The sequence below is a fragment of the Argopecten irradians genome, chromosome 9 (genome assembly GCF_041381155.1).
Source record: "Argopecten irradians isolate NY chromosome 9, Ai_NY, whole genome shotgun sequence".
Taxonomy (NCBI): domain Eukaryota; kingdom Metazoa; phylum Mollusca; class Bivalvia; order Pectinida; family Pectinidae; genus Argopecten; species Argopecten irradians.
This window is the reverse complement of record NC_091142.1, coordinates 3,317,323-3,588,528: the sequence shown is the minus strand read 5'-3', so window position 1 is coordinate 3,588,528 and position 271,206 is coordinate 3,317,323. Positions and strand designations below refer to the sequence as shown.

Here is a 271,206-nt window from a genome sequence, read left to right as displayed (position 1 = left end):
ACCCAATTTCATAGAGGGTTCATGGCGCGATACCACAACCATATACTGTATACTGTAAAGTTAATAATATTTGCGGGCTTTCTAATTTCGATAAACTCGCGAATCCATCAAAATTCGCGAACTTTAATACCTCACGAAATTTATCAAAATCGTGGTTAAACATATTCAAACCTTTCATGTAAATAATGCTTTCAAATGTTTCATAGGTAATTCGAGAAAACAAACCCACTCGAATAAGTTTCAAAAAGTTTATTGCGAAATGTATACCCGCAAGAAGTTATACTTCCAATCGTAGTGTTAATGTTTTGCGGTGTCCTGTATGGAGTATGTTTGTGGAGGTTAATTTTGCGGTTGGCTTATTTCTATTTTTCTAACTATGAACTCTCGTTCGGTGTTTAGGTAGGTCAATATATTTCCTAAGATTTCACACTACCTTTCCGAAACGGCTTTTAAATTTTAAAATAGGATTGTAAAACGAGATCGATAATTTTGTAGAGTCACAAAAGTTATTAACTTACTGTTAATTCTACACGAATTGTCACTTTCTGAACAATGTGATTGAAATAAATAAAAATAAGCAAAATGAATCTCCACTTTTATCATAGATAACGAAAGAAATATGTTACATATGGTTGGTGTTGTAAGCTCATCCTAAGTCATATATATATCTTCTGATATTTTTAATGTTGTTAGAATCCTTTATGTTTTACTCCGGAAAGGTAGTGAGCCTTTAACAGTACAATAATATTGTACTACAACATCCATTATCATCAATAAAGCCTAGTTCTTATATATACGTAGGTTACATTTTATATTCTCAAAAATATAATTCTGCGATTGATAATTGTAAGCATTATACTTTATGGTGTACAACGTTCAATGTATATTCAAGGTTAATAAAAGAAGAGGGCTGAGGAAATGTGAAATTTATATGTGTGTCACTTTCTAGCAGTACAATTATGTCGTCGTAACAATGGTAAGAGCAGAATTCGTTCACCAGGTACAAAGAAGAACTTTCGTTTTAATGTCACTATGTAAGCTGCACCGTCTACTCAAGACCTTCACAAGTAAAGAAAGCCAACTTTCACCCCGAACCGAAGCAACAAATCAATCTCATTTTATAAGATTATATGGCCATTGTATTATCATTATTTGCTAAATATAGATATACTTTATGGTAATATGAAAGTATATGAATGTAAATACATTTGAAACAGGGTTAAAGGTAACGCAAAATATAATTATACGTGCATTGCATGTTCGATATACAAAAATGGTTCTGAATCAATATTAAATCTCTGATTTGGTCTTGTTTATTATAATTATACAAAATAACTGAGAATATCACAAAAAAATGCTAATCAAGAACTTTTGTATATTTTTATTTTTATAAAAATTTTAACGATGATTTATTAATTTCTCAAGTATTAAAATACAGACAAAAAGGTTAATAAATCAATCGCACTGGACTTAACCATTTTTTCATAACCAGGTTTTTTTCATCTTGAAGAACAAAATGCTGACTGTACAATATATATGAACATATTAAATTGATATACTATAGGATACTATATATGATCTGTGGCGACATGCTGTCTTTTTCGATGGTTTTTTCCTTTATCGTCATACATAATACATTGATTCATACAACTATTCTAACGATTAGCAGAAATACATTAGATTCTATAAAGCCCTGCGTACTATTTCTGTGTCTGTCAGCTTTAAAAATTCATGAATTCTGGCAAGTTAGGTTTGTTAGCTGAAAAGCGTCACAGATGATAAAGTGAATCGAACAGTGACACCAGATTTTACGGACGAGCGCACTTAACATAGAGCATTATCAAATATATAGCCGCAAATTACATTGTAATGTATGTAGCTATATATTCATAGTAACAATCTTGGCACTTTATTTGGCTAAATCTTTAACTTAATGGTTAAATTACCGAAATAATGATCTTGCCATGAAATGAAGGAACTCTGGAAAGATTTTTATCGGGTATAGGAAAAAGTATGATTGTGGTAGAATTTATAGTAAATATTAAATTATGGAATTGATAATTATTCGCGTGACTAAATATCAAATGATATCTAATGATTCTCATATAAATAACAGACATTGGTTATTACTTTTTAAATAAAGTTATCATTAAAGATTATTCGTCTGCGACCTGCACGTGATTACTACATAGTATTATCTGAAAAATACACAAGGTAAATGGCAAGTCATGTATAAGCAGTGACATTGTTTATGGACATCATTTAGAGAAGGTAAATAAAATTTAATCTTGTTAAGGGATATTTCAAATCCCAAAGTTATTCATTGTTACAAAACAGGACCGTATAGGTATAAACAAAAATACAAATGTTGATTATTATCAGTACTCCTGTAATTGATATGGTTCAGATATTGATTTAAGTGGGTTGTTATTATTTCAATTATCATTTTTGGCCGTTTATACATATTTTCACAATCCCTTATTTTTGTTAAAAATATGAGAGGAGACGACATGATAAAAATAGCAACGACTAAATATGTAACGACCGCATTTTGGTATCATTCAGAATTACATTTTATTATAAAGTCAAATACAATGTTCCTATTACTCCTTTACTAGGTCTACTCCCTTTTCATATGCAGGTGTACAAGATATATATTCTCTGTCTATAACCATACCATACATATGACAAAGTGTATACCATTGCTGCACACAATTGTAAATATTTATAGAAAATTGGATCAGCACCTGGATAGTACCACTGTTGTCCAACTATAGCCTCCTCTCCTTTATATGATATACATCTACCACTAATAAGGAGATGGTTTTATATAAGGCCAAAAATTATGTCTGTTTAGGGTTACATTGGCCAAAAAATGGGGTCGGTAGGTCTGGAGCTTTTTTTTTTTTTTTAGTGTCTTTCACTCTAAAATAATGGCCGGAACCGAAGTCTGAGATCGAAATCCCGACTTTTATTTTGTTTTCGTAGAAAATTGGAGAAAAAACATTAGGGTCGGGGGTAAAAAAAATTAGGGTCGGTCGGGTAATCCTAAACAGACATATCAATTTTTTGTTTTGGCCTAAGCTTAAAGCTTGTTACCAAATCCTAATGTTCATTATTGAATTATATTCTATATATATTGTCTTACATGTATCACTGAATAAATATTGTTTAAACTGAATTACATTTCATCGTTGTAATATATTTTTCTCTGTTCTTATTATTAATCAATTTCTTTTTTCCATTGGAGTATTTAATTTTTCACTTGACTTTTGTTTGGTTTAATCACGAATCAAAATGATTTAACCAACCTAAGTTTGAAATGTGTCAACAGATAGTAAAGTTTTGTCTAATTTGATCACTTTCCTTTTGTTTTGGATTTGTCCGTTAGTTTACATTTAAATCTAGTTGTTTTATCTCAAGGGATATAGAGAAAATAAAAAGGTATTATGCATGAAAGATTAATGAATTAGAATATTATTATTCATATTTATTCTAAAGTTCACTTATTACAAAGAAATAAATGTTCCGTAATGTTTTGAAAACTGCAATGAAGTGTTTCTGCATTATTTTTTATATATTTTCCATATAGGAAAATGTGAATACAACTACAGAAGAATATATGGATATATGTAATGTGAATGACATTGAAGCTAGAAATAAATAGGAACTTTGTTACTTATAGAAATAACATTGTGCAAAAGTTAATATAATAGTTGACGAACCACTAGAAAATGCAATTATGTATAAAGAAAACGTACCAGGCATTTTTAGTCAATTCAAATGCAATTATTTGTGAAATTAAATTCTAAAATTTTAACTACAGATAAGAAATAAAACAGACCTTCAATAGATTTCTTCGCAATAAACGTATAATTTGAAAATAATAGATATATTTTGAACATGGATTGTTTGAATAAACTAACCAACTCCAAGATCTTGCAATATATATCGTACGATTGATGAGGTTTTAACAGGGGTTTTAATATCAGATACAAACTTCTAACCAAACAACCGGAGGCTGTACTCGTCCCTGACCTCTCTGCTCCGTTGCCCTTTACGACGGAATTGTTGAGTGACGTAGTTTTATGATAAAAGATAAGTTAGTATAATATATTTGTTTAATTGTTAATGCAAAAGTTTGTAAATATTGTATTTAAGTTTTGATAAGTATGTTGAAAAGCGTATTTATGTTTTAAAATATGTTCAGAAACAATAACTAAAAGTTTACATAAATTTTAACGCCAAATTTGTATGTAACATATATAACATTATCAAAGAAACACAACGAATGTTCGATGTAAATGTATGTTAACGATAATACTTCATATGACTGTTTTGTCATCTGGCATAGCGACTGTCGACTACTGTTCGGTAATGAGGACGAGGCCGCCGGCTACATAAGGCGACCCGCGTTATAGAAATTAGTATTTAATAGATATATATTCATCATTCCTTAGGATGTGATTATACGGTTAAAAACGAAGTATTAAAGTTAAGTTAGTAACTTCTTGTATACTATAAGATTGTCAATGTAACACTTGTCAATATGTTACAGTTAAATTTAATTAAGATATAGACCGTTTCGATAATGTTATATACATTTTAGAGATAAACACAAAGTTTATCCAGTGGAGGCTTTTTCGCATGAATATAAATTTGTTTTATAGGTAAAATCCATAGTTACTTAACTTGATTTATGATTTTTAAATTTGTCACAATTTATAAATTAAAAGGTAACTGTCCTTTTCACAAAAAAATATTTCCATTTAGAGACTGTCACTCTCGATGAAATCACATTAATTGTTCATCATTAATTAGGTGATCTCATTTGTGAAATTAGAACTTAACATGGTCCCTAACATGACTTAATCACTAGCGGTCTTTAACATAGAGATTCCCGTTACATGTAACACAATAGACATCATCGTCAATGACGGGGTCATCACCCGTCCTAGGGTTACATCAAAGCCGATATGAATCGGCTGATTCTCCATCAGAGAGCACCGTACTCACCCGGGGTGTTAAATAGCATTTAATGGGCGGAAAGATGTCAAATCCGTCACTCCCTTAGTCGGCTTAGCGTGTTACTACCGGTAGTAGAAATGTTAATGTCGTAATATATAGAGCAGTATTAGCTATTCCTGCTGTCGTTTGTGAGTGAGGTTTCTGTACCCGATGTCCCGGTCCGTTATCTTGTTAACAGTAAAAGTACAACATTATTCGGCAATATCAAATGGTGCTGGAACCGCGTAATATCCGTCTGAATTGATGGTCATGAATGATTGATTTTAATGTATGCATGATTTGTTCCCGTTTGATTTACCGATTTCGGTAGTACTAAGTGACTGTATGATATAAATGGTATACAAATGCTATTTAATTACTTGCTAAACATGTACTAACTCATATAATGGTTATTCATTTATGTAGATTTCAAGTAGTCATCCTTAGTAAGCATCATATATGGTTGATGAGGCAACTGCGTTCAAGAAATGTATCGTCATTCCTTGCATTTATGGATGTTGTGAAATAGTCTACTCTAATGGCCACTTATCTTAATATAAGAGTAAATGATAATTCAAATATATTTAATGCCTGAATGTCTGACAATGCTAGGGATCGATCATTGGCTTATTGTCAAATGACAACAAAGAGATATGTGTCGCAATTTTCACAATGACAAACTAAATTTAAATCAAAAGCTGTCACCAAAGAATTTTACATTATGTGAAGACTGTAATATTACTAATGTTTAGGATCTATTTCTCGTATTATCATTGGTTTTGAATAATTTCTACATCTGATTTCATCACAAATTTGTGGTATTTAATATTCATTAGATATCCAAATAGAAAACAATAGATAAACATTTCCGACCAGTTTTGTGACATATTTAAACAAAGATATCCATGTCGCTTAGGAACTTTTCAACCTCTGACGGACGCATCATATACTTCAGCTTTCCTTATTGAGTCTCGATTGCCATGCATGCATGACACGTCAAAGCAATGCCGTAATAAGCGGGTTTTGATTGTAAGGAAGATCTGTACGTTTGTGTAGTTCCAAAACTTCCAGGTGTGTAATAATAAATGATGTGTAAGTCATAAGATATTTAACCAATCTCTTTTAGCCTGATGAGAAATGTTGATTCGTTTCAATTTAAGTTTCTTTTTTGAGGTCAAAGTTGCATATTTCCCGCGGAAAAACAGCTATAATGTATCATTCTTCCTAATTAAAATGGGTAGAAAATTAGAGATAATATCAAATGTCTCAGATCAGAAAATTATTTCTTTCCCGAACCAAGTCAATATATTTTCATAGATTATATGGCAAAAGAAAGCTAGTTAAATTAGTTTCCTGGTCGTGGTCAGTGGACTAAAACTGACCGCTGGTCAAGGTGACAGCTTAGATCGTATCGGACAATAACTGCCGCTTTATACGCTTTTACAACCACTCAGCGTTCAGGCCACATCTGGACTGACACACGGAAGGCGGCATCCAGGAAGCATAAAAGAGAGATTTAAAATGTAGTTATCACTGCTTTGTACACAGTATCGGAGTGAAGTGTGAAAAGGAAGCAGTCGTTTTGAAGGGATTCGTAACGCGATTGAAATGATAACCGTTTACCCGTAGATAAATTTAGTGTGTTGTACAAACGATTGTGTATGATTATCAGAAAACCTTTATTTAATATCAAATGCTATATGATCACATTTCGCCTTTCACTCCCCCAAGTCGCGCACAGCTCTTGTCTGAGCTAATAATACGCTACAGGTAAAATGTTATAAGATAGATACTTGGCAATCAATATATATTTAAACTGATACGATAGTTTAATGACGAATAAGTAGTACCGATATCATTTCATACAGTTAGGACACAAGAAATTATGAATACAATTTTGTCTCTGCGACCTGTCGGATGTAACATTTTAGCCTTTCATGCCGCCTTTGTATCTAAGTTAGTGAACTAGTATAGTGTTTTCACTTCCTAAAAGTGTTTTCTCTCCTTTTATCATTTTTTTGGAGAGGGTCGTGCTAGTGCTAATCCCATGTGGACCAGGTGTCAGGTACCGTAGGGCGATGGATTTTTATCCAGTACTCCGGCTCCATCGCCTAAGCCTTGCACGTCCTTAAATGACCCTGGTTGTTAAAGCGAATAGTCAGACAAACAAAGGCTAAAGTCGGTAAAAATGGTGTAAATATATCCAGTGTAATTTCTTATGAAATAGAAAAATAAAATCACCCATCAAAATCGCTCTGTATGCGAAGAATTTAATATATATTATAGGAATCCCAATACGTCTTCCCAACGGACTATCAGTGCAGTTCAATATTAACATATCGTGTTGACATATCCACGCAGCCTCGTTTTTAAAGAGTTAGTCGAATTTATATTTAGAACTGTGCTAAATTTACACGGGGCTTCCCCATAATTTCAATGGTCAAAACTGGACACCGTAAGCAGAACTTGGCCATCATTATGGTATACAAGGACTTTTGGAAGGCCAAAGAACGCATTAAGACTGGTTTCCTTTGCCCGGCTATTCGCTTTAATAAAACGTAAAAACTATAAAACCAAATAAAACAAACTGTTTACCCACTAATTTTTCTATGTGTTACCTGCATTTCACAGAAAAAGATTTACCTTAAATATAATGTAAGTTTTAGTGATGTACCGTATAGCCTGTTATTAACTCGGACCGAAATTATTTTAATTTAAAGTGAAAAAAAATCAATTTAACTGGTTTTAATTTTTGACTAGCTGACTTTAACGATATACGTATATAATTAATTCTCAGCAATTATCGTATCTATTTTTCATACCATCAAATCATACCAATGCCCAACAAAATCTCGAAAGTATAACCCACTATACGGTTACGTACATCAGAAATTCAGAATCCATGATTGCCTCATCTCCCTTCCCCAACCCAAAATTGTCTGTATTGACTATTTTTTGATTTGTGGGAACAGAAAGAACAGCATTACAAGAACATTAATAATGTGTGCGGAATACTTATAAAGTTTAACTGGGAAAATTGTGGACAACTTTCAAAACAAATATAAAAGATATCTGCGTTATTTATTACTGCATATCGTAATAATTAAATTTTAGCTCAGTGGGGCTCTAGTCTATATCCGTCACCTGTCTTTACTAATTTCAGCTTAACATCATATTAACGAGCACTTGTCCATACAAATGTTAAAATTACACAAAAATGTTATTGATCAAACTTGGTCAAAGTGTGTTAAGAAATTCTGTATCTAATACTGATATAATAATAAAATGACAAGATTCACAATACGACATTATAAGGGTACATAATTGAGGATCGCAACAAGGAGGGTTCAATTTTAATTACAATTGGTGTGGAAAAAATAATTCTGGGATGCATGCATAAGGGCTAACGATTCTGAAGACGGCTTAAACCGGTGTCAACCATATTTTTAAGAAACGTATTGGTGAATGTAATGACAACAGATAAACAAATGATAAAGCATTAAGCAAGAAAGGGAGAAGCCTCGTAATGTTGTTGATCATAGGAGTGTCTTGTTCAGGGAGCTGCTTTCCAAGAAATCATGATGTACGTATTCCCTGCGCCACCGCCATCGGTGCTAACCCATGCTGTTTTCAATTGCAGATGAGCTTCCTGCTTCGCAATTCCCTCTGTATGAAAATGTCGTTTTTATTTGCATACATGTACAAACCAATAACCATTTGAAATGCATTATTCTCCTTGCCAGCAAATGATATAGAATACACGTTAGCTATTGTTTTAGTTGACGACGCCTTGAATCGATAAAGGAATATTAAAAATTGTTATCCTTTAACGCGATGCTTCAAAACACCCTTGAGATTAAGTAAAGCGATAAAATGCTCCAAAAGCCTTTATAATAATTAAACGCCTAGCTACCTGCAGTAATGCACAACACTTCCTTTCTCGTCAAACGCTGATCAGAATGTGCTTCTCGTTAGGTGCGTATTGGAGTTTCAACAGATAAAATCTTATTTCATCTCGCTAATTAACTGATGAGCATTTTACAGCCCAATCCGATGACGGGAATCGTTACACATGACCAGTACACGCTTCTAAAAGAAATGTCACGTCTTTGATTCAGGAATCACAAAATGATAGCATCATCTTCATCACTAATCAACGCTAATCACAATATATTACAAAGCATGCAGGGGGTTCGAAATCTTGCGAAACGCCGATAGAAATATCACAAGTCATGATACATGCTCATTGGAATTAAAATTCATTGCAGTAAAGTAAAAAACTGAAGAAAAAAAGAAAGTATAAACCCGATAGATTAAGCGATGAGAATGAAAACGTCCTTAGATTGGATTGATTTAAAAGCTGTTGCCTGATTTTGAGTTTCGCCTGTGGTGTTCTGAAGTAAAATTACATACCGGACCTGCGATACCGACTTTTCATTAGTAAAGAGGGTAACATTGTGACGCACCGGTTCAATCATAAAAGTCGGTGTGATCTGAGCTTTATATTGTGTATTAATGGAGCTTGGGGCGGACCACATTCGTTTCCTGATCGAAACTTCATTAATGTAAAACATCTTTAAAGGTTGAGATACTTTAATCCAATTTCATTTGTTGCTACCCTCCTTTTAAAGAAAAGAAAAAAAAATATTGATGTTGTTTGCGTCTTTCCTTGACTATCGTTGACAATGAATTTGATTTTATTGTTGCAAATAATGTATCATTCATTCATAATTTTACCGTATAGGGATATTTTAAATGCATCTTATGCTTTGGAAAAAAACACATCTCAATTAGATCAATCTTGAGGGATGTTCGATGTTAAACGGATCGACATTTATTCTGATTTCGACAGTTCCATCACATCCCTTTCGGGTTTTATAGAACCTATGAGTTGAAAGCAAAAAACAAAAGCAAAAAAATCGTAAATACTTTTTAACTTCGTCGACTATGTCCGCACAGATTTGTCCATCCATCAAAGGTTATTCTAAATTATTCATCGATACCGTTTTGTCTGAATTGTATAGCAAACGTGACTATTTATATTACGAATGCGCTAATTCAGTATTGAATTAACCTGTTTAAAATCAATTTTAGTTCTACAGCGTAAATTCGCCAAAACAAATACGTTTATATTCAATATAGATAATTATATTGGTGAAGTTTAAAACGGATATAGACAGAATTGTGGGCAAGTCGATTACTTGGGTTAACTTGATTCAACTTACGATTAATCAAATATAGCATGAAATCATATGATGATGAATATTTGGAAGGCATTCCTTTAGGACATAGTATGTAGATATAGCAAACGTATACTCCTTATTCGTATGTCGCATAATGTAATTAGAAAAAAACTAATATCCTGCAAATTCACACCGAAACTTCTTTACACGAAATGTTTCGCCAAGGGTTCATAACCACAGTCAGGATAACTGTCGCTGAGAGTTGCGTGTCAGTCCTCCATAACGACAACCGGGAAGCCGAATCTCACTGCCGTCTGTGATTCTAACATTCGTATTCTGATTTCGCAGACAGCCATTGAGAGAATTATTATTCAAATATGTAGTTGTCACTCCCTAACGTTCTGCTCCGGTCCGTTATCCAGCCAAGACGTCTAGGGTACGACCGGAAATGACCAAACATCTAGCGGACGTGATCCAAATGGAAATATTCTCCCTTGTGAGATTTCGTCTGATTTTTCGGCGAATCAGAAACAAATTTATGCAAATTGTTTTTATTTTGTATTCTTATCAATACCGCGATGGTTTAACAGTATTCTCAGTGTAGCTTAATAGCAAGTAGCGTCTCCTTAACATTTTTATTCGTAATTATGTGAAAACCTCTATTTAAAGAAAATATTAACAAAAAGGACGAAATTTATGTTGGCCATTTGGCAATGATAATGAATGAATATATATTACCTAATGTTCTCATGTAGTGGTTAAATACTTAGATAAGTACACCATTCCCGTCTTACTAAAAGAAGAATTTCATTTTCTTTCTTATATAAGAGATTTGCTGATATATGCGTTGTACAAACTTTTAGATTTTTTTCTTTTACAAGACAATTTGCTCAATACGGAAGTAATATTCATTTTCTTTTTTTATAAAAGATTTGTATAGATGTATATGTTTTAAAAACTTTTAGAAAATTAGCTTTTAGAAGCTTAGTAAGTGAAACACTTGCTCGATGCTAAAGTAGCGTTTCATTCTCTTTCTTATACGAGATTTGCATTAGCATGTTTTGAAAAAAACTTACAGAAAAACCTACCACGCAAATTACTTTTATTCGTTTATTTTGTGTGCTACAAGAGTTCAACTTAAGACAAGAAAGTTCTCTTTCCCATGTTTTAAAATATGTTGCTATAACATACGCGACTTTCTACATTTTAGAATAAATTCATTTATTGTCGAGATAGGATCAGCTATCTCGTTGTTTATCACAGCCCGTGAACTGTAGGGGCCTGAGGGAAAGGCAAATCACTCTCCTTACCTTCACAACTGGAAAGGTGCACCGGTAAAACACCCATATTAGCATATTTAAATGACATTAACATTCATACAAACATTTCCCTAGTAGAAACCTTTTTATTTTAATACTAAATTGAAATGTCACGCTCACAATATCCATGCTATCATCGGCATGAATAATATCATTTGCATAAACAGGGTCATAGCTTTAAGTAGTGTTTGTTAGACAAAGAGGAGATGATGATTTGCATATGTATGACCTTTATTCTCATTTATGTTTGTCGACTTTTAAACTTTAGATGTTAGTTTTAATGACGGATAATATATTACCATTGTTATCGATTCTGTATCTTCATTTTGCTCACATTAAGGGCTAAATATATCAATTCAAAAGAGATTGTTTAGTAAAAATTAAGTGTAAATTGTTCTTCAAATAGATAAGCCATGTAACATGTATTCAATGAATTGTTTAAATCCCACACATAAAGACGAATATCCACTCAAGGTACAGAATGGTCAAAGAAGTTAGCCGTGAGAATCACAAATATATTTAAGAAGATACAGACAGGCCAAACAAGTCACTCCTGATATCCTGAAAATGTAAAGAACAGAGCTCCATCTGTTCCAGAAGATATAGCGTCCCAGTGCAAATGTATGCTATAATATTAACGTAAATTCACCTGAAAAATATCAGGTCGGTTATTACATTTACAATTTTCATAAATTTAGGTGATTTTCATGTGAGCATCAGGTCAATTTCTGGTTATTTGCAGGGCAAAATATTCACTTTTAAACATGTGCACTTTAGTATGTTGTCTGTAAAACATTCTTCCGACATTAATTAAATTTTCATTCATGCAGTTTAATAGATTAATGTGCATCAATGGATATGCTTCAAAAAGCATTATCTGTTCTATAAATTCACATTCGCCTATTACATAAGGAAAAATAACTGTTGATTTTGCAATCGTTTTATTTTTAAGGGTAAAAAACTTTATTCCAAATGAAGACCTATTGCATACGTAAGTATAAAAACTGTTGATGATAAAAGGTAAAATAAAGCATCGTGTACTACATGTATCAATACCTGATACGATTTGTTTTATTTAACACATATCTTAAATATGAGAACAATAAGGTATTGTACAGTTGTGTAATTTCTCAAGAGAAAATAGTTCCTCTTTGAAGCAGGGTTATAGGTGTAATTGTGTGCGCAGTTTTAATCACCATCAGTTCATGTCAATCATTTTATTTGGTTTGTGGTAATTAATGTAACTTTTCCATAAAATATCAAAACATAAAATGAGTTGTAAGTTTCCCAAATAACTGCACCAATACAGTATACTTTCTGCTCGGGATCAGAGACACTTTCCTGAGATTGATAATCAAACAATATATACCACTGAAAGCAAACCTTGCCAAACCGACAAAAAAACCAGTATGCTCTATTCCAATAATACATTTACTTTGGTCAAAGACGTGTACGGTATTACGCTTGGCAGCAGGCCCGGACCTGAAACAGTCTCTTTGAAATCCCTCATTCTCCTTGATTACATTAGAAGATTGGCACGCGCACGAATTAGCCACGGATTGGTCTCAAGGCTTATTAGTTAAAAGAGCCCGATAGTGTTACCATATCCGTCTTGTAATAGCATGCATGTAGGTCAACTATACTTTCTTATTTATCCAAGGAAAAAACGTAGGCACAAATAAAGTAAATTAATAGAATGGTGTAATTTAATGGATTCGCCGGACTTACATTTAATTTGGTTTTACCAGACTTTTTAGTTTTCTAGCTAATTATACATAAAAGCTAAATTGAATATGTATTATTTATTGTGCATATAATCTTCATAGGTTTCTAGTTTTAAACACTGATGTTTTTATCGAATTTAGATATTTAAGCTTAAAAATGCATATTTTCCTTGGTATAATATTTGCCTAGATTCCTAATCTCAAACATAAATGATATGTCATCGAAATTAACTATTTTAAGTTTTTTGTATGATTTTTGGCACATTTATTGCCTTCCTGATTTGTTCAGGTTCAAATACTTAAAAACTTTTGAATACAAAAACTCTATTTATATGGTTAGAAAAAAAAACACTATTATGTATTATTAATTTTTCCTATAATCAATATTTTGGTTTTCATTAAAGCCCAGCTATGACCATAAACACAATTATGACAAGGTTATTAATTGTATCTTTTAAACACCACCCGGTAAATCCTAGAAATTCTTGACCTGAACATCTTTCCATAAAGAAGATAAAAAAAGCCTTGAGCACGAACTGTGTGACTTGACAAACTGATGTTGTTTAGCGAATTTAGCGACTGCCTAGTTATTCCACATTTAGTAGCATCCCGGTCCATTCAAAAGTACATCTTAATTTAGGATGACTAGACTTTTTGGTTGAAGCTACAAAGTGTGCATTATCTGTTTGTACTTAACCAAACAAATGGATTAAAGTTTTCAGTGTGTAATGCTTCATCAACTAACTGTAAAACGACTGGAAATCCAACTAATGAACAGCCGCTCGAGTTAAACTATAGTTGAATGTATTTAATACCAAACAAAGTACACTTTTAATGTAGCTTTGCGGGGCAAAAGTGCACTAAATACCATTAAATGTATCTATAATATCCTGAACTTTGTATGAATTGCTGTTATATTTATAATGAAGTGTATTAATGAGAACGAACACGCACAAGTTACTTTAAACGTGTGACTGACATTTTCATCAATTCCTGATCTTATGGGAAAATGAGCGATGTAAGCCAGCGTAAAGTACTGTAGCATATCAATTATGTCCGGATAGGAAATTTAATTGTAATAAAATGGACTTGCATTAAATCACGGATCGGTCCTGTAATCTCTAGATCATCAATTGCACGAAATATTATTTTTCGCATTGATGTTACTTTTTTAAACTTTATAGGAGTATGAAAGAAATGTTGTTTGCAAACTGTGTGTATCCGCGGATTCTCACAAAAGTTTGCAAGCAACATTTATTTCATAAACCTATAAAGTTAAAAAAAAATGGTACATAAATGCATATAATAAATTTTTCATACTACTTGATATAAAATACGTTTAAGCGTACAATTCTATTGATTTTTCAATGGATTATTTTTTCTTAATCAATTTGAAAAATCGACGTCTTTATTGTGACGTCATGATTACGTCGGATTTTCGCGCCATTCTCGGATTTTTTCTTCATAGTATATGAAGTTTTCTTCATAGTATATGAAGAAAAAGAATCTGCCAATCAGAGAGTTGGCTAAAAATGAATTATATAATGATAACGTCTTAGTTTATTAGAGTGCAGAAACATCATAGAGAATTATATTCTTTTTTAAAGGAAAAAGAGAGAGAGAGAAACAGGTATGTGTTTGGAGTAGAGGGAGGAGAGGACGGATAAATTGAATCAATGGAAAATTAGGGTATTTTTTGCTTTATCATTATGAATATATTGTAAAACTACAATACGATTAACAAACACTGAAATGTATTAGTTTAATGATTATTTAAACTTCAATATCATCCTCATCAAGGTGATAACTGATTTCATTTCGGCGATTCTTCGGCCTCCATGACTTCTGAAAGTGAGAGCATAGAACTTGGTGTTCTGCTTTATCGACGGAACTTATCATACAGATTTAGGTTAATTTTTTGTAAGTAGATAACTAATTACCCTATTTAAAGTTTTTGATGTTGAAGATAAAACAAAAACCCTCAAATGCATAAAATACAATAATTTATTAACAATGTATAGTGATAATTTGTTGGTTTAGAATGCTTTAATTTAATGATGAGGAATGCTGCTATATTTACAATAAATCGGTCAAGGTAGATATTTGTAACCTATTTAATTAAATCCAAAGCAACATTAAAGGTGAATAAATCACAGAGGAGGGGAATATAAATAAAGGAATAAAAACAAAGAATTTTGGAAAAAGATATTGGAAAACGAAGGAAAATAGATATATCAAAAGAAATAATGATTAGATTTGTACTTTATGAAAACAATCTTTTTACAATTTCATTTCCAACATGATAGAAACTTCCTCGTGATTAAGACACGGATAAAAACAATCAATGTAAAACATATATGGAACCCAGATGATTGCCAGCGCGTGTAATGAGCGTTCAGATCGCGTGCGTAACGCCATTTCGCCATGCTTGTCTCACATAAGTTGGTGTTATGAATGTACCTATGGACAACTGGACAGTATCACAGATACTTGTAGTCCATAATGAAATGAAGTGAACTCTAAGTAGAGTATGCTTTAATTACTAGATAATACATATTTAGCTTATATCATTTGAATTCATTGATATAGAAAAGAATAAAAGAAAAAACACCAAATTTAATATTCTCGACTTTGATTGAAAAAAAATCATTGGCATAATTGCTAGAAAATACCAAAATACAAAAACATCACAATAAAAATAAGGCTGTTATAAGTTAAAGATTTCCTCTAAAAGAGTGGACATGCAGTCTTTTGTTCATCAGCAATACTCATCATGAAGTAAGCAACTACAAAAGGCTATTGAATCGTTAAAATATCGAAAGTCCATAACGTTTATGAAAATTAACATTTAATTTGCTTATCAAAGTTTAGAAATTCTTATTAGTGATTAAGTGTCTATAAAGTTATAGAATTTGATTTAAATTTAGATTTTGAAAATGAAAAGGCATTTCGGTTTTGGTTTTGATGCGACTTACCCCCATTATTCAGCACTCTAATCTATAGATAAGTAAAGTAGACCACGGCGGCCAATGGCCTCATTGTACTTTGATGCTTGCTGATGTTGCGGGTCATGACAAACCCTTCGGTGTTACGGTTTTTTTCTGAATTATGTAATTACGTAATGGAAAGAAAATTAGAAAGGCTTACGGGCCTACTGTATTACCGGTTATTGCACAAAGTTGTTTTCTTTTCCAATAGAACCCTCTGGCACAGACAAGATTACTAGATTGGCAGAAGTCTAGGAAATGTAAAAAGCTAAGAGTTGCCAGAAATTATATAACCTCGCAATACGGCTTCTTTCTTCAGAAATCTAGAAAACTTTCTTATTCAAGCCGGTGAAAATATTTTTCAAATCATTGGAAACATGAGATTCTTTTAAAAAAAACTGTACACCAGCTAAGTTTTGCGCGCAAGGAAACTATGCGTATTTTTTATAGGCGATCAGAAATCGCTAAAATATATAATCGCTCAAAATGTTTCAAATAAGATAAATTAGAACCATAATAGTCTAGATTGGGAATAAGATAACCGCGAGATAAAGGATTTATACGTGGAAACGAAAAATTAAGCCGCAGTATTTAATTTCTGTTGGAATAAGCCATTTTTTAGAATCATTGAGAATCAACATGACAAAATCATTCTTTACTCCATATTTTGTCTACACCGATGCTTCAAAGCTTATATTAGAAATCGTTCATTGGTTTCAGATCATTGCCAGCACATTCTATTATGTGATCATTTCTTTTTCGTTTAAGATGTTAGTGTGAACAGGAAAAAGAAATATTCTTTCTTTTGAAACGACTTCAGGCTGAACGGTCAACCGTATAAAGTTCTAAAATCCAGCAAACCGAGCACAATGTCATTATTTACCACAAAAAGAATCGAATATAGTTATATTAAAGATGCAGCTGATTTTTAGGGTTTATTTTCTGATTTTCTGGTAAGAATTTTAATATGTTTTTTTTTTTTTTTTAATTTCCAAAGGAGGTTATCATTCATCTATTTTAATCTTACCTAGTACATTAGATATCGATATCAGTGATTCCATTGTGAAGCAAAGTTTTCATGATGGACAATAGTCAATAGTACCAACTAATGAAATAGAAATGTTCATACACGAACATCAACAAAGGAACACAATCTGTATCACCACGTGCCTTAATTATCAAAGTGTAAGGGTTGGCGTGCCTGTAAGGACAAGAATAGAATGACAAACACAAGACTAATATAGATGTGTTTGGTGGAGCCATGTGGTCTTAGAACCGTTACTTCTGCCGATTTTTTTCATTCAGAAAAATATGTAGTGACTTTTATTTAGACTACAGAGCTCTTTAATGCAACGACACAAAAGTGTTGAAGTGTACATCTTATTTGTACTTTAGAAAAACAATATCGCCGTGTAAAGGTCCTTCACGGAGAACTGTTAAGGCAATAAATCACTACTAGTTTGCTGTTATAAAAATATAAGATTTATAAAAAAAATTAATATTCTTATCCATTCCAAGGACATGTTACATTTATATATTACATTTTGTATATGTAGGGCAAAGAAATAATTCTAGCAGTGTGGACAACATTTTGTACAAACTGTTAGAATTACTTCTTTACCCTATATATACTACTTAAATTAATTCGTGTCATAAAGACATATATCTATAAGGATCTAATGTTATGTGGAGAACAACCCTTGATATTACTTCTTTTACATTTTGTATATGTTATATAGTTTTAAGTTTTCGTGTGCTACTAGCTTTTTTCGTATGAAATTTCATTTTCTAAGCAAAATTATATTCCCTTGAAAATAATCTATTACAAAGTATCCCGAGGGATAATAAGTATTGATAAACTCCAAACTTTAAAAGTATAATATCAAACTTACTTTGACTTTTAGTGGTTATTTTTTTACCGGTAAGCATTTTTGGCGCCGGAAAATCAGCGCTAAGATGATTAGTATATTACTATAAGACTCTTTCATATGTGGATATGAAGGATAGGGATATTCTACCCGAGGGTCACAACATTTTGTGATCCCGAGGGCTGAATATCCCTATCCTTGATATCCACACATGAAAGAGTATTTTTCTCTCATACCTCGACATTTTATTGCAATTTTACTACTATTTTTCTCCGCCATTTTGAAATAAATTTGAAAAAAACGCAACTGCAAGTCAATTCTCCGTACATGAAAATTGCATAATATTTTCAACGCAAATTCCGTTGTTTTTATCTTCTAAAGTTAATCCACCCTAGTTTATGGAAAAAAAAGTTAAAATTGTACCTAGAAAATAGTAATTTTGTTGACGCTGTGACGTCACGAAGCTTTACTGCATGGGTAGCCATGCAATACAGCCTCAGGCGAGATTAGTTTATTGCCCTGGACCAGCCAGTATTACATGTGTAGGTATGAGAGAATATAGTTTATATATCCTTAGTGGTGATTGCATCACCAGCATGTTTAAAATCGTCTTTATGTCATTTATATACAGTCCAGTCTACATAAAAATATCTTTGTAACTAGGTGGTCTTTATATACAGGGCAAAAACATATGTGCGTTTAAATTGATAATTTGGAACCCTTAGCAAGTGGTTCAGCAGCAAAACTAAAAGGCAGGTTTAGCTGTATTAATTTATACATACTTCTGACAAAATGAGAATGTTTATAGTATAACGCATTTCTACTTTCACTTACGCGAAAATAAAATCAACTGACTTGTTCGATGAGGAACACTTCCTGTCTCAGTACAGCTAGGAAGTGAGAGAGATCGTTATACGGTGCCAATAAATGATAAAATCATTGGCAGTCATGTCTATTGTAGCATCAAATTGAAAAGGAATACTGTTATTGTTGATTTTTTCGAGAGTGCTTATTTTAACGTTAAATGTGTAGATATTTATTTTTGTTCACCTGTTCACATTTTTTGCAGCATGTTTCCATATATAAATTAATTGCAGTAGAAATTTTGCGCTAAAACGTTCTTCTAGGGATTAGCGTGGATTCCCCCTCCCGTAAATGAGCATGTTAACATTTATCGTCCCATAATTCGGAAAAGGTATGACTAATTTAATTTGCTCACCTGACAAAATATGGACTAGTAATATTATTCGTAAATGATAAATCATCAGAAACGCCAATAAATACGTCACCGAAATCTAAATAACATCATAATAATATAGTTGTTATGGAGAACTGATTAGGCAGGAGTTATATTAGATAGAACATCTCCCAGATTATTAAATGATTAATTGAAACACTAGTTTGGTCAACAGTAATTAATTCTAGTGTTGTCAGTTATCCCATCTGCCATGGTTAAGTTGACGAGTCATGCTTCTTTTGTGATTTATGACATAGATCTCCAAATATTTCCAAATTTGTTAGATTTTTTTGCAAACAAGGCTTAATGCATGTTAGATTTTTTTTTTTTGGAAATAAGGCTTAATGCATGCATGGTTAGCTAAATGTCCCTGTGAAATAATTAATTTTTGTCGTACAAGATCAGAGTTAACAGTGATTGTGGCCTGAAAAGGAGCTGAATGCATGGTTAGCTTAATTTACCCTTTTCTCGTTTTTTTAGGAAATAAACAATTTTGTAGTACAAGATTACAATAGTTTCTGGAATATGTGGTCAGAAACATTTTTGTAAATAATTAATTTTGTAGTAGATAATTATAAATTCGGATAAGTATTATAAATGTTGCATTTGAACTATTCTATAAATGGTGTTTTATTGTGATATTCCGGTAACCTTTGTCAATATTATTACTGCTAATGTTAAAGTGCCTCCGCCATGTTGTAATTGAGAGTGAAAGCTAATGAAATGGCTCTCGTACAATCCGGTAATATAACGAGAAGAGATGTTGCCACTCCGAACCAATTACCATAATAGGCTTTTACTCATCCCGACAAAGGTCATCACTTCCTCCTACTCCATCTGACTATAATTGTCCATGGATATTTATTATAGTAACCTGACTATAGAGCTCTGCGTATTGTCACTATTGATAGCCTTGTTATATTGTCTGTAGAGATTTTCTTATTACTGATGGTATAATGGACGTAACTTTATTATGTGGTGTAAGATTGTCCGATCAGGCCTCGATCATCGATACTGTCCTTGTATCAGAACTTATAATATCGCTGTAATGTCCGTTTAACCAGCCTGTTTATTAATGCTAACAGAGAGATTTAACGTTGTGGAAAGGTCGTCCATATGTTAAAGAGCATTTGTCGTACGCATAAGAGAATAATGTCATAATATGTACTCGTTTTTTGTCTTTCATATCGATAATGGGACATTTCGGTAGGCCTGTTTTTAACTTACTTTCGGGACGCAGCTCTTTGTGTGAACAAAAATGGAAAATGTCGAGGTCAATTTAATAATTCAACTTTTTTTTGGGGGGGAGGGGGTGGTTGTTAGGATGGGGGAGGGGTGGGCGTTGGTGATTGTTCTTTTGTGGTTTTTTCTTATTTTCTTATTTCATCTTTACTGGAGGGGTTCGCATAAATACTGACGTACGTATGTTGTATTCATGTAAATTAAAAATATCAGAAATCAGGAAGACGTAGTAGTAATTATCCGCCGGCGATTATTATTATGATAATTTCGGGATTAATATATCATTATTTTTGATATTTTTTTTACTATATCAACTACTATATCAATACAAGCTGCACTCAGCTCCAAAAACGAATTTTAAGTAATTTTGCGAGAGACCTTGAACACGAATTTAAATCTTTCGCAAATATTGTATAAAACGTATAGAGAATCGAACTCCCGTAGTCCAAATTATTCTGCAATTCTATCGTGTTTTATATCAATCCTTGTGCTGTTATTGGCTCGACGCCTACCCTGTATCGGTAAAAGATGATAGACCTGCAGCATGACTTGTATTATACTTCCAGGTCAATGCCCTTTATACAGTTTACAAGAAAACGATTGATGTTCTTCTTTGTAGTTAATATTACAAAACTGTCCACGTGTCATTTTGGTTTTAATTATTATATCATAGTAGTGATGCTCAAGAAGCAATCCCTGTCGGACGACAAGACATCTAATAGATGTTTATCTCCTTTTGTCGCTTATCTCCCTTTGCTGCCTCTGATGTGTGCACAGATATTCCGCACCCGGATTACTAGCTTTGATCGTAATAACAACGTCATTTTAAGGTTAATAATAATAGATATTGATTTGTTAGTTACAAGTATTAATACCTTATCGGTAACAAAAATATTACCATTACTATCGGTGGTACTGCTTAGTATGACAATTACCAGTGCATAATCATCCATGCATGAAATTAGTTTTGTCCCTGAACCAAATCTACAACATTTATTTTCAATGAAATTTTACATCGCTATTATTGCTCAGGAAAATTTACAAACATAAGCCCAAATCATGCGTAAAGAAAGGATAATAATCAAATTAAATATTTGATTTGCAAACAGGTGTATTGACTATTTGTGTATCCTTTCCTATTTGAATAAATACAATTTGTCTATTGTAAATTGTTGCTCTATGGTCACGTCTAACTGCAATTGTAAATGACGTCAAAAAACCTAAATTTCATTAATATTTTTGTCTTTACATATTTGAAATATTATTTACAACATCATATTTATATATTGAATACTATCATTGTCAAGCGATAACTGATATTTTATATTAAAGTGAACAGTCGGGCAAGGATGGCTAAAGTCGGTAAAAAATGGTGTGAATGTATCCTGTATAATTTCTTATGAAATGGAAAAATAAAATCTCTCGTCAAAATCTGTCTGCGTACGAAGAAATTAATTTCAAGTATGGAAATTCTAAAACGTCCTCCCGGCTCACTATGTCCGTGGTTACATTTCCACGCAGCCTCGCTTTCAATGCTTTCAACTTTTCTTTATTTCAATGGTCAGAACTGGGAAACTAAGCAGAACTTGGCCGTATTAATATGTGAGAACTTTTGGAAGGCCAATGAACGCATTTAGACTGGTTTTCTTTGCCCGACTATTCACTTTAAGATATTATATATTAAGATATTGCATGGTAAGATATTGTATATTAAGATATTGTATATTAAGATATTGTATATTAAGATATAAAATATTAATATATTGTATATTAAGCTATTATATATTAAGAATGAAATCCAGAAGAAAAAACGCCAAGCTAGTTATCATAATTCATAACGCGGTTGTTTATTTCGTGTATCTAGTTATTAAGTACAGGTGAATAATTATTGTTGTGGTTTAAAAAGGATGAAATAAGCTTCTTAAATATTACATTAAAGCAATCAAAATACATCCCTTAAAAGTATCGCATTTCCACTCATAAATCGTTATGTTTATTTTAATTCTTGATAATGTTGATTTTATGTTTATTTTATGTTTATTTCATGTTTTTGATCTAGATTTACTTGTATTAAGAGCTATTTAGATAATGATCTATTGAATTGTCGTCACCTTTTGCACTGTTGTCAGCAGTTGTTGTTCATAAAAAGGTCAATTACTACATCTAAAAATGCGTCCTACAAACGTGACAAATTAACATATTAAGATACAATTGTAATATGCAAATGAACAAGATTTTGACACCTTAACAAGGTGTGATGTATGGTAGCATAAATGATAAATAAATCTCAATAAAATACAAAAAAATACTGGACTTCTATCAAATATTGGCTTTCAATATATACCGACAGCTGCATTTAATGGATTGGATAGGAGGGGATCAAAGAATCATTTTGCTAGTCATTCAGAAATATTTCTGTCTTGTTTCGGATGAACATTTTCATTTGATAAATATATGTAATCATCTCATTAAATAAAAAAACGTCGCAGTTTGTATCATCGCTTTTGATTGGCTAATGCAACGATGTAATGATTATTTAGAAAACAAATCCTTAGAAAATCTTATTAGAGGTTAGATTAAATTATAATGTTGGACTTAAGTTTTAGTTTTTTTATGTTATGGAACTATAACACAAAAAGTCAGAGTGTCAGTGTACGAAACTGTTCATTATTTCATGGTCCAAACATCTATATCGTGATCATAATATTTCACCATCTCGATTATGTTTTAACAGGGTTATACTAGCCTGATTTTAAGCAACCAATATACTGAAGAAGACAAGACAACATGCACGCATGAAACAATAATTGTCATGGGCTCTATTTCACGCTCATAAACAATTACGCACTTTCATTTCCATGTGACTTCATTTGCACAGAAAGAATTGACGTCAATAACCAGACTAATTTTTATTTTTGGAGTGGCTGTTTATCCTTCTCATTAACAACGTTATTGGTCAGTATTTAGTGCGCAAATACAGTGTTTGTATTTAAAAAAGTTTTTATAATATTTCTATGGTGGCATGGCTTTTAGTCACCTGCAACTTTATAACTGAAAAAAGCCATCGTCAGGAAGGATTTGGGATTATTACGATATTTATAGAAATTTCAAAGTACTGTAGCTCTTATTTGTAATAGATTAATTTATTTAATTTTATTTTGTTGTTATTTATACAGTATACACTTCATTAAAATAAATCAAAATTTAAATTTCTCTCTGCCTTTTGAGAGTGAGACAAGATATATCTCAAACTTATGGTTGAGATTCAGATTCTAAAGCAGTCAAACACTCAACAACCTTGTGTTCGCCAACGTATTGTTCACCTCTCCAATTGTAATTCACATGTGTCAGTCTCAAGGGGGTGAACGATTCTATTGGTATAATGATAATAACATATAAATAGAAAATGGAAAATGGCCACACACATTACTACCTGATCAGCTTCAGTGGGTCATTTACCATTCTTTTCATTTACTATTCTTTTCCTTAACAGCATAAGATTACAGGTTGGTTAGGCCATTCAGTGCAGTAAAGACACAGAGACACACAGTGCCGATCCACCTATCACTCCGATCGTTTGTGCAGATTTTCTTTCATCTCCTACAAGCTACAACATCAGTGTCCTGCCAGGCACCAGGGCCATGAAACAAACTTAAGTCCAAAACTGTCTGAAGTTTAGACTTGACCAATCAACGACGACGTAACAAAAAGTTACATCATTAATGATTGACTAAGTATAAACTTAAATCTAAGACTGGTTGACCCTTTAGCTAGTTCTTCAAGTTTCCCATTACTTATTTGGTGGTGTTTGAAGAGACACAACAGGGCCCGGCACCATACAATTATTCTCAGACATTTTTTACTATGTTACATAGACCTGAGTAAAACTTCTGTCTGAGAATTTTTATGGTGTCGAGCCCAGGTAGCACTGGTTGACCTCAGACCGTCCAAAGTGGTTTCAAGTGTGAGTGACAACAACCCAGAATCTTTTTTTCCTTTATATTTTCTGACCCCGTAGGGTAAATTATATATGATATAATTTTCCACAATAGACAATTTTCCCTTATGGTGATATCATTGAAGTTGATATTGCGTCTTTATCTTTTTTCTCTTACGAACCTTATAGAACTTAATTTAACTTTAACTGAAAAAGTACCTCGTCATTTTCAATTTTAAATATGCAGATAAGATCGTTTTAAAAAGCCAGTAGGATAAAAAAAGGTTTGGGTTTGACACACGTTTGACAGGTGGAAAATACTCACGTACAATAGATGATTAATGTCGGTAACGTACATGTTATATGACACTTAATTAGTTTTAATCTGCATTACCAGGAGAGTAATTATTATCTTGGGAGGGACAGGTATGACGACATTGATTACAATCAACAACAGAATGATCTGTCAGTGATGTCTACTTAGTGAATCGGTGAAGTGCCAGCATGAACAACATCAGCAACAGCTTGTGTTGTTTGTCGCTGCGTCACGTTATCAGTTACATCAACAACACTTAACATTCCATTTATCGGTCTCTTCAATGATGACCGTATGTTATAAACCCAATTACACGTGCGAGCACGTGCAGACACGTTTTCGTAGCGTCATTTGTTCACGATATGGTAATGTATAAAAACAATTATCTTATATAACGGTAAAATGATTTGCTCATTGAAATTCATAGTTTTATCATCACCTGTGTTTTTAGTTGCTTATGAATATTAGCTTTAATTGATATATTAATATTGAAGCTTCATGACGGATCATTTTCTATTATATTAACAGCGTAAATGGAAATTAAAATAATCTAGTCCAATAATGATTGAAGAAAAACAATGGCATTTTGTAAATTTTCCTCTCTGATGTTAATGGTTTCGTTCATAATTTTAGCATAATAAATAATATTATTTTTTTATACTTGTTTCATTGTTATTATTTCATTATTTTTTTCATTGTAGTATTTTTATTCGTTATTATCAGTAATGGTATATTATAACTGGATAGTTGGTGATTTAGAGTCTTCGAATGTTTCGGGATGGAATTCCGATCTGCTTGTAATATTTTCCCTCAACATTTACTTTTTAAATGTTTATCTTTCATAAGGCATACAATAATTCTACTTCATTAAGATGAATGTGTTTTAACAATATTCAGAATAACAAGAATATGTTGAAAGTGTAACTGTGACGTATCAATAACGCAGGCATTTATGTGTGTATATATAGGGAACAACCAAATGAAAAAAAAACCACTTCGAAATGGCCCCTGTGTAGATTAAGCCAAGGATAGAATTTTGACCCGGCCACTGATTGGCTACTTATTTATGAATTACATAAGTAAAATGTTTTCTGACTGATAATTATTCCTAGATAACAATTATATGCATTTGGAAATTCAGATTGAAATTTAGGTTCAAAATATCAATTTTGATAATGAAAAGGTAAAAACATTAGAATTTCAGGATTTTTAGTGCAAAATGCGCCTGATTTCAATATAGCTACCCTGGTTGGAGTTAGAGCTGAAGGACCCAAACTTTTTTTTCTATCTAGTGTTACGTGAGAACCTAGACTTTAATTATAGAACACAATAGCTAACTAATATTCCTTTGTTTTAATAATACATCATAAACCTTCAAAAAACTTTAACACTGTGGTCTCTGTAAAATTATTTAGTCGGTTGGTCCCTATAAGTTTCTGATTTTCTACTTTTCTCATCGTCTAATAATGGTCACGTCAGGTTCGATATATAGCGTATCTTCTCGGTCTTTCCATTTTGTGAAACAGCGAGTCAATTATTTCTTGACGATACTGCTGAAACAAAATTACTATTTCCTCGGTCAATTTTAATGATAAAGCAAACAATGGAATTTAAATAAATAAATATGTTAGTATCAAGCAGTTTCCTTGTATGGAGACTTGGTTTACAGTTACATTTTTGACCGTCGGGTAGAATAACCCTATCGTTCATTTTCACATATCAAAGAGACTTATACTATTTCCGTCTTGGTCGATATTGCGATTGTGAGCGATGAGTTCTTCAGGGTGACGTCCTATGGTCATTATTCTTCTTTGTAATTAACATTCATATTAGATGATACTTTTGACACTTGTCAAAGAAACTACATACATGTTTCTAATATAGAAATGAAGGACCTTTGATTCGGTCCATATGGTGTTATACAATATATTTTTCTCATTTTTAACGATTCTGCCTTGATATCAGTTTTTACTGGGATATACAATGTACATATGAACAACACGTCTTTGAAAAAAAAATTAACATAAGATTTTAACATCCAGAATAAAAGAAAATTTAGTCTTGTCATTGATTTTTTTCTGCTTGGTTTTACGACATATTTATAAACTACTCATCTGCGGAAATTTAATTATTTTTAAAATAAGATTTTACCATTAAAACACGAGAAATTGCAGACTCATTTTTTTTTTGCTTGGTGTTACGATATTTTTATGAACTACCCGTCTGCGGAAATTTAATAATTTTAGAAAATAAGATTTTACAATCAAAACACCAGAATTGCAGACCCATTTTTTTCTGCTTGGTGTTACGATATATTTATGAACTATTCGTCTGCGGAAATTTAATTATTTTAAAATAAGATTTTACCATTAAACAAAAGAAATTGCAGACCCATTTTACATCCGAAACAATAGTTTTGTGATGTTAGACATAAACACGAACATCTTAACAGAAAAAGGAATAATACTAAAGAATCACCAGTCACATTTGTAGCTTTATGAGTTTGCGGATGGGATTTGGGTTTTAAGGCGTTACGGCTTGGGCCTAAAGGGAAACGTTTTAGCTGCTCTTTAAAGCAATATGACAGAATATGACATAATCGTATCTAATCGTTGATATTTTACAGGAAGGATTAGAAGAACACCAGTCAGGATTTATTTCTAGTGCCACAATCTTATCTCGATTAACAATTCGATGGTATGACATTAACGTTTTGATCAGGAGATAGGAATATTACTCCGACAGTCAAATCTCGTCGTTACTGTTTATGAGGTAAATGACTGTCGCCTTAGCTGTCTGGTCTTTCCTTGCCTTAGCGTTAACTGGCTCCTTCATGTCACTGCCGTCCTATCCCCACCGCCGCCATGTCTAGAGAAGAAGCATAGATCGGCCGAAGGGAACGCACCCATTTCGTTTTACTTCACGGGTGCATTCGAATTAACCTTTTTCGTATATTGCTTTACTTTTGTCGTCATCACTCTTTTTCATTCTGTTGATTTTTTGTTATCTTTTGATCCAAATAACCTTAAGGACTCATTCTCTCTCTCTTCATCATGATGGTTCTAATATGAATCAGAGCAGTGTAAATTGAACATAACTTGCATGATCCCTATATCTTGTCAAAATTCATAAAAAACATCATCGATTTTATTTCTCAGAATAATGTATACTAAACTTTATTTATAAGTCCTATTTTGAATCTGGTAATTTAATGACGTAACGATGCCCAAAATGGTGACCTTATATTAAGACTTATTATCCATGTGTGATAAATATGTACTCTACACAGTCTAATTACCATGAACATGTTTATCTGTCACAAGAAGATATGAGAGAAAGATATTTGTTTGTCATCTAACGCCAAATAATTTAGTCGGTTTGCTTATATCGTCTTTGCATATTGCAGAGTTAGCTCACATGCGGATTGTTATCGATTGTGATGTCATTAATTTGTGTGCAAATTACGTCGTCAGCTCTGAAACATATGACATTGCACTCATATACAGATGACGTAATAGTCACTAAATACCCACAAATGCAAATAATTCTTGGATGTACAAATGCAATATTTCTGCGAATTTTGTTTCAATTTAAACAATAGATGTATTTAGAAGACCAGTTATATTCAGCAGGTGTCATGGGATCTATGTAGACAAGGCTTACTTCTTGTGATGATTCCCACTTCAAGGTAGTCAAAAAGTGTGCTTATATGCAACTCAACGCTTCTTCCGAAAAGAACAGTAAAATCTATACCATTTGACACTTTATTTTTTATTGGAAGGGAACGCAAGCGGCAAAAGATAAAATTGATAATTGTAATTTATGGTTTCTTGAAATATCACGCGGGTACGTAACACAAAATAAGATGTCATCTTTGTGGATATACCAAGCGAAATAAGAACCTTTCCCTATATTGTTTTAAGTAGCACCAAAGGATGACTGGGAAATGCTGAAGGAAAAATCGATAGATAGTACTATACTAGAAATGTTTCTTCTGAGACTACTCTGTAAAGACTTACTCAAAGATGTAGTCAAGAGTACGCTAATCTGGTTTGAATCCTATACACAGGTATGTATTCTATGATTCAATATTTCATGAGGTTCTTGATATTGAACGATAAAACGGCTTCTTAGGCATTTGCTGACAGAAATATATTCGTTTGTTGTGGTGTTGCATTCCCAGTATAATCCTAAATTCGCTAGATAGTTTATGTTTATTTTGTTTGTTGTCGTATTAAGAACCAGTGTCATTAAAGGACTTGACAAGCTAAGGAGTGAGGAAGCGGCCTAGTTCCGCGAACATTCCTTTACATAAAGATTTTCATTAATTTCAATGTCGACATAGGAAAACAGAAGTTTAGATAAAAATGTTTACTTAGAAACTCCGTTTTGCTTCTCTGTAAAAAAGTCAATCCATTCCTTCTAAAAGTGACATTTTGAAGTGAAGGAATGTTTGTGAAACTGAGCCCCGGAGAAAAAACATCAACCTGCAATCAGTTACCTGGCAACTGGCCCATTTAGGTATCAAAATTGAAGCCCAAAGGTGCAGTGCTAATAGCATTGTATTAACACACCTCTTCAATAATATTTATGTAAAATTTACATTAGTGCCTTGCTAAAGTAAAAAGAATCTTAATTTGCTATGTTTTTTTTTTTCATTTTATACCAGAATTAGTGTCAGCAAAGGTAGTACATGTATATAAGGTGCAGTAGTGTACGACATCTTGGTAACAAACTATACCACGCATAGAGTATATATTATTCTTTAACGAATGTGTGTGTGTGTGATTGTTATGATTTCTTTGTTTGTTTGTTGGTTGTGTGTTTTTTTGTTTTTGTTTTTTTTTTTTTTTTTTTGGGGTTTTTTTTTTTTTTTTTTTTTTTTTTTTAGGGGGGCGAGTGTTTGTTTTTCGTTTGTTTGTTTGTTTGGTTGGTTTTTTATGGTTTTTGGCGGGTTTTTGTTGGTTTTTTGTTGTTTGTTTGTTGTTATCAAGTGCATTGATTAATGACTAGCGAAGTCTAAAAATCTCATCTTCGCGAATGTAACCGACTACTATACATGTTTTTTACACTTACACAATAGTTCACGTCTTGTTTTCAGCAAATCAGCTAATATATAATCATTATTTACGTACATTCTTGACTAAAAGCTCTTACTGATTGTACATTCATATACTTATATACGTCGTTTACATTTATTTGGGGAAAGATTGAAATTGCGTGCGTGGTACGATTGTTTTATTTCGCGAAAATGAAGGCTGTACAGTATAGGGTATGAACTAATGAAACTAGCATTAAAATCACATAATGAGTAACGAATAATGTACCCTTAGATTACTTTTGTATCAATTAAAATCATCTGACTTTAAGAAGTAAAAGGAACACATATTTTTGAAATCAATAATTATGGTCAATATCATGTAGACTGCATCTTATAATACAAGAGATAGTCTTAGTTTTTAGTTAGAAATATTTAAAACTGTTATTTCGTCAAAAGCGTTTCTGTTGATCGTTTATAAACCTATCATGATTACAGCGCGAATTTATCTCTTGTCAGTAAAATACAGTTAGACAATTATTTATTATTCGAATAAACGAATAGTTAGAGAGTTATTCGTAATAACGAATAATTGTCTAACTTTACCTTGCTTCTCTATACTAACCTGTACAATATTTTACTCTATGATTTGATTGAGTCATAACATATGCGTTTAGAGCAGTTGAACAGATATAGAATATTTCAAACAAAATACAAACAATAACAATAATTATGCTGTGTTAAAATATTTTTTATCTTTTTTTTCCTTTTTACATTTCTATGAATTTTACATGTTGCATTGCTGATAGGTTTATTAAACGTAGCAATGTCTTGGTAAATGTATAACTAATATGGCTGCTGACAAGTGCAATTGCTTGCTAATGTCCGTCAGACACAAATCGTCTGGACATATATATGTGATCATCCCGTCTTTAATGATGGGTTATTTAACGTTTGGAATCTTCTTCCTGACAGATTGAACCACGTATTTTGTATAAGAGGTCGGCCTGTGTGATAATAATAGTGGAATCGGATAACGTTTCTCGATATCCGGAGCCCTTGCCACCATCTCATAAACAGGGATTAGTATTCATTGCCTGGCATATAACAATGCAATGTCGGAGGTTATGATGATACAATATTTAAGTAACACTAAGCCCCCGACCCTTAATCGAATCGTTTGCGACAATAGGTGACAACGGGAGCAGCTCTCTCGCTTCATTAGATTATCCTTGCGCAATAATCACACCCGATGGGAATTCACTCCGCTGTGAAAATTAGTTCCTTCGTTAGGAGGTGACAAATCGAGGTGCTAATGTCGAGTTTAAAGTCACAAAGAGTGCGAAGGTGATTTTCAGATATGTTAACGTCTAATGTGCTATTTTGTGATAGCTTGTTTGTCATTTTGAACCGGAGATTTTGTCCAGTTGGATTTTAAGGAATATATTTCATCCTTAACATGCGATTGTTGTAAGACATGCAATCTTTCTCTAAGAGATAGCTCTCCGCGATAGTTTTAATCACGACATCGCAGCCAAACGTTATTGAAAATTTTACGAGAGGATAAACAAAAAATGCAAATTTTAAATCATTATATATTTCCCTATTAAATACTATATTAGATTTAAGATTCATAAATGTATAATGTCTTTGTCCTTTAAATCTTATGATATTACCCACAGGCGCACTTGGCATATTCTGTAATTTAAGGAAAGCTCACTGCGATACTAAACATTCAATGCATTGTCATACTTCTGTCTCCATTTAAACTTCACAAATCAGTAAAGATTCATTGAGTGAGAAACTCGCAATAAATCTCGATTTAATTTTAGAATCAGAAAAGAGTTCACACTGTGGTGCTACACAAACTTCTCGCTAGATCTGTTTAATGGAGGAAATACCAAATACGTCATTACTTACATTCTGATTGTTCATCTTTTTATGTTCTCCTTGATTTGATAAGCGTATTGTTCCCATCCAGAGCATACATTACCATTATATCTACCTAGCTCGGTTGTAATTAAACCGTACACAATAAAACATTACCGACGCTGGGTTTTGACACTCGTTTTGTTTCGTAAGATGGTTGATTTAATTTCTAAGTATAATTCGCAGATATTGCCTGACCTGTTTGCATTTCTCTACAATTTACAGTTCCCTTGCGAATTTGTCGTCTTGACATTTGCGTCGAACATTATAGTTAGTTTGATTTTCGCTTGGAAACAATAGACTATTATTAAAGATAAAACAAGCAATTGTTTATTGAGGTAGTAATTAAACGTTATCTTTTTAATTTCTATTTTTACATCCCACTACACTGTATATTGCAATGTCAAAAGTGTTTTAAATCATTATCAGATCCACAAATTTACTTGCAAACTTTTTTCAAATTTTAGTTGTTTGCTTGCTTTGTAGCATTGAACAATTTATGTTCTTGTTGTTCCAATTTGATTTGTCTGTCGTAATCATAATTCTACATTGGTAAAATGCGACGTTGAATATATATATTCTTGTTTTTTTCAACTACATTTTCTTATACGGTGGAACCTGGATAGTCCGGAAGCCTACAGTCCTAGATGGTATAATGCATGAAATATCAATATAAAAAATTATAGGGTTTGCCTCTTCCCCGTACTCCACATTCAATTTTCAATTATACCGATCTTCCCATCGCCATTTCAAATTTAAGAATGATTCATAGCATCTCTTTTCTATATCGTACTCGGAATATAGTTCTCTGAGAAAACAATATCCATCTGTTGACCAGACAATGTTCCATTCTCTCCACATGGATGCCTTTTCCCCTCATTAATAGGGTTCAATTCATGCTTTATTTGAGTCCTCTTCCTTATGGCACCCGTCCTCCGAATATTCTGTCGAATCATTAGTTTCCCATCCGAGTCTGCTCATCATCAGAGGACATCTTATTTATGCAATGTAGTATTACTGGGATACGCATTCCGTCTTTAATTATACCCGGATTCTCCACTATGTGATAGAGCGCTAGCTTAGTTCCTCTTCGTTATTTCCGATTTGGGGAATTAGCTCAAACATGAAAACAGTCGTTCATGTCCGACATTTTTATTTTTAAGACGTGTATAACAAACAAAGCATACTAAATTCCGGAATTCCGGGCATACTAACATAAAAGACGGAATGCGTATCCCAGTCTAGCGTTCTATCACAGCAAAACTGCTTCGCCGGTAAGTGTTTATGAGGCTGCACGACTTGTTAATGTCCATATCGTGAGAAGAAGAATATAACTTTTATATTAGCAGTGTCATGGTCTACTTTCTTACTTTAAAGAGTTTTAAATTTTGCTATTGAACTCAGATAATTGCTGATAATGATAAGTTTATAATGTAAATAATATTTAAATCTTACCATACTTTATAATGTGTCGTATTATCTATTATTATTTTCATTTTGATCAAATCATCTACATGTACCGTGTTAGAGTTTAAGATCTCACGTGTTCATGCTCAACTCATTGTTTAAAACATGTGACTAACCTACAATACACAAAATAGTTTAAACTATGTATCGTTCTTTAATTAAAACTAATAAAATATGCCGCATTCACTTAATTAGCCCTTAATTATACTTGTGAATTGGCTATATACCTTGTTCCATTTTTGGTAACAAACTAATTTATTTTTTCTGTCCTTCTGTTTATTCAAGGTTCCAGTAGGGTTACACAAGCTGCAACTTACATCCGTCCACATCGTCATATTGGGATTTCATTACAAGCAGTTGAAGGCGATTAATACCCAAGCTACGGGAGGGATCATGTTTGTTCACTCTCACAAGAGAGACAAGAGTTTGGTGACTGGTAGATCTAGACAGTACGATGTCCGATAGTGGTCTGTCATTGTTCATAATAGAAATTCCATGTCACTTTTTTATTTTTAAAAAATGTCAACCAAATATAAAAATAATCTGTCATAACACACTTTTTTAGTCGAAAATTGATATGACATTTTTTTCATGTGGGGTAGAGGATATTTAGTTTTGTTTCTATTTGCACTTACAGTTGTGGTATTCCTTATTTTTATTTGAACATAATTTGTTGTAAGCTACGATCGACAGAGTATGAATTATTTATCCGGCTTATATTATTGTAGACTTTTACATTATTTATTAAAGGTGAACACATTAAGTACTTGTCACATGGGTACAAACCTATAAATTCGTTTTGATCTTTTCCTGTTTTCGTAACGTCTCTCTCACTTTTGGTCTGAAATTGAGCGCTTGCCTCTGTGAAAAGGTTCTGGATTATATCCCCTACCCGAGACATATCATAAGCTTTACAAGTAGTAGTTACCGTTCCTGCTTAGCGATAGACGTGTGATTTGCCCGTTGCCAGTGTATGTGACTTGGTGGGGTGTGTTGTTCGGTGTCTTCAGCGGAATGCTTCCAGTGGGTAGCACTATACAAACGGCACGAGTTCCACTATTACAAGAAGGGACGACACGAACATACCGCAGCCTCCCAACTCGTACCCAAAACATACAGACATTCACACATGATGAGACACCTGGGAGGCCGTCGGTAAATAACCCCACCTAGACGTTAAAAGCCCTAAATCATTTGAAAATTCTTTGTTTTCATATTTTCTTGGATCGATTCTGTTTTAGTTGCCTATAGTTATTGTTTTGGTCCTCATCCCGAAGAGAACAAAACAAATATGTGGTGCAGATAAGTTCTGTAAATTTTTCTAATAAAAGGACCTAAATTCGAGTCACAAATACACTCAGTAATTTTACTTTGACAGGATATTTACTTTGAAAAAATAATATGTTAAATGCACAAACATATATAGCTATAATGCTATAACACGCTTGGTTAGCGAAGTTGGAGTGCTTTTGGCAATTCCATTTCCACTGAAATATTGGGATCGAAAATACAAAAACTTTATTGGAAATCTACAACAGTACAAAGTGCTCCTCTGTAACAAACCCCTATACGCGAGGTATAACCATTTATTTTCTCAACAAAAACACGACCACTGTCTAAATTCAGAACTATCCCAGACGCTTTATATCTATTATAAAATCTGCTTCACGAAACCACTCTAAGACCATAACTCACATCGTAGGAAAGTCTTTATTATTTAAATACGTAGACGCGACCGATTGCCTCACACTTAGGTATGAGGTTCCAATATATCGTCCGGTAATGTTTTTATAATTATATAACTAAAATGTCATAAGTCTACGAGAAATCGTCTGCTTAGCACGATACCAATATTCTTCTGAAGGGATAATTGATAATCTAGGCCCGCTCGGGTCCCCAGCACGCCATCTTGGTGAGAAAAATCTATCGCCAGCCACTGTAAGGCTCAATTTTTACCTATAAATCCGGGGAGGTTAGCGATGACGAACGATGGGCCTTATTTGCGTTTGTTTCCCGAGAGGCCAAAATCTTTTTCTTGTGATCTATTTTCCTGAGCACGTTATGAGGCAGACTCGACGTAGTAGGTTCGTTTGAAGACCATTATAAAGAGTTTGCGTATAAGAGGTGTCGTTTTCACAACTCGAGTAAATTAACATCTCTCCCAGGGGGCGCCCTAGTAACACATAATCTCAATCACTAGCGTGTCTTATTGGATTCCGCGGTGTCAGCAGGGATTCTTCCCCTCCCATCTAACGTTGTCACATTACCTAAAGTGACTGCGAGTCAGAACTCGGGCTTTATACAGCTAGAATTCACGACACACGAGATACAGTCGTCTCGGTGTTTCCTTTTTAGATTTCAATGGTTCGTGTTATGGCGCCTGGAGCCAGCTTCAATGGCGCCCGTACCGTGATGAACAACCATACAAATATCCTTGCGCCTCGCTCCTAAAACTTTAAATAAATTTCACTACACTAGGTATTGCATGGTATATTTCTGTTATAGAGACATATGAATTGTTTAGTCTTGAAACATATCAACTTTTTAAAGAAAACACATCCCTTCTAGTAGCTGGCTGTGCTTTAGACTTCGCATTGTAATGAAATTGCATAAGCTTAATCTTGAACAAAATAAGCCTTTCTAAGAAAACTCTTCATCCCTTGTTATTGGAGCATTTGGCTGTATTTAAGACCTCGTCCTTTTACAAACAAACAAAAAAAATATTATATAAATTGTGTAAGCTTAGTCTTAACTAAATAAGCCTTTCTAAGGAAACTCTTCATCCCTTGTACTTTTTCTGGCTATATTAAATACTTCGACCTTTTATGATTAGTTCAAATTGTCATCTATGCGTTATTTGAATTATCATATCATACTATATATATATAATAATCTTAATATTAAATTAATATATTAGCATTATTAATACACAAGTGTCAAATGCTTTGTTGGTATATCTATTATTTACATAACCTTTAATTATGAATGTTCCAAATGCCAATGGTCAAAATTGTAGCTGCCTTACAGTACTGTAAACCACATACATGTATGGTCGGGTATACACTACAATATCTCGCGTTCCTGTTATTTTAAATATATTCGCGATAAAAAAATCAAAAAATCAGTACTTACTGTGCTGAATCAATTTATACTTTTAAATGCAGTAGTAGATATTTTACAATGATATATCTCTGTAAGAATTTAATAAAATCAACTTGTTTACTGTTAAGCAAATTCTTTCCGCGGTGACCTAATTTCGCGATTTAATTACATACTAATTTTCCTGGCAATTTAACGATATATGCTGCTATGCTTCTACTTTACCTGTATCTGAAACATTTTGGCGGTGTTTTATCTTCAAGATTTCTTGAAATACGCGAAATTTGATAATACGCGAACAAAATTTGGTTTACTGGATTTCATCCGCATGGGCGTTCTTTAGAGTTGATCAAATATTGTTATTATATCCTATTACTTATAATAATTTGATTTGATTTTACGATTTTATAATAGGCCTATGTAACAACATCCTCGATACTCAGGGGGTTCAGTGGATATGATAATAGTTACGGGGTTTGCGTTTAAGCCGTCCACATGTTCTTTCAAGCATAGAAAATGAAGGGTCGCTCCTTTTTTTCTGAAAACCCATTCTAATTAAATAAGAGAATCCAATTTATCTGCAAAGATCCTTTAATATCGAAGATGATATAAAATCAAGGTAACAGCATATTTTGCTGATTTTCAAATATTTTTTTTTTATAATTCAATAATTCAATAAAAAAAATCAAATATAAAATTTCATTTTATTATAAACTCAGATATTGATACATTGTATTTCGATCCGTTTTTACTATTCATTTGATTTTCGTCAAGAACACGATCTTAGTCACTTTATCCAACAGAGATGATCGATGCTATATACTCAATGCTTTTAATCAATTTGCATTGCTAACTAATTAATATCTTGTAGACTATGCTTTGAGTGGAATTATTTTACAATAATAATATTTATTATACATTAACATTTGAAATCAAGTATAATTAAAACTCCAGCATTATCAAAAAATGTACACATACATATTTCAGTCACATGTCAAACCTTTCAAGACTTACGCTGAAATTTGGTTGCACCAAAATACTTTTGCATTTTTTTTTGTGTTCAGCAACCATGTCACGTCAGCCTAGAGAACTATATGGCATTTTTATTGCTGAATAAAGCAATAAGAAACATTATTAAACTAAAAGTAATTACTGCTTTATATTTCTTTACCTGAAATCGAAGCTCCATTTTACCGTCAGGTCAATAGGTTTATGTGATATTCTAATAGTTATTGGGGATGTTTTTCAATGATAAGATAGGACACTATGTGGCATGACCTAGGGTTCAAAGTAGTTAAATACCAATGACATATGATACCCATATAGCTATTACAGACAAACTAAATAGAACACATTATTTGATTTTTAGAAAGCTTGTTCTAACGCCAATGCATTGTACAATGTATTAATTTTTTGGAAGTTCCTAAATAAAAATTATCTCTTGAAATAATATATCACTATATAATTCGTAATATTTCAGTGAACAGTAAAATTATTTTGATTAAACTATTTGAAAAAAGATTAACATAAATTATTTTATTGTAAAATTTGACAAATCAATACTGAAGGTCATTTTTGATTTTGTATATTAGGTTTGTTTAATTAGATTTTACATTAACAAGTTACTATGATCAGAAATATTCATCATATCAATACATGTACAATTATCGAGTTAATGGATAAAACAAAATCTAAGACGAAATAAAAACTGCTTCTTGCAGGATCAAGTGATGAGTCATAGGAAATGCTACGTTTTGGTAAATCCACAAATTTAGCAAAATCAAAACTCCTGCATACAAAAAAATATTCTTCTGTATTTATTCTGTTTAGATAAGAGCATATCTATTAAAATAAAACAAATATATTTATGATAAAAAAGCTTAAAGATGTGACAGAGCATAAATTATACTTATCATTTGAACAATAATTGGTATTTAATCGTGTGTTGATATATATATATGTCTAATTAAATCAAAAATAAATGAAATAATTTATTTTATACTTCATATCATATAGTACACGGTGCCTTGATTTTCTTCTGGATACAATTAATTATTTATAATAATTGTATCTTGCAGTAAAATTAGAAGCTCAAAGTTTCCAATGGTGGTAATAATGAAAAGTAAGTAACTTTTGTATCTGAAGAAAAATAAGTATTTGTCTGCTTCTGTTTTTGATAGAGAATAAAAACCATTTGTCAGCAGTGTAGCATCTTTAAAACTACGTACTAGATATTAAGAATGTTACGTCCCAGTGAGTTTCTCCTGGTGGTCCTTGCTGCATCTCGTGGTAATAGACCATGGCGCTGTTATCGGGTCACAGTAAAGAGGTCCCCCGGAGGGCATGTCGTCATGGTTCAATGAACATGATGTCTTTCTCACTTTGATAGAGTAATTATCCGATAATTAATTGATAAACCTGTGAAAATGAAATTTGTAGTTCTCTTCTAACAATACAACTAATCGTAAAACATCTCTATAATTAATTGATTCGTCTGCGAAAAAAACTATATAACGTTACTTAATTACAAAAATGAGTACAAATCGTGCCCGTAATTAATTAATGAGAAATCTCCTTGGTACGGATATATACATAAATGTCTCTGTTTAGTTTGAGTAATATTTTATCTTTTTGATAAATAGTCGACCATATGGGCATTACGAACATGTTACATTATATCTGTATGTAATACTGTAAACAAACCTTTTTTCGCTGTTAATAAATTTCGCGATTTTCATTTCAAAACAAGCTCACAAAGATTACCTTTCGCGGATTCAAAGATGCGCTACCGCAGACGGAGCATAAACGATACTCATCATTTGAACAATTAGTGTTTACCCGTGTAAATATGTATGATTAATTAACACAAAATGTAACATGAAATAACTTTTGTTTTTAGTGGATGCCAAGTCAGTACTTCATTCCACATAGGGCATAGTGCAATGGACTGTTATTGAACGCAATTAACTATTTCGAAAATAATATATATTTTTATCTTTAAGTGAAAGAAGACGATCAAATTTTTCAATGCTGGTAATAGTGTAAAGAATACTAATGCGGCTGCCACTGTTTGGGAAATAATGCCATTCATCAGCGGTATAGCATCTTCAAACATTAATAAATATGATATAAATACGTGGAGAAACACTTTGCGATTTATTGGATCGCGAAACTCGTGAAAGTAAATCGCACGCGAACGAAAGTTGTTTTACAGTACAGTTTTTAATTTATTTATATTTTATATAATTATAGCACTGTATAAAGACATTAGAATATACCTTACTAATTTGAATAAAACATAAAATACTGACATCACCTATAACTATTCTCTTTTTTTTTATATGATAAATCTGACTTGGAAAAAAAAACCTTTAAAACGTACTCCATTTTAAAGTACACTTGTAGTCTGAAAAACTAATTAAAAGCATTGGTGCCCTATTTTTCTTTTTTAATTTCATCAGGTTATTAAAAGCAACAAAGCAACATTTGTGCAATTTAATTGCAAAAAAAATATTTATGAAAACTAAATACACGATATGTGTGCAAGCATTATCTAAGAGGTCGAGACCAGAAGATTCCAAAGAAGAAGCATATTTTGCGTCATCTACGATGTTCACAAAAAATAAACTAAATACCATAGCGAACATTATCGAAATAGCTACATTTATTTCTATCATTTTTCCTATACATCATTTATGGTTTTGATTAATAGAGTGAGTGAATGAGGGAAATATTTATTGATTAATTGATTTCTGCCTTAGAATAACTAACAGAATTGTGGTGATTGAGTAAATCGGAGTCATCTGAGAAAGCAAAGGCCAACCGAATACTTAGGAGACATAGAGCCAATGACCTGAATCGCAAGTTGTATAACAACATCGAGCTTTTTACCCACTTGGAAACCATAGATGAGAGCGTTTGATTGGACCAAAAAACTGTTTATAAATCAAAACACTTTGACTTATTTATTATTTATCATTTATTAGACACTGAACAACAGCAGATTACCGGAAACAGAAACAGGAACCGGAAACACATTTTGCGTCGTCAGGTGGGCAACCCACACCACTTCCGGAAGGACAATCTGAATTGTTCGAACAGGATCCTAAAATATAATATAAGCAAAAAATGTAAATTAATCCCCTGTCAAGACATATGAATGCGACATCGATATCGTGATACCTTCCAGCGAAGTTCTGTTTCATAATTGACGGAAATATGAAAAAAGAATAAGAATAACCGACAATATGTAGTAATGCAGATTGTGACAGGCACGACACACCTATTTTTATCTAGGTTGGCATACTCCATATTCCTTTAGCATCTTCTTTCATCTTCGCTAGCTGTTGTCTTCATTATTTTGAATACAACGTAAACAGGTATTTTTCATTAAAATATAATTATTTTCTTAGATATGTTAAGGCGAAGACACAAATTTACAAGAGGTGACTTTTGAACTCTGCCCTCTCTGTACTTACGTGTCGGAGCGCAGGCGCAGGAGGACGTTTTAGTGTCGCATTGCTCGTGGTAGTTATCTGAACAATTAGCAGTACATTCTTTGTTATCGGTACAGGCCCAGGCTACTGACACTGTAAAGGAAAATCACTGGTACTAATATCGACAATAACGACAACAGACAACAGACAACAACAATAACATCATCAACTACAACTACAACAATAACAGTACACACTTAAGTAACAGCTGTATACTACAGGTATGAGCTACCTCTACACCAAAATCAGACATGTTTATCATAAGAGACGTCCTTACCAAGCCAAAAAAGGTATCTTAATAAGCATGTACATCACCCGGTCATACCATAACGACAATGGACAAATGACTGTCCCCACTCCTAAAGTGCAAAATATTAAGCATTCGTAGAATTTGTGGAATTGCAACAAAATAAATATCCAATATTTGGAAAACAAACGCAATGCTTGACTATCAAAAATATAATTTTGTTTTGGCTATCATTAGAGAATTTGTACCTACCTTGTTTTTTGCCTTGTAATACACAAATAACCACAAAAGCAAAAAAAAAAAAACTTTATGTACTGAAAAATAACACATTAATTATCACAAAGTTTCATTACTTACCAAAAGCAACCAATAAGATGGCAACTACTACAGTTCTGCTCATTCTGACGAATGGTAACGATTTCCTTGGCGTCTATATTATGAGCGATATAACCGTCCTTATCAGTTAACTATACATAAAGCCCTTTCCCCTAGCAAATATAGTGTTGGCATCGACGTTTCTACCAGTGTTCGAGTCGACTGTCTTTAGTCGGTCACTGATAAGAACAATGGTCGTTATTTTGATAAATCGGTTTCAAATCGGGAACCTTCGGCACTTTCCGTAAAGAAGAAAATGTTTTCTACAACCGGACAGTTAAGTCAGGTACATGGAGCGTTCGCTCTTTTGGATCCTGAGAAATATTTCCTGCAAAAGACATACTAGAGTTGTTCTGCTCCTGTTCGCCTGTTTTTTGGTTTAATGCAAGCGAGTATAGTATGTTGCTCGATGTCTTTATCATCCGTTTATTACGGGCACGCACTCGCTACATCGCATACAGAGATCAACTCATATTAATATTAGGTTTTCATTGAGACAACTAATAATGTTACTTATATTCTTGTTTTGCTTATGGCATAAATGTACTTACAATGATAAGGTATGTGTTTTACTGTTCATTGATTCAACTCTATATAAAGCACAATTCATTGAGAGTTTTCATCATCTAAAAGATAAACATCGAAGAAATCATCTAAGTTAGCAAATCCTCAATTTACCGAATGCTAACATCGTGTAGATTTACTAGTTTTCTTTGCACGACAAGAACAATAGTGGATGGGGGCATTTTTGGGGAAGTTTGGTTACGACGGTACAATTGAGGTCGTGAAAAGGTGAAATAATCAATGAAATATACTATGACGAGCTGTTCATTATGTGTACACCAAGCTTACTGGACAACACACCTTACTTCCAGACGTTCAGTTAAGTTTAAATGTATTTTTTGGGAGACTAGCAATACACGTACAGCCAACTTATAATAAATGCTGTCTAAGCTTATCTATTGTTTTCTTTTTCATTTTTGTTAAATAGATTCGATTTTTAAAATGGATAGTGCAGAATTCGCGGATGCCCTGTCAAACCAGACATCCACATTTGATTTTGACATGCATTTATCTGGCGATAAAGATTCAAATTCAGGGTCGATTGAGAAAGCTGTGAATGGAAAAAGATGAAGGCCTTGACCTTCCGGGGCCTAGAGGCGATTAAAGAAGGATCGTATAAAATAGCATGCATTTCGTTGAAAATTCTGCACCACGTAGGACTAAAGGTGACTACAGACAAAAAAGTATATATATCGGAAAACGACAAAATTCACTTCAATTTTTATTGAATTGTACTATGTAATACTGGATTAGGTTGTGTATACATGTAAAATATATTTTGATTCGTGATTCGCTCGGCTGCGATATATTATCGCTCTTCGCAATAAAATTTAGTAAGATGTATTTATTTTACAATCATTTATAATCTGATGCACTAGAGCATTACGCACCACAAAGTCGTTTCATCCGCTCTTGTTTGAGATTTAAAGAAATTGATCCATTGAAACCGGAACTTGTACATTTATTATTTTGAAAATATTCGAAGAAATTCATATTCAGGAGCCAAAATATATGATGCCTAACTCTGTTTTGATATCAGCGAATCCTTGAATTATGTTTTTCGTCTTGATGTTATCTTCATCAGATATACTATAATAAACAGACAAGCTAATAATATAACGATTTGGTTACAGGTTCAGACGATAGAACAAACTCCGAAAGTAAGAGTTACCACTAATCACTATCAGTTGGTGATCGACAACTCCAAGGAAGAAATGGATCACAGGTAGAGGAAATAATGACAGAACATCATTCTTCAACAAGGGTAAGTTACAGCTTGATTGAAGAAAAAAAATCCATTCAAATATTTGCTGTTTCCATGGTGAGCAAAAAGTTTTTCTTTTCATATTTCACCCAATAACTCTTTATTTTTAACAAAGTGTTTTTATTTCATAAAATATTGGTGGCCTGAATCAAATACTTTGGGAAGACGTTCTTGAATACCCGATATCAATTAATTCTCTTACAATAAAGCAAGACGAAAAATATTATATTCTAGGTGTATTTCCATTAATGAAGAGTAATTGATTTCATCGTATCTACAATATAGCGGCCTCGATTGTCGAGTGATTGAGCTATCCCAACATATTACCACAAGGCCTTCATCTCTGGGTCGCGAATTCCAGTGTGGGGCAGTTACCAGGTACAGACCGCTGGTTGGTTATTTTTTACCGGGTATTTCATTTTCCCTCCATCCAACCTGGCATGTCCTTAAATGACTCTTGCTTTTAATAACGCTAAACTAATAAAACCGAACCGATTCACCATATTTTTGGACAGTGTACATGTACTGACCAAATCAAAATTTGAAACAAAGGAGAACAACAACACATTTAAACTGTTACACCAAATTTTATTGGCTATATGCTTACACAAAATATGGAGTTTTGTGACATAATTAACAAAATACATAGGCACTATCAGGTCTATTGAAACAGGAATGTGCTATAACATTGTAACTGAACGAGTGTGAGAACTCCAGCAAAGACATTCAGTCAGCAGTGGAATTTTGATTGCATAGCAAGAAGTATATCAAAAGTATATATACATTTGTTTGTCAATTAATTAACAAATAAAATCCACTACTTCAGTAAAACCAAAACATTAACAACAATTTTGAGACATTAAAAAGAAAGAATTTTGCAAAATTCAAATATGAATTATTCAACCTTCTACACCGCTAACAAATCAAAATCAATGTTTATTATTTGAACATTAATTAAAATTTACGCTGTCTGTCATATTACACCTACAAATAAAGAAGGATATTTTGTGATTTAAATATTAGCTAGAAATCAGTAATTCATTCAATATATGGAAGCTTAAGGGGCTGCTGTGGCCGAGTGTCTCAACATATTACCACAAGCCTTCCACTTTTTGGCAGTTGTCAGCTATATAGATACTGTCTGCAGGTTGATGATTTTTCAATGGGTACTCTGGCTCTACTCTACCTTCAAAACCTGGCACTTACTCAAATGATCCTGGCCGTTAATTATATAATAAGATGTTTACAAAACAAATGTGGAGATAGAGTACAAAGAATATCTTCTGTAAGCAGTTAAATCATTTTTATACATTTCATTAAAAAATAAATAAAACGCTCAAATTTCCGATGGTTGTTGCAAGTGTGTAACTTTTGTAATTATGACAAAATATTTCTGTATGCTTTAGTATTTAATAAACAAAAGTTAACTTAGTATTTGTCGGCGGTTTAGCATCTTTTAAATGCAAGATATCGACCATCAGAACTACAAATCAGAAATGGAAGTCTGATATTTCTATAGCGTTCTAAAAATGGAAGATGTTGGAAGTGGAAGATATTGAATAACTGACGCCCTTTGACACGAGGTGATTCGTGTTTATGGCGGTGAATGATCCTACAAGTTAATCACACAGGTGAGTCGGTCTTATCTTTACGGCTCAATGATAACATCTTTGGCAGTTCAGATTTTGTGTCGATTCAATAAGAAAATACTCCATAACAAAATCCAATACAAGCAACTTTTCACCACTGCTATTTCAAACCATATGTTTGATTTCCTTTTCCTTTACACTATCACTATGGATGGAAATCTTAATGTTTTCAATCCCTTTTAATGGCTTTACAAAGACCTGCATGTAAAAGGCATTGCCATGGGTGTAGTGATAAATGAAGGGCGAGCCCATCTGATAGACTTGTTTACTTCACTTTCATCTGTACTAGTCTCTAGATTTACACCTCTCATGTTCATATAATCTCATTTATTCACGACACACACTTGGATTTCTTCAATATCTAACTAAAAAGATTAGATATCAAGAATTCTCGACAGAGTTTCGACCTATCACAAACCAAGGGTTACGATATGCCTGCTCCTCTTTAAGAGTAGAAGTCTTGGATAGGAAACGGATCATAACCCTTAGCTTGCCTAGCAAGAAGATATTCTAGTTCATTTTTCACTCTCCTGAACACATTTAATGTTCATTACTGGTTTCACTGTTATTTGATAAATAGGAATTAACATGTTTAAGCTTTGATACTGATATTACTTATAATATTGTCTAGCTCAAATTATTTCATCGAATTTGGGTGAAATCTTTTCCATTTTCCTACCTCTTTTGTTTTACCTCTAATACTGTCGTATTTAATACAACCATTTGAAAAATGTTCTAAACAAAATTATTTCTGACAGTGCCTAATAACGTTCTATAAAGGTCGTTTTTGATGCATGAAATGTCGCTTATAACATTTCTGTTATTAGGCCTGAAGTACTATGCTGAACGTTTTTAATACCAAAAGTCACTAATCTTACGCTCCATTCTGTTAGTTCTAGTATAAATCTATATGTATATGTTTACCCTCCACTGATCTCACAAAGCGCCCTATACTTTTTATATTGCTGTAGAATATATAAAATTATCAGTATATTTCACACACTTACAGACAATACATTACTCTCTCACTCAGAACTCTTCTAAAATCTTCAAGAACAAAAACTTACTTGTTAATATTCTATTTTTGCTTTTTTTTTATCTAGAAAAACATAACATTTTGATAATAATAATATTTGAAACAAATCTTAAGATTCTGATTTTTTGTAAATAAATCTTTTGACGTAAAGAACCATATTTTTTCAAATATTTTCACTTAATATTCAAATAGGTATGATATTTGTTTCATAAACATTTCCAATCAATTGTTAATCAACAGTAAATTCTTATTTATTTCTGAGTTTTTACGAGTGTCCAAAGACGCTTATCATAACACAAATATGACCCATACTGTACATTCAAACATACATGTATACATAATTAAGCAATTGAAACTAAAATAATAAATAAAATATACCCGAATTGTTTAGAAACATTAATTAATAGCAGAGTATCAAGATTCAAACATATAATATTGAGTCATTATTTCAAAATCATCCATAAATTAAAAACGAGACAGAATTTACCTAATTACAAACAAAACGTAATTGTTTAACAATCAATTATATACGCAATACAATTAACCTAAAACAAACCTGCAACCCTAATTAATTAAGCGAAGCAACCAAATCTCATTGAACCTATACACCTCTGAATATTCATAATAAACCCTTCCAGTCTTTGAATTACAAGCGTTCAAATGTGCGTTTAAGGGGTTAATAAGTTAGCTGGCCAAAGTTAAGAGATTAGAAAAAATATGTAAGGATATAATAGAAGTTAAAAGTTATGATAAAACCAAACACTGATTATCTTGTTCATATAAATTGGGATTATCTTAATTTTCACAAATTAACATTAATAAATCCCAGATTATATTGTTCCAGACCTATAAATTGAGATTATTTTAATTATCACAAATTAACATTATTAAACAAAACACTGATTATCTTGTTCCAAGATTTTCAATGAAAGTATCTGTAATATGTATGCCTAGAAATTGAAATTGAGTAATTTAAAAAAAAATCCCTACAACTTTTTATTATCTATATGTACTTCTTTGATTTTATGATACATTAGCTTTTTCCTATAAAATATGATAATTTACGATTTGTGATTATCTTCTTCCTTTGAATTATGATTCCCAAGCCCTTTCCTTAAAAATATCTAAAACAATACATGTATCCTACAGATTCTGATTATCTTCATTATAAATATCCTTATAAAATAAATAAATTAAAGAGTAAACATGTTTATTCACTGTGGCAAGATGGCAGAACTAAACACAGGACGCTGCACCAAGCTAAGAATAAAAGCGAGGCAATTACAAGAGTATTGAATATAGTATATATATTACAAGTACAAGAATAATAATGTTGATATGTGAATTACATATACAGTAAAACATGGTAACAACGAACATCTGAGCAGCAAGGATATTACTTTGTTATAAGGCAGAAAGGAAATTACTTTGTTATAAGGACCAAGGAAATCTTGTTATAAGGGACGAATGGAATTACTTTGTTATAAGGGACGAATGGAATTACTTTGTTATAAGCAAATTTTGTTATAGCATATTACAAATATCTTATAGGAACCTTGTGACGGAATGGAAATTACAATGTTATAATCATAAATACTTTATAAATGGGTAAATGTGTTTTGCAGTACTGCTGAGCTGTTAACTAGAAAACTTAGATTTTCAATAAAGTTGGGCAGTATATGCTACAAATTCAGGTTTGGTAGCCATAAATAAGTTTATAGAAATATCAGAATATCATCAGTAACAACTATCTATAACTTAGAAGTCATAGTTAAGACGATAAACATTAACTTTCCTTTCAAACATCAACTTCACATGAACTATTTTGCGAATGAGCAGAACACCACACATAGAATTTGTTTATGGTGTGCATGCTACTGGCAGGCTATTTATAGCATTTTTCCAGACAAAAGTAAAGATTTGCATTTTTTTGATGATCATGAAACCATCTGTTGGATCAAAATTATAATTCACTGTAGCTTTTTTTATTATTAAATATAAACTTTAACATGTTTTCAAGATATTTAAGGGGAGGTAACTCAATGTATTTTTGTTACCAATCAATTGTGATTGGGACAACATTACAGATTTTACAAAATCAGTATACCGTTAGTATTTTTTTGACAACATGCCTTTGAAAATCAGATCTATCAATGAACATTTTGAAAGCAAATTGTGAAGAGAACAAAAGAATTCTAAAATACTCAATCATGAAACTTTAAGGTGGAATATTAACAGTTAAGAACTTCAAAATAAATTTTGTTTTGTGAATAGAGTATGAAACATACACCAGTATAACATTCACAAATACAAATTAATCCTAAAACATACAAGTAACAATAGAAAATGTTAATTAATTACTAAACAACAAAACAATCAATTAATCAATAAGTCTAACAGCCAAATCAGGTGAATGTTAAGTAGACAGTTGTTGACCAATCCATGGACATTTTCTAATGCCAGACGTTACTTGTATATAACACTACCGTACAGAATTTCATTTCATACACTCATTATGGATCGATTAAAAGCAGTACAATTGGATTTCCATCATGCTACCTTTAAGTTCCTTATCACATAAATACATTATTGTCCAGTAAATTAAATGCCTAATGTCGATACTGAGTTGTTTCCCTTTGTTTCACTTTGTCAGTATCGACCAGAATGCTAATGATCCTTCATATTGACTTCATCCAACATTTGACTTTGCCTGTGGCAAAAATTAATATCCATCCTTTTTTCCAATGGCATTTCTGACTTTTATCACATGCAAAAATAAATAAATAAGGTTATAGCTTTACCTTTAATACAGCTTAATTCAAATTATTTTTTCCCAAGGGATTACAGACATGTAGGCTGGGATACACTTCACTGAATGGCACTTAAAATCCTGGTAGTCAAAGACAGTCCTATGGTTTCCTGGTAGGAAAATAGTCAGCTCAATTCTTACAGCTTGTGTACAAGTATGTGAATCCTTTCAGATAACAGGTAAAGGTGATATTCAGAAAACATTTAGTTCAAATACATTCTTACATAAGTGCTGTATCACAATTTGTTTTTGGAATGTTTCTTTTGCTCTCAGAAGTCTTGTTTAGTTTACAACATGAGAATGTTGCTGTGTAATGGTGCTTATACAGTAGACTTGAGATATTTCCGTGCACCAGGCGATTATATAGTAGACTTAAGAACATTATATCGCTTCAGTGACATCCTCACAGATCCTAATTCTCTCTCCACTTTGTCAAGGTTATCTTCTAGCTCCTCCTATAACATAAAATCATCATGTTAGCTCAATTACATGGCTAATACTGCATTACATTTTAAGTTAACTAGAACTGATTTTTTGTTTTTATGTGTGATTGAACTGAATACAGTCGCGAGTGATATATAAAAAATCACACATCGCGAATCAAAGCAGATACATAGGACTCTAAACCGAAATTCAATTGTCATATAAGGTCTTTCAACAAGAAAACACAAAATTTTGTTGACATAGAAATATGGTTTACAATACTAGTTTTTAACATTACTCAATAATAGTGTTTGGCTCTTTTCCACATCAGGAGGCATTTCTTCTTTCAACAGTAAACATAGCTGCCAAGTAAATTCACACCTTCAGATAAAATATTTTCTTCCCTTATATTTAGGAACTGATAAGTAGACATGGTAAGCTATAATGTTTTAGAACAATCACTTACCTTCCTTTTTCTACTTTTACCATGTGACGGTAACCGACTGAGAGCAGATTCCAGCTGAAACAGAGGAAAGCTGAAGTGAAATATGGTACAAACACAAAAAGGAAGAGAGTCTTGGTACTAGTAACACAGATAGCATTATAGCAAGAAATATCTTTTATGAATTGAATACCATTCTTAAATTTCTATGGATATTCAGAAGAGAAAAGATCTGCATGGATTTTAATTTTTCTGATTTTTATGGTCACTGTAAAGAGAGTTTTTGCGACCGAAAGGAAATTATGTGCACATGGTCAGAGAGTTTAATTTCAATTTAAAACCCTGGGCAGAAATTTAAGTTGTTGTATAGAGTGACTCCTAACAGAGATTGTCGTTAGTGTAGATTCAACTGTATAAATTGAACAGGTACTTATTATAACTACCTGTCGTTTTTCGGAATTGAGGTCAGCATATCTATGTTCAAGGTCACCTATGGACTTCAGCCTCTCCCTGATTCTGTCTTCTCGAGACTGAAAATAAAATCAATTTACGTCAATTGTCATGAAATCCCTCTGTGTCATTTTGACATAATCTTGCTAACAAGCACCTTATACTTCAATTCCAAATCTTGTTGTTGGATACATAAAACTAACATGTATAAATGTATATCATGCACATGTAGCAACAACAAAATTGATAAAAATGTATATTTTGTTTTTAGATTTTTTTTGGTTTATATTCAATAGTGTCCTATCAACAGTAGTCATTGAAGGCTATGGCCTTCTCCACATTTTAGACAGTGATTCTAAGGTTCAGTTACATTAACTTCTTTCATAAATTTCTTAATAATATGAAAAACAGGTTTTGATCAAAAGACAAATGCCTTTAATGTAAATTAAATAATACATATATGACTTTAAATTTCTTTAGTGATACCAGGACAGAATTTGGTTCACCTGTCATATTTACTGTAGGTTACCATGACGATTATCATAACAGAAGACATAGGTGTATATGCCATATATACTGTAGGTTACCATGACGATTATCAACAGAAGACATAGGTGTATTTGCCATATATACTGTAGGTTACCATGACGATTATCATAACAGAAGACATAGGTGTATTTGCCATATATACTGTAGGTTACCATGACAATTATCAACAGAAGACATAGGTGTATTTGCCATATATACTGTAGGTTACCATGACGATTATCAACAGAAGACATAGGTGTATTTGCCATATATACTGTAGGTTACCATGACGATTATCAACAGAAGACATAGGTGTATTTGCCATATATACTGTAGGTTACCATGACGATTATCAACAGAAGACATAGGTGTATTTGCCATATATACTGTAGGTTACCATGACAATTATCAACAGAAGACATAGGTGTATTTGCCATATATACTGTAGGTTACCATGACGATTATCATAACAGAAGACATAGGTGTAGATGCCACATTTACTGTAGGTTACCATGACGATTATCATAACAGAAGACATCGGTGTAAATGTCATACTTACTGTAGGTTGCCGTGGCGATGCCGGAGCCGCCTTGGGTTTAGGTACCATAGATGTGTATTTATCCTCCCAGTCAGGCCTAGAGAGATAGTCCCCTGCCCGTACACGGTCCAACATTGCATCCACCGTCATAGCTGGCTCAACTGCTTCTACAAAGGGAGGTAATATTGTTAATGAATATGGACAATAAGCATCTGTAAAAGACAGTAACTGCAAAATACAAAGCATCCATATTGTGTGATATTTATGGATTAATCTTTATATCTGAATAAATGTGCATCAGTTACATATACTATTTACAACAATCTATAAATAAAAACTTCACACTTAACTGAAAGCATCAACAACTTGATCTTTATCTCATTACAAAGTGAAAAAAATTTGTTTGTTCATGTATACTCATAAAGTTGTATCAGGTTTTGTGAAGGTAATGGATTTCAAAGGTTAATTTTGTTTAAAAAAAAGAAACGGTGAGAATTTCATGTTGTCTATAATGTAATATCTTTACATACCTAATTTTAAATTCAGTTATCTTTTTAGAAAAAAACCAGTTTAGTTTCTTAAACTGTTAATGATGACTTAAAGATAAGATAATTACGATACAATATATAGATATAGAATCTTCAAATTTTAGTTAAGATATTGGATACTTTTAATAAGTATAGGATGATTAACTATATATAGCTTCTGGTATACAAAATATTTCAATAAAAAAATAAAGTTAGTCAGAGTAATCAAAACATTAAAAAGCCACCTGAATAATTAACAATTAAAGGATTGTTAGATTGCATTTATTGGAGATATAAATGCAATATGGGTGGCAGATAAGTAGAATATCTATCTGCCAACCAGATTGCACTTATATATCCAATAAATGCAATCTAACAATCCTTTGTTATATTTACATTTTACTTTCTAGTTCAAAGTAAAACATAATTTAGATGCGAGTGAACATTTGAATTTCCCGCTTCAGCCATTTAACCTTACTAGCCAAGTTCAATGTGATAAAAAATAGACCCTATAAAAAATTAAAAAGATAACAAAATTTCAATGTTTTTCTATAGCTTTTCAGTTTACTTTCAATTATCCAGACATTTAACATTTTTTTCTTAAGTTCCATAACCAAAATGGTTCATTCAACTACAATGTCAATTTTCCCAAGCGGCTAACATGGTGTCAGTAAACAAGACACACATCTATTTATGTAGATATAACTACACCAAGTCTAGGCTGCATTTATTGGCTCATAATGCAGATCAAAATTATCATTAGAGTAATGGGAGTCGCAGTGGCAAAATTTAAATATTGCGTAATAACCTATCTATAATGTTAAGTTAAATATTACAATTATATATTATTTTTTCTTATTCTTAGAGAAAAAAAAAAAAAGGACAAAAAAAAACTCAAATTAAAAAAAAACTTGGAAAAGTGAATTGTTGGACAAAAATCATACCTCAAAATGTTATATAACTCAAAGTGAATTTTTTTGTGATATAGATCGCTGAAATAACATAATTACTAAAATATACCATGTATCTGCATTCCAAAGGCCCATTCAATTACCGGTATATTAAACATTGAAAAAATATCAAATGTTTAGCAATTATCCTGTGATATACATATATGTACTTTATTAACAAATATTATTCACGATAAATGTACCAGCCTAGCTTCTTATACTGAAAATGAAAATAATTAAAAGCTTTATTCCAAACGACAGAATATTTGATTATGTGAGTAACCCAACACTTTGTCACACAAACTACAAAATAACATGCTTTCCCAGGTTCCAAGCAACTGTTAAGTTAGTCTGCCTTGAGATAAGTATCACGAAGAGTTAAACACTCGACTTACTACGACATGGGCGTGGTACCCGAGGGGCACTGGAGGAGCGCCTCCTCACACTTGGGCTCGCTGACCTAGGTCGTGTTCGAGAACGTCCCCTGGGAGTTCTCGTTACTGAACCGGAATTGATAAAATATTTTCTATGAATTTCTTTTCTTGTACTACAAACACTAGTATTGCATCTCTGTATCTCACACAACAATTTGCATGCAAAGTCAATGTCAGATTCTTACCAAAGTAATTTTCAATCAACACAATTTAAATCAAAATAAACAACTGGCATGCAGAAAAAAAAATAAAAAAAAAAATAATCAAAATTAAACATCCTTTGATAATGAAAAACCCATACTATCATCCATGCAAAATATTTTCCTTTTCTTTGAAAAAAAAATTTAAATTTAAATTCTAGGGGAAAGTTTAACTTTCCTCTTTTAAATTCTGATCAATTTCTATCATTCTTTTTTAGTTCAATACGCATTTATTTATTTATCTGGAAAAAAAAAAAATAAACAAATTTGTGCAAAAAGAAATATAATTTTTTTACGTATTTCAGGCATGAATTTTCGAACAAAGATAATGTTATTCAAATATTTCAACAAACCACATAAAAATCTAATAACTTGAGACATGCAAACACCATATAAATTGTTATTTACCTTTCTTTTTCTTCCTGTCTTCCACACGACTAACATTAGAGTGCTCTCCCCCTGGTGGTTTTTTGTTTGTCCAAACAACGCCATTGGGATGGCCATCTCCTGGTGACCTTGACCTATGGCTATCAGAATTTATATCAAATCTCGTCTGACTAGAAAAGTCCTCTTTTCCACTCTGATCTTTGACTATCGTTTGTGTAGTTTTACGAGATGATTTTGACTTAGAATTTGTTGATTCTAATTTAGAATGTTTTGAGGATTTCACTAATGGAGAACTAGGTGTAGACTTTTTCTTCACTTTTAAACTGTCCGATTGTCTATCAGGAGACATTTCTTTACGTTGACTTTGCGTAACCACATCACTGCCATAGAATTTTTTCTTTTGTAATTTTGGCTGAGTAGGCTCCCTTGACGGTGTTGGAGAGTTCCGTAAAACGTCTCGTAATCGATAGAGCTCCTCCTCTGCGCGCATGACCGGTGATGTCACATTAATAAGGTCACCGTCTCGCTCTGCTTGTGACCTTGTGTTTCTTGGAGGAGTTCTCACCGATCTGGCAATACAACATGTTATACAAATAGTATCAAATGAAAATCCTGAAGAATTAAGAAATGAGAGCTTTAAAATATGCATTTATACCAGAATGTTTATTTAAAATTCATGACCTGTATTATTACATTACAAATTCCTTCAACTGCAAAAGATTTGACATCCAGCGTAACTATTATTTAAACAATTTTAAATCCCACCCCATAGGGATGCTACCAGCCAAAATTGGTTATATTCTGACCAGTTGTTATATAGAAGAAGTCAATTTTGTTAATTGCTGACATGAAGATAGACACCATATCTTGGTACAAACTAAAATCTGACTGGAAGAGAAAGGACAAGCAGGGAAGGATTAATATTACAGCAGTTTCGAGATACCAAAACGACATGGGTAAAGTACGATTTACTGTTGATTGTAGTGATTGTAATGTTATATTTTGATGTGATTTTTGTGATGTCACAATCACAGGATGTAGGGAGTAGACAACTGTACACTGTACCATCCCCACATAATTTTGGTATCTCGACTCCCGTATTGGGTAAGACTATATGACCCTCATCAACAATATGAGAGTGTAACTTACCTCGTGTCCTCTGTACGATGGAAGGATCCATTGAGAACATTACAGGCCTCGGGACTCTGGTGTACAGAGTTGTTAAGGCCGTTACTATCTGCGTACGGTGCTGTTAAAGGTTGTGATCTGACTGGGGAGCGGTTATCCGCGTGGAGCAGCGACGCCACACGATCTGCGTGAGGTTTTGAGGGGTTGGTCGGTGTGGGGTTACTTGGTTGCCGTCTAGGGGAAGGTTGGCGATGGTCCAGGGCAAGCGCTTCCTGCTGAACAGCTAGGGAGTCGTTAAGGCTGGTGTAAATTGAACCAGATATATTGTGACTGAAAAATGAAAAAAAAAAAAATTTAAAGTCAATAATTCAGATATATACAGTTTGAAAATGTAAATCACAGAGATCATGTGAAAGAAAAATATTTGAAACCATGTATTTTAAAATTGGAAATTTGGAAAAAAAGTTTCTAGCTTTAAATAGCATAATATATAGATATTTCTTATGCCTCAAAAATATGCATTGTACAGTATCAACAGTTATTTTTGCGTGTAAAAAAATTCAAGATTTTGACTGAAAATATGAAAATTTAATTTCAGAAAATTAAAATTTAAAGAGGGCAAATGGTTTATCTATCATTTTGCAGATAAAATTTTCACAACCTGCGAAACTGTGAAAATATATTATGCCTTTAAAAACTACTTGCTATATATAGTCCGCTAAACCTGACTGTATTATAAGGTTGGCTTTTTTTGCGCAATAAATAGCTAGCTGGCTCTTAAAAATGAGAAATTGTAGAACAGATTTGGCCTTCACTTTTTTTTTTATCATTTAGTTTGATATTTGGTTATTAAAATTAAATCTGTTTGTAAGGAACTTACCTGATCTCCTGTGAGATCTTGTGGTGTAGGTTGTCGTTTTCTCTTCCCAGCCTCTTGTTCTCAAGCTCCAGCTTGGTAATGGTCCTAAACAAGTTTTTTAATGATAAAAGGTCAGTAAATTTTCAAAGAAATTGATATAAATTACTGTATAAAGCAGCATCATTTGTGACATGGAAATTTTCAATTACTTTCACTTCATAATTAGACTATACATTGTATATTTACCAATATATATTAAGAGTTTAGCTTTTGATAGTGAGGAGTCATTGAAGTAAAACAAGAGGCCCATGGGCCTTAGCGGTCACCTGAGTTCGGATACAGAATGAAACAAAGACACAAAAACACTATATATTGGCCCATCAGGCCCTTGAAACCAGTCAGTGATTTTATAACTGACTTTTCAATCTATGAAGAGTATCTGGTTCCATCAAATCTGTGAATTCAGAAGATTTTTTTTCTTATTTTAGTCATTTTGACCCCTTTTGGCCCCGCCCATCTACCCCTGGAGGTTGACCAGGACCAATATGGATATGATGATGCTATCACAGGGTAATAATTCTAACCAAGTTTGACCTATTGAAAATTAAGAAAATAATGCTCATAAATGTGTTTTTCCAATATCAATTAATAGATTTGACCCCTAATCAGGGGAGAGTCTGAGATGCCAGGGCCATGAAATTCACAATTTTTGTAAAGGGCCTTAAAAAGACTTTCCAATCTATTAGGAGTATGTATTTGGTTCCATCAAATTTCCAAATTCAGAAGGAGACTTTTGAATTTTTAGCCATTTTGACCAATTTTGGCCCCACCCTCTGGTCCCTGGGGGTCGGCCAGGACCAATATGGATATGATGTTAAAATACTATCTCAGGCTAATAATTCTAACAAAGTTTGACTCATTTCCTATTACACATGACCAAATAATGCTCAAAAATGTCTTTTCCCTATATAAACTATAGTAAACTTGACCCCCCCCCCTCCCCAGGGGGAACGTGAGACCCCAGGGTCATATAATTCACAATTTTTGTAAAAGACCTCAAGACCTTTCAATCTATGAAGAGTATTTGATTCTGCCATTTCTGGAATTTCAGAAGAAGATTTTTGAAGTTTTAGCCTATTTACCCCTTTTGGCCCCACCTCTCAGGCCCCTGGGGGTCAGTCGTGGAAAAATTGTTAATAGGATTCAATGGCCTTCTCATACTGATAATTCTGACAACATTTGACTTATTTCCTATTACAAATGACCAAATAATGCTCAAAAATGTCTTTTCCCTGTATAAACTATAGTAAACTTGACCCCCTCCCCAGGGGGGAACGCGAGACCCCAGGGTCATATAATTCACAATTTTTGTAAAGGACCTCAAGACCTTTCAATCTATGAAGAGTATTTGATTCTACCATTTCTGGAATTTCAGAAGAAGATTTTTGAAGTTTTAGCCTATTTGACCCCTTTTGGCCCCACCCCTCAGGCCCCTGGGGGTCAGTCGTGGAAAAATTGTTAATAGGATTCAATGGCCTTCTCATACTGATAATTCTGACAACATTTGACTTATTTCCTATTACAAATGACCAAATAATGCTCAAAAATGTCTTTTCCCTGTATAAACTATAGTAAACTTGACCCCCTCCCCAGGGGGGAACGTGAGACCCCAGGGTCATATAATTCACAATTTTTGTAAAGGACCTCAAGACCTTTCAATCTATGAAGAGTATTTGATTCTACCATTTCTGGAATTTCAGAAGAAGATTTTTGAAGTTTTAGCCTATTTGACCCCTTTTGGCCCCACCCCTCAGGCCCCTGGGGGTCAGTCGTGGAAAAATTGTTAATAGGATTCAATGGCCTTCTCATACTGATAATTCTGACAACATTTGACTTATTTCCTATTACAAATGACCAAATAATGCTCAAAAATGTCTTTTCCCTGTATAAACTATAGTAAACTTGACCCCCTCCCCAGGGGGGAACGTGAGACCCCAGGGTCATATAATTCACAATTTTTGTAAAGGACCTCAAGACCTTTTAATCTATGAAGAGTATTTGATTCTACCATTTCTGGAATTTCAGAAGAAGATTTTTGAAGTTTTAGCCTATTTGACCCCTTTTGGCCCCACCCCTCAGGCCCCTGGGGGTCAGTCGTGGAAAAATTGTTAATAGGATTCAATGGCCTTCTCATACTGATAATTCTGACAACATTTGACTCATTTCCTATTACAAATGACCAAATAATGCTCAAAAATGTGTTTTCCCTATATAAACTATAGCAAACTTGACCCCCTCCCTAGGGGGGAACGTGAGACCCCAGGGTCATATAATTCACAATTTTTGTAAAGGACCTCAAGACCTTTTAATCTATGAAGAGTATTTGATTCTACCATTTCTGGAATTTCAGAAGAAGATTTTTGAAGTTTTAGCCTATTTGACCCCTTTTGGCCCCACCCCTCAGGCCCCTGGGGGGCTGGGACCATATAATTCACAATTTTGGTTGACCTTTGGCTATGGAAGGTTTCTGCAAAATTTCAACAAATTTGGTTCAGTAGTTTTGGAGAAGAAGTCGAAAAAGTAAATTGTTTATCGCCATACGACGGACGACGCGACGACGGACGACGCACGACGACGGACAAAAGGCGATTAGAATAGGTCACTTGAGCTTTTGATAGTGAGGAGTCTTTAAAAAAAACCTGGTTTGAAGCCTTTCACTGATAAGATGGCTCTCTCTTTAATTCATAATTATCATTCTTGTCATAAACTACACTCCATGCGGCTTGATAAATAATTTACCTCTTCATTTCTACATTCTCTGTCCTAGTATCGTACATTTTATTTTCTAAGTCATTGACAGATTCCTGAAAAAGACAGATAAACATCAATGAAAATCATACTGTTACTGGAAAATTGATAAAAGAAAAGCTCAGAATAATATTTTGTCATCTCAAGCAACCATTTTTTACAGTGAGATCAATATGAATTCATAATTTTTAGTAATACTGATATCCATACAATGTTTTATCATCTCACGGAAAATATGTATAAGCAATCTCTCTTTACAGTGAGAAAAAATATGGATATTCATAATTTTAAGTAATACTGAATAACATATTCAGCAAATCAAAATACTTTACCTTGAGGATGGTTCGCTCTCTCTCATTAGCCTGGTATTGTTCTACCAACTGAAATTCAAATTCAAATTATCATGATCAGATTCAAAGAACTTATTAATGTGATACATATCTACTATATTTACAGTATTTTGTGACTAAAAACGTGGCATTTAATCTACCGTACACCATGTACCTATACGATTCCAAGTACTGCTATCAATCAATTTATTTCAATTTACACAATGTAATTGATAGAGAGCCTCTATGCTCTTGATGATATTAATGTCATACTAAAATTAAAATCATTTGCAAAATTCTTCAACATTGTCCTGTTCTCTTTCCAATGCATATACAGTAAAACTCACTTGAGTCGAACACGCTTGCACTGAATACATACATCAGATGAGTTGAATATTTTTTTAGGTTTTGATTTGTTACCAAATGGAACACAGATGATTTGAACATGGTAGAATCAAATTCTGTCGTTGTGTCAAATATGTTTTATTGTCCTGTTTGCATAAAGTACATTTAACAAAATTTTGTTTTTTGTGTTGACCATTCTCACCTTTTCCAAAGCTGTACGATCCCTGTGAATATAGGTAGCTTGGTCTTCTTGTACCTGTAAAATTCATATCATTAATCTTGTTTATAAATCACCAAATGAACATTAATGATGCTTAAGTTTTCAAAAACACTGAGAAAATTCAAAACAAAACAAGCTAATTGCCACAAACTGGTCAAAAATATGTTACACAGAATCCATACCATTACACTATTATATAATTATAGTATTATACCAACTAAAACTTGCAATCTAATACTTTTAGAGAGATTTTTTCAATTAAACCCAAATAAAGCAAGAAGGTATGTATAGAAACTTTAGCCAACTACACAAAGTTTAGAACCTTCACCTACTATCCACTATATTTTTACATCCACTTTTTCAATATAAGAAACTTTTCAATAGACAGTGGACTCAAGATAATCCGAACGCAGATAGGCGGAAAATGCACAATCCGGATAAAAATATTAGTAACAAATTTTAATTTTGATTATTGCATGACTACATTAAAGGAATCCAGCAGTCCAAAAAATTAACAATACAGACACTGGGAATGCAGATCTTCATATTATCAAGAACAACCCACTGAACACATTTATTTCAAAATTACCTTCTTAGCCTTTTTGAGGTTATTTTTATGAGCATTGTTCTCAGCTCTCAGCTGTTCCAGTAAGTCATCCTTTTGCCCCATACGGTACTGAAGCTCCTCTACCGTACTGCGGAATGTGGATATCTTATCCTGGGCCTCTTTATAAAAGTCGGCATATTCCGCCTGAAACACAACAACCAAAACTTTCAATTCGCATGTTTTATTTTAAATTTTGTGAATTTTCTTGACAAAAGATTAGTAACTTTTCATCAAAACTCAACTGAACTGTGGTATAAACAATGGGAACCCATGGGTTCTATTGCTATTTGAGTATTTTGTTTATAAACTGAAAGCCGATACATGTATCTACACTCACTCATTGGTAATTTGCAAATTTCGTTCTTAGCATATTTGTTGCTTAAAGCAATTAAAGTATATACATTTTTTTTAACACTAATGTGTCTGACAATCTGTCCTTAGCCAGATTTGTGAGTCATAGGTAAGGCTATATTTTGGTGTTTTTAATTCTCCACCAACTGAACACATAAGTACTTCACAATAACTACAGCTTTTTAAAAGGATAATGAATATACAACAAATACACATGAATAACTTACCGACCGGGCCTCTAGTGCTTTTATCTTCTGTTCAACATCATAGTTCCTCCTGAAACAGACATATACAAAATCAGAAATTCAACAAAGTGCCACCTTGATCTTAACTGCTTTTTCACAATGACTGAATTTCGCAAATAACTCATTCACCCTTGAAAATTAATAATAAACAATTCCAGCATTTGAATGTGTCTTCAGGAGTGATTGAGTGAAGATTCGCATGGATCTAATACACCTATGTTTGACACATTATCCAGGCAATCAATTTTCACAATTCCTCTTCTATTATTAATAGCAAAATTTGTAAAATTCAAATCGCACATGAAATAAACTTGTTTTACTCTTAGTAACAAAGTCATGTTTTCACACTTAATTTACATTAATTTCATAAGTGAGTTTTTGTACTGCTTTTATCCACTGCAGGGAAATTTATAATTATGGTTTTATATTATAGAGGATCTTACATAATTGGGTATGTAATATGAAATTTATCAAACAAGTTCAATAATTTGATATGTCACGAGCCTTTAGTCTTTTTATATATATAGTCACGAGTGTAAGATTCTATTTATCACATAACTTTTAATAGAAATATCAGTGAAATTTTTAATTTCATCTCTATATAAAACAATAGAAATGCGGATCGGATGTGACGTCATATATAGATTATGATGTTGAAATAACATGTGATGTCATAATAGTGTTATTACGCATGTGTCTTACGATGTTTATGACATGGCCACATGACATTTATATGTCTTCCATATCTCACCTGTCAGACATGTTCAGCTTGTCCTCAAGGTCAGCCACCTTCTCTCTCTGCTGTTTTAACTCTCGGTGTAAACTCTCGTTTTCTGATACGAAGTGCTGTAGTGACTGGTGCCCGCTGACTGTATCGTTATCTGAGGCCCTTAGGGCCTGTCTCAGTCCCTGTAGCTCCTTCTCATAGTATTCCCGGAGGTCGGCCATGTGTTTAGCATGCTTCTCTCTTAATCCGACTCTTGTACTGATTAACAAACAAAATAATAAAATAAATCCTGTCCAATCAGACACCTAACTTTTGCTGTCACATCCGACACTCATAGTGTATTCCCCTATACCAATACAGTCAACAATACCTGTATTTTCTGATAACCTGTCTAATCCGACAAAGTAGGAAATCCCCAATGGTGGTGTACTATACAGGCTTACCACTGCATTATTCAGTTATAAAGAAATCAGTTTTATTAAGGGTGACAACGCATGATATTTTCAAGCAGACACTTGAATTAAACAGTAGCTCAAGTTCTATGAGCATTTTAGTGATAGTGAATTCGTTTAATTTTACTTCTGTTAATCAGATGAAATGTAAAGCAATGTACAGTTAAACCTCATTGGATTATCATTAAGTATACAACCCTGGTGAATACTAGATGCAATATACCTCTCAGCTAGAGAGAACTTGCTTTTAGTTTGATTGGTTGAGCATCAGACTAGTAATCCAAATGTCCTGAGTTTGATTCCTAGTAGATGCAGTTATATTTAAGCAAAAATCCTGTACAGTTTTTCATCAGTTTTACAATGATCCAAATGACTTATAGTAAGTAAAATATTGATTTATCAACCTAAATGCTACCTCTCCTAAATACCTGGATGAGAGATGAACATCATCAGACAGAGTTGATGAACTAAACAGCTCCGAGTTGAAGCTGTCCTGCTGCTCCACACGTTCACGATGGCGGTCTTCTAGCTCCCTCTGGAGGACAGAACTCTGGCGCTTCTCACTCATAGAAGGGGAGACAATCAATGGGTAGATCTCCTTATTTCTTGGAGGTGTTGATGGATGGGCTGATGAAGAAACCTGAAATCAAAAATTTTAAAAATAAAATTAAAGTTGAAAATAATGCTGGTATCTTTGTGCATGATTTTTTTTCTTTTCAAAAAAATCAACAATTTTTATCAAAATCTATTCTTTGACAAAAGATTAATAATAAAAGAAAAAATTATATTGTCATTACATTTATATATTAAGAGGCAAATAAATAAATTCTTTTCGACCAAAATGAGCCCTTTACTAGGCAATCATCCCTCTAATTAAGAGACACAAATCACAAATACATGTTCAGTTATTGGTCATATAATATATATAATGAACATTTGAAATACATTATCATAGCAATGGAAATATATGCCTATCAATCAATATGTCCTATCATGATATCCTATTATCAAAGAGTGTTGATACATACCTTTGTTTGACCTCCTTTCCCTCGGCGTATGGGCATTGGACTGCTGTAGACTCCCGCCCTCGGAGGTACATCACCAGCATCCCCATTCATTATCTCTACAAAGGATCTAGATGCTGGAGGTGACCTTGACCTTACTCTGGGAGGTGACCTCGCCTTGGGTGACCTTGACCTTACTTCAGGTGACCTTGACCTTACTTCAGACGACCTTGACCTGGGAGGTGATCTTCGTCCTTCAGGCGACCTTGACCTTGGTGGTGATCTCCTTCTTTCAGGTGACCTTGACCTGGGTGGCGACTGATTCCGTGACGATCTTGACATAGGTGGTGACCTTGACCTTTGAAGTCTTGACCTTGGAGGAGACTTTGGCCTGGGTGATCTGGGTCTTTCTGGTGATCTCGTCCTCGGAGGTGTTGTCAATCTTGGAGGTGAACTGTGGGTCCTTTGCGATGGTGACTCTTTCGGGACACGGATAAACTCTCCATCAAGTGACCGACGAACAGGTAGTGGATCATCGAGTGATTGCCTGACTTCATGGTAAATCTCACGCCAGGAAGGTGAGTGCTCTCGGTGATGAGTTTTTGAGTCTCGGCTCTGGGTTTGTCTTGGAGATTTTTCGTCTCTGTTTTGTCTAGGCGAAGCATATGGTGATCTGTCCGATGATCTTTTACTAGTTTCACTTCTATGGAACAAAAACAAAAAAAAAAAACAAAAAAATGAAAATATGGTTTTAAAAGTTACCATGAAAAAAGGGTTATAAAAGATATCAAGTTTTTTTTTTAATCAATAATCAACTTCTTTGCTGCAAATCAGGCCACTACTATATGACATGACATTTCTTCTTCCTAGAAATTTTTGCTGTTTGCTAAGAAACTACCAATACAAACTAAACCAACTTATTTTCGCGATGACTTAATTTTCATTTTTTAATGCTTAACATTTTTTATCAAGGATCTAATTTCACGATGGAGACCTCTTTGATTCTACCTCACAAGTATTTGAAACTTTGAAAACTTTGTCCAGGAATTATGTGAAATTCAATTAGGCCAAAAAAATTAATTGTTAGTTTCTCAGACCACTTTTTTAAAAAGTCAGTGCGGGCGGCGGGAATATTTTTCTATTTTTTATTTCTCTGAAAACAAATGCGGCAGATAACATTTTATTTTTTTCTCATGAAAATCAATGAAAACACGGATAGAAAATGTAAATTCTTGCTCAGTCTTAAAGAACAGCTTTTAAATATCTCAATCGTCACTATATCCAAAGAAAACCAGTTGAAAATACATAATCCTGGGAGGAAACATTCCGTTTTGAGCAAGTGCTGACATCGGCAGCCATTTTTTACCGGAAATGAAAGGTGCATACTAAAATTGGAGCCAATTTCCGGGTGCGTTTTCGGATGGAAATTTCGGGCGAGTTCGAATGGAAATTTGGGGTGTGTTCAATGTGTTCAAAACTTAATTTTTAAGTTATGGTGCATAAAAACGTTGGTGCGGGGGTTAAATGTCGATGCGGCGGGGCCTGAGAAACTAAGAATTTTTTTTTTTTTGCCTTACAAGTGATAAATTTTTTTAGTAGTGTACTGAGAATGAATGAATTTGTAGCTATAATTAGTATCATTCATACGGCCACCATACCTGTAAGTATCCGGCGGCTGAGACTCTACTGTACTGTTAAATGAGCTATCCTCCAAAGCCTTTTTGTGGGCCTTGAGTTTGTGTTTGAGTTGCTGCTGTTGATCAAACAGTTCATTCTCCATCCTCTGTTGCATCTCAAAGATGTTGTCCTTGTGTTGTCGCTGTTGGTGTTTCATCTCCTGTTCATGTCGCTCCTCCAGGGTCTGGAACATCTGCATCCAGCTAGTCTATAGAATAAATAACAACAACAACAAAATAAGAGAAAGACAAACATCATATATATATCTATAACATATCCTAATAGCAATAATAGGAAACTGTCAAGCAAGCAGGTCCTATTTCAATGTGATTTGTTGGTCTCAACAAAGCTTTTACAATATATTATTCAAGTATGAAATGTACACATTAGTTGGATTGCCTTTACTATGTCTCACTAGTCTCACTAACTTTCAGTCGATTAAACATTAACATATATTTGACTATACATGTATATATGTAAGGTGTTTTCAATTTAATTGGCCATGTATGTGTATTGTATACCAGTTAGTATCAAATATTATAACTATGAAATGGTAAGATGTAATTTTTGCAGTGTCCGTTTTTTTTAATACTTGTACATTCTTATTAATTACATTACACTATCATTGTAAAATTAATGTAAATATATATATATTATCAATGTCTACATACTGTTAAGTTAATATCAGTTTGGAAATGTCCTGTTGTCAGGTACTTATATGTAATTTGTAAATCAAAGTATTGCATGACAAATCATTAATCTTAATCAACATACCTGTTGTTCTTGTAGAGTTTTAAATGTTGGTATTGGTCCAGAACTCGGCGTTGACATGGAGACTTCATTACTACTCGGGACACTCTGACCATTGGTCAGTGAGCCTGACCACTGGGGTACACTTGCACTCAGGTGTGATGCTCCATATTCTTGATAGATACGAGACAGTAAAGCTCTCTCTTTCTCCGTTAAGTCACCATTTGAGTCATTCCTGGTATCAAGATAGCTCCCTTCAAATGCTCCTTGTGGTAGTTGGTTTCTGTGACGAGGAGCTTCGTTACGTAGCACTCGGTTGTAAATACTATCCACTAACTCTAACGTCTGTTCTTGTTGTGCGGTCTGACCATGATATGGATCTGACGTGAAGTTGGCGTAGGTTTCCCCTGTACTGTTCTCTCTGGCCAGAACCTGCTGGTACCTCTGATAGGCTCCGGGGTCAGTAAAGTTCACATTATACCTCTGTAGGTCTTCCTCTGTAATCAATGGTCCTCGGTTCTGTGTACTTGCGTCTGGACACGGACGGTCACTCTGGAGCTGAAGTCTAAATTGTGGTGCAGCAGGCTGTCTATCTGGTCCCATGTCATTTAATGACCTTGAAGATTGTCCTCCATGACTTTCACTTGACAGCATGTTAGAATTTAAATTTGTTAATCCTGAATTAGGAGCATACAAACTAGAAGACTGAAGAATCCTGTGGTCCACTCTTTTGCTACCTTTGGAATTCTGAGATAACCGAATGGAAATTGGATCCTGGAATATTTCGGAGTTGAGAAATTGAGGATCTATCCGCGCACTATTGCCATGGTAACTGGGATGACCTGGTGTAATTGACCTCCCATGATCTTGTGATGTTGACGCATACCTGTTATAATCCCTCCCATCACCCTGGTCCACCGGATGCTTGGACTTGTGGTCTACACGACTATCGACCATCTGATTTTTGTATGGATCTCCGTGACCACCTGCAGACAAATTACCGTTGTAGCCTACATGTCTATCGTCGTTAAAATCCCTATCTGGTTTTCCATGTTGTTGAGACATCAAGGCTGAAGGATGTTCTGGATGGTTTAGGTTGTATATGACTGGTTTACCACTACTGACGGGATTACGGTGAATTTCTTCATCCTCTCTAGGTATAGATGTGTAAACAGGGCCAGTCCCTGGTCTCTCAGCTAAAGATTTACTGGTGCCATCAGACGGCAGTGGAATACGAGAAAACTGGCCACTATTTGGATTTTGTGATACAAATCGATCACTATTGACTGTATCCATTTGTTTACCTGATTTGGGTATTTTGGCATTCCTCTTAACCGTCACATTTTCCCCTGTTTCTAGTATTAAGCACTCTTTTTCGTCAGGTCCAACTGTTCTGCATACCTGATAATTACCATAGTTTTCAGGAAATTCAGGATATGATGCCAGTGCTGGAGCCAGCGTACGTAATCCGGGCGGCCTACAATCTGTGTCTGACATTGTATCCTCAACAGTACTAGTGTTCCTTGGAGCTGTTCCCTTCCCGCTGAGAACACCTTCAGGGTTATCTGTCTGGGTACTTTCTCCAGAAACCATGGAGATATCAAAAGTTTCATTTTCCATCTCTGAGTCCAATGTTATGTTCGACCTTTTAGGAAGTTCTAACCCGCTCCCACCGGATGAATCCTCAAGATTTATGCTATCAATCTGAAATTCCGCCAGACTCCTGGCGACGAATTCTCTGCCACTTTTATCCTGTGAAACATTCACCTCTGTACCAGAAGTCTGGTATATTGGGGGTCCAGTACTGCCATAAAATGTAGGGTTGATGTTATCCTGTATGGGAGCCGCTTGCAGTGTTGTCGTCGCCAAGCTATTTACTTTCGGTTTGACACCTCCATCTGCAGGTAAGGATGTTGATGAACCAGCTTCAGTTGTATCATCATGAAGTGAAGTGTCACTTTCGTTGAATGAGGATACTGCATGGCCTAGAACATGCTGAACGATCAGCTGAGCAAACTGACTAGAGTCCTCTTCCTCTGATTCATCTGCCATTTCTTTACTTATTTCTTTCCTCTTATCCTCCATTCCATCATCAACTTTGTCACCATCACCGTCCTTAGTTTCACTACTGATGTACTCGTTAGCTTTCATGTTTACAGAAGTATTGCCGTCTGCATCTTGACTTCTCTGATCCTCTTCTTTTTGGTCTGCGTGTTGGTTAAATGAACTCATGCTATCATACTCTTCCAGTTGAGCATTTGACACAGAATTCAAACTTTGTTGATCTACAGCTTGTCCATCTTGTATAATTTCCTGCGATTGTAAACTTAATGGTGTTCCACTTTCTGACCTTTCTGGTACGGGTGTTCCACTTTCTGGCCTTTCTGGTACTGGTGTTCCACTTTCTGACCTCTCTTGTACTGGTGTTCCACTTTCTGACCTTTCTTGTAATGGTGTTCCATTTCCTGACCTTTCTTGTAACTTGGAATCGGGCATTGCACCCTTTTGAGACATCTCTTCATCAGATAGACGAGGGGAAATATCACCAACTTCAGAATTGTCCTGAGAGGATTTTTCAGGAAATATGTTACCATCATTGACCTGTATTGTGGGGGACACAGTGCCATCTGGCTGGGGAGTAATTAACACTGGTGATTCTGCCTCTTTAGGATTTTCCTGATCTGACCCACCCTTTGGCGTACTAGAACCTGTATCAGACTGGTCCGATATTGAAACCTTTCGATCATTATCGTCTGCATTATCACCAAAGTTGGTGCTAGAAGCTACTTCATTTACTGCAGAATCTGGTTCATCGGCTTCTCTGATGCTGTCGTTTTCCTGTGCTGGTACAATTTCCACTACAGATCCATTATCCGACTGATCAATGTTTTCTATCTCTAACTCAATATATTCCGATTGATCTACCCCAGTGTCAACGACTGAACCATTCTCTGATTGGTCAGTTTTCTGTCCCCAAACAACGGAGCCAGATTCTGATTGGTCGAAACTAACATCAAGATCTGGTACATGTATCTCTGTAGCCTCACTACCATCTTGTGTGAGGCTTGACTGATCTCCAATAGACTCGGAGGAGTCAATAACTGACTTCATCAACTCTCGTACTTCGCGATCTGCCTTTGTAGTCAGTGTGGTTTCAGTAGAAGCAATAGACTCCTCATCATTTGTTTGAACACCTTCCTCTGGGGTCGGAGTGACTTCCCTACCCTGAGATGTCCTATCCTCTTTACTAGGACTTGTTCCGCCATCATCTCTCTCCATTCTCTTATCACCATCCTCTGTTTGAACTGTACCATCACCTTCTCCATCCATATTAGAAATCAGTGTTGGTTATGATCTGAAGAATAAAAAGAAAAGTAGAAGTCAAACCACGGTCTATAAAACCATCCCAGGGATAATAACAAGGTCTTTCAAATTCAAATGTATCGAAAATCAATTTGGACTTTGGAGAAAGTGGTCTTATTAACCAGGTTGTTTTTATAGGTAATATGATATCAACTATTGTATCTATAGCAAATGAATCAGTTTTAAGTTTTGTTGTTTAAAAAATACTTTGAAAACCAGAAAATATATAAATATCACAGTTGCCTCTAATAGACAAAATGGAACTGGTTATGGGTTGGACACAAATAAGTAACTGCATGTGTACATTTGTAGCAGCTACCTTCTGTTGAAAAAAAAGCCAGTACTCTATAATCATCATAAATCATAGTACACACAGGTACACTTAACAGATTTCTTTTCTAACAAAGGAAAATCACAAAAGTTACGGTAATAAGTATAAAACACCCTCTACACCTTTTCAAATGGACAAATATGCATGCTTTATAACTACTGATGTATGTTATGCATCATAATTAATGCATGTATATATACTATACAGGAATTTTTAGTTTTGTAAAATTATTAAATGAATCATCATTTGATCAGGAATCTTACCATGGCTCTAGAATATCTAGTGGAGACTGACCCTTCATGAATGAGCTCTATGGTCCCATCAATTTATTCAATATGTTGTAACATTTACATCCATTAAAAATTAGAACCAAATAAGTCTGTAAAACTTTGGTTTTGACTGTTATACATGTTACAAGAGCTAAATATACGGCTGCTGAACATTTTGATTTAAATGTCATCTCTTTCATCAATTTTAAAATGATCTTAATTATTAAACAGAAGGAAATTTTGGATAATATCAGGAAGGATAATATGTCTACTGTTAAGATTTCAAAGTTGAACACCTCATGATCAACGTATGGAAAAAGATCTGAGATGGGCGATCACTTTCACTTATGTTGACTGATCACTGTCAAATGGCTGTTCCATCTTGTGGGTAGTCTATCTAACTTAAACAATGTAAATGCAAATACTTTAAAATGAGTTAATAATTATGAAGATTGTCTGCAAAGCTCTGGCATCTATATAGACCATAGATGCCATAGGAAGATAGGAAGATAGTTTAATGCTTAAATAGTAACGCCAGTGTGATACACACATGTTCAATATTAACTCACTGATATTTGTAATCAATATATACAAATTAACGTAGCACATTTGACCCTATGACATATAAATAAAGTTTATCTGTCCATGCAGTGTATGATGTCTGTGATATTTTATAGCTAAGTCATTGGGAAAGTCAGTCAGAAGGTGATATCTTTTCCGATACAACAGTAGGTAGAATAGCACTACAGTGCTAATGTTATACTTTGTACTAGTCCGAATGATTCTGACTATCTATCCGCTTTTTATATACTGACGTGGGGGGATGATAGACTATCATCCGCCCACGTCAGTATATAAAAAGCGGATAGATTGTCAGAATCATTCGGACTAACTTTGTACTATCTTGTATCTTCAATTCTTGTTATAAATACATGAATCTAAATCTGACCATGTTCAGCTGTTTTTTTTTAACAATACAAAATATGTATACATGTAAGGTGTTTCAATTAACCTGTATAATATGCACATGATATATTCATTACCATTTGTTACAAACAAGCAATGGCGAAAATTGATAAGGCCTAGGCCTACTGGTCGTCAAACAGTAAACCTGTGACATCAAACGATCTTTGGGGGTACCCTTTTCTTTTTGTTGGCCTACTTTTAGGACGCTTTGTATATGCAGACGCCCTTTGAAGTCCCGAGCACGACGGATTAATGGGATTACACATCAGAGCTAGACTACTGTCAGTTTACATTTCGGATTTCGTTTTTGTTTACATTTTTGTGTCAATACACAAATTCACAAAACAACAAACATTTACGCAATCATTCATTCTACCGATGTTATTTCAACTTGAAATGGATCTTCCACATGGTATACTTACTATCGCAAAATTAATTCCACCCAGACGGTACACATTACATATTATTGAGATGCCCTAAATAACTTTTCAGCTTTCCTCGTTTCCTGTCTCAAGTCAAAACATGCGTCTGCGTCCGCGGGGTCATTGTAGTATAAGACGCGAGTACGTAACGGTCCAATATGCAAAGTTTGACGACAAAACCATCTTGATTGTAATCAAGGTTTAAATTTTATCAGCGGTTATTTTCCATTAATTATTACATTAAATTATTAGATTTTCACATTTTCAATCGATGCAATTAAAAGTCTTTGATGAAACAAAATAAAAGCTGTTCGATGGTCTTTCGTGCATACTCGCGTGTAACAAATCCGTGTCATAAGGGCGCTTGTAATGAATGAGAGAACACGGGTAAGGTGTTAAAAGTCAGCTGTTCACGAAATAACTCGTTAAAATAAGAAGATAAGCTGAATTTATTTGAATAACCACCAGCCATTTCGTGTAAAGAAGTAGAATGACCAGTCTGATCATTGAGAATGCGCTTCACTACAATGTAACTTAGATAAAACAGGTTATGGCATATTGCCTTCCTAATGCCTCCCTTGGCACCGCCTCACATTTGGCCTCTGGTGGAGCACAGGGCCTCGTTACTAATGATGATATATATAAGATAGGTCACGTCTATTTACATAGGCTCTGGGTCCTGTCCCCAGGCCGAGACACACCAAAGTCTGTAAAAGTGGTAGTTTCTGCTCCTGCTTAACGCTCAGCATACACGGAGTGGGACGACTGGTTCGCCCGTTGTCAGTATAATGTGACTGGGTTGGATGTGTTGCTTGGTGTCTTCGGCGGCATGCTTCAGTGATATAGCACTATAAAAAGTTCAAAAGTTCCACTATACAAGAAGACACAACATGAATATACCGCAGTCTCTCAAAACACGCACCTCGCACAACATTCACGCAACATACCGCATACATGGGAGGCCGTCCTTACATGACCATAGCTGTTAATAGGACGTTAATTAATCAAACAAACAAACAAAAAATATTGCCTAACACTGAAAATAATAGGCAAACTCATGATTATGCTTAAAGAGACAATTCACTTAGGCTAATTCTTTTACATAACCAAGAAGCAAAACATAGCATAAACGTATTGTTCTACATTTCTTATGAGACATATAACGTAAAACATTGACCAATTCCACGACATTGTTTAGTATTTTAATTAATATCGCTGAAATATCAAATCGTTGATCAATACGATTTACCAGGTACAATATGGACGCTGTACATATGCCCGAGCCAAAGTCACATACGTTAAACAAATGAACTGCATAACCACTGAGAAGGTGATAAAATGATTTGAGCAGTTTTTGACAAAAGTAATGCATTACTCTACAAGCAAGGGACAGGGTTCGGCATACAAGAGGTTCGACCAAAGTGTGTAATGGCGGACAGCCAGCGAGTTTGAACATTCCACACACATGTCACCACCATGGGCTTTTCAGGCATATCAGAGTAAAACCGACTGATCTAATTTCCATTAGAACTGGGTTTTTTCCGATATATGTACAAATTTTAATGTTCTCTTAGACTGAATTGTCCCTTTAAGGGATATTGAGATAGGCCAACATTAGCAAATGCATTTTATCTTTGGCCACGCTTCATCTGTTTTCATGCATCCCAAAAAATGAAGTCTGAAATATGAAATCCAAGATGGCCACCACAGCCGCCATCTTCAAAAACAAATAGTTTGATCCAGATCTCCCGAGTTCCAGTTAAAATTCCTCAATGTTAAGTGCATTTTACATTGATTTTGAGATAACAATTAAAAATAATGAGGTGAATTAATTCGTACAATCACAGATTATCCCACCCTCCGATGATCTGCAATTGAAGATGTTACATCATATTTTGACAATGTGATTTTAGTAATGTCGAGACCATTTTATCACTGCATTAGGTGGGACAAAGCAACAGTAAATTGTACATTAACTTCATATACTCTGTTTATTTATCTCTAAAATCTCATCTTTAAAAGAATAAAATTAGGAAGGACTGCCTCTGGTATAAGTGCATGTTTTTATTGATGTCAATTATTTATTTGGTCACCTGTGACGCTATCTTCGTAAGATACCGCATATGTACAATTAACTCCAACTTTAAACCATTTACGTACAGTCCGTGGCCATTATGGCATAATAGGCATAATACAGTATGCAAGTGGAAATTTTGCTAAAAAATTATTATTCCTGACGTCACTTTTCATCCAATGGTAAAACAATATTTTACAAAATATCTAATATTTAGACTAAAAGATCTATTTCGACTTTTACTTAAATGATCTGGAATATTTTCAATCCCATTTTAATCGAGAAATTGACCTTGATTGTATAGACATGAAAGCTTATATGAAAAACCCTGAGGACTTTTCAAATTTTATCATGCTGTTTTTGATTAAATTAATTCATTTATACATAATTCTGTTTTACAGACTGAGGGAAGCTAATGCTGCAGTAAAAGTGACAGAGGAAATACTGTATTCTTGTAAGTATATAATTAAAACATTGTAATTATGAAGTATGATTACAGACCTATGTATAATTTTACAAAAAAAAAACCAACAACATTCATTTTGCAATTGTCCATTACCATAAAAATGGCAACCAAAAAGATTTAGCAGTTACTTAAAATGAAATAATTTTGGATGAAGCTGAATTCTTGTTTGTTGCCACACAGAACTCATTATATTTGGATCAAAAGTTGATCCTGTATATACATTTGATAATACATATATATAATGTATGTGTAATATGCATAACATTGAATATAGATACTGTTAAACCTGCTAATGAAAACATACTTACTCTCATTTATATACACGTATGTAAGGTTTTAGGAGTCCTAGTTACCCCCTCTGTATAAAGACCACCTGCTTGATAAGACCACCTTCTAAGGTGCCAATTATAAAGACCATTTGGATCTAAAGACGATTTTATTAGTCCTGTGGGTGGTCTCTATAGACAGACTTGACTGTATTATTCAGGTACCCCTTGTGGTAGAAGTTACACGAGTTGAATTTCAGATGCCAGATCAGGGGATATAGCCATGTAACCCTAGCGGAACGTTTTTAACTTTTTATAGATTATTAAAGTTGATGACTGCTGTTTGAACAGGTATATAGCGTGACATTTTTATAGATTATTAAAGTTGATGACTGCTGTTTGAACAGGTATATAGCGTGACATTTTTATAGATTATTAAAGTTGATGACTGCTGTTGGAACAGGTATACTATATAGCGTGACATTTTCCTGTTATTAATTACAACAGAAACATGACTTACCTGACAAAGAGGAAGACTTGTTTTAGAAGGATTTGGAAACAGAGTAATGATGTGTTATTCCAAGCTCGGAAATCAGCAGCAAGTCTGCAGAGGTTTGTGTCACCGATGAATGTGTGTATGTCCATGGATCATCCTCAGGAAAAACCTGAAAAAGTGCCAAACCATTCTGTGAAAGAAACTATGTTCTTAATGTGCCAAGCTGGAGTTGATGTTTTAACAAAGTTGTTTCAATTAGTGAAAATTTCTTCAACCGAAAACTGTGTAAAATTTCATGTATCTCAGCCAATATGCCAAATGAGTGATTGTCAATTGCAATATGTTGAAAGGATAAAGGGAAGTAACTCAGTTATGGATAAAGAATTTAGTGATTCTTTGTGTTTTCTAAGGCAAGCTGTATCACCAGAAATATCAGTTAAATCGTATATCAGACCAGTTTCTGAAATCGCTCTCAGCTTTTCAAGACAGAATTTGCCAATTTATGGACATCTGAAAAAACAACCTCAATTTCTTTTTTCAAATATCTCAAAGCATGATGGACGTGAAATTAAAATGAATCGTTCTTTGTTTTTACACCAAGTGAGACAATACAGTGTTGACAAGACAGATTATTCGCCAATTTCTGACAATATGAAGGGCAGGCTTCTATCAGTACCCTATCATACACATTCCAGTCATCACTTGTTCTCAGCATTAACTTCATATAGAAATTCTTCTCAGATGAGACCGTCACAAGTTTTGGTAGTTAAACCACTGGTAACAACTTCTTTGAAGCGACAATGGATATCCAAAAAGCATTACGAATTTCCAGAACTTAAGGAAGAAGATTTGGAGGAGAGTTTTATGCGCGGAGGTGGAGCAGGGGGTCAAGCCGTGGCAAAGACGAATAACTGTGTCTTACTACTGCACAAACCGACTGGACTTCAGGTCAAGGTAAGTGACCTATTTACAGGATTTAAACAGGTCAAGGGAGATAGCCAAGTTATAGGGTAAAACAGGTCAAGGGAGATAACCAAGTTATTGGGTAAAACAAGTCAAGGGAGATAACCAAGTTATTGGGTAAAACAAGTCAAGGGAGATAACCAAGTTATTGGGTAAAACAGGTCAAGGGAGATAACCAAGTTATTGGGTAAAACAGGTCAAGGGAGATAACCAAGTTATAGGGTAAACAGGGGAGATAACCAAGTAGGGTAAAACAGGTCAAGGGAGATAACCTAGTTATTGGGTAAAACAGGTCAAGGGAGATAACCAAGTTATAGTGTAAAACAGGTCAGAGGAGATCTGACATCACAAAATTTGCCGGTCCGACGGACATGTCCGGCAATATTTGACTCGGACCACCTATTTTAAAATCCGGTTCGGACCGACCGTCTGGCAATTATTGAGTGCTGGAAGTTGGTAGAAATGGTGTCTCTGAAGTGTTATGCAGGTGCCGAACCTGGCAAATATGTAAAAAGATATATAAGATAAGATAAATTAGATAATCATTAAAACAGCTGCCCGGATACTTATAGCAGGAAGTTATATTTACTTCAAAACTTCACATTAATGTTCGGTCCGGCAAAATCTTGTTTGGTCCAGCTTACGCACAGTCCTTCCTGGTCCGAATGTCTGGCCATTTTTTTCAACTTTTGCGACATCTGGGAGATAACCAAGTAATTGGGTTAACAGGTCAAGGGAGATTACCAAGTCATAGTGTAAAACATTTCAAAGGAGATAACCTAGTTATTGGGTAAACAGGTCACAGTAGGTAAATTAGTTATGGTCTGATATAAGTCCAGTTAACCTAGTTACAGAGATATATATATAAGGCCAAGGTAGATGACCTAGTTACGGGGTAAAACAGTTCAACATAGGTAACCTACTTACAGGATTATATAGGTCAAGATAGGTAATTATATCCAATCCAAGTTACAGGATAAATCAGATCATGCTTGGTCAAAGTCCATCCATCCCCATCCCCAACAACAAAGTGGGATATATCAGAAATGGAGCATATAATGGAATAGAAAACCTTGATATACTAGTAGCTATAACATAAATATGATGTACTTGTTGGAATCTTTTGTAACTCTGTGGATGATGGTAATTGTGTGATAGTAGCTATTTTGTGGAAAATCTGTATTTATGAAATATTTGGAACTGTTCTGTCTTTGAACTCGTAAGTATGATCAGAGGCTGGTTTGTTCTAGAATCTAGGTGCTCTCTTGTGCTTTGATTTGAGTGGTGATCTTGTTTGTGAAATTGTGAATGACATCAGTTACTGCATTGTCTGATTTTGTGTTGTAGATGCATGTGTCAAGATCTTTAGAAGTGAACAGAAAGCTAGCCAGAGAGAAAATGGTGGAAAAATTGGATTTTCTTTACAATGGAGAAAATAGTTATAATGAACAAAAGAAAGCAGAAAAAAGTAAAGCCAAAAAGAAAATGAAGAAAAAGTCAGAGCTTGTCCGTGAAAAGATGAAAGCGTTCAAAGAAGGCCTTGAGAAAATGGAAGACGGACATGAAGATGATTAGTACTATCATAGGTCTTGACAATGATAATGTTGAACTCCTTAAGTGCATCATTTGGGGTTTTAGTGACCAGGCGCGAGTATTTTTTTTTAAACGTTACCAAACACAGACCTAATAAGCTTAGAGTTATAGGTGATGTATCTCCTATTTAATATTAAATACAATATCAAATTTATTCTAATCCTAACATATTTGTTCTTTATACTGTGCTATGAAATCATTAAACGTTAAACTTATCTAAATTGTCTTTTAAATCTCTGTATATTGTTCTAACTCTTTCACCCCTGAAGACACATTTAGGCTCTTCTAAATCAGAGACTGGACCAGTCCATTATGAAATTTCAGTGGTGAATGGGTTAAGAAAGACTGTGTTTTTATTCTATACTTTAAGGGGTGGGAGTTGATTATAGTAAAATGACCTCATTTGAGTATGATTGGCCCCATGGCCACATGGTGCCACAGTAGTCGAGTGGTGCCACAGTAGCCGAGTGGTGCCACAGTAGCCGAGTGGTGCCACAGTAGCCGAGTGGTCAACATATCCTGATATTTTGCCACAAGCTCTGAGTTTAAATCCCTTGTGGGGCAATTGCCAATTAACTGTTGGTCAGTGATTTTTCTCTGGGTACTTCAGCTTTCCTCAACCTGACACATCTTTACCCCTGGCTATATATACTGTAGTAATATGTTAAACCGATTAAATGTAATGGCTCCAATTTGTTCCAGGGATTGTGAAGTCATGTTTTACTAGGACTGTATGAAGTCATAACTATTATACGTAAGGACTGTAACTGTAAACTATTTTAGTTTCATGTTTACAATAGTTCCTGCCTTTATTATTCCAAACATATTTGAGATGTAAATAAATTGATGATCATGAGTACTTAAATAACATTGCCAATTGTGTGCATTGACCATATTTGTATACCTTTTACAATTGTTCATGAAACACTTGAATTCCTGTTCAAGCTTACTCACAAAACTATGCAAAGGTTTGAATCACATGAAAATATAGTTGTTTTTAGTATCTTGAAACCTTAGTAAGGATTTCAAAAACTGCATGCAGACAGGCTGTGGAGAAATGCTAGAATACAATGTATCAGGTAGCTCAAGTCTTGTCCTTGCTGATGGAGTGTAGTGAGGGAATTTAGAACACGATGTATTATACTGTAAGCCAAATTTATATCCACCAAAACTGATGGTTCTGTGTGTAATAACATATGCAACAGGTAAATTGGTCCTTAAATGTATATCAAAAGAAAAAATCAAATGTATGGGTTTGAAGTTAGGCATTGCTCTTTACATAATCTTCAAAGGTTTACTATGACATAATCCAGGGATGTAACCACTGGAAAATCAAGGATGACCAAGGTACTGTAATAAGAATTCCATTAAGATGTTTTAAATGTTTGCTGGTTGTGCATTACATTATCCAGATTCTGTTTAGAGATACTTATGAACAATCATTATATCCTGTTGACACATTGAAATGATTGGAGCATGACAGTGTATAAATTTACAGGCAAGTGACTACAGTGTGACAAACTTAAAAGTCACAGAGTTGCCTTGTCGTACAGTCGAGCTCTGACTAAATTCGCCCCATATTCGGCTAGCGTAGGGTGTACTCGGTTCGTATTCTTGCATTCTAAAACTTCTTAACTTCTGTCTTCAAATTCACAGAAAGCCCATGGAAACAGGAGATCTGGATACTTAAGGTGGACATCACTTACATGTACATGTACCAACAACAATCTGGACAAAAACAGCCATCCTTTCTAGTTGTGTACTAAGTTTATGGTTGGGATATCAGCATCAACTCTTAATTAATAATTCTAAACTTATACAACAAACAGTTTTGAACAGACATCTTCATTTGTCTCGTATCAGAATTTTATCTAAAATTTGGACTCCTGGAAGGAACCAGTGATTTTGGCCTTTGTATACCCCTCCTGACAGAAATCTCAGACTTGTTGGTGTAATTGTGTTTATGGAGATATATGACTTGTTGGGGACTTACACCAATAATCTACAATGGAAAACAGCGAGGGATTCAATGTCACAAAGGACATGTGAGTATTATATATGAATTAACCAGCTGGTAATATAATATAAGACTCTTTCATATGTGGATATTCTACCCGAGGATCACAAAATGTAGTAAAACCTGAGGCTTGCCAAGGGTTTGCAACATTTTGTGATCCAGAGGGTAGAATATCCCTATCCTTCATATCCACTTATGAAAGAGTATTTTTCTTTCATACCTCGACGTTTTATTGCAATTTTACAACTTTAATATCCCACCATTTTGAAAGAAATTCGAAGAAATCCGCGACTACGTGATACGTGATATTTTCAACACAAATTCCGTTGTTTGCATCTTTTAGAGTAAAACCAGTCATATTTGGGAAAAAAATGTTTAATTTTTGCTGAGGAAAAAGAGATTTTGTTGACGTCGTGACATCACGAGGCTTTATTGCATAGGTTGCCATGCAATACAGCCTCAGGCTACATGAGTTTATTGCCCTAGACCAGCCAGTATTACACCCGTAGGTATGAAAGAATAATAAAGACTACAGTGTTGTATCATCATACATTCTTCTGGCCCATCAACTGTCAACTTGATCACTTCTTATAACAACTGATTGCAATTTCATGTTAACAATACAGGCCCTTTCAGCCTCTTGTTGAATGCATAGTTGCATTTTGGGAATGCTTTTGGAAACTAAATACCTGGTAATTGCTTTTGAATTATCTTAAAGATAGTTCTTAAACTATGTCATCTTTGCTAGCCAAGGCTTCTGATTATGTTACACTCCACGAACCCTTGGCTAGCAAAAATGAAACTATATATTCTAGAGAAGTTTGTTAAAAAAACAAAACAATATACCAGATAAATTAGAGTAGACAATGTAAACAAAACTCAAAATTTCTGTTTCATAAAAATTATGTTTTTAGATTTTTAAAACAACTTAATTTTTTCCCACTTTGTCTTATTGCATCTTAGGTACAATGGTCTGACAATAGATACAAGTAAACAAGACTGGACCGAGGCTATACCTGATGGCACACTTCAACAACTGGAAGGTTAGATGTAATCATATAGGGATTCTGTACCACATTCCATGGATGAAAAAAAAATATTTATCTGAAGACATTATGTTGATGAAGCTTTGAGTAAAATATATGAAGAAAATAAGAAACGTCAAATGTTACACACAATAATAGTTAAGTTTCTAGTTCAAAATTAGTTTTCTCTAGTTTGCCACGATTTTTACCATTTAATTGTTCTTTCATGAACATTTCTTGCTGTAGCTGACTTTATGTCCAACACTATATCATTTTTCACTGGTGCTGCACGCTTCAGTCATATGTTTAATCATAAGAACTAGGTCACTGTAACCTATATTTATATTTATGCATCAAATTGAAACTAGGTCACTGTGACCTGAATTTTGATGTTGGACCTACAAAAAAAACACTTTTCCGGACTCTTTCTTTTATACAAATTAGGACTACATGTAGTACTGATATGTGCTGAATTTTCATATTTTAGGTGCTATTGAGAATTGGAAGAAATCTGGCATTAGAGCTTTATGGGTGAAAGTACATAAGAACCATTCCTCATTTGTTTCCGTTTGTGTACAGGTAAGTGGCACGGTGACCCTTTGTCTCTGTTTGTGTACAGGTATGTGGCTAGGTGACCCCTTGTCTCTGTTTGTGTACAGGTATGTGGCAAGGTGACCCTTTGTCTCTGTTTATGCACAGGTATGTGGCAAGGTGATCCTTTGTGTCTGTTTGTGTACAAGTACGTTGCAAGGTGACCCTTTGTCTCTGTTTGTGTACAAGTACATGGCAAGACGATCCTTTGTCTCTGTTTGATTACAGCTATGTGACAAGGTGACCCTTTGTCTCTGTTTGTGTACAGGTATGTGGCAATGTGACCTTTATCTCTGTTTCTGTACAGGTATATGACAAGGTGACCCTTTGTCTCTGTTTGTGTACAGGTATGTGGCAAGGTGACCCATCATCTGTTTGTGTACAGGTAAGTTGCAAGGTGACCCATTGTCTCTGTGTACAGATATGTGGCAATGTGACCCTTTATCTCTGTTTGTGTAGAGGTATATGACAAGGTGACCCTTTGTCTCTGTTTGTGTACAGGTATGTGGCAAGGTGACCCATCATCTGTTTGTGTACAGGTAAGTTGCAAGGTGACCCATTGTCTCTGTGTACAGGTATATGGCAAGGTGACCCTTTGTCTCTGTTTGTGTAGAGGTATACTTATGGCGAGGTGATCCTTTGTCTCTGTTTGTGTACAGGTATGTGACAAGGTGACCCTTTGTCTCTGTTTGTGTACAGGTACGTGGTGAGGTGATCCTTTGTCTCTGTTTGTGTACAGGTATGGGGTAAGGTGACCCCTTGTCTCTGTTTGTGTACATGTATGGTGCAAGGTGACCCCTTGTCTGTTTGGGTACAGGTACGTGGCAAGGTGACCCTTTGTCTCTGTTTGTGTACAGGTATATGGCAAGGTGACCCTTTGTCTCTGTTTGTGTACAGGTATGTGGCGAGGTGATCCTTTGTCTCTGTTTGTGTACAGGTATGTGGCAAGGTGACCCTTTGTCTCTGTTTGTATACATGTTTGTGATAGGTGATCATTTGTCTCTGATTTTGTACAGTAACTTAGCCTATTACAGATAGTGTTACAAAAATATACATCACCCTTGATTGGCTAACCCTGTTTTCATGATTAGTAACTAAATGACATGAAGCATTCACCAATCCATTCTTCCCCCACAGCTTGGATTTGACTTCCATCACGCCAAGTCTGGATATGTAATGTTAAACCAGTGGCTCTCAAAGGATGAAGACAACAGGCTACCGGGGTTTGCCAACCAATACCTAGGTAAGTATTTCACTAGAATGTATAGTGTGTCCGAAAAGTAAGTTAACAGTGTCAGATATCCGTATGATGTAATGCTAAACATAGTCATGAAAATAAAGGTTACATTATCAAACATTTATTCAATTTAAAAAAAAATGCTATTAAAATAAGTTATGTCATGAAATCTGAAATAAGATCACTAAAATAAGCAACGATGTACCAGGTGAAAAGTACTGTTGGCTTGCCAGGTACCTATATTTGTCCTTTATCTATTAATTCTTACCTGGATTTTTACAGGTGTGCCAGGCTTTGTCATCAATGATAAGAACCAGGTTATCCATTAATCCTTACCTGGATTTTTACAGGTGTGGCAGGCTTTGTCGTCAATGATAAGAACCAGGTTATCCATTAATCCTTACCTGGATTTTTACAGGTGTGGCAGGCTTTGTCGTCAATGATAAGAACCAGGTTATCCATTAATCCTTACCTGGATTTTTACATGTGTGACAGGCTTTGTCGTCAATGATAAGAACCAGGTTATCCATTAATCCTTACCTGGATTTTTAGCCCACCATCATCAGATGGTGGGCTATTCAAATCGCCTAGTTGTGCATATTGCATTTTGGGACCGATCAGTCAACAAGATGGCCGACTGGCGGCCATCTTGGATTTTGATAGTTAAAGTTTGTTACCGCTATTCCCAGAAAGTACTGAAGGAATCTTTCTCAAATTTCATCTGTATAGGTTCCCCTAGGACCCTAGTTGTGCTTATTGCATTTTGGGACCGATCGGTCAACAAGATGGCCGACCGGCGGCTATCTTGGATTTTGATAGTTAAAGTTTGTTACCGCTATATATATTCCCAGAAAGTACTGAAGGAATCTTTCTCAAATTTCATCTGTATAGGTTCCCCTAGGACCCTAGTTGTGCATATTGCATTTTGGGACCGATCGGTCAACAAGATGGCTGACCGGCGGCTTTCTTGGATTTTGATAGTTAAAGTTTGTTACCGCTATTTCTCAGAAAGTACAAGGGATCTTTCTCAAATTTTATGTGCAGCTTCCCTGATAGGCATGGGCTAGGAGGTCACCCACATGCACCCCCCCCCCCCCAAACCTCCGAACCAATATTTTTCTTAACCCTTATGACACACTGATCACAAATCAAAATGTTAACATTGCATAAGTTGGGATGAACTTCCGGTTATGACGTCATCAAGATGGCCGCCATCTCAAATTTCACTAAAAAATGAAAAATAGTCATAACATTGACATTTTTCAACCGAAGTAGACAAATGAGGTATCAAAATGACCACAATAGAACACTAAAAACATATCAGGACCAAATAACCAAATATATGTAGTGATTTTTACGCAGGAAGTGAAAAAATTGGATTTTAAGTTCAAAAATGGTAATTTTTTAGTAAATTTTTCATATTTTGCTTGACGCAACAAAAACGTTTCCAACCGCAAACTATTATTTCTAATTAGTTTTTTTGTCCACTAATAAATCAGTTTAAACAAAAACAAGAAAAAAAACAATGTTAACATTGTATAAGTTCCGGTTATGACGTCATCAAGATGGACGCCATCACGAATTTTTACTAAAAAAGGAAAAATGTTCATAACATTGACATTTTTTAACTGAAGAAGACAAATGAGGTATCAAAATGACCACAATAGAACAACAAATACATATCAGGACCAAATCATCCAATATAAGAAGCAATTTGTACGTAGGAAATGAAAAAATAAGATTTTAAACTCAAAAATGGTAATTTTTCAGCAAATTTTTCATATTTGTCTTCATGCAGCAAAAATGTTTCCCAACAATTATTATTGATCGTAATCAGTTATTTGATCTCTTGTCAATCAGTAAAAACAACAACAAAATATATAGAAATGCAAAAGATAATTATTGTTATACCATCATTTGGTTTACAAAGCATCACCGTTTTGCGCTATACAGGTCATATGATAGTGTATTTTTCCCAACCCGCCGAGACTACGGTTTCCTGGTGTCTTAGAATTTCCTGAATATAATAGTGGCTATTGAAAATTTAAATCTTAACAAAAAATTTTAGGTTGGCTGAATATCTAAGTTGGACTTCAAAATATTTCACTTTCATGTTCGAAATGTTGTACACTAGTAGCATCTCAAAACTGAATTATTACAGCTAAATGCCAACTAATAGCTATATGGTATCAAATTAAAACTGAAGTAATTCTGTCATACCGTAAATACCATGACACTTTCCGAAACGTTTTGTGCCTTTTAGAATGAGCACATCCAGTGTTATTTCCTGTGTATAACGTCAGGAAATGTCAGATGGCTACTTAACAGTGTCACATATTTCTTTCACTAGTACTTTGTCTTCGATAGCGATGAGCTGATGAGCTGATATGACATTACATTACCGGATTACCATCGTGGTTGTAGCTTGTCAACGGTCCATGGCCAGAGTTAACATAAGAAACATCAGTGTCAGGGATGTAGGAGCTCTTCCTGTTTCCAACCTAGTGATTCAAATATCGTATATGATGTTACAGACTATCAGATCCACATTCTGCGAAGGTTTCAGCTGATTCTCCTTATTTTGTATGAAGCACAATTCCTCATCCCTCAGTGACCGTAGATGGCACAGGTGGATTCTTTGAGGTCATAAATGAGGTCTGCAGTGAAGTTCCACTATTTGCCAAGTCTGAAAAGCACTGTAGAAAATTTTATTTCTGGAGAGTCTTCAATGGTCTCTTTACGCATACACCAGATGTGACACAACCAGCACCTTCAAGGGAGTGGGAAAAGTCTGACCAATGAAAAACATTTAACATTAATGGCCTCATTAATGACCTCGATGATATCACCTGTGCCATTTATGGGCGCACGAGGGTCCACTAGATTAATGAATGGTACTTCATACAAATTATGGAGCTATGTGCTAAGGAGAACCAATTCCACCATTCGAATAATGTGGATCTGGTGTAGTTTCCATTATGCCGAAGAAGTCTGGAACAGTATATACGATATGTTAGAATCTGAGGGAGATCCCACATCTCTGAACCTATTGTTCCTGATATGAATTCTGGCCAAGGATGGGTTATGAAAGATGACAGGCTAGAACAACACTGGTAATGTACTGTCACATCAGCTCATCGACATTGAAGACAACGCTATGTCTTTCGACGAATTTGATACTGATATCTCGATTATTCTGATAATTTGGACTAGCTAGCTACCAGCTACCAGACATGCCGAGTCTCTTCAGTGGATGATAGAGCAGTGAGGTGAGAAAGCACGCACAATGATAATGGTTATGATTAAGAACCACTGAAAGAAATATGTGACACTGTAGTAACCATGTAACATTTTGCCTATGCTATGCATAGGAAATAAACGAATGTTCTCATTTTCAAAGACACAAACGTTCTGGAAAATGATATAAACAGAAATACAGGCTTAGGTTACATTTGTTACTCTATCAGTGGGTGTTGTGTTGTAATAATTACCAGCGGTTTCGAGTGTGAAAAATAGCATATGCCCATTATACGCACCTGCTGATGTTTTGTAATCCTAATGAGGGTATAACAATAATTATCTTTTGCATTTCTATATATTTTAATTTTTGTTGGTGTTTTCATTGATTTATTAATTGATAAGAGATCAAATAACTGATTACGAATAATGATTTGTTGTTGGGAAACATTTTTGCTGCATGAAGACAAATATGAAAAATTTGCTGAAAAATTACCATTTTTGAGTTTAAAATCTTATTTTTTTCATTTCCTATGTACAAATTGCTATATATATTGGATGATTTGGTCCTGATATGTACTTGTTGTTCTATTGTGGTCATTTTGATATCTCATTTGTCTACTTCAGTTGAAAAATGTCAATGTTATGAATATTTTTCATTTTTAGTGAAATTCGTGATGGCGGCCATCTTGATGACGTCATAACCGGAACTTATACAATGTTAACATTGTTTTTTTTCTTGTTTTTGTTTAATCTGATTTATAAGTGGACAAAAAACTAATTAGAAATAATAGTTTGCGGTTGGAAAACGTTTTTGCTGCGTCAAGCAAAATATGAAAAATTTATTAAAAAATTACCATTTTTGAACTTAAAATCCTATTTTTTCACTTCCTGCGTAAAAATCACTACATATATTTGGTTACTTGGTCCTGATATGTTTTTAGTGTTCTATTTTGGTCATTTTGATACCTCATTTGTCTACTTCGGTTGAAAAATGTCTATGTTAAGACTATTTTTCATTTTTTAGTGAAATTTGAGATGGCGGCCATCTTGATGACGTCATAACCGGAAGTTCATCCCAACTTATGCAATGTTAACATTTTGATTTGTGATCAGTGGGTCATAAGGGTTAAGAAAAATATTGGTTCGGAGGTTTGGGGGGGGGGGGGGTGCATGTGGGACCCTCCTAGCCCATGGCCTATGAGGGGTCTAGTGCATTTTCGGACTTTAAACGGTCAGCAAGAGGATCGCCAGGTAGCCATCTTGGGTTTCGATAATTGAAGTTTGTTACTGCTACATATCTCAGAAAGTACTGAAAGGATCTTTCTCAAGTTTCATATATAGTATGTAGTAAAAGTTTGAAAAGCAGGGAAAAGATCCCTCTTTCTGTTGTCAGACATTGATCATTCTTTGGAGGGCGCCAAGATCCCTCTGGGATCTCTTGTTACAGGTGTGGCAGGCTTTGTCATCAATGATAAGAACCAGGTTATCCATTAATTCTTACCTGGATTTTTACAGGTGTGGCTGGCTTTGTTGTCAATGATAAGAACCAGGTCCTAGTGATACAGGAGAGGTTCAACATCATCCAGAAACACTGGAAACTCCCCGGCGGACTCGCTGACGAAGGTATGGGTCAGGTGACCTTAACCTCAAGTCACCTTGACCTTCAGTAAATGTTGCAGTTTCACTTACATTCCTGAAATTCAAATTCTCCATTAATAGAAATCATTACAGAAGTTAATGAATAAATCTAAGTTAAGGAGATTTCCTCACCTAGTGACTTTAGTAATGCTTTCCTATGGGGATTTTTTTCAAGTTAAGGAATGTTCATGAAACTCCAGGGCCCCGACCATTTGTTTAAACTAATGTTTAAACACCATTAAAGTAAACAAAACATTTACAATTAAGAAGAAAGAAAACGTCATGTTATTTAAGGAAATATTTTGTTTCTAGGTGAGGATTTGGCGGTGACATCTCGCCGGGAGGTGTTAGAGGAGACAGGAGTTGAGGCGGAGTTTGTATCGGTGCTGACGTTCCGACACCAACATAACTTTCGTTACGGCTGCTCTGATTGGTACTACATCTGTCTGATGAAGGCAGTGGGCGGAGCCATTAATCCCTGCCCACAGGAGATTGCAGAGTGTAGGTGGATGGATGTAAGTCAACTGTTACCATGGTTACTGTAATGTATTAATTTGCCTTGGAAGATTACCCTCAAATCCTCAAATGTTAATTCTATTCACATAGTAAAAACCTACCAGAGTTGTGTTTAGTACATCAAACCAGAGTAGGAATTAAAAGACCCTACGTGATGTAATTTACAATTATAGATCAATGCTACAGTGGGTTATCTCCTACTTGAGAGAGAATTGAAGAGTTTTACATGCCATAACGTTATCGTTTCTTGGCACCCTTGAGAGAGGAAAGAACATGCTTCTCTATGAGACACATGAAAGACCTGTATGAAGTATCATTTACCATTGATTAGTCCCACCTTTCGGTGATTGTAAAGCTTCAAAAAATCAGGTCAGAATATGTCACAACTACCAAACAGTGGGAAAAGTAAAATGTACCTTACCCATGTCATTCTGGTAGCTTGAAATTAATGTAGTGAATTTTTGTCAAATGTAATAAAGGCATAATTTAGGGAATTTTCTCTTCCGATCTATCAGTAGAATTATATAACCAGGCTATTATGTCAAATATAAATGCCAGTGACATTCGGTTACAGTCTATTATATGGACGTACTCATGCACTGATACAACAAATTTTGAACATAAAAATAAAATTTTATTTAGCCTTTTTAAATAGAAATTTATATGGAATGTGACTGGTTAAGAAAAAATTGCCGTAAACAAACTTTACATAGCAGCTATTAAATGACATGATTTCTATTTCAAAAAAAGTTTGTGAAGATCAACATTCGCGTATTTAAAAACTTTCTGGAAATTCTTATCAGAATCAATCATGTTAATGTTAATTTGGCGGATAAACTTTTGGTAATTTACTTTGGTTGTGAAAGTAAATCGCACAGAATGTTTGTTTACAGTAGGTAATTAGTTATAATAAGTTTTTACAACAACTTCTTATTAGAAATGATTTATCTCAAAATATTAATACAATATTTCTGTTACAGATAGAAGAATACGAGAACCATCCCTCCTTGACTGACACCAACAAGTTTGTGGTAAAGTGTTACCGTGAACATGTCGCCCGCGGCAGCTCCGTCGCTATAGTACCTACACAGGTATTATCCTACAACAAGAAAACCTATCACAATATCTACAGTATAAAGTCCTCAGGGAATACAGAGGGTAACGATTTCTCTCTGGATCCAGCGACAAGTCAGGGAGATACACAAGCCTCGTCTAATATAGGACCAAGTACTAGTCTAGCTTCCTAGTACTGACAATCAAAGCTGATTTTAGTATTAAAAGCATTGTGATTTTTAAACAGAAATATATATCTACTGTTAAAATTTAACCAATAAATTTTTGTGTGCAATTAAATCTTGCATATTTCGCAAGCAAGTAACTAAGAATCATAAAATTCTAAATCTTTAAATTAAATCATTGTGAAATATTCATGAAAATAAGCCACTGCTAAGTAAGTTGGTTTACAGTATTCAACCAAATAAAATTATTTACTTTACGATACTTCATAGGGATACCTTTAATAATATGTACATTGTATGTATGTAACATGAAAAAAATAACTATATTATATTCGTTATGAAATTTGTTTTTAATTCATTTCAAATAATATTGATTGCTATATAATAAGAACTTTTACTTGAATCTGTGATAAAAGATAGAGATAAGGTTGACATTCAATATAAACAGTTTGGTGGTGGACTAAATCAACATGGAGTTGAAATTTGCTTTCATCAATTAATTTAAATTATGTCAAAATTTAATATCAAAATAATTTCATTCAATGATTGCATGGTTAATAGTATTAAGCCAATTAAAATTCACTTACTTTATGATACTTAATAGGAATGCTACTAATAATATGTATGTTTAATGTATGTTGATGATGAAAATAACTATAGTATGTGCATTCTAATGATAAACAACAATATGCAATTTCATATTTTATCATTTATGTATTCAATCATATTTCTATACAATTGTATATTATACAGAAGTTATATACAATATCTATATATATATATACACTAGCTGAGCTTTTTATGATAATTTGTACACAGGGTATTAAAACAATTATGAATTTATTTTGATTTTATACCATAAAGCCAGTTATTTATAGGGGTAAAAAATTGTCATGATTTTTTTTTTTTTTAAGTAAAAATGAGAAAATACATTTATCAAATTTTTATTGGTTTTGAATTTTCTCCATTTCTCAATACATCTTAGTTCCTGCAAAAATATTATTCCCGTAAAAAATAACTGGCTGTATGGTATATTTCAAATCTGAATATCTGATGTAAGGGGAAAATTGTGCGTGTATGGTATATTGTAAATCTGTACCTATCTGATGTAAGGGGAAAATTGTGCAAAATCTGCCAAAATGTATAAATTAATGTGATGTTAAATTGTACATATTTTATACATTTTATAGACATATGATGAAAAAAAATTCTTGAGCTTGGATGAACGGGTATATATTACTGGTATTAATAGAGAATTTATGTCTTATGCACACAAAAAATTTGATTATATGAAATTTTTATGAAATGCATGCTTGCTCAAGAAGTAATTAAGGTTGGCTGAAAAGGCTTGTATCTATTACTAGATGTTTGATTTTCTGGTCTTATCTATTGCTTTATAGTTGTATTGTTCTTCTGCAATTATTGGTTGTAATAGGATGACTAATCGTATCTGACAGTAAATCATACATAATTGTTTTTAGAAACAATAGTGCCTTGTCTAACTAGAGAAATAAATAATCTAGTCAACAGCTGTGTGTCTGTGTATTTGTTTTATGATAATTACTGTAGAGCTGGTTTAATTTTGATAATTTTTTATTTAACAAAAAAAAAAATAATAATAAAGAAAAAAAGAGAGAATATTGAATTTAAAAAAATTTAAATTAATTTATCAATGTTTCACAGATAAAGTTGTTTTCGTCATAACAATTTTCCTGCCAAATTACCAAGTTCCGTTTCATCTGTTATATGGCAGTCACTATATATGGAAATTTCCAAATTTCATTCCATTCATTTACCAAGAAGACCAGCATTAGACCTGTTTCTAGACTAGACAGTGCAACATTGTTATAAACAAGAGGCTACAACCAAATGATTTAATGGCCTTCATGATAAACAATTAGAGTCATTTAAGGACATGCCAGGATTAGGAGGTGGAGGAAAGCCAGAGTACGGGTACCCAGAGAAAAACCACCAACCAACAGTCAGTACTTGCCCCAGATAGGATTCATGCATACGCATGACCAAGAGCTGGAAGGCTTGTGGTAATATGTTGGGATATATGAACCACTCGACCACATGTACCATGGTCCATTTATCGAGGATTCTTGGATACTCATGTCACCAGCAGTCAGGACTCCTGTTACTGGGTTTGATCCTCGGGTTGGATGAAGTTCAGACATGATATCGTTAGTCTTTACGGTACAGGCTGGTGGTCAGATCAACTTGGATCAGCCTGACTTGGTAACACCCCACCATCTGTTATCACACAACTGACACTGGTGTTTGTTTGCTGAAACAGGACAGAATATATTACTTACCAAATGGTAAAACTTTGTTTGATAAAATTCAGTTACATCGTGTATTAGCAGTTTGTACAGATATGTAATTTCTAAGATACAAAATTAATTCCGAACTTGTTAAACTTGGAAGACTCTAGGCTGTGTAATTTACCTGTTTTGTTGGTCTAAATGAAGTTCACTCAAATACTCTGCTTATTCAAAATTTCACTAGGATGGTCACACTGACAGAACTCCCGAGTTAACAATTTTGACTTCTGGCCTCAATTTTCTCGGGCCCTCTCTTCGTTAATACCATGAGGCCCCGATTAAAAACATCATACTTTCTATGCACGTTTATCTAGACAAGGGAACACAGCCTTATGCCACATACAGTGGGGGACTTAAATTTACTAATTCAATACAGATTTTAGTGACAATTACCATTTTTGAACTTTTGACTAATGAGATCTCCCGTTGGCCATTAATAGGAGTGATGATGATTCGTGTGTTCGGGACATGAGACCAAGTTTTACCCAGGCCGGGTGTTCTGGCTCTATCCCAATTTCCACCTACCATATTATTGGTGATCTATAAAGAAAAGGAAGTGTAGTTCATTGTCTTCATATACTGCTGAGTTATCTGCCCTTGATATAGATTGTGACGTGATTAGTCTGTGTCAATTTCTTGAATTGTAATGACATTACATTCACAAACATAGGATGTAGCTATCCATACCTTCTTTCAAGGGCATACAACTCAGAAATGTGCAAAGATAGAAGATCATTACCAAAACAGCTATAGAACAGTCGACAGCCAGTTGTTTTAGCTTCCTGGACAGAGTCACCATCAATCCATGTCCTACAACATCAGGTAGAGGAGATGTCTTTTACATAACCACAAAAATATCCAAAATAAAACCATCTTAATCTCCAGTGATAAAAAATTCAGAAGATACACACTTCAAAACTGGTAGTAATGCATGCGATTCAGACATGAATTTTCACCAAAGATTCAATTTTCACCAAAGATTCAAAAATCACCAAAGATTCAAAAATTCAAAGATTTAAAATCTGATATGAAGTAAATAAAGTGTACATGTACATGTATACAGGTAAATATGATGACTTGTTACACTTTTTAAAAGTCTTTTTTTATAGGTTTGAGTGATAATCGAGAAATAGCCTGTATGATATGGCTGTTGCTGATTTTCGACCAGTTATGTGAAATAACGCAATGATCATGATATGTGTAATGATTACTGTAAAACAGCTTTCCATTTTGGAAATCACAGCATTTTGATACTAAACGGTAGATAGTTGACTTCCACATAAAGCAGTATAGATTATGGGGTATAGATTTAACATGTATGAAATAGATCTATCAGACCTACCATCCATCTGCTGACCTCCCAGTACTGGGTTTATTACAGACGCTATATTATCTACAACAAGTAACTTCATGTCGCTATAGAAACCATCAGTCTGAAATGAAAATACATGTATTTTCATAAACCATTCATCCTAATCAAATTTAATGATTTCTCATTAACTACACTCTCACTGCGAATTTTAATTTTGTGATTTAGAGTCGTATGTACCAGTCAAACGTCAAATGGCAAACTTGTCCAGGAGATATCCAGTATGCCAACTTTTGATTTTAATTTTATTACAAAATTACAACATGAATATGTATGTAATATTCATTGACGGTAACAATAAATTTATTTAAATATCAGTGTTTTATTTATGACACACTAGCCAATATTTCCACCTTAAAACTATTACACAGTAACAGTACCTGTTGTAATATTTGACATCGGAGCTTCTCAAGTTCCGACAACAAGGCAAAGATGTCAAACGTTTGTTGGCATCGCATTCTCTGGAATGTAGACTCCTCTATTTCCTGAAATTAGATGATGTAACTCTTAACTGCTTGTATATTAAATGACTATAAATCAAGCAAGTATATGAGTGTCCATTTAGATGGCATTATTATTAGTTAATTTAACGTTTCCTTTTTTAGACTGATAACTAATTAAGTATTTGAAATAAACCATTTTTGACTGTTCAAATTCAGGATAACATTGCTCTTTCTCTGGACAGAGATATTCACATAATACTCAGCAAGCCTCATGTTTGACAAATTAACTGTTTAATCCCTTGGTTGAACCTCGATTGTAGTAAGATACTCAAGCTGTGAAACACTCGGCAATTTTGACAACCTATGAATCTTCTTCCTTGGTTGAGATTCCCTTTTCTCAACAAACAGGTTGTCTTGACTTGGGTAAGATAGAGACTCTAATCTTACCCTCACCAGATATTTGTCCAGGTTAAGAGAATTTATTGTCTTGAAAATTCTCCTCCTATTAACAAGATTACCTGTCCAGAATGTTCTGCTATCTGTAACACTCTCTCAGCCATTAGACTTCCATTTGTATCAATGTAGTATACATTCTGTTTAGCTCTACAAATCACAGCACTGGCGCAGGTCATACAAAACTACAACGGAAATAGGTCAAATGGAATTACAACTAGGTCATACAGAATTACAACAAAATCAGGTCAAATAGAATTACAATTAGGTCATACAAAACTACAACAGCAAAAGGTCAAATAGATTTACAACTAGGTCACACAGAATTCCAGCAAAAATAGGTCAAATAAATTTACAACAAAAAAAGGTCAAATAGAATTACAGCTAGGTCATACAGAAATAAAACTAAAACAGGTCAAATAAAATTATATGCAGGCAAACAAAATTACAACAAAGAAAAAAAAAGGTCAAAACGAATACAAGTAGGTCATATAAAACTACAAAAAAATAAGTCAAATAGAATTACAACTATGTCATACAAAACTACATCAAAAATAAGTCAAATAGCTATAGATTTATAACTAGGTCATAAAAACTACAAAAAAGTAGGTCGTAGAGAATTTAGGGCTGCCGCGATACGGCAGAAAGCGTACCACGATATATTGTGATACACAACAGCTGTCTTGTGATATGTATTGCAATATTCTGACCTTAACATATGTGGTGTTTTATTTTGTATATATTCCATAATAAAAACACCCTTTACATTATACAAACATACAGTGCTATGTTATGTTAGTTTTACATCGATTTCAACCATGTTGTTGAGTAACAAAATGTTCAAATGTGAGGTTTTTGTAAAAATTACGAGTCTGTGAAAAAGACTAGGCTACAGTCGTTGGTAACCTTATAATGCAATATCTAAACATGATAGTGTCTGCAAATATTTTACACTTTTGAACCTAAATAATGGAACAAATTTACATACAATTATCCTGGCCAAAATACGCTTACGATCGTGATTAAACTTCAAAGGGAGCTGATCGGCTTGCAGTGTTGTTTTGACACGTGTAGGAATTCGAAAATGGGGCGGACGATGAAGCCTGAAATAGCTGGCAAAATCCCTGCAGCCAATGTATTCACCGGGCCTTAAATGTGTTTAGAGAATTACATATTCCGGTATTGTTGATTGATGGAGCGAATCAACTTGATAATATTTCAGAAACTAGCCTAATGTCATATTGTTTATATTCAACGTCATGCAAATGTTTGAATCATTTGAACATTATACACGTTAGTTACAAACGTTTGACCGACATCGGAATCAAATGAAAACGAAAGGGATACCCACATGGCTTCATATTATCGGAAAGGAAAACAAATACAACTTGCTGGTTTTGTTTTAATGACAGGATGTTTTAATCATATCAAATTAATGAAATTATGATACAAAGAAAATATATCGTTAAAAACCGGTACAGGTAAACTGTATCGCGGTACAATATTTTTTTGGTGGTGTATTGCAATACCCCGATATACCGGTTAACCGCGGTAGCCCTAATAGAATTTCAACAAAATCATATAAAACTCTTAACAAATATTGGTAAATAAAATTACAACTACATTATACAGAATGACAACAAAAGCAGGTCAATTATAACTACAACAAGGCCATACAAAAATTGAATGACAACAATTAGGACAAACAGAATTAAACTAGGTCACAGGATGTTAAACTTATCAAACCATTTGTGTCATAGGTAAAATACGATAATCAACCAGATTTTGTTTTCCTTTTGGCTTTATGATATCATTTTAATGTAAACATTTACCTGTGTTTTACCTGCTGCAACCTCCCCTGCTATTTCAGTTATCTCCCCTGTATAAAGTCCTCCATCTAATAGATCATCAACGCTGAAATTATAGACCAAAATTTCATCATCAAATGTCAATATATAAATATAAAATTGACCTACTTTTTGGTCTACATTTATTAATATATGTAAATTAAATAAGAAATTCTTGTAAGTTTAGCATACAAAATAAATTCTGAAACAGTCCTATGTGTTTTCTAATTATCATTTGGTAGCATTTGTGTCACATTTTTGTAAAAATTCATTGGCATTGAGGTATTCTTATGTTACAGTGCTTAGTGAAATTTACCTGTAATTCTTTGTTCTAAAGATATCAATATGTACATGTTGTGATATGTTACCAAATCTGAATAAAATCCATATGTACATATCTACATACAGGCATAAGATCCAAGCCTTAGAGTATTGAAGATATGGATTTTAATCTGATTGCAATATACAATGTACTAAAAAATAAGCATCCTTCTCTTCAAGTTTATTTCCATAGAATGACAAATGCACAATTTTGTCTGTTTGATGATTTGAAAGTCTGTCAACTTGAAAATTGAGAAAAATATGTATTATCAATAATCTTTTCTACTAGTACACTCTATGTATATGGTCGATTCATACTTTTCTGAAGTCCAAACAATAAGGAATCTGCCTTTAGGTATTATAGATACCAGTACCTGTAACAACCTGTAGTTAATATAGAGATGGATGCCATTGCTGTTTCATACAAATCTTTTCCACTGACTGGAAACGATGCAGTCTGGGCCAACAGTACCCTACGCAAAGCCAGCATCTCCTATAAGATGTAAAAAAACTATAAACATATAGTACAATACTTTACACAAGACTAGCACCTCCTTTTTAAAAAAAAAGTACTAAAATAACTAAACTATCTGAGCATTAATTGTTAAATATATTAAGTTCTGATATATATCATTGCAATTATTGGGAGGGCCAAATAAAAAACATTCTTGTTTCTGGTAACATCCTTTAAAAATGAAGGGTTGGTAGATAGATTTTTTTTTTTTTAAAATATTTTTTCTCTTTATTCCAGTTTCTTGCAGTGAAAAACTGAAATAGACTTTATTCAACCTTATATATTCCATGGAATTCATTCCCAGGTTATTATTGATGTCTTAAATTTCCAGAATTTGTACTCATATTCCTGATTATGTGCAAAAAAAAAAAAAAAAAATGAGGATGTTATTTGTATGTTTAAAGGCCCACTACCTTTCCGAAACGGCTTTTAATTTTCAAAATGGGAATGTAAAACAAGATCGATAATTTTGTAGAGTCTTAAAAATTAGTAACTTACCGTTAATAATACATTTATAATCACCTTCTGAACGATTTGATTAAAATAAATAAAATGTTTATTTTCATAGCGCGGGTTGTATTATGTTTCCCGCCGTCGTCCTAAATACCGCGCAGTAGTTGACTATCATTGAGCCTGACGGCAAAACAGCAAATTGACTCTCCACTGTTTTCATATATTACACAGTAAATCTTGCATATGTTTGGTGTCGTAACTAAATGATAATTCAACACTTTCCTTCTTATAAAGTCTGTTCTTTACTCAAAGGATGAAATACTTTTCCATCATGACATATACATTGAACATGCATGTATATTTTACAGGTATTCAGAAAATAACATATTAACTACAACATAAATCAACTTATGAAACAACATAATTATAAAACAATGATTTAAACAAGTTGCAGATTACAAAAAGTACATCCCTCCCCCCTCAGCAGAAAAATTCAAAACATGGATATACTGAAGGAATATGGAAAAAGGATGACGGCTACCTGAAGCACACAAAGATAATAGTTAGTTATCTCCTCCCCCAAGGGCAAGTTTTTATGGGACATATAAAACTGAAATAATAGTCTTGTCCTGAAGTCCACATGCACATGTATGAGAGTTAATATCACGACGATGAATCATTTGGTACAACTTCTGCACTATGACGAGGTCCCGTGTGGTTCCAGTTCCTTTATACCTGGCTTGTTGTGTGGCTGAAGTCGAGAGAGAGCTCGTGGGTACTCGCGTTACAACTGGCTCAATTTGCTGAGGGATGTTGTCATGGTCACCTGTTGTATTAAAGTTTAACCGACGTGGTGTTGGTGGGAGAGTGGCCCCCTGTGACGGTGTTGTCATGCTACTCATAGGAGCCGGTGTCCCGCGCACATGTGGTGAAAGTTGGGGGAGTGGGGCCGGTGGTGATACAGGAACCGTGGCCTGTGTCGTCCGTGGAGGCGGCGATTGGTCACCTTGTCGTCGTGGGGCTGCAGCTGCAGACGGAATTTCATCGAAGGGCAACATCACCTTAGATGGCCGTACGTCTGATATGGGTGGCGAATACTGCGGCATAAGGCGAGCTGGTGTTGAAGGGAGTGAACTTGCAGAGATGCTGACGATTTCGTAATGTCACTCTACCGGTGCCATCCACTCGAACCACGTATTGATGAAACTGACGTACTTGTACAACAACTCCTGTTCGCTCCCATCGGCGAGGGTTTTTGTAGGTACACGTTGTCTCCGACTTGAGGGGTGGAAGCTGGTGAGTATGCTCTTTCCACCGTTCGTGTTCTCTGGTGTGGCGGCGCGCGAGAGCCTTCTCCCGATGGGACATTAATTCCGTCCACGGTCTCATGGGGAGTATCGACCCATCGGTATTGGGATGGCATCACGAATGGGTCGACCAAACAATATCAACGCTGGAGATGCCTTCGTTTCGGGGTCAATGGAGTTCCTGTAAATCAACAGAGCCCCTCTGAAACTTGTCCACGTCAAGGATCCGGGATGCGTTGATATTGTCCATTGAGCATCCGTTTGATCGTCTTAACAGCCAGTTCAGCCCTGCAATTGGCATGAGGATTCGCCACCGAAGAAATCCTGTGTCGGACACCCCAGTCTTTAAGAAACACCTGGAGTTTTCCTGCAGTGAACTGTGGACCACCATCAGACGTTAATTCCTCGAGGATGCCAAATGTTACAAATGTCTCACGCAGCCGCTTAACCAGACCATCTGCACCGGACTCCGATCTAAACACCATCGGCCAATTAGAGTATCTGTCAACAATCACTACAAAGTCCTTGCCATTGTATGTGAAGTAATCACTACAGATTTTTCTGAAATGGGTAGTACCGGGGGCGTGATTTCAGCTGGCGGTTGCATTGGGTTGGACTTGGCCATCTGATGGCAAGTGAAACATTGATCCCTAACTTTGGCAATGTCGATCGTGATGATTCTGGGCCAATACACAGAGTCAACTGCACGCAGCACGCATAGCACAAAACTACCTGATGGGGCTGCATGAAGAGCCTCGAGTATAGGGTTTTTTCGTAGTACCGTCGGAATAAGCACGCGCTGGCCCATAAGAATAACACCATCCACAAACACACAGACGAGACGAGAAACGATTGTATTGTCCGTAGTGCCAAGTTTTAGGTAATGGATGAGGTCGGCGAATGTGGTGTCATGAGGCATTGCCTCCCGAACCATGTCCCACGTGACCACTGTACCGGCGGAGGAACAAAGCAGTAAGTGGTGGCAGCAACGTGAGGAGAGTCATCAGCCAGTATCTACATCCTCACTTAGTTGACAAAGGCTATGTCGAGAGTGTCGTGTAGAGGAACAAATGGCTCGATCTCCAAATCCAGATCTTCCGGTTCACCAGGCAGGTGTAACTGATCCGCTTTGCAAGCAGGGTGTCTAGAGGCGGCATCGGGACCTTGATTCTTCTTTCCAGAGACATGCACCACTGTGAACCTGTACCCGAGCGTTTTTTCCTTGAGGTTGAGGAGGCGTCTGTTAGAGATGTCCGCGAGTGATCGATCATTCAGTATTTGGAGGAGCGGCTTGTGATCGGTTGCTACGAGGAGGTCTTTGCACCCCAGGACGTAGTACCGAGTCTGGTGTAGTGCGTAAACAACAGCCAATGCTTCACCTTCAATTGGGGCGTAGCGGCTTTCTGCAGGGTGTGTGAATCTGCTGCCAACTAGACACTTATTTCCAACCGTCGAGGGCAGCAAGGCGGGAGTCCCTTTTCGTGCACCAAGCGAACTCTCCTGCAACAGGAGGAAGCCTATCCCGTCAACAGACCATCGGTGGCCAATCATGTAGGTCCTGGTTTAGAGTCAAACAGACACACACCTTCTTCATTATCCTGAGAGATGACTTCTTTTTGACCGACGGAACCGTTGAACCAGCTCATCTGTTCCCAGAACACAAACTTGTGGAGTGGACGGTTATATGAATAAAAGCCTCGATGTTTCATCTGTATTTGTCCAAGGCGAAGGCGTATGCAACCCTTGTTATTAGTCCGAACCAACTCAGGCGCCTGTGATGTCTGACGGTGTAGGGAAGTTCCTGATAGGGAGTCTAAGAACTTTGCCACTTGGTCGAATGATCGTTTGTGTGAACCTCGACAATCCCGCAAGTCAACGGTATCCTGGGCGAACTGGAATTTCTTGGATTGAGTGTGATGCCGTTGCGAGCACATAAGTCGAGCCATTCTCACGCCTGAAAGAATGCCGCTTCAATGGAGTCTTCCCACATGCATGTGTCATCGACGCATTTGACCTTATTCGGGAAGTCTGAGATTATGGCATCGAAGCGTTGGTTGTACGCATCACCACTCGCGAGAAATCCTTGCGGGGCCACCTTGTATCTATAGCGTCCCCATGGTGGTAATGAAGGTCGTGAAGTGTCTGTCTTCCTCTCGGGTGGGCACCGAGTGGTACCCATTCCAGGCATCTGTAACCGTTTTCTTGGTACCTTGTGGAATGCGGTCTGCAAGGTGAAATGGGCTGGGTACATGATGGGTTTGGCGGATGGAGTGTCGATTCTGAGGCTGTAAGTCTACGGTACGTCGTGGGGTTCCGTCGGCCTTACCAGTGACGACCATCCTAGAACACCATGTTTGTAGGTGTGTTTGGCGCTGACACTTCCAATACACCAATGCAGGCGTCACGTTGTAGATCGGCATACACTTTATCCTGCCAGTGAATCGGAACGATGGCTGGTTTATGGTCGCGACTGGCGTTGTATCAGGGTCGACATGGAGTTGTAAATGGCTCACCCTTCATCAGAGGTAGTGGCTGGTGCTCGCATACGTTGAAGGTGTAGACCCGTAGTAGTCAAGAATCCATTCTTAAAGGCTCTCGACATTATCCTCTGTTGCCTGGATCCCTGGCGGTAGCGAAGTAGGAAGTGGAGGAGGTTCACTACGACGTCTGGGGCACGAACACATTTCTTCCGCTGTGTCAGCCGCTGAAGCAGTTGCATCTCGTGATTGTGCAGTCTTCGGGAACTCTTCAGGAATGGCCCCAAGGGAGACCAACGCCTCTCTGCACAGGAAAGCTTTTTCCATGGTGTCAGATACATAGCAGAAAAGACGGGTCGATTGTTCAGATCCGTCAGTGTCTCTTGTAGAAATGTCAACTGCGACTGCTCCTATCACGCCAAGATCTTCTTTTATGGCTCCTCGCATGATTAACTTAACTGGAAGCAGGTCACGTTTCCGTACCCCCATCGTGTTGGCAGATTTGAGGGGTATAATAGAACTCTGACACCCTGTGTCAGCCACCATCGACATTGTCACTGTTTTAAGGTCAGATTTGTCTTTCATGGGATGTCCAAACGCCGCGTGATAGTCCGGTGAGGGTGTCATCTGAACCGATATCATTGGATGTGGTTTGGATGGACGGGAAATCCATTGTCCGTCGAACACATGATGGTCAAGCCTCGGGGCCTGACGTTGAGTCTCATGACCACGTTTTAGGAGCGTCTTGCGAGCAAGTGTTTGTGTTTGATTCACTGTCCTCGGTAGTTCTACACAGTTGATCGTAGACATAAGTGGCTTTATCCGTGTTGACATCCTGCGAAGATGTTCCTGATGCACGACTTTTTGAGTTCTTGCGAATTGTTTGTGATTGCGGACAAGCTCTCGACGACGCATCGCGATGACCCCAACTTCCACAAGTTGTACATTTACTGCACGATGATGTGAAGTGGCCTTTTCCTGAACACTTGCCACAAGTGAATGTCCATGCTTCACAATGTTGAATAAAAAATTGAATAATGTTGGGTGCAGAGTAATTAAACCCCATATATATTTCAACACATTAGCAATAGAGAGGTTAGGGAGAATGGGTCCACACATCAGTTGAACAAATAATAGATGGAGTGCAAAGGAACTCAGGTCAGACCTTTCCTGATTGCTGGTGAAACACAGCATGTGTCCAACTACCTGGGCAATTAAAGGCTGGTTCATTGGTTATTGGACAGTAGTTGGCACATCAAGTAACTTATAGAAAAATTTGTCAAATAAATAACGTTTACCTTTGGACTGAAGCAAGGACAATACATTAAATGATGTAATTAACCATCCAAATACAGAACCACAAATGTGTCCATTTGCCTGTAGGCTTAATTAAAAAATGAATAAATGAAGGGTTCCAGTGATAATCATAATCTACATGGGCCTTAGATCCCACGAAGTCCTGGATTTACAAATTTTAAAAGGAGCCCAGGTTGAAATTTTTGGGAATTGGTATCTATAACACAATTGTGGGACCCATTTTTTCACAAAGCGCCACCATTGAAAAGGAGGTAAAAAACAAAATGTGACAAAAAAAATTGTAGATGAACACTGAGGGTCCAAAAAAGGGTTAAAATTGGGTAACCATAAAAAAATGCTTTTTTTTGGAATAATTTTATTTATGCCTATGGTTATCGGGTGAATTAATTGGATTAAATAAATTGTTGATTCCGTCACTCCAAAACCCCGCTTAGTACACAAACCGACCGTAAGGTAACGGTCTGAATTTACAAATTAATTGACTGGATAATTGGGCAATGGTCGTACATGAAGGGGTCAATTAGCGTTGGCTATGGTCTGAAGGATGCTGTACCCATCCAAATGATTATATTCTGTAATTAATAAAATATTTCCACAAATGAAACTGATTATAAGCAAGCCCCTTTTCAACCATTACCCCACAATACAATAATCGCAAATGACGATTTATGTTTTACTTTATATCAGAACAGTTTGATGAGAGGGTTCAATGTTATTCGCATAATTACTGTCCTTATATACCGTATTAAAATACTTCATATATTCCAGAAGTTATTAAACTCCTATATTATAGCTTCCGCACTTTAGCAATTAGGTTGATGTTTGGTTCACCACTTCAGTGAACAAATATAATGGGAGCTGCTGACCTTGAGTTCAGACCTCCAGATGCTGAAACCAGCAGTGTGACAATACCTGGGGCAAATCATAGGGCTGACTTCATTTGGTTATTGGACATCATGCCCCGAAACGTTATATATAGCGTCACGGCACGTAAAACTCTTCACTTCAGTTATTGGACAGTAGTTGGCACAGGTAACTTATAGAAAGGTTTTCAAATATTTACTTTTGGACTGTAAAAGCAAAGGGACAAACAATATATGATGTAATTTTACCATGCATATTCCAAACACAAAATGTGTCCATTGCCTGGAGAGCAATTAAATAATGAAGTAAATGAAGGGTCCATAAAAGGACCAAATTAGAAATAGATGAAAAAATCTTTGGACAATTTTAAAAACCTATGTGAAATAAACTGAAGGTCTGCAAAGGGAATATACAAAAGAATAGAAATTTGGTTGTTCTTAAAGCAAGCGATAAACGTTGTGGAATTTAATAATCTTTACATTGGTGTTTCATTTGATTCGATAAGATAAGTATTTGTTGAGAAAAACGGTTTTTATTACCGGTTCATAGGCGTGTCGCGTTTAGTAATGTAAAGAGACAGTCACGAATCCTTCTCACTTATAAATCCTTGATGTATACTATATATTATTGACAGACCATCAAACTCCTGTGGTAAACCTTGTATGGTATTTCTGCCTTCTGTGACAGAGCCTCTGCGTCCGCTGTGATTAAGTCCAAAGTTGTCTTAATGCCGGCTTCTCTAAGCTGACCATGGACTGATTCTGTCAGAAACGGACACATTCCAATTCGTATAGCAGACATCTAAAATGATCCTGTAGTTATGTACTGCACCTTTCAAAATATTCCCGCGGAAATAAACACAAATATTGATTAGAGTAGTTTCCCTTGGAACAACAGGAAATGGCAAGCGCTTGTTGACTTCCGCTCACACATGCGTCAGAGAGACATTAGAACACAAGACGATCGATCAGCAACAGTACTTTCTTCGTAACATGCTAAAGATACAATGAAAACATAACCAGTGGAAATATCATTGCGTAAGTAAGCTCATGCCAAACGTCTGAAACATGTGAACAAGGAAATGTTAATTTAAAAAGAGTATACAAGCAGACCATAAATGAAACATGATGCTTGTAGCCATCGTTGTTTACAATTGAAATAATCAGCTGCTGGACCGGTCCGTGTCACAAAACCCCATTAATAAATATGTCCTTGTAACAGCATACATTTACATTAAAATCTAAGAGTACTTTTAAATCAGACATGTACCCCTAACTGCTGTTTAAAAAGCATGTCATATGAATTTCGAAAATGATTTGATATACTTTTGTACATGATGTAGTTATTCTGACAGTCGACATTTTAAATATGTTTTCTAAAGTTTGAATGTGTGTTATAAAATATCCATGCTTTAATGTCTCTTTGCTTTAATGCCCTGTCATGTTTCCGAAACAATAGTGCTGCAACGATGTGCTTCCCCCATGATATATATCACAATACCTGTCTATCAATATGATACGTATCACAATACTTGTCTATCAATATGATACGTATCACAATACTTGTCTATCAATATGATACGTATCGCGATACCTGTCTCACAATACGGTACATATCGCGATACTTGTCTCACAATACGATACATATCACGATACCTGTCTCACAATACAATACATATCGCGATACCTGTCTCACAATACGGTACATATCGCGATACTTGTCTCACAATACGATACATATCACGATACCTGTCTCACAATACAATACATATCGCGATACATGTCTCACAATAAATACGATACATATCGCGACACCTGTCTCACGATATGATACATATCACATTATTTATCAGTATTTGATACAAACTTTTCTAATCTTTATTTAATTGGATTTTGATTCAGGTGAATTATACTGAAAAATACTACCTCTACTTGGCACTACCAAAGCTTCAATAAAAGTGTTTTATATCGATTGACTAAAAAGATTTTTTTGTTTCTGTTTTGTAAAGAGCTCAGTGACCATTCTGTAAAATCCATTAGTGATGAAGAAAACAAAACAAAAGACTACAATTTTAACATTGATATAGATTCTTAGCAGCATCAGAGCTTTTGATTAAGTGGAAGATGCTTGGCATAATATTTTTACACATTTACCGTATATATTCATTGTGTCCTAGAGACGTTGTGGATTTTGACTGTAAGATCTAATCTATCAAATCTATGATTTAATCTATCAAAATTACTGTCTCCTGTGTAGAATAATAGGTACATTATGTTCACAAATAAAAATATTTGAAACTGTAAATGCCTTACGTAGATGCATATATAGTAATTGTATTGACTTAGAATCTACAACTGCAGAAACAATGTCCATCAATGGCGAATATCTTTGGTAGGAAGTATGGATAACCACTCAAAAAATCCTGATTTTGGTACTGGTTGGACGTACTGTGATATAGGGAAAAATACTGTGAACTGAACTGTGAAGTTTATACTGTGATATATCGTCAGACATCGCGAAAGTTAAAAAAGAAATGGCCTGACATTCAGACCGGTAAGGACTGTGAGTAAGCCGGACCGAACAAGATTTTGCCGGACCGAACATCAATGTGAATTTTTGAAGTAAACATAACTTCCTACTATAAGTATCATGGCAGCTGTTTTCATGATTATTTAATTTATCTTATGCAGTTTACATATTTGCCAGATCCAGCACCTGTGTAATACTTCAGAGACACCATTTCTACTGACTTCCAGTACTCAATAATTGCCGGATGGTCGGTCCTAACAGGATCTTTAAATAGGCGGTCAGAGTCAAATATTGCAGGACATGTCCGTCGGACCGGCAAATTTCGCGATGTGTGTATCGTCCCAAGGTTTATCGTTTCAGCACTACAAAACAAAAATAAGGAAGTTTATCAATAACAATTACAATGCAAACTGTCATAATTGAAGGCTAATATATAGCCAATTACAATACGAAACAATTAACACAATATTGTCTATGTTTTAAAGCAATGAAGAATCATTTTGTTTTCTGCTGTGGTGCTCTGGTAACTTTATACTGTCACCTAATTACTATAATATTAATTAGTATTAAGAGGATGCCAGAAAACATCAATCGACGCACATTATGGGATTTAATCATTTTTGTTAAAGAATCAATGATAAGTCAGTGTTCCAGATAAATTTTGGAGGGTTTGTAATACGTGGGTTTTAAGATGCCAAAACGACATGGGTAATGTACAATATATACTGTCGATTAGTTCCACCATCCAGTGATAAGACGTCATCTTTTGACATAAGTTTCGTGACCCTGTCAGTGATTTGTTTAAGTACATTTGGGGCAGAATAAAGGCCGCTTCCCCTACTGAAATTGCACTGTGTTTTCCCAATTTTATGTAAATATTTTCCCAAATAATGAAAAGCTGTCTAAAATATACATGTTTTAAGAAAAGCTGTAATAAGTGTTTTGACTAATAGAAAATTAAGGTACATGGCCCTATAAAAATTAAAGTAAGGACATCACTGTCCGTTTTCATAATCTGTCCAAACTATACTTAAGACTCATCTGTTTATTTATATTATAAATTAAATCATATAAGTTCCATAATGTCTAAACCTGATTAATGAACTAACTTTTAATGATGTATAATAAATACAATAACTGTTAGAAATGCTCCACCGCTGACAAATGGTAATTTTTCTCTATCAAAAACAGGAGCAGACGATTTAGTATTTTTATTATCCCCCGCCCAACGAAGTTGGCGGGGGATATACAAATGGGTTCCGTCCGTACGAATGGTTTCCGGAGCATAACTCTAAAACAAGAAGACATTCCACGAAACTTCATACACACATTGGTCTTATGGTCTAGTAGTGCCTTTTGCTATTTTTAGGTTTTTAGCCCACCATCATCAGATGGTGGGCTATTCAAATCGCCTTTCGTCCGTGGTCCGTCGTCCGTCCATCCTTCCGTCCTTCCGTCCGTCCGTCCGTTAACAATTCTTGTTACCGCTAATTCTCAGAAAGTGCTGAAGGGATCTTTCTCAAATTTCATATGTAGGTTCCCCTAGGACTCTTGTTGTGCATATTGCATTTTGGGACCGATCGGTCAACAAGATGGCCGACAGGCGGCCATCTTGGATTTTGATAGTTAAAGTTTGTTACCGCTATTTCTCAAAAAGTGCTGAAGGGATCTTTCTCAAATTTTATGTACAGGTTTCCCTAGGACTCTAGTTGTGCATATTGCATTTTGGGACTGATCGGTCAACAAGATGGCCGACAGGCAGCCATCTTGGATTTTGATAGTTAAAGTTTGTTACCGCTATTTCTCAAAAAGTACTGAAGGGATCTTTCTCAAATTTCATATATAGGTTTCCCTAGGGCCCTAGTTGTGCATATTGCATTTTGGGACCGATCGGTCAACAAGATGGCCGACAGGCGGCCATCTTGGATTTTGATAGTTAAAGTTTGTTACCGCTATTTCTCAGAAAGTACTGAAGGGATCTTTCTCAAATTTCATATGTAGGTTCCCCTAGGACCCTTGTTGTGCATATTGCATTTTGGGACCGATCGGTCAACAAGATGGCCGACAGGTGGCCATCTTGGATTTTGATAGTTAAAGTTTGTTACCGCTATTTCAAAAAAGTGCTGAAGGGATCTTTCTCAAATTTCATATACAGGTTCCCCTAGGACCCTAGTTATGCATATTACATTTTGGGACCGATCGGTGAACAAGATGGCCGACAGGTGGCCATCTTGAATTTTGACAGTTAAAGTTTGTTACCGCTATTACTCAAAAAGTACTGAAGGGATCTTTCTCAAATTTCATATATAGGTTTCCCTAGGGCCCTAGTTGTGCATATTGCATTTTGGAACCGATCGGTCAACAAGATGGCTTGGATTTTGATAGTTAAAGTTTGTTACCGCTATTTCTCAAAAAGTACTGAAGGTATCGTTTACAAATTTCATATGAAGGTTCCCCAAGGACCCTTGTTGTGCATATTGTTAATTGGGACCGATCGGTAAACAAGATGGCCGACCAACGGCCATATTGGATTTTGATTGTTAAAGTTTGTTACCGCTATTTCTCAGAAAGTACTGAAGGGATCTTTCTCAAATTTTATGTGTAGGTTCCCCTTGTACCCTAGTTGTGCATAGTACCTTTTAGGACTGATGCATAATGCCTTTCGGGACTGATCGGTAAACAAGATGGCCAACCGGCCGCCATCTTAGATTTCATTGTTGAAGTTTGTTACCACTATTTCTTAGAAAGTACTATAGCGATCTGTCTCAAATTTTATATGTCATGTGTTTGAAAAAGTTTGAAAAGCAGGGAAAAGATCCCTCTTTCCATTGTCAGACATAGATCTTTCTTTGGTGGGCGCCAAGATCCCTCTGGGATCTCTTGTTATTTTTGAATTTTTTTACGTGTCCTGGTTTCCGGAGCATAACTCTAAAACCAGATGAGATATTTCCACGAAACTTCATAGACACATTCTTTTTATGGTCTAGTAGTACCTTTTGCTATTTTTAGGTTTTCACTTTTTGCACTTTTTCCGTAACCATGGAAACATTGCTGAAAATATCATATTTTTGTACCAGGTTCGTTTCCGCAGCATAACTGGAAAACTGGTTGAGATATATGCACGGAACTCCATAGGCACATTAGTCTTATGGTCTAGTAGTGCCTTTTGCTATTTTAAGGTTTTCACTTTTTGTACTTTTTCTGTAACCATGGAAACATTGCTGAAAACTGCAGATTTTTGTGTAAGAATCGTTTCCGCAGCACAACTTTAAAACCAGCAGAGATATTTCCATGAAACTTCATAGACACATTGTTCTTATGGTCTAGTAGTGCCTTTTGCTATTTTTAGGTTTTCACTTTTTGTGCTTTTTTCTATAACCATAGAAACATTGTTGAAAATATCATATTTTTGTAGCAGGTTCATTTCCGGAGCATAACTCTAAAACCAGAAGAGATATTTCCACGAAACTTCATAGACACATTCTTTTTATGGTCTAGTAGTACCTTTTGCTATTTTTAGGTTTTTATTTTTTGCACTTTTTCCGTTACGTTGAAAACATTGCTGAAAATATCATGGTAAATGGTAAATGTTACTTTGCAAAACTCCACCCATCTTTGTGTATATAGTCTAATATAAATGTCAAGGCTGTATACCTGATTCAACAATTGCAGCCCCGCTCTACTTGAATTATACCATCTTTAGCTCAACTTCCTTTTTCCTGTTTTTTTCATACACATAGGTCTCCACAATCAAACTTACTTCAGCTTTGATATCTCCATTGGCGGGGGATCTGAATGACTATGTCCTTGTTCAGTTACAAAAGTTACTTACTTTACACCATTACCACCATCGAAAAGTTTGAGCTTCTAATTTTTTACTTCAAGATAAAAATATTAAAAATAATTAATTGCAACCCGAAAAAAATCCATGGCACTTTGTCCTTAGTATATGGAATGCAGTACTATTGCACATGCACCAGAAGCAAAATAAATTATTTCAAATTATTTTTTTGTGTTAATTAGACATATATATATACATGATTAAACACCAATTATTGTTCAAATGATGGTTATCATTTATGATCTGTCGGCGGTGGAGCATCTTTAATAAGATTCTTGTGTTGAATTGTAATAAATATTATAGGTGATTGATTCCAAACAAAGCAAATACGAACAAAGGAATTTGTTGCTGTACATGTGATTTACTGTACCATCTGTTGGTGTACGTGAGATTTAATGTTCCATCTGATCATTTTGAGGTGTCAGAGTTGCCTCCCTTCACCTAACTTTGCAATATGATATGTTCAGTAACAGCTGGCGTTTGATAGAGTCATAGATTATTTAGCTGTAAATGTTTTACAAAATATAACAAAACATAGGTTTTGAATAAATGTTTCTGGAAAAACCCATATAACATATGAGTGATGTGGAACATTCACTATTGATTATTGTATAGTGAATACATGTATATAGAAATGGTAAACACCAGATATTGGATAATAATTTGTATAAATGAGGGAAAGTATAGTAACAATGCATTTGTTACTTAATCCAGGGTTTTCATTATCTTTTAGGAGAGGCTGTACAATTGCAATTTCAGGGGGTACTTTTCTATACTATCTGTATCATATCTAATGTAATTTAGCCAAAATCAGGCGGTACCACATCTAGGTTTAACAGGCAAAATTATAAAAAAAAAATACATGACTACCTATGTATTTCTTAAACTAATCAGTTTTAGGTTCGTTTTATTACCCATAATTCAATTCTTTTTGTTGCAAGTTTTATATAACGTCAATAAGACGGGTGATCGGTAGTGACATGGGAATATAATCTGTTCTCTACTTAGTTTCAAACCAATTTTGATAAATTTAACAGAAAAGCAACAATAGCTGTAGCTATTTTTTCCACATTTCATTAACAGTATCTTTTTTTATCAATGTGTAGATACATTGTAGGCATCATTGTCAAGTACAAATAGTTTTAATAATATAAAATTATATAGTCTTCCGTCCATGTAACATTAGAAAAAATAAAATCTGACATATACGTGTACCAGCTAGGTAGTTACATTTGATGCAATGATGAACCTAAGTTACCAGATGTACTTGCAAGTAAAACAAAAAGAAAAGATTTAGGAAGAAAAGAAACAAAGATTGAAATTTGAATTCTTCAAAATCACTTTGTATTGCCTATTGAAAGTGATTGATAAGTTACTAAGAATTTACACAAGCACACAGGTATTAAATATCATGTACATGTAATTAAGATTTTAAAAAAAATGAAAAAATGTTAACTATATAAATATTATGATTTTATTTGGTATTTGAAGTTTGTATAAAGTTTACAGTAAAAGCACATCAATTTCTATGCCTTTTTCACTATCTAAAGGACACGAAATATAATATGTGAGGTGAATTTTTCAGCAATATAAACAGTTATTTCCCTTCCATTATAACTAGTATGGAAGCCATGGAAACAGTTCATATTATTAGCTCACCTGGCCCTTCGGGCCAGTGAGCTTATGTCATGGCGCGTTGTCCGTCGTCCGTCCGTCCGTCCGTCTGTCCGTCAACATTTCATTTAAATCGCTACTAGTCATAGAGTTCTGCATGGATTGTAACCAAATTTGGCCACAAACATCCTTGGGGGAGGGGGAACAGAACTTGTATAAATTTTGGCTCTGACCCACAGGGGCGGGGCCCAATAGGGAAAATAGAGGTAAATTCTTTAAATCGCTACTTGTCCTAGAGTTCTGCATGCATGTAACCGAATTTGGCCACAAACATTCTTGGAGGAAGTGGAACAGAACTTGTATAAATTTTGGCTCTGATCCCCCAGGGGCAGGAGGGACGGGGCCTAATAGGGAAATAGAGGTAAATCTTTTAAATCCCTACTAGTCATAGAGTTCTACATGGATTGTAACCAAATTTGGCCACAAACATCCTTGGGGGAAGGGGAATAGAACATGTATAAATTTTGGCTCTGGCCCCCTGGGGGCAGGAGGGCCGGGGCCCAATAGGGAAAATAGAGGTAAATTCTTTAAATCGCTACTTGTTTTAGAGTTCTGCATGGATTGTAACCAAATTTGGCCACAAACATCCTTGGGAGAAGTGGAACAGAACTTGTATAAATTTTGGCTCTGACCCCTTGGGGGCAGGAGGACGGGGCCCAGTAGGGAAAATAGAGGTAAATCTTTTAAATCCCTACTAGTCATAGAATTCTACATGGATTGTAACCAAATTTAGCCACAAACATCCTTGGGGGAAGGGGAACAGAACTCTTATAAATTTTGGCTCTGGTCCCCCGGGGGCAGGAGGGGCGTGGCCCAATAGGGGAAATAGAGGTAAATCCTTTAAATCGCTACTTGTCATAGAGTTTTGCATGGAATGTAACCAAATTTGGCCACAAATATTGTTGGGGGTAGGAGAAGAGAACTTGTTTAAATTTTGGCTCTGACCCTCCGGGGGCAGGAGGGGGGGGGGGCAATAGAGGAAAATTCTTTAAATTTGCAATTTCTCCTAGAGTTCTGCATGGATTGTAACCAAATTTTACCACAAACATCCTTGGGGAAGGGGAACAGAACTTGTATATATTTTGACTCTGATCCCCCGGGGGCAGGAGGGGCGGGGCCCAATAATGAAAATAGAGATAAATCCTTAAAATCGCTACTGGTCATAGAGTTCTGCATGGAATGTAACCAAATTTGGCCACAAACATCCTTGGGGGCAGGAAAACAAAACTTGTATAAATTTTGGCTCTGACCCTCCGGGGGCAGAGGGGGGGGGCCAATATGGGAAATAGAGGTAAATCTTTTAAATCGCTACTTGTCATAGAGTTCTGCATGGAATGTAACCAAATTTGGCCACAAACATCCTTGGGGGAAGAGGAACAGAACTCGTATAAATTTTGGCTCTGGTCCCCCGGGGGCAGGAGGGGCGTGGCCCAATAGGGGAAATAGAGGTAAATCCTTTAAATCGCTACTGGTCATAGAGTTCTGCATGGAATGTAACCAAATTTGGCCACAAACATCCTTGGGGGCAGGAAAACAAAACTTGTATAAATTTTGGCTCTGACCCTCCGGGGGCAGAGGGGGGGACCAATATGGGAAATAGAGGTAAATCTTTTAAATCGCTACTTGTCATAGAGTTCTGCATGGAATGTAACCAAATTTGGCCACAAACATCCTTGGGGGAAGAGGAACAGAACTCGTATAAATTTTGGCTCTGGTCCCCCGGGGGCAGGAGGGGCGTGGCCCAATAGGGGAAATAGAGGTAAATCCTTTAAATCGCTACTAGTCATAGAGTTCTGCATGGAATGTAACCAAATTTGGCCACAAATATCCTTGGGGGTAGGAGAAGAGAACTTGTTTAAATTTTGGCTCTGACCCTCCGGGGGCAGGAGGGGGGGGGGCAATAGGGGAAATAGAGGAAAATTCTTTAAATTTGCAATTTCTCCTAGAGTTCTGCATGGATTGTAACCAAATTTTACCACAAACATCCTTGGGGAAGGGGAACAGAACTTGTATATATTTTGACTCTGATCCCCCGGGGGCAGGAGGGGCGGGGCCCAATAATGAAAATAGAGATAAATCCTTAAAATCGCTACTGGTCATAGAGTTCTACATGGAATGTAACCAAATTTGGCCACAAACATCCTTGGGGGCAGGAAAACAGAACTTGTATAAATTTTGGCTCTGACCCTCCGGGGGCAGAGGGGGGGGGGCCAATATGGGAAATAGAGGTAAATTCTTTAAATCGCTACTTGTCATAGAGTTCTGCATGGAATGTAACCAAATTTGGCCACAATCATTCTTTGTGGAAGGGGAACAGAACTTGCATAAATTTTGGCTCTGGCCCCCCGGGGTAGGACGGATGGGGCTCAATAGGGAAAATAGAGGTAATTCCTATAAATCGCTACTTGTCCTTTGTGACCAAATTTGGCCATAAACATCCTTGGGGGAAGAGGAACAGAAATTGTAATATGAATTTAAGGCAAAGCCTCATAAGAGTGCAGCTACATGTAAAATGTAAATATAGTTAGGATTGTAACCTCAGAATGAGATTAAAACTGTTTAAACTTGTAGTCCGATCATTGATTTTTATTAAATGCTATTCTTCAATACCAAGGGGTACTGGAATGTATTGGATCTTTATGCTTACACACATGTTATGGTTAGTAGAGCTTCACTCTACGCGGCCTTCGGCCGCGCAATGAGCTGCGCTCTTATAAATTTTGGCTCTGACCCCCTTGGGGCAGGAGGGGTGGGGCCCAATAGGGGATTTAGTGGTTAATATTAAAATTCCTTCAGAAAAGAAACAATGAACCTGTATTCAGAACATTACTTGGCATTACAAACCAGGTGAGCAATACAGGCCCTCTGGGCCACTTGTTTTAATGACTAATTCAGTAATTAGAATTACCACATAGCTTAATTTATACCTTGCATTATCATTTATGCTGAAATCAGTATATCTGAAATAGTCCACTTATGTATAAAGAATTGGAAACAAATATACCCTTGTGTTCAATAATTTTGAGAAACTCCTACTTTAAACTTGTGACACTTAATGAAACTGGTTGTTAAAAATGACATAAAACAAAATAAGCTTAGCCTATATAGATTATCCTGTAAAAACTGGCCAAAAGTCGATAGCATAACAATGTACTAGTAGCATCCCTATAGGGTGTGGATAAAAAATATACAGATACAAATGGTTTGGATATTGATAGCCCCCTGGTACTGCCTGAAGGATGGAGCAAAAAGGGATCAATTTGGCTACCGTATTCAACCTAATAAGCGCCCATGTCTAATTAAGCACTTTTTCATTTTTTCAAATTTCATAAATGTCCTGGGCGCTTATTGGTTCGAATACAGTATTTCCATATAAACATCTTCTTCTTAAAAACTATAAAGCATTAGATAGCAACATCCCTGTGGTGTGGGGAAAACTATATATGTACAAATGATTAGGGTGAAAAATTGTACAAATTGTTAGTTCAAACACCTGAGGGGTAGTCGAGAGGCAAAAGTGGTCAGTTTGGCTACCATGTTAAGTACAGCTTTGTCTGAAACTGCATGAGCAATGACTATTACTCACATTTGACTGAACACTATTTCACCTGTAAGGTTTTGTGATGTTGAGAATTTACTAAATAACCAGATGCACTACAGGTCCTCTAGGCCTCTTGTTTATATCTTGCCTTATTTTAGATTTCGATCAAACATTGGTAGACTAATTCACTGCAAAATCTACCGCCTCATTTACCGACTTTGACGAGGTATTGACAGCAGTGAAATGTGAGTTTTATCGTCATGAACAGCGGAGATTATGACCTCATCACTGTATAATGACCACAGAACAGGATCGAGATGATTTTTTATTACGAGATCAAAAATATTTGACTTCAATATAACAAAGATTATGACACTATAGTATGCCAGTAACAGAATGGATCTGCAATAAATTTTATCTTCTAGCTGTTTTTATTTCCCTGGGATATTTTGGTGTAGAAATTTATATATAGCCTGATAATAATACAGAGATGATATTACCCTACATCCAGGATTTCTGTAGTATTGATGTGACTTTGTGTGTCAAGAATATCTGCTCGATCTAAACTACATTAGCTGGTTTGAATTACTGGTAAAGACAGGTGTACACATAATGGAAATATCGTCAAATTTGACATTAACACTGGAAGATAAGTGATAAACATGGACTTTATTTATTGTGGATAATTTCACTAAGTCAACTTTTAAAGTTTTTGTGGTGTACTAGTAATAATTTTCACACTCATGTCAAGATTTGCACAAGCTTAAGGTTGCAAATACATTGACGTGTCAATGCATATATGAGCAAAAACTTAAAACAATAGAATACGTAAGGTCTGATATTGTTTATTTACCTGGCGTCAGTGAAGGCTGGTAACCAAGTTTGTTTAAATGGTTGACCTTGACCTTCATTTAAGGTTGTGTAAAATCTTAAAAACATTTGGTCCAGGGTAATTGAGGACACTGATCAGGTTTAAGAGGTAACAGAATTTATAACCAAAGAACCTGGAGAAAACCTGTACATTATTGTTACTGACTGATTTAACTACCATATCTGAGTTGCAAAAGTTCTCTAAATTGGAAGAAATAGCTAGTAAATTAAAAAAATATTTTCCATTCAGTATAATGTATATTTAATTATATAGTATATCTGAAACAATTGAATATTCAGAATTTTTACAAAAGAGCGATACCATACATCTAAAATACAATTTAAATGCTTCTGAAGAAATGCTTTATGTTCGACCAGAATACCTACAAGGAACATACAAAGTCTGTTATGGGTTGTGGATTGCGTCAGTCGATGTTTTGGTGACTTTATGACGTAAGCCTTGATGGTAAAAGTTTCCCTATATTAGGTCCACTAAAGTTCCCATAATTATCATCTAATAGGCTTGTAGTCGCATAAAATCTATTTTTAGAAACTAATTAAAAATTATTGAATTTCAGTCGGACCAATTGTTACAGAATTTTATGGTTTTCAAGAAATCCTCCTACACCATTTGATTTGTACGCACACAACCTTTCTCTAAAATATTAATGGAAATCTGTACTCAGGAAATTCCCTTTGACGTCAAAGATACACTGGAGCGCGGCTACAGTTAAACTTATCAAAGCGTAAGTCTCAAAACTCATTCACCAGGCCCAAAAGACAGGTATGGGCTGTTCTAAATCAAAAACTAGACCAGTCCATTATTAAATTTCAGGGGTGAATGAGTTTCTAACTACTCATAACAGTTACATGAATCAGTATTACTGCATCAGTAGCAGAATAGTTAGACTTTGCAAGCCCAAATATGGTCAATTCTTTAATAGTTTTAAGATTGGTTTTGTTTAATTTTCTATATACATGTAATTAGTATCTAATATCAAAGAAACACAATTTAACAAAGCATGACAATTTATTGACTCGTGCCCTATCCGGGCCTCGAACTCACGATCTACGGCACCCAATCGCCTAGCCAAACATATCTGCGCCTTCTACCACTGCGCCACATCCAATTAATATCTGTCATATCAAAAGCTAGAGTCATTGATGGACATGTCAGGTATCGGGTACTAAGAAATAGTGAGGAGTTAATTGTGTAAGTCAGTTTTTCTCTTTCAGAATTTATTGTACTTTCCACGATAATTAGTGAACATGATACAAGATATTGTGTGCTATCTGTTTTACCGAAAACAGATCTAATGAGCTGGTAAAAAAAAACAATGTCAAAATAGAAAGATATAATGTCACAGCTTTAAAACTGGTCATAGTGTCTTTTGACGCAATTATGATTGCTAATTTCCTTGTTTTTATCACCGATGCCCGGTAGGATTATATAACTAAGGAACAGATCCTATCATCAGTCTGTATTATAGCATTACATTGTAGACCTGTCCATGTCAAACATTTCCCTGTACCTGTCAAGCACTATCAGGAATCAGATCTTGATGTCTGGCATCCTGCACATAGACTGCCTGCCGTTATTGGCTGTGTATTGATTGTCTCACCTTGGGGCGTGCTGAGAGAGGTGTTCCGATACATCTGACGTTTAGCCACATCACAAACCATCCTAACACCTGATGTCCGATGTCAGACGAACGCCCATCAATGACGGCAAATTGATTCGGATTAGATAAAAACCAACAAAAATACACAAATCATTCAAAAAACATTCTATTCCTATGCAGTCATAGCTAATGTAAAGGTTCATATATCAGAGCTTTTCTTTCTGGTTTGGGAATTGAGCATATAAATTTATAAATTGGCTTTGAAGTTGAGATGGGGTGTTAATGAAATTTTTTTATGAATAACAAATTTTAAAGATATCTTTGAAAAAATAATAATGAATAGGGTTGTTTGCTTTTTCCTTCATTAGCTTTATTTTCACATGTTGCCCTAAACTAGCTTCCAGACCCAAGGTTGTTGATAAGAATTGCTTAGGTAAATTTTATTACTAGATTATATTATCCCCAAATTTGAATACTAGATTATCTCCCTTAGTTTGAAACTAGGAATCTGACAGGTCAAGAGACAATAATAGTGTAGGGCATTTTAGTGACAGTTTTAATATTTCAGAGATAGGTAGCCTGTCTAAAGTTCACATAAAAAGGTCCATCCATCTCATGTACACACTTCAAAAACTTTGCACAAAATGAAACAAAAACTTTGAATGCAAAAAAAGGATTTTAAGAATATAGGAGGCTCAGGAGTTTTTGTATTGGGATCATGCTTATAGCCAATTAACAATGTAGTAACTTTCTATATCGCCATCTTTGATTGACAGAAGTCTGAACTACCAGTTTAAGACTGAATGGCTGAAGTCTGAATTGATGACAGTTTTAGACTGAATGGCTGTAGTCTGAATTGACAACAGTTTAAGACTGAATGGCTGAAGTCTGAATTGATGACAGTTTTAGACTTAATGGCTGTAGTCTGAATAAATGACAGTTTTAGACTGAATGGCTGAAGTCTGAATTGAGGACAGTTTTAGACTAAGATTGTTTTGATTGTGAATTTGAGGCATGATATTAACTTTGCTTAGTAGATATAAATGCTTTTAAACTTTTTTTCTATCTCTCTATCTGCAGATATAAAGATACTAGCCCATAACACACCATGTATAATGGTATTGGTCTGGACACTGCCAGAGGCAGCGGAACAAACGGTTATGTCCAGCGAAATCTCTCCTTCGTACGAAAACACAAAGATCGAGTGGACTATAAGTCTGAAGAGGAATTGAAAAAGCTTGATCAGGCATTACAGAAACCTCCTAATAAGGAAATTCTTGACCATGAAAGGAAACGCAAGGTGGAACTCAAGTGTATGGAAATGCAAGAACTGATGGAAGAACAAGGGTAAGTAGTTATCTCCTCTTTTCTCCGCAGAATCATTTGAAAAAGACTTTTTCCTTTCAGAGCTTAGGAAGAACAAAAGGGAGTAAATGTCTCTCCTTTCTCTGGAGGAACCCTTTGAAAAAATACTTTGTTTTTTAACTTTTAGAGATTGGGTGGAATAAAAGGGATTAATTATCTTCCCATTTCCTTTATATTATCCTTCGAAAAATACTTAATTTTTTCCCTACAGACCCTAAGAAGAAAAAAAAGAGGAGTAGTTATCTCCCCTTGTTTTCTGAAGAAGTGGAGCAATAACAAGGGTAACCATTTTAACCCTTTGTATTAATGCCATAAATGCTTTTACCCTATTAAGTGTGTGGCCTGATCATCATCTTCATTGATCAGTGAATAGGTAATTGAAAGATAAAAGCACCCATACAGCTGAATTATTCCAATTAATAATAATTATTCTATTTAATTATTTACCATTTTTAAGAGCAAATCGGAGTTATAAACCTATAATGCATGCAGTATGCAAAATATGAAAGACATTGTTGATTACCGTATTTCACCGCAAATAAGACCCCTCCCGCAAATAAGACCCCCCACCTATATTTGACACATTTTCAGACTTAGGGGGGATGTCTGCAAATAAGACCCCCCACCTATTTTTCAGTTTACTGGATGATGGATTTGAGCAATGGAGTAATTAAAGATATCACCAAAATGATTTTGTATCGGAACTTCTTTTTGTTTGTTTTTTTTAATTGGAGGCTATTTTCAGCTAAATACGCCGATATATGTTTCTATGAACACTTCCTATCGGCATGGTCAACACGTTTTAGTGTTCGTACGGCTTGTCATTTTTTACATGAATCGGCAAAGATATTCGTCATTGATGCAGATCGTTTCTGCAGTCGTGGATTCTAACTCAATACAATCATTACCTAAAATATCTACTTAAGGCATTTACAGTTTCAAATATGTTTATTTGTGAACGTAACGTACCTGTAGTTCACGATCAGTTGGAGAAACCATGCTTTACTTTTCGGCCGCCATGTTTTGTTTACGCAGTCAGTATAATATGATTAGCCGCAAAGTTACGTATTTGACTCTGGATACAAAAATACTTGCTACGATGTTACAAACAGCTGCATCAGTGCATGTCGGCATGTTGAAGTTAAATCACGATCGTTTGCTCATTTGGCTGAGACGAATGTACGTAAATTCTTCTGTTTATGAACAAATTTGATATGTAAACGTTTGCAGTGAATTTTAAATAGGCCTGAGTCTGAACGGCGATCGTCCTTCCGATTCACGTGTTTACTAAGACAGAGATGTAGTTGTGATCGTAAACAATAACCTAATTTGAATATTTTTAAATAACTATACGATTATTAAAACTTCTGGATTAAAGTGACATTGCTTATGATGCTGTTTCTTCGTTTTGATTCATTGGTGAATGTCCGCGTGACTCTTGCAAAAATGTGCGTTTCCCTTTCAGACTTACGTTACAACTGCCCTAGTATTGTTTATATTTTAATTTGTCATAATATTTGATTTAATTTTACTCACACGTCTTCATTATTATTATTGATACTTGAACATCTTGCTGTTACCCATCTGTTATACGACTGTTACAACAATGACAGGACATTAAAAAATCTAAGATGGCGACCTCATAGATCGATGTTATCAGGCGGGTTGTCCGCAAATAAGACCCCCCCCACCACTTTTGACCTTTATTTCTTCTCTGGGAGAGGGGTCTTATTTGCGGTGAAATACGGTAATTTTCTTTTCTAACCCTAACAGACTGGTTTTTTAACTCAGAAAGTTTGCGTGATTTATACAAAATATTTACCATTACTTTGAATAAGCTCATATTTCAGACTTTTATGCTCAAGGCCATTTGTTAATAACATTCGAGGAGAACTTTGATGTGTTGTACCAGTTATTTTACTTTGTATTCAAGGAATAAACTAAATAATAAATAAGTTTTACAAATAATACAGTTGGAGAACAAACATCCACTATGTTAAAAGCAATCAATATTGATTAGCACACTGTTGTTATTCAACAGATTTATCTTTTCCAATCAATGTTATTGTCAAACAAATGCAAAATTTTCTAAGCTCATGATTCATTCAAGAAGTAGAAATGCTTTTACATTAACATGTATGCAATGACAGATAAATTCTACTTTTTAAAATAACACTATTGAAGAGAGTTTATGAATGATTAATTCTGCAGTGATTTGTCGGACTCGCTTAGATGAGTCTAGGACTCATTGTTTTACTGTTTGATCAAATTATCAAAATTATGAGTACCCTCTATATCTTTTTGTTCTGGGTCTAATCAAAATTTGAAAATTAATTTGGTTACCTCCCCTTTCTTCCAAATTTGAACATTTTAATCTGGCTATCTCCCTTTTTCTCCAAATTTAAAAATCATTCTGGTTATCTCCCTTGTCCTTCCAAATTCAAAAATTAATCTGGTTATTTCCCTTATTTTTTCAAATTTAAAAATCAATCTGGTTATCTCCTTTAGTCTTCCAAATTATAAGAATTAATCTGGTTATCTCCCTTATTCGTCCAAATTTTAAAATGAATTTGGTTATCTCCCTTATTCTTCCGAATTATAAAAATTAATCTGGTTATCTCCCTTATTCTTCCAAATTTGAAAAATAATCTGGTTGTCTCCCTTGCTCCTCTAAATATCTCATCAATCAAATCTAGATCTGCTCTGATTGGATAGTAATGTCTGTCCATCTGTTGCCTAGCAACCTGTAAATAAATTTTATTTACTTACAGTTGCTTGTTGAATTTAATGGTGTTAACTTTGGTAATCTGCAATGTTTCCTGATGGTGGAAGATTAGATGTGAGAAGTTTGTATTAGATTAATAGTATAAATACAGACTGAAACCTAAAGCCTAATGTCGGGAAGGCCTCAAGTAACAAAACGAAACGCTAGTCAACTTAACTAGGACTTAAAGTTCATCTTAATAACTAGTCATAGTTAGGCTTCAACACTGTCATTGTGTATTGCACAAAAATGTAGAATGAGATATTAAAAAAAAATATATATAGACAAATTTTAAGGTGATAAATGAAAAGAATTTAATAAAAAATATTGCACTAGTCAGCCTAACATGAAGAGCATCGATTCATAGACAAATGGGTCTGAATTTTGTAAAAAATTGGTTTAATTTGAGTCTGATATAAGTTGTTAAATCCTATAATGTAGTGTGTGATAAGTTCAGAGTGAGGAAACTGCTGCACGTCACATACTGACAGCTGTGACGTAAGCTCAATGTCAGGCGTTCTGTTCCAATCACTCTTGGGTGACCGTCGCCAAGGAGAAAATTAAATTTGAAAGACTTGTTTCATTTACATGCAAAGTGGGTTTTTTTCTGTGGAGTCTGTTTTATCTGTTCAAGAATAGTAGATTATCCTTCAAAAGATGCTTTTAATTGAAAAAGAAACAGAATTTGTATTTAATTTGTAGACTTGTGGTTTCTTCAATTAAAGAACAGGTGATTGAAATTACATTGCTCTGTATAAATAGTCATTCCACAGAATCCTATCTAGCTGTCACCTTGGTGTGTTGTGTGTCTTAGTGTTGGTAGTATTGACTATCACATTTGTCTTGATTAGGTTTATTTTGTTAAGTATTCTTCTATACCCTCCAAGTTCACTTCCTTAACATCCAAAGTCACCTCCATAACAGCCAAGGTCATTTCCATAACAGCAAAGGTCACTTCCATAACAGCCAAGGTCACTTCAACAATAGCCAAGGTCATTTAAGTGCATGAATGTACTATCTAGGTTTATACAAGTTGGAAAAAAGCCAGAGTACCCTAAAAAACACATTACCAGTACCATAAATACCTGGCTTTCAAGCCTGTGTCAGAATAACATGAAAAAATTTTATTACATTATTTATTACTATTGTAATTTGCTTTAGAAAGAATTCTGGAATATAAATCATCATTATTACATCAATATTCCTGTCAGAGTAAAATTAACAACTATTATTTTATGATATATTTATGAATATTAAATATGTGTTACATTAATAAGGGCATAAATTCGAAGTGCAAAACACTTCTAAGGTAACACATACATGAAAAAAATCAATCTTCAAATTTCATTGTTTACCCACTGTAAAAAAAAACCATCAGCGTTAATGCATTGCTTTGAAGTCAGCTCATTATATAATCAAGCGGTTCAAACGCTTTCATGATCTGACGAACGTAATCTTCATCAAGCAGAAGCTCAGTGCTATTGCTCTTTATTTGCAAGCGTTCAAGTGACAGACCATCTTCTAATATAATAATATAAGCTAACCAAGAACGGAATATCTGTTACAGAAATAAAAATTACTTCCTTCTCTTGTGTGGATTTCCTTCAAAATTTGGGGTTAATGGTTACCGAAGCCTTCAGTCATATTACTTATATGTCAGGGCCAAATTCATATAGATTCATTAAGTTATTTTCTCCCTTATATGTCACAGAACTGGAACAAACCAAATCTACTCAATAACTGTCCATGTGTGCTAGATCTGATTACCATGTTGCACAGTTACCACACACGGATGTAAATGGCAATCCTTTCTCTCTTTTATGGTTTTAATGCAATTTATCCATTCCACTCGCCCTACTCGTATTATTGTATGTGGAATATTATAGGCAGTAAACAGAAAGGGCTGCTAGTCCATTATACACCCTGCATTACACCAGCTGAAAGTTTATACTAAATTCTCAGGAACTAACAAAATTAACTTATGCGATTTAAACGATCGTCACTTATTTGGTTAGGTTTATATCGGTTAATGCTTATAAATGTATATCTGGTTTTCATCACCACCCCCGAGGTGTCTGATCCCCTTCCCCATCCCCCACCCCGATCGTGAGGTGTCGTCACCCGCTTCCCTCCCCCACAAGAACACCAACTCCTGATTAAGTTAATGGCAATTAGATTTCTGTTAATTTAGATTAGTTATATTGATGTTGTTTTTTTTTTAATTTAACACCTCCTAAATATACTTAAAACCCAAACATAGGTTTTCTCCCAATGCATTGTTACATGGTGCATGTATGTATCCAACAAAGATGCTGGATTTTAGGACACTTCTCAATTCGTTTATGATGACTAATAAAATTATGATGAACTCTTCAAGATATTTCAATAAAATTCAGTAATTTATTGATTATGCATACAGAGGAATCTGATTATATGGTTAGTTGCATGGCAGTCTTTCAATAGAAAAATGCAAATAACTATAAATAAAGAATTCCAGATGGAATATTTCAATTCACTTTGATCTGTCACACATGTGAATAGGCACATATACATTGTTATACATATTCATTTAGAAACTGACAACACATGTAAAAAATGTTAATTTAAAAAAAGAATTCCTTATAAAACAAAACAAAACAAAAAAGACCAGATTTTGTTTTCATAATTTTCCAGATTTTGTATTTGAATACAAGCAGAGGTCATGGTAAATTGATTCAAATACATGGAGTTGAAATACAATGATGAAGTAGGAAAACTCAGGACTAAACAACCTGAAGCATACAAGCAAATTATTTAGATAATGGTTAGGGAGATAGTTGGAGTCTTCTGTATATTAGATCTAGAAATAAAGTCTTCTCAGTCTGTTGTTTAGGAAGCTCAATGTCTCCATCGTCTAAAACAACATATTAAGGATGAAGGACTGCTTAAACTATTTTATTTTTTTAAATGATTATGTGAAGTAAAGATAAATTCAGAACATCTCGTTAATTGGCAAACCCCAATTCTCTATAATTGGGATATGTATATATTCGGCAATTGATTATAACTTTGTTGTGGCATCCTGATGATCAGTTCTCTAATCGACGGGGGTTGGGGAACATACTTAAGAATGGTTATATATAATTAGGATGATAAAGACAATGCTAACAACAAATAGAAGCTACTCTAAAAATAAAATGGTATAATTGTCCTATATATATACAATTCCTATTGATTTTGTCTATTAAACGATTATTGCATTGATAAAATACCAGGCAGTTCTATACAATACCGAGCCAGCTATCATTAACAATTTGAATTGCTTTACTTTGATCTATATTGTAATGTAAAAACCAAACTTGGATTCTTGATAGTTGAAGTTTAATTGTTACCGCTAATTCTCAGAAAGTACTGAAGGGATGTGCCCGCAATTCCATATATATCAGATCCTTTTGGACCATTGTTCTGTATATTGTATTTTGAGACATAGACAGACCACCATATTGGGTTTTGAAGTTTGAAAAGCAGAGATTGTCAGTACATAAACCATTCAATTCTTGGGCGTCAAGATCCCTCTGGGATCACTTGTTATTTGTATAAAATATGTGATTGGTGGAAATTTCGTTTACTTTTAATGACTGGTATTGATGTGTTGTGTGGACGTTATTGAGAAGGAATCGTCATAATCTTGTAAAATGAAGGTCCCAGCGGTGGAGTAACTATCAGTCATAATGACAAGAAAACCTCCCAGACAATAACATAACGTGACCTTATCTGATGAAAGGTACAAAACTCTCAGCGAATTTCTCTATAATATCCCGACATGGTGTAAAGTTTATCCTGATGACTACTGTTTACAATAGAGTTGTTTGTTGTCATTGTCCCACTATTTAATACCATTTTACCTTTACTTTAAAGATGCTCCACCGCTTTCAAATAGTGTTTTTCTCAAAAAAAAAAGGAGCAGATGAATTAATATTTTTCTTCAGTTACAAAAATTACTTACTTTACACTATTATCACCATTGAAAAGTTTGAGCTTTGAATTTAACTTCATGATAAAAATATTAAAAATGATTAATTGCATCCCAAAAAAAATCTGTGGCACTATATCCTGTATGGAATGAAATACTGATTGTGCATGCACCAAAGGCAAAGTAAGTTATTTTATATTATATTTTGTGTTAATTAGACATATATATTCATAATTAAACACCAATATTGTTCAAATGATGAGTATCGTTTATGCTCTGTCGGTGGTGGAGCATCTTTAAAGTTTACTCATCATTTGAACAATAACTGATGCTTATTCGATCATGTATATAAATTATGTGTTTAATTAACACAAAATAAGAATATGAAATAATATGCTTTGCTTTTGCATTGGTGCATATGCAATCAGTACTTTATTCCATGCAGGGCATTAAAGTCATGGAGTTTTTTTTTGCAATTGATTATTTGTTAATATTTGTATGTTGAAGTGAAATAATAAGCTTAATTGTGGTAATGGTGTAAAGGAAGTAACTTTGTAACCGCAGAAAAATACTAATTCATCTGCGCCTGTGTTTGATAGAGAAAAAATACTTTTTATCGGTGGTGGAACATCTTTCAAGTTGTATGGTCTATAACTTTCGCTCTTTTTATCATAGTGAAAACTGTTTATGTTTTATACAAATTTTTCTCCGTCTGTCTGAGTTTTAAACGTTCTAGTTTTACCTCTTTTATTAATTTCTAGCACTGGAAGTATTTTTAATCATAGAATTAAAAAATCTTTTTAACATGGACAAGTGAAAAATAGGCTCGAAAGATGCCAAATCATTCCGAACTCTTCCGAACACCGTCGCTACAATCTCGAAGTAAAAAGAGAGTTGTGAAACCAAGAGAAATGTCAACAATTTTTCATAAACAAAACATGTGGTCAACCTCAGCAGACTGGATATACAAAAAATATAATGCTCGCACATAACAATATTTGATACACACAATATTTTATGGCAATGTGTAAATTGGATGGTTCAAATACTCGCTCTGTGGACATATACCAGCACGATTTGCTCATATTAACTAGAAGGAAAACGTAAACAAACACATGTGCGCTTACGCTAGTTACCTAACTAACCACATGCAGGTCGTTTCTAACATGAGCCACGTGATACGATTCGGAATTCGACAAAACCCGAAGTCACTGAACATGGTGGTGATTGAAGGCGCTTTAAATATTCAAAACCAGGAATATATGATACCTAGATTTTGGCTCTCTTATAGGCTGATATATTCTTTTGGGGAGCTAAATCATCAAGTTACATGTCAATGTTTAAATATCAAATGTTGAAATTACATATCGTTACAGTGAAATTAGCAGCAGTATAACTTTAAAAACAAGTCTACCAAAGATCACAATAACATTTTCAGTGTTATTTTATTTTAAAACATCACAGCATAATCTTGTTAGAAATTCTGTACAATAAAACAACGAGATTAAGCTGCGATGCAATAAAATAAACAAACATTTATTTTCAATACAGCTGACAGTATCACCTTTCTGCCCTTCCAATGTCTGTATTTGGTTTTGTGAATATTAAAATCTTTCTTGCAATTTTCCTGAACGATTTATTTCCTTACAGGTCATGAAGTACTCAGAATTCAGTTAGTGTATCCATCAAGTCTATAAACATGATGATTTTAGAGAAAATAACCTCAATAAAGAAGTACATTTTGGATTTATATAAACATTTCAACCCCAGTGAATTTCTTTTCAAATATCGTTAGCCATTTATTTTCATAATGGTAATTTTTTTTGTGATTTTGACTAAAAAACTAGAAAAGAATTTTTTTAGCATTTCTTTTAAGATTCATGATTACAAACTTTAAGGATATATTGTATTATATATTACATTTTTCAATAATTTATTGATAAAAAGTGTTAAACATCATCTCGGTGACATCCATATAAATAGTTATCTCCCTTTGGTAATACCCGTAAATTTGGCTTAAGACATAAAGTTATCTCCCTTTGGTAATATGCCATAAATTTGGGTAAAGATATAAAGTTATCTCCCTTTGATAAATCTTGGTTATTACCATGTATTTGTCACCAAGGATCATCCAGTAGGGGAGATAATTAAGTTTGTATGGTAATTATGAGATACCTGGTGTTATGTATGTTAAGTGTCAGTGTCAACCATTAATCTCACACATCTCCGTTGTAAAATATGTGTCACATCACAGGAAACATTCTTACTATATTCAAATTGACGTAGTTTAAAGCCCAATTACATTTCCACAAAGGCAATAGGTTGTGACTCTCCCAGCTTTCTGGTATACTGATCCCGGTATAAGGCCAAGTTTGTAGTGTCAGCAAGATCTATTCAAGTCTGTAACGACATTGCAAACCTTATGCAAGTCATCTGCTAAATAAAAACAACATTTCAATATGATTTAGAAACATTTTCACTAAACATAGTTTGTAAAGAGCTCCCACTATATATTTTTAAGTTATACGGATACTAATCATAAGTTGTTGATGAAAGAAATTCAAAATCAATGAGAACTGGTGTTTTAGTTGTGCTAACCAGCCTAAGAACTGGCTCGGCTGCACAGTCACTTGTCTGCTGCCCCCTGTGACATTATCACTGGCATCATTGTATAAACAATTGTAATCCCGATTCTATTAGCTATCCTCGTCTATTGGCAGTCTCGCTGGCCAACTAGTCGCTACAGTAATGGTGTTTCCGAGCTCTGTCGTGATACAGACACGATATAGAATATGACATGAGTTGTGTATAGATATGATTTTATTTTTTACAGAAGGAGACAATGGTGTAGAAGTAATGAGATAAAAACTTAGAATGGTCGCCCTGTGTAAAGTCTGTGTTTACTTCAAATGACGTTAGCGAGATGCAGATTAGTCTGTTATATTATGGATGATTGAATATTAACTTGATGCAAACAAGGGTTTTTTGGTTTATGATTATTGAATTCATGTGGAAATGAAGGAATGGCAGAAGTTTCCTAGAAATCCTGTACTTAAATAAAAAACTAAGATGGTTACAAGGGACAATCTGTGGATCAAACAATGTACAGTAAGATTTAATGTCTTAACTGGATGTCATCAGGATCAGCATATTTGGTCAATTTAGACAGGTATCCGGATTATACAGGTTTTAATTACTGTAATTAAGAAGGAAATTGCAATACAGTATATTAGCTGGAATAGAAAGGAATCCAGATTGGACAAGGGTCGGTTTTGAGAGTTTTTAACACTGTACCTACTTGTTGAATGAAGACTACTTTCATGGGTGATGAATCTGACCTGTGAGACCCCTTTACTTCAAAACAATTCTTTGTGCATCGCTAAAGGAAACTGCAGAAATTGTTTATTAAATACATAAATAGCCAACAAATTCTCACAAAAGTTTGCAAACAAAATATCTTTCATACCTTTATGAAATTTAAAAATTGTGACATCAATGCCAAATTTAAAAAAAAACTGCTTACAGAATTTGAGTTGAGAATATTTAGAAGTATTAAAAGGGCCTAATCTATGGCTCTCAGATTTAGACAAATTTTGGGTTGAGTTTGTACTTTGGCAAATCTGAGGAGCCAATACTTTGCGTGCATTCTCTGTTGTAATCCTGGTTTGATAGGAGCCAGTTGGTTTAAAGCTCTGGTACCACAGACAGTTCAACATCATCTGATTTCTCTTTTTGTTATAAAATCCAGAACCATTTAGATTAAATTAATTGCAGAATCATTTCTCCGAGATGACTAACCAACTGTCCAAGAGAGTCTTGAGACATCACAGAGGTTGGATGGTCTACAACGGCGCTTAACTCAGAGACAATAAGATTTCAGACATTTCTCTCTGGTTCTAACTCGGAGTTTGTTAATATCATAAAGATTCTAAATCAAATTCTGGAGCGTTTCTTCTTCAAGTTATAGTATCATGCGTTACAAATGCTGTACTCCTTGAGACAAGATTCTGACCTGTTCTAGCTTTTGTACATAAAGAGTACATACAGGCATTGTTAATATTTCCAGACATAACAAGTTATTTTATTGAATAAAGATTATTCCTTTGTATTGATAAAGAAAATAATTTTGATTTCTTATCTTTTCTGTATTCTGGAAATATGTGCAGATATGTATTGCCTTTATAAGAAATAGTTGAAAAACAAAAATTATTAAAATTTTCAATCAAATGTTTGATAGCTGCCTAATGCATACCATGAAAAATAAAAACAAATAGGGTAGAAAAATATTACGACATTGTTAATTAAATGCTTGATTAAACACCCTGATAATTTTCTCAAATGTACCAGTAATTTTGATTTTCATTGAAATATTAAACGGAGAGAAGAGGTCAGGTTTCCTAAAATAGCTTTAGATGTTATGTGGACTAGACTAATTCAAAAACAGATTGTTCTTTTTTAAGGATTAGAAAATTTAAATGTAATACAAGTTGAGTAAGATCTGCAAAATATTTTTCAAAAAGTCCAATGTAATATTTTTTTTATCTATAACAATAGCTTCAAGGATGATATCAGTGAGTCTCAGCTGCAGAGTGTCAATGATTTTGGATTATTGTGTTAAGGTCTTTGCAAGCCTAAGGGCAAAGTCTTAAATTGAGTTTTTGATGTGGACTTGGAATATCAGGAAAATATTTCTGTATCAAAACTTCATTCAGAAATCTTCTTGAAAAAGAAAGGACCCTTAATGAACCATAAACATATGTTATATTCCTGATGTAACACATATGCAGGGTCGGTGCCATAAGTTACATCCATCTAAAGTACTGGTGTGGTATATAGGCATTAATTATGTAGATATCAAGTTCTCCCATACTTGACAGGGTTATCCCGTTGCTAGGGAAAAGATAACTCTGTCGAGGTAGGGAAAAGATAGCTCACACACACTAGACTGTGACGTCATCAATACATGCGGCCACCATTTTAACGCACAGTGACGTTCATCTCCACTGAAATTTCATCATTTCTTGTTAAAGTATGGTAGAAAAAGAAACCTACATGGGCCAGTCAGGTGGACCATAGGGATATCTCAACTCTCGTAAAAGATTTTGTTCATCAACTCTTGGCAAGCCTAACTTTCTGTCCACTTGATAGACCCATGTAAGATTCTATTAATCTTACTTGTTTCTTAGGCTATTCAAGTTTAGATGTAATAAAGATCAAAGACTGCATTTGTTAGGTCATCTGACCCTTAGGGTCAGGATGACCTATTGTCATTATGCACCATCCGTCGTCGTGCGCCGTCCACAGAGTTCAAATAGGCTAAAATCTTTAAACGACTTCTTGAGAATAACTAGGACCCAAAAGATCTGATATTGGGTCTGTGAAATGCTTGGATGGAGAGCTACCAAGTTCGTTCAAATGAATGACCTTGATCTTCATCCAATGTCACAGGGGTCAAATAGGCTGAAATCTTGAAATAATTTTTTGTGAATAACTAACAGAGAGCCTAGAGACCTGATATTATAATGGGCCTGTGATATGCTGGGATGAAGGGCTACCATATTTTTTTTTTTTAAATGACCTTGATCTTCATTCACAGGGGTCAAATAGTCTAAAATCTTTAAACTGACATGTTTATAGTCAGATGACCGTTAAGGCCCATGGGCTTCTTGTTAATGCCTGCTGTCGAAATGTAAATAATACTTTGCATGGCAATTATTTGTAGTCTTGAATTAGAGCAGTTGTTAACGTTTTTAAGATGTCATTAAAAGGAAGTTGCCAATGTTCAGGTCATGCTTACAGGGTTTGGAAAAAAAGTACAGAGATTTGGGCATATAGATCTCAATGACATCAATTTGTTTCACTATACAGTAACCCTGGCAAAACAGGATCCATGTTAAAATGAAGTGTCTCTAATTAACTTTTGGACTGTTTATGAATAACGCATCAATGTTCATGAAAAAATTGTTCATAAACTTTACATGAACAGTTCATGAGTCATATGAATAGATAATTCATCAATTAATTGATTGTTTACTAGAATTGCAAACTTTAATGGATGTTTTGGCTTATTAAAAATAATTATTTTTAGAAAATATATTATGCTAGTTTTACTTAAAGATTTTCATAATATTTTGCTCCTTTGTTTCTCAAAGATACACAGCGGAAGATTTTCATAATATTTTGCTCTTTTGTTTCTGAAAGGTACCCAGCTGAAGATTTTCATAATATTTCGCTCTTTTGTTTCTGAAAGGTACCCAGCTGAAGATTTTCATAATATTTTGCTCTTTAATTTTGTTTCTGAATTTTGTTTTCTGAAGGTACCCAGCTGAAGATTTTCATAATATTTTGCTCCTTTGTTTCTCAAAAGATACACAGCGGAAGATTTTCATAATATTTTGCTCTTTTGTTTCTGAAAGGTACCCAGCTGAAGATTTTCATAATATTTTGCTCTTTTGTTTCTGAAAGGTACTCAGCTGAAGATTTTCATAATATTTTGCTCCTTTGTTTCTCAAAGATACACAGTGGAAGATTTTCATAATATTTTGCTCTTTTGTTTCTGAAAGGTACCCAGCGGAGGAAAGTTGAAAGTAAGGTGTCAATGTTCAGGACTATGCTGATCAACAAGAAGGCGTGTCAGAATCCACAGTGGAGAAAGATGAATTCGGACGACCAATGTAAGTCGATATTTATTATTACCGTCCGTCAACATTTCCTATAAATATCGCTACTTGTCCTAGAGTTCCTGCATGGATTTGTAACCAAATTTGGCCACAAACATCCTTGGGGGAGGGGGAACTTGTAGTTGGCTCTGACTGAGGGGCGGGGCGCCATATAAGTAAAAAATCCTTTAAAATGCCTTTTGGGTCCTAAGTTTGGCATGGATTGTAACTGACCCCCCAGGGGCCTATCCCCCAGGGGGGCGGGGTAGAGAAATCCCATCATAGCATGGATTGGGAAATAGAGGTAAATCCTTTAAATCGCTACTTGTCCTAGAGTTTGGGCATGGATTGTAACCAAAATCAGCCGTCAAACATCCATTGGAATTGTAACCAAATTTGGCCACAGTGATAAATTTGGCTTTATATAAATCGTACTGTCGTCAAACAAAATTGGCCACAAACATCCTTGGCAGAACTGTAGTGCATCCCCCAGTCAATCAGTCCTATATTGTAACCAAAATCACCAATCCTCTTAAAATTTTGGCTCTGACCCCCCCGGGCATGGGGAAATAGAGGTAATCCCTGTAAATCGCTACTGGTTTCGTAGAAAGAATGTACCCAAATTTGGCCCACAAACATCCTTGATCCTGGTATATATGGGATAAATAGAGGTAAATCCTAAGCACTTGTCCTATCATGGAATGTAGAAAGGGAACAGAACTTGTATTAAAGTTGGCTCTGGCCCCCGGGGGCAAGGAGGGGCGGGCAACAAAAATAGAGAGTAAATCCTTCGCTTAAATTTGTGAATGGAATGTACCCAATTACACCATTGCACTACACAGAACTTGTATCAACATTGCCCCACAAAACATCCCCAAAAATGATGTTTCAATAACAAAGTGATGGCAGCCTAATATCCTAACAATGATCATGGTGACAAATCGTCAATTATATAATTGGTTTATGACGACCGCACATTTGTAGGAGTTTTATATGACAGTCATTAGGGGGTGTGAACAACTGGTCACATTACACAATATATATATAGAGGCAAACTAAATGTCAGCTAAACACTCTGATACAAGTGTGACATTTCGTTTAAGTTATTGTTTTACAGTAGTGAAGTGAAGTCCAGCACGATGTTTGCACGTCTCAAGTTTCTTTGGTTGATATTTCTCATTAGAACTAAATTTTACAGCGTTATGTGATGCCATATGATTGTCTCTTGATACTGTCCTGGTGTAGATAAAGGCAAAATATACATTTTGTCTATCTTAGAGATTTCTGTGCACAGGAAAATCTTGTTTGACTTGATAAAGGGTCGAGGTGGAGTAGGTGGATGGAGGAAAGCCAGAGTACCCAGAGGCAAAAACTTTGACCAGCAGGCAGTACTTGACAACAGTAGCTGGCTGGCCCACATGGGATTTGAACGTACGATCCAGAGGGCCAGCAGGGCTTGACTGGTATATATCGGTACAGTTGTAATTTTACATTGTACTTGACAATATAGTGTCACTGACACAAGGATTTGTGTCGGATGTAAATGTCAGGGCGGGCAGGTGTGTAACGGTTAAGCCACTCGCCTTTCACCTAGATAGCGGGGGTTCAACCCCAGACACAGACATGAAAAGGTCTAGGATCACCTGCCCAATCTCATGGGTTTTTCTTAATTTCTGCGGGCACTCCCGTTTCCTCTTACTCTAAAACTACTCTCACGCGTTCATCAAAAGTGATTGGTATAAGTTACACAACTTTTTCACAATCGATGTAAAAAGGGTCATAAATGAAAAAATAGGCATGAATTAAGTTGCCAGCTGCAATGTTATTATCTATGGGAATTCTGCAGGGTTTCCTCCTACGTCAGCCTCTTTCCCCTTCCTGCAAATTTTTTGTAACGATTTGAGTTGAGATTTAATACAAACAATTCAATATGCACCAATTTAAACCAATTATTCTGGTCCCCTTAATTAATTTAAAAGATTTCTTAAAATGAAAAATTAAAAAAGTCTTAATATTCTATGTCTTTCATTCTGTATAAGATCTTTATTTTAGTTCTTATTGCATTAATAATTCTATATATTAAGTAACATAAGACAATAATTACTTTAGTATCAAGAGATGTGGGTTTTTTAACATTTTCAAAATCTCATTTCATTAGTTTTTAACTAAGCTAAGAAGCTAAGAATTGATGCATTAAAGTGTTGAGTGTATAATATAAGGCTAGTTCATTAGGAGAATTATTGTAAAGTTAGTGACATTTAGATGGGTGTTTATGCAGAGAACCACTATTGTAGATGAGGGACTTGTAAAAGCCTTGTAATTTATTTTCTAAAGGGCATTGACATTTTAAAGAATGTTTATTGGGGCATTTATTGACGCTCAATTTACCGTCCTCCATATTACCATTGTCAGTGAAGTTTTCTGCATTTAAATTTTATCTCTTCACTGCCTTATTCTAAAGTACATCATCAAAATCAAATTCTAACTTGATTTAGAGCACTTGTGGAAGTGACATTTAAGACTTTTTTTTTGAAAACTCCACAATTTTTCGGAAAATGACATAAAATTTAACTGTTCTCTTATTTGACAATCTCACTAATGATTTTATGTACTACTACGAAACTCCATCTCCAAATAAACCAATTGGCTGATTATCCCGCGGGGAGGCCATAACTCTGAAATAGAGTCTTGTACCATGAAATACATTTCTGTTGTTGAAACTGGATGCTTGCAATAAACTTGCTTGCAAAATGAGTTCATGCAATATTAACAGAGTGTCATTTTATGTACTCATACTTTCACTATTGAATGCCGGTTTCTTTCTCTCAATGTCTCATTGGGTGCCAGTATACATAATGATATACTGTTTTAAATCTTGTTGTAAGCTTGATGTCTTCGCCCTTCTTTAAAGATGTCACAAAAATTGCATCTGTGTGACAATTAGTTAAAGTTAATAACGAAATATACAAATCCTGAAAATTGACAAGAGCGTTTGACATCTGCAATGAATGTACTGGAAATGACACAACTATATGATATGAGATCTGCTGTCACATTTGGCTATGTAAGTAATACATTTGATCTTGAGACTTGATTCATGGTAAAAAAAAATATGCCATCAACAGTAAAAAACCAAACAAAAATTATAAGTGGAATGTAAACCACTGATTTGGCAAGTAACTTCACAAAGGCATTGATTTAGGTGTGTTTGTCAGGTTTACATGTTCTCATTTACCCCTGAAGACACATTTAGACTCTCCTAAATCAAAGACTAGAAGAGTCCATTATGAAATTTCATGGGTAAATGAGTTAATTTGGCTGCCAAGTTTTTCTGGAATAATTACCACCAGCATACAAATAACTTAAATGATAAGAAATTGTCACAAACATTAAATATCACTGCATATCGTGTATAAATCACTGTATTATTATCAATAAATAAAAGCATTTATTTCTGATGTGAATTTACAACAGGATGTTTCCTTTGTCAGACGTAATTCCGCATTAAGTTGGGACCAACATTCTGACCAGACTGTAGAAGGAATTACCATACACTTATATTTTACCAAACCACACTGATTCCCATACACAAGTGACACAATGATGTGATGGAAATAACCTTGGCCATCATATGGATGCAGATCACGAACTAATCGGAGGATAAATACAACTCGGTTCTTTGTTTAACATGGGATTTGGATGATTTGCGAGACAAAACGGAGGCCTCGTGAAGAGTTAGGAGACTTTTATATGTTTCATGCTTCTACAGGGGTTATTCCTGAGGCAGCCATCGCAACAGTTAATTATTGGTCCACAGCACAATTCTCTTTGTTTAGCATTAACAATAATAATATTCTATGTAAAAAGCTCCCAGATAGTTCTATAACAGGCACCAGGCTTATTTTGTTACTGCTGTTTTAATTTCATCTCTAGTTTGGAATTCTCTATAAAATGTGATTTATACTGCAATGAATTTCGTATTAAGAGATGTCAAGGCTACAGAGTAACTTTATTGACCTTCAGCTGCAGTAAATCAAAATTTTTATCCAAATTTTCTTTTTTATTACATTTATACATTAAATACAGGTTTAAAACAGACTGGTATAATGTATATATACTAGGCAACAAGTTAAACTGATATGTTCATTACTAATTCTCAAAACCTTTGTTATCATTTGTAAAGCTATATAGTATATACAGTGAAACCTGTCTTTAGCGACCACTTTTGTATACAGACCACCTGCTTAATAAGACCACTCTCTTATGATCCCAAAAGTCCATGTATAATACAACCTGTGTATTTTTATGGCTGCTTGTTCCTTAGGTGGTCTTTTATAGACAGGTAAATTGACTGTAATCTATATAGGAAATATTGTTTCCATGGTTGAATTCAAAACCATCACCATTAAAATGTAAAATATTAACAATTTATACAATGTTAGAATCCAATACCTAGACCAACCTGAAATGTTCTATAGCCATGAAATATACTCTGAAAGTTTGAACCTATGAACATTTCATATATAATGAAAAAGGTCAATGTCTACATTGAACTGCCCTGTGAAGTGCAAGAGTGGACTGCCCAGTGGTCAGGAATGTCTGCCCAGTGGTCAGTGATGTCTGCCGAGTGGTCAATAATGTCTATGTTGCCCACATGGTCAATAATGTCTGCCCACATGGTCAATAATGTCTGCCCAGTGGTCAGTGATGTCTTCTCTGCTGAGTGGTCAGTGATGTCCAATGACAGGTGCTCTCAAATGCAGATGCCTGTTGGTGCTTGTCCTGAGATTAAGGTAAACTGTTTTGTCTGGAAAAACAACAAAAACAATTGACAATCACATCAGGGGATGCTAGCCTGCTGATGAAGTCACTGGAAACTGTCACCGCTGACCGCAGCTTGGTCAATTTAACAGTTCTGTCATGTATAGCTGGTGTAAGGCCTGGTCTGCCATTTGCCCTAAAACACTACGTCTCACCTTTGTTTAGCGGAAACAATAGAAACAAAACAATAGAATCGTTTAGTGTGTCTTGATTTGACGAGAGATTGCTGTAAAAGGAAATGTCAGCTGAAGATGAGATAATAAAGAAAGTTTGTCACATTGTACCTGATGTAGCCACTTTGTAGCGATGCTCTTGGCTTGCTCGCATTTTAGTCATTTCATGAAATATAGTTTATTCTTTATTAAACTTAGAAAAAATATTAATAAAAGAAAAAAAAAAACAATAAAAACTCAGTAGGATTATAAAAAAAAAAATCATTTTTCTTGCCGAAGCAGTATGTAAAACTCCATGAAATAAATAAACAAATGTCACCTGTGTTCGAGAATTAAAGCACATTACAGACACATTGATCACTGTAATGATGTGAATCACGGACTATCTGTTGTGATATTGTTTATCCATATGTGTTGTCATTTGTTGGTATCATAAATAATTACCTTGATTCATGGTAAAAAAAAAATATGCCATCAACAGTAAAAAACCAAACAAAAATTATAAGTGGAATGTAAACCACTGATTTGGCAAGTAACTTCACAAAGGCATTGATTTAGGTGTGTTTGTCAGGTTTACATGTTCTCATTTACCCCTGAAGACACATTTAGACTCTCCTAAATCAAAGACTAGAAGAGTCCATTATGAAATTTCATGGGTAAATGAGTTAATTTGGCTGCCAAGTTTCTCTGGAATAATTACCACCAGCATACAAATAACTTAAATGATAAGAAATTGTCACAAACATTAAATATCACTGCATATCGTGTATAAATCACTGTATTATTATCAATAAATAAAAGCATTTATTTCTGATGTGAATTTACAACAGGATGTTTCCTTTGTCAGACGTAATTCCGCATTAAGTTGGGACCAACATTCTGACCAGACTGTAGAAGAATTACCATACACTTATATTTTACCAAACCACACTGATTCCCATACACAAGTGACACAATGATGTGATGGAAATAACCTTGGCCATCATATGGATGCAGATCACGAACTAATCGGAGGATAAATACAACTCGGTTCTTTGTTTAACATGGGATTTGGATGATTTGCGAGACAAACGGAGGCCTCGTGAAGAGTTAGGAGACTTTTATATGTTTCATGCTTCTACAGGGGTTATTCCTGAGGCAGCCATCGCAACAGTTAATTATTGGTCCACAGCACAATTCTCTTTGTTTAGCATTAACAATAATAATATTCTATGTAAAAAGCTCCCAGATAGTTCTATAACAGGCACCAGGCTTATTTTGTTACTGCTGTTTTAATTTCATCTCTAGTTTGGAATTCTCTATAAATGTGATTTATACTGCAATGAATTTCGTATTAAGAGATGTCAAGGCTACAGAGTAACTTTATTGACCTTCAGCTGCAGTAAATCAAAATTTTTATCCAAATTTTCTTTTTTATTACATTTATACATTAAATACAGGTTTAAAACAGACTGGTATAATGTATATATACTAGGCAACAAGTTAAACTGATATGTTCATTACTAATTCTCAAAACCTTTGTTATCATTTGTAAAGCTATATAATATATACAGTGAAACCTGGCTTTAGCGACCACTTTTGTATACAGACCACCTGCTTAATAAGACCACTCTCTTATGATCCCAAAAGTCCATGTATAATACAACCTGTGTATTTTTATGGCTGCTTGTTCCTTAGGTGGTCTTTTATAGACAGGTAAATTGACTGTAATCTATATAGGAAATATTGTTTCCATGGTTGAATTCAAAACCATCACCATTAAAATGTAAAATATTAACAATTTATACAATGTTAGAATCCAATACCTAGACCAACCTGAAATGTTCTATAGCCATGAAATATACTCTGAAAGTTTGAACCTATGAACATTTCATATATAATGAAAAAGGTCAATGTCTACATTGAACTGCCCTGTGAAGTGCAAGAGTGGACTGCCCAGTGGTCAGGAATGTCTGCCCAGTGGTCAGTGATGTCTGCTGAGTGGTCAATAATGTCTGCCCACATGGTCAATAATGTCTGCCCACATGGTCAATAATGTCTGCCCAGTGGTCAGTGATGTCTTCTCTGCTGAGTGGTCAGTGATGTCCAATGACAGGTGCTCTCAAATGCAGATGCCTGTTGGTGCTTGTCCTGAGATTAAGGTAAACTGTTTTGTCTGGAAAAACAACAAAAACAATTGACAATCACATCAGGGGATGCTAGCCTGCTGATGAAGTCACTGGAAACTGTCACCGCTGACCGCAGCTTGGTCAATTTAACAGTTCTGTCATGTATAGCTGGTGTAAGGCCTGGTCTGCCATTTGCCCTAAAACACTACGTCTCACCTTTGTTTAGCGGAAACAATAGAAACAAAACAATAGAATCGTTTGTGTATTGATTTGACGAGAGATTGCTGTAAAAGGAAATGTCAGCTGAAGATGAGATAATAAAGAAAGTTTGTCACATTGTACCTGATGTAGCCACTTTGTAGCGATGCTCTTGGCTTGCTCGCAATGGGTCATCTCGAGCCAGACGACCAATTTTAGTCATTTCATGAAATATAGTTTATTCTTTATTAAACTTAGAAAAAATATTAATAAAAGAAAAAAAAAAACAATAAAAACTCAGTAGGATTATAAAAAAAAAATCATTTTTCTTGCCGAAGCAGTATGTAAAACTCCATGAAATAAATAAACAAATGTCACCTGTGTTCGAGAATTAAAGCACATTACAGACACATTGATCACTGTAATGATGTGAATCACGGACTATCTGTTGTGATTCTGTATATTAGTTTATTCCATATGTGTTGTCATTTGTTGGTATCATAAATAATTACCAAAACCAAGATTTTCATCTATCTTAAGTTTATTTGAAAAATCCTTGAGTGCTTGGCACTGTTTCATATGCCCATGCAGTGATGTCTTGATTTCAGTAATTTCATGAAATATAGTTCATTCTTTATAAAACTTTTCCAAGAACCTGTAAGAATGTTCCATTTTCAATCCTGATTTAGAAGCTGCTGAAGAGACTTGTTGTATGTCAGTATAACATATATGATTGATATTTTGTCTGCATGAATAAAATATGAATTCCTGGAGAAAGATGAATGTCAAAGCTTTTTCCTTCTTTAAAAACATTCTTTACGAGATAGATGCATACAAGAAATTAGTTATTTTCTTTAAACAACAGGCTTTTGAAGCAAATTTTAAAACACCCAACTATGTGGTTTCAGATCCATGTACAAGATATCAGTGACAACAGTTCATTGCAAGGGCAGATAACTCCGTAATATACAAATACAGAATATTGCATCATTTAAGGAGTGCCGGATTTTAAGAAAGTACAGGAAAGCTAGATAACAAGGAGAAAAAACTACTGCTTTACAGTACATACCTGACAACTGTCTCACGAAGGGTTCGAACTTACAACCTAGATGTGTGGTGTAATTAATGAGAGAATTAGGCCCTAATGCTGCATATGTAAACGTCATACAGGCAGACAAAGCCCTAAGAATGCATATGTGAAGTAAGGTAACATAGACAAATAATCGGATGAGGAGAAGTAGTAGACAGAAAACTTAATACCGAGTACGGCTACATGTCTGGTATGTTATTAAGTTCGGGCGCCTTGTTTGTATCCCGCGACCAACACAACCAAATCCTATTTGTAACAGGTATAGAGAAGTTCCATGAGATTTTGTTATCACCTCATTCCTTTCCCGATTACAATTAAATATTGTATGATAGGAGTGATGTATGAACAGGGATATTGGGCAGAGACTTACATACCCAGTGTACCAGAGGCTAGGGATAAATGGACTCGGGGCTGTCGCATGTGACCCGAGCGTGGACGTAATTAAAGTCTGGCCGTGGGTTATGGATGATTGTGAAGGGTACATGTGGTCACAACAAGTCATGAATATACCATCAAATCACAGGGAAGTTACTGATAAATGGGTGTTTATCCGCACTTTTTACTGCCCTGTACTATATCTTAACTTGTATAACTAACTTATACAAAGTTAAATGTGTTACATGATCTTATAAATCTGACCTATATTTCAAGAGATTCTTTAATACCCAAATTGCTTTTTTGTGAAGTCAGACTCCATCTATTTTCAGTTTATTTTAGTGTTGTCTGTAATTTCATTTGATGTACTTGCTTGAACAGACGAAAACTAATAGTAAGACTGTATACTCTACTTGTTAATGTAAATAAATGTGAGCAAATGTCATGAATTCCGTCTAAAATATTTATAAGCTCACCTGGTCCGAAGGACCGAGGTGAGCTTATGGGATACCCCGGCGTCCGGCGTCGACTGTATACTCTACTTGTTAATGTAAATAAATGTGAGCAAATGTCATGAATTCCGTCTAAAATATTTATTAGCTCACCTGGTCCGAAGGACCGAGGTGAGCTTATGGGATACCGCAGCGTCCGGCGTCCGGCAACAATCGACTTCTTCTCCATAACCGCTGGTCGGATTTCAACAAAATTTGACTGGTAGCATCCTTATGGGCTACTTACTATAAATTGTACAAATGATGGGGCTGACCCCCAGGGGCCTGAAGGGCGAGGCCAAAACGGGTTAATTTGGCTATTTCCATATAAACGACTTCTTCTCTGAAACCAAGCATGGGATAGCACCCATAATGCTATGGTAGCATCCTTATAGGGTGGGGATTCAAAATTGTACAAATGATGGGGCTGACCCCCCGGGGGCCTGAGGGGCGGGGTCAAAAGGGGTCAATTTGGCTATTTCCATATAAACAACTTCTTCTCTGAAACTATGCATGAGATAGCACTCAGAATGCAATGGTAGTATAATTATAGGGTGAGGATTCAAAATTGTACAAATGATGGGGCTGACCGTCCGGGGGCCTGAGGGGAGGTGTCAAAAGGGGTCAATTCGGCTATTTCCATATAAATGACACTCTCTGCAACTAAGCATGGTATAGCACCCATAATGCAATGGTAGCATCCTTATATGGTGGGGATTCCAAATTGTGCTAATGATAGGGCTTTTTAATCAACAATGCCCAATTTTTCCGTTTTAGCCTTGTCAAAGTTCCACATATTATTTTCATTGCTCAATATTGGCTATGAACAACAGAAATTAGGACCATAAATTAAGAATGAACAAGAAACATATCGACCATTATAGTATACTGGCCAGGAAGCAATAAAATGTTTTTATTGGGTGAGAAAAGGATCAGAGAAATTATCGATGCCAACACTGTAAGAAGATCTCATTACTGGACATTATTCTTCTGACCGTTCCAAATAACAAAGGCCATCACCGGTCAAACACAGGTGACAAAGATTGATGTGCAACGGCTTCTTAGGATCAAATCCATTTTCAGCCAATCAAAGCCTATAATACATCACCCAATCAGGACCCTCCATACATCATAGTGTTGAATGAACCCTCAGATGGCCCGGGAAATACTTTGGGAAAAGGTATTGAATAGAAATAAATTGGAATTTAGATGTCAGCCAATGTTTTCATAAGACCATGAATCTCGAATTAAGTTCCCGATCTGGCCCACGGCATCGGCGAAAATATACTTTATAGCCAAAATTTACAACTGTTACATGTTAATATTTGTGTTAAAGTTATATGTGTTACTTTATTGGCGTGTAGGCCAAAGGAAGTCAGATGTTCATTGCTCAGGACTGGAGAAGGAAATCATGTGATAATACCAAGACTTTATGATTTTTTGAGTTGTTGGTTTCAATATTGGTACTTTATAGAGGTTGGCTAAGACATTATACCTGTTTGTCTGCCAGGACCAGGAAGTTTGGAGAGATCAGCTGTAACATATCACATTGTGCTGTGTATAAACTTGATTTTCATTCCGCAATTTTTTTTATTGTTGTACAATATGGACCAATCGAGTCGTCGGGTATTTGATTACTATGTTATAACGAGGCAACACGGGGTCCTTCATACCAGGCAGTTCAGGGATCAACTACATTTTGTATTTAAAGTTGTTCAACTTTTCACTCAGCAGTTTTGTTTATGATTCACTAGTACGATTAAACCGATCATTAAGTCCTCAGGTATTTGAATCATTACATTTTGCAATAAACACTTCTTCGAAATGTTAACACGTCCATCATAGAAGGCATTATCGATAGGCTCTTTTAAAAAAAAAACAATAGACCACTCCATTATGAAATTTTAGGGGCGAACAATAAAATGTTCAAATCATCCAGCCCAGATCTAGAAGACACATTAAGGCTCTTCTAAATGAATGACTAGACCAGTGCAGGTAGTAAAATGTTCAAATCATCCAGCAACAAGGCTCCTTAGCATATCCTAAGAAAATTTCCCAACATCAAATAAAAAGGAAAACTTTTTGAAGTTTAAGTAAAATAAATCTTAGTTTAGGAACCCAATCCTAAACTTTTGTAATGCTTTTCATATGAAGAATTTTGAAGATCATTAGTTTGTTAAAGTGAATAGTCGGGCAAAGGAAGGCTAAAGTCGGTAAAAGTAAATAGTCGGGCAAAGGAAGGCTAAAGTCAGTAAAAATGGTGTTGATATATCCAGTATAATTTCTTATGAAATAGAAAAAATTAAATTTCCCTTCAAAATCGTTTTGCATGCGAAGAAATTAATTTATATTATTGGAATCCTAAAACGTCCTCCCAGATAGCTAAGCCCCTGTTGACATTCCAACATAGCCTCGCTTTCAGAACTTATTTTTAGAACTGTGCTAAAGTTACACGAAGCCTTTCCATAATTTCATTGGTCAAAACTGGACAATGTAAGCTGAACTTGACTGTTGTTTTGATATATAATGACATTTGAAAGGCTAATGAACGCATTTAGTCTGGTTTTCATTGCCCGACTATTCACTTTAAAAAATATTGACAAATTTGTAGATTTTATAACCTTATTTATCTGATATTGAAATTATCAGAGAAATGACCTCAAGAGCCAAAACCACCAAGGGATGTGTAATGTTTTCCTTAAGTCAGAACACCTTGGACTATGATTTTAATGCCTTTTGTTGATATGTCCCTAAAGGGATGATCCTCACCACAGCGAAATGTCAGACATCAAGTTCTGGGTGACATTCCAAAAGACAACTGCCTTAATTACTGCTATTCATGCAACTATCGGTATTGTGGGCTGCTGTAAGAAAGCCCCCTGGATGATATGGAACCTTTCTGCTCATGTAATGCCTTATGAATCTAGTCTTAAAGGTCAGTGTTTGGACGTCCTACGATGCCGTCATGTCACTCTCCTCCTTCAGGTTCAACCCACACACTAATTAAAAGGTTTATAACTTTGGTCTATTTAGGGAATGAGGCGGCAGATTTTGATGAGATGATACTGTAAAAGACTACTGTAGACCTTAAGTTTCAGATTACCACATGATTGTCCAGAGACAATCATTAAAATAAAACGGCATCCTCCAAAACACTATCATTTAATTCATAATATCCATTTGTATGTCCCCACCATAAATGATTAAGGGAGCGTGTAATGTGTGAAGCCCGGCCGACCATGTATTTTCTATCCAATCTCGTTTTGATGCATCCTTTCCTTGGTATGATACGTATACTAGCATGCGCCGTTTTTATCTCAACTGAGGTAGAGGGTGTTTTATCATAAAGACATTTATAGTTTGTATGTGGGAGTTAGGGATAAGATATGTTCTATTCGGCCAAAGGAAGTCAGATGTTCATTGCTCAGGACTGGAGAAGGAAATCATGTGATAATACCAAGACTTAATGATTTTTTGAGTTGTTGGTTTCAATATTGGTACTTTATAGAGGTTGGCTAAGACATTGATACCTGTTTGTCTGCCAGGACCAGGAAGTTTGGAGAGATCAGCTGTAACATATCACATTGTGCTGTGTATAAACTTGATTTTCATTCCGCAATTTTTTTTATTGTTGTACAATATGGACCAATCGAGTCGTCGGGTATTTGATTCCTATGTTATAACGAGGCAACACGGGGTCCTTCATACCAGGCAGTTCAGGGATCAACTACATTTTGTATTTAAAGTTGTTCAACTTTTCACTCAGCAGTTTTGTTTATGATTCACTAGTACGATTAAACCGATCATTAAGTCCTCAGGTATTTGAATCATTACATTTTGCAATAAACACTTCTTCGAAATGTTAACACGTCCATCATAGAAGGCATTATCGATAGGCTCTTTTAAAAAAAAAACAATAGACCACTCCATTATGAAATTTTAGGGGCTAACAATAAAATGTTCAAATCATCCAGCCCAGATCTAGAAGACACATTAAGGCTCTTCTAAATGAATGACTAGACCAGTGCAGGTAGTAAAATGTTCAAATCATCCAGCAACAAGGCTCCTTAGCATATCCTAAGAAAATTTCCCAACATCAAATAAAAAGGAAAACTTTTTGAAGTTTAAGTAAAATAAATCTTAGTTTAGGAACCCAATCCTAAACTTTTGTAATGCTTTTCATATGAAGAATTTTGAAGATCATTAGTTTGTTAAAGTGAATAGTCGGGCAAAGGAAGGCTAAAGTCGGTAAAAGTAAATAGTCGGGCAAAGGAAGGCTAAAGTCAGTAAAAATGGTGTTGATATATCCAGTATAATTTCTTATGAAATAGAAAAAATTTAATTTCCCTTCAAAATCGTTTTGCATGCGAAGAAATTAATTTATATTATTGGAATCCTAAAACGTCCTCCCAGATAGCTAAGCCCCTGTTGACATTCCAACATAGCCTCGCTTTCAGAACTTATTTTTAGAACTGTGCTAAAGTTACACGAAGCCTTTCCATAATTTCATTGGTCAAAACTGGACAATGTAAGCTGAACTTGACTGTTGTTTTGATATATAATGACATTTGAAAGGCTAATGAACGCATTTAGTCTGGTTTTCATTGCCCGACTATTCACTTTAAAAAATATTGACAAATTTGTAGATTTTATAACCTTATTTATCTGATATTTAAATTATCAGAGAAATGACCTCAAGAGCCAAAACCACCAAGGGATGTGTAATGTTTTCCTTAAGTCAGAACACCTTGGACTATGATTTTAATGCCTTTTGTTGATATGTCCCTAAAGGGATGATCCTCACCACAGCGAAATGTCAGACATCAAGTTCTGGGTGACATTCCAAAAGACAACTGCCTTAATTACTGCTATTCATGCAACTATCGGTATTGTGGGCTGCTGTAAGAAAGCCCCCTGGATGATATGGAACCTTTCTGCTCATGTAATGCCTTATGAATCTAGTCTTAAAGGTCAGTGTTTGGACGTCCTACGATGCCGTCATGTCACTCTCCTCCTTCAGGTTCAACCCACACACTAATTAAAAGGTTTATAACTTTGGTCTATTTAGGGAATGAGGCGGCAGATTTTGATGAGATGATACTGTAAAAGACTACTGTAGACCTTAAGTTTCAGATTACCACATGATTGTCCAGAGACAATCATTAAAATAAAACGGCATCCTCCAAAACACTATCATTTAATTCATAATATCCATTTGTATGTCCCCACCATAAATGATTAAGGGAGCGTGTAATGTGTGAAGCCCGGCCGACCATGTATTTTCTATCCAATCTCGTTTTGATGCATCCTTTCCTTGGTATGATACGTATACTAGCATGCGCCGTTTTGATCTCAACTGAGGTAGAGGGTGTTTTATCATAAAGACATTTATAGTTTGTATGTGGGAGTTAGGGATAAGATATGTTCTATTCTGAATTCATATATTGAATCAAGATCATTAACATCTGACAGACCATTCTAATTTAAAATTAAGTTTTTGTGGCTGGTTATGAAACTTTGTAAACCACACTCACCACAAGGATTCAGCTGATGTAAGGTCGTGTGTACTTACCTTTAGTGTCAATATCTACATGAACTCCGTTCACATCCAATAAACGCGGTCCCCCAATGTCCCCGATATGCCTGGCCTATAGATTTAGATATGTTTTTGTGTTGCAACAACCTTTCGCATCCTAATAAAGGTATCAATTTTGATAGGTCACTCAGTCTTTCTGATGTCAAATGTAGCGCAGGTGTCCAGAATAATTCTGTCAGAGCTGAATGTTAGTTAATCTCCGAGGAAACATTGACAAAAATGACCTTTACTTGATAGAGTTGTCACTACCAGAGTTTGCCGGAAAAGTTTAACTCTATAATATGTCTTGTACATAAACTTAATCTACTCCCCAATAAGCACACTCTATAACCATCACTTAGACTTTATAGGATGACAACCTTTCCTAAATTGACATCGTACAAACCGCAAAACCAAATGATTTTCCTTAATTTTTAATGTTTTTTTGACCTGGGGTTAAATGAAGTTTTCAAGTCTTGACCTTTAGTGTGACTTTGAAGAAGGTCATTCCGTAAACTTGTGAATTGAAAATTTTAAGGATCTGCGTACCATCTTGCAAAACTTTTAAAGCCCCATTATGTTTTGGGGTGAAAAAATATCGTCATAAATTACCAAACTTTGCTGAATAGTAGAGCATATATCCTTATGAAAATATCCGCTAATAAAAAATGCCCAACATTTCCATGTTTTTAAAAAACAATAGAAAACCCCTCTTCGGAGAGGGGGAAATCCGTAGTTCCGCCCCAGAGCCATAATAATCTAGTACGCATGCTTAGGCACAAAAAAGTGGAATTTCCCTAACAAACTTCAACATATAGTGCATGGCGAACGCACTGAAGACTCGCCAAATACGTGTCAGCGAACACACATGGGTCTGTTCTTCACCACGTGCACGTTCCTTCAAACAACGACAATTTAGCGGTCAAGTTGCATTGCTCGATCGCGATCGACTGCACGTTACGATCCCGGCCACGGATTCCACGCATGGACCTACAAATACATGTTGTACATGCATGTATTTACATGTAGTTTCTATATAAAACTAGGCTAAAACTATTCAAAAAGTGTTTGTTCTTGAATGGAAAGCAAGCAATTAACAAAATTATAATTACAATGGTATTTGCTGATCTTATGTATTTTGTAATAAAGATTTATAGATGCCTATAATGTCTAATCTAGCTTTATTGAAATGTACATTGAAACCGAACACACGTTTAAATTTGTGTACATTGAAATCGAACACACGTACGTTTGTGTTACCTGATGAGGCCTCCCACGGGGTGACTAGCCAAACTCGTAAACAAATGTAAGTAAACACAAACACGCCATTTCGTTATCTTTTTATAAAAATACAGCGATGTATACATACATACATACATACAAAGTCTGGAAAGCCTACATGTTCTACTCCATCGAAGACCGATCGCGAACATGTACATGAAACTTAGACCAGTGTTTGAGACAACAGGGTCAACGACGATATCGGCATTATCGGATATATCAATGACAAGTGATCATGATCATGAATTACTAACTGAGTACAATCCACATTGTAGCATAAGATCATTATTATGAACTTTGTAATAACTACATGCAAAAACATATATACATAATAAATGTTTATGCTACATGTAAATATACATGTATATGAACCACAGGTGTTAGGCTCTATAGACTTTTTTCTCTCTCTATAAATATATACATGTACAAATGTATATGTAATACTGCATCAATATATAAAGAGAGAAAATGTCTATGGAGCCAAACACCAGTACATGAACCACATATGTAGGCCAATGTGATTCATTTTTATCTCGTAACTCATTGCATGCACGGGACAGGAAAAGGAATGCATGTACAAAATGTAAAATAGTTTGGTTTGATTGAATAGTACTAATTAAAAAATGGAGTATAAAAGCAGTCCGTTAATGATTTCTATACAGTTCATCAAGTGAAGAAGATCTGGTGGAAAAGTATACCAAAACAGCTAAAGAAAACCTGGATCAGCCCTTCATTAAAAGAAGAGAAAATGGGGAAAATATCCGTTTAAATAAGACTGGTAAAAGTCCTAGCAATCATCACGAACTTATTTTTTCTCACATATTTTATTTAGCGCATAAACTTTTAGACTTGCTCCATTAATCGAACTTTTCCTATGAAAACAAATGGACTGAACGCTAATAAACATTATTCACGTTCAGCATAAAATGAAATGCACACTCGTAAAATTAGAGAAATTTCAGTTTCAATTCCCTTTTCCTTTTTACTATGTACATGTAAGAATTACGTACCGACGGCAAATGATAGTCCACCAGGTAGTATCAAGGGTCAAAATAATATATGTTGTGTCTTTGTAATGATGAAACTCCAATAGTCTGACAATATTTATATCCCCTTAGTTCACTTTAATACTAACGTTTGTACTAATATAAATGCGAGTCTTTGATTAGTTTAATTCGCTCCGTGTACATAAAATTGTAGGCCTATATTTAAAAATGCCCATACGATAATTAAGACTCATGCACCTGGTAATCACTACTTGATGTATATAATGATCCTTTTCTAAATACACGAAAACGTAATCGAAAAAAAATTAACCAGTTAATTATACAGAAATGAAATCTCGACAGGTATCGATATCGGTATATAGATACAACGTACAGATCGATGTATCTCGACTAGCGTCAATTCCAGTGATCTTTCATCTATATGTACATGCATGTACTATAACATATTTCATAGACGAATATCGTTATAAAATATCCAAAGAATGAATAGAAAGCAGTTATAATACATGTACATGTATATAGTAAGCTATTAGTCCACCTCTTTACTTATGTTCTAAGTACTTACATGTAGATATACTGTGCTCTCCTTACTCTCAAATTATAAATAGATTAGTAGCATCATGGTATTTATTTATCTATATATTGTTTTGGATTAATACTGTATTTATCTCAAATTATTACACGAGAGGAAAGAAAAATTAACCGATAATCACCAAAATTGACACGGCCACGTGTTTATATTTGTACGATAAAATACCCCATATGGTGCCCCATGTATGCATTTCACTATTTACATCCACTATTTTTCGATTAATATGTATTTTGTATTAAGCTTTATATAAACTATATGTAACCTTTGACAGGACACATTTATAATCTGTGAAATCTAATATGTATCATATACTAAAACGATTATAGAACATTGTATTGCTCACCGTTTCCTCAAAACTGCCCTCTGTCTCGGCCATGCTTGTTTTGTTTACTATATCCGGGTATCGAACATATACGTATACACGAGGTATTTTTGATGCTGTGAAACAGCATTCTTAGGTACGCTCGGCGAGCCTGTGCACATCAGAACAATGAAACCACTCCGCGATAAAAATTAAAAGTTGTTTTGTTCATTTCACTTAATACTTGATTGTACGAAAAATAAAACCCCAATATTCAAAACCACAGTTATTGAATTTGTACATACATATACACAATGGATGGAGTGTTTTAAGTGTTCCGTTGGGACTCTATGATATTGGTATTACTCCGAGATAGTAGTCTCCCGAAAATCACGAACAACGCCTTCTTCGCTGTCTTCCTCCGCGGCAGACTTCCGGTGGATTATGGATTGTGTATAGTTATTTAAATTTTACGTAATTCATGCTACTGATTGATTACTGTAATCAAATGTTTGGAAGGTTACTACAAAAGAAAGTTCTTATAACGCTTATAAAGTTTTTTTGTGTGTGTTTGTTGCATTGACGAACTATATCCGATGATACACTGCATGTATTATTGCGCAGTAAAAGTTAATAGTTTTGAGTAGGTATGTGTCTGTCACTGGGAGTTGTGTCCTTTGTTTATCGACAACTGCGTTATATTGAAAGTGGAATGGTACAAAATTTATCAACATAAACTTACAAAATATAATGATGATATATAGATCTATATATGTACGAGCATTTTAAAGTGACATATAAACTTATATTGCCGTGTAATGTACGGTAGCCTTATGAAGACCTGCTAAAGTCCGATGTATTGTATGAGTTTTTTTTAGCTCACCTGGCCCAAAGGGCCGGTGAGCTTATGTCATGGCGCGGCGTCCGTCGTCCGTCCGTCCGTCCGTCTGTCCGTCAACATTTCCTTTAAATCGCTACTAGTCATAGAGTTCTGCATGGATTGTAACCAAATTTGGCCACAAACATCCTTGGGGGAGGGGGAATAGAACTTGTATAAATTTTGGCTCTGACCCCCCGGGGGCAGGAGGGGCGGGCCCAATAGGGGGAATAGAGGTAAATCCTTTAAATCGCTACTAGTCATAGAGTTCTCCATGGATTGTAACCAAATTTGGCCACAAACATCCTTGGGGGAGGGGGAACAGAACTTGTATAAATTTTGGCTCTGACCCCCCGGGGACAGGAGGGGCGGGGCCAAATAGGGGAAATAGAGGTAAATCCTTTAAATCGCTACTAGTCATAGAGTTCTGAATGGAATGTAACCAAATTTGGCCACAAACACCCTTTTTGGAAGGGGAACAGAACTTGTATAAATTTTGGCTCTGGTCCCCCGGGGGCAGGAGGGGTGGGGCCCAATAGGGGAAATAATGGTAAATCCTTTAAATCGCTACTAGTCATAGAGTTCTCCATGGATTGTAACCAAATTTGGCCACAAACATCTTTGGGGGAAGGGGAACAGAACTTGTATAAATTTTGGCTCTGGTCCCCGGGGGGGGGGCAGGTGGGGTGGGGCCCAATAGAGTAAATAGAGGTAAATCCTTTAAATCGCTACTAGTCATAGAGTTCTGAATGGAATGTAACCAAATTTGGCCACAAACATCCTTTTTGGAAGGGGAACAGAACTTGTATAAATTTTGGCTCTGGCCCCCCAGGGGCAGGACGGGGCGGGGCCCAATAGGGGAAATAGAGGTAAATCCTATAAATCGCTACTTGTCCTAGAGTTCTGCATGGATTATAACCAAATTTTGCCACAAACATCCTTGGGGAAAGGGGAACAGAACTTGTATAAATTTTGGCTCTGACACCCCGGGGGCAGGAGAGGTGGGGCCCAATAGAGGAAATAGAGGTAAATCCTTTAAATTGCTACTAGTCATAGAGTTCTGCATGGAATGTAACCAAATTTGGCCACAAACATCCTTGGGGAAAGGGGAACAGACCTTGTATAAATTTTGGCTCTGACCCCCTGGGCGCAGGAGGGGTGGGGCCCAATAGGGGATTTAGAGGTTTATATTAAAATTCCTTCAGAAAAGAAACAATGAACCTGTATTCAGAACATCACTTGGCATTACAAACTAGGTGAGCGATACAGGCCCTCTGGGCCTCTTGTTTGATGTTAGCGTTCTTATGAATTCAAAAGAAATTTGAGTTTTATAAGTAACCAAATAATGTACCTTTTACTTGGCAAAAGTATATGGCCATGTTTCATCATGAGTCAAAAGTCGGCAAAGTACAACTCACGGTATAATGTTCTGCACGATAATTAATATCTCGCCAGTTACTGTTAGGCTTACGAATACTTGCTAAAGTCCGGTACATTACATGAAGTTTTCTTGATGTTAACGGCTAGCGATCTTGTGAATTTAAAAGAAATCCGGGTGATATACGTAATGAAATAATGTACCTTTTATTCGGCAAAAGTATCTGGCCATGATTTATTAGTCAAAAGTCGTCAAAGCAACCCATGTAAGTTTTCTAAAAAGGAAACCAAAACATGTCCGGAAATGGTAATAATTCTAATGTTATATTTTTCCGAAAATATTCTTCAACGTTAAGTGGATATTAAGATACGGATATGTTTACTTATTATTTTTTTCTTTGAAGAGACATTGATGAAATTGATAATTTAGTAATTAAAAAAGAATTATAAAAAATGATACTCAGATTCTGAACGGTTTCACAGGTGTCAAAATTGTTATTTCAGAAATAATTTAGATACAAAATTTATTACAGTTATTTCAGGAAAATGAGTTATTCAACTTATTAAACTCTGAAATTCAACACTGCACACTTAAATTATACTAAATTGAATATTTAAATAAAAAAAACAACCAAATTCTTTGTTATTTGGTTTGGATCCTTCAATCACAGCATCTATGACTGGCCTTGGCACTTTGATTAACTATGCAAATCAACCCGTTCTATTTTAAGAATTCTTTACTAATTGATTATTGCGTAATTATCTTCATTGGAAAGATACCAAATGAAGAACCTTTCATAAGGGATGTTAATGTATATTTTAGCAAAGTTTGGAAAAAGCATAATGGGACTTTAAACTTTTAGGGCCATCATAATCTTTTATTGAATTTTGTACCAAAGAAGACTTGCTTTTTCAACAAATTACATTACATTTGTGGTCTTAAGCTTTATCCTTGATGTTCATTTTCACCCATATCCTCACCATAACTGGATGGAATGTCCATCATCCTGCTTGAATTCATATTATAGAAGTGAGACCATTGATATCTCACAAACGTTTCATGTTACCAACTGACCAAAATACCACTGTAGCATAAAGAAAAGAAGCACTTTTTGTTGGGTTTTTTTCTGTTTGCATCTTTTTAACTTGTGTTGAGACAAACTTAAGAGAACCTGGAACCACACATCAGGAGTATACCCCTGTTTTAGTTATAGGTAGCTTAGTGACATTTATTGGTGTTGCCTTGCTATGGAGGCCAATTAAATGACGGTGTAGGTTTTCTGTGATTTACAAACACAGGATAGTAGTTTAGATTTACAAACAGGAAAGTGGGTAAGATTTATAATGACAGGCAGTATTTATTGAGCCATGTAAGTCATGTAAGTGAAGTTTACATGAGTTCCATCCCTCCAGTCGAAATAAAACTTGTCAATTATTAATGATTAGAATGTTTTCAAATTCATGTGATGTAAGGATTTTTTATTAATAAAACATAGGATGCATATGAAAATCATTTTACCTGTAATACCTAAATTCTAATAAGTACCTGGGCCCTGCTGTTCAAAGGATGATCATCTTAATCACATGATAAGTGAAATTTTTATTTCTCATTTGCTGCAAAATTTGTGGTTATATCTTCACTAGAATCAACAAGTATGTACAGAATGAAGTTCTTAAGACTCTTACAAAATTTTGTAAAATTTGTATTATGAAAAAATATTTTATCTTGATTTGAAAATTGTCGTTATTCTGTGATTAGTCTTTTGAACATTGAGTTCCCACAGTTTGTTCTGTTTATAATATGCAATAGTCTGTTCATGCTTTCGTGCCTTGCTGTTGTTGCCATGACATCGTGCAGTATTACCTTGAAACATCATCACTTACTGCTATCAATACAGAGCCAGTAAAGTTTGGACACAATCCAAAATCTAAAATACAATTTCTGCTATTTCAATTCTCCAAATGTTCAGAAATTTTCAAACTAAATAATGTGTATTTGGTTTTGCCATCTGTGATCCATTTTGGAAGGAATACATCTGCATTTATGAATGTTAGTTGAATAATTCAAGGATTCCTCATCATAGGAATTACTGCTTAGGAGCTTGGCGTATATCGGATAGATATTTGGTTATAGTTAGGTTCTCTCTTTTACATAGATCACTTGGATTGGTGATGATGTAGCTTTTAAGTGTATTACAAAAGACTGGATACACTGAAATGTAGTCTTGTCAAAAAGTTAAAGATGCTCCATCGCTCACAAATTATATTTTGTCTCTTTAAAAAACAGGAGCAGACAAATTAGTATTTTTCTTTAGTTAAAAAAAGTAAGTTACTTACTTTACATTTTTACCATCTTTGAAAAGTTTGAGCTTTTAATTCAACTTAAAGATAAAAAAAAACATTAAAAATTATTCATTGCATCCCAAAAAAATTCCGTGGCACTATGTCCTATATGAAATGGAGTACTGATTGCACATGCACCAAAAGCAAAATAAACTATTCTTTATAGTTTGTGTGTGTTGATTAAACATATATATATATACATGATTAAACACCAATTATTGTTCAAATGTTTAGAGTATCATTTATGCTCTGTTGGCAGTGGAGCATCTTTAAGGTGATCTTAAGACCAGCAAAATGAAACGAGTAGTTTTCACATCCCATCGCAATAACCTCTGTTGAAGTGAAACATTCATCATCTTTTCAAATACAATTAATGCTTTCTCAACTGTTTCTGATGAATGGTCTGGTGTTTTCTACCGCTACAATTTGCATAAATTCCATCGATTTGGATTTGGATATCATCCGAGGATCATCAGGAATGTAGTCTTGTCAAGAAGTTAATGTTTTACCTAATCCTACAGATGCAATCGGTGGACAGGTTTCTCTCATAATTGTTTCAAATCCACAGCAATTGGAGTCGGGTTGTCTGCATTTGGTATTCATCAGACAACTTGTAATTGCAGTTTAATTGGCTTTTCATAGATCTAACTTTGTGAAATGATGCGCTGGATTCGGCTGTATGTTAAATGATAACTCTCTTTTATGGCATAAAACCAGGGGTATATTGAATTGCATGTATTATTACAATATTTGTGACATTAGATGATTTACAGATCACTTTCCTGGAATTTTACAATAATATTATGAACTTAGGCCAATTCAATGTTGTCAATGGTTGCAGGTGGCAACATTATTAGGCCAAAGAAAAGAATTTTTTATCATGAAAAGTAGTAATTTTTGCTTTACAAACAACATCATCAGGTCCACAAAAAGCATTGATCAAGTTCGGCAATATTATGAGGCCAAAGAAAAATTCAAATTCATGTTTCTCGTTAGCAACAAACCTTTGAGCAAAGGGACAACTTGCTGTATACATCTTAAAGAGAATAGAGGAAATATTGACAAACCTGGACAAGGAAGTAAAAGTAAGAGAAAATGCAAACTTGCAAGGGCCAGACAAAAAGACAACTAAAAGACAACCCTATGATCAAAGAACTAAAGTTCAAAAAGATGCAAACCTGGCCAAGAACTTGGAGGCCAATGGAAAAAAAACATTCCTTGTCAATATACTGAAAGTCAATGAAACAGGCAACTTTTGCCAAGACCAAACGTCATTGAAAAAGAGAACTTTGGCCAAAGAATGGACAGTTAATGAAAAAAAGGCATTTCTGACTGAAGGTCAAAGAAGAAAATAACTGGTTAAGCTAGAATGGAAAGCTTATAAAAAAAGGCAACTCTTTCTAAAGGTCAAAGAATTAAAAAGTGACTTTTGCCAAAGAATGGAAAGGCCGAAGTCATAACTGAATGCATGTTTGACTGAATATCAACATAAAACAAAGTGTGTTCAGAACTTGACCTAAAATTGACAGTGTTGCTGGAGAGGACATCGATTGGAACTGACAGGAAAACACCTTAATTGTCTTCATTATAGATGAAACACCGCTGGAGTATACCAAATATGTCTCTTGGTGTAAGACTTTAACAAGCTTTCTCTCACAGTTTCTCAGCCTCCAAGTGTGGGATGTTTACCAGATAAGAATTTATTGTGGCTAATCCCTTGTGGACATGCCAGTCTCTAGTGACAGGCTCTAACATATAATTTATTGTGGCTAATCCCTTGTGGACATGCCAGTCTCTAGTGACAGGCTCTAACATATAATTTATTGTGGCTAATCCCTTGTGGACATGCCAGTCTCTAGTGACAGGCTCTAACATATAATTTATTGTGGCTAATCCCTTGTGGACATGCCAGTCTCTAGTGACAGGCTCTAACATATAATTTATTGTGGCTAATCCCTTGTGGACATGCCAGTCTCTAGTGACAGGCTCTAACATATAATTTATTGTGGCTATCCCTTGGGACATATGCACCTGTGACATCTCTAGTGACAGGCTCTAACATATAATTTATTGTGGCTAATCCCTTGTGGACATGCCAGTCTCTAGTGACAGGCTCTAACATATAATTTATTGTGGCTAATCCCTTGTGGACATGCCAGTCTCTAGTGACAGGCTCTAACATATAATTTATTGTGGCTAATCCCTTGTGGACATGCCAGTCTCTAGTGACAGGCTCTAACATATAATTTATTGTGGCTAATCCCTTGTGGACATGCCAGTCTCTAGTGACAGGCTCTAACATATAATTTATTGTGGCTAATCCCTTGTGGACATGCCAGTCTCTAGTGACAGGCTCTAACATATAATTTATTGTGGCTAATCCCTTGTGGACATGCCAGTCTCTAGTGACAGGCTCTAACATATAATTTATTGTGGCTAATCCCTTGTGGACATGCCAGTCTCTAGTGACAGGCTCTAACATATAATTTATTGAAGCTAATCCCTTGTGGACATGCCAGTCTCTAGTGACAGGCTCTAACATATAATTTATTGTGGCTAATCCCTTGTATAATTCAGCTGAAGCCTTGGTATTGCCTTGAGACTAGTCCCTCTCATCCTGTTACAGGGCCATAAAGATATTCAATTATTCCAACTAAATTTCCACCTTTCCCCGAAGATTTCAAGTTAATTATCCAACCAATCCTTCCTGAAATTGCCATATAGATTCGAAACTAATCGGTGCTTGAAGAAGTAACTTTCCGTGCAATCCTACAATGCTGTAATATCTTCATAAGGGAATAATGTTTCTTGATACTCTTAAATTTGTTTTGAGGTAAATTGATAACATACATTCAATTGAAAAGTAGATCCAATGTCTTAAAACCTTAGGGGTTATTTATAGAGTGTGCATGAAATTTTTTCCTGCTGACTGAACATTTTACATATGTTTGTGGATACTTTCTTTAAGATTTGGAGATTTCCCATCACTTTGCGAGCATTCCCATATTCATGTAGTATTGGTTATTGATTAAATGTAAAAGTAGTTTCTGTTCAATTTCTGATTCAATATAAAACATCAAAAAAGCATCTTTCTATAAAATCACCTTAAATAGACCAAACTCACAATTAAGAATATTGCACATGCAGAAAAGTTTATGTAAAGAATGTTTAACAAAGATCTGCCATTTGTTGTCAGTTATCTGAATATGATTTTTGAACAACATGATTTTCATGGAGTTACCCTTGACAAATTTGTTACGAATATATACTGAACTTATTCTCTAAAAAATTATGAAATAATCAATCTCTTAATGAACTTTTCTGCTGAAGTTTTCTGCATTAATCTGTCTTGAAGCCGTATTGTATTACTGCTGAATTAAATTCTGTCTATATAGGGGCTCATTGAAAATCATTATCAGGCAAAAATGAACCTTTAATTATCTGCAGAATTTCAATTCAATGTATGTAATATTGAAGCGTTAGTTAGAGACGGAATAACAGATGATGTTTGCCTGTTCTAGGATCGTCATTATCCCACCGCGTGTTGGCATGTACATATTGATAGTCAGATTATACCCTGGGACCCGTCGTCTGATCAATGACATCAAAGTTCATGTGAACTATTAAAACCTGAAACAGCATTGTTAGTGTTTTGTATTGTTTGAAGTTTGTGTAAAAACTAGAAAATAGTAACTTTCTAATTCTGGCAAGTTTTGTTAGGAAGAATGGATTTTAAAAATTGATGACTTCGGTGTGAAAGTTTGTGGTGTTGGATCAGAATTGAAATGTGTACTGGCTGCAAAATTCCCAAATATTTCTCAACATTTACAAGAAAATTTGTCTTGAATTGCTGATATTTGGATGTAATAAGATATCATATGTGTTAACTATGACCTGAACATGCATTACTTCAAATCCATTTTACAGAACAATTTGACATAATGAATTAACTTCATTGCTTGCAAATTTAAGTTCACTGGAGTATGAGTCGCACTCCTGATTTTCAGGGGAAAATGTTGCGACTTATACTCCGGAAAATATGGTACGTTTAAATATGTCATAGCGCTAAGATTTTATACCATATATTTCACTGCAAAATTACTAACCAAAGTCTACACTTAATGTCATGCAAGTGGCCTTAACATTTCTGTTGAAGTATAAAAATCAAGGTATTAGTGGGACTTGGATAACACAAATCATGAATTTGTACGCTACTGTCTCGACGCTTACTTAATTAGGGTACTGATATATACCAAATTGTGCTTTACATTCTATATTTCTTAATTCCAACTTTAGTATCAGCTGTACTTTTAAAAAAGAATTTAGGATTTGGTGAAATTAAATTATGTCATATTGGATGAAGTACAGATGGCATTACAGCATTCTAAATACATTAATATTTCATACAGTTATGAGTTAGATTATGCTTAAGTGAATGTTTATAGTTTTTTTTCGTTTTACTGGTTCGGAATATTGTCACCTGTAGTTGAATCATATACAGTCAGAAATTTAATTAGAGTTGATGTGTATCTCTGTTCCATTGCAAAGAGTTGCAAAATGTTGGAAGTTCATTGCCCTTCTGCATGACATTGGTATTTGTCTGAAAGATGATATGTAGTAGACCCCCACACAACCAAATGAAGAGTGGAGTTCGAGTTTGAGTTATCCGTCTGTCTGTCTGTGTGTAGACATAATTTTGTCCAGTGAACTCCTCCTAAACTACTTGACAGATTTTCATGAAATTGGTACACATAACCCTGACTTAAAGGGGAGTTGAGTAAACGATACAGGGTTCTGCATTGTCCCCAATTAAAGGAGTTATTATTACAAAATTTGTGCAGCAGGTATTAGTTGTTTACTCTGGCGACAGTTTTCACTGTATTATTTGCGGTTTCACTGAAATCCGCAAATTCAAATCACTACTGAAATAATTGCTACATTACATTGTTGTACCATTGTCGGGACTTTGTTGAATGTGTGCCTTATTCAAAATGGCGTCTATCACAAGTTATATAGTTATATGCAAACAAATAAATATGTAGCCAAATTTTGGTGTGTTAAATTTTGCCGCTTTCGTGCCTAACGCCAAATAAGCCAAAATATGACCAGATCCAAAATATCCCAATTTATGGAGTACAAGCTTAGTTGAATGACTGGAATGGTCCATCCAGAAACTTCAAGGATGATGAGTTAACATTGTAAAATATTATGAACCCTGCTAATAGCTTTTGATGCCTAACAAAATGAAACCACAGGATTATTTTTTTGTGTTTCAAACAAATTTTAAAAGGCAATTTTGAATCATAAATATGGAAGGTGGTTGTTTTGCTTCAAACCCAGAGAGAATATAACCTCATCTTTGTCGCGTGTGGTTTTATAAAAAATAAAATCATTATTAACGATCAAACATGAACCAGGCGTTACTCGCTCCAAGCAACCCATGTCGGTGTGATGTATCATGTCAAATGTCAACTTTAGTGCCCAACACCATCTTATTTAGATATCAAAAAATCAACAAAATCAAACCCTCCTCTTTGAATGTAGATAGATTGTAATTTTGTATTTATTTGAAGTTTTGTACGAGGTAACAGTAGCCTTCAGATAAGTATCAGTTTTCTGGTTTTAATTAAATATTTCAATTTACAATAATTTGTTGTGGGAATCAGTTTAGTGTAAGTGGGATGGCCATGATAACAAGATGTCATCAATAGCATCACAGTTGCCATGACGATGTGATTTATATGCTCCAGAGGAATTGGCCCAAATTTATTTTGAATGTTTTGATGGGAATTGAACAGTATGAAAAATAACCTGTCAGCATTTTCATTATTTCAATCACCGAGAAACATGTTTGAATGTTTTCAGAAATAAATTGATATAATTATGAATTCATTAAAAAAAAATAATGATATAAAAGTGGTTCTTCATGTTGCATGCAGTTTGGAATGTAAAATGTAATGCTTACAAATAAAAAAAATGGCCTGCTTGATAGATAGTCCAACATGTAGGTATTAATTTTTTTATTTTTCTTTAAGAATATAAATCTTAGTAATTGTTTTGCCCTCAATTAAAGTTTTGAGTCAATTTTTTTCACATAAGTTACATACGGAGAAAACTTGAAGTTTTGACTTTAAAAATCTGCACTTTTGTTTCGAGAAAGCTGAGCCTGATTTAGTGATGTGTATTATTTTAGATGGTGTGATTATAGGGGAGATAACTCTGAAGTAAAAATAATTCAGTTTTTCACAAACGTTATAATTACAGTTTTAAAAGTGTGATATTAGATTGCTTTGATCAAATGAAGCTTTAGCGTGTAATATACCTAAATTTTTGTATTTATACACCATCATTTTATCATTTTTTCGTATGTTGTGTTTGATATAGAAATAAAACCATGACGCATGAAAGAAAAATGGCGTAAAAATACACAAACTTTTGTTTAAATTTAATGCAGTTATCTCGACTTCAAACATTCTGAATCAAGAATAATGGGCTCCAATGAGGTGCAGATTGGCACGGTTGAAATGTAAAAAAGCAGATTTAATATTTATGTTTATTTTGTATCTAAATGCCATCATTTTAATTAGAGCTATGGATTTCTAAACGAAGAAGCACTTTAATATGTAAATTTTGTTATGTTTAGATAAATAAGCTCTGCTCTATAAATATAACATAATCACTTTTCGATGGTCATTTATAATTGGTATTTTATACAATGTACTTGGAGTATGTTTGGTATACGTGTAAATAGAGCGTTTCCAATTTTGTTTGATGTTTAGAAATAACATTTTATGATGTAGATACAATTACATCTGTACACAAGGGATTTTTTAGAACAAACCTACACAAATAAAGGTCTTAAGATTATTTTGTTGTCCAAATCTCTAAAGATGAGAATGTCATTGCAGATACCCTTTCATATTTTCACATTTAATAATCTCTACATTAAATAAAACTTTTAGAAAAGAAGTTAAAAGTTGTGTTTACTTGGAATTAAAGTTGTAAATTAACTCTTTCAAAGGCTATTTGTTTATTTTACCTCTGGTTTACGACGTGCAGAAAAAAGAAATACTAAAAAAAAAATTGCTTATTTTTGTTTGCGCCTCGTAAACCTGTGATTTTACATATGTATTCCTGTAATAATGAAAGTCGATGGCTGTTTTATTTGTGGCTTACAAAATAAATATCTATAATAAACAAAATTGATATCAGGGCCCAGTTTCTGGAAAATTACTTAACATAAAGGAATCCCTTAACTTAGAATTCTCCATAGAATCAAGCATTACAGAAAAAAATCTTCAGTTAAGGAGCCTGTTAGTAATGCTTTCCAATAAAGAATTTTAAGTTAAGGAATTCTTTCAAAAGGTAAGAAAAAAAATTATGAAAATGGGCCCGATAACAACAGGTAATTGTTTCACACAAGGTGTTTCTTAATCCATTTAAACATGATATATCAGTTAGATAAATCATGTTCTTTGTTGTAACATTTTATCCGATATATCCAATATTTTTGTTTCTCATTACTTGGCTTCCTTAAGTTTCATCTGCCAAAAGTAGATTTAAACCGTCCAGTGTAAAATTTGCAACTGGTAAACCTGAGAGGTAACACTTTCCATTCAAGTACTAAACTTATATTAATACCAAACCTGTCGGCATTGCAAAAGTTTTTCTTTTGTGTAGGGACATTGTCGATGTTACGTAACATTGTTACGCAGACTCTCAATGCATAATGAAGGTCCCATGGTTTGTCAGATTCAGTTTCATTCCATTTACATTCTAGATCTTGATGAAACTGTAGAACACCAATGTCAGTATCAGTCTTTGAAATGAAGGTATTGAGATGTGCTGTAGATATTCCACAATTAACTTTATGTTCTAGTGTCAACATTTTATTCAATAAAAGATTTTAGATTGTTTCTTAAACAAGAACCAGCCATATAAAGATGCTGGAAGCATGTGATATGTTCCAGTAAGGAGATACCCGAGTCAAATTTTAAGATTTAGTGCATTTCTATAGTGATGATCTAAAGTTTAACTTCAGCATGAATCCAGCTGTATTAAAGAGATCTGCAACATCTCAACAGATAGAGGAACTTCAAGATCATATCTTAATCTAAATTAGATAAATGGTTTCTCTAATTTGCATGTACAACAGTAATTTGTGAAATATAGATAATATCAGTTTTGGAATGTTGTTGAAAATTAAAAATTGAGTCAAGAAGAATATTGCTTTACGTTCATATTAAGAAAGGATCATATGTAAGAAGAAGAAGAAAAATATCAATTTGTTGTTTTGCTCTTTTCTTTTTTTTCTTTTTGAAATATAAATTAAAAAAAAAATGTGAACTTAAATATTGTATATTTAGTAATACATTTAAAAACTAACTACTGATTAATATTTGGTTTGAATTTAATCAAGTTAACTTGAGATTATGCAAATGCATGTTAATTTAACAGATCAGATATTTCATATCTTTTAGTGATTTTTGCACTTAAACAATTAGCAATTGGGACAATTTCCCTGTCTAAATATTTGCATCTCGCATCAATTGAAAATATATTGATATGGGAGAATCTGGATATCTGGGGATACAACAGACAAACTCTAATAGAATATTTATTGGGACACAAAATAGTATGTGTACTTGACAGCCTGGACTGGAATATAACTAACACGGTATCAGTGAGGTGGAAACTGTCTACTGTATATCTGTTAATGAAAAACAAATACCAGTCAGCAGAGCGCAATCAGTAGAGAGACAGCGCTGATATGGTGTTGGGCCAATACTTCAGTGCTGTATCGTACAGAGGAAGTATCAGAGAGAGGCGCTGAGAGACTATCCTGGAAACAGCCGTCTGTGTCCCACTCTCATCTCCGACTACTGCTGTTTGATCTTATTAGCACACAATAGGGGTCATTAGAGGCAGCAGTCGAGCGGTGAGAGTAGCCCAGCCCCATGGGGGAGGGGCTTGGTAGATGTGACTCGTACAGAGCCCTCAATATTTATCATCAATAATTATGTTTGACAATAATTTCATATCCCTCTCAGCTGGACATCGCTTGACATGTATCACAGTTCTCTACATCAACAGAATTGATGCGTTCTCGCACCAACTCGAGCTATACACTACCAAACGTAGGCCTACACAACAACATGAATATTTCATCATCTTTGTGCGATGAAATTAGATTTTGGTATATGAATTTGACTATAGACATGCCACTTATAGCCAAAGGGGGTGTTTACGTTAATTTTCTTTTCACGTGTCTTTTATGTTTGTGAGTGTTTTAAATATCCTTCTCGTTTGTGGTAGACAATTAGAAGCAACATGTTAAGATACCTGTCATGCAGATATCTATCTTCTTGCTACGAGTATCCTTGATACAAATATTGACGTATCTTCATCCTTTGTGTACTTCTAATTAAATCTAAGGGTTGTAGAATACCCTGAATACCATGGTAACCAATATCAATCAGTATGTCTTTGTCTGCTTGTGCCTGCTAAAAGGCCTAAGACACCACAGAAAACCAATTATCTTATTACTATTCTTATTTCCTATAGGCGAAACAGAAAACTAGGCAAACTCCAATTGTCTTTACTTATCAATGTTGATTTGGGGATTTGACATTGAGAGTCATGGCAACCATGTCTGTTTTCATCAACGTTCCAAAAGTCACTTGATGCCATATAAACAAAAGACTAATTTCATAAACACCAGAGTTCTAAAAAAGGCAGTATGCCATAAAAGACAAGACTATTTTTATCAAGGCTAATTGTTCTAAAAAAAGAGGCACTCGGTGTCATAAAAACCAGTGTCTATTTTTATTTATGTTACTGATGAAAAAAGGTGATGGATGCAATGAAAATAATCTATCATTAATTTAGTTTTCAAATAAGGCACTCACAGCTCGTTTTTATTCCAAAGTCAATTAACATTGTATAAATGGGCTAATTAAGCTGAAAAAACTTAAAAACATAAAAAAAAACCACAAGACCATAAGCAATGAAAGATAAGTTTCTAATCTAGCTGTATAAGTACATTAAATGTTTTTGTTTAAGTTTAAATGGGATTTCAAATTATATTAGGTCTCTGAGTTTAAGAGTTCAAGATTGTTTGACAAAATAAAATATGTTTAATGTATAGGTCTGTTGATTTATTAAGGAATTATTTTTTTCCAAATCAATATTTATCTCTATTGTGATGTCACAGTTTTTTTGCGCTATTCTGGGATTCTTGAAAGCAATCAACTTTAAGAATTTCTATTGAAATATATTCATTTATTACTCTTTAAACGAAGTTAATTATCATTATAAAAGGCATGACTTGTAATCTATTATTATATCATGAGTTTGACACACAGAAGGAAATTGAAATGCTGAAATGTGACAGCAAGTTATTGCTGTTGGAGCAATTGAATTTTAATGAAACCAGTTATGATGATTCTCAAACAATTTGTGCCAGAATCGTAGACTCTGATGAGGACGAGAAGAGACTTTACGTACATTTAATGACCGAATGATACAGGGCTGTGCATGATATGATGGATAACCCATCTTCTCACACAGAAATACCATCGTTTCCTTTAACAATTCCCTCACATTCATTCAAATCACTTTTTTTCATGCATTGTTATATACTGTCTTGTTAAAGACACTACCTCTACTATATGCATACAACCACTAGAGAGCTTCTGGGAAGCCAAAAAAAAAGTATTTTTGAACGTGTGAAAAGTTGGCAAGATGCAATTCATAAAGAATAAACTGTGTGAGTAAATTTGGCTGAAGTTATTGTAATCTTAGGCGATGCATTTACAGACAAGTTGTGGATATGTGTTTAAGGGTATACTGCTATCCTTTTAAAATTTCATGTGTGAAGCACTTGGATGGAATCAGTATAAACTTGGCTTGATCAACTCCCAAGGTACAGATTCATACCGGCGATGCATCTTTGTGCCATACAAAGTGAAAGGCATTACAGAAAGATAGAGTTTGTAATTTCTGTAGGTAGAAACAACCAGAGAATTTATGACAAAAAAATATACTCATCAGGGAAAGTTTGTCAACTGTTTCAAGTTGTTGTTATCCAAGCAGACTATCAGAAGCGCCCATTAACAGCTTGGCAATCTACAAATGGGATAGAAGTATTGTGGCAAAAGGAAATTTTACAACTTGTTTTTTCAGAGGTTAAAGATTTCAAGTTGGATAAGGATGAGCTATATATTTGATAGGATGGTGTGCATTTCTTTGTTTCTTTGTTATCTTTCTAGAGCGACGAACTGGCGATCATCATACAATTTGTTGTAACACTATAGCTCACGATCGTTGGGCTCAGTGAATAGTTTTACTGTCTTTTTTTACGAGGAAAAGAAGTGCAGTTAACATATTGATTGGTGTTGGTGACGGAGATCAGTGGCCGTGTTTGTGGGTATGTGTCCATTGAATGCTTACACTGCATATCACAGAAACAAATAGAAAGTCATGAGATATAGAAAGGCTACATGTGGCATTAGATCTTTTAGCTTCTTCTCCTCCCCAACAAAAACAAATTGATACATGTAATGTCAGAGTTTTTAGCCCTTCCCTTTCCCCCACCAAAAAAGAATTGCTATAGTATGAGATATTTTGGCTCCGCCCTCTCCAACAACAAGCCCCTCCCACCGCACCATTTCACATGACCAGTTTTGTTTTCCCTATTTCACAGCTCAACCGCCTTTGTGGTTTCCACTGGACCAATCACTGTGCTTGTTATAACAAGTCAATTTGCTAGGTTTATGTAATCAGTACATGCTCCTGGAGGTTACAGAATGAGTCTACACTCTGCCATGGCCTGGGACTTAATGCCGTGTAACTCCACCTGGTCTTAGTGCACCGCTACCAATGGACTGTATGGGCACCGTCAATACTGATTTCTAAAGGAATACTAATTGTGTGACATAATCAGACAATATCACTTTCTATAATTCAGTAAGACTTACAATACGTCAGTCTGACTTTACATGTTTGCAATTTAAATCAAATTCATTAGATAGGCACATAATGAGGAGTAAGTGATGTTTTAGGATTACATTTAAAATTGCTTTCGTTTTTTAGCCAATAATTCAGAAGTAAGAGTAATTAAACTTAAAGGGCTTTTTAGAAAAATAAATTAAATAGTCTTGTTCCAAAATTGCTGTTTTTATCAGGTATTTTGCAAGAATTTAAAAAAGATATATATGGATGGTGCTAGGGAAAGTCTTTTATAAGTGTTAGGATTGGAAGACAATCTATCGTAATTGCTTGAATTTAACTTTGATATATGCGAAAAGTAATTGTTTGAATTTCCTCTAGAAATCAATTACAATTTGATGTTACCAGAAATGAAGACTTTTCTTTAATGTTGAGCATTCAGACTGGTTTTTTAAAAGAAAATTTAATCAGACAGACCTTGAACGGAGTTTGTAAGATTGATGGTAGTATTGTTCTGTACTGTAATCTCCTACGACAACCGTGGTTGTTTAGAAGTCAAATATTCACCAACAATTGAGGTATAGAAGTATAATGGGGGAGATAATGATTTTCGTTGCTTGAGTTTACTGAGTCAGTTATAATTAACCGCAGGTTTTGAAGCTCATTAATAGTGGGAGTATCATGCAGGCTAGAAACAAATCTAGCTACGATACGTATCAACACTGAGAAAGTCTATTTCTGTAATCCCGTATTAATATAACCCTCCGGAGACGAATAAGGTACTGGATATTAATCTATATATTTGGTCGAGCAATGACGACCCAGAGCGTAAATATCTGATTAATTAATGATGAGGAACGGCTATGATGTGCTGTACTTCTCCGTATAGCTATGTTATAGGTCTTTGTTCAATTGTCAATTCATTTCTCTCTGCTAAGAGCGTTACATAATGGCCAGCTGAGGTAATGGGGCTAGTGCGTCGATACAATTCACACCTGAGGCCCCAGGTGTTGGCTTGGAGAAACGCTGGCACAGTCTGAAGTTTTGGTGGGATTCTTTACTGCGAGACTGAAGTGTCAGTGACAAGAGTTTGTGGTATGTGCCGCCTATGTCAGTCACTTGGTAGCTACTGTGGATGTTCCACATATAACGTCAGTACTACGCAGTACTAAGTTGTCTTGGTCACCAAGGTACTGTGAACCGTGATTTCTTATCGGGTTGGATCTGTGAGGTATACAGGACCTAGTGTAAATGATGGATAGTGTTAGGCACGTGTGGATTTAACAGTGTGTTAGGGTAAGTAGTCACTAATCTCTGGATATCATGGAAAGTCGCGGAGGTTCTGTCAGCACTCTCAGTACCAGAGTATACCAGTATTCCTCACAACATGGCACCACGGCATGTCACTGTCCAACTCAAGAACACAAAAAAGTACTCATTCTGGAGAAAAACTGGAATGGTCGTGGCAGTTGTCACACGGACAGTTTCTCAAATGTGAAAGAATTTTATAGTGGGACTCACTGTCCAAATAAACACAAGAGTATCTTTGATGAATTCTGGGAACAAATTCACGGCGTTCTGCCGCGATGCCAGGCTAACACCCTTGTAGCATCACCCCAATGTCGTTCGTCCCAAGAGTGTTACTGCGGAACGTCGCCTCAGGCTGCGGTTATACCACTTGGATCTTTTGATGTGTATGTGTACGTATTAATTTCTCCTATCTCTCTCACTCTCTCTATCTATCTGCTTCTTGATTTACTGTCAAAAATCACCACCTGTCTTAGATATACTTCTGGTTCAATTTTCTACCTCTAAGTTAAAATTTCATATTTTCCATTTGATAAGTTAATTTGTCTAAAGTAAAATGTTTTTCTGTCTCTAGCCTATGTTCACATTGATTGAGGTATCAAAAAGATTTTGATATTTCTATTACAAATCAACAGATGTTGATGTTGCTGTTTGTTGATTGTGTTTATAATTGAATCCAGCCTAGTATGCAGTTAAGGCTGTGATCACTTAATTAAGATGCTTGCACTATTAAGGGGAAAAACTGAGGGCAAAAATTGCAGCTTAGAAAAAGACTCCTAATGTCAGATAACAAATGATGATGATAATGATCAATGATGAGGATAATGAGAATAATGAAGAGGATGACGATGATGATAATGATGATAATCAATGATAATAATGAGGATGATGATGATGATGATGATGATGATCAATAATGATGATGATAATGATGAGGATGATGATGATGATGATGATGATGATGATGATGATGATGATGATGATGATGATGATGATGATGATGAATGATAATGATGATGTTGATAATGATCAATGGTAAATGATGATGATGATGATGATGATGATGACGATGATGATGATGATGATGATGATGATGATGATGATGATGATGATGATGATGATGATGAGGATGATGATGATGATGATGATGATGATGATGATAATGATGATATGATGAGGAGGAGGATGATGATAATGATGATGATGTTTATGATGATGATGATCAATAATGATGTTGATAATGATCAATGGTAAATGATGATGATGATAATGATCAATGAATTAACAAGATAATTATCTTTAATTACCTCTCATTAGCACTTGGTCAACTATAACTGAATATCCCACATCTTAACTAGTATAAATAGCTTTGCCAATGAAACGCCAATATATCATTGTCTTATTTCACAATAACGTTGTAATATTGATTCATATTGCTGGAAAATTTTAATTAAAATTCATATCTTTATCCCATAATTCCTCAGTGATAAGTGTCAAACTACCCATCACATCGATCACTTTATGACCACACATCACTTTATGACCACACAGACTTTAGCTGAGCACCAATGATTTAGGCCTTTACAAAACTGTGTTATGGCTCTGTTTAAAGTGTTCAAATTAAACCTATTCACCCCTGAATATATATTTAGACTCTTCTAAATCAATGACTAGACCAGTCCATAATGAGATTTCGGGGATGAATGAGTTAAAGCTAAAATTTAAACAATATGAAGATACCACTTACTTTCAATTGTAATTTATATTACAAAGTATTGAATTTTTGTGTTATTCTTTAATTCAAATTCAAAACCCAGACAATGGTATTAAATGTTATTAATATTTGAATATTAAAGAATGGTAAATCGCAAATAATCAATAGAATATAGCGCTAGCTGATCAACATAATATAGCGCTAGCTGAGTTCACATTTTTTTTAAAGTAAATAATGTTTGATAAGATAGTCAGCTAAAAAAAAATATAAAAAATTAACAATTTTTGTTGAAATTATAACTTTGGAATGCAATTAGCATTAAAATGATTTGATATTGCATTATTTACCTGAATTGTCTGCCTAATTGATTTAATTAGTAACTACACACCTGATGACACACATTGGCCATAGTATCTCTTTCATAAAATTATCAATTAAGCCTTCATCTTGACACTATCATATGATAGACTTTAAATTATTGTCAGATATTGGCAAAAAGTTTGACATTTTCTCTTCAACCATTTAAATGCTTTATCAAAGAATGAAAAACGTTTCTATCTAATGTACATGACTTAGAGGGTGCAATAACTTTTCTCTTAAACATGACTTTTTCAAATGGCAATAACATGTATGCTACTAACTGACCATATGACTAATTTCAGAGGTAAAGAAAGTCTTTCGTTAACATTACTTTATTGAAAAATATGTCAAAAGAAGGGACATTTTATCTTAGACATGACTTTTGTTGAAATTCTAACTTTTCTAAGATCAAGACATTCCACTTTCTCAGAGGGCAAACGCTTTTTCTTTATAGACAGGTCAGAAACTTTGTCTTAAATAGATATGACTTTATCAGATAGCATGAGTCTCTCTTTAATAATGGTATATTGCCAATATCACAGCGTGCATTGCACTCTATTTACCTTAGCGAACTAATGTTATCTAAGACACACTGAATACTGTCCCCGAAGTCTCTAACATCACACACATTAGGAAGATATACGTAATTTTCAATTCTATATCACCTATAATGAATGAGATTGATTCTGTCTAGAATTTAATATTGTCAGTTATGCTCTAAAGTTCAATATCTAACAGAATCTTAACAGTTGGTTTGGCTAACGCTTGGGCAGATTTTATAAAGGGGAAATTTTGAAGCAATTATGGCAAAATATTGCATACATTTTATAAGATTACATGATTTTCCTAATTACTGTAAAATATGGTTAATATATATATGTCCATACAATATTACCACAAGCCCTCCTGTGACCTCGATTTGTAGACCAAAGTTCTGTGGTTGTTCTCTGGGTACTCTGGATTTCATATACTGTACCTTTTAAACCTTACACATCCTTAACTGAATTTGATGTTAACAAATCAAACCAAACTAAAAATCATTTCCAAGGATAGCTCAGTTAACTTTTCTGCTTGAATTGTACATTTTAGTGAAATTTTAGAAGACGGATTAGCTAAAAATAATTAATATAAAGCATTTTCTGTTCTTGCTATTGTTAAATCATATACACCAATTATTCACATTTTGGTGGAGTCAGTTGTACAAATGATAAAAATATATATTTCATTTTTAGAAAACTAGTCTGTTAAGTGAGAATAAAAAAGAAGTATTTGTCTGGAAAAAGACATTTCAAGGACATCCTGAATCTATAGCTAGAGCCTTATGTAATATGATATACAGGTAGTTTACCGACTTTCTGATGGAGCACCATGGTGTGAATTATAGATGATGCATTTGAGAATTCTTTCTGAAGTAATAAATGTTTTGAAAAGTTTTCTTATTTGAACACAATTTGTTTGGCCCTAAATGACCTTAGTTGTCGATGGGCCGTAAAACTCAAACAGTCAAGCACAATGGTCATTACAATAAGTTATAGGTGATGTACAAGAGGAATCTTTTGAGTAACAAATATGTAACATAGGCCACTTGCCTTTCACCTAGCAAGCCGGGGTTCGATCCTGGCACGGACGTGGTTAGGGGTCACCTGCGCGATCACATGGGTTTTCTCCGGGCACTCTGGTTTCCTCCCACACTAAGATCCCTCGCGCACTTACATCAGGGCCATCGAGAGTGATTTGTATAAGTTGTATAACTAATAAATGTTTTGTAATCAATGTAAAATAATTAAAGTTTATATTTTTTATTCATATTCACCTAGAACAATGTTTATCTGAGACAGGTGTTAAACACCTTAAACTTAAAACTAAGCCTCAGCCAGGGTTCAAACTCAGGACCTCTGGATTACTAGTCTGGCCCACCAATGATCAAGCTAAAGAGAAATCCTCTCTAATTAACCCACGGGTATATTGTGGTAAGTATACACCTCAGTTACAAATTCTTTCTGCAAACTTTGCCTATTTGTACTTGTTTGCCTGATTACTCCATGAAATTTCCACTGAATTTACAGAGATTTTTCAACTGGGAGTTCAATAAGGGTATATACCAGCCCCTTGTAAGATTCTTTGAGAGGACTCAATATTTGCACTCCTTTGCTGTGGTGTGGGAGGATCTATCAAGCTGTGGCAGTGGTGTACAATCAGATTAGTAAAGATTATTTTGTTTTCGAGAAGTAGCTGTTATGGCATACATTTTTAATGTGGCTCTGTAGAAACTTATGATAGTGCCCTGCAACGGTGAAAGGAAGCTACCTTAATGTGTTTCTGAAAAAACAAGGGGCATATGTAGGACACAATCAAAGAGAGGCATGTATAGAGGGCATTTTAGTGTTATATAGGGTTTTGTAGCAAGGTCATGTACAGGTCACAAAAAAGGCATGCATGTAGGGCACTAAGCAACGACATGCAATGGTCACTCACATGCAGGGGCAATTGTGTAGGATACTATCAAAGAGAGGCATGCTTAGTGTAGTACATTATAGCATATATAGGATGTGTAACAAGGTCATATACAGGTCACAAAAAAGACAGGCATGTGGAGTAACTAGCAAGGACATGCAAAGGTCACTAACATGCAGGGGCAATGTGATGAACAGGGATGAAAATGTTCAGCCAATTGGCTGATTTCAGCCTTTTTGACTTTCAGAAAATAAGTTCCTGGTACCTGTAATTCCATATAATTTTCTCCCAAAACATAAATTTCAGCCTTTTTCAAAATTTTCCATTTTCATCTCTGGATGAAAACTCAAAGAGATCCATACATAAAGGGCACTAGCAATTAAGACGTACAAAGGACATAAATTAAACTGGGGTATGTGTAACACAGGATTATTCAGCAGAGCCACAAAGGACATAAATTAAACTGGGGTATGTGTAACACAGGATTATTCAGCAGAGCCACAAAGGACATAAATTAAACTGGGGTATGTGTAACACAGGATTATTCAGCAGAGCCACTGTGAGTCCATAATCTGTTATCATTGAATATTGCACACGTAAGGGTTTCTGAGTTTATTTAGAATGCACATCGGTTTCCAGTCCATACATCAACATACAACGCTATCTGGTTCTATTTGGATGAAGCCATATATAAACCAGGCTACTACAAAATTTTGTAGACATCAGATGGAGCTAAAATGGTGTAATCATTAAAAGACCGCATAATTTCATAAAATTGTTATTTATAGATAGATAAACATAAAGTTGTTGCCTTGTGAACAGAGCATAATGTTTGATGCCGAGTTTTGTAACAACACATTAGGTTCTTGCATCTCGGTTTAGTTTTCTCCGCCCCAGCTGTCATACCAAAGATATTTTTACCTAAGGGATAGCTAAAAACAGAGTTGACCTTCTTTTGAGCATCTAACATCACAAAGTGACAGTTAATAAAAGAATGAGAATATTTAGTACTGGATCAACGGTTTTAAAATGCTGTGAATCATATCATGTGTTTTTACCATCAGATCCTTGTTTAATCTCGTGTATTGATACAATTATTGTATCATTGATATTTTATGATTAAATGATGTGCAAGGGCAGTTAAGTGATCTGGTATATTTGGCTCACAGGCCAAAGTTTTTTTCTCTCCTTAAAGATGCTCCATCGCCGACAATAAATATTTTTTCTTTATCAAAAGAGCAGACAAATTAGTATTTTTCTTCAGTTACAAACCTTACTTACTTTACACCATTACCAACAATGAAAAGTTTGAACTTTTAGGTTTACTTCAAGATAAAAATATTAAAAATAATTTATTGCTTACTGAAAAAATTCCATGGCACTATATCTTATATGGAATGATGTACTGATTGTGCATGCACCAAGTTATTGTATATACATTTTTATGTTAGTTACACACTTATGAAAACAATTATGCATCAGTTATTGTTCAAATAATGGGTATTGTTTATGCTCTGTCAGCAGTGGAGCATTTTCTTTAATGTAGCCTCAAATCATTGTAATTATTGATTGGAGAAAAATGCAACCAAGCCAATATTGCACCTATTTGAAATGTCATCTTGCATATTTCTATTAGGTTTACTCCTTGGTCAGATTACAGACTGCTGGTTGGTGGTTTTTCTCCGGGTACTCCAACTTTCCTTTACCTTCTAATCCTGGCACATCCTTAAATGACTCTGACTGTAATAGGATAGTATAAACCATGCATACTAAACCTTGGTAAGATTTCTAAAGATATGGTCAATGGTGGTCAAATGTAGGCAAGAGATGCCAGACCATGAAATTCTATTCACATCTTTGCTAAGTATAGACAGAGCTTCAAGGCATATCCCAGCCATTTCAATAAGAGAAATGACCACCCAATAATGCCCCTTATATCAGTATACCTCAGGCATGCAGAGTGTTAATTGAAAAGAAAGTAATAACGAGGAAAATCAATGATATTTTTATTAATTTGTTAAAGATCCTTCAATGATGTTCATTGAATTATCAGACGATCTGTAGTGGTATAACTTTGTATACGACAGGACAATTGATTGTGCTGTTAGGTGTGAGGACGTTCTATACTGGATTCATTTACATTCGGTCAGATTAATAGATTACTCCGTGATCATTCTGTTAAGCTGTCTGTCAATCAAAGGTTGATTACAATGTGATATCCTTGGGTCTACCTTAACATTATAAGAAGTTTTTTTAAACATATCTTAATTAAATAAGTAAAATCATTAATCTTTACCAATACAGTAAAATATATTTATAACGAATCTGCTTGTAAAAAAATATGGTTTACAGTGTAACATAGTAATTTCAATTCTCCGTCAAGGTTCTTATAAAATATATACAATATCTTTATAATGAAATATACAGTACCTATAACTTATTTTGTTGGTCCTCAGAGGTTTGTTATAACCGTGTTTTAGTATCCATGCACTAATTAAAATTATGAATATTTTTCACTGAAAATTTTACAATATCACATTTTAAGATTTACGTGGCCCAGCCCTTAAATTTCTCAAAACAAAAAATAGGCATAGCTTATTATATAATAAGTCAGTCACCAAAAGTAACCTAAATATGTCAAAACTTTGGCATCACCAACTTTGTTCGAGACTTTAAAAATAAATAGTTTTGATCAAAATCTTCTTTATATCTTTAGTCTTTGTTATTCTTTTTCCATCCATTCTCCTTTTTATGAGCAAGAAGAAATTGTTAATTTTCATCAATTTTCAAACTCCAGCTTTGCGAGGAATAGGATATCACATGAATAAATATGAATTGATAATTTTATCAAATTTTACAAATGGATGATGGGAGGTGATTTTATAGGTAGAAAATTAAAGTGGGCATTCTGGAAGCCATAGCAGCTTTTCTTTCACTAGAAAACGCCAATCTCGAGACAAATAGTTCCTGAACCCAGCAAGATCTGTACAATTATTACTTGCGGCTAATAAACTTTGGATAAGTAACCCAATTACCATGCATGTAGGTCAAGTGACACCCAAGAGGCTATGAAATGCTACAACGTGTCGAATATTAGTGTCACCTGCCTACAGATTTTATATTACGACAATTCGAGGACGACTCAAGTACAACTGTTCAGACCACCAACGAGTGTTCAGTAGCTGCAATCCGTTGCCTTGACAACGTGTTCAATGGTTGTTGAGTTACGTTCCTGAGATTGGCCACCATGGAATCCTAACTAATTACACTCAATGACATCGTCAAGGAAATTGCTTACTGTAAGACTGAATCTTGATTCATAATCATATACATATTCAATTTGTTCTCGGCAATATCAACTAAATTTGATTCATACTCATGAATTTACAATTTGTCTGGAGAAGTTTGAATTGGTGTCTATAGCTACAGTACTGTTGTTAAAAGTACATATAGGCTTAATCCTTAAAAAAAAACTTTGGAACAATCAGAAGGTTTTAGAATGAACCAAGATGGTATTACTGTATTAATTATGGGGAAAGAAATAATTGATAACTATGAATTATTCAAATGGTTTAATCCCTACATATTTGGTCACCTAAATTAAACCGGTCTCACTCCTGAGTAGAAAGTTAGAAAGCCATTAGGTAGGTTAGTTGTTTTTTCTTTTGTTATCCTTTAAACTAACATGTTTGGCTCTTAATTGGACTGAAAACCAAACTTAACCAATGTCTTTGATCTTAAAAGTGTAGAAAGATTATAATCAGCTTCAAAATTTAGTTGTAATAATATTTAAAAGATGCATGTTATAGTGGTAGAGATTGATTAACATGGAATGTCTAATCTGAATTCTGACTACAGTCAAACCTGTCTATATTAAGACCGCCCAATGGATCGAAGGCTTAGGGAAAGGTGGTCTCTATAGCCAATCGTGTTTAATACACAGGTTGAAATCTGTTGAAATAGGCCAGTTGGGAATCTAAGGAGGTGGTCTTATAAAGGAGGTGGTCTTATTAAGGAGGTGGTCTTATAAAGGAGGATGGTCTTATAAAGGAGGTGGTCTTATTAAGGAAGATGGTCTTATAAAGGAGTGGTCTTATAAAGGAAGGAGATGGTCTTATAAAGGAGGTGGTCTTATAAAGGAGGATGGTCTTATAAAGGAGGATGGTCTTATAAAGGAGGATAAAGGAGATGGTCTTATAAAGGAGGTGGTCTTATTAAGGAGGATGGTCTTATAAAGGAGGTGGTCTTATAAAGGAGGTGGTCTTATTAAGGAGGATGGTCTTATAAAGGAGGTGGTCTTATAAAGGAGGTGGTCTTATTAAGGAGGATGGTCTTATAAAGGAGGATGGTCTTATAAAGGAGGATGGTCTTATAAAGGAGGTGGTCTTATAAAGGAGGATGGTCTTATAAAGGAGGTGGTCTTATTAAGGAGGATGGTCTTATAAAGGAGGATGGTCTTATAAAGGAGGATAAAGGAGATGGTCTTATAAAGGAGGTGGTCTTATTAAGGAGGATGGTCTTATAAAGGAGGTGGTCTTATAAAGGAGGTGGTCTTATCAAGGAGGATGGTCTTATAAAGGAGGATGGTCTTATAAAGGAGGATGGTCTTATAAAGGAGGATGGTCTTATAAAGGAGGTGGTCTTATAAAGGAGGATGGTCTTATAAAGGAGGTGGTCTTATAAATGAGGATGGTCTTATAAAGGAGGATGGTCTTATAAAGGAGGATGGTCTTATAAAGGAGGTGGTCTTATAAAGGAGGATGGTCTTATAAAGGAGGTGGTCTTATAAAGGAGGATGGTTTATAAAGGAGGGATGGTCTTATAAAGGAGGTGGTCTTATAAAGGAGGTGGTCTTATAAAGGAGGATGGTCTTATAAAGGAGGATGGTCTTATAAAGGAGGATGGTCTTATAAAGGAGGTGGTCTTATAAAGGAGGATGGTCTTATAAAGGAGGTGGTCTTATAAAGGAGGATGGTCTTATTGAACAGGTGGTCTTTATTGTAGAGGTGGTCGTTTCTGAAAGGTTTTACTTTTAACAAGGTAAATAAAACACAGCTAGCTGAATTCTGTAGTGACTTCAGTCACAGTACGGCCATACCACTGAGTTCTCTAGTGACTTCTGTCACAGTATGGCCATACCACTGAGTTCTCTAGTGACTTTAGTCACAGTATGGCCATACCACTGGTCTTAGTGACTTCTGTCACAGTATGGCCATACCACTGAGTTCTCTAGTGACTTCTGTCACAGTATGGCCATACCACTGAGTTCTCTAGTGACTTCTGTCACAGTATGGCCATACCACTGAGTTCTGTAGTGACTTCTGTCACAGTATGGCCATACCACTGAGTTCTCTAGTGACTTCTGTCACAGTATGGCCATACCACTGAGTTCTCTAGTGACTTCTGTCACAGTATGGCCATACCACTGAGTTCTCTAGTGACTTCTGTCACAGTATGGCCATACCACTGAGTTCTCTAGTGACTTCTGTCACAGTATGGCCATACCACTGAGTTCTCTAGTGACTTCTGTCACAGTATGGCCATACCACTGAGTTCTCTAGTGACTTCTGTCACAGTATGGCCATACCACTGAGTTCTCTAGTGACTTCTGTCACAGTATGGCCATACCACTGAGTTTTGTAGTGACTTCTGTCACAGTATGGCCATACCACTGAGTTCTCTAGTGACTTCTGTCACAGTATGGCCATACCACTGAGTTCTCTAGTGACTTCTGTCACAGTATGGCCATACCACTGAGTTCTCTAGTGACTTCTGTCACAGTATGGCCATACCACTGAGTTCTCTAGTGACTTCTGTCACAGTATGGCCATACCACTGAGTTCTCTAGTGACTTCTGTCACAGTATGGCCATACCACTGAGTTCTCTAGTGACTTCTGTCACAGAGTGACTTCTGTCACAGTATGGCCATACCACTGAGTTCTTAGTGACTTCTGTCACAGTATGGCCATACCACTGAGTTCTCTAGTGACTTCTGTCACAGTATGGCCATACCACTGAGTTCTCTAGTGACTTCTGTCACAGTATGGCCATACCACTGAGTTCTCTAGTGACTTCTGTCACAGTATGGCCATACCACTGAGTTCTCTAGTGACTTCTGTCACAGTATGGCCATACCACTGAGTTCTTAGTGACTTCTTCACAGTAGGCCATACCACTGAGTTCTCTAGTGACTTCAGTCACAGTATGGCCATACCACTGAGTTCTCTAGTGACTTCTGTCACAGTATGGCCATACCACTGAGTTCTCTAGTGACTTCTAGTCACAGTATGGCCATACCACTGAGTTTTGTAGTGACTTCTGTCACAGTATGGCCATACCACTGAGTTCTGTAGTGACTTCTGTCACAGTATGGCCATACCACTGAGTTCTCTAGTGACTTCTGTCACAGTATGGCCATACCACTGAGTTCTCTAGTGACTTCTGTCACAGTATGGCCATACCACTGAGTTCTCTAGTGACTTCTGTCACAGTATGGCCATACCACTGAGTTCTCTAGTGACTTCTGTCACAGTATGGCCATACCACTGAGTTCTCTAGTGACTTCTGTCACAGTATGGCTATACCACTGAGTTCTCTAGTGACTTCTGTCACAGTATGGCCATACCACTGAGTTCTCTAGTGACTTCTGTCACAGTATGGCCATACCACTGAGTTCTCTAGTGACTTCTGTCACAGTATGGCCATACCACTGAGTTCTCTAGTGACTTCTGTCACAGTATGGCCATACCACTGAGTTCTCTAGTGACTTCTGTCACAGTATGGCCATACCACTGAGTTCTCTAGTGACTTCTGTCACAGTATGGCCATACCACTGAGTTCTCTAGTGACTTCTGTCACAGTATGGCCATACCACTGAGTTCTCTAGTGACTTCTGTCACAGTATGGCCATACCACTGAGTCATGTAGTGACTTCTGTCACAGTATGGCATACCACTGAGTTCCTAGTGACTTCTGTCACAGTATATACCACTGAGTTCTCTAGTGACTTCTGTCACAGTATGGCCATACCACTGAGTTCTCTAGTGACTTCTGTCACAGTATGGCCATACCACTGAGTTCTCTAGTGACTTCTGTCACAGTATGGCCATACCACTGAGTTCTCTAGTGACTTCTGTCACAGTATGGCCATACCACTGAGTTCTCTAGTGACTTCTGTCACAGTATGGCCATACCACTGAGTTCTCTAGTGACTTCTGTCACAGTATGGCCATACCACTGAGTTCTCTAGTGACTTCTGTCACAGTATGGCCATACCACTGAGTTCTCTAGTGACTTCTGTCACAGTATGGCCATACCACTGAGTTCTCTAGTGACTTCTGTCACAGTATGGCCATACCACTGAGTTCTCTAGTGACTTCTGTCACAGTATGGCCATACCACTGAGTTCTCTAGTGACTTCTGTCACAGTATGGCCATACCACTGAGTTCTCTAGTGACTTCTGTCACAGTATGGCCATACCACTGAGTTCTCTAGTGACTTCTGTCACAGTATGGCCATACCACTGAGTTCTCTAGTGACTTCTGTCACAGTATGGCCATACCACTGAGTTCTCTAGTGACTTCTGTCACAGTATGGCCATACCACTGAGTTCTCTAGTGACTTCTGTCACAGTATGGCCATACCACTGAGTTCTCTAGTGACTTCTGTCACAGTATGGCCATACCACTTAGTCATGTAGTGACTTCTGTCACAGTATGGCCATACCACTGAGTTCTCTAGTGACTTCTGTCACAGTATGGCCATACCACTGAGTTCTCTAGTGACTTCTGTCACAGTATGGCTATACCACTGAGTTCTCTAGTGACTTCTGTCACAGTATGGCCATACCACTTAGTCATGTAGTGACTTCTGTCACAGTATGGCCATACCACTTAGTCATGTAGTGACTTCTGTCACAGTATGGCCATTATACCACTGAGTTTTGTAGTGACTTCATTCACAGTATGGCCATACCACTGAGTTTTGTAGTGACTTCATTCACAGTATGGCCATACCACTGAGTTCTCTAGTGACTTCTGTCACAGTATGGCCATACCACTGAGTTCTGTAGTGACTTCTGTCACAGTACGGCCATACCACTGAGTTCTATAGTGACTTCTGTCACAGTATGGCCATACCACTGAGTTCTATAGTGACTTCTGTCACAGTATGGCCATACCACTGAGTTCTCTAGTGACTTCTGTCACAGTATGGCCATACCACTGAGTTTTGTAGTGACTTCTGTCACAGTATGGCCATACCACTGAGTTCTCTAGTGACTTTAGTCACAGTATGGCCATACCACTGATTCAGTTAATACCAGTAAACATTTACTATACCCAAAGTACTTATGGGAATTTTCAAGACGAATATGAATAATTCCCTTTAGACTTTTAATCGGTATTACCTCGAGAGAGCTCGTCTGACTTGACAACTTCTTATCCTCTACTCTGTAATAAATGACTTTAGAATAATCAATGTCACATTTTCTGTTAAACAAATGTAGCAAGTTAAGGTTACAAGGTACACCCAAAGTACATAGAAAGGCAACACATAGATTTATACTGAGGGATCTACAGAAAAACTTCCTCAATGTTGATGGGTGTAAAGATTAGAAAGATTGCATACTGCATGCTTAAACTGAAAACGTAGTCGAAAGTTATGAGGCGCTGAAATGATTTTATAGTTTAATTGTTAGTATGAACTCAGAGTTAAAGTACAGCTGTTCAACTTTTGGATCTATATACTAAAGGACACAAAAGTGACATAGCAAAATTATCCTTTATAGACAGGTGTCCTTTATATGGAGATCGATGATATAGTAATTTGCATGAAATAGGGTTGATGAATCTGTCTTTATAGACAGGTGTCCTTTATAGGCAGGTTTGACTCATAAGATCTTGTTTTGTCACCTTGCACCAAAAGTATCTTTATGGCAGTGAACAAACAAGTTTGTGAATTTCGTCTCAATTGCAGCAAAACAATCTGAAGGTTCCTCATGACAAAATATTGGATTTGTATACAAATTCCTGTCTGATCTAATGATAACTTTAACACTACAAATGACAGACATTCAAAAATCCAAGATGGCAGCCAATACACGGATGTATCATAGTGAGGAACATTGTCTGTAAATTGAACCCCCACCTCTTTTGATTTTATTTCCTCTCTTGGTGGGGAGGAAGTTAAACTGTAAAGCGCTTTGAATTTACGACATCAATACTTTGTTTTGTATTTGGGGCATATATACTTGCTGGTGTTTAAAATTTGAGGATTTCAATGAAAATGTGGAGATAAACCATCCACAAATTGTAACTACTATACAGTATTTGAGAACAAATATAGTAAAATCTGTATCCATGCATTCTCAAGTTTACCTTCTAGTTTTCACACTCGTATAGCATCGTGATAGAACCTGCTATTTTCATCTTTATCGGATCATCATATTTTTAGATAAGGTCATAACTTATAGCAACATTGTGGACTGACACAATGTTAAGTCAGATTACCTAATCACAGTCTTACTCACAAGTATTATTAAATCTCTAACAAAAACTAATCCGTGCTCACTAAAATGGGGCTTGGGGGACGGCAGTCGTTTAGGGAGAGATGGAATTAAATTTCAGCCCATGCACTGAATCTTATAGTACTTTACATGAAGTTATATAGATACAATATTGAATTACAGAATTACAGAATTACAGAAAATGTTAAATTCTTTCTTATAGCTTTTTAGTTTAAAATTTCCAAAATGATACTCTCCATACAATAGAAATGAAATCTATACATTATCGAACGCGTTGCCAATTGAATATACTCTGTAGTACATGTAATGTGTCATATTATAATGTGTTTAACACAATGTAATATCAGTGGAGAATGGTTAATACTTAAAATCCACCAGCCAATCAGTATTTAGATTACAAATTTGTTGCATCTGTCTTTAGGTGTGTACTTGACTTTGAGCTCCATACTTGTGACTCTGATGCCTTGTAATTAATGTGGACTTGCACAAGCTGGCACAGTTCATGATCCTCTTATGTTTTAATAAATGTAAACTTTATTTGTTTTACATTGATTGAGAAACAAGTGAGATACAACTTATGTGAATCACTCTCGATGGCCCAGATGTAAGCGTGCGATGGGTCTTAGATACCTATGTTTAATCTGTATAAAACTTTGACAAGTTGAGAGTGACTTTATAAGCTGTCTGTTCTGTAATTATTAGCTCAGTCCTTTATGTTTGGGTTACTGATCCACATTCTGTACCTAAGTCACAAACAATATGTCAGACAAGTTTCCAGAACATCCCCAATAAAGCTGTCTGATGGCCTATCATTTGTAAGAAATATAAAGAATGCATGATAGCCGACCGTAGGTAATGTGTGATCCAGGGGCTTTGGCACACGGTATAGAGCAGGTATTGGCTGTTTTAGGAGATGTTCTAATGCTCAGTGTCGTGCGATATCTTCAATCCTCCGGTGTGTAAATAAAATCTCTAACATTGCGTGTGTCAGACAGTTCTATCTGTGTATTGCTCTCTGCCCGTACATCCCCATACCAGCTAGCCACAGCCAAAAGTAATCAGTTAAAAACCGATAGACGTATCGCAATCTTCTGTATATTGTGTTGCTTTATGTATTGTTTCATTGACAAAGAACAAACTCGCGTTATTGCATGTAGAACAGAATATGTTTTATAGTGCTGGTTTTACAGCGAAGTATACAGGTATATTAAAATTAATGGCTGTTCATAAGTGAAAGTCATATATACCAAATGCTTGTTATTTTAACAACAATTTGAATTGATAGTCATATACAAGAACTTCCCATGATTTGATGGTGGAGGCCATGAGTCTTAGATTTGTGGCTCAGAGGGGGATAATAAGCTGAGAATGGTTCACCTCAACAGCTTGACCACATTATGATCATTAAGTTAGAAAGTTAATGGTGGAATGTTTGACCAATAAACCATTTGATAACCAAATGTGAATCCAAAGGGCTTTTAAGTGGTAGATTGTCAAGAGTCTGAGCTAGCTAGCTATCTTGCCACCAAAGCTAAGATACTGATGATACAAAAAGTGAATTCCCACACATGTTGAAACAGGTTTAAAGATTCCTGTTGTGAATTTTTTTCAAAGAAATGTCCTGGGATGTTGTAATTTCACACAAAATGGATACAGATCAGTTTGTTTAACGAGTTTATGTGCCTTATTGATTTAGATATTATTGACCATTCGTCTCATACATAAGTCATTGGAAAGACAAATCATTGCAATGGCAGTGTTCCACTAATATTGTACCTGTGGTTTGTACTTCAATGTATTGCATCAACAGAATATAGCAGTCAGACTTTGATGCAGGGATAGCAGGGCCGCAAAAGTGTCAGCCATAATGGCTCCGACATTTCTAAAATGGTTAAATTTTCTTAAGGAATTGTCTTTATATTTGTTCAGTTGGTAATCCTTGCCAGATGATGTTTTCATGTTGGTTTAGTTGATAAAAAAAATGTTTTCTTAATTGCTCATCTTGTATATATATATGCATGGAGGAAATGTCCAAAAATTGGCCATTGCTACCATTAATTAATATTTTTCTTCAGGAATTTATTCATATTTGCAATCCAAGGCTCATGAAATGAAAAGGATACAAAGTAAGACAGATCTTTGTCAAGTGATTTAGTCATGTTAGTTTGGTATATAAAAAATTAACTTTTTCTTAATTATTCATCAGATATCTACTAACAGAACTGTTGCCATGGATACAAGTTATCATTTTTTCGTAGCCCTGATTGACAGTTTTTAGTATCAGGGAAACTTTAGGGATTCATTTTGGTTACAATAAATCTTGTCTAACAACTGTAGGAGTTTGTCTTTATAGTTTTATGTGACTTGGGTTAATTTAACATTTGCTATAAGGTGATAAATCTCCCGTATCTCCTGGTGCAGTGTAATAATAATTTTCAATCCTGACACAGTTTTGAAGCAAAATTGTATGACAGTGCCCCATTGGCACAGCACTACCTAGTTAGTTACCAGATTTATTGCTACAGTTTATAGGTTTAACTCTCACACACAAAGATAGTTTTATGTATCAGAACTGCCCTCATGGCTAATGAAACCTCATCACTTACTACAAATGATAACTAAGGAAGCTTTGATTACTTAATTGTAACAGCACAGAATGTTTTTCCTGAAGATGACAGAAAATATGTAATATTGTTTCAGATATTTATCAATCTTGATGTATCTGAGTTTATTTTTACGGGAGCATTTCCATCTAATGTTCAACAATTTGTCATTCTTTGGAGAACTTAATATGTTTCAATAGTAACTATAGCGGGTGCTTCACAGAAAAATAAAGGGTTTGTTTACAGCTTCCAAATGAAAACGATAATGTTTAACTTAAGGACATATGTGTACAACAATGGTTAAAACCAGTACTCTGCTTCTTAAAGAATTCCTCACTAAAGTGATTGAAAGTGACATTGATGGCTGGTTTAGCCTCATCAGTACATTGTATAATGTGACCAGGTGGCCATGGGATGTGCTTGTTCTGTGTTTCACTATAGAGGCTGAGGCATGGTGCAGTGATATAGCACTATAAAAAGGGCCAATCTCCACTATACAAGAAGACACAACACCAACATACCGCATTCTCTCAAAACACGACTTCACACTACACAACATGTAGTAAACTTGGGAGACCATCTTAAATTTCCCTGTCTGTTATAGAATATTTCTCTAATAAAAAAAAAACAAAAAAAAATCTGTTCAGTTTGTTTTAATTCTTAAAATATTTGTTCGTTTCTATAAATATAGCTAAAAAAATACATTCAGAAATGTCACAATATATTACTTACATTTTCATTTCTAAACTGTTCATGCTGCATAGTATAGCATATTGCCCTTGGTTCATGCATTTTCATTGTCTAACAGTTCAATATTAGGAAGAAGTGATTCTGATTATCTACAGAAAACCTCATCATTTGTAAACAAATTGTTTAGCATTGTCACTAAATAAGCTTTAGAACCACTTCAGGCCTTACAGAGTTGGTATAAAAAAATTGTGAAATATGTCTTATTACAGAGAAAAAGAAAGTCACCAGATCGCAAATTTGAGTGAGAATTGGGTTTAAATTTTGTTTTATTTTATTACAGAGCAAAGGAAAGTCACCAGATCGCTGAAGCTACACAACAGAAAAATGCTCGTCTCAAAGAGGCATTCGGCATCAGCGACCACTATGTGGATGGGTCCTCGTTTGATCCCGATCGCAAAGCCAAGGAAGACGCAGCCAAAGCACTCGCCATGGCCCAGAAAAAGTACAGGTAAGGAAGAAATATTAGTAAGGCAGCCAACAACAGTCTGGTTGCCATTGCAGTTTCACCCGCGGGGCTTAGTTAGGCTTTCTAAAACTGAGACTATAGACCAGTCCATTATGAAATTTCAGGGGTGCATGATTGAGTTTTTATGTTATCTTGAAGTGGGAGGATGAAGATTACACCAGATATCTTCAGGATATGACCTAGCCACAATTTCTTGAAACAATGTTAGGTCAAAATCCGACTATTCGCAATACATACCTAAAGAAGAAAATTTGAATTTTCGTTTTAAGTCTGCACTTTTGGTTTTGATTGACGGGTGGCGACACGTCCATAATTAGAACTACTAGAAGGCATCCTCAATTCGTAGTCACCTAAGAAGGAGCTGCAATGTTTGGTCATTCTATTAAACAGAATCACGTACTAGCTGACAACCAGCTTAATTGTTTGATTCAGTAATATATCTTGCCGAATTTAACTTAATTTGTGAACACTAATCAAATCAATCCCTAATTGCTTTGTCAGGGTAGTATAGAACATGTAGGATCGAGATAAATAGGGTCAGACCCCACAGTTTCTGGGTCGAGATAAATAGGGTCAGACCCCACAGTTTCTGGGTCGAGATAAATAGGGTCAGACCCCACAGTTTCTGGGTCGAGATAAATAGGGTCAGACCCCACAGTTTCTGGGTCGAGATAAATAGGGTCAGACCCCACAGTTCTGGGTCGAGATAAATAGGGTCAGACCCCACAGTTTCTGGGTCGAGATAAATAGGGTCAGACCCCACAGTTTCTGGGTCGAGATAAATAGGGTCAGACCCCACAGTTTCTGGGTCGAGATAAATAGGGTCAGACCCCACAGTTTCTGGGTCGAGATAAATAGGGTCAGACCCCACAGTTTCTGGGTCGAGATAAATAGAGTCAGACCCCACAGTTTCTGGGTCGAGATAAATAGGGTCAGACCCCACAGTTTCTGGGTCGTGCATTCCTCACACCATCAACCATTAATATCAAATCAGTTTAGTTAATTAATTGTTGTTCGTTAAACAGATGAGCAAGTCTCTGAGGTAGCCAAGTGTAATTAAAATAGTCATTTGTAACATGGGGTTTGCTTTCATTTTGTGTAATTTATGAGACATGGGGGTTTGCTTTCATTTTGTGTAATTTATGAGACATGGGGGTTTGCTTTCATTTTGTGTAATTCATGAGAGAAAACAAATCTGTTTTATAGCAGAGTTAAATTATCAATTACTATAAACCAATGTATTTCTGTGGTGACTTTATTTTAGCGTTTTCATTCATGACTACTATTTATGGTGACTTATTTTCGTGATTTATTGTCAAAACATTTGGTTCTATTGCGCTATTGCCTTTCTATTGCCTAAATAGCCTTAGCCTTTTTATGTGGATTTTTTTTCACAATTCCTATATAAAACCTGCAAAAATTTATCATACATGACAATTATTTGGTATAATTACTGTACAATTTACAGTTGGACCACATTGTCCAAGTTGTTTCAACATATTATCACTGCATATGGCCCTCTACTTCAGCTCAGTAACTATTTTTCTCCAGCTACTCTGGCTTAAAGGATTCCCCTACTTCCTAAACCTGTCTCATTCTTAAATGCCCCTGGCTATAAAAAGGACCTATAACCCACCAAAATTAAACCTACCGTATTTTCCCTAATGAGGGCGCCGGGCGCGGGTAAATGGCCGAGGGGGCGCCGTTATTTGAGACCATTTTTAGATGTTTTTTTCTGAAACAGACTATAGTCATTTTGCTTTTAGTTTTCTATTTTTCTGAAACTTACTATAACCAACTTGCGTTTTGAAGTCAAGTGTTAGTATTGAACATAATTATGAAGAAATGTATGCACCAGAAGTATAAGACATTCGTAAAATATGTCTTTTTCACAAAATTTTGGCATTTCATGCCAGCCTGTTTGTTTACCATGCGTACACAAATGGCGGACTGTGCTTTCGATCACTACTTTTGTTTTGTGGCAGATGGGAAATACCGACAAGAGCACACAATAAAATGCTTAGAAATGATAACATTCATGTTATTTAGGAACCATTATCATAGATATACAGTAAGTATTCATAAAACCTGTATAGATATCGCTAAAATGTTGTTGCCAGTTAGTCTTCATCCATACACATGTGTGGGGCATTCAAGTGACACGTTTTGTTTTGAACATGGCCATCTCACTGTTTCTATGTGTAAACACTTGGCAATGATGTCCTAAGTTGTCCAATGCAATAAATTTAGTGCTTATACAAGGTGATCTGATATCTGTTAAGCATAAGATTGATGTGAAACAGTATTTTATTAGCGTCTGCAAAGACAAGTTGTCACAACTGGCACAAAAATTGTATGAAATTAGTTGATTTTTTTCAGCAAAAAACGTGGGGGCACCCTTATTAGAGGAGGCGCTTTTAATAGGGAAAATACGGTATATACGTATAAGTAAAATACCCCTGACTGTAAAAAGGATTCTAAAAAAACACAGAAATTCAACCTTGAGTAAAATGATACTGGCTGTAAAATCAAGGACCCAAAAAAAATACACTTAAATTAAACATATACTTGTTAGTAAAAATTACCAGAGCTGGATCAGTGAGTGTTCATCAAACAATACTTGTTAGTAAAAATTACCAGAGCTGGATCAGTGAGTGTTCATCAAACAATACTTGTTAGTAAAAATTACCAGAGCTGGATCAGTGAGTGTTCATCAAACAATACTTGTTAGTAAAAATTACCAGAGCTGGATCAGTGAGTGTTCATCAAACAATACTTGTTAGTAAAAATTACCAGAGCTGGATCAGTGAGTGTTCATCAAACAATACTTGTTAGTAAAAATTACCAGAGCTGGATCAGTGAGTGTTCATCAAACAATACTTGTTAGTAAAAATTACCAGAGCTGGATCAGTGAGTGTTCATCAAACAATACTTGTTAGTAAAAATTACCAGAGCTGGATCAGTGAGTGTTCATCAAACAATACTTGTTAGTAAAAATTACCAGAGCTGGATCAGTGAGTGTTCATCAAACAATACTTGTTAGTAAAAATTACCAGAGCTGGATCAGTGAGTGTTCATCAAACAGTAGATTGTTCACTGTGAAAACCATGATCATTTGCTTCACAAATGACAAGACAGGCCTAATAAAGTTGAAATGAAAATCCTGTGAAAACAACAAGACCTTTCCGAAGAACAGCAAGATTTCCTCCGGAAGCAGCTGTGAGATTTTAGGAGTATAGCGGGTGTAATAACTCTGGTTGTTGAAAGTGGAGACAATATTATATTGTCGCCACGCTGAAGGATCGCTGTAACTTATGCCTGTCCCAATCGTTACGCTAGTTTTATCGCGACAAACAAGATGTACAGAATCTAAAATGGTTTGCTGTTTGAGCCGAGGTATAAATTCACGATTGATAATGAAATCAATTCATAATACAGTGAATCACATTTATAACAAACACTCTTACAACAAATACGAGGTTATAACATAGTAAATATCATTCCCATCATGGTCCCTGTAATATATGGACTGTAATATGTGTATTAAGAACTATGTATATAAGTGATTTTGGTGGTCCGCAGAGGTTCGTTATAACTGTGTTTTAGTTGTATTTGTTTAGGTTGTATAGGTCAACAATAGACTATTGTGCTCTTTAGTTGACATAACACAAAAACACCAATAGAATTTTGAAACAGCTATCAATTCCTTAACTTGCTGTAGTATCCTGTGTTCCAATGTCATTTCAACCTTGATGCTTGCCGCTTTAATTTTGCTTGTTTTGCTGTTAAAACCACAATTGTTTGAATTTCAGCGGTTTAACAAAAAGTATCATAATTTATGTATTTACGCTAGTTTCATTACGCTTCTGTGAGTAGCAGCTCCTCTGTGCTCGAGAGTAATTAGCTAGTTGTTTTTGTGGATTTTGAATTCCGCGTTGGACACTTAAAGGTTTGTTTGCCGCTTGATCGGGAACGAACAGGGATTGTTGACAAAGTCAGTGTGGCTTGTTGTCTGCCAGTCACACTCTCGTGTTGTAGTCTCAATTCCTGTGAGGAGAACAATGATGGAGATAAAACTCTTGATTCTGCTGAGGTTGGTTTTCTCAAGGTCAAGGATTCTCGGCTTAAAATTTGCAAGAAGAATCTGTTATTGCAAAAAGAAGCACATGTTTTGAGCAAGCAAGATTTTGATAATGAATTACAAATGAAAGCTGTTGCATGGCTGCCCACATGGTCATTTTTAAATTTTTGAATGCAAATGCATGAATTTGAACATTGCTTATTTGTAAGAAACAAAAATAAATTTGATTTAATAGGTAGGACTTGGAAAATAGAACTTGGTGATCAGGTGGTGTAGTGGTTAAGCCACTCGCCTTTCACCTAGCTGTCCGGTGTTCAATCCCTGGCACGACTTGAAAAGGTCAGGGGTCACCTAACCGATCACGTGGGTTTTTTACAGGCACTCAGGTTTCCTCCCACACTAAGATCCCTCACGCGCTTACATCCGGGCCATCGAGAGTGATTTGCAGAAGTTGTATAACTTGTTTCGCAAGCATGTAAAATAAGTAAAGTTTATATTTTTTTTTCTTTTCAAAAATAGAACATTGAGTGCCTGCTACTAACAACATTAACTACCGGTAATACCAACTAAAACCAGACCTCAAGATCATGAAAAAGTTTTAAGTCCAAAATTATTAGCTAAGTCTAAACTTAAGTCTAAGATTCTTTCATGGTCCCGGAGCCAGATGAATACTCACCTGATTTGAGTTACCTGGTATGGTATGTGTAGCTTAAGTGCATTCGAACCCATGCATTCCATACTTCTCCTTCTGAGCACAATGGTTTTTTAACCTCTAAAATACACACAACATTATTTCTCAACCAAGAGTATTTGATTAGGTTCTAACTAATACAATAAACTTATTAACTTATTATATATATCAATTGCTAAAAGAATTTCTATAACTTAAACAAATCTCTGTTAAAGACCCAGATGTACCAGTAAGCATGCCTAATGCTAGGTTTACACTATGTTCCCGGCGGCCACGGCAGCCCCGTTTCAGGCCATTGTGGACAAAACGTGGTGACCGCGAGACAACGTGAGACAACGCAGAAGGACGTGATAGACAAACGTGGATACCGTGCCAGATTTTTAAACTGTCCAAAAATTTGCCACGGCAGTCATGGTACAGATGGTGAACGCCACAGTACGTAATAAAACGGGAGTGACTTAACAAAACGTAACAGTGCGTTCGAGGCCGTAACAAAACTTCCAGACGGTCCGTGGTGGAACGGGCAGCAAGCATGTTACCCGGACTCCCAAGGTGATTTCAAGTTTTATGAGGTTCTGTTGCGTTTTTTCCACATTTTATTACGGTTGATTCAGATTAGCTGCACGTTTTGTGCCGGTTTGTTCAGGTTTGTCAAGGTTTTGACGGCAAGCCAAGGTGGATGATAACCGTTTTGATGCGTTCTGTCAAGCCACATCACGGCTTGTAGCGATTGAAATCCCAACGTGATACGGCGTGTTACGTCTTATTACGGTCTTACGTTGCAAGCAATATATGATGGAGTATCACTGTCTGGCCTGGTACATATATGATACTTCATGGAGTTATTTGTAGTAATGAATAGAAATATAGACCTAGCTCAACTTGAATACAGAGACAAAAATAGCCAAAAAGTTTCGGGCAAACGGGGCTAACGTGGTCGCCGGAAACATAGTGTAAACCTAGCATAAAGGATCTAAATGTGTGAGTTCTCAGAGAAAAAACCCTCATCAGGCAGGTGACCCCTGACCTTTCCATATTCTTTTGTGACATAAATGATCATAATGGTGAAGACTTAATACAATTATTGTCATGCTATTTTAATGGCGTTATATATTTCTTTATTTTTACAGTATAGTACGAGACTCAAGTTCATCAGAAAGGTCAGTTTCTCCTCCTCCAAAACGGAAAAAGAAATCAAAATCCAGGTATGATTTTACTTCAAATTATTCTCTTAACCCTTTCACCACTGTAGGCCATAATGGACTCATCCAGATCAATTGATGGTAGAGTCTACTAAAGTTACATAGGGGTGAAAGAGCTAAGGTATACTTTAAAGATGCTCCACCGCCGACAGCATACAGGATACCCATCATATGAACAATAACTGATGTATAAAAGTGTTATGTGTGTCTGATTAACGCACAAATTCATAATAAATAATTTGTTTTTCTTTTGGTGCATACGCAATTAATTATTATAACCTCAAACTTTTCAATGGCGGTAATGATGTATTAAGTAAGTTTTGTAGCTGAAGAAAAATACTAATTCATCTGCTCCTGCATCTTTAAAATCTGTTGATTGTAGGTAATGCTTTAGTAAGGTAGCACTTTAAAATGAAAACAAGTTTATCACAAGGAGACACAACCAATATATATGCTGGACACCTCTCTCCAAACATAGATACAGCTCCCAATATACTGCATTCTCCTAAAACACCTACAATCACTAACCCTGTAGCTGTAGAATTATCATGGATATCTCAACCCAAGTCTAAGGTTTTGGTCGGCCAACAACGCGAACATCTTACACTCGGGTTGACATATCCTTGTACATTTAACACAACAATCATGTTGGATTATTTTTCTCCCAAACTTAAGAACTTTACAATTTTCTAGTGCATGTGAACTGTATTACACCCCCCTGTGTAAGATAGAGTTATCTTTTCCCTAGTAACCACAGGATATCCCTATGAAGTATGGGATAAAAAGAGCTTCTACAACTGCAGTTTCAATATATATTCAAGTACTGAGGGTTCTAATCGCTTAATAGTAAATGACATATGAGCTGTAGCTAATCCTGTCTGGTTTTTATATCGGTATTATCGGTACATAGGCTTAGAATTCAATTACTTAGAACTAGGAACTCTTCTGGGAGGGGAGGTGTAAAAGTAAAGTGCCTGAAAAGAATATAGACTTTGGCATTAGTTTTAAAAGAAGTAGATATAAAACGTAAGATGTAGCTGTAATATGTACTTATAGAGGTTGTATGTGCTAAGTTAAACTTGCCTTGGGAAATATACTTCTTATTTCTCCAGACCAAATTCTCTCTAGGATTCTAAGACATATATTCTATGTGAAACTCTAGACATCTAGAGAGGATTTGAGTAGTTTACCGCACTGCTGTCATATAACATCTTCTGTTTCTGTGAAAATGACACTTAATTCAGACTGGTTGTAATGCTCCCAAGTCTTGTTGGCAACATTTATTCAGGTTATGTATATCTGTCCATGCAATATACTATAAGAAAATTCTCAGTAAATTTGAAACAGATGAATACATTTTGGTGCATTCAATTGATAGCAATGCTATAAAAGATTAGGAAATATGAGAATTAGATTTTCTTCCGACCCATTGGTTGTTGTATTTGATGGTTTAGTCGTGTAGTTAACCCCTAACGGAGATGTGGAAAAGGTCAGTGGTCACTTGTCCAATCCCATTGGTTTTCTATGGACACTCCCACTCTTAAGACCCCTAGCTCACACACATCCGGGCCCTCAAAAGTGATTTGTTACTCCCACTCTTAAGACCCCTCACACACATCCGGGCCCTCAAAAGTGATTTGTTACTCCCACTCTTAAGACCCCTCACACACATCCGGGCCCTCAAAAGTGATTTGTTACTCCCACTCTTAAGACCCCTCACACACATCCGGGCCCTCAAAAGTGATTTGTTACTCCCACTCTTAAGACCCCTCACACACATCCGGGCCCTCAAAAGTGATTTGTTAAGTTGTATAACTTGTTTCACTGTCAATGAAAAAATATTGAATGAAGATTATAGTTTTAAAGTTTATTAATCAGTTTGTGTTGAATCTTGTGACATTTTTACATGTATTATTAAAAAAAAAAGAGAACAAAAAATGATAAAATCAGACACTGTAACTGTTCTTATTAACACATAGCTATGAAATCACATGTCTAATACTGTAGTTATATTTTCACACTAGGGCTATAACTAGAATGTATTTTACCATATTGTTACGATTGATAATTCCAGGGACGACAGTAGTTCCCCGGAGAGAAGACAGAAGAAAAAGAAGAGTAAAAAACATAAGCGAGATCGGTAGGTGTAGATCGGTTTTCCGTTGTCATATCTCGATGTTGTCAAGTTGTTCATCACATTTCTGTCCTCAAGCTGCGCTTCACCGATGTTAAATCCCATGCTGTGGAGGGCTTGTCAAACAATTCATCCAATATCTCATTTTAATGCATGCTTCATTAAAAAAAAAGAAACAAAAATATATTATTTTTTAATGTATTAGTGGTTACCAAGGTGAATTTTTATCTTTCTAGCATCAGAACTCTACAACCTGTTTTTTTCTCTCAGATTTATTTTTTTGTTTTGTGGAAATTGGATTCCTTTCAATTTTAATAGTTGGCATTAAAACATATTATTGTGCATGATTTCAAAGAGTTAAATTGCTGTTTTATAACTTTGAAATATCATTTGAAGAATTATGTTCAAGTAATTCGAGTTCACATCAAAGAGGAAACTATTCCAGTTGAGAATCAGTAAGTTCAAAGAAAGTTATACAAAGAAAGTTAGACCTTGCTTTATGTAAGTTTAACTTTAAGTGTTTAGAGCAGTAAAGAACTGACATTTTTACTTCAGTAATACAATGTAAATTAGAGTATCTAGATGTTTTCTTGAAACTTTAACACAAAGTTGACCTCAAAGGGAGATTTCTAAGTGTGAACACAGTCGACCTAAATGGGAGATAACCAAGTGTGAACACTGTCGACCTAAAGGGGAGATAACTAGATGTGTTATGGTTGACAAGACGGGGGAGAATCATCTCTATTAACCAAATGAATGAGATTTAATTCCATTTACCAACAAATTATTCATCCAAAATAATATTATACTTAGGCAACATGGATTACCTGATATGATATGAGAAGACCTTTATAGGCTTGACCTCTTACGCCAATTGTCATAACATCAGACAATAAGCTAATCTGAAAAAAATATGTATGAATTTGAAATTTCACTTAAATATATTTTGGAAAATTGTTTTAATTTAGTATCTTGAAGCTAAGATATATCAATGAATGATCTCAATTTATTTGGTTTTGAGCCGATTTGACCAGACGTAGCAACTTTTTATTTCATGTTTTATTTCTCATGTCTATACACTCATACAACTTTTTTCTTCTTTTTATTTTTTAATGCTTATTGTTTAAGCTGCGAGAAAATTTGATCTCTCAGATGTCCAAGGTAATATTGCTGCATTCTATCTTCTGTTTATGTTACGTTTGTTCAAACTTTTGGGAATTGAAATTTTTAAAAATTTCACCATAAAAAGGGACATAAGTGTATGTCCAATGATGACTGTTCAACAAACAATTGTCCTTTTGATTCTTTATGGAATTTTTATATTAAACTGCTGAGCCACAAATATGTATTGTCATGATGTCGTGGATAATATGTTTTATTGTTTTAATTATATTTCATAATTTCGTTGTTAGTGTATAATGGTTTTATACTGACTTTCATGAGCCATTGTACATAATACGACTACACTTACTCATTTTTGTTGTAATCTTCATATCTTCAGGAATTAAGATAAATTTATTACTGATATCATACCTGCTTATAACTGGTTCACCCCTAAAATGTCATAATGGACTGGTCTAGTCTTTGATTTAGAAGAGCCTAAATGTGTCTTTAGGGGTGAATAATTGAAAGATAATCTGCAATGTCCTGGGAATGGAAATGAAGAACAAAGGACCAGGTTTTGTAAAAGCAAAATGTCAATCTATTTGAAAATTTCAAATAAAAAAAATTCAAAAAAATTGTTTTTCTCACTGAGCAATTTGATGTCTCCTTGCATGCTGTTCAGTGCAGTTAGGTAAAGTGTCTCAGATAATCAGCTAGGCTGGTGACTGTCTAAGACTCTTTTTTAATGACACCATGCAAACTGGCACATTAAAGTCCTCTGGAAATCACACCTGTGACTAGCTCTTGTGGCTAAGAGCTCATCATATCTTTGTGAAAGCATCACCCTTTTTAACTAGTCGTGAGAACAGAAATAGGTAATTATGATCTATCTCTTTTTGGTACATTACAGAATTATCTGCCCTTGCATGTACACTAGTATTGATTGTTAATTCATGTTTTCTTGTGTAGAAAATTTCGTCATTTTCTCTGATGTCACAATCCTGGCGATTTGTAGGGGGAGATGACTCTATAACCTGCATATAAACAGTATGTGAAGGGGTAGTCCGTCTTTGATTATTGCTGAGTTTCTCCCTTGTGTTTAGGTAGCCATTGTGAAGTCATTATTTTGTGAGCAAAACTCATATCACTCACTCTGAAAAGTATCATGTTGAAATTGCAAAAACATGACTCTACAATTAGTATTTATCTGCAAGCAAGGGCAGATAACTCTGTAACGTGTGTTGGGTATCAATCAGCAGGTATGCTATCATTTCCACCGTTATATATATATAAAAAGGTTTCGTGGTATGTGTATTTCTTAAGTAAAATCATATTTTTATATTCTATATGTTCCATAAATAAAATTATTTTCTACATAAACATTCTTCTAATATGTTTCCATATCAACATGAAGTGATTTTAATGAAAAAACAGCCAATGAAACAGAATGAAATACAGTCATGATTTCATCTCCAAACATTTTCAGAAGAGGTGATGATCCATTTACAATCTTAAACCACTAGGCACATGCTGTAAGTGTGTTTCCAAGCGGAAGCTTGTTGGAGTTATACAATCTGTCAGCTTTGAGTTATCAAAGTAATCTGGAGGAAAAGAGCTTTGAGAATACACCCGGCAAGAGAATATAAATGTAACATAATGCATTGAAACCTACCTTAATGACCACCTTTGTATAAAGACCACCTGCTTAACAAAAACACTTTCTTGAGGTCCTAAATGACCAATGGTCATATAACATGTGACCTTTGTATAAAGACCATCTTTCAATAATGACCATTCTATCTTTGTGCCTTGGGTGGTCTTTATAGATAGGTTTGTTTGTTGAGTGGTCTCTATAGACAGGTTTGTCTGTTGAGTGGTCTCTGTAGACAGGTTTCTATAGACAGGTTTCCCTTGTTAGGTCTCTATAGACAGGTTTGTCTGTTGAGTAGTCTCTATAGACAGGTTTGTCTGTTGTTAGGTCTCTATAGACAGGTTTCCCTTGTTAGGTCTCTGTAGACAGGTTTGTCTGTTGAGTGGTCTCTGTAGACAGGTTTCCATTGTTAGGTCTCTATAGACAGGTTTCCATTGTTAGGTCTCTGTAGACAGGTTTGTCTGTTGAGTGGTCTCTGTAGACAGGTCTCTTTAGACAGGTTTCCATTGTTAGGTCTCTATAGACAGGTTTCCTCTATAGACAGTTTCCATTGTTAGGTCTCTATAGACAGGTTTCCTTGTTAGGTCTCTTAGACAGGTTGTTGTGAGTGGTCTCTGTAGACAGGTTTGATGTTGATGGTCTCTAGACAGGTTTGTTGTTGAGTGGTCTCTATAGACAGGTTTGTCTGTTGAGTGGTCTCTATAGACAGGTTTTTTTTTCTGTAGACAGGTTTCCATTGTTAGGTCTCTATAGACAAGTTTGTCTGTTGAGTGGTCTCTGTAGACAGGTTTCCATTGTTAGGTCTCTATAGACAGGTTTCCCTTGTTAGGTCTCTATAGACAGGTTTGTCTGTTGAGTGGTCTCTGTAGACAGGTTTCCATTGTTAGGTCTCTATAGACAGGTTTCCCTTGTTAGGTCTCTATAGACAGGTTTGTCTGTTGAGTGGTCTCTATAGACAGGTTTAAATGTATTGTGAATTTAGATATCACAAGATTAGTTTGAATATATTACAATATCTTCACAGTATGTAGGGTTCACTTTATGAAATAAAGTCTATTTATAGCAAAAATTGTAACCTTACAGAGATCTAGATCAGATGTGAAGATGTTGTCATGCCTGTGTCACGTTTCATTGGCTGTTTTCATGAAATTAAAATTCCTGTATGTATTATTGATCAGCTGATGACAGCATCATACTGTCATTATCAAATATTTGTATTTTATTTGCCATTCAATAAGTGAAATGTCATTTTCGCAATTAAAGGTCCGGTTTGTGACAGGAAACTTATCCTAGCAGTTCTTTCTTTATTTCAATATTTGAATTAGATGAAATAGATATTTCATGGTTAAGGTATCAGCATCAGATGACCTTCCTACAGTTTTCTATTTGGATAAAAGTGGCTATAAGTGCTTTTTGTACTTGATGAAGTCTTCAAACAGTTAAATCTCATGGGTTAAAGTATGATTAATATACATGTATGAATGATATTTTTTCCAGCTAACTGAGCATCGTAACCTGTAAATTACCTCTAGTAATGGTCTATTTATGAACAAATGAAGGAATTAAGATTTAATACACACTGATTTCTGGCCGCTGCCCATTTAGGATCCAAATAGAAAACTGAAGGGGGAATATATCTACATCTGATGATAGTCACACATTAACAGTAGATTCAAGGTTTTAATAAATCAGTGTTCTTATCAGATTGGATAACTTAGCCACAGTGCCATATGAGTGTGTATGAATGACCGCTCTTGTCAGCAAATCTGTGATCAAATTGTGAACAAGAAGACAGGTGATATTAGCTCCTTAAAAAATGCTTTGTGATAAAGTTAACAGAGAGACAAAGTAAAACTGGTTTTATGACAAATATGAAGACACAAGTACTTCAAATAAAGTGGACCCATGATGATCTGAACAATCAATTGCGTCCCCAGCCCAATCTGTTGGGACTGCGAATTTTCCAGACTAGCATTATGCAAATTCCTTTTCCTTAATATTGAGTCAATAATCGAAAAACCATTTCCTGATGCTTCTGTCTTGATTGGCCTACAGATTGTTGCATATCCACTTTAAACTATATTATTTTTGAGATTAAAAAATTCATTAGAGGCAGAACTTGTTTTCTTGGTAAAGATATCTAAAACTATAACTCCTAATCTATGGACATGTTTGACTGCATATGGCTATACTTCATCTGTTCCCATCAACACCAATATGGCTGCTATATGCAATATTTACCTGTGTTTTACCTGAGAACGGCTGCTCATAGCCATCCTCTTGTTTACCTCAATAAGGACTGATCTGCAATAGTTAATCAGATTACGACTCAATGACAATCTGATTGTTTATTTTCGTGTGGAGCTCTAATGCGCGGCCTAATGACAAGGAATCCTGTTTTGTCATCTTAAATAATTCATCTTCATGTTCACTGATGGTGCTTCTTAGAAGAAAAAAGGAGCACATTACACTGAGTGTTTCCGACTGAAAGCTGGGCTTCTTATTGGGATTAGGTTGTACACATGCAGTTTGGACAAACAGCACGAAACCATGTCTGTTAAGCCCATCATATTTGTGTGTGTTAGAAGTGAATTGAATAGTTTTAATAATTTGGATTTACCAAACGACAAAATGACTGTTAAGTAAAACACCAAAAATGTTTTTGTTGAGAAACTAGGGATTGAATCACAGACATATATACAGTGCTACTGTCTAAACCAGATGTTACCAGGACTAGAATATTTGACCAGTATAGCCACAGGTTTTCATATTATACAGCTTTTAAGTACTATATAGATTCAGAAAGAAAATTCCAAACAAGTATGCCAATATATACAAGGACCCAGATTACGCCGGTTGGGATAAGTTATACTATAGTTTTAATTTAAGTACAGGTAGGACGCTGTCACCAGGACAAATTAACATTGGAATTCTCAGTGATTAAAAAGTAAAATCTTTAACTCGACAAACGACTGACGTCAGACTTCTACCTCGTGACTCTGTGTTGTGATGCAAATGTCTACTATCACTTGTTCAAATGATTTCCCATTTGACCAAAGTTCCAGAAATAGCAAGGAAATCCAATTATATTTGGAAATCTCTTATTTATCTTTTGGCTGTACCGTTGTAGAACTCTGAGACTTCAGTTTTCTACCGCACAAAATTGTAAACAAAAAGTCACTCTTGAAAAAAGAATCCGCGTTTCAAAGAATCTTATACGCGATTCTAAACACGAAACAATTGATAGTAAAACTCTTGACACACGTGACAACTGCATGCAAGTAGCAGAAATTGTAATTTGTAAATGTCACCGATGGATTGGAGAATATTAAAACTGGTCTGTAGTGTTTAGTGTAAAGCTGCATCGCTGAGATGTTCTTGTTTTGACGTCATTTTAACACAATGGTTTTAAATATAGATTTCACGTCTAGGTCGGCAATTATAAGGCTAAAGTTTAGACGAGTACGATTTTAAAGAATATGCAATTATAGTTATATCCTTGGAGGACTGAATTGATCAGGAAATTTACTATATATGTGTAAGTCGACAGTTATGGTAAGGATTTGGTTTGGTTTGCTTAATGTCCATTAACAGCCAGGGTCACATAAGAACATGCTAGGTTTAGGATGTGTAAGAAAAGCCAGAGTACCCGAAGATAAACCACTGACCTATGGTCAGATAACCTGGTAACTTTTCCACATGGGAATTGAACTAATGACTCTAAGAACTGGAGGGCTTGTGGTAATATTCCAGACTATAAACAACTGAACGGTCCACTCTGACATAGCTTCCCCCTTCAGCACTTGCTAGATTAAATGACATTGTAGAATCAAGAAATCATGAAACAGGAGAAAGAATGACAATAGAAATTTGATTCATCTAGGTAGTCAAAGTTATTCTTTGAAAACGATACCATTATATTGAACTGGTCCTGGGTATTTTTTTTGATTGATGAGATGGATTTTCATGCTAGATCATGTGTGAAATTTTCATTATTTACATCTATTCAATAATGAAAATATAAAAGGTTTTTCTTTCGTCCAGTTTTCCCAATGGACCAGCTTGGAGTTCATGTCTGGTCATGTGAGAGGAAATATATTATTTTCACCGATATGGTAAAAAGAAATTCTAACTAACTTTGTTCACTTAATAGAAAAAATCAGGTAGTGAAAAGATGGAACATTTCCAGAACGTATAATATAATACGGATAACCACCCACTGGTGAAACGGAACTATGCTGGCTGGACAATGGACAAAACTCTAAGGGGTTAATAGGCTGTCGTTGATGGACCGTCGTTATCTGTGGAGGTCTAGTAGTGATACAGATCCAGATATGTCCATAATAATTAAATGTGACGTGAACGAAGTCTTACTTCTATTGAATGTGGACATAGAGATGGTGATAATGGCTTTGAGTCATTCTACTTGAAATAATTTTGTACTATAGATAGCACGGATAAGTATCTGGCCATGGTTTTCTAATATTAAAATTGCAATTGGATGAAATTTTGAGTGTCAATATTCCAGGAATGGGTCCCATTTCTAAAAGGTAACCTTCACAAGCCTGGAAAAATAGAAAAAATTGTACTTTTAAATTGATTTTCTTATAAATGAGATAGTGCATTAAAATGGCTGTTAATTTTATTTTTGTTACTATTTTACGGGAGAATTTTTGAAATTTTTAGTGTCATTATTCCAGTAATGGGTCTGTATGTATACTGTTATTTTTGGGGATGAATTTGGTTCAGATAAGACATGCAGAGTGTTACTTTAACTAAAATGTCAGCTAAGCTTTCCACGGCCAACAAATCATAAAGCTATATCTGCCGGTGTTGTAAACGGATCTGTCACACTTTGGGTAGAAACGAGACATGCATGTACAGGATAAATTGGTGTCTGTGGAGTTTATTAGCGGTGAGTTTTCTCTATCTATCATATATATACAGGTTTAATTTTCATCATTCTGTCCTTCTTGAGATAGAGCCTATAGTATACATGCACTACATACATACATGCACTTCACTAACCTCACGTACGCTGACCCTCTCACTAACCTCACGTACGCTGACCCTCTTACTAACCTCACGTACGCTGACCCTCTCACTAACCTCACGTACGCTGACCCTCTCACTAACCTCACGTACGCTGACCCTCTTGATATCAGAATAACAAAAAACGTTCTGTATACATTCTGTATCTATAAGCGATCGAAACCAAATATCCTTACATATACAACAGCCTATCAATGTGTTATTGTTTGAAGCAATATAAGCAAGGATATTAAACATGCAATTCAATAGAGAATAAAACACATTTGGACATCATAACAGGACTTTATATATATATCAAAAGATGCATGTATACGAGTGGGAACAGTCATATATATTGGCACTACATATAAACATTGACTGTGCTGACTTGCACGCAATTTGTAGGTTTTGCTTCGGGGAATAACTCGAAAACACATAATGTGATTGAAATCAGATTGCAGAAATAACTACTGTGGATGTAAACCACCCAGTGTGGCCCTGTGTATACTAGAACTCGGAACCTTTTACGTCGTAGATGGATGACATTGTACGACACAGAGGTTTTGGAACATTACACACAATTCTATGTAATAGAACATCTCAATTTTACTGGGATGAAATACCAACATATGTAATATTTATAGGATCACAGATTTTCATATTTAATAGCTCTATGGTGAGAGGTTAAGGCGTGTCTTAACATTCTACCTCTAGCGTTTTAACAATGTGACTGTATTTAAAGGAAATAAAAGTGAGTAAAATATTAACACAAATCAGCATCATTCGTTCTACGATATTTTTGCAATACATCTCACAGTAATCCTTGGTGGCCAAGTGGTTAACCATAAGCCCTCCACCTCTGGGTCATGAGTTTAAATCCCATGTGGGGCTGTTGCCAGATACTGATTGGTTGTCAGTGGTTTTTATAAGGGTACTCAGGCTTTCTGAATCAATTGAACTTAACAATGCTTTAAATGACCCTGGTTGCTTAGAAATAAATATGACGTTAAACTTATCAAACCAAATAATATCTTGATCCATATAAATCTCTAGAGAAATATTATCACTACTGCGTATGTAAACTATGTACATGAACAGACTATTTTGAAAGAGTCCTGATTTGCATTTACATTGAATATACATTTACTGAGCTAGACTGTAATTGAAAGGGACTACATGATGCCCATCTGCCAATAAACTTGTTAGCTGGTATGCTATATACCTCAGTGAAATCCACTTATAGGCAATTAGATGGGAAACAAAATAGATAATCACTTTTTCTATCCCAAATATTTCTCATATAAATCACGCAATCATATGTAAAGTCCTAGCTGATAAAATGTTTTGCCGATGTAACAAGGATTTAGATTGAGTCCTACGGCCATTCTGTAAACCTCTTAAAGATATTCCATTGTATGATGAAAATCTTATATCCTTCTTATTTACGGGAGATTGTGTTTCGTAATCACTTAATTTGTGTGTGAGTCTGAACAGGAGTGATGTACCAGAATTTCATGAATTTTGCTGAAATAGATTTATGGTGCAAGTTGCAATTTGTTTTTGATGAGGATGGGCTGTGGCATAAGTGTGTTTAATATCAACATCAAGGAGATTCAGCTTCGTGATTAAGTTCTAGTGATAGGTTGGATATAGATATTCAAGGGGGAGATAATTTGTTATATTTGAAATAAGCAGAACAAAAAAAAATAAAAAGTATCAATCAAATTTGGATGAATACAGTATATATTTGGTTTGGTTATAGATGACTCAGGAGAAGATAATTTACTACATTTTGTATTACATTTAAGATAGCTGATTTTTTTGATATTTTTTTTTTTTCTAGATTACAATATTAATAAATTTTGGATGATCAAATATGGTCTGGATAAAGACAATTCAGGGGGAGATAATCTGCTGCTTTATATTTGAGAAATATTTAAAAATTCTGAGTCTGCTGGAAAATACAATGTATAGAGCATTTGATTTTTTTTATTTGACTTACCGTAATAACTGTTCGTTTCTCTCCTTTTCATGATTATCATCTTTTGGTTTTATTTGCATATTTGTTGATTTCTTCACATTTTAATTTGATGTTGTTTAAGACATGGTGATGGTTCTGAGTTTATTTGTTTTAATAATTGTTAAATTTCTCTCTAATTAGTAAAAAAAAAATATCTTAGGACATTCACTTTAATTTAGTTGGTAATTAATAAGTAAAAAATGAATATTTCTTCGTAAAGAAGCATAGCTCTAAATGAATTTTTCCAGTAACATTTTGAATAGCTTAACAAGAACAAAAAATACTTGTTGTCATTGACCAGGTGATACTTTAAACCACAAATTCTCCAATTTTGTTTTATTTTTGTTCTTTTTATTGTTTTCTTATTCTGTGTTTCATTACTTTGTAGCTATTTCATTGCTAAATGTCAGCTAGTTTGAATATGATATTCCAAGTCTATCTTTTCCAACTTCACTTTGAACAACTCATTGAAGCATTAATAATGTTACATTAAGGTTTAAGTTACTGTGAATCAATTATTTTTGTATGTAATTTAAATTTTGTGGGTAAGTAGAAATCATGAAAATGATTAACCACAAGAAAGCATCAGACTTTGGTACCATGTATCAAGATGCCTCTAAATTGCGATATTAAATCACCGCAAAAAATCAGTTTAAAAAGCAAAATTAATTCACCACAAAAGCATGTGGAATTACAGTATATGTAGTCCAGTAAAAATACGAAAAATAGAGGCCTAACCTCCAAATAATTGCAACAGAATTTGTTTTCTGCTTTTTGGGTTGGAGGGTGTTATTTTACCATGAAAAACCTTTTGAATTTAGCTAGCATTACCGTTTTTGTTCTCTTTAGATGCAAATATTTATAAAAAAACTTACACTGAACAATATCAGTTTTATATTTTATGTCTTAAAGGGTTACTTTTTCTTTGATATTAATGCATGATCGATAATACATTAGCTAGAAAAAAATTAAATATTAACCTGTCAAGTTGACTGATCGTGCCAATTTGAAGCTTTTTTATACTTAGATTTTTGGCAAAACACCCATTTTGGTAGTTAATATTTCGGAAAATAAAAAAGCAAATGCTTCCAAATATGTTATATCCTTTTTTGTATATTTTGTACTTGTTATTTTGATCATTTGTTGTAAAAACAGTATAAATATGCACATTTTATTTAGTATTAAAAACTTCCTATCACGTTAATTTGGCTGAATACTAAAAGTCCATAAATCTGCGATACAAAAATCTTATTTTCTCGAATATGCTTTATTTGTCTTAAAATTTTGCCAGTAAATAAATCAGAACTGTGATGATTTTCAGCTATAAAATTGAAATTGAACTTTAATTTTATTCCTTTATCTCATTGAAAATTATGTAACCCCCATCCGCTTCCATTATGGAAAAATGAAAAACTGTCCTGTTCAAATATTTGATCAAAAAGAAACTTTAATCCCACTTTTTGAAGAACGCTCCATTATGGTGGTAATATCTGCCAAAGGATTTTGCAATATGATCAGTCACAAAATAGATATTCACATTTTTGATATTTCAACTTAAGGACTTAGCCAATTAGAGAAGTTTAGTCAAATTGGCACTAAATGAGGATTTGGTCGACCTCACGTCTTTTTTATTTGGGGATATCTTGATATAGTTGTCTCTTTTAGGTGATTATAGCCTACATAGAATCTGAATTGATAACTATCTAAACACTTGAAACGGTACTTACTGAATAATTTTTGAATAAAAAAGACAATGTGTAACTTGGACTTCAAAATATCGTTGGAAAATGCCAAAAGACCAACTTTGAGCAACCATGTTATCTCAGGTAGTGAAAGTAAAATGTTTTACTTTTAAAGCCTTTAATCAACAAGTTTTATTTAAAAAAATTCCACCAAAATGAGTATCAATTGTATTGTTGATAATAACATTTTTTTTATCTTAACAATCCAGTAAAAGCACATTTGGCTGTTACAAGGACATAATTATGCAATTTTCATGTTGTCATACTTTTTCCCTGTGTTGATTTCAACTTATGTTTTTGGCAATATGTGCTGTCCTTATAACGTTCTTGCCATACAGTAACTTTCTAGTATCTAATGATAACCATGTAAGTTTATATTTGGCTTCAAAGTTGGCAAATTATGCAAATATCCTTATTTTTCTGATTTTTTGGGGGTCAAGAAATTCACTTTCCCAAATTTTTATTTGTGGCGACTTTTTTTCTTGTATAAAACAAAGTCAGATCTGTATGAAAAACAAAGAAAAAATTCTGTTGCAATTATTTTGGGGTAACACCCTATCTTTACTGGACTCATGGTGTTTGTTGGTTCCAGTTGGGTGACATATAAATCTAGCTGAATTTTCTTGGTAAAATTTCTTTATTTCCTTTGGGAAACCACAAAAGAAGCATGAAATTTTATTTGAGTTTCTGTACATTTATGTATTTGAAGCTTAAATTGGCTTCGATGTTTAGCTTTTAATGTTAATTTGTATTAATGTTGAACATAATTTTGATTTTTATGTAATTATAAAATCATCAATATTCTATTTTATATTGTAATAAAAACTAAAATTGAATTCCAAAACACTGTCTTTTTTCTTTCAACTCTTTTCCAATTATTTTTTTCGATAGTAAGGGATACTTCTGACAAATTTCATGTTCATTTTGATTTTTTTTTTTTTTTTTTTTTTTTTTTTTTTGCGCGAATAAAACAAAAACGTCAGCTATGATCTTTTCATAATTTAATTATAAGTATGCACAAAATAATCTTGTAAATTTTATTGATTAAATTATAAAATCTAAAAGCAAAATATTAGCTCAGTATTTCTGTTCAATAATTTGTTCCCTTAAATGAACAAATATAGAGAAAATGTACTGAATCAAAAGGTGTAAATAAAAATATGTAACAATAATATACAGATATAAATATAATGGTAATTCATAATATTTTTTCCGCATGTATTTATACTATCCCGATTTTTCGGCCGCCACGAGGAAAAACACGGTCGCCATTATGTGTAAATACATTGACAGAAATATTGCAAATATCGAGCTTGAAATTACAAATTAAATTCCAAGTTCCGCAAATAATTACTGAAATTTAATAAAAGCGCTCACTGTTTTCTTTAGTCTATACTTTGTAAAAACACCTTAAGATGTGTGAGTTGTCACTCAAATTAAATCTCAGTTTGCTTTCGTAGATCACCCCAATGCCCGCACGGCAGCCCATTACGTACAGTAACTGCCGAGATCTCGAAATTTCGCCTCTTTTTTAGAGTCACAAAATTAGCGTAATCTAGATAATTTGTTCGTCAGAAATTTTGGATTTTAGCTCATGACATACAAATGAGTCAGTTTTATAGTTACTTTTTATCGTATTTTTAAACAAACTTTTAGTATTTTAGGATTTTCGAAGCCGTGCGCAATGTGTCCTGGTCGGCATTTACAGTATTACGATCTGTATTCATAAATCTAAATGTAGTCTATCTAACATGCATTCAAATTATTTTAAAGTAATATCACTTCAATTTGAGACTTCACTAGCAGTCCATGGAATAAAAGCGACTGACATTAAAAAATAAACTCTACAGCATTAAAACTGAACGATTTCACCATTTTAATTTTCGAGATCTCGGCAGCCATACGTTTACGTAAACATGTACATTGCGAAGATCTGCATATAAGTGTAACACAGTGTGTTTATAGCATTCCTTTAAAAAGGAAGATGATACACGGAAAAATTAGAAAACGAAATATAATATCTTTTACAAGTATTTATTGAGATATGTGTCGGTATAATACGTAATGTTATTATTATTAAAATTCCCAACTATGGGCTGTGTCCTGAGGTGATCTACCAGCGAAGGCTCCATGCACGAGCGGTCCGTGGTCTGGCAAATGTGGTTTCACATCTTTCGTTAACATTTTAATAGTATTAGTGGTGAACAAAGTTTTATTTTCATAACAGGAAACGTTCAACAAAACAATAAAAATCAATGATCATATTCATAACTTTTCACAACAAGGTATTTCTACCTGTGAAGAAAGAAGACGGTAACTGTGACGGCTCCGACAACCGCTTGCAAGAGAGCTGGCTTTTTGAACACTCTATAGTAGTCATTCTGAAAGAACATCCTATACTGCAGTCGATGAGGATCATTCCACATTTTCGATGTCACAATTAGAATTCATTTGAACACATTTTCCTTTGAGAGTTAGATGCATCTGTGTATTTATTGGAGGCGTTTGTTGTAGTGAAACTCTGTCTCGCCCACTTGAACACCGCTTTGGATGAAAGCAATGATATCATGGATCAGTGGTCAATGCTTCATTGATACCTTCAACAGAGTTTGATTACATCACTGATATGTTGATTTGGAATCAGAGCACAACATTGTTGCTCTTAAAATGCTGTTACTTTTAGACCTTGAACTTTATCCAGTTTACATTGATTTGCAAACAAGTTAGATAACTGATGCAAATTTCTTTCGATGGCCCGGTTGCAAGCGTGCAAAGGGGTTTTTGAGTGGGAGGAAGCTATTGTGCCCGAGAAAAAACCATTTTTTTCCATGTCCATTCTGTGGATTAAACCCTGCCGGCTAGGTGAAAGGCGATTTGAACAGAAAGTTCATGGTCTGTGCTATTTTTATTTCACAACAGTTCCCATGCATATATTCAGCAGGGTTAAGTTTGTTTTATTTATATTTCATCCATACGTTAATACAGACTGCTAGTCAACAAACATCTTTTCAAACATTTTTCTGCCATAACCAACAAAAATTACATTATACAAGTAAAAATGTAAACATAATAAGTTTGGCTAGGTCATTTATAGTTCAAAAATTCATATTGATTACAGGCTTGCACAATGATGAATTCATTTTCAAAATAAAAGTTTTCTCAAGACATCAGCAGAAATGAATTCATGAAATTATATTTTAGTGAAACATTTCTAAATGTGCTAAAATTATTTTAATTCAATGTATTACAATTATTGCTACATCCACAATATATACGTTTGCGGTATACATTATGTATTTTCTAGTAATTCTGTTTCATTGTATTAATTTATATGTTATATATTCTAGTTGTTGTTGCATGTTAATATATTTTTTTTTTTTTTTTTTTTTTTTTGTAATATGTATATATTTATACATGTCACAGTTTAGTCGTGCGTAAACTTTTCACGTTTTTAACTTCTTCTCAAATTCTACTATTGGGATTTAGCTGAAACTTGCATGAAATGATCCTGACATGGTCCCAACAAAGTGTTGTTATTTTTCGGGTTGATCCGAAATCCAAGATGGTCGCCACAGCCGCCATCTTGAAAACAAAATTTGATGGCTGTCACAGCCGCAATCTTGAAAACACAATTTGAGCTTCTTCTCAAGTTTTACCTGGCTGATATTGGCTGAAATGATCATGACATTATCTTGACAAAGTATTGTTACATCTCTGGTTTATCCCAAATCGAAGATGGCTACAGTACCATGACACCATATTTACCTTGGGCCTCTTGTTATTACAGACAGTTAAAGCACCACAAACTTCAGATTATTTTAGGACATAAAAGGTGCGCAAAGTTGTTACTGTCATTTATATAATTGATACATACGATGAGTGCTATTGAAAGTTATCGACACGGTTTGAGTTGGTGTACTGAATTTAATACATACCTAGTAAAATTTGCATATATATGTTAAATTTGGACTGATAATACCCAACAAACGCAGTAACAAAAGTACTCGATTTCTTATATTGGATTACGCAGTTTTACATATTCTTAAAAATGTTATTTGATCAAAAATTCAAAATTATCTTTAAAGATGCTCCGCCGCTGATGAATAAAGTTCAAAAGTTACTTGCTATACTCTATTACCATCATTGACACGTTTGAGCTTCTTATTTCGGTTCAAGATAACAATATTAAAAATAGTTAATTTCGACCCAAACAAATCCACGGCACGATGCTCTATATTGAATAAAGTACTGTTGCGCATGTCCCAAAAACACAATAAATTATTGTATATGTATTATTTTATATGTATTTTTGTGTTAATAAGACACATACAATATACAATTAAACATCAGCTACTGTTCAGATAATGAGTATCGTTTATGCTCTGTTGGCGGTGGAGCATCTTTAATTAATGGCGTGTTTTTCCTTAGAATTAGTGATAAATATATACATGTAGTGTTCAGTATGGATTGGTAATTTGACTTAACTACGTGTCGAGTAGAATTCTCCAAGGACTTCATACATAATCTTCTGCTTGTTGTTGATGCAAAGTATTTTATTGGAATACAAACAAAAATGAAAAGAAATAAAATCGAAACAGTCAATCAAATACAGATTCTGTAAAAAAAAATCAGTTAAATACCCAATCTGGAAAGGATATAGATACACAAGGGGGTAGTTAGGACCTAGGGATTAATTATTCTAATTAAATTAGGATTATATATATACACTGTATAGCTGACAGCAAATCAATCAATCAAATACAATGAACAATATGGGATGATAGATTTCTGCGGAAGAGGAGAAAACAATGTATCAATAAATCTTAAGAGAATAACAATATAATTAGATTAATCTGATTTGATTTTGAAACAGTTGGGTCCAGTTTTACGAAGAGTCCTTGTTACAGGTACCACACCGCCGACAAATGGGTTTTTATCTATTGAAAACAGGAGCAAATTAATTTGGTTTTTTTCTTCAGTTACAAAAGTTACATAACCTTACACCATTACCACCATTGAAAAGTTTGAGCTTCTTATTTTACTTCAATATAAAAGTATGTAAAATAATTAATTGCATCCCGCAAAAATTCCATGACACTATGTCCTAAATGGAATGAGTAACTTATTGTACAGACAACAAAAGCAAAACAAATTATTTTTAATGTATTTTTGTGTTAATTAGACATATATAATTATACAGTACACGATAAAACATCAATTATTGTCCAAATGATAAATATTATTTATTCTTTGTCGGCGGTGGAGCATTTTTAACTTCTGTAATACTTTCTTATGGAAGGTTAAGGAGCTTCATTAAGTTAAGCAATGTTTGTGACACTGGAACCTGAGTTAAGTTAAATAAAAATATAGGTTACACAACTCGTGGTTTTTGGATATGAAATTCATTCCACACGTGTGAGTTATTTTTTAAAACTTACCAGGTACAAAAACACCAGCTTTAGCAAGTATCTTTTGTAACTTTTAAAAAATTACGAGTTTAGAATAAATTCTATATCCAGCAAACACAAATTACTGTTTCTACCACAATTAAATCATTATACAAGAAGGCCAAAATACGATAACGTTATTTGCCGACATATGCAAATAAGGTGTAGTGATATCATTTTAAGCAAACCGGTACTCATTAATGTTCAAAAATCTTAATTGCATAAGTATGTATAAATAACAAATCATTTTGATTATGAACAGCTATTCCAGGCATTGCTACTTGCCGAACGTCTTCTTTAAATCTAGATGATTTCTATAGGTATTTGATCAATAAAAATATCTTAGTCTCAAAGCTGCCTAGATAAAATCTTTCATTTTTCAAACATCTGATAGCTTGAGATTGCTGTTTAGAACTGCATGTGGATCTTGACATGATATATTTAAGAAAATCACATTTTAAGCAACAACTTTACTGCAAGCTCCATTACATGATATTGAAAAAGGCGAGTAAACATGGGTTCTTTATAGTTTCTTTCCCAGGAACCCTTTCCTGTCACTGTAAGTCGTTTATGCATTTTAAAGAAATACACTTTGAGGCCAAAAACATGTTGAATACATTGTTGAAGCCACGATATAAAGATCCCAGATTTAGTCGTGTTGGGGCAGCAGGCACAATTTTAACATCCTATTTGCGGTATAGGGGCTTGAGAATCTCACATGAAACAACCGTATGTTTAGTTGACCGACTATAATTTTCATGGAGTATATGATCACCCAGATCCTATAACTTTAGGGTGTAATCATCTTAACGAGGTTATGTCAAGATCCTTGTGCAGTTCTAAATATCAATATCAAGATATCAAGTCGTTGAATAATGAAAGTATTTTTATCCGGGTTGCCGCGATATAAAGATACCAAATTCAGTTACCTTTTACGATCATACAGTGAGTAGTGTGCACAATTTCAACCTCCTACCCTCAGTGTAGATGTTGCTTGAGATCATGCTATGGACAGCACACATTCTGACATCCCATTTGCAGTACAGGAATTGCTTCAGATTTGCTTACAAAGCAATCCTAACTAAAACAAACCTGCTTTAAACATTGAATAACCAACAGAAGATGCTTAGTTGACAGATGAAATCAACAATTGAATATGACATCTCCATCACTCCACCACCCTGTCCATGTGATCGTGGGATGTAACCATGATAACCAGTTCTTTTAAGATCCACATGCAGCGCTAAACATCAAAATTAAGCTATCAGATTGTTGTAGAATCAACATTTTCAGTAAAATTATTTAAGTGTTTGATGTTAAAATGGAACTAGGTAACTGTGACCTACCTCTTCAATTTCATATCAGTTTTCGAAACTGAACCATTTGCAAGCAAAAACTGCAAAAAAATATTTCTGCCATTAGGACTTTAAAAATGAAAACATCAATTTTCACTCTATGACCATGAGCCCAGAAAAAATTGGATGTTCTAAATAATGCACAATATACAGCTGACCCATGATATTTTGCTCATCACCGAGTGTACATAAAATGGCCAAGAGTAGAAAACACCTCCTTTGATATAAAGTTCAATCCTTGAAGACATGTTTAAAAGAAACGTCCAAATGCATGTATACCGGTACTGAAAAAAACATTGACGAATACTTGTATATACTTGAGTGTATATTTCGCTAAATTTTAGAATTGAGCATAAAGTCATTTTAAATGAAATAAGGATTTGAAATTCTGTTGGTAAATTAAATCTTTAAAATTTGTTTGAATCGGACGTTTTTATATTTTTATCTGGCTTTTTTATGGTATATATGCCAGTTTTGTGGGGAAATGACATGTTTTATTTATTTTAATGTGACGAAAACATAGCCGAAGGGCTTTTAGTCCATGTGTATACATACTTAATCATCTACTTCGATACTGATCATGCTTTCTTCATTAAATGTGTAGTTTTATTGCGCAGTACTTGATTAGTCTGGCCAGCACGTGGCTCGGCTGAGAAAGTCATAATAGATTCCGACCGATATTGGTTAATTAACATCTGAAATTCTCATTTGACTTAATTAACCCCCAAATTAAACAATAACACCAGATGTACCGTCAATACCTTGGCACTGTTCCTAAATATCATAAAAAAGCCACCAAGTATCCACAAGAAAACTGTATGAAATGTTACCCGAATTCACGAGAGAGATTCACTCACAATGAAATGTAGGCGGACGGGCACAACGTTTTTGCAAACTTAACAAATAATTTATTTGGTACGTATCGCCGAAAAAACATTGTAGTACGATAGTCAAGAACGATTGCCATCTTATCAGTGTTCTACAACTGTAGACAATGCATGGTATATTCCTATTGTTTCATTTCCGGCGATATTTTTTTATTGATTTCTAGTACATAGTTACCGATACAACATACATGTGATTCTTATCCTCAAAATTCTATAGCTTTCGTCACTGTGGCCAGGAGAATAAGAGATATGATAGAAAAAATGTAATTTGCTGTTTGCGTGTCATCTTTGGTAGTAATCTAAATGAATTCAAGTTTCCGCAGGTTGTACGTTAGCCGATTGTCCTCAGGCATGCAGGAGATACTGTCGCTGATGATCGATAGGGCCAGTTCTTTAATTCTCGGACTGATGGCGTGCGATGAACCTCGGAAATTAAACTTGCATGAACATACAGGTGTCAAGTTGATTTGGAATGAAAAAATGGCCGACAAAATCTATTGATACAGATTTGATCCGGCTGATAATGCTAGCTGTAAAACATTCCCTGGTCACATTCACTCAGGGCTGTATTGATAAAATAGATTCAGTCTTGTATCACCAAGTTATGAGTGGCTGGCTTTACAATTAATTGCATTGACTATTAACTTTGATAACCCAGCTCCAATTGCAATTCCAATCGTAACTTTCCTTATTCATTGCTATACATTAATCCTGAAATATGTTTTAAGGTTATTGTTAAATAACGTGTGCATTAATCAGACACGAGACATTATAATTGTCGAATTTACAGTCAAACAAACATACAATTATACTTTATATCTTATCCAAAAATTTGGTATCAAGTATTTATGCCAACGACCAAGTTTCACGAACACAAACTTCCTTAACTTAATGGAATTCTTTAGCTTCAAATTCCCCATAGGAAAACATTACAGAAGGGACCTCATGTTAATGTGGGAACTTTCCTTAACTTGTGTCATGCTTTCCTATGGGAAATCTTCAGCTCGGAATTAGGAATGTTCCTGAAACTGGTCCCAGATCTTTTGTTACTTTAAAAGAATCTTTGTTGTATTCTTAAATTGTCCATCAACAATTTTTTTTATTATCCATCTATGATTATATATAGCCTCCTATGTTGAAGAAATATCTGAGACTAAATCAATTTATTTTGCTCTCATTTTGGATGCATAAGGAGAGAAAAGGTTTGTATTAATGATATATAATATTGGATCTGCAAATTTGCTCAAATAATTAACCTCCAGGAATTTTTAGGATAAAATTGAAACATTATTTAAAATATAAATATACTGCTGTAACATGGATTCTTTTAATCTGATACTTGATTAAGCAACATTATTATCAAGAGTTATTACCCTTTTCTAAAAAAAGGGGGAAAAAATCTTCATTATTTATGTTAATTATTAATTATATAAAAAAAATAATATGGAGTATTAAGATACCTGGACTATGATGTGTAATAACACGCGTGGATTTTTATATTCCTTCTGCATGACCTTGAAGAGTTATCATTCGGGTAAGTATAGAATGGATCGATCAACAAATAAACTTTCTACCACAGCCAATGTATTTAATACAGCCGATTTTGTATGGCTCCTAAACTTAACGACTCTGATAAAACAAACATGTTATACTGTCACTTTTCAGATTATCGGAGACTGCAAATTTAAGAACCTTTATTTTTTTTATTTTTAATTCATTTCTGTAGATGTTTTAATTCTGTTAGTCATTCACCCCCCGAAACACATTTGGGCTCTTCTTATTCAATGGCTGGAACAGTCTATTATAAATTTCCAGGAGGTGATTGAGTTGAAATTGTTGTGATTGATTTTGTTTTAGTTTTTTAACTTGTAGTCAAGGTTTCTCTAAGGATTATTTTATGTATGTATGCGGGACATATAGGTGGCACCCATACGTTTCAACTTAGACCCAAGGTCAATTTAAAAAGAATATTCACTTAATTAAAATTTATTACTCTGTAGACAAAACTGTAACTCACTCACCCCTAAAATTTCATAATGGACTGGTCTAGAAGAGTCTAAATGTGTCTTCAGGGGTGAATTAGTTGATTCGTAAATCTACTGTCATGGGTCCCACACGCACCCCTGTAATTTTGTAATGTGCCATTCCAGCCGTAGAGTTAGAAGGATTCAATGGTGTTATTGGGTTGACCAGCTTTAAAAGAAATTCCTACGAATCAATAGTTTAGAATGGAGAGATTCGTAAATGCAACAAATATAAGTATTATCATAATACAATAGAGAACAGACCTTGGAAATGTACAGTCACATTTTGTCGTACTGAACATTGATTTTATTGAGAGTAAATGAGATTAAAACAGAAGAAAATGAGGCGCATTTCCTACACAGTGATAATGTAACTTAACTGACCCAGCAATTTCCCCATGAAAGTAGTCTGCATTCCCTGTACACACATCTATACTCTAACAGAAATTAAATTATTCTCTTTGTTCCATAGAAACCACTATCAACCTTAAACATATATTGTACAACTGATCAAGGTTAAAGCCAGCATTTAAGGATGGGATTTTTTTTTTTTTTTCTTTTATTTCTTTTTACTTACACAGGAAGATTTTTCTTTTGCTTTTTTATAGTGAGTCGTCACATTCTCAGAAAAGGTCCAAGAAACGGCGCCGGCGACGTTCACCCAGTTCAAGTTCCGAGAGCAGATCTGCTAGCCCATCAGATAGCGCCAGGTAGGCTTGATTTCCTTTAGCCAAGTCATTTCCCCTACCTGTAATGATATTGTCTTCCCTCATCACAAGAATTCTTGTTTAGCCTGTCAGTTTGACCTTTCTTTTTCTCAGTATTTGGTGCATGGATATCAAATCGACTAGATATCTAGTGTTTCAGAATAACCCTATGTAGCAGAAGCAACCGTGAAGCTGCATGCGTATAACTTCCAGGGAAACAATACCATATATCATAATGAATGAAGGCGACAAAATATTGAATCCTGATTTAAATCCGCATATCCTACCACAATCATCGTTAATGTAAAGCTAAAAAAAGTTGTAATGCGACGAAGTGCAATCTACCCAAGACAGTTAGATGTCAGATATGGTCAGTTCCTCTCATTGTCCTACTTTGCCACAAAGCACGATATATTCTATTCAAATTCTAGAGGATGTTTACATGATTTTGTTTGAATTGAAAATCTAAGTCATCACATGTATCTGTGACTAGCATTTTTCCATTGCCGCAAGAACTTTGACATACTGATGGTTTCATAAACACATGCCTTAATTCATTACCATAGATATATTGTATTCTTGATTTCTGATACATGCCATTTTGTCTTTCTTTTGTGATTTGTGGCCGCTGTTCTGAATTTACCCTTGTCCTCCCCAAGTGACTAGATCACTGTTAGCAATCAATATATATATATTCCCGGGTGGAACAGTACAATACCGTTATTAGATACAAAAGGTGAAATATATTCCCTGGTATCTTACACCCATACATCTATTTCTCTGACCTTCCAACCATCTTTGCAACGCCCACACACTTCTGATCTTTATTCAATATGTTCCGCCTATGTGACTAAACCTATTTCAAGGCTTTATCTCAATAAATCCCCTTATAGAAGACCTGGTTGTACAATAATAATACACACGCTTGTCTTTTACAAGGCTGAGTTATAGAGAGATTTCTTTATCTTATATACACGAATGTCAAAAGATAAAGGTATCTTACCTGTCTGGTTCTTTTGGTTTATGCTGAAACTTTTTAATCTGAATTCTGTACTTTGAAAATGGTTCTGAGTCAGATGAGCCATTGGTAGAGCATCTGGCCTAGAGTTCAAGTGTTTCAGGTTTGAATTCTTATCTGTCCATGTTTCTTCTGCTCCTATATCATTTGCTGCCAACTAGAATTGTTTGAAGTGTTGTGAATAATTTTAAGGGGTTACATTGAACCTAGGCTTTTATTTGTTCATTCAATTTTCGGAACAAAGACAACATTAAAAGGAAGTGTAATGCCGATGAGTCAGTTTCATTTTGCTCCAAATAGCTTAAAGAATTTCTCAATTTTAAATTCTTCATCGCAAAGCATTACTAGCTTAAGGGAAAATCTCAAGAAACTTTCTCTCACATCTGCAATGCTTTCCTATGGAAACTTGTAAGTTAGGAAGTTCCTGAAAGTTAGGGAATCTTGATAAAACTAGGCTCACCGGTAACTAATCAATTTGAAGATTGTAGGGTTCAGATATCCAGAGTTTGAACCTAAGTCAAGCAGTGCATTTCCCCTTGAACAGTATCAGCAATGGAAATAGAGTGATAACATTCTTGTGTATTACAATTTAGCTGGTTGTGAAAAGTGAGAGAAAATTCAATAAATATAGCAGTAACTGTGACCTCTGAACTTTTGAGAACTCTGGAGTAATGCTCATATACTTACCATTGACATTCACTGAAGAACACTCTTACACAAGATGACAACTGGGAGATCAGTTAGCTGTATGACTGATGGGAGAATGTGGTGTAGTATAGTCGTTATTTAGACATTAATGAATGATATATATAGAAAATATCTAGTGATCGGATTCCACTAGGTGAAACCTAGAATAAGGCCTACCAAGGATTTTTGTCAAAATTGGAAGACGTTTTCCCCACCTTGTCATTGTCAATAGTGACCACCTGTAACTGATGGTTAATGGTTGATCAGAACAAATTAAAAAGTTATGTCCATGTACATGTATTTGAACATACAGTCATCCACTTACAGTCGAATGAGTAATGTATACATGGGAATAAGTGGAACTGTGCATGGAAATGAATACTTTCCACGGTATTAAGTATGATTTAAAATCCAATTACTTTTTATGTACTTGAAAATCAGAGGATGATTAATCGCTGGCAACCTGGCCTAGAATTCAGAAGTTCCAGGTTTGAATCCTGATCTGTATTCTTTCTGCTCCTACAACATTTGCTGTCAACCTGAAATGCTTGAAATGTTGTGGATACTAAGGGGTTACATTGAATATAGCTTTTTATAAGTTCATTAATTTTTTGGAACAAAGACAATAATAAGAAGAAGTGTAACGGTTTTAGATCTGATACATTGTTCGCAACCAGGCTTCAGACGTTGAGCCAGTTTCATCATTGTTCCTAATATCTTTAAGTAACTTCTTGATTTTAAATTCTTCATCGCAAAGCATTACAAAGTTTAAAAAAACAATCTTAAGTTAGAGGACTTCTGCAATGCTTTCCAAAAGAGAAATTTAAGGAAAGGAATTCAAAAAAATGTTATTGAAACTTACACAAATAACTGATCAATTGGCAGGTATTAGGGTACAGATGTAAATTAAGTTTTTACCACAGTCTAGCAGTCCATTTTTAGTGTGAGCAATATAAATTGAATGATTGCATTCTTGTGTATTATATCTTAGCTCCTATAAAAAGTTCAATAAATATAGATCGAAATGAACCCTTTAGAGCAATGCATCTCGAAAAAAATTGTATTTAATTCTTTCCTATTCGATTGGTGCGAAGTTTGTCAAATGACCATTAAAATATCCTGTTTCCTACTAAACTTGCACGGTCAGCTGTAAAATAATATTACATGTACTACATTTCTGTATATTATATCTAGCTCGTTGTGAAAAGTGAGAGAAAATTCAACAAGTAATTGATCTAACTGAGACCTTTTAGCTTCAAATACTTCTAGAGTAATACTCTTACCATTGATATTTAAGACCTTTGAACTCCAGAGAATTCTAGAGTAATACTCTTACCATTGATATTTAAGACCTTTGAACTCCAGAGAATTCTAGAGTAATACTCTTACCATTGATATTTACAGAGGAAGACATCTTACACTACATGATAGGTGGGAGTTAAGGTAGCTGTGTGATTGATGAGAAAATGTGATGTAGAATGTCCATCATATAGCCATTGTAGACAAAGTCAATTAATGATACCGGTATTTACGAAGTGATAGGATTCTATTAGGTAAAAACTAATCAAATAATACGTGGGATTTTTGTCAAAGTTGGAATATGTTTCCCCACCCAGACATAAGATTGCAAAAAAGTGACCACCTGTAGGTACTGACATACAAGCAATTGAATGATCTATGGGCGAGAAAAGATAGAGATGTGCATGTAAATGAATCCTTTCCAGGTCTTAGTATCAAAACATCTGGGATAAAAATATTTGGTAGTCAGAGAGAAATGAAGTCTGTTGCAAACTTTTGTCAAAATTGAATTACCTTTTATCCAACACGGGACCAAGAGATACCATCATATTTGTAAATGGAGAGATTTTCCTATCGTACAAAATATTATTTTCATTAGCGAATAATCCTCAATGCTTATGATTAGGAAAGTTTACTCCAATACAGCTTAGTTCAAATCATCCATGCCTGTTTAACAAAAAGAGAATTTCTTTCCATTGCTAAATAATTTATCCCTATACAGATTATTAAAAGGATTTATCTGTTCTATCTATGTGAGAGAGCTATCTCCTATACCATTTAGTCGAGACAGTTATCTCCCATAACAGTTAGTTGATAGAGTTATATCCCATACTGGTAACCTTTATTTCTTCTGTTTTTGAAAGTCTCAAATTTCTCTACTCCGACCCATTCCACCCCTTTCCTATCATATTTATTTTGGGAAATATCAGATGTTTGTATCACATCTCAACATATATAAGCATGAATTAATAACATATTCCCAGGGTGCCATCTCAACAAAAATCTGTACGATTTCTACAAACGATTTAACCCATTCACCCCTGTAGATACATTTGAACTCGTCTTTTTTCAAAGCATGGGACATTCCATTATGACATTTAAGGGGTGAATTAGTTGTCAGGTAATGGTTAGATTTACTCTCAGTGATTTCTGTAAAACATACGTTAGAGTAGCTGTATGTGAAGATGATTATAGGTATACAATGGTCAGACGGACATTATCCTTTTCCATTATCTGTGTACAACCAAGACCAATCAACTATAAAAATAAATCCGGAAAAATCTTCCCAAGGCAGCTAGTGGGGTGTGTTAATGTAACATATAGAACTCCATATATGAGGACATGCTAAGTAAAGAAGAGGTAAGAAAGCCATAGTACTAAGAGCAAAACCACCAACCTAAAGTATGGTTAATGCCGACTAACTGCTTCACATTGGTTTCTTACTTACAACCTAAAGCTGGAGGGCTTGTGGTAATATATCACAAAGTAAAACTGTAGATACTGTTCTCTTTCTCTGGAAATTAACATTTTCAATAGTCGGGCAAAGAAAACCAGTCTAAATGCGTTCATAGGCCTTCCAAAAGTTCTCACATATTAATACGACGGTCAAGTTCTGCTTACGTTTCCCAGTTCTGACCATTGAAATAAAGAAAAGTTGAAAGCATTGAAAGCGAGGCTGCGTGGAAATGTAACCACGGACATAGTCAGCCGGGAGGACGTTTTAGGATTCCTATACTTTAAACTAATTTCTTTGTACGCAGACAGATTTTCACGAGATATTTTATTTTTCTATTTCATAAGAAATTATACTGGATACATTCACACCATTTTTACCGACTTTAGCCATCCTTGCCCGACTGTTCACTTTAACATTTTCCATTACTCAGATACACAGTATATTTCGACTGTATTGCACAGTCTTCTTCAGCCGAATCTGTTACTGAGACATGGTCAGTGTAGTGTCACGTGTAAATGGTCAGTCACACTTAAAGTGTTGTACATAAATGGTAGGTCAGTGAGTAGTTTAAAAGGCGGAGAAAAGCCAGAGTATCAAGAGAAAAGCCAACGACGTAAAGTAAAGTTAGCGTCTGACAAACTGCTTCTCGTGTGAGTTTCTAACATACCCTGTTAGTAGTAATGTATAAGAACATCATCTTAACCACTCAGCCACCATGGTTATATATTAACTAGTAGTTTGTTGAATATTTCGTTGAATGTTATTGGACAGTGCAACCCAGAGTTATCTGTCCTTGCAGGAGTTATCTACCTTTGCAGATATATTGATTTACCCGTCATGTATTTTCATAATAATATACGAGTTCCCTCAAGGACGAATACGTCTGTAATTTGCAAAGTTATATTCAAATCATGTTCTTACGTTCTAAATCGTTGATATTGTATAACAATGTGTCCTACATTTGTTACCATGATATTTTTTAGCATTTTGAAGCAGTTTTGTAATGGAAATTAAACTGCCAGTGTCAATAACTGTTACATTCATCATCAAAACCGCCTCTTAACCACTAGGATGATTAGCCACTGGAGGATTTTTAAAAAACCTACTTAATCATAATCAAATTTGAATTTGCTTTGAAGATTTTAATTTATAACTTAAAAGAGTAATTTACTTCAAAGAATGAAAATGAACTGAATCAATAATAACAAAATAATCTTGGAACTTATGTTGATTCACCCCTGAAATGTTCATAATGGACCGTCTGGTCTTTGACCAGGAAGAGTCCATTTGTGTTTTGATGGGATATTTATCATGTTGAATTAATGAAAAATCAGCTAAAAGTACTGAAACCTGATCGATATTTAGGAACAAATGCTTATAAATCAAAATTAGAAAATTGTGAAAATACTTTAACACAAATTTGTTAACATTGTCAGTATGATTTATGATAGCTGCATAATTTGTAAATAAAAACAAAATTGGTTTCCATGTCAATCTTTAAAATTTAATTGTGTGTGGTATCTGTTTTAACATAACAATTAATTTATATTGTCAGACCCTTACAACAGGTCTTATTTTTGCCAATGTTAATGATAAGGGCCTGGTAGTGAGTAGTGAAGAGAAAATTTCAGTCTGGAAACTGCAAATTTTGTTTGAATCCTGTTTTCTGTGTTTTCTGTTGCTGATTTTTTTTTTTTTTTTTTTTTTTTTTTTGTCTTTGTTAGTTGCAATGTCGGGCATAATATCATTGACTCTACTTCCAAAATTAGATTTTCCTCATTAGACCCTCAGATACATTTAGACCCTCTTCAAGGTGTTAAACCCTGTTTAACCAGTGATCATTTGCTGGTTTGACCAGATTCAATTTATCGAAATCATGCACAACGAGTCCTTTTAGATATCATCATGAAAATATCGGTTACAAATTCTACCATGCAAATATGACAAAAATGAAAGCATTTCAATCATCACAAATACTCCTATTACATACTTTTAAGAACAGTGAAATGAAGACTTGTTTTGAGAAGAAAAATCCGGGCCAAACCTGCAGATTTGATACACTGAAAGCCATATTTAACATTTTTTCTTAGAAACAATATTCCTACTATGTTCAGATGACATTTTAACATTTAATATGGGTACATTTGCATGATATAATCTACAACATTAATCTAAGACCTCTTTATGAAATATCTTGTTTCTAAAATCTTATACGAATAACATAATCTTTAGTTATCGGATTGATATTTTCCATTCCCCTTGCAGAATTCTTTTATTTATTTATTTATTTTCATTTTTATGATATTGTGCTAAAATGATAGCATCTCTTTCTGGGTTTGAATTTGTTGGCAATTTTAAGAGTCTTCCGATAATATGGTGCAAAATACACTCATGGAGATATCTTTGACAACGTTACAAAATGTGTCTTTGCTTGAAATATTGCCTTCATGTTTCAGAGACCAAGACGATACAATTTTTAACAATTGTTCAAGTTATTTAGTTGTCAATAGTTGAAGTTCTCAAGAAAAGAAAAGAATTAATTATCTGTCTGTAAATGTCCTTAGAGGATAACACCATGCTAAAAGCCAATGTTCCAGAAAACTTGTTCTACAGAGAAAACTCTATTTCAATGACAATGTGACGTCATACAACAGACACAAATTGGAGGTATGGGAATAACTTGTTATAGGAAACTGGTGATACGGCAAATCTTTACACGAGATATAGCCAGGTATTTACCGTTGCAGAAAGTCGACAATTTTAAGCTTTGTTTCACTCCCCCGTATAACAATACATGATCGCTGTACCCCATCCCCGGGGACCGTCTACAAGGGTTTAGAAACGTCTACAAGACACAGGTAGTGATATTCTCGTGAACGAATATATTCCTTACTGGACATTTATCAGTCTGACCATCGGACCGATAGACATTCGGAATGATAGGACTGGCCCCCTTGAGGGACGTGAGAAATGGCTCCATTGTTGCCATAGCAACCCTGGCGTCGTTTACACTCCAGGGACGTTAACCAGTAATTATATACTGTATCAAAAAGCTATAGTCCTGGAATCATATAAAATACATGAAGATTAATTGCTGTTAGGTTACACCTATGATCTCAACATAATGGGGATACCATTGTTTTATACATTACGGGACTATAGATATAAGAGAAAATGTTGTTACCATCAAATTAAATGTTTAGGATACAATCTATTTTTGATAGAGTAAATCCGATGAGGAATGCAAATATAGATTTTATTTCATGTTTTTGATCAGTTTTCATACTTTAATGTATCAAAACATTTTGTAGGTTTACTAACTATTCAACATTTTCTCTGTGACTCTCTTTTAAATTACTGATGACCAAAGTCAAAATTTAAATAGATCAAAAAATTAAATAATACCATCATATTATCAAATCTTTAAGATATGATCTGAAGGACTTAGGATATTTTGAATCAGTTAATTTAAAGGCATATCATAGTAGTATGTCCACTTTCCTCATAATAACGCAGTTGCCAGGTAGTATTTCGCAACTCTCCTTCCTAAAAACTTATACATAACTGCTATATAACATGAGATGGCCGAAATATTAGGTTGTCCAGACACATTACTACACGCCCTCCATATTTTTAGCTCACCTGGCCCGAAGGGTCGGTGAGCTTATGTCATGGTGCGGCATCCGTCGTCCGTCCATCAACATTTCCTTTAAATCGCTACTAGTCATAGAGTTCTGCATGGAATATAACCAAAATTGTCCAGAAACATTCTTGGCGGAAGGGGAACAGAGTGTGTATAAATTTTGGCTCTAACTATCCGGGGGCAGGAGGGGCGGGGTCCAATAGGGGAAATGGAGGTCAATCCTTTAAATCACTACTAGTCATAGAGTTCTGTATGGAATGTAACCAAATTTGGCCAGAAACATCCTGGTAGAAGGGGAACATAGTTTGTATACATTTTAGCTATGACCCCCAGGGACAGGATGGGCGGGGAAATAGAGGTAAACCCTTTAAATCGCTACTAATCATAGAACTCTGCATGGAATTTAACCAGTTAGATTAATTTTGGCTTTGACACCCAGGAGCAGAAACAATTGGTCCCTATAGGGAAATTAGAGGTCAATCTTTAAATGCCTTTAGAAAAGAAACAATGATCCTGTATTCAGAACATTAGTTGGCATTACAATAATCAGGTGAGCGATACAGGCCCTTTGGGCATCTTGTTTTAATCTTTCCATGAACAGTTGCCAGATACTGTTTGTTGATCGGTGTTTTTTCTCTGGGTATTTCGGTTTCCCCTACTATATGAACCAAAGTATAATGTAGAATATTTCATGGTTTTAAGCTTTCAGTTTATTTTGTCAGTAGAACATTTTATGGCTAGCCAATATGACAATGATTACAATACGACAAACATCAGATTTATTTTGTTATCATATATCAATGATTCAATTGAAAACAAATGTATCTACTCAAGAGATGTTTCTTGTTTTATAGTATTTTCTCGTGAAAATATCTTTAGTACTAACATACAAAACGTTAGTTTCAGTTTACCGTTATGTTTTTGTTTGAAAAGCGATGACAAGTGCTAGAGTCAGAAAGAAAGCGAAAATCAATTTCTGTACAATAACTTGAATCCCATGTGTATATCAATCTTAAGATATCATACCGGGACTTTATATCACATCCCACCGATGGCGTTAATATGTTGTGTATTATTTCCATGTTAACATCAATGTTAAACTGCGTGAGAGTTTTACTGTAAAAATATACGGTTTAAGACAATAATGGATTTCATATGTGTCTTGTACTGTTTTCATGTAGCCCAGACATTTCATAAGAGTAAGAGCTTGTCATTTACAGTATGTAAGCAGGGCATCTGTTGATAACTTTGCTACCATGTATGTGTTTATAAAAGATCATTACTGTAATATTTTGTTATTTTTTCCTTTTACAAATGTTCTTTTATAACTTGGCATCTTCAAAGATACTAATATGTAACCAAGTCATATATTGAAGTATTTACTTCGCCCATACATTGTCTTTAAATGCCCACTAACTTTCCAAGCAAATATTAAAACTTTCTAATAAAACAATTATAACACAAGAAAATTTATATCGACTACCTAAGATACGGTGCCAACACAAAACAAAACAGATGTCAGTTTTCTAGCGTAATCCATGTTTTACCATTCAAACGAACGTTTTAATGCGTTTTACCTACGCACTCTCTTTTCTTCAAATCAAAGAAAAAACTTATCAACAGTATATCATACCCTATCTACGTCATTTATATATCTCAAAACCCTTGTATTGATAATTATACGGTAAACAGCCGATAACTCTGGCATTCATACAAAGACAGAATAACCCATTAACTCCAATACATTCAGCCAATGATGTTTGTTGTATGAGAAAATATGAAACATCGAGGTCGAAGTTTGTTGAGAAAATTGTTGAGAGTTAGCAGTGTTACTATTGACGAAGGTTATTTTTTGTTAGATTGATGACTCTGTTTAGTGTAGGATGTAAGAGAGGGTTGCGCTGGCTGTAATTATGATACATTTCTATTCTGGGACCTCATCACCGCGGGACCCACCACATGATCCCGTATCCAACATTACAGAACAACCTTAATTAGATTTATATGAATTATTCGTTCTTTTGAAATATCCCATGTATAATTCTGATGTAATTTGATATCGCCATATTCTATATAACTATAGTTAACTAGGCGAGTTAAATTGGCCATCAATCTTTTGGTTTAGAGAACCTTAAAGCTTTGGTAGCCTTAAATTGTTTTCATTTCAGAAAAATCGAATTAAGAATTATAGTTTCACTATGTTTCATTATCAATTTTATGTGCTAGAATTCAGAAAGTTGTCCATTCCTATTAATGAAAATATATGTTTATTTTTTTCTTCAAAATTTAACGTAAGAATATGAAGCTCCTGCCTGAATTCTACTGAGCAAATTATCATCCCCTTTCAACTCACTCTGCATTTCCAACTCGAGCTAGTGTCCGCTCACATATTATGGATGCAAAGATACTACGGAAATTCCATTGAACTTGTTAATTTCCCATTGACCTACTTACTATGTACCACAAAGATGTAATAATATAAGGTAAAAAGCTATCATAGTCATAATAATACATGAAACGTAGGTGTAATTGGAAGAAAGCCGGCATTTAATTTCAGTAGCCGCCAGCTTATTTATTTATTCTATTTTATCTTATTTTCTTATGATTTTGCATCACAGCATTTGCATACCATATTCTTTCTACATAATAGAAGGTTTGATGTTGTAGATCCTCTCCAAGTTTTTGAAATGTTTACTGTCTCAGACCCCTCCCTCTCTTAGTTCTTTAAAGGTTTGCTGTCCCTGACCTCTCTCTCAGCTCTTGAAGGGTTTACTATCTCAGACCTCACTCTCTCTCAGTTCTTGAAAGGTTTAGTCTCAGACCTTACTCTTTCTCAGTTCTTGAAAGGTTTGCTGTTCCAGACCTCTCTCTCAGCTCTTGAAAGGTTTGCTGTCTTAAACCTCTTTCTCTCAGCTCTTGAAAGGTTTGCAGTCTTAAACCTCTTTCTCTCAGCTCTTGAAGGGTTTGCTGTCTCAGACCTCTCTCCGCCTAAGAAAAGGTTGCTGTCCCTAACCTCTCTCAGTTCTTTGAAAGGTTTATTATCTTAGATCTCTCTCTCATCTCTTAGATGGCCTACTGCCTCTGGACTCTATCAACTCTTTCCATGTTCCAATATCAATAGCTTGAGTTCTCTCACCAATTTCGTCAGATACCCTGTGACAAAGGGCAGGGACACGATCCCAGGCTGTGGTTGTTTGTACACCAGAGTTGTGCTAATTAAGTCCCCAGACGTTTAGAAACATAACGATGCGGGAAGAACTGCTAATTGCCATCTATTTTTATTGCAATTTTGTTACCTCCCGCATCTTATGGTTGTGTCAAGACTTTGATTGGTGCGTCACTGACGTCGCCACGGCAACACCATCAGTTACGTGACATTGCAGGTCTAGTCTCAATATCATCAAAGCTTATTAAGATCTAGAGCCTTGTTTCAGCGGGATGATGGATATTAATATTCTGATAGGCTTTATGATTGTTTATGGTTGACATTGTGTCAAACCTATTCCAGTAACACTTGTTGTACATCAATAATTAATTACGATTGTCAGCGCTGAGGTGGGAATTGCGTGGGGGAGGGTATTACTGAGGGCAATACACCAAAATAGAATTCTAAATGCGTCACTCACACACAGAACCCTTACTATAGTAAACAATGTATACGGAGATTACAGGATCATATTATGTAACCATATACTTATAAATTTTTCAAAAAGTGTACATTTTACAATTTGTATTGATATCTTGAAATCAAATCATTACTTTTAATGAATGCATTTTGATGAAGGTTTGATTTAGGATTTTTTCCCCAAATTCTATGAAACTATCTAAACTCATATGCATGACGCTTTCATAAATTTGGCTAGATCTACTATTCAACAATAATTTAGAAAAGTCGTTCTTTTGCATTAAATGATGGGCCGTATTTTAGGTATAAAATAGTATCAAAACTTATCATATAATTTATTATTTCATTAGAAAATTGATTTGTGTCTAATTTTTTGTATAACCAGTACACGTATTTGTGGAACGACTAGATTTGGCCCTCCGTATTTTTCTCAATTTTTCAAGTTACCCGGGTGCTTCATGGGTTAGACGTACCTTTGTATACCATACACAATTGTTCTTTACAGCTCAGTATATGACGATGAAAAAGGGAAACCTACAGAAAAAGGAAAGAAGAGTTCTGTAAGCCCCAGTCATCTGCCAGAAGCATCATTAGCCAAAAGGATCACAAGGTCAAGGTCAAAATCCCCAAAGGTCACAAGAAGGTCAGCGTCGTCTTCGTCAGACAGTTCCCGAAGTCCAGGCCCAAGGTACATATTTTGTATTGAGTGTAAAAGTATACATGTCACTAAACTGATGGAGCACAACGCATCTTTGGCTCAGTCAGTAGAGCCCCTAGAGTTTATTTGTTTGTTTGTTTGTTTGCTGGTTTTTTCCTATATATAATGGCCATATCGTTGTAATATATTCTGTATTTGCATATTACAGAGTTATCTGCCCTTGCGAGTGGGTATTGATTGTAACATCATGTGTTTCAGAGGGTAACGTCATACTTTTCAGAGAAAACGAAGTGAGTTGCGCTCACAAAATAATGACGTCACAATGAATACCTTCCAGAAAAGGAGCTAACTCTGCCATGTGCACTGACGGAATAAGTACTTTTTGCAATAATAATGTAAAAGAAATCTGTATAAACTAAGATAGAAACATTTACAGTATGTTTTTATCCGTTGTAATTAAGTAGATTTAACATGGTATGGTTTAATCCTATTAATACATATTTTATAAAGTTGTAATAAAAAAATAAAAGTTCATACTCTTTATAGATCTACTATAAAATAGTAATAAAAAGTTCCTGTCATATTTATCTCAGTATTGTAGTATCATCAAAGTAGGCAAATGTACTATAATGATGATCGTGATATTGTTCAGGCTATATCATGTTCTAATCGACATTAAATATCAATTTATTATGAGCTATTTTTGTAAGTGATCTATAATGTGGTAAAATTAGGGAGGCGGGGACATATATATAGGATTTTGAATGAGTGTACATTTAATGTAAGACACTAATTATAGAGACACTTTGCCTTTTCCATGACAAGCTTGATTTCAGGGCATATGCTCTTAACTCCTTCCCATAAGAAATATGACTATAGCACAACAGCATATGAAGCCATGGAAATCTCAGTGGTACTTGTAGGACCATTAGTTGGCCAAAGTCTAGTTGCCAAGGTTTTAGGCCATGGAACCTTGATCGCTATCAGTGCTGTTAGATTCAAATTAAAGTCTCCATCACTTGTCATTATGATTTTTTATAATGCAATTTGATTTTACATTGAAATGAACGGCATGATAAAAAAAGGGTTTACTCAGTCTTATGTGGTATGGCGGGATTACAAAGCCACAAGTTCTAGATGTTTCCTCTTGCGTAACTATACATAATACATTTCTGAATGCTTCCCTTTTGTATCATTGTATTGTCTGAAGGTCATTAGCTAGATCAACAGCCCTAATAACTCTCTTATGCAACCATATTGTCCGTAAAAGGTATATTAATCGTAGTAATTACAAGTAAGTAGTTACATTCCTTTTATCTTCTTGTTTTCTATTTGCAGGAAGAAAACCCTAAAAACCAATGGCCATAACATTACATCACAACGCAAGCCAAGTCATAGTTCATCCTCCTCAAGGTTAGACGTTCTCACAAGTGATGTGTCTTTTATTCTGCATTCGATTTCCATAATATATCTCAGTTAAGCCCTATTTTAACATAATCAAATTGTAATATTTCAATGTGATACCAATATGTTCATTTTGAAACTAAACGAGTACTTTCATAAGCAACATAGTTGGCACCAACGGTAATACACCTCAGATGCTGTGGGTTATGCGTCTCTAAAGATCGAAAAGACTACATTCAATTTCTCAAAATAAGGCTATGGTAGTTCATTCATTTTACTCTTTATTTTCATATTTTTTCTTGCGGCTACGTCCGGCGAAGAAAATATTTGAATTTCTTACATCGATAACATCACAGGTGTTGCCTAGCACATCCGAGTGGGTGACATAGTTTTGTGTAGGGTATTTTAGATTTCTTACGGATATTCCTTAACCGGGAATAATACGAATCGTTGACAGATGTTTTGATGATTGATATTATAGGTCACCAGACCCGTCCCACAAGCGCCTTAGTCGGTCACTCACCTATTCTCCTGCTGAAGGTGTAAAGACCAAGGAGTCTGTTTTCTCTCCGAAGATCCCGTACAAATCACCATCTCCTGTCATTCGTCATTTACGGCTTTCAAGGTCAAGGTCACGAAGTCGAAGACATAAGTCATCTTCATGGTCGAGGTCACGATCCAGGTCAAGATCCAAGTCCAGTTCAATGTCAAGATCGAGGACACACTCAAGAAGCAGAAAAAGGTGGAATATGAATTTATGTATGGTATTTTGAATTAAGCTTTTTTTTATATTCTATATCGTTAATTGGACAATCATGTATAAGAATCATTGAAATGTAAGCAAACCCGTTCTAATGAAAGTTTGAGTGATTGGCATCATTATGACCTGCCAGCAAATGCTTTATCGTGATCAGGACTGTGTGCAATGCTAAAACATGCCTGCTACATAGCGTTTGTTTCACTGTTGGTACGAGGTGATAATCTGAATTCTACTTAACTCACAATAACAAATTGATAACATTATTGGAAAGCACCAACCGCAACATTTTAAGAATCATTCGTACATTTATCAGACCAAATTGCCTCTAGAATGAGGGATATTCAGAAAACAAAAACACTGTTCTCAGTAAGCATGATCCCCCATGCTATATACTTGTGTTTGTTCCAGTTTTATATTGATCAGAAGGACTTCAATGGATACTAGCCAACCATCTTGGATTTATTCACGTACCGTGTACCAAGTACACAAGAACTAATACAGATCATGATATATGTATAAACTGTACTTCAATTTTATTTGTCATTTCTTCCCTCAACACAGTCTATAAGTTACACGTAATAGGTGGGCTATGTAGGCTAATGGCTTTTCCCTAAGGACTCAGACTTTATTAACAAAAGTTTACTTCTTTATATTTCTTTCGCTAATTTAGTCATATGTAAAAACAACATAGACTGTATAAAAGTGATTTCCAGTACTATGTATAGCATGCCTACAACTATAACTTTACATTTCACATCACACTCATTAAAGGTATCTGTTTTCGCTAATGGACACTTTATGGCGTCCATATTTATATTATTAGATTTTTTTTCAGATAAATCATTAGGTATAGCTGGCAAAGTGTTCAAAAAGATCCTTGTTATGTATAACAATACAATTTTAGGTTACGTTGCGAAAAAAGGTGGCTTGCAAAATTGCAAATCTTTGTTTGGGATACCAGTATCATTTTCGCTAGCAGAGTAAATCCTTCAAATCTTCACTGCACTCTGAAATTTTTTATCAGCATATGGTTGGCATGGTTGGCATACATATAGTAATTTGACATAAGGTGTGCTGGTACATGTTTTTACTAAACTAAATAATTAATGGCTCAATATGATGGTTAATGCTGATATTCTAGAAGCTACCTGTCGGTCTATAAACGTGAAATGTGGTGAACGTTTTTTCCCCAACTTACGGTATTATGTGAGGAAACTGTAGTAAAGATAACTGCACCAATACTTCTTTAATATCCAATCATGATAATTAGAGAAATGTATGGAAGCGATTAGTTACCTCCCATTATCCCATTTTACAGGAGAAGTCATAGTTACAGTAAGTCCCGGTCCCGGAGTCGTAGCCGTCGTCGTAGTTACAGCAGAAGTCCATCACGTAGCCGGTCACGACACCGCATGTCTCGCAGTCCCTCCATACGACGTCGGAAGGGTTCTCCTAGTCACCTAGAGAAACGCCGTATAACTAGGTGTGTCTTCATGACTATACTGATGTCTTATTGTACCTATTCTCATCAAGTTCTGATCAAGTTCAATATCATAGCCACATTTCCACGATATTGTAACTCCACAATTATAAAGATCGATTAAGATTGCCAAAACAATTATCCAAATGTGAAACATTGAAAAATCTTCAAGTCCCAAACATTTGTATAAGCTTGTTTTACAATCATGAAAGATTTCCCAATTTTCTAAAATCTTCATTTTGTAAATTATTTTATAATGTTTGATCCGTCTTAATTAATCATTTTTTCTTTCTTCGTCACTTCAATATTGTCAATATTATTTCATATTTTGTTTATTTCTCTCCAATTTATTTTCTTTTTTTTCTTTTTGTGTACGTTTATTTGTGTTTATTTTGTTTGATGTTGTGTATTCTGTTCTATATTTTCCTGACGATATATTTTGGACACGCCTTATTGACAGCGGCAGGCTGTTACCTTGACAACAACCGTCTGATGTGAGGGCTCAGGGGAGACTACTCTCATAAAAACACAGTCTGGTATATATAACCTGGAACATTTATGTCTGGGATGAAACACTAACCTAGTTACAGGCTACTAACATCGATAGCACGGTGTGATGTTTATAATGTCGAAAACATTATGAAGGAAGATATATTTCAGCCATTATAATATTAAATGCACATACTGAAACAGGAGGACCACTACCTTTCCGAAAAGATTTTTTTGTGTTCTTAAAAACAATATTCTCATCAGAAAATGTGTATTGATATCCTAAGATGAGGTAACAAAACCAAATAAATAATTCCCTCCTTAATTTATGCTAACAGTGAAGATTCATTTTGCTGTTTTGCCGTCTGGCGCAGTGATAGTCAACAAACACGTGGTAATTAGGACGACGGCGGTAATAAAAGATGACTCGCGTTATCAAAATAAATATTTTATCTATTTTGATTCAAAGATGCTCCACCGCTGACAAATGGTATTTTTACTATCGAAAACAGGAGCAGACAATTTAGTGTTTTTCTTTCGTTGCAAAATTTACTCCACTACCACCATTGAAAATTTTGAGCTTCTAATTTTACTTCAAGTTAAAAATATGAAAAATAATTAATTGCATCCCTAAAAACTTCCGTGGCACTATATTCTTTATGGAATGAAGTACTGATTGCGCATGCACCAAATGCGAAATAAATTATTTTATATTATTTTTTTGTGTTAATTAGGCATATATATACACGATTAAACACAAATTATGCTCATTTATGCTCTGTCAGCGTGGAGCATCTTTAGTTGTTCAGAATGTGATTTGGAGTGTAGTATTAACGGTGAGATGATAACTTTTGCGACTCTACAAAATTAACAACCTCATTTTACATTTCCATTTTTAATAAATAAAAGACGTTTCGGAAAGGTAGTGTGCCTTTACAGCCATAAATCAAAATTGATATCGGTAGAACATCGTCAGCCTAAAATCAAATAATACTTGTCACTCATTAAACACAATGGTAGTCCTGTGTAAATCCGGTATATGTAAACGGGCCGTGTAAACAATGTACCGGGGTAGGTCTGTTTTGCAGCTTGTAGCGGAGCCAATAGTGTTAGTGCTTCTATCTGTGCTGTATACGAGGATGGCATGACAAAATATAGTTACCTTATAACGTTTAGAACTAAACCACTAAACTCATTTTACATATAAGTTTTTAATGGAATAGAAGCCATTTTCTTGCTTAAATTCAGCTTTTTAAAAATTATATAAACTAACTTGTTTTTAGTTTTTTGTTTTGGGTTTTTTTTATTTTTTTTTCTTCTGAATAATAACGCTGCTTCTTGCAAAGTTAGTTATTACGTATTCAAGGAAAAAATAAAGAGAAAGAAAAAAATCAATTTGATTACAAATCAAAACATACATGTACATCTTTTTGGGATAAGCGACATTTGTAAAATAACCCTACATATATGTTTGCACGCCTATAGGTATGTAACTATCAGCTGCATGGTATACATGTCTATAAATAGTTTGACTGGGTTGACTGACATTATACTAATTTTGTTTGGTATGTATCTTTTGTTATTGCTTTTATGACTTGTGACAATCATTATAGAGTCACAATTTTTTACATTACTATATTCTGTAACTAATCAACGTCTGTAATAGAGGTAAGACCCTTTGACATCCTCGATACTCCATGGGTTCCGATCACTTACGATTTCTACACCCCTGGACTATATAATAGTAAAACTGGAGGCAGCTCAGAGGAAAAAATCTTAACCATCAACAGGCAAGCAAAAAAAATCCTTTGAAGACTACAGAGAGTGACGCCCAACTTCAAAGCCACACAGTTAACCACAGTGTACCGTTATACGGCTCTTTTGATGTACATCAAAGGATTTTACCTGTTCTGTTATGTTGTCTCCAGTTTTACTATGATATGGCCGAGGGATGTAGAGATCGTAAGTGATCGGAACCCCTGGAGTATCGAGGATGACCCTTTGGATGCTTCTATATTTCTATTATTGTACAATGTAATCAGGAGACAGTAATCATCATCACTATAATGATCAACAAACTCTTATATTTTAGTTTATAAATACATATTTTCATTTCTGTTTTTTTCTGAGCATGCTGTCTTTTTGGTCAGTATTTCGTAATAACTAGTAATTTTGTATCATATCAATTTACCAATTTATCAACTTACACATGAATATGATATGCAAATTTAAGTAATGGATATACACGTAATCTAAATATCCTAAAATATAAACAACTATGTCACAACAAAACCGAGCTTGGATATATTAATTCCGATAATAGACTCAACATGCTGTCTATTGAAACACATGTTACTGTACATTACAATACGACATCATCTGGATCGTCTACAATTGTTATTTCATGCTCAATACATTTTATCATCAAATTATGTTTTAATCAAAACTTCTTTTTCTCCGTTACAGTGCCAGAAAACGTCCTGTACCATACTACCGCCCCGCACCCCCATCCCCGAGCTCCGTCAGTAGTTACGACTCCTTCAACAGGTACAGCCGTTCACGGAGTCGCTCCAGGCCCAGGTATCGGTCTCGCAGCAGGAGTTTCTCACGAACAAGACGACACAAGAGCTGACATAAGGCATCCATCTACTCAACTTACACTCAATAATAACAGGAATACTAACTCAACTTACACTCAATAATAACAGGAATACTTACTCAACTTACACTCAATAATAACAGGAATACTTACTCAACTTACACTCAATAATAACAGGAATACTAAGTCAACTTACACTCAATAATAACAGGAATACTTACTCAACTTACACTCAATAATAACAGGAATACTAACTCAACTTACACTCAATAATAACAGGAACACTAACTCAACTTACACTCAATAATAACAGGAACACTAACTCAACTTACACTCAATGATAACAGGAATACTAAGTCAACTTACACTCAATAATAACAGGAATACTAACTCAACTTACACTCAATAATAACAGGAACACTAACTCAACTTACACTCAATAATAACAGGAATACTAACTCAACTTACACTCAATAATAACAGGAATACTCATACTCAACTTACACTCAATAATAACAGGAATACGAACTCAACTTACACTCAATAATAACAGGAATACTAACTCAACTTACACTCAATAATAACAGGAATACTCACTCAACTTACACTCAATAATAACAGGAATACTTACTCAACTTACACTCAATAATAACAGGAATACTAACTCAACTTACACTCAATAATAACAGGAATACTTACTCAACTTACACTCAATAATAACAGGAATACTAACTCAACTTACACTCAATAATAACAGGAATACTAACTCAACTTACACTCAATAATAACAGGAATACTAACTCAACTTACACTCAATAATAACAGGAATACTTACTCAACTTACACTCAATAATAACAGGAATACTAACTCAACTTACACTCAATAATAACAGGAATACTAACTCAACTTACACTCAATAATAACAGGAATACTAACTCAACTTACACTCAATAATAACAGGAATACTAACTCAACTTACACTCAATAATAACAGGAATACTAACTCAACTTACACTCAATAATAACAGGAACACTAACTCAACTTACACTCAATAATAACAGGAATACTAACTCAACTTACACTCAATAATAACAGGAATACTAACTCAACTTACACTCAATAATAACAGGAACACTAACTCAACTTACACTCAATAATAACAGGAATACTTACTCAACTTACACTCAATAATAACAGGAATACTAACTCAACTTACACTCAATAATAACAGGAATACTTACTCAACTTACACTCAATAATAACAGGAATACTTACTCAACTTACACTCAATAATAACAGGAATACTTACTCAACTTACACTCAATAATAACAGGAATACTAACTCAACTTACACTCAATAATAACAGGAATACTAAATTCACAAGTGTTTGTGACTTGATACGAATGTTTAACAGACTCTCAAGTCTTTTTTAGAATTCTGAATTATCATCACCTAGATTGTGACAATGTGAGTTTGTGTGAGAAAATAATGTTTTCTCTTGAATTCATAATAATGATGTTATTTTACCAATTCATGTTTAGTCACAGGGGTAGATAATCCTGACAATTCAAGGTGTGAGAGAAGAGCATATTTTCCCAGTAGATAATTTACAACTGTAAAATTAATGCGAGATGAGTTATAATCGAAATTGATAATCATGTGAAAGGAATATTTTATCTCTTTACGTTACAATGAAACATTGAAGATATTCTAATATAATAGAAAAATGTGTGAACGGACTGTTAAAGATGCTCCACCGCTGACAAATGGTCTTTTTTCTCTCTTAAAAACAGGAACAGATGATTTAGTACTTTTGTTCAGTTACAAAAGTTACTTACATAACACCATTACCACCATTGAAAAGTTTGAGCCTTTAATTTTACTTCAAGTTAAAAATATGAAAAATAATTAATTGCATCCCGAAAAAAATCCGTACCACTATATCCTATATGGAATGAACTTCTGAATGCGCATGCACCAAAGGCAAAATAAATTATTTGATATTATTTTTTTTTGTGTTAATTAGACTATTATATACACGATGAAACACAAATTATTGTTCAAATGATGAATATCATTTATGTTCTTTCGGCGGTGGAGCATCTTTAATTACTTCAAAGAAAAAAATATTACATGTGTTTCATATATAACTTATAAATGTAGGTTGTATACTAATCGATGGGCTGGTGTCAGAGTAAGTATATGCAACATTTTAAATGGAGTTCGTTGTATTTAGGTATACAGGTCCTCATTTCCATTAACTTATTTGTATATATATTTAGTCTTTGTTTAAGCATTTGGAAATTTATTCTAGTCTATGGAATTATATACAGTACTGAACAAACTTTTTTCTTTATTTGTTTACCAAAATGGCAAGAAACTATATATATATATATATATAAATAAAAAAGAACAATGTCCATGTGATGGTTTCCATATACATAAAAAAAACAAACTATAAAACAGTTTTTTCTCCCTAGCGCTTTCTCGGCTCATGCCGGTCTTCAGGGGTTTGAATTCTTTTATTTGTAAAACATGACGTCATAGTACAATGACGTCATAGTAAGATTACGTCATGACATGGTACATAAAGATATTGTGAATGGTTCTGGAAGAAAATAACAAAAACATGAGGACGAAATAAAAACTAATATGAAATTCCTTTGTCCCGTTCTGAATTTAGCACAGGTTTCATAAGTTGAATGAAATACATTTCTTTATTTTCTCTTTTTAAAAGATCTGAATTGGACATTTGATATATTGGTAAAATAAAAAAATATTTCATTAGCACACATATGACAATGTTCGTTTACTGTTAAATATCTGAGATGGTCTGTTTTGGTTTGTTGTCGGTGAAAGGAATATTTTATCTCTTTACGTTACAATGAAACATTGAAGATATTCTAATATAATAGAAAAATGTGTGAACGGACTGTTAATTACTTCAAAGAAAAAAATATTATATGTGTTTATATATAACTTATAAATGTAGGTTGTATACTAATCGATGGGCTGGTGTCAGAGTAAGTATATGCAACATTTTAAATGGAGTTCGTTGTATTTAGGTATACAGGTCCTCATTTCCATTAACTTATTTGTATATATATTTAGTCTTTGTTTAAGCATTTGGAAATTTATTCTAGTCTATGGAATTATATACAGTACTGAACAAACTTTTTTCTTTATTTGTTTACCAAAATGGCAAGAAACTATATATATATACATGTACATGTACGTAAATATTAACGCGCAAGTAAGAATACCATTTGATGGAGTAAAATGTGATTTTTTTAAATATCAGTTTTAATAAATATTTACCGGTAGTTTGATGTGCAATATTATTTATTTATTTATTTGTTTCTAAGTTTATTTATTAATAAGATTTTTATATATGTACATCATGAGGTCGCACTTTGTTGATATTAATTTATTAATTTAAAACATTTAATATCATATACAGAATTTGTACTTTTAAAAAAGCAGTAAATAAAATGATGTTATTTAATTTTAAACATGTTATATATGATGATTTATAATTTTTCCCTTGTGTTGGAGGCATCACAATGACGTCACATTACTCATTCCACGTAGAAAACATTCCTGTGTTTTTCGTGAAATTAAATACATTATATTGAATACATTAAAGTTTTACGTTCCAATACATTTCATTTCAAGCTTAGGATCTTGGGATAAACATACATATGCCGCCATTTGCTTTGAATGTACTATGAAGAAAGCATCCAAACTGTTGCGTATAGTAGTGTAACAGAACCGCCTTCTCTTGTGATCAGTTCTAGTCTATTTCATCATCAATTTGTGTTTTAATTGCTAGCTACATCATCAGTTTGTGTGCATCTTTTCTTGCATATTGATGATATGTTATTTCCACAGCTGGCCAATATGGCGGACTAGCTACACTCAAGAGCAGATAACTCCTATTATACAAATACCGGATAGTGGTATAAAATTTCGGGGATGTTATTGTAGGTTTCCAAAGCAATTCCACAATTACAGATTTATACCTACAATGGCGTCCTCCTCCTGCTCCGACAATGAACTCATATTTACGTCCGACTACCCATGTAAACATACACAGTATAGAGACAACAGCAGATTGTATATCGCCATGTACTTAACATCCTCACTGTAACATCCTGTGTAATGTTTACTAAATATTTGTGATGTACAATGGTTTGTTGATAGAAAGTTTCAACATTTTTTATGTAAAAGTTTACTTTATATATAATCCACGTGTATATCATGATCAATATGTTTGTAGCTATGGATCGTGTACTTGAACCTTATTGGTAACTTAACTTTCGATGTGATATGTGATTCACTAAATGTTCATCATTTAATTGGTTCTGTGATGTATACAGGTTTTAGTGAGGTTTCTGTACATACAAGGTTAACTATTTCAGGAAAATGTTTTACATGTAGACATATGGGGGCATTGCCTTGAGTGTGCAGATTGTTAATAAAATGATGATCACGAGAATATCTTTGTTTTAGTTATTTTGTTACATCGTTTAACTGTTTTATAGCATGTGACTACTGTAACGCTATAGTCATGTGACATATTCCATCTATTGTACAGAGTTACCTCCCGTGCAGGTAGGTATTCCAATGTGACGTCATTTTATTTTGTGAGTGAAAAGTATGACGTTACGCTCGCAAACAGATGACGTCACAATCAATACCTTCCCGCAAGGGCAGACTCTGTAAAATGCATGTACGGAATACACACTCACATATAAGAATGATTAAAGGATTTGTGCAGTCAAAAATGATAATTTCAGTTTATGCTGGAAATGGCTTTTATTAGCACGTGTAGAAACTTCTCCGTGCCGCGCGCGACCGAAATAACCTGTAAGCCGTCGATATCGAGGTCCAAAATTCTGACCGCCCGATTATGCATATTTTCTAGCTCGAAACCGTGTGACGTCATAATAGTCCGTGGCTTATAGCTGTACTATAACTGATGTGCTATCACTTACATCGATGGTCACAGGAAAAGCCGACCTACGATTTTTTTATGATTACTTTTGAGTGCAGTTAATCGTACAATAACTTTGGCTCGAATGTAAATAACTAAAAGAGTGAAATTCGATGTCTCAAATACTCTAATTTATGCTCTAATAGCAGGTATCTTCGTGTAATTATGAAAGAAAATCCACACAGAAAAGTTTCGGATTTTTTTGTCGAGGAGTTCAGCAACGAATAAGCTTTAAAGGCCCATTACCTTTCCGGAGCAAAATATAAAGGTTTCTTAAAAAACATTAATAACATCAGAAAATGCATACCGATGACCTAAAATAAGGTTACGACACCAAACATATGCAAGATTTCCTGCATAACATATGAAAACAGTGGAGAGTCAATTCGCTGTTTTGCCGTCTGGCGCAGTGATAATCAACTACCGCGCGGTATTTAGGACGACGGTGGGAAACATAATACGACCCGCGTTATGAAAACAAATATGTTATTTATTTTAATCAAATCGTTCAGAAGGTGATGATAAATGTAGTATTAACGGTAAGTTAATAATTCTTAAGACTCTACAAAATTATCGATCTTGTTTTACATTCCCATTTTAAAAATTAAAAGCCGTTTCGGAAAGGTAGTGGGCCTTTAATTAGATAATATTTTCCTGTAGTCTGTATCGTTGATACATTGTGAATTACAAAGTTTGTGACTGTAAAATGAAATTTAACGTAACAATTTAAGAAATCCTTGATTAAAGTAGTGACGTACGTACACACCGATGATTGATCATTACAAACATTGTGTTGTGTGTGACTAACCGAATAAATTGAGATACATTTATTAAAATACCATAAAACGCTTCAACATGTGGTAGAAAGAATTTATTTTTTATATTATAAAAGATCTAAATATTGATATTAAGCAAAACAAACTGGGTTTTTTTTCAGACCTTGCGGTCGCTTTCAATTTTTAATAGGTAAACGAGTAGATACACCGATACAGATATATAATTAGCCATGCCTTTGGTTTGATGGTTATGTAATACCTTGACCAGGATGTTATTTACCTGTACACTGCGCCATTCATCGAACTCATCTGTAATTATCTGGCCGCGGGCAATTTGCTATTCGGTGGACTATATCGGGTATTTGCTATTGTCTTACGGTCAATAATGTTAGGACATCTGTTAATTACATACTGCGAAATCTAACCCCAAAGCATTTTGGAGGTTATTAAATGATATTGGAGGTAATTCAAACGAACAAAACGTTGATATTAAAATTGAGGAACTATATGATTATTTTAAAAATCTTAACAAGGGAGATAATACAGACGAACATTTTGACTTTGATGATGTAAATAATGGTTTGTTTGATGATATATTGAATGATGTAATTACTGTGGATGAAATAAAGCATGCAGTTAAAAATCTTAGTAATAATAAGGCAGGTGGTATAGACTGTATTATAAATGAATACATAAAAAACACATTGGACCTATTTTTAAATGTCTATCATAAAATGTTCAATATTGTTTTAAATACGGCATGTATCCCAGAATCGTGGAAAATAGGTGTAATAAAACCTTTGTATAAAAACAAAGGAGATCCGAAGAACTTAGATAATTATAGAGCGATTAGCCTGGTATCTTGTCTAGGAAAAGTGTTCACATCTATTTTGAATACCAGACTTAATAAGTTATCTGATGAACTTCATATCATTAGTGGTGCTCAAGCTGGCTTTAGAAAGCAACATTCTACTGTTGATAATATTTTTGTTTTACATACCCTTATATCTATATATATATCACTCAAGAAAAAATTATACTGCTCTTTCGTAGATTTCAAAAAAGCTTTCGACTCTGTTTGGAGAATAGGATTATGGAAAAAGGTTCAAAAAAGTAACATAAACCGGGAAAATTTTAAAAGTCATAATCAACTTATATGCCAACACGAAAGCGTGTGTCAAGAAAGGGAATGAACTGTCAGGATTATTTGATTGTAATATTGGTCTAAAACAAGGGGAAAATTTGTCACCTTTTTTATTTGCAATTTATCTAAATGATTTAGAAGACTTTTTTGATGAAAATGACGTCAGTTGCCTCCAAACTATGAAAAGCTTGAGTGATGATGTTGGATTGTTTATTAAGATGTTTCTTATCCTTTATGCTGATGACACTGTTATTATTTCCGAATCAGCAGAAGGGCTACAGAATTTATTGAATATGTTTGAAATATACTGTAATGAGTGGAAACTTACGGTTAATACGCAAAAAACTAAAGTTGTTATATTCTCAAAACGGAAGTGTCAAACACGTTTGCGTTTTTTATTTTGCAACGAAGAATTAGAAATATTGGAATCTTTTGCATACTTAGGCATTTTATTTAACTATAATGGTACATTTGCTAAAGCAAAAAGTAAATTAGCGGAACAGGCGAAAAAAGCTTTATTTGCTGTTTACAAAAAAATTAGAAATATTTCTCTGCCAGTTGATTTACAACTGAAGATTTTTGACATTCTGGTACAACCTATTCTTTTATATTCTGTTGAAGTATGGGGTTTTGAGAATATTACTATTATTGAAAAAAATTCACTTGCAATTCTGTAAACGTATCTTAGGTTTGAGACGTAGTACACCCAACTTTATGGTCTATGGTGAATTGGGTAGATATCCGTTGAGTATTGAAGTGAAATGTAGAATGGCCATGTTTTGGTATAATTTAATTTCCACTGATAAATTGTCAAGCAAAATATATATAAACTAATGTACCAATTGCATGTAAATGGAAACATAAGTTTTAAATGGATCGATTTTGTGCGAAATATTTTTTATGAGACGGGCTTAAATTTTGTATGGAATATACAGGAATCTTGTACATTGAACAAAATATATTTAAAATTTACCATTAAACAAATACTTAAGGATCAATTTATTCAAAAGTGGTTTAATGATATGAATTTGTCATCAAAAGGTAAAACGTATACAGTTTTTAAAAACGATTTTCAAATGGAGAATTATCTATTGAAACTGAATGAAAAAGATAGAAAAAATATTGTTAAATTTCGTACTTCTAATTTACATTTGCCCATAGAAACGGGACGATGGGCTAATATACCACGCAATGAAAGAATTTGTCCCCTTTGTTCCAACGGTATTGGTGACGAATTTCATTACTTATTTAATTGTACTCACCTATCAGTTCATCAAATTAGGCAAATGCATATACCAAAATATTATTTTACGAACCCTAATCGAACAAAAATGAAAGGTCTAATCTCACTGTGTAATGTACGTATTCTTTCGCAACTTAGCAGGTTTATTGAGAAATTAGAGAAATTAATTTATAATAATTAGATCAATTAAGTCCATTATATTCTGTATTATACTTATGTTGTGTTGATTGTATTATACTAATGCTATGTGTTCCGTCATGTCAAAATGTAATATACTGATTTGACCTCTTGTTACACACGTAAGTGTGTCAGAGAGTAATAAAGAAATCTGAAAATCTGAAAATCTGTTAATTGGATTGTGATTTGAATTATGGAAACCCCGTACACCTACGCTCAAGGATTTTTTATTGTCACCTCCATTTTTAAAATGAAAATGTAAAAGCAAATGGAAATAAAATATCCCTGATCATACCTAGGAATATATATTACATATATATATGTCGTACACAGGTAAAACAATAATGAAAGTTGACTTATTCAGAAATAAAAATGGTTCTAAGAAATATTTCAACTAAAGGTTTAACCTTGAAAATTATTCCAGTCTAGTACTGTAATTACGGAATTGTGGCATATAGCAATCTTCCGTAATTTCTAAGGTATTAGTAAAAATTCTAAGCATATATTCTTACCATTTCGAATCTACATGTACGTGTATAGTCATACAAGAAGTGTTACAACATTACCACACTAAATATACTTAGCTAAATATCACAAAGTATATTTTTTAAAAGGGTACAAGATATTATATCTATTTATAATGCCTGTATACAAGTAATTTCATTTTTTTCATTTGAACACTACAATATGTGGTTATATTAGTTTTTTGATAATACGATAAATTTTCATATATCATACTATTAACAATCTTGGTATGATATACAAAAGGATTGACAATGAATATACTATTTTAAGGATTTAGTATAATTTTGAAATAATGAATTTAAATCTACACTTATACTGTAATTTAGAAACATATATCAGAAATATCATTGATGTATTTCTGATTTTTAGTAAACGTTATGGAAAAAGTTTCAAAGGCAACAATATAGATATACATATTATTTTCGGTATAAGTTCGGTACTGTTACTCCAATATCACATAACTGTGGCCGTCCACATTTTATTTTTACTAAAAAACTGTGCCGTGTTTGCATCGTTATGGCAGAAGTTTGAAATAAAACCACATCGCCAACACAGGCGAATTCCCCGAACACCAACTCTGGTAAAGACAAAGGGAGGTGTTAATGTAGGGAACCCGTTGAAGTTTAGTTATAGTCTGTTTCAAAATCTAACACCAACTCGGGTAACTTTTGAACTAGGTAATTTTTAACTTGTATGATAAGATACATTATAAGATACATTAATGTACAATTTTGTTAATTGCAAGTATTAGTTTAAGTATATATATCAATTATTACTATTTTTTCCCAAAATAATCATATGATAATACACACTGCACAATATCTATATATATTTTACAATAGCAATTAATTTAAGCACTATTTTACACAAAGCCTATTTAAAAAAAAAAACATAAATCAATAAAATTTAAAGTTTTATTAAATCATCATATATTTTATTATATCATTTAAGCACTAAGGTAATTCAATGGTTTCCAAAATAATCTATAATGATAAGATATGTTATCAAAGTGTCTCATATACATTTGGATGTACATATGGTATGCAAAATATTTCATTTCTAGCTAAATTTACTAAGATGCAGCAGCTGTGATGCTGAGTCGGCGTATGTCATCAAGTCGATGGTTCCAGTCTGGTAGCGGTCTTTCAGGGTTGCCAGGCGTCTGTCGATGTTTACATACTTCTTCTTGCGGGGTTGGGTTGGAGCTCCAGCATCTCTCTGTATCCGACTGATGTCGTTCATGTTCTGCATGTCCTTGAACATCTGTATAATGGTGTATATGTTGGGATGTGAGTGCATAACTCGTCTCTTCAGTTTCCCATGCCATGCTTCCAGGTGGTTTGTAGTGCGTGGACCCTCAGTCAGGGAGTGGTTCCATGTCGTTTTGTCTCCATCTACCCACTGTTCTGTCACGTAGTCGGTGAATGGTAGGAGTGGATGAGGGATGTCGGCATCATTGGCATCCTCCAGGGCCTGGAACCAGACGTCCTCTACACGCTCCATGGGAATGAGGGGCAAAACAGGATTCTGTTGTTGCCTTCACCATCGTCAAACAGTAGAAATTGTTCACCAGTCGATGTCTCTGTCCATCTTCCATCCAGGTTGAGGTCGGCCATGGTTTTTGGTAGTGGTGGAGTCTGCTTACGACGAGCTCTGTAAAGTGATGACATGGCACTGTAGAAGGTTGGCAGATGCTGGACCACAGCTTTGGAAGAGTCATCCCAGTCGTTGTCTCGAAGTTGGTTGAGTTCCTCGTCGAAGATAGATGATATGGGTCGCATGGACTCTGCACAGCGGTTGCTAATCTTGTTCATGATCTGCTTTGCAACAACGTTGGCTGGGTCAGAGGCATGTGTGTGAGGATGTTTTCCGAAACTGACTTGTATGTCGTTCAGTGTTGAGAGGGAGGCTGAACAGCCGGAAGTAGAGCATCTCCAGAAGGTCATGTCGTCACTTTTACGAGTCTGTCTGTAGATGAAGCCGTCATGGGATAGGTTACGCCCGCCTCTTCTGTTGATGATGAACTTAACGTTGATCTGTGCGTTTGCCATTCCGTGTGTGATAAAATGAAATTACAATAAATTGGAAAATTCTACTACAGTTGTTTTACAAAATTTATATAACTTAAAACTAAAAACTAAAACAAGTCAGAAATTCTAAGAAAATTATGAGAAATTAAAAAATCTAGTACAGTAGTTCTATCATATATTTACACTAAAACTGAAAAGAAACACAAGTATAAATCAATAAGAAACAGTAAATTGGAAAATTCTACTACAGATGTTTTACAAAATCTATATTACCTAAAACTAAAAACTAAAACAAGTCAGAAATTCTGAGAAAATAATGAGAAATTAAAAAATCTAGTACACTATACTATTTTTATTAAATATTTAAACTTATAAAGCTGAAAATAGCACAAAAATGTATAGACTCAGACAAAGTCTACTAATACAAAGACAAGTTCATAATTCAATGTGCAATGTTGACAATTCAAATACCAGAGCAAGTATGATTTCTTCTGAAATATGCCACTGTTTATACATTATTCTACAGCAGCTTGGCAATAATTAACTGTTACTGATTTACTGATCACCTATCAATTTTTTTTTTTTTTTTTTTTTTTTTTACAATTACAATTCAATTTAATTCAATTCTTTTATTACACTCAGATACACTATTGTGTATAACAAGAGGTCATACATATATAATTCAATTTTAAAGCATGACAGGCAAAATTAGATGCATTATTTGTATAAAGATTCAAACTTTTACAAACAAAATTCAGTGTGTCATAACATTTTTTCCAACAAATTGTTTCACCTTTAAAATTGGTAACATAGGAGATATTAATATACATGTATTGATTATAGTAATAATTGACTTATTCATATGTGTATATATATTAATACATTAGAACAATACATATATTTTAGATAATTTTGAGCTGTAATTAATACTATAACAAATTGCATAATTTCTGAACAAATAAGCATAAATTTGCGTACATTTTTTTTTATGAAAAATGGAGAACATGCCTTTCATTTTAATGTGATTAGGATGTTTTGTGTAGTAAGCAGGAATGTAATCCCCACGTAGCTGACTTACATTATAATCTGAACATAAAAAACAAATAATGGAATTCATCACCAATACCGGTATTGCATAAATGACATATTCTATTGTTACGTTGAACTCCTATCCATCTTCCGGTTTCAACCGGAAATTTAATATTTGATGTTCTGAATTTGCACATTGTTTTTCTGTCTTTTTCATTCAATCGTATTAAATAATTTTCAAGTCCAAAATGGTTTTTAAATATAGAGTAATAAAACCTCTCGAAGAGTTTTCAATATCTTGGAACCACGACTGGATGAACTGATCCCTTAATTTCTGGGTAATAGTTGACTTCAGATACTTAATATCAGGTAAACAGCTTTTTTGATATATCCAAACAAACTTAAACCAGAATTATCTAGAATTTCTTTAACGCACTTAAGCCATTTGAATTCAGTTTTCCCTGTTACATGGAGGGCATACATTAATTTATACATAGAGCTAGACAATTTCTTTTCATTTGAGATGAGAGAAAACCAAAACCTAAGTAAACTTAACTTAATATCGATTGAAATAGGGAATCTGCCAGTTTCTCCGTATATCATGAAATTTGTAGAATTTTTCTTCACACCAAGAATTCTTTTGCAATATTGTAGGTGGATTTTTTCCAACATATTTATGTTCTCGAAACCCCATATTTCACTCCCGTACAATAAAATTGGCTTAACCAATGAATCAAATAGTTTTAATTGTATATCTATAGGTAGGTGCAGATTCCTTATTTTACGATACAAGGCGAAAAGTGCCTTTTTAGCTTGATCACATAAATGTTTCTTAGCAATGTTAAAACTTCCATTATAATTGAAAATTACTCCTAGATACGAAAAAGTTTCTACGATATCCAATCTATTATCAAAAATGGAAAAGTTATTTGCCGTTTTTGTTTTTCTTTTCGAAAAAATCATCACTTTAGTTTTTGTAGTGTTCACCACAAGTTTCCACATTTGACAATAATCTTGAAACATATCTAACATTGCTTGCAAACCATCAGCTGATTCAGACATCAAAACGGTGTCGTCAGCATATAAAATTAGAAAAAGTCGAACATACATGTTAAGGTTCTCTCGACATAACTCATGGATTTTGTTTAGACAATCAACATTTTTATCAGCAAAATAAGTTTCTAAATCATTCAGATACAGGGCAAATAAAAAAGGTGAGCAATTTTCCCCTTGTTTTAGACCGATATTGGATGTGAACATCTCTGATTTTTCATTTCCATTTTGTACACAAGATTTTGTGTTCGAATACATAGCATATAAAACATTAAATATTTTGCCAGTTATATTACTCTTGATTAACTTTTGCCACAGGCCAACAACACGCCAAACCGAGTCAAAGGCCTTTTTGAAATCAATAAAAGCACAGTAAATTTTTTTACCTGAAGACAAGTACAACGAAATAAGTACATGTAAAATAAATATATTGTCTACGGTTGAATGACCTTTTCGAAAGCCCGCCTGTGCGTGACTGATGAGATCAATTTCATCCGATAGTTTATACAACCTAGCATTGATAACAGACGTAAAAACCTTTCCAAGACACGAAACTAGTGTAATTGCCCTGTAATTATCTAGATCTTTGGGATCACCTTTATTTTTAAAGATAGGCTTAATAATCCCCGTACTCCAGCTTTCCGGAATAATACCAGTGTCGAGAACAATATTAAAAAGTTTGTCATAAACAGGTAACATTTCATTTACAGTACTCTTAATGTATTCATTATATATATTATCAATGCCACATGCTTTATTATTATTTAATTTTTTAATTGCGTCCACAATTTCTTTGGAAGAAATTTTATCATTCAGTATATTGTCATATGTGTTATCTGTAAAAATAGGAATTTCAAATTCTTCTGTGTCATTATCTTTGGTTGAATTTAGATTGCTGAAATATGTATAGAGGTCTTCGATAGGTAAATCAACATTAAGTTCATTATGCTTCTTATCAAGTCTATTCAACATATCCCAAAATACTTTTGGTTGATTAACTGATGCTCTTCTAATTTCAGTTTCGATATTTTCTTGGAATTTCTTGTAATTTGTCTTCAAGAGATTCCTATATTCCCTGCTCTTTTTCACTAGTGTTTTCCGGTTTGCACTACTTTTCAGAATATTATAACGTTTTTTCGCTTCATGAAATTCTTGTCTTTTACGTGAGCAGTCGCGTGTAAACCAAGGTTTGTCACAATTTAGTGTAAATTTTCTTCTATTAATTCTGTTTTCTTGTGTACCAAAAACATTTTTAGCTGCCTTTTTAAACATGTCCGTAATCATATTTACTATATCATTTATATCAGTTTTTAATACTGGTGTTGTTGACTGCTGAAGTCTTGTTATTTTCTCATTTATTTCCATTATGATACCGTCTTGTTCAGATTGTAGAGTGTTAACAAAATCAGTTTGTTTTTCTTTTACCCATTTTCTTATTTTCTCTGAGGTTGAAGTATTTTTTTCATTTTCAAATATGGCCTCTGTGTATTGAATACTATACAATACTCTACAATGCGCATCAGATATAAGTGGGTCAAAATCCAGAATTTCGAAATCAGTTAATATAGGAAATATATCTGAGGAGACGATTAAATAATCTATCAGACTTACATCTTTACACGTATTTCTACCAATGTTAATGTCCTTACCGGCCCTACCATTCGCTATGTAAAGATTGTTATTTTTACAAAATTCTAGAAGTTTGATTCCAAATGTATTTGGTCTAGCTTGATCTTGGCTAACTCTTAGTAATGGGACTCCAGCCCGAATTAATGATTCATAATCGTAAAAATAATTTCTCAAATCATTGCTTTCAACTGCATTAGAAAGTTCTACCAGCTGACCGTCTGGAACAACAAAATCATTATGGCATTGTGTTCTAGCATTTAGGTCACCAATAATCATTATTTTTTGTTCATTCTTAACCAGATTGGTCATTTCATTTTCGATATCATCAAACGCTTCATTCGAAGTGTATTTTGACGTTTCTGGCGGTACATAAACGCAGCCTATCAGTAGATTATGCGAGTTTTTAGAGGTATTTATTTCTACCCATTGAACAAACTCTGAAGGAGTTTTATGAAACACTAATGATGACTTATACTCGTTCTTATAGATCAATATTATACCACCTGACTTACGCTTAGCATGTGATCTGTTTTTCGCTATATAACTGAATCCCTGGGGTAAATCTAGGACGTCATAGTCATCTGTTTTAGTTTCTACAAAAATAGAGACGTCATTTGATTTGATAACATCTACAAATTCAGGTAATAACAGTTTTGATTTGATACCACATACATTGAGGTAGGTAAATTTTAAGTCCTTGGTCACATGACCCCTTGTGTCGCGTCCCTAGTGACGGCCGTTGTTTCCGGGAGGTGGTCGTTCGGTTGCAGGATATCTCGGGGGTGCGTCGCGGTATGGCTCTCCGTTAACATACAAAGTATCGTAATTAAGCACAGCCCGGTTACCACGGCGTTTCTGTTCCCTCATCACTGGGTAAAGCGCGCCGCGCCTTCGCGCGATTTCTTGAGGAAATTGTTTTTGTATGCTGATCTCCGGTTTATCCCGTAGTTTAGTAGGCGCCGCCTGGAGTACTTTTTCTAAGTCACTGTACTTTGAAAATTTAGCAATGATGCTGCGAGGTTTGCGGTCGCTCCTCTGTCGGAGTCGGTGAACATTGTCAAATGCTATTTCATCCGCGCGCTCGATTTGTAAGGAATCGCGGAGAAAGTCCTTCACCGTATCTTCAGCGTTTTCAGTCTGGTCATAAGTATCAGGGATTCCTGAGAATAGCAAATTGTACTTCATGGACTGTGTCTGCAGTCTCAGGAAGTTTTCAGATAGTTCGTGGTTTTCTTGAAGTAACATTTCATTTTTTTTCTCTAACTCACTTACACGGAATTCCAGGTTGCAGTGGTGATCTTCCTGTTTATCGTTTGTAGCCTTGTTTCTCTCCGCCATTTCCCTAACATCACCCAAATCTTTTTGGATATTTCTTATACAGTTTTCAAACGTATTTATTTTTTCATTTATCTGATCTAGAATGTCTAGTTTGGGGAGAATTTGGTCTAGTTGTGAGAGTCTAGTATGTAGATCATTGATAAGAAACATCGAAGGCGTAGGAGGAGGCGAGGGCGGAGGCGGGGGAGGCGGTTCCATGCTGGCCATTTGCGGGGCCGGTGTGGAGTAGGGTACGTGGTACGGGATTGGGACAGGATTAACATATTGTGCAGGAGGCGGTGTATTGAGTCCTGTTGTTGCGGTCCCCGTCTCACTCGTCCTATTCGGAGTGCTATGATGGAATGCACGCGCTGGTTCACGTGCACTTACCTGTGTACCTGGTTGCACAGGTACATGATATATAACTGGCGAGTTTGGGTCAAAACTATGCGAAATGGGTAAACTTCCATTTGGTGAACCGAATAGTGAGCAGTGGGCATTCGATAATATTTGTGATGTCTGCATTCCGGTTTGTATACCTGTATCAGAAATGTTCACGTGCTGCGTACCTGTATCGTTCGTACTCACGTGTGTTCCGACTCGTGACTTACTGGGTGGGGTCACACCAGAATTTTTGCTTCGTTTCCTTCTTCTTCCCATTTCCTCATGGCTTTCACACAGGTTTCAACATAACACATAGCTTCTATCCGTTATTTGGTCAAAATGAGTTCAGTAAAGTGTCAGAATTACATCAAACTTTGTAAAAATATTCGGAGCCTATACAATGCCAACCAGCTGCTAGCCTGTCATGCGCAGAAGCGCATCATCAGATGAGTTGATTTACCTGAGATTTACCAGTGATCTTGCAATGAGAACGATTCTGAGATAGACTATAACTCCCTATCAACACACCTTAATCCCTATGAAAACTCCCCACCCTACCCAGAGTTGGTGTTCGGGGAAGACCCCTTCCCACTCAGCCAACATATTCTATTTTAACATTAGGCGGAGGAACAATAGAGAACAATAGGGGCTAATTACAGGTAAGTTATAGTCTGTTTTAGAAAATGACTAACCTGTATTTACCTGTGCTACACCTGTACAATAAGGTCACAGTAAGCACAGTAAGTACTTAGTACTCTACTTTTATTCTTATATTATTTTTCTAAAATAAAAATCACATTTTACATGAAAAGATCTATTATTTTACACAAAACTTACAGATAGTTAATTTTCCACATCTTGATGGCAATCTATCAATCTTTTTTTTTTTTTTAGATCTATATATATTTGCTTTCTGAGCATTTAAATATAAAACTATAGTTTAATTAACAAATGTAACTTTTCTCCCTTTAATTTGATGATAGAAACTGTTTTATAGAGAGCGCAGCGAACGGGCCGAAGGCCCGTTCGCGAAGCGAACTCTTGTGATAGAGGTGTCTCACTAACGTTATTCTATGTAAATCATCCAATATATGTAGAGTTGGAAAACTTTCTCACAAACCGGAAACAGGAAGTCAACACAAGATCCAGCATCGCGCAAGACAGTATCCAAAGTCACACTCTCGCGTGATTACAAAATCACACTCTCGTGTGATTACAAACAAGTAACGCTTCGAAAAATTCAAAATGAAAACATTAGTGAAATATAAACCTTCCAATTTATTCTTACCTGTATCTAACAATTACATTTTTTCTGAGTCTTAACTTAAAAGCCGTTTTACTTGAGCAGTTGCCTGGCAACGGAGAACGACGTTGAGATATAATTTGTAGCCGCAGTCACGTATTTTTGCAGAAAGTGAAAGTAGAAGTAATCTTTGTTCAATAATGTTTTTCTTGTTATAAACTCAATGCCAGTAATTCAGCAAAGCTATTATTCCAATAATTAATAATTCTATAAATGGTTTCTAGCAGTACAGTTATTCAGCGCACCCAATAAGCTATAAAAACAAAACACATGTCAACATCGATAAGACTGATGGGTCAGGGGAGAGTACTCTTTCGCCGATGGAAATCCTTTATTTAGATCTACCTGGCAAAAACGAAAGAATGGACTAACTGCTGCGCTCTCAGATAGGCTTTGCCTAAAATTATATTAATACTGCTGTAATATAGTTATTTGTCATTAGCCTATTCTTATATGTAGGTTTTCATGTAAATGCAGATGCTGAGAAATTGGATGCTAAATACTAGTAAAGCAATGATGATCTTATATAGAATTATATATTTTAGCCCATTACCAAAATATGACACAAATTAATGCCAAATGGTTTACAAAACGGGGAACATATATATACTGCACTTTGTTGTACATATAGTGTCTAGATTACACATGGGAAACAATTAAGTACATATAGTTTGATAACAGACAGTAAAAATATAATTTTCTGAATCGTTTTTGTTTGATCACCTTGTGTAGCCGCGGACTACTGTGACATCACAAGACCACGTGACCACCTAGCTCATTATCTCTGAACCGTAGTCGACACGGTGTGTTCTCCATTTGCCCACTTTTTAGAGAACAAAGAAAAGTGTTGGTATAGGAGAACAATGGAAAACCAATTATAGTCAGTTCCATAATAATTTTTACCTGTGCTTACCTGTGTTCGTTTACCTGAGCTACCTCTAGTTTATCAAAAGTGGGGAAATAGATAGAGAGATATCGATATATCTGTATACAATACAGTACTATATAATATTTTGTGCGTTTTGACAGATATTTTATGTTACATCTTTATAAATTTCACCATTGGAATGGTGTATTAAAGAACAAAATTTCATCCAAGTTTTAGGATAAATCAATGTCAGAATTGTTTTTTACAAACTGTTACAATTTCAAGAATTAGTTAAAGACAGTGGCATGTGCACTTGTGTACAATGTAGCTATATAGCTACAGATCGATATAAAGGATCTATAGGATGATACATGTAACAATATACATGTACATGAAGATATATATACAAATGCATATACATGTACGTTTGTACTTGTATCTAATATATTAATTATATCATATACAGTTGTATACCCTATATATCAAACTGTACAGATCTAGATGTCTCGAAATTCCAATTCTACAGTGACAAGAATTTGCATGATTTGTCATGTATATACATGTATAGTGCGCATCCCTCCTATCACATCATAAAAATCTAAGCATTTCTACAGAATATAGACTTCTGCAGATTGCAAATGGTTTGAGAGAATGTGAATGTTATTGAGATAATTGTTTAGCTAGTGATAGTTCGAACCCTGATTTTTTATAATAGATCATATTTCCGATAGTTCGAACATATCAAATTATGAAGGTAAGAGTAAGATTTTTGTCGGCAAATTGACTCAATAGGGTCCCTAAAAATCACGATGCAGTATAAATATTTCAGTAGAATTGTCACAAAGGCGATTTCTAATGAAAAGAGGCGTAAACATAAACTGCATGATTACATAATTATTACCATAAACTATTTTTGTAAATATGTTGAATGTGGATTATGTTATAAATGCCACTAAAGTTTATACGTGTATGTACCTCAATACATGTAGCTCGATATCCAAGAAGGTATTTTTTGATTGAACTACAATTAGCAATTATAGTTATTATTTATGTGTTTATATGTACAGGTATATATGTTTGTCAAAAAGAGAAAAAGGAATTTTGAAGTTTTGAAGTTAGGACCAAATATTGATTTTACGTTTGATGTGTTAATTATTTACTTATACATTATATATTATTATTATATGTATATTATTAATATGAAAAATCAATAACATAACTGACATCACAAAGAGTATCAAACCAAAAGATTTTTCCATGTAATATTATTTCCATACATGTACATCAAGTTATACATAAATGATACCCTTATTGAATAAGTACAGTACGTATCACAGGTGAAATTCACAGGTAAAACACATGTAAACCCAGGTTAACTTCTCTGAAATAGACTATAATCTTTGTCATAACATTCTGCTAATTATCAGATTATAAAAAGTGGGCAAATGGAGATACTACCCGTAAATCACGACCAAAACCAACCGATAGCGCTAAAAGCTAGGCGATTCGTTGGGCGGGACTTAATTTTTCATTCATCCAAAGCAATATCCTGACGTATTATCAAAAAAAAATTTGGCTGCACAAATCCTTTAAAGTTATAATTATGCAGGGACAAGTTCTTTGATTCTTAAGCTGGTATGTTGTCTGCAAGTTGTCATAAACTATTGCTTTTGATCGTCTTTTGAAATTCTAATACACAAGGTTAGAACAATGCGTTTTTGCAAAGGTTTATTCTAAAAGATATAGTTATACCTTTCTCTACCTGTAAAATACTTCTAGGTTAAAAAGCACTTTTAATTAATTAGCCATCTCCCTACAGTGTGTAAACTAATTCAAGACAAAGCTTTTGATTTATCAACATTATTATTATACAAAGACATTTTATTAATCTCCATATTCCTCCTTATCATTCAAACCATTTTTCATCCTTATCATCCTTATTATAGTGGAAAACCAACTAAATAAAAAAACAACTTCGAAATGGCCCCTGTGTGTAGAAGATTGAGCCCAGGATAGAATTTTGACCCGGCCACTGATTGGCTACTTAATTATGAATTTGAAAAGTAAAAAAAAAATGTTTTCTGACGGGTAATTATCCCTAGATAACAATTATATGAATTTGGAAAATCCAGACTGAAATTTGTGTTCAAAATATCAATATTGATACAGAAGAGTTAAAAACATTAAAATTTCAGGATTTTTCAGTGACGAATGCACCTCAATTAAAAATAGCTAAAGATTTAAAGATTTGATTTACTAGAATAAACAAACTATCCTATGCTGCTAGCAGAAGATTAAACAGAAAGAAGGTCTTAACACGCTACATTGTAGTTTCAAACCAAAGAGTCCCGTTAAACCTGAAGTATTTCATATTTGCAGATCATTTCTTGTTTTGTCACTTGTTATATTTTATAAATGTTCGAATACATTTTAGGTATCAATTTTGCAATAAGTTTTATCATTTCTTGTCAATTTTTGTCTGCTAAACATCTTCCTATTGTCCGTCGAGGATAAATTTTGTTTGTTCAATGTGATTGATTTTAGTATATTTAACATAGTCAGCAACCCCTAGAACATTTACAATCCTTTCAAATATTAAATGTCTCTCCTCACACAACATTTAGCATTATATTATAAAGTACAGCTAAATCATCCACGGCTTTGCCCACGGAGCTTACAAATAACGACATTGCTTTTATATGAACGAGTCATGCCTATATTATTAGGCTTTTTTTTTTTTTTTTTTTGCCTAATATATAGGCAAAAAAAAAAAAAAAAAAGCGTAATAATATAGGCAGGTTTAGCGGACTAATATGAACGATAAACAAATACGTTCTGCGACTTCACACGTGCACGTGATTTTCCACAACAGATATTTCCGTAGTTAATTTGATATCAGCTAGACTGCGTATGAATTTGAAATCAGAAAAAAAAATCGTATAATTCCTGTATAGCTCATGCGCTTGAGTCCCGCACTCTGATCCGAAGGTCCAGAGTTCGTCTCACCGCCAAAGAAAATTTTTAATTTATTTTGAAAATATTTGTTTTGTGATGTAAATATATTTTTTCGTATTGTGAATTATATGTTATATCAGATAAATCAACTAACAAATTAAGATGAAACAACTTTATCAAAGCAAATGTACTATTTTCTGTATCTTTGCAATATACATTACAGACAATGTACAACGACGTCAAGTTCAACCCCGGTACAAAAAGAGGGATCAGTTGTATAAAATGCACGTTAATTTTTCCAAGCCACAGGTTGATATATCTTATTGCTTATACTTGTACCATAAAGATGATATACTACTGCTACATTTGCTGTTTATACACGGCCAATGGAGTAGACCATGACATTCTAATTTTTTAATAATGGAGTAGACTATGACATTCTATTTTTGACTGCATTCGCCTGTAAAACACTATTCATGACATCTGTTTACTTATTAATACACGTAATCACAAACATTGCCCATTAAACAGAATGTCTAATATTTTTTTTTTATTTTCTATCCTGTCTGTATACACATGAAATTATAAACTTATATCTCTGTCTCAAGGTTATATATACAATGTTAAAGTTTCGTTATCATTTTTTAAAGATTTGATTTACTAGAATAAACAAATTTCTTATGCTGCTAGCAGACGATTAAATAGAGGTATGTCTTAACACGCTACATTGTACATGTAGTTTCAAACCAAAGAGTCCCGTTTATATAACCATGCTCTTCGACTCGGGGACTATACAAAATGTACCTCGCCAGACAACAATATAGGAGAACAGTTCCCACTGGAAAGGGCCATAATAGAATAATAACGTAAAACATATTTCACTTATTACAGGCAATCTGATCAGTCAAAATTTATGCCTAATACATAAGAGACACTCGTGTCAGCGTTTCTCGCATTTAACACGTGGCGTGTACGGTAACGTTACATCAAATATGAAGAGATCTTTGGAAATTCATCAATAAACAAATTTCACAGCATTTTACGACCTGTTATTTCTTAAAATTGTGTAAATTCACAATTACATCACTAGTTTTAATCTTTTAATCACACTTCACAGCTATAGACAAGAAAGTCAAATTGAAGCGAAAGGCTAACCATTACTTTGCTGCCATGTTTGTTTTTCTTGCTCCCGCTTTGGAGGTGGTGTGAGATTTTGTTCCGAGAACAATGTTCTCGTTTCATGTTTATTACGTTATCGCCGGAGACCATTGTTCTTGTTTCAAGGACATGTATATGGCAAGCCAAGGTACTTTTTATTCTATTAATTCCGATATCGGAAATTCTATTTTGATATCAGGAATTAGAAAAAAGGTTTCCTTATAAGAAATTCTAATTCTGATATGGGAAATTCTAATTCTGATATGGGAAATTCTATTTCCGATATCAGAATTAGAATTTCCGATAACAGAATTATAATTTCCGATATCAGGAATTAAAAGTAATTTTCGATATCGGAAAAATTCCATTCCCGTTAACAGCAGTAGAATTTTCGCTATCGGGAAATAGAATTTTCGATATCGGAAATTCGGAATAAAAACTAACTTGGCTTGCCATACATGTAGCCCAAGGACGGTCAGTATGTTTAGTAATCACGCGATTGTGACTTTATTATTATTATTTCCTTTATTTCCTCCAATATTGAAGAGTTTACAGAAAATAATACATAAATAAAGAAAGAAACATTCTAACATACACACGTTACACACATATATACATATCTATCAATACAAGAAAATACTATTAGATATTCGACTACATTTCGCCATTATCTGATAGCGGAGAATGCTTATAATAATTAGCTACAAACATATGTAGACGAGACATCGCAAATGATACATACAGTTTGTAATAACAGATATATATGTATCAAAAGTCTATATATAAGGCCAGCACAAAAACATACATAATATAAATACTCTGGAGTTCACAAGATTAAGCATACATATAACTTCAGTTGAAGTTAATACAATCAAATATTTGCCTAAAAAAAAAAAAAAAAAAAACGAAAAAGAAAAAAAGGTCAGTTATGGATACCACTTTGTACGAACATTTTGTTAACAATGATAATTGAGTTTAGTCTAAAGTCTTCCATTTCATTTTGAGATAAATGGTAGTTAAACACACACACACACACAGACACACACACACACACACACACACACAAAGGCGTTTTAAATATTATCTTTAGAGTCGTTTGTGTGACTCTGACGCTTTGGAATTTTCCGCCTGGCAAAAGAAAATGAGATATATGCAGCAGTCACGTATTCACCGCATTTGCAAATGCTTTACGCTATATGTTTTGTTCTGGTTATATATAGCAGTCATTCAATGAACAATCGTCTGAGCCACAGGGGGCCAACTCAATGAAAATGGATGTTGTCATTCATTTTTGTATTTGGTGGATGGACTGATGAGTATATATGACAGTCATGTGATTTTTTTTCAAAAAATACGAGATTTGAAAAATTATTAAAAAATCCGGTTATTTACTATCTCTGTTTTATAGTAAATATCCCGATTTTTTTAATAATTTTTCGAATCTCGTATTTCAAAAAAAAAAAAAAAATCACATGACTGTCATATATACTCATCAGTCCATCCACCAAATACAAAAATGAATGACAACATCCATTTTCATTGAGTTGGCCCCTGTGGTCTGAGCTCCCATTGCCGCTGGGTCAAGGGAGATAACTCTTTCATATATATATATATATATATATATATATGTCAGCTATCTCCATATATAGTGCTAAACTATTGTGTACTATATTGTGTACTAGTTTATAAGATAAACTAGTAAATAAAATAATATATCAACTGCTCTGCTATCAAATAAATTATATTACGATATTTAGTAGGCTACAACTTGAACTAATCTACTTAAGAGTTGTAACATCTATTTTAAAAACCAGTAGCATATACATCATGTATATAAGTATTTTTGTGTTAATTAGATATATAGATACACCATTAAACATCAATTATTGCCTAAAGATACATATTATTTATGCTCTGTCGGCAGTGGAGCTTCTTAAAGAAAAGTATCACGCTTAAGTGAGGTGTACATTATGAAACTATGAAACAGACTATAGTCGCAAAACCGAAAAAAATCTCTGTCACTGAAAGGTTTGTGGATACAGTCACGTGACAAATTGACCGATTTATTACTAAGCCTACCTTGACCTTGCTATGTGTATGTTCCTCCAAGCGATCACACACTTTTGTATTTTATACTGGCCGGCGACATATTATTATCATGAAAAATGGAGACTTTTCAAGACCTTTTTTTTTAAGAGTTCTAGGCCTAGATATCTAACCAAGGATTTATAAATAAATCTTTGACCTAGTACAGTACCCAACACAGATTATATAGGCCTACATGTAATAACCCTAATTTCAATCAGATCAGTTATAAAGGTTTTCGCGCCATGATACTAAACATATTTTGCTTTTTCTCCTCAACAACAACAAAAAATAAATAAATTAAATAATAACAAAAATTACGAAAGCCGATTAATTGGGCTCAATTTGGTAGCAGAAAAAAATCGCTTTATTACGCGAAACTTAATTTGGTCAAAGTTTCGAGCAATAACGCGACAGTTTGCGTAATATATTATGCGAAATAATTTTTTTCTTCTATAAAAATGAGTCCAATCAGCTTTCGTAAAAAAAATAAATGTTTGTACACCATGGAATAAATTAAATTTCGTATCAACATGCAAATAATACCATACCTTGTTGTAAATATTGTATATTTTTATGTCGACCACTTGGAAGACGAGTCTACGACTCAAAGTGTTATCGACTCTAAATAAAGTCTATTATTATCATCATTATTATATAAAAGGCAGAAAACTTGTTTTGTTTATGACCAGTCATATCTTTCCAGGTAATGGCTATGGGAGAAATAACATTTAATATTACCGATACTTCACTTTAAACATATTTTAAACAGTCGTCTCCTAACATTTTAACACGATTAACATATTATGCATTATGACTTAGATATTTAATACAGATGAAACAATTCAAATAACATTACTTTAAATTCTGTAATAATTCTGTAGTAAAAGATTATGTATGTTTAAAGTTTATATGTATATTCAGAATCTTCCACTGGACCTAATATGCGATTGCACGTGTTCAAAAATTTTACGGTTTACCTCCAAAGCCAAATTTTCTTCACCAAAAAGCAGCAAATTAAGGTGTATTTCCAGATTTTGCTCATTAATTTCCCTAATTAACTTTGTACGGACAACTAAATAATTTGGACATTCTAAGAAATAAAGATAAGCATTTTCACAATGGTTTCCACAGTTTGTACAACGAGAATTTTCAACTACATGTATATTTGAACGAAAATGATCGTCATTTAGAGCACTACATGTGTGCCTCAAATCTGGTGTGAAGAATATTTAATTTCCTGTCGCCATATATACACGTGTATAGCTAAAATAAATTGGTCGATGAGAGTCTACTTGTTAGGAAGGAGCAATCTTAAAGGCCCACTACCTTTCCGAAACGGCTTTTAATTTTCAAATTGGGAATGTAAAACTAGATCGGTAATTTTGAAGAGTCGCAAAAGTTATTAACTTACTGTCAATACTACATGTATCACCACCTTCTGAACAATTTGATTAAAATAAATTTAAATGTTAATTTTCATAACGCGGGTCGTCTTATGTTTCCCGCCGTCGTCCTAAATACCGCGCGGTAGTTGAGTATCATTGCGTCAGACGGCAAAACAGCGAAATTACTCTCCACTGTTATCATATATTACGCAGGAAATCTTGCACATGTTTGGTGTTGTAACCTCATCTTAGGCCATCGGTATATATTTTCTGATGTTATTAATGTTTTTAAGAAACCTTCATATTTTGCTCTGGAAAGGTAGTGGGCCTTTAAAATAAGAAATGGGTAATGATTTAATATCATTATTTAAATTATTCCAGTTTCTTAAAGTAGAAGGTAAGAAAGACTTGAGAGTGGATGAGAGTCGATAGTTTGTAATACAAAACCCGTTATTGTTTCTTAGAGCATATTGATTACATTGTATTTTCACCAACTGTGGGAGGTAATAAATTCGAAAGAAAAATGGCAGTGTCGTGAGTTTTCATCTTATGTAATAATTTAAGTTTTCTTCTTGCTCTCCTATCAGTTAGTACAGTAATTATAAACCTGATTCACTATAAAGAAATTCAGTTTTTGCAAATAATGTCAAACCCGTAATTATTCTAGCTACATGTACTTCCCTTTGTGCCCTTTCTAACTTATCTGAATCAATTGCGAAACAACAACCGTCCCAACCGTCCCGTCACAAGCATATTCTAAAATCGGTAGTGTAAAAGACTTATAAATCTGTAAAAGGGTATCACGCTTTCACATATATTTAAGTTTACGCAATGCATTTATTTTCTTCATAACAGATTTGTAGATTTCATTTACATGATCAGACCAATTGGCATTTGAATTAAGAGTTACCTCAAGGTGTTTATGAAATTGACTAAAATTTAAAAAGTTAGCATAAAAAATCAAATCTAAATCTGCATCAATGCCACTCAAGTTTGAGATGAAGAGCATTTCAGTCTTATTGGGATAAAAAGATACAAGCCTTCTGTTTTTGCCCTCCTCTTTATCTTTTCTAAATCGCTGTTAAGTGCATATTCAATATCTCTGCATGATGATGAGGATTTTAATAGATCTGTATCGTCGATATTACCGATTTGATTCATGACTGTCAGCGTGTCAAAATGCTGCATTAAACTTCAATCATACCTCGATGCTGCAGCAAGATGGGAAGCAGATTGGCTTATGCTAGGTTTACACTATGTTCCCGGCGACCACGGTAGCCCCGTTTACCCGAAACGTGGCGCGCCGTTGAATTTTGGCTATTTTTTCTTCTGTATTCAAATTGAGCTGGGTCTTGTGAAGTTTTGCCACGGTCTTTTAAGGATTACGTGGTGGACCGTGGATATAGGGGAAAGTGCTGTTCCCGGATGTTAAAGGCACACTACGGCTTTAGCATGGTCTATCAAGGATACCACTACGTTCTCTCTAGGCCTGTTACGATCTGGTGAGGTCTGTTACGTTTTACACGTTTTGATCAAGCTCAGATTACGTTTTTCACGGTTCGCCAAGGCTAACTATGGATGAAAGTCTGATGACGGGCTTTGTTTGGAGGAAATGAAACAATATCTATTGCCGAACATGTTATTTCAAACACGTTTTAATTACAAAATGTGTCAAAAGAAAAGAAAATCTTAACACGAAGTGTTTCTACGCAAATATTTTTTTCTGTAATGGTTCTCACTTAAACTGCCTCTTTGGTATAATTTGAGGGTTTAAATGTGTTTGATAATGACTATTTCTTTTTATTAATACAAATAATTCGAAAAAGTAGCAAATATGTACCAGGCCAGGCAATGATACTCTATGATATATTGCTTGCAACGTAAGACCGTAATAAGACGTAACACGCCGTATCACGTCGGGCTTTCAATCGCTACAAGCCGTGATGTGCCTTGACAGAACGCATCGAAACGGCTATCATCCACCTTGGCTTGCCGTAAAAACCTTGACAAACCTGGACAAAACGGCACAAAACGTGCAGCCATTCTGCATCAACCGTGATAAAACATGGAAAAAAACGCAACAGACCGTCACAAAACTTGAAATCACCGTGAGATTCCAGGGAACGTGTTTGATACCCGTTCCACCACGGACCATCTGGAAGTTTTGTTAGGGCCTCGTACGCGCTGTTACGTTTTGTTACGTCAATCCCGTTTTGTTACGTCCTGTGGCGTTCACCATCTGTACCGTGACTTCCGTGGCAAATTTTTTGACAGTTTAAAAATCTGGCACGGCATCCACGGTAATCACGACCGCTCACGTTTGTCTATCACGTCTGTCTGCGTTGTCTCACGTTGTCTCGCGGTCACCACGTTTTGTCCACGGTAGCCTGAAACGGGGCTGCCGTGACCGCCGGGAACATAGTGTAAACCTAGCATTATGGCTTTCCATCCAGAAAAATGAACATCTATGAGAGTTACCCAAAAAGAACTCCTATAAATTAAAATACAACTACATCCTACATGGCCACATTTTAAAATCTGTATCATCTGCAATATATCTAGGAGTAACTCTCCAATCTAATCTGAAATGGAACATCCACTGTAATAATATAACATCTAATGGCAACAAATCCCTTGATTTCCTCGGGAGAAATTTACAAATATCAAATACTAACGTTAAAACCAAGGCCTATTTAGTTCTAGTAAGACCCAAACTTGAGTCCAGCAGTTATGTATGGGACCCCTACACACATCAACACATGTCCAACATAGAAAAAATTCAAAGACGAGCAGCAAGGTATGTCATAAACAACTATAGAAAAACGGACAGTGTAAGAGTATACTCTCAACTGCCACAAAGGCGTCTAAAATCTTGCCTAGTAGTTTTCTACAAAAACATCCACTGTCACTTATAGCAGTCTCTACAATCTCTCTCTCTATATATATATGTATTTACTTCATACTGACATGCATGTTATGTACATACGTTACATTTTGTCGCTCCCCGTAACGTACATTAGTGCAAATTAAATAAGCCCATTCGCCCAGTAATAAGTGACGTCACAATGCCCAGTTAATTTATAAGCTCCGCCCACTGGTTGTCTAACTTTGGTGTTTGATCTACTGTACAGTGTAACTTTTTTTAATTTTCGCTGACATTTCTGTGTCGATAGTTATCAACTTACTTGTATTTTTCTCACTTTATGTCTCTACTAAACCCAGAAACATATATACATATGTATATATGTTTCTGCTAAACCCAAGCCAATTTAGACCACCAGTGGGCATGGCCTAATCTTTGTTCTGACCAGTGTGACGTCAGCCTGAATGTTACGTACATGTAAGTTACATACATACATTTGTACACTGCACATGTAATTGCACATGCACAGTTTAGAAAAAAAAGTAAATTTCTGACAAATGAAATGAGGGGAAAACAATTTTTTCAAAACAGTGCATCGTCTAAACGAAGAGTATTTATAACTTTATTTATAACTGATAAAGTAATGCTGTCGCATAATATTGGGCATTCGCTAGGTATCCCTAAGACCATATAGTCTCGATCTATGGCGAGTATTCTGAAACAGACTATAGATTGAGCGCACACGACGTATCGCACGTCTGCCGCATCCAGAAGCTTGAAGCGAACGTAAACTGTGCACAGTACGGATTTGTTATTGATATTTGGAATATTTAGCAAACAATTTAGATGTTTCAGCGAATTTTATGTTGATAAGTTAATTAATCATCCACTTATTCGGATCTGAAGTAACATTTATTTAGTATAGAAACTTATACAGTGTAAACATTTCAGCTAAACGGGATTCGATCATCATTTTCATTAAATGAGAAACATCGACGTTCCTTCCAGCTTCTCCGACATCGATGCAGAAGACATCGGTAAGAAACCTAACGATTTACTGTGTAGTTTTGTTTATGAGCGTTTTAATAGCCAATCGGTGTAATCAATCAGGTGGAACAAATGACATTAGCATACATGGTATGTTATTGTGAACAGTAATTTTATTTCATCATTAGGCCGAAGTTTTAGGCTTGGAAGTTGGATGTTGTCAAACATTTTTTTTGTATTTGGTGGATGGACTGATGAATATATATAACAGTCATGAATGTGATTTTTTTTCCAGAAAATACGAGATTTGAAAAATTGTTTTCAAAATCTGGATATTTACTAATAAAACTGTTTTATTAGTAAATATTTGACAACACCCATTTTCATTGAGTTGGCCCCCTGTGCTATTTGACTTGCTCTGATAATGACATTCTATGTTTAAATCTGCCCGTGATGATTAGTCAGGAATGGTGACTTTATACAAGATCAAAATATGAATCGCCAAAGACACACATACAGACACAGGTTGAGAGACGTGACAACCTGCCCCTCGACTCTCAACCGCACTTGCAATTGGCAGATTAATCTTTTTGTTTAACATTTTGGTTTTATTCGATGGTCTAACAGTTACCTGATTTACCTGATCTACGGTCTATTGATAAGCCATTGGCTTGTAGACCACCTTTACTTTCGACTTCTGTCATGTAGATTAGATCAGAAAATATATATATGTGACATTAATTTGGTGGCAATGATTTCGAAGGGCTAACAGCTGGACTCGATTTTTCAGGCTTTTTTACTTGCTTTTTGCAAGTATACCAGAATAGCAAGAGGAAAAATATGCTCTTGCTTATATATACATATAATTATTTTGGCAAGTTGCTTTTATCGGGGACAACTGTCATTTTAAATGACATATTGATTGTGAAAAATTGTTTTAATTAAAGGACAATACATGCGGACACAGTTCTTACTAAAATGTTGTTGATATATACCTATATACCTCGCATCATCATGCAAAAAAAAATGATTTTATATTTAAAAAAAATGTAATTTGAATACAGATATTTAATTATTAGTAAAGATGTATTTAGTAAGTACAAATTTAGGACACTTCCTATTTTTAGCAAGTGACAAAAATGTATAATTCGAGCCCTGGCTTAGCTTCTGATGCCAAATGGTTTAATTAATGCTTAAATATATTAAGTTATTTACTCATTTTGAAGGTACAGTATATATCTATTTTAAAATTGTTGTTGCAATATAAATCAAAATAAAACATGTTTATCAAGGCAATTTATTATCCATATGATGTCTAAAATTGAACAGCTGGTGTTCGTTAACATTATATATAGTTATTATTTGTAAATGCTACACCATATATATATATGAAACATTGCTCAATGTCACACATTAAATTTAGTTATTCGATTTGACGCGTAATATGTCAACACTAGTATAGCTTATTATAAGACTCTTTCATATGTGGATATGAAGGAAAGGGATATTTTACCCGAGGGTCACAAAATGTAATAAAACCCGAGGCTTGCCGAGGGTTTTGCAACATTTTGTGATCCCGAGGGGTAGAATATCCCTATCCTTCATATCCACTTATGAAAGAGTATTTTTCTTTCATACCTCGACGTTTTATTGAAATTTTACAACTAATAATATCCAGCCATTTTGAAATAAATTCGAAGAAATCCACGACTGGAAATCAATTTTCCAACATGAAATTTTATGTGATATTTTCAACACAAATTTCATCGTGTGCATCTTTTATAGTAAAACCAGTCATATTTGTGAAAAAAATATTTAAATTTTACCGAGGAAATATAGATTTTGTTGACGCCGTGACGTCACGAGGCTTTATTGCATGGGTAGACATGCAATACAGCCGCAGGTGACATGAGTGTATTGTACTTGTACTTCATGGTGTAACACAAATTTACAGCATACAAAATTATGAGGCCTATATCCTTGACAGTCGTCATTTACAATTTGAAGCGCTGCGGTCATGGAGATTGTAGAGCACTTCCATCTCGAGTGTCACAAATTACTGCAGTAATACGAGGCGGTTAACACAGTAGAGTTGTTAAGTGAAAAGGCTTGTTATTGTCATTTCTAAACACTAAGAAGATTCTATGAAAGATCTTAATATTGGAAATATATAATTGACATTGTTGTATGGATGTATCGGTTTTCTCACCCATTAAACTTAAGCTATATATAATTTATCATCAACCCTTTTACTACCCCAACAGTGTTACTATGTTAGAAGTACATAGCATGATGAAACACTTTTACATTCTATAAAATATTAAAAAGTATAATTTTTTGAAAAAGGATTAAAAAAAATTTTTGTATTCTATTGTGTTGTAAATATTATAAATTATAATGTCTCCTCAAGGCTCGCATTACTCAACAATATTTACCCTCTGATAGTTTAAATGTGGTATACATATTTGTTTTGTCCCTGGCGGAGAATACATTATATTGTGACATTTCTGTACTTGAATTCAGGTGTATAAAACTTTAGAGGCATTGGTAGGCTTAACTGTAGCTAGGCATATTATATTTGGTGCACTGTACTACGGTAAAACAGTATTGTAAAGCCATATATATAGGCCAAAGGATCAAGGTAAAATAAATATTTGGAAAACTTCTATCCAAAAGTAACAGGTTTTTAGCTCACCTGGCCCGAAGGGCCGGTGTGCTTATGTCATGGCGCGGCGTCCGTCGTCTGTCGTCCGTCAGTCATCCGCCGTCTGTCCGTCATCCGTCCGTCAACATTTCCTTTAAATCGCTACTAGTCATAAAGTTTTGCATGGATTGTAACCAAATTTAGCCACAAACATCCTTGGGGGAAGGGGAACAGAACTTGTATAAATTTTGGCTCTGACCCCCCGGGGGCAGGAGGGGCACGGCCCAATAGGGAAAATAAAGGTAAATTCTATAAAACGCTACTTGTCCTAGAGTTCTGCATGTATTGTAACCAAATTTGGCCAGAAACATCCTTGAGGGTAAGGGAACAGAATTTGTATAAATTTTGGCTCTGACCCCCCGGGGGCAGGAGGGGCGGGGCCCAATAGGGGAAATAGAGGTAAATCCTATAAATCGCTACTTGTCCTAGAGTTCTGCATGGATTGTAACCAAATTTGGCCACAAACATCCTCGGGGGAAGGGGAACAGAACTTGTATAAATTTTGGCTCTAACCCCTGGGGGGCAGGAGGGGCGGGGCCCCAATAGGGGAAATAGAGGTAAATCCTATAAAACGCTACTTGTCTTAGAGTTCTGCATGGATTGTAACCAAATTTGGCCACAAACATCCTTGGGCGAAGGGGAAAGAACTTGTAGAAATTTTGGCTCTAACCCCTGGGGGGCAGGAGGGGCGGGGCCCAATAGGGGAAATAGAGGTAAATCCTATAAATCGCTACTTGTCCTAGAGTTCTGCATGGATTGTAACCAAATTTGGCCACAAACATCCTTGGGCGAAGGGGGAAAGAACTTGTATAAATTTTGGCTCTGACCCCCCGGGGGCAGGAGGAAATAAGAGGTAAATATTCAAATTCCTTCAGAAAAGAAACAATGAACCTGTATTCAGAACATGACTTGACATTACAAACCAGGTGAGCGATACAGGCCCTCTGGGCCTCTTGTTTAGTTAATGTTACATATATATATCAAAGTTGTGTTATCAAAATTTTAAAACTGTTTTATATTGCATATAAAGATCCAGAAAATATGTTTTATTCATAAATCCCTATTTAATTAGAATACTTAATTTTTTGTAAATGTATTAATAAAATAATACGGGCAAAAAAAAAAATTCTGTTTGGGGTTATCCGACCTACCCTAATTTTTAACCCCTGACCCTAATTTTTTTTCCCACTTTTCAACGAAAACAAAATTTTTTCTAAGATTTTAATCTCAGACTCCGTTTCTGGCCATTAATTTATTTTAGAGTGAAAGACACTTAATTCACCAGACCTACTGACCTTATTTTTTTTTGGCTAAGTAAAGTATAACCCTAAAGAGACATTTTTTTTTTTTTTGCCTAATAAAAGATTTAACCCGATCTAAACCTCCTATACCATGTACAACATGGACAAGCTCAAAGTGTCTAGATCACACATTTTTCTGGTCTGTTAGATTCTGTTTAATTAATCAAAATGTTCCTTGATAAATTTGTTCAAATTCATAATAATTCTGTCCAAATCATGAGTTTTCTGAACTATCAGTCTGGATTATCGCGGGTCCACTTGATTTGATATTGTAATATGTGTGATGAGGTAGAAATTTTTCAAACATGTCAACATCTAGATTATCGCTGGTCCACTATATATGAACATTTGATGTAATATTGAATTGTAATACATGTGATTAGTTGAGAAATTTTTCAAACATCATGACAACTTTCCTTACAGATAATATCAAGCCTTGTGATGAACTATCGCCTCTAGTGTCGCCGCGGGGCGTACCATATGGACGATCAGGACAGGAGACCTGGACGTGTGCGTGGGCCCCAGACAACACCTATTTCGCATGGTCGTGTGGCTCCCGCACTGTACAGCTTGTCCCCTGGGATAAAAACTTAGGAAAACAGTAAGTCAAATACATGTAAACTAAAAACAATTTACAGAATTTGCCAATTTTCACAGGAAGACCAAGCATATATGGTTATCCAAAGATTGAAATGAAATATCATCATTTGATATTAAAAGTGAGACGGATATAAAAATACTAAAAAGTCAAATTGCCAGATTCTGTTGTTTTGAAGCATTTTCACCAATTAACAGGAATAGAACCATTATGTATCTAAATTCTTGGTGCCATCCAAAAAACAGATATTGAATACATTGATAGATCTGCATGGAGATACCAAAACAACGTAACATAAATACAATTTACCATCAATTAGCTGTATATATATATAGTTTTACATCTTCTGGTGATTGTGATCATATCTGACCGGATTTTTGTGAAGGTGGGACTAATCAACCGAAATCAAAATTTACCCGCATTGTTTTGGTATCTTTATACTCCCTATTTGATAACGTCATGCGATTGTCTAGCAAAGGTGAACTTAAGCTCATATTCACCCCCTGTGTTAGATAGAATTTTCTCTTACCCTGGACAGGGATATATCTTAAATTTGACCGGTGTGAGATTTTTCTATCTATTTTTCTATTTGGGTACAGACAAGTCACATGAAATCTATATGCACATGCTCTCACAAGGTGAGAGAAAAAGAATCATTCACTCTCTTTGGAGTGAGTCAGAAGATCTCAGCCCTCGGTTTAAGATTCTTAAGCTATCAAACACTCGACAAAGCCTTGTTTTTGACAACTTAGGAATCTTATCCTCGGATTGAGATTCTCCTGAAAGATTCTGTTCTTCTTTCCTTAGAAAGCACAGGTACTGGAATATCTCCAATATGTTTTGGTATAATTGTATCTGCATGTTTGCTGTAACTTATTTTACCAGGACTAATGAAGCAAAAGAGTACAACAGCTACTCAGAGAGAAGACGGAGATTGTTGAACTTTGTTGGCGAGGAAAGTCTGACAAATCTCCGACTGATTGAAGATCTGATCCAACAGGAGAGAAATGACATCACTAATCAACAACGATACAGGGTTCCGCGTACCATTGAATGCGGAGGATATGTTTCTGCCGTGGCGTTCGGTACCGGGACCTCTAAACAGGAGTCCTATCAGACTATGTGGAAGAGGTTTAAGTTTGACGACGTCCTGATACTGGCGACTGGGTTACAGAACGGAAAGATAAAAACATGGGACTGTAACACAGGTAGGGGACATCTCATTAGTATTTGTCACACCTGGTCTAGACGTACACAGGTATATTGCTGATATACATGCACATGCACTAGGCTAATCACACAATTGATCTCGGGATATATTGATTTATAAAGATTATGGAGATATACCAGGACACCAGATTATAAAGAGATATTCATGACTAAACTCTATATAATAAGCCTATGTACATCACAGTAGGGTATTTATATTAAAATAATTTATAAGTTTTAGATATTACCATATAATAAAATATAAACCTATTTATACATAAGACTGATTCATTTTACCGACCTGGAGGCAGAGCTCCAGATTTGATAAATCTCTATCAATGATTGCATTGGCTTTTCCTTCCTTTTACCACATAAGATCTATCAAGCTTTACACTCGTTTGTAGGTAACCTGTTGATGGAACTGATTGACCACAGAGATTGGATTAAGGAGATCAACTTTGCCCCAGACAGAAGCTTGTTATTTGTTTCCGCTTCTCGTGATGGGACACTCAAGGTTTGGGATCTCAACGACGACGGCAATATGACGAAAACTTTACGAGGGAAAGCATCGATGGTCAACACGTGTAAATGGTCACCAGATTGTCAGTATATAGCCTGTGCTGGAAACAACAAATCAGTAAGTACAAATGTACAGTGTTAGGTAATCATGTTTATCGTCATATTGAACAGTTGCCAGGGGCTGACCGTTGGTCATTGGTTTTTCACCGGGCACTTTGGCTTTTTCTCCGCAAATTAACCTGGCACGTCCTTAAAGTTGCATTTTGTATGGTCTATCACTTTCACTTTCGCTCTGTCTGAGTTTTAAACTTTCTAATTTTACCACTTTAAAATAATGCTTTCACATTACAATATTTGATATACACACAATATTTACACTAGTTACCTGGCTCACCACGTGCAGGTCGTGTCGAACGTCAGTCATGTGATACGATTTAGAATCCGACAAAACCCGAAGTCACTGAACATGGTGGTGATTGAAGGCGCTTTATTCAAAACCAGGAATATATGATCCCTAGATTTCGGCTCTCTTATAGGCCGACATATGCTTTTTGGGAGCTAAATCATCAAGTAACATGTCAATGTTCAAATATCAAATGTTTAAGTGACATATCTTTACTGTGAAATTAGCAGCAAATATCAAATGTTTAAGTGACATATCTTTACTGTGAAATTAGCAGCAAATATCAAATGTTTAAGTGACATATCTTTACTGTGAAATTAGCAGCAAATATAAGTGACATATCTTATTGTGAAATAGCAGCAAATATCAAATGTTTAAGTGACATATCTTTAAATTAGCAGCAAATATCAATGTTTAAGTATATCTTTACTGTGAAATTAGAAGCAAATATCAAATGTTTAAGTGACATATCTTTACTGTGAAATTAGCAGCAAATATCAAATGTTTAAGTGACATATCTTTACTTTGAAATTAGCAGCAAATATCAAATGTTTAAGTGACATATCTTTACTGTGATATTAGCAGCAATATAACTTTAAATGACCCTGACTGTAAAAGGACATTAAACTAATAATCCTCTCCTTTGTTAATTAATTCTCATAAGTGGCATATCGTATTCGACCCAATAAGCATCAAGGGCGTTTAAAAAATTGAAAAAGTGCTAATAAGACGAAATTATTACAAATCTATACAGTTTTTGGTCTTTATTTATGCCTGGGCAATTGACATCAAGGCCTCAAAAATGAGGAGGGGTGCTTTTTGGGTCAGATACAGTATTTGCACAGATTTAATTTGTGCTTCATCTATTCTTCTGTAATCTTTAGAACTTTTGTATGTGACGTCAATGAATTTCTGAATATTTCGTTGATGTTAAGAATTCACAGAATTCAGTGAAAACAGGAATATAGGGAAAATAAATTAAATCTCCTGTGAAATTTAGCTGCTATAAGTCTATAGACTGTCCGTAAAAAGTTTTCTTGGTTGACAGTATATAGTGGAAAGACAACATGCATATGTGTATCATAGCTACTCTATATGGTGGCAAACTTAATATTACTGACTGACTATGTCTATCTGGCGTTTTGTACTAGGATTGCATGCTGTCACTTTAAAAATGGGACCAAAATCAGTTATGTGTTTAATGTTGAAGTAAAGTTTGATTGGGTTTAA

The 271,206-nt window shown here is 34.7% G+C and overlaps 5 protein-coding genes, 2 long non-coding RNA genes and 1 pseudogene across 19 annotated transcripts in view; 4 read left to right on the top strand and 4 right to left on the bottom strand.

Annotated features, from left to right (window-relative positions):
• Positions 1–40,314: 40,314 nt before the first annotated feature.
• LOC138331110 (uncharacterized) lies at positions 40,315–41,659 on the bottom strand. The gene is made up of 3 exons (XR_011209664.1): positions 41,454–41,659; positions 40,832–40,942; positions 40,315–40,458 (listed from the first exon to the last, which is right to left on the bottom strand). It is a non-coding gene; the product is annotated as an uncharacterized lncRNA (long non-coding RNA).
• Positions 41,660–43,866: 2,207 nt separating this feature from the next.
• On the bottom strand, positions 43,867–70,661 carry LOC138331109 (serine/arginine repetitive matrix protein 2-like). 2 transcript variants are annotated; one of them, XM_069278570.1, is made up of 19 exons: positions 70,526–70,661; positions 65,199–68,529; positions 64,406–64,632; positions 62,772–63,450; positions 62,172–62,383; positions 61,316–61,549; positions 60,547–60,595; positions 59,951–60,112; positions 59,344–59,397; positions 58,800–58,847; positions 58,459–58,523; positions 55,681–55,764; positions 54,822–55,130; positions 53,694–54,241; positions 53,047–53,151; positions 51,196–51,341; positions 50,102–50,188; positions 49,683–49,736; positions 43,867–49,248 (listed from the first exon to the last, which is right to left on the bottom strand). In XM_069278570.1, the coding sequence occupies exons 2-19, from the start codon at positions 68,502–68,504 to the stop codon at positions 49,153–49,155; spliced, it is 6,465 nt and encodes a 2,154-aa protein (XP_069134671.1). In that variant the 5' UTR covers positions 68,505–68,529; positions 70,526–70,661; the 3' UTR covers positions 43,867–49,152. The 2 variants fall into 2 exon arrangements, with proteins under 2 accessions (XP_069134671.1, XP_069134672.1); XM_069278571.1 differs by lacking the exon at positions 53,047–53,151.
• A 222-nt stretch (positions 70,662–70,883) lies between these two features.
• LOC138331107 (nucleoside diphosphate-linked moiety X motif 6-like) lies at positions 70,884–88,952 on the top strand. Of its 3 annotated transcripts, XM_069278567.1 has the most exons (9): positions 70,884–70,912; positions 73,001–73,053; positions 78,040–78,428; positions 79,364–79,443; positions 79,913–80,004; positions 81,154–81,259; positions 86,009–86,116; positions 86,444–86,646; positions 87,628–88,952. In XM_069278567.1, the coding sequence occupies exons 3-9, from the start codon at positions 78,391–78,393 to the stop codon at positions 87,892–87,894; spliced, it is 894 nt and encodes a 297-aa protein (XP_069134668.1). In that variant the 5' UTR covers positions 70,884–70,912; positions 73,001–73,053; positions 78,040–78,390; the 3' UTR covers positions 87,895–88,952. The 3 variants fall into 3 exon arrangements, with proteins under 3 accessions (XP_069134668.1, XP_069134667.1, XP_069134669.1); XM_069278568.1 differs by lacking the exons at positions 70,884–70,912; positions 73,001–73,053 and adding an exon at positions 73,839–73,943; XM_069278566.1 differs by lacking the exons at positions 70,884–70,912; positions 78,040–78,428; positions 79,364–79,443; ... (3 more) ...; positions 86,444–86,646; positions 87,628–88,952 and adding exons at positions 73,839–74,781; positions 76,138–76,598.
• A 30-nt stretch (positions 88,953–88,982) lies between these two features.
• LOC138331105 (DNA repair protein RAD51 homolog 4-like) lies at positions 88,983–102,535 on the bottom strand. Its single transcript, XM_069278564.1, has 9 exons — positions 102,235–102,535; positions 95,020–95,138; positions 94,310–94,391; positions 92,543–92,662; positions 91,962–92,066; positions 91,555–91,645; positions 90,952–91,022; positions 90,606–90,752; positions 88,983–90,175 (listed from the first exon to the last, which is right to left on the bottom strand). The coding sequence occupies exons 1-9, from the start codon at positions 102,376–102,378 to the stop codon at positions 90,104–90,106; spliced, it is 951 nt and encodes a 316-aa protein (XP_069134665.1). The 5' UTR covers positions 102,379–102,535; the 3' UTR covers positions 88,983–90,103.
• Positions 102,500–233,809, top strand: LOC138331104 (serine/arginine repetitive matrix protein 4-like). Of its 9 annotated transcripts, XR_011209656.1 has the most exons (13): positions 102,500–102,614; positions 116,735–117,001; positions 130,299–130,409; positions 183,950–184,117; positions 190,038–190,112; positions 192,184–192,249; positions 214,113–214,214; positions 226,445–226,627; positions 227,936–228,010; positions 228,483–228,743; positions 230,080–230,244; positions 230,702–230,777; positions 233,197–233,330. XR_011209656.1 is itself a non-coding variant. In XM_069278562.1 (12 exons), exons 4-12 carry the CDS (start codon positions 184,098–184,100, stop codon positions 233,360–233,362), a joined length of 1,113 nt encoding a protein of 370 aa, XP_069134663.1. In that variant the 5' UTR covers positions 102,500–102,614; positions 116,735–117,001; positions 130,299–130,409; positions 183,950–184,097; the 3' UTR covers positions 233,363–233,809. The 9 variants fall into 9 exon arrangements, 2 of the variants coding, with proteins under 2 accessions (XP_069134663.1, XP_069134664.1); XM_069278562.1 differs by lacking the exon at positions 230,702–230,777 and having other exon boundaries at positions 233,197–233,809; XM_069278563.1 differs by lacking the exons at positions 102,500–102,614; positions 230,702–230,777 and adding an exon at positions 114,625–114,778 and having other exon boundaries at positions 233,197–233,809.
• On the top strand, positions 195,542–196,285 carry LOC138331106 (uncharacterized). The gene is made up of 3 exons (XR_011209663.1): positions 195,542–195,569; positions 195,678–195,707; positions 195,814–196,285. It is a non-coding gene; the product is annotated as an uncharacterized lncRNA (long non-coding RNA).
• A 9,443-nt stretch (positions 233,810–243,252) lies between the features above and the next one.
• LOC138331204 (uncharacterized) lies at positions 243,253–244,244 on the bottom strand (annotated as a pseudogene).
• An 18,770-nt stretch (positions 244,245–263,014) lies between these two features.
• The window catches only part of LOC138331103 (WD repeat and SOCS box-containing protein 1-like), a 23,440-nt gene continuing 15,248 nt past the window's right edge, over positions 263,015–271,206 (top strand). For both annotated transcript variants that reach the window (XR_011209655.1, XM_069278560.1), the window contains exons 1-4: positions 263,015–263,292; positions 267,671–267,848; positions 268,731–269,053; positions 269,459–269,691. Coding sequence is in view for 1 of the 2 variants with exons in the window: in XM_069278560.1 (XP_069134661.1) it covers positions 263,238–263,292; positions 267,671–267,848; positions 268,731–269,053; positions 269,459–269,691 (789 nt within the window). In the remaining variant the exon portion in view is untranslated. The remainder of the gene's footprint in view (positions 263,293–267,670; positions 267,849–268,730; positions 269,054–269,458; positions 269,692–271,206) is intronic.

Coding starts and splice junctions, on each gene's coding strand:
- LOC138331109 (XM_069278570.1), bottom strand. CDS start 68,504: ATGGATGGAGAAGGTGATGGTACAGTTCAAACAGAGGATGGTGATAAG. Junction 61,550..62,171: donor GATGTTCATCTCTCATCCAG/GTATTTAGGAGA, acceptor TTTGTTAATCAG/TACAAGAGTCGGATTAAGAG. Junction 49,737..50,101: donor TCAATTCCGAAAAACGACAG/GTAGTTATAATA, acceptor CCTCTGTTTCAG/CTGGAATCTGCTCTCAGTCG.
- LOC138331107 (XM_069278566.1), top strand. CDS start 73,843: ATGACTTACCTGACAAAGAGGAAGACTTGTTTTAGAAGGATTTGGAAA. Junction 74,782..76,137: donor CGACTGGACTTCAGGTCAAG/GTAAGTGACCTA, acceptor TTTGTGTTGTAG/ATGCATGTGTCAAGATCTTT.
- LOC138331105 (XM_069278564.1), bottom strand. CDS start 102,378: ATGTCTGCTATACGAATTGGAATGTGTCCGTTTCTGACAGAATCAGTC. Junction 91,646..91,961: donor GATGTCAAATATTACAACAG/GTACTGTTACTG, acceptor TTTTCATTTCAG/ACTGATGGTTTCTATAGCGA. Junction 90,176..90,605: donor TAGTCAAAAGTTCAAAAATG/GTAATTGTCACT, acceptor GTCCTGTTTCAG/CAAACAAACACCAGTGTCAG.
- LOC138331104 (XM_069278562.1), top strand. CDS start 184,098: ATGGCCCAGAAAAAGTACAG. Junction 214,215..226,444: donor AGCCCATCAGATAGCGCCAG/GTAGGCTTGATT, acceptor TGTTCTTTACAG/CTCAGTATATGACGATGAAA. Junction 228,744..230,079: donor CACTCAAGAAGCAGAAAAAG/GTGGAATATGAA, acceptor CCCATTTTACAG/GAGAAGTCATAGTTACAGTA.